The sequence below is a fragment of the Esox lucius genome, chromosome 1 (assembly GCF_011004845.1).
Source record: "Esox lucius isolate fEsoLuc1 chromosome 1, fEsoLuc1.pri, whole genome shotgun sequence".
In the NCBI taxonomy this organism is placed as follows: Eukaryota; Metazoa; Chordata; class Actinopteri; order Esociformes; family Esocidae; genus Esox; species Esox lucius.
In genome coordinates this window covers 35,158,636-35,446,993 of record NC_047569.1, presented here as the reverse complement: position 1 = coordinate 35,446,993, position 288,358 = coordinate 35,158,636, and the positions used below count along the sequence as shown (strand labels likewise).

The 288,358-nt window shown below is 43.8% G+C and overlaps 5 protein-coding genes and 2 long non-coding RNA genes across 15 annotated transcripts; 4 read left to right on the top strand and 3 right to left on the bottom strand.

Annotated features, from left to right (window-relative positions):
* Nucleotides 1–10,893: 10,893 nt before the first annotated feature.
* On the bottom strand, nucleotides 10,894–15,757 carry LOC105011440. The gene is made up of 3 exons (XR_828081.2): nucleotides 15,479–15,757; nucleotides 15,118–15,232; nucleotides 10,894–10,997 (listed from the first exon to the last, which is right to left on the bottom strand). It is a non-coding gene; the product is annotated as an uncharacterized LOC105011440 (long non-coding RNA).
* A 54,910-nt stretch (nucleotides 15,758–70,667) lies between these two features.
* On the bottom strand, nucleotides 70,668–77,663 carry shox2 (short stature homeobox 2). 3 transcript variants are annotated; one of them, XM_020045379.1, is made up of 6 exons: nucleotides 77,479–77,663; nucleotides 76,792–77,373; nucleotides 75,356–75,564; nucleotides 73,157–73,214; nucleotides 72,747–72,835; nucleotides 70,668–72,211 (listed from the first exon to the last, which is right to left on the bottom strand). In XM_020045379.1, exons 2-6 carry the CDS (start codon nucleotides 77,036–77,038, stop codon nucleotides 71,918–71,920), a joined length of 897 nt encoding a protein of 298 aa, XP_019900938.1. In that variant the 5' UTR covers nucleotides 77,039–77,373; nucleotides 77,479–77,663; the 3' UTR covers nucleotides 70,668–71,917. The 3 variants fall into 3 exon arrangements, with proteins under 3 accessions (XP_019900938.1, XP_010869765.1, XP_019900939.1); XM_010871463.2 differs by having other exon boundaries at nucleotides 76,792–77,663; XM_020045380.1 differs by having other exon boundaries at nucleotides 70,668–72,175; nucleotides 76,792–77,663.
* Nucleotides 77,664–80,595: 2,932 nt separating this feature from the next.
* On the top strand, nucleotides 80,596–230,637 carry rsrc1 (arginine/serine-rich coiled-coil 1). 4 transcript variants are annotated; one of them, XM_029122702.2, is made up of 10 exons: nucleotides 80,598–80,757; nucleotides 81,398–81,590; nucleotides 86,443–86,565; nucleotides 107,359–107,529; nucleotides 144,404–144,440; nucleotides 166,021–166,072; nucleotides 207,355–207,423; nucleotides 225,722–225,828; nucleotides 227,247–227,363; nucleotides 230,169–230,637. In XM_029122702.2, the coding sequence occupies exons 2-10, from the start codon at nucleotides 81,415–81,417 to the stop codon at nucleotides 230,259–230,261; spliced, it is 945 nt and encodes a 314-aa protein (XP_028978535.1). In that variant the 5' UTR covers nucleotides 80,598–80,757; nucleotides 81,398–81,414; the 3' UTR covers nucleotides 230,262–230,637. The 4 variants fall into 4 exon arrangements, with proteins under 4 accessions (XP_028978546.1, XP_028978535.1, XP_028978534.1 ...); XM_029122701.2 differs by having other exon boundaries at nucleotides 80,599–80,744; XM_029122707.2 differs by lacking the exon at nucleotides 80,598–80,757 and adding an exon at nucleotides 80,779–80,926.
* Nucleotides 230,638–235,008: 4,371 nt separating this feature from the next.
* On the top strand, nucleotides 235,009–247,708 carry mlf1 (myeloid leukemia factor 1). Of its 4 annotated transcripts, XM_010871488.4 has the most exons (9): nucleotides 235,011–235,221; nucleotides 238,135–238,143; nucleotides 238,510–238,672; nucleotides 244,190–244,234; nucleotides 245,207–245,293; nucleotides 245,464–245,592; nucleotides 245,805–245,964; nucleotides 246,830–246,971; nucleotides 247,094–247,708. In XM_010871488.4, the coding sequence occupies exons 1-9, from the start codon at nucleotides 235,175–235,177 to the stop codon at nucleotides 247,176–247,178; spliced, it is 867 nt and encodes a 288-aa protein (XP_010869790.2). In that variant the 5' UTR covers nucleotides 235,011–235,174; the 3' UTR covers nucleotides 247,179–247,708. The 4 variants fall into 4 exon arrangements, with proteins under 4 accessions (XP_010869800.2, XP_010869790.2, XP_010869817.2 ...); XM_010871498.4 differs by lacking the exon at nucleotides 238,135–238,143 and having other exon boundaries at nucleotides 235,009–235,221; XM_010871507.4 differs by lacking the exon at nucleotides 244,190–244,234 and having other exon boundaries at nucleotides 235,013–235,221; nucleotides 247,094–247,707.
* Nucleotides 247,709–249,567: 1,859 nt separating this feature from the next.
* Nucleotides 249,568–250,788, bottom strand: med29 (mediator complex subunit 29). Its single transcript, XM_010871528.4, has 4 exons — nucleotides 250,613–250,788; nucleotides 250,367–250,425; nucleotides 250,201–250,285; nucleotides 249,568–250,043 (listed from the first exon to the last, which is right to left on the bottom strand). Exons 1-4 carry the CDS (start codon nucleotides 250,760–250,762, stop codon nucleotides 249,816–249,818), a joined length of 522 nt encoding a protein of 173 aa, XP_010869830.1. The 5' UTR covers nucleotides 250,763–250,788; the 3' UTR covers nucleotides 249,568–249,815.
* Nucleotides 250,789–251,813: 1,025 nt separating this feature from the next.
* Nucleotides 251,814–271,235, top strand: ppp2r1bb (protein phosphatase 2, regulatory subunit A, beta b). The gene is made up of 15 exons (XM_010871541.5): nucleotides 251,814–251,956; nucleotides 252,825–252,915; nucleotides 253,110–253,210; nucleotides 253,588–253,820; nucleotides 254,050–254,197; nucleotides 254,766–254,921; nucleotides 257,835–257,949; nucleotides 258,073–258,143; nucleotides 260,450–260,584; nucleotides 264,182–264,355; nucleotides 264,594–264,654; nucleotides 268,988–269,142; nucleotides 269,269–269,411; nucleotides 269,667–269,758; nucleotides 270,013–271,235. The coding sequence occupies exons 1-15, from the start codon at nucleotides 251,879–251,881 to the stop codon at nucleotides 270,027–270,029; spliced, it is 1,770 nt and encodes a 589-aa protein (XP_010869843.1). The 5' UTR covers nucleotides 251,814–251,878; the 3' UTR covers nucleotides 270,030–271,235.
* A 4,758-nt stretch (nucleotides 271,236–275,993) lies between these two features.
* LOC117593506 lies at nucleotides 275,994–278,445 on the top strand. Its single transcript, XR_004574922.1, has 2 exons — nucleotides 275,994–277,575; nucleotides 277,609–278,445. It is a non-coding gene; the product is annotated as an uncharacterized LOC117593506 (long non-coding RNA).
* The last annotated feature ends 9,913 nt before the right edge of the window (nucleotides 278,446–288,358 follow it).

Genomic DNA, 288,358 nt, shown 5'->3' with positions numbered 1-288,358 from the left:
CTCTGTGGCGCATTACTCTGTGGCGCATTACTCTGTGGCACATTACTCTGTGGACAAGAACCCCATGTTGAAGATGTCTTTGGTAAGATTGACAGGCCTTTATGGATAAGTGAATGTTTTCACCATGCTATTATGTCTTCCTCTGGAAAATACCCTCTATCTCTTCTGCTACCTCCCTCGTCTTCCTCACACTCCTCATCCTTATCTCTCTCCTTCCACGTGAACCTTCCCAACCTCGCTCACTCCCTTCCGCCCCGTCTCCTCCTTCTCTACCTCTCTAACCTCCTATCCCCCTCCTTCTCTCCCCCTCTCCCTATCTCATTCTCTCAATCTCTCTCTCACTCTCTCTTCCCCCTCTCTGTATATTTATATTTATTTCCAGTGTTTGACATGAGACGGTTGTACAAAGGAGCGAGTCGGAGGGGAAACACAATCCACATATGAAGACATGCCAATCACTAGCCGCGGGATGTGAAGAGCAGAGCGCAGAGTGACTTGCGTGCTGCTGGATCCCCTCAAACGGCCATTTGAAAAGGGAATACATTTGTGTCACACTCACTTCCCATCTCGGAGTGCTCCGAAAGGAAGAGCTGAATACACACTGTGAAGGAACGCACAGAGTCACTGGAAACATACACAATTTTTCTAAGGACTGTGTGACAAGAAACAACAAGGCGCACCCCCAAAACCACACCGACATATAGAAGTAGATACACACACACACACACACATTACTTGCGGAATAGCGGCCAGATCATAATAACTGTGTTGACCCCTTTGGGTTTCTACAGTAAGGTGTGTCCATTTTGTCATGACTTTGGTTAAAGCCCACTCATATGAGTCGAACCGTATTGGATTCCATCAGGGCTGTAGTCTGCGTGGGGTTTGTGCTTTTGCGCACAGGACCCGGTCTGTTGAACTGGGTTCCAGGTTCACAGGTGACCGACCAGTGGAGTACGAGGAACCATGCCCCCGGATGACTCCCTGCCAACACTCCACGACCACGTACCAAATGAAGCCCCGTTCCCTAAAGAGAGCCCAGCTTCCCGCCAGTGACCGTTCGTGTACACTAGCAGCAGTGCACTTTGCAGGGCATAGGTTGGCATTTGGGAAGCAGTCCCGGCCCCTCCAGCAGACGCGGCATCCCGCGGTAATGGAGGAGGACATGCAGCAAGCTCTCCAATTAGACTCCCCCATGGTAAACATGCACAGTAGGCAGACAGCCTGTGTAACACTCTAACACTTAACCACACAGAGCCGGCATGCCTGGCCTCCCGTCCTCTCTCTGACCTCTCTCCTCAGTGGGTAGGAGAGAGGGCACAAGCACACATACAGACACACACACACACACACAAACACACACAAACACACACACGCACACAGTGATGTGCGCGTTGTGTAAATATAAAACCCTCACTTCCTGCTTCATCCTCTACAGCGTGTCCTAGTGTGGCAGAGAGGATTGGGAAACATAATAGGACAGAGCTCCCTCTAATGTGTGTGTGTGTGTGTGTGTTAGAGAGAGAGAGAGAGAGAGAGTGAAAGGATAAGAAAGGGCAAGAGAAAGAGAGAGAGAGAGAGAGAGAGAGACAGGGTCTGAGACGCGACTCAGTGGTGACGACAGTGGTCATATTTATTTTCACAAGTCTCTAAGTTCCTGTTTTCCCCTGCCTTGACCTTGCTGGGGGAGGGTTTTTTTTCCAGTCAGCAGAACGCTTTATCTCTGAGAGCAACAATCAATAAGGATAATTAATGATGCCTGCCGCAATGATAGCCTCAGCAGTCATTACCCAGCATTAATCCCAGCAGTCAGCAGTGGGTCAAGGCCAACCGAATCACTCACCTGAGGGCGGGGCCACAAATTAAAATAATCTACACACGGGCCGCGCTGACAGGCGTTCTCGGATGCATTTACACCAGTCACACCTTAATTACGGCTGGCCTATTACTCTGGCCTAGAGGGACGTCCCCGTGATGTACAGCGCTGAAAAACACACGCTTGTGTAGGCCCGCATGAACAAACGTCCTCACGCACGCACTCGGGCGGAGAGGGAGAAGGAGAGAGCATCTGACACGACGAGCAATCTGGAGGATTTCATCTTTACCTGACGCCGCTCGCCATCTTCCCCCCCACCCCTGGTTCAGCCATAAATCAAACGCAATACACACGTTTCTAATAATGCCACCCATCAAAAATGGGATTTTCGAAAATAAATATAATTTGGTTTCTTGCATTGCGAGGTGTATCTAGTTGAATATATTATCGTAATAGTCATGGTAAAATATGAAAACTCACAAATGATTAACTCAACAAGCAATGCATTGGTAAAACTGGATCAGATGACTGGTTAAGAATCTGATCACTCTATGCCAGTGCTTTATGTTAAAGAGTGGTTCATCTATGAGTGAAGTTAATCTCACCTTGAGTTGTTTTCATTGCCCTGTAGTGACAGCATCTGTAACAATCCATTGTTTTGGCTACAGGCCGTAGTTAACGTGATTTACCAAAGGCAATTCAAGGGGACATAAATTTCACCCAAACATGAACACACCGGGCTGTGAGTGCATTTTTAAGCGCAATTGGATGAGGATGATTTTGCCATCATTAAGTCACCCATGAATGCCACTTTGTAACAGAGAACACTCAAGAATGTGAGGCCATCTGACAAAAATTAAGCAATAAATAAACAAATAAATAAAACCTGCAACAAAATTATGACAACAAGAGGATGAAGGAATAGCAGTCAATGCCCTAATCTTAATTCCATAAAAATGCTGCGGGAGTCATGAAACTGTGCATGTTAGCAAAACCTAAAACATGTTGAAGCAGTACTTCGAGAGATAGAGTGAGCCAAAATGTTTTCCTTTCAGTGTAACAGTCACAAAATGTATTACATTAAGTTACATTTCATTAAATAAATCCTATATTAAGTTATTTCTACCACAGAGGGCAAACCTAGATATGAAAGATAGTGATGCATTCTTTCTTTCAAACAAGGTAATAGCATTTCTGTCTTTTTGTTATATTTGTTATATTTAAAATTTTCAATGTAATCTGTCAATGGAGTTGAAATGAAAATAAAATATCCATACATGCAGTCAAATGTTTAGACACACCTACTACTCATTCAAAGGTATTTCTTTATTTTTAATATTTTCCACATTATAGAATAGCAAAGACATTAAAACTAAGCAATAACACAAATGCAATCATGTAGTAACCAAAAAAGTGTTAAATCAAAATACATTTATATTTTAGATTCTTCAAAGTGGCCACCCTTTGACTTGATGACAGCTTTGCACACGCTTGGCATTCTCTCAACCAAATGCATGAGGTAGTCACCTGGAATGCTTTTCAATTGACAGGTGTGCCTTGTTGAAAGATAATTTAGGGAACTTAATTCCTTCTTAATGCAATAGGTGTTGCAAAAAAGCTAGAAGTGAATTTCAATATCTCTTCTCTCTCCTTTTTCTTTGAAAGCTGTCTTTGACATTAGTTGTTATCAGTGCGAATATGTTTCTTAATTTGTTAACACTGACCTATTTGAGATGAACTTTCAAAAAGAGGTTACGTTTAAAATGATCGTCACCAGGCAAGTGACACAGCCCTTTCGCAGCTCGCTTGTTGTTGTCTGTCAGTCAAAATGATATACGCATGTCAGTGATTCCTCTGATGTTGGCAATATCCTTACAGTTGAATGAGAGTGCCCACTTTGGAGAAGTGTGTGCCATGTTGGAGAATCCCGTTACTCCTTTCACTCAAACCGTTTGTAATCTGTCAGCTACTGTACATCACATTTTCCAGGGATCCCGCTTCTGAATGTATCCAGAGTATTTTTAGATTTAGACACAAATGCTGTAATGTTTGGACTGCATCTAATATCGTTCCCAAAGCAGTTACCTTTCAAATGCTTTCATTGTCATATATGTGCTTTTCATATTTCTATTTAAATACAGCCCATCCATACAGACCAACTTCCAAGTGTAAGGGGTAAATAAGCAACTAACAGTTAGTGCATCCATCTCAATATACCTGAGCTATAGGTAGGACAAACAAACCACCTATTAATACTAAATACACCTTACTCGTTGAACTAACTATCAGAAAAGTCAGTGTCAGAATGAAGAAGAAACGTAAATCACAAACTGTTTTAAGCAAGATGAAAACATCCTAAGTTGGTCCAACCATTCATTGGAGCCTATTGAAATGAAGTTTTTTTTTCCTTACGTATGAATGGGCTGAGTAATTTGTCTCTCTTCTTGCCAAAACTATTCTTTCAAGTGAGATTAAAAAATGTTGGAACAATAATCAAGTCATAAGCGCCCATTCACTGGGGCTATTTTATCTACAGTATATATTTACTTGTAACATGTGTTCTAAATGGACGTACAGTGTGAGTTGCCATGTCTTTAAATAGTCTGGAGTTAGGAGAGAAATCCAAGCACCTGCCTAGTCAAAACGGTTTATTTCCTTGGTTTAGAGTCTAGGATTGAATATGTTTGACTCTATCATTCATGGGACGACATTTTCATTGTACTAGAACTTTAGGGCAAAAATTAAATTGTGTGATCTAATTTCCTGTAATGTTCAAATGACATGCTTGCCTTGGCCAACGTCCAATACAGCGTAATAGCCAACGGCTTGATATGGGATGTTAAAACAGAGATTTCTTTCGCTCTCAAGGGAGAAGTGGAAAGAATCTATAATACTAAAAAATGCATTCATCCTGAACTGTTTCTTTAAGCTCTTTGTCTAACACATTTTTCTAAACTATTCAATCTGTTAGGGTGATCAAGGAATGAGTGACACTGAAAATACATTCCACCAACATTTCTCAAATGTGTATGTTTTATATTTAATTGATGGGAATGTCACACTAAGAATATACACATGGGTTGATGTTGATTGACATATATTGCTGATCCTCCCTCCCACACAAGATTATACCCTTCACAATCTGTTTTATATCTCCTTCAGCTCAATTTAGTTAAATAGTGGAGGCATACTAAGTATTCATTACCATTCAATAGTCTAGGAATTTCCCACAATGCCCACTGAGATTTTTGAACCTGCACATATTCTAAAGTATAATCAAGATATTATTTTATTCAGTTGATGATATGTAGATAAACCAGGAAACTCATATAGGCCTACAGGCTACTCTCCACGCTGTACATTGTGATGCGGTCTGTGTAGGCGAGTCAAACATAAAATACTCCTGTTAAAGAGAAATCTGTTCATAGCTTGTGTTTGAAATGAAGACCAAAACATAAGGTCGTTATGGGCTCTCTCAACGTATTCACTAGATTAATTCTAGTTAACTCAGCCGTACATTTAAATGTTTTATATGCTCATGTAAAATAAACACAAGCCAGAAGACCTGGAATATCGCAGCCCTGCCATCATTTCCCAGAATGCACTTACATCACCTCGGCAGCAATTTATTTTCAGATCACTTTCTTATAACATCTCTGGTTGATTTAGAACAGCAAATCAAACAGAGAACTATAAATCCTCTCTCCTCCTTTCATTCTACCTCCCATCAGAATACCTAGTCTTCTGCATGGCTCCAGACAGAAATGCCTCTAGCGTTTCGGGTCAACATTCAAGATTTTATTTAGTAGCCCCCGAAACTCATAGACCAACCTTTTACATGGTTTCTGTAGCAAGGGGAACGTTTCCAGATTTAAAGGTAATTTCCTGCATTTCTATGCATTTGACCCTGGGCTGTGTAGACAATAGAACACTGGTACACGGATGTCAGCCATGGCATTTAGCTGCCAGTTCACCTTCCCAAAAAGTCTAAAAAAGTTTTTAAAAAGTAATATCTATTTATCGTATTTCCATTTTTACCATTCAAGTTCCAACAGAATAAACCTCTAATTCTAATTGATCAACCTAGAGGGTAGTCACATTGGCAATGTGAGTACAGAATTTCTCCACCATAAAATATCACACATTGAGGTGACAACGTGCCCACTTCTGATTCATGGTGGCATCACTGCCCCAAAGTGAAAAAGCTGGCAGGTTTCAGAACATTCCGGAGTCAGTTGGCAGAGACATCCCTGCCCAGCCGCCTTCCATAAGGACCCTGTCAGGGCGGGTGTATAGAGGTTCCAGTAGAGCAGCTCAGAGCTGAGTAAGAAAAAGATGAAGAAACTACATGGGACACGTCTTTGACGTCTCTCCCAGACGCCCTTCACGCTCTGCCCTAGAGATGCTGGATACTATTGAGGACGATGACAGGGGAGGGGGCAGAGGCTGTCTGAGAATCGACCGCCCACAGTCAATCCTCAGAAAGCGCCACCATGTGGCAATCCAGGCGACGAAGCCGTCCCCAGATAGTGGACTGTCCCGTGGTTTTGATTTTCTCCTTTCCTCCTCTGCTCTCACCGCTAATAAAACTCCATACAGGGGCCTATACACTTGTGATGAATCCGTTCCCTGTGTCTTTCCCCGTTGCAGTGTTAGGTCCTGTGCAAAATCTGTATTTAGAGAAGAAAAACAATACAACTTGATGTACACCCAAAGAAACGTTAATAACATGAAAACAACTCTAAGATTTGTACTAATAGACTTTTAATTTAATTGTATTTATAGCGGGAAAACCAGCTGAGACCAAGGTCTCATTTACAGTGGTTCCCTGTACAACAACAAACAATAAAACGAATGAATAAATGCTCAGTCAGACACTTTTTTAAATGTGCACATTTTTGTGCTTTTATCTAAGTGTTGATAAATTCTTACAAGCTTCTTGCAGTATTTGCCATAACTCTTCTTCTTGCTGATTTTTGTTATTTTGCCTGTCTAAGTGACTCCATGAAACTGTTATACAGTGTATTTAATGTATGCTTTAGTCATGTGGAGGGAGGCAATGGTTCCTGATGATTATCTGTTCTTCTACACACGGATAAATAGTTGTATCTCCACATAAAACCGACCAGTAAAAAATATTTCTGAAGCCAGAGTTGAGTATTTTTATTCCACAATAATGAGGGACTCTTTTGCGGTTCAAGTTGCCTAAAACATTAAGTAATTTCCAATTGTCTTGTCTAACAGGCTCAAAGAGTTAAAGATCATAGCATTTATTAATTAGAAGACCTTGGCTGTCAAATAATCTGCTTTCTTCCAACAGCCACATGAAAAAAATCAAATATTTCTGTCAGCAAGGTCATCCACCATAACTACCAGGTTGTTGCCATGTATGAGAATGTATTTCCTAACAACTTAACTGATAAAATAAGGGTAATACGAATTTTATTATTATTTTTACCGGTTCGTGTTTTAATCAAATTCAATAAGTAAAAATACAGCTGGAGATACAACTCACCACTGTGACCAAAGATTGTTACAGCTAAATCAAGTGAGGCTGCGAGCCTTTGTTTCCAGCGGAAGGCTGTATATTCTACGTTTTGGAACAGAACACTGTTTAGAGATCAGATGTTTAATTGATAAGAAAATCACCGCATGTCGGCCCAGTTCCATCTCAATAGGCTTCCACCGGTCCTTGGGCTTCCTTTTCCCGTGGGATGTGGGAATGACGACATGATGCTTCAGATGTATACATCCAGTGGGGTATCTATCTCTGTGTCCATCTGTGCTTCGGATAGCCATTTTGTTTGCCTCCCTGCTTTGGTTTATGTCTCAGCATTAACTCTGCTGTGAGTGTTTCTTTTGTACTCTGCCTGTCTGCTTAAGCCTCAAATCCTAAAATCTAAGCTGTCAAATTAGGCTGTATTGCAAATGAGTGCCTGGTATACAGTGTGTTAAGCAAAACAACACGTACTCTGAGTGTGAAAAACGTTTACATGGCTCCAGACTCACATTTTCCCCTGGGGTCACTGGTGCCACTTTTCCAGTTGGTGGAACCAGCTCATAATTTGGTCTGGTGCAGAATATGAATAATCATGTTACAAAGTCCTAGTGTGATACATCAGCTGACTGTAGAAACAGAGAATGTAAGTTACTTTGTGGAGTTTAATTAATAGGCATGTTTTGTAGGGGTTGATACAGATAAAAGTATAATATTATAAAGCGGAAATTACAAACATAAGAAACCTTAAAATTTCACTCCACTAGAAGCTGGCTTTTCCTGTCATGCATAACGTTGTTGTATCAAATTAAGACACAGCATCTGTATCGGACTTAGGTGACATTCAACGTCTGACATAACGTGATGTCTAACATATGAGGAAAACTCACAAAGCACTACCACATTCGGAATATTACACATATTCTACAATTCATCATTCAAACCGAACAGTTAGTTGAGTCCCCTAACGAGGAGTTGTTGGTCGTGGGCCCCAATGTGCAGCACAGACAGGTACTTCATGGTAGAACAGGCACTTGCTCCAGTTCACTCCTCTCCTTTCACACACGAACACACTTACACTATGTTCTACCATTTAATGTTCCTTCTGTGTTCCACAATGTTGTTCCTTGTTTCAAGCATGTTAATGTTCCTCTAAGTTAAACAGTGTTGCTTTATGTTCAAGTATGTTAATCTTTACCTTCAATGTGTATCATAACGACTCTTTGAATTCCAGACGTTCTGTGTGTATCAATACAACGTTATCAATTAACGTTTATGCCCTTAATAACCCACCAAAAGTTAGCCTTTTTAAGTACGTTTTTACTTGAATGGGCAGTGTTGCTCTTTTTTTTATTTGCCCCCTAGGTAAAAAATAAAAATAAATGTTGTTATCAGCTTGGTCTTACACTGCAGAAATCGAATGAATCTAAACTTTTGAAAAATAAAGAATTGTTGAAATAAATAAATGGTCATCAAAAAACTATTTTATTAAAAACATGCTATTACAATCTAATACTTTGCAAATATAACAACTCTGAATCATGAAACCTTTCCTCCATACAGAAATGCCAGATCCTCCCAGACTGCTTGGTCCTCGCTTGTGGATTCTTCTCTTCAGCTCACCCTTCAGGTTTTCAATGGGACTTAGGGGATTGTGATAGCTATTGCAAAAGCATGATCCTAACGTCAGTGAACAATTTTTGTGTGCATTTAGAGTTATTCTTACGGTCTGTGTCCTGCTGGAAAATCCAACAACGACACAGTTTTCTCAATTTTCTTTATTTTCCGAGGCTGACATGTTTGCACCTAAAATCTCCTGGTACCTGATGGAGTATGTGTTGCCATGTGTTCTAACAAGGCTCCCTGGGTCGTTGGAAGTAAAACAGCCGTACAACATCATAGTCATACTCACTTTCTGTATGATAACTACTTTTGTTTTTACACCAAACCTTCCTCTGGTGTTTCTGGACAAAAAGCTCAATCTTTGTCTGATCAGACCATAGAACCCAGTTTCAATAAATCACAGTTCCAATGACATTTAACAAACTCCAGGCACTTACATTTGTGGTTTGGTGATGGCAGAGACTTTCTTCTGGCAACCCTTCCAAAAAACCTATCGGCATGAAGATGGTGACTTTCGTTGAAGTTGTGACCCCAGGATGTTACCAACTTCTGCAAATCTCAGCCGTCCTTTTTTTACACTTACGCATGCATCCTCTTCCAGCCACCTTCATCACAGTCCTGGTCATTTTATATAGTTTTATAGCCATTGCCTGATACATAAATGTCAACAACCTTATGTCTCATTTCATTCATGTGCTCTCTGTTTGCGTTTTCCATGTTGGTTGGGAGTTAAGCTTGTGTGGCACCTCATATTTATACCCCGGTGAAAAGGATGAAGATTCAGATTAACTTCAAAGAGCAAAATCAGATCTTATACATCAATAACATTTTGTTAATTAGACCTTTTAGGGGTGCCAATAATTGTGGCACACATGTTTTTTAATAAAATAATCATTTATTGCTATCAGTTTTTGGTACTTTGAACTATTCTTTCAATTGAAGGTAAGCTGAAGCTGATAAACAACAATAACTTTTTTGTTAATCCATACCTGTGGTGCAAATAATAATGAAGGGCGCTGCATGTTAATTAAATGCCCTGATTGTAAGATCTATTACAAATCAACTATTACTATTACAGGGACCAGAATATACATGTAAAATGTTATACATTCCCCGTGATGTCCAGACATGCACATAGCAGTATTTGGCACCTTTCTAGGTGGTCTCTCAAGCAGCTACGACCCTCTTTAGCCCTCCTCTATACTGTCCAACCAGCCCAAACAAGCGATACATCACTGAGGATACCAGGACACCATTAGGAGAACCCCATGTTCTATAATTGAGTAATCAGCACTGCCCCAAAACACACAGACACACCTCTGACAGAGATCAGCAGGGTGACAGCTGGGGGACTCTTTCGGTGATTGTCCTACCCCCTCTGCATCACTGTCCCATGGGTCACAACCTATCCCTCATTCAGCCAGACAACTCTCCACTCCGGGATGTCTCCTGGATGGAAGACTGCTAAATTGATGGAGGAGTGGAGAAAACGAGTGTCTGTCATTCTGGAGAACATTTTCAAGTTCAGTTATAAAGTCAAGCTAGCCTATAATATCAATACATTTCATATTTAAATGAGGGTTTATTGTCAGTCAGCAAGTCATTTGAACAGATTATATTAATTAATTAGACCCAGTGTTTTAGAGCAGGAAAGAAGTCCTGCTGCCACCGGAATTGTACATTTTTCTGTGGATTATAATGAATGGACATGTATGTAAGAGTTGATACATATTTAGTGCAAATCAAGTCAGAAAACTTAAATGGCAAATTACAAACATCATATCTTTAAATACACTACTACAAGTTTGCATTTTCATACACAATGTTTGTTTAAAATTATATCCATAGCTAAAACCAAAATGAGGCTAATTTAGCATACAATTTAGTGTAAATTAACAAATACCACTGAATTTATAAAAATATATCAGATTTAATACATGATCAACAGATACAGATACTAAAGGTATAATATTCTACTCTAGTGCCTTCCCTTTTCTTTTCAATGTTCTGTCCTTCCACTCTGCTTCAGCGTCTGGCATTCTATTCCTCATCCTCCATTTCCTCAAAAAAGGAAAATATAAAATTACAGAAGATTAGCGACATGCATATAAAAGACTGTCAATCATTTAAAATTAACTTCATAATGTGCCTGATGATCTGATTGAGAGATTGCCACGACATGTGCTGTCATTAGAGACAGCGAGGCATTTTGTAGGCCGAGGGAACGGCTGTCACAAAATAATAATAAATTAAGCAGTAAGCAACGACATGATTAAAAGCTCGGGTCTGACTTCGCCTATTTCTCATCTGCTAATTTCCTCTCTACTTTCTATTTCCCCTTTGGAAACTATATGCAATTAGCGGCAAAATTACTATTGTTCGTTTGTCTTGAAATAAAGACTAAACATTTCTATGTCCACTTTCCATGTTTGTTTTAGGTCCATATTAAGAGGAAACAGAGCAAGGCGTTGTTGTGTTATTCAGTGGCACAAGCTTGGGGTCAGAGGTCATAACAATGATTTAACCTTGGCACCGTGTTGGTTCTTATGTGCCAAAGGATTGCGTGTGTCTGGGTTTGTTGAAGGCTAAATATTTTAAGGCTGTAAATACATACATACTGTAGGACATTTGGTAATAAAGTGAGAACATGTTTTTATACACTCACAACTGTAAGTCATGTTGGATAGGAGCTTCTGCTAAATGAGTAAAAATGTAAATGGAATTGAAATGGTTTGCATGTGTGCGTATGACAGAAAGTGGGAGAGGAAAAGAGAACATAGAGTGTGTGTGTGTGTGTGTGTGCATGTTTGTGCGTGTGCATGTGTGTGTGTGTGTGTGTGCACTGAGGCCTCTGTCAGTGGGATAGCCAGTGAGATTCCTGATAGCGTGGCGCTGCAACCTGGCATTTAATTAGAGCAGCGATACAGTCCTCCCTTAATTTCACTATCACCCAGAAAGGCACTTACTCTGTAATTTCCTGTCTCGCTTGGAGGGCCTCGCTATCTCTCACCGAGAAATGATCGGAAGCTTCCCTTTATCTCAAACACAAAGAGAGGGAGCCGTGCCCAAATTAGGAAGGCCCGTAGCAGGAATATATATACATAATGATTACAAAAAGAGGGCCTGAACTTCAGCTGCGAGCTCACATCAAACCTGAAGCCGGCGCAGAACCGACTCCTATGGCTTCGTGGCTGACCTAATGTGTGCCAGAGACTGCCTATGGGTGTGTGCACGTTTAGGTGCATGTGCATGCGTCTGCGCCTGTGTGTGTGTGTGTGTGTGTGTGTGTGGGTGTATTCTTGTGCACTCGTGTGTGAACATGACTTTAACTTGTATTACACTTTCAGAGTGAAAACTCTACTGGTTAAAGCCTCTGTATTAGTGAGGGGATTTAAATCCTGACAGATGGATGTATACGACAAACTGACAAAAAGCCATCAGTCGTGTGCTCAACTCAACCGTTCAGTAAGTCAATACTCCGTTTTAATCGGCCTGATTCAGAGGTGAGATGAGATGACAAAACACTGGCTTTTTAAGTCAACATTTCAACACAAACTTAAGCTAGTGTTGAGTCTAGTTATATCTCAAGACTGACTTGGAAAATACTGTGTGTGTGTGTCAGTAATGATCACATTTATTTGGGTGCCGCAGAGCAGCAATAACCACCTGCTAAAATCAGCCATTCATTACTGTCAACCACACCTCACTCTGAGCTTATTAAAAACATTAATAATGGGGGGAAACTAATTAGTAAACAAATGTGATTAGTCAAGCCTTTCCCTGGGAGAAAAAACACACACTTTTTGACTTATCCTCTAATAATAACACTTATCCTCTAATGAAATCCAAAGCACAAAATAAAGAGTCTATACATGATGGATTTTTACCTCTGTGGATAGAAAAGCTACAACCGTCCCATCAACATCTCTCTTTATTTCCCTTAACAACATCCTGGTACTTTACCACAATAACAAGGATGAACAAATAGTAAATACAGGTGCTGGTTTACAGCAAACAAGCACATCAATTATGTGTGGGAGCCCATAAAGGGCAGTGCAAATTGGCCAACTGCTGTTCGAGTCAGAGAAGGGACGATTGGGTTGTGCTTCGGAGGACACGCGTCCTGATTTTCAACTCTCCTGAGCCCACTGGGAGTTGCTACAACAAGGCGAGGCCTTAAACATGAATTGAACACCACAACATTGAGGGTGCTGTTTTTTTTCCATAAAAACATAATGACTATGAATAAGTGAAGAGCACCACAGCAGACAGAGACCCACAGAGCCACGGGATTAATCCACACCGAGCACGGCAGAGCATCCAGGGTCACCAGAGCTTTGGGGGACGTAGTGTCGTGACCCTAGAGCTATTTTATAAATAGGGATTTACTATGCATAACGACACTCCAGGCCTTCCTGTCTTGAGGTTCGGCAGCTGGCGCAGGCCAGGATGGATGTGAGAATGGCAATCAATACGACAGGTAGGTGTCTGGGCCAGGCAGGTCTCAGCAGACCCAAGCCCTCACAACCTACACTCTCTCATACACACCCCAAGGCTTTGCTTCGATCAAACTGACTCCCGTCTTTCTTAACTGTGTGAACAATAGACCCTCGACAAGTATATCCACTGACTGTACAGGTACATTTGTTCATGTGTTACGGTGAGCCATGTTACTTGGGGAAGCCGCTAATGAATAATAGGACCATCTTTTAGACAGGAAATGGCTAAATTGTTCCAACTGGAGAAGGAGGGGGGGGGGGCAGGCACTTCCTGTTGTCGTAACCTCATTCAGTCACAGTGCCAGAGGACAGTGAGAGGAGGGAAACGTCGGTGGGTGTCTTCCTCGTGCCACCGGTGTATCATATTCCAAACACTTTCCAGAAGATTTATTACATCCAAGCAGAAATATTATCTTCTGAAGGTGCCATTCATCAAACTCACTTTGAAATGCACTGAATGATATGATGGAATTATGCAGATTAGGGATGTCTGAGGGAGGATTCAATTTGGTAACCTTGGCAACCTCAGGTGCTCTTATATCCCGGCGTTCAGGAATACATTTCGCTGTGCATCAATTAGCGGGTGCACTGCTTCACACGGAGAGACGGACATTAATTGGCATGTATGCACTAATGACAGGGCCTTCTCCGTTTTCTGGCAAAAAAAAAAATTCAGAATTCCAGATGGATGGGTGGCTTTTGCTCTCTTGGCTTGCTTGCACTACCGAGCGAGAGCGCAGAGAGACAGAGGGAGAGAGAGAGAGGTGGGAGACAGATGACAAAAGGGTGAGACAGAGGGAGTAAAAGAGAGGTACCTTGGTTAACAAAAAAGGGTCTGACTGAACTTCGTCAGCTGCCGTCTCCTGCCTGTGACAACCTTCACATAACAGTGTTTCGGAGGGGCCGCCCGTCATCGGCTCGAGTCCGAACGAGGATGGTGAGCATGACTTATTATCATAATCTATGTTTTGCTGATAATCTGTGGTCTTAGGGACAGAGATTTTCTTTCACAAAAAAGGTACAAATGAGGCCAAGTGCAGAAATGGACAAAATAATAAGGGTTACCTAGCTATTTAAACATCTGTGATGGGCTTATAGAGATTGAGTAACAATTACAAAACATCTCAGAACATATCGAAAAACAGGCATCTTTCCTCCACTCCTTTATTCAAGCAATCAGTGACTCAATTATGATGCAAGCCTGTGTTTTTGAAAAGCGTGGTTGGTTTTAATTACGACACACACGCATACCTATTTGTAGCTCATGTCCTGACATAATGCAAATGCTATGTAAATGAAGTCAACTGATCTTCTACTGGCTGCAGAATCACTGGTCTTCATAGAGTGGGTATGAGTCAGACTTTACATATGGGCGGCGGTGGCCTATCACTGGCAACAACAAAAAAACAGGAAAGTATATCTAGCCAGCATAGCTGATGGGCAGGTTACTCTGAGGTAATGCCTATAGATGACTCACATTATTGTGTTAACCCTCCCTCACCTCCAGTGATATGTGGGGGATGTTGACAAGACAGGTTGATTCATGATTGTCCACCTGAGTTTTCTACTGCAGACAGTGTCTACATCCCAAATTGCACCCCATTCAGTCAATAGCTCCCTTGTTTTGCCCGGAGCCTTATGCACTATATATACCACAGACATTTGGGACACTGCATGCTCACCAAGGGGTCTCTAGATGCCTTCACAGCTAGCCCATGGATGGGGATGACGAGTTTAGCACCCTCATCCTACTTCGCGTCATTCAGGCAGGCCATTTGACGACGCATCCTTCCCTCACTGAAATGACAAAAAAGGAACGTCTCGTTGAGCAGCCAACTGACCGCATCTGATTGACAACCCCGCTGCTTTGTGGATGAGGAGTGAATGTGCGTTGTCCCTGAAGCCATCCACCAACCAAACCACCGAGGTGCCTTTCCCTTTCTTTTTTTCTTTCTTTCTTTCTTCCATCCCTCTATCCATATCTGTGCGCCAAGCATTAATTGTGCTCGAACAGTGCCACATGCCTCAATGAAAATAAATTACTTTTAATTTGGGGCTTTCCTTTTTGCTACGGCCGGCGTCACTTAATTTCATTAGCCGCGAACCTGTTGAGCGCTTTTTCAAAAGCGTCGTCTCGCGGACGCACTCGAAAATGAAAAGAAGCCTTTTTTTCTCCCCCCCCCTCCGCTCCTCAATTAACAGAATCGTTCCCTTTCAACTAAAATGAATGTTATTGAAACCAATTAGCATAGACTGGAAAATCTCTCATTAATGAGGGGAGTGTGGGTGAGTAAACAGGAATGAAAAGATGAAATTAGAGGAGAGCCTCTTCTTGTTGGCCCGGAATAATGACACGCTTAGTCGCCTAATTGTCTGGTGAAAAGCACCGCCGCAATAGTAACAGATTGCCGTGTTCATTAGGCAGCAATGGCCCACCTGCTGCTGGGGCCGGCGCGCCCGCGGTCCCTGTACACGTGTTACTCCCAGGGGGTGGTTTTTTTGGACACAACGCTTGCTATGAAAAGCAAATGAGCCTGCCAATATGCTGCAATGTTGTGTCCTTATTGCCAAGGTACCCAGGCATATTATGTCAAATGGAATCACTGGAACCCAACAGTAGGACTCCTACTTTTGATAGGATGATATAATGTTAAAATGTGGAGGCTAGTTATGGATATTTAAGAATATGGCTTTTCATAAACATTGTGCATTCTACCCACCAGATCTGCGTCCCATCTCATATTTCCATTTATTGTACATTCTGAGGCTAAATTTGTTTTGAGTCTGGAGGTTGCTGGCGGTTAAAAGCCTCCTAATTGTTGCAAGGCCAGGACTGTGGGTCAAGTTCTTTCAGCATTTATCCCAGCTACATTAAATATTTATAGCACAGTATCACAGGTTTTTGTGAAATAGATACGATTTGCTTATTACAAATTTGTGACAATAATTTTTTTTTTCTTCCATGTACAGGACACAATTTTCATGAGGTGCTGGAAGAAAGTGATGTGATTGGTTGAGGCACCATGCTTTACAACCAGGAAGAGGGCGGAGCTTCCATTGCTGACCGGCTAGGAGAACGTGTTCTTACTTTAACTGCTAACAATAACTACATCTTACCTTAACCTTAATCTTTACCTAACCATAAACTTAACCCTTACCAAACATTTATTACATACATTTCTTCCATCAGGACATATCTGGAAAAAAACATGTCCTGTCCACAGATCTCTTTGAACAAATGAAAATGTGTGTCCTTGCACACAAAATTCTTAGTTTGATGCAAATCTGAAAATATTGTCCTGCACACAAAAAAGCCCTTTTTCGTGTGCATGTCACAAATTTCTAATAGGCAATCTGTGTCTATTTAATGAAAACCTGTGATACTGTGTTGAATATTTAATGGATTTTTCTAAGGAAAAACAAACTCTACACACATTTTCTAATTCATATCCTGAAGACAAGCAAAACCATGAACAGAAGAGCACACGACAAGAGCCCCCTTTCTCTCTTTCACTGCCTTTCCTCTCTCTCACACATACACACACAGACACCCACACACAGGGAAACAGATGTACTCTTAAGTCAAAACGATGCTTGATGTTAATTCATTCATGATTAATTATTGAATTATTACCAAAATGTGATGCAGATATTTTATGGCACAGCGGGGTCAGTGGTAGCTCTGAGGCAAAGGAATGGAAGGTCGTATAAAGGAGCTGTGACCCAGCTTTCTATGAGAAAAAACATGGTTGATACCATGTTCCTTTCACCATTCAAGGTATTCCAACATTTGTGTGTAGGTGTGTGTGTCTGAGCGCGCGTGTGTGCGCGTGCACTGAGTGAATGTGTGCATAAGTGTGTGTATGTGTGTTCATATTGTTTTTGTGTGGATTCCTGTTGGTTTTGCCCATGGCTTCTGCCCAGCATGAGCCGTCCTCCTGTAGTCTGCTAGCTATACTGTGGTCAGGCTCTCTTCGATGTTTACAGCTCATTGAGAATATTAATGGGAGCCATTGTTACAAGCTGTACCCTCTACAGCTGTTGGCCATAATTATCTTGCGGATTACTTAAAGGGTGTCGATTAAAACCAGAGTTTTCATGTTTCGCCTCATCCCTGAGACGTTACCCTCTTCACAGCCTTATATCCTCTCAGGGGGGCATGGGGGAAGGGGGAGTTCAGGTTGGGCGGCAGATGAGTAGTGTTGGGGTTTGGGGGGCTTTCATGGCATTTAGCGAGCTTAAGAGTGGTTGTGGGGGAGGCAGGGCTGTTGCCAGTAATCCAGGGCCCCCTGAAAAAACATATGCCTGGGCCCCCTCACTTATAGATGACATCGACATTATTACCATCAGTGGGCTCTGCCAAGCCATGGGCCCCATGAATCATACCCACCTTTCCCCACTTCTGCTACGGCCCTGGGGTGGGGGGGGGGGGGGGGGGGGGGCTCACAAGTGTTTCATTCTCTCCTCTTGGCAAAAAAGATTCAATCAAACCCTGAGTTATATCACCACAGAAGGAGAACAGTGGATGGATGAATTTGTTAAGAAAGAAATGGCTTGAAATTCTCCAGTCAGTCCATTTAATGTAAAGCCCCAAAATCCCATCTTAATGCTCCCTAGTCTTGCATAACGTTATACTGTCTAGCTTGTTAAAGTTCTATAATGACGATTCAATTAATATACACACAAATGCCAAAAACATAGTGGTCAGGTAATGAAGACCTTTAATTTTTCATGGTGATAAAAGGTTTTCCACTTTCCAGTTATCAACTGTGTTGGTATCAGGGGCAGGGGAAACAGTCAGAGCATATTCATATGGAGCTGAGTCAGTAAAGCATGACACTTACAAGGATTGTGGGTTCTGTCAAAGGTGAAACTACATTTTGTGTTTGAAATGTCTAATACTAGGAGTGCTGATTATGTTTATATATATATATATATACACCGATCACCCATAACATTATGACCACCTGCCTAATATTGTGTCGGTCCCCCTTTTACCGCCAAAGCAGCCCTGACACATCGAGGCATGGACTCCACTAGACCTCTGAAGGTGTGCTGTGGTATCTGGCACCAAGACGTTAGCAGCAGATCCTTTAAGTCCTGTAAGTTGCGAGGTGGGGCCTCAATGGATCGGACCTGTTTGTCCAGCACATCCCACAGATGCTTGATTGGATAGAAATTTGGGGAATTTGGAAGCCAGGTCAACACCTTGAACTCGTTGTTGTGTTCCTCAAACCATTCCTGAACCATTTTTACTTTGTGTCAGGGCGCATTATCCTGCTGAAAGAGGCCAATGCCATCAGGGAATACCGTTATCATGAAAGGGTGCACATGGTCTGCAACAATGCTTAGGTAGGTGGTACATGGCAAATTAACATCCACATGAATGGCAGAACCCAATGTTTCTCAGCAGAACATTGCCCAAAGCAACAAACTGCCTCTGCCGGCGTGCCTTCTTCCCATAGTGCATCCTGGTGCCATGTGTTCTTTAGGTAAACCATGCATACGCACCCGGCCATCCATGTGATGTAAAAGACAATGTGATTCTTCAGACCAGGCCACCTTCTTCCATTCTTCCATGGTCCAGTTCTGATGCTCACATGCCCATTGTAGGTGCTTTCGGCCGTGGACAGGTGTCAGCATGGGCACCCTGAATGGTCCGCGGCTATGGAGCCCCATACACAACAAACTGCAATGCACTGTGTGTTCTGACACCTTTCTATGAGTACCAACATTGACTTTTTCAGCAATTTAAGGTACAGTAGCTCGTCTGTTGGATCAGACCACACGGGCTCCCCACATGCATCAGTGAGCTTTGGCCGCCCATGACCCTGCCACTGCTTTTCCTTTCTTGGGCCACATTTGATAGGTACTGACCACAGCAGACTGGGAACACCCCACAAGGGCAGCATTTTTGGAGGTGCTCTGACCCAGCTGTCTAGCCATCACAATTTGGCCCTTGCCAAAGTCACTGAGGTTTTTCCTGCTTCTAACACATCAACTTTGAGGAAAGAATGTTCGCTTGCTGCCTAATATATCCCACCCCCTGACAGGTGCCATGATAAAGAGATTTACAGTGTTATTCACTTCACCTGTCAGTGGTCATATTGTGGTCTTATGTTTAGATCTATGTTTATATATGTATATATATATAGATATGTGTATGTTTATATATATATATATATATATATATATATATATATAAACAATCAAAATGGATGTAATCAAGAGTTCATGCCATCTTGCAATCACAATAAAGTAAAGAATGGAAAGAAATGATGTATTGCGTAAGTATTTCCGTTTACCAGATTGAGCTGCGATGCAAATCTCTTTAGAATTCACATCATTCATTAAATGGAGTCCACCTGTTTTCAGGTTAAATATAACTGTTTCTGGGACGTGCCACAGTTGGTTAGTACAATTCTTAAAAGACAAAGCAACATTCAAAGCACTAATCAGGGGCAGGATATATAACATTTCCAAAGTAGTGACTATCACCCAGAGCACAGTTAGGTCCATTATTAAGAAATGGACTAGAGCAGGCCATCCTGAACAACTGAGTATCTGGAGGGAAGTGCCCTGGTCAAGGAGGCCAAAAACAGAACTATGGTAACTCTAAAGGAGGTATAGCCTTCCACGACTGAGCTGAGAGACACTGTGCATACTACAACAGTTGCCCAGGTGCTTCACAAAAGTGGCTTCCTTGAGTAGAGTGGTAAAAAGATAGCTATCTTTGAGAAAACCGTGCATCAAATCTTGACGTTTGCCAGAGGACATGTGGGAGGCTTTGACACCAAATGGAAGACCATTCTATGGTCTTATGAGAACTTTTTGGCTTTACCGGTAAGTGCTATGATTGGCGCAAGGCTATCACCACACTGCCACGTCCTGCTGTGCCAGTGAGATTCAATGCCCTTTCTCCATCTGTCCTCGCCGTGTTTCTGATCACTGCCCTTATGTAAGTTCCTCCTTCTCTCATGTGTTTGCAAGGCATTGTTTGTATTCTGTTTAGATATGACATTGCATTCCTGAGTCTTGTTTCATTCTTTTAAGTTTCCTTGTTATAGTCCTCTGTTGTCCCCGTGCCTGCTTCCTGTCTCTCTCCTTCACTCCTGACACACACATTATCCAGAGAACACTAACCCTACCGTAAGGGATGGTGGTGGCAGCATCATGCTATGGGGATGCTTCTATGCATTACGGTATGTGATGCAAAATACAAACAAAATATCTACCAAATATTTACTAAAGGTTGTGAATATTATATTTAATTTAGAAATGTTTGTAGATAAACATTTTCACTTTGATATTATAATTTTTTATATTATAATACATTTGTAAAAATTTGGAAAGTATATATAATGTATACATATATAATGTATAAATATTTAACTTTGTGTTAAAGTAATATTTTGTAAATCTTTGGTATGTATATAAAATTATATTGTTCATTAATGACACATGGCACTATGCTATTGCATGCTACGTACAATTTGATTTCATGGTTGGCCTGTTGATACTGTTTACCGGTCAGATTTTTATTGGAGTTAAATCATATGATTCCCATAGAGATAAAAAAAAAATATTCATCACCTCATGTGTGGTTAAAGGATCACCCCATATGTGTGGTAGTACCATGTGTGTATGTGAATTATTTTATTAATGTTTTATGTACAATTGTACATTTATTTTTTGGAGGACAAACATTTTTTATTTAAAATAAAAAGGGCAGCCTTAGCTACATTTTACATTCAAATGACAAATCTAACCTTTGTTTTAAAGAATAATAAATGCTGTTTCTTAAATTTTTTCACCATAGTCTTTAGGAACTCTAAGAACTCATATTTCACTGTGTTGTCAATATGAGGTGAAGCATGGAATATCCTCTTAGTAATCTATCAACAAGAGAAGGTCAGAGAACACAGAAATGAAATGAGACAAAAGGTTATTAAACTTGATAAATCCTGCAATGTTTGTAAAAGAACTGCTACATACTTGAAAATACTTATCTATCTCCACTACTAGGGAAACTAAACTGGAGCTGTGATGAACCTGCATGGAACATGTAGTGGATTTGTCCTCCACGCACAGTGAGGAGGATGGTTCAAGAGGTTGAAAAGTTCTCCAAGTAGAATGGAGAATTTCAGAAGTTGGTTGAATCTTGGGGTCACCAAGTCTCCAAAACTGCAATTAGATGCCACAACCATGCCAACAAGCTATTTAAATGTCTTGCCAGATGAAAGCCTTTACTCTCATCAAGACAAAACATTGGCGCCTGGAGTTTGTTAAACATCATTGGAACTTTCATTTGAAGCGGGTTCTATGGTCAACTGAGACAACTGTAGAGTTTTTTTAAGCCACAGAAACCAGGGCTTGGTATAAGAGGGATGATCAACTGTAAGTATGAAAGTATCAGAATCAGAATCAGCCTTATTCGCCAGGTATGTGTACACATAAGAGGAATTTCACTCTGGATTATATAGGCTAGTGACTCTGGATTATGATGTTATCATAAAAAAACGTAAACAAAGGACACTCAACAAGAGTCACCGACTGCAATATACAGTACACATAAATACACATCATAAACCAAAACAACAACATAGTAATGATGAGACAATAGTGCAATGAGCAGGGTATAAAGGGTGCTGGAATTAAATATTTTTGTACAGGTATTATTATTTACATAATGATGGTGGATGTAATCTATATATATCTAGTGTAATGGAGCAGAGTGCAAACGATGCTGGAATGAATAAATAAGTAATATTTGTGCAGGTGTAATGTACATGAGGTAGGTGGATATGATATATACAGTATATATACAGAATGAACAGCACTGAATTACAGGATGACAAAAAAATAAGTAGTAGACAGGGGGATGTTAGTGTCAGAGTTACTGGGTTGTTATACTGGGATTGTGCCTGTGGTGGTGAATATGTGATGTTGTGTGACTGTTTTTCATCCAATGGTCCTGGGAACCTTCTCAGGATACATGGCTTCGTGGAGTCTTTCAGACTACCTTGAGATTTTAAAATCTTCAAGAAGGTAAATCTTTGAGCAGGACAATTATCCAAGGCATTCGTCCAGATCCACACAGAAATGTCTCTCTGATCATGGACTCCAGCTTTTGCCACTACTATCCCAGTCTCCTGACCTAAAACCCATTGAAGACGTATTGAGTATGCTGAAGAGGAGATTCAGCAAACTAGGATCAAGGACTCTGAAGGACCAGGAGAGATTCTGCATGGATGATTGGTCTCGGATCCCACTCCATGTGTTCTCAGTGCTGTTATCCAGACAAGAGGAGGGTGCAAAATGGGACTAAATGTAGGGCTGCCAATAATTTGAGAAAAAAAATCCTTACTAATTAATATATCATAAATTGAGTGAAATATTGAGTTGATTAACAGCTAGATTCTACAATTACATTCTAGCCAAGGGTTCCAATAACAGTGTTAGGTACTATACATGCATTTTCGTTTTCAACTGAGCCTGTCAATGAGATAGAAATTATTATATGTACAGCTTATTCAATTATTATATGTACAGCTTATTAAAGGGATGAATGTACTGAAAACTCTATTGAATTAAACAAGTAGGTGGGTTTTAAGTGGTTTAATTCCATAAATTTTAGAGCATGCAACTTCAGGGAATTATGCCTGGAACCTTGTTGTGCACCTGAACAAGGCAAGTCTGAATACCAAATACCAAGATGGTTTTATAGGATGGCGTGCATAGGAAAAGCTTACAGTTACCAAGTTGAAATGGTGCCCTTTACGAATACGGACCCAGGAGATTGGATTAGCTCAAATCTGCTCAGCCATGCGCTTTTAAACTAGCTAATCTGATAAAGGAAGGTAATATACTACTGCTGCTCATATTTAAGACAGACAGACAGAAATGTGGATGGTGTGGGGCGGGAAGAGGGAGGCTGGACAGTGGAGGGAGGAGGGTTAACGATGGAGGGTGTCTGCAAGGGAGTAAGGTGGGGCTGAAGTATAGGGGGTGGAAAAGAGGGTTGAGGGTGGTGGGTGGGGCTAGATGGTTGAGGTTGTAAGGTGGTGCTAGATGGTTGAGGTTACAGGGTGGATGGTAGGGCTAGATGGTTGAGGTGGTGGGGTGGTGGGTGGGGCTAGATGGTTGAGGTTATTGGGAGGTGGGTGGGGCTAGATGGTTGAGGTTGTAGGGTGGTGCTAGATGGTTGAGGTTATAGGGTGGATGGTGGGGCTAGATGGTTGAGGTTGTAGGGCGGTGGGTGGGGCTAGATGGTTGAGGTTGTAGGGTGGTGGGTGGGGCTAGATGGTTGAGGTTGTAGGGTGGAGGTTGGGGCTAGATGGTTGAGGTTGTAGGGTGGAGGTTGGGGCTAGATGGTTGAGGTTGTAGGGTGGAGGTTGGGACTAGATGGTTGAGACTGGAGGGTAAATGGGGGCAGACAGGGAGGTAGCTGAGCCCAGAACAGGACTGCACCCCCCTATCTTCCCCTTCTCTTTCTCCCTTCCCTCTGTCCCTATCCCTCCTCCCCTCTTCCCCCTCCCTGGCCCTCCCCTGCTCTCCTCAGACACACACTCCCTGGGGATCGTTGGCTGCTTAATTGATTTACTTTGTGGAGGATTACACGTCTATCACAGCAAAGCAGAGCTCACGGCGCCATCATGCCTCTGCGCACGCTTGCATATTTCCATGGGTTTGGGACAAGGCTTAGAGACACAGAACAACGGCCCGGGTGACTGGGATGGGTCTGCCAATGGATAGGTATTGAGGGTTGTTATGGATTGCGGGTTGGCCCGGCTGATTGGTCGATTGGTGGATGTCAATACATTGTTTTAGTCTTGTCGGTTGTTCTGGGGAGTGGCTTAGGGTCTTGCCTGCTCATGGACTGCAGGCTCACTGTCTCTGGGGATTTGTGAGATTGTGTATGCAGAGGTGGCTTTTAGTTTTTAGGCATTTCTTTCCCCCTTTGATTTTCCAATGATGTAGATTATCGCACACTTGTGTCCAGGACTCTGATCTCATGCGGTTGATAAATGTGTTGTCAAATGAAGGTCCTCTCCAGGGGGTTCAGGGTGGCCTAGCTGTCAAAACCGCTGCCAGTAGGTCACAAAGACCTCTACAAACCTGGCTTGAACCACCCTACAACTGTATCAGCTCCATTGCTATGTCCTGTCCTTGGTATTCTTTAAAGCAGTTTGCTGTATTTGGAATATGGTCCACTCCATCTTCCCATGGAATATTGTGAAGAAAGGTCAATGTAACAATAATGATTTAGAGTGATTTAGAATGGAGGATAAAGTGGGAGAACCACTGGTATGTAGGACCAGTCAGAAATAGGCCGTCCAACTCACATCTCAGGCATCCAGTTCTTCTAAATGTTGCCATGCGTCCATTGTGCGTGGAGCCCATTCTTTTTGTCTCCACTTTGTTGTTTTAAATCCCCCCAAATGAATCCTGTTTGTTTGTTCTTTCTATCTTGGTCTGTCTGAACAACCCTGGTGTTTTAATGAGAGACCCGTTAAATCGGGTGACTGAACGCTTGTTATTGTGGCCCCATCCTGCTTGTTACAGTAGAGCCACAGTCCTGCATCTGAGTTCTCTCCAAACAGCAGCCCTGCCAATTGGTTTGGAACAGGACAAGATTCACTGTCTGGAGAGATAGGGAAAGTGATAAACAGAGCTATCGACAGTGTGTGCATGTAGCATGGTATACAGGTCCATGTCAAGCCCAGGACTGGTGACATAGATGTAGTAGTAACACCATACAGATTTTGGTTCTGCCCAGCTCATGGGGCATTTGGACGTCGTTTTTGACAATCATTGAGATCTTGCCTTGGAGGGACGGTTTGGGAATGAGGCGACCTTGTGTTTTGCAGTCTGCCTTTCACTTCCTGGTGATTTGGCTCTCTTTGCGCCTTGGGAAGAAAAGGAAATTGGAGACAGCTTTGTTGTTTTTGTCACTGAATAAAAAGAGTTCCGTGTCTCTCGCTCTTTCTCTGATACGGGTCATAAGAGTCACCCTCTTAATGTTCACCCCACGACCCACTATTTTCCTTCCTTCATCCAGCCTGTCCCTCTCTTCATGTTCTCATCCCTCAATCCCCCCTTTCTCTCATTCCAGCCCCCCCCATCCTCTCTTACCCCCCCCCCAGTCTCTGTCTTTCTCTCTGCACGTGTGTCTGTCTCTCTTCCTATCTAGTGAGTGAAACAGGAAGTGGGCTTTCTCCATTGTTTGGATTGGGGAACTGAGAGCCTGTGTTAATTAGTCTAATTGGGATTAGAGACAGAAGCAGTAACAGAGAGTATGAAGTGCTGGCCTGGCACTGCTTAGGAAACACTAGGGAGCAACCCAAATGGCATTCTGTTCAGGGTAGTTCACCTCTTTTCACTGGAACCCTGTAGTCCCCCATCCAGCCTATTCCCTATATAGTGGACTACTTTTTCCAGAGGCATTTGGACCCTTGTCAATCTAAAGACATTAAAAGCCTGCCTTTCTCTTTGCAACACAAACTGGTCTCAGAACAGTGTCCCATTTCAAAAAAGTCTAATTTTTCTCTTCATTTTTAAAATTCATTGAGAAACATTTTCTTCCTCTTGGTGGTCAGCGATTTCTTTGGTTGCCCATAATGACCATTTATAACAATGTGAAATGACACAATCGTCATTAGTCTCCCTTTTCAGCCTGTCAGTATTTGCTGTTGGCAGTCAATATAACACATCCTGTTATTCTACCAGTCCGTTCTCTTAGAGAATTTCTCTTCATGTGGCATTTCTGGACCTGGTGTGTATGTTCTACTGGCCGCTGGGGGCAATGTCAGTGGCGGTTATCTTCTCTGCCGGGTTGCAGCCAGTCTACAAACACACAGACTCTGTTGTAATGGTACGCAGGCTTTAGAAAAATAACATTGTGATTAATTAATGAATCCTAACTACATAATAGCGCTTAGATAAATGTAATTAACAGTTGCTATCAGTGCATAATTGCTATAGTTATTCATTAGTTTCATCCGAGAGCAAAAATATTCAGTATATCCAAAGCATTACTTTTTGATGTTAAGCATATAGTGTGAGGAAGAGCATTTATTATTTAGCCTCTCTTTTGTGTTGGTAGTATTTTAGTGGCTGTATCCAGACAGAGTGCTAGTCAGGCTCGTCAGTCACCATAGCCAAGCTGACACAGTGTTGATACACCCAGGAGGACACACAGACACACACACACACACAGACAGGCGGACAAACATAAACACTCACGCGCACATGAAAACATACATTCATACCTTCATATATGCACTAGGGTGCAGAAAGTGCTGATATTAATGGCGGTAATGCTGTTCTTGCTAAATGGGTGAGGAGTGGTTTATTCAGCCAGTGATTCCAGATGCTGGGGTTGAAACAGGAAGCAGATGGTGAGATCAGGTCCACAGCACCAGTCTTCTAGATACAGTCTGGGCCCCAAACAGCACCCTACTCCCACCCTGCTGCACACGATGCCCCGAACACCCGGGTCAAAAGTAGTGCACAGACACAGATTTCACTTTTTCTCGTATCGTGTGTTTGATGTGTGTGTTTGAGTGTGTGTGTTTGTGTGTGTTTGAGTGTGTGTGTGTGTGTGTGTTTGAGTGTGTGTGTGTATGTTTGTGTGTGTTTGTGTGTGTGTGTGTGTTTGAGTGTGTGTGTGTATGTTTGTGTGTGTTTGTGTGTGTGTATGTTAGCTGGATGTAGAAGAGCAGTACGGCGGTACTTCAGTGGGAAGGGACTGAGCCAGGAAGGAGCAAGAGGTACAGTGCACATATGGAACACACGCACACACACACACACACACATGCACACACACACACACACCTCCCCCCATTCCCCCCTCTCCATCCCTGTCTGCTGGACAGCACCATCCAGGATGCATAGGTGGGCGGTTTGGTATGTGTGTGTGTGTGTGTGTGTGTCTGTGTGCGTGAGGTGGGGGTGGGTGTTCACCTGAGCACGTGCAGAAAGCCTTGCGGTAGGAGAAGGCGGCAGGAGGCGGAGCTACACCGAAGTCAGGCAGGGTTAACAAAGGTCACCCAGCCAGATTGGCCGTGCTGGGCGAGAGGAGAGGGAGAGGAGGGGGAGAGGAGGGGGAGAGAAGAGGGAGAGGAGCAGAGGCATAGGCAGCCACACAGGGACCCAGGTTCCAGGTCGCTAGGGTCACCTAGCAACACAACTCACCTGAAGCTTCCATTGTTTCCCTTCCCAGCAATGCAGACATCAGGGTCAACGAGGGAACTTGCCACCTGTTATATGGAATGTTCTGAAGTTCAGGAAGTGCTATGTGTCTAAGGATATACAGTTATTAGTGCCAGCATGTGTTTTACATACCCGTTATTGTTCGATGAACGATTAAATCTGAGTTGGAAAGATGCCATCCAAATGCATGTTTGCTCATTAAGTTAGACCGAGAACTTCAAGTGGTGATCCTTTAAGATGCACAAGACAAAATGAGGATTTGTCAGTGGGTCTTCAGAAGGTTGAGCGTTCTGTGTAGGAACATTTGAGCTCTTTACATTTTTATTTTTGGTTTACAAAAGTTGGTGGTTGGTTTGAGTGTTTTGCACCAATGGGATTGTAATTCCAGTAAATGTATTTACAGTGTGCAAGTTCTCAGACCCCTTCACATTTTCCACATTTTGCGGAATATTACTGCCTTATTCTAAAATTAATTACATATTTTTTTCCTTCATCATTTTTAGATATTAGATATAATTATTGAAAAAGAATTATCACATCAAAAAAATTAAGGGGTCCAAACTTTATTATTGTCATGCTCATATGTACAATTTTCCCTGTTTCAATACTTTACAAATAGTTATAAGTCAGAAAGTGTTGAAGATGAGGCATGCAGGAATGCAGGAAGAGGCTGAGGAGAGGAAAGACATTGTCTGTCATTAACTGGTACAGAATTTTCTAAACTAACATGTACCTAAAACTACAATGGGACTTAAATAATCAAAATCAGCATGAACACCCTATCGAATTAAAATGTCTAGATATTGACCTGAATTTTTCACAACTCCGCTCCTTAATAACTTCATAGGATACAATAAATCACTTATACAATTGGTATGAGGTTGGACCCATTATTCATGGTTGTTTCAGTTTAAATGGTTGAGGTAGTCTTATTAGTCTCAATTCCTCAGCACAGCAGTGAGCAGTGAGCCCTGCATGTGTCCCAGGAGACTTTAAGATGGCCAGAGTAACTCCCCCGTTAGAATACAGCAGCACTTTGGACCCTAATGGCAAAAAACTATAGACCAGTATCACTCCTGTTTTTCCCTTCCAAGACACTTGAGCAAAGTGTCTCAACCCAACTCAATTTTTACCTCTCTTGGAACAATCTCCATGACCCTAACCAGTCAGGTGTCAATACAGGCCACCCCACTGAGACTGCTCTCCTCTGTGTAACAGTAGCTCTTCACACTGCCCGAGCTAACTCTCCTCTGTTATCATCCTCCTTGATCTGTCCTCATTGTCTTCCATCCTGTTAACCATCACGTCCTACTTTCCACCCTCTCTGATTGATGTATCTCCGGCCCTGTAAACTCATGGATTTCTTCCTAACTGACAGGCCACTCCTACCAGATGACATGGTTTAGATGGGCGTTGGCCGCACAGCCTCTTTCTGCTGGTGTTCCCCAAGGCTCGGTTCTTGGCCCTCTCCTCTCGACACACCAAGTTTTTTGGCTCAGTCATATCTTCACCTGGTCTTTCCAATCATTCCAATGCAAATGACACTCAGCTTTCTTTCCCCTTCCCACTTCTGACACCAAGGCGACAACATGCATCTCATGAAAAGAACCCAATGTCATATTGAAATACACATATAAAGACATTCTCAGAGCAGCTAACTTTGTTGTTGTGCTTCTTTCTTTAATTCTGGAACAGATCACACTTTAAGGTAGACTCTAGAATAGAAATTACACAACCATCACCAGAGATATTTTAGAGGAGCTAGGTGCAAGACTTTGCTGTCATTTATTCATACGTACCAGTATCGTGTTATGTATTGCGTTCTAAGCTATTAGTTACTTCCTAGCATATTGTGAATTTCATGGTTGATTTTCAAACCAGTTTCAAAGTAGGTCATAACAGAAACCTTTTAAATATAGAATATCTAGTTAAACATTCATTTAGCTAGTCACTAGGTATGTTGGTGACTGCTGGAAAATAAGTTATTGAATATAACAACCTTTTCTCTGTCACTGACAGACATGGCTGGGTATCGCTCACATTTACTTGAAAGGCATGCCGCGGAAATATGCAAATGCAGCTTTACATCAACACTATTAAAACAACACCCCCAGCCAGTCAGTATTCAGCGTTTAGAAGTTAAACGCCCTGCGTTGAATAAAAGTGTTAATGTGTTTTTAAAAGTGTTACAGTAAATACACATGTTCTAGTGTTTCCCATTTAATGACTCGGGCACATTATCATTTACATTTTAAAGCCATTTACACATTTAAAAGGTGTGTCAGAATGTGCTGAGTTACGTCCGCTTTCTTATCCGTAACACTCGGTTTTACAGCGCACACGTACACACACGCCATTCACCCGCGTCCGCACCCCGCTGTCAGCTCAGTTCCTCCCACAGGCGATACGGGAGAACCCAGCAGGATGATGGGAAATGGGCTGTCATCACTCTAACAGGGCGCCGCAGTCTGCTAATCAGATCTGGATATGGTACGGGGGTGAGTGCACCCGTTACGCACCCAGAGGTTGCATAATGGTGCTGATGTTTTTTGGGAGGGTGTGGATATATTTGGGGCCTGTTTTTGGGTCTAGTGTGTTCCTCTCCGGGCCCCTGGTCCGGGAATTTGGGTCCTGTGGATGTGCATTAGTCAGCTGACCAATGAAGGGTAAATATTTACATCCAGGAAGGGACCCGTGTATTTCCCCTACCCCAACTCAGAACAATAATTCCCTCCTTCTCTCTGGTTGGGCTAAGGCTTCTCAGAATAGCAGTAATTATCACACTTCCCTGTATTCTTCAGAGGGCCTCATTGTCCCGGCTAGAGAGACTGACTGTTTAAACCTGAACCGGCCGGAAGCCCAGCTCTCCTCACTGGCCCTGCTCTCCAACTCGGCCCGAGGAGGGGAAGCGAAAAAGTCAGGAGAACAATTAGCCGGAGTTGTTTTATAAACTACTCTCTGCAGTTAGCGGCAACACAATAAAACATAATAAAACATAATCTCTCAGTTTCTTTGCCCCACTCTATTCCACACACATTCTTATTCCCTTTTGCTCTCTTTCATTCACTTGAATCCTGTCTTTCCCTTCCGTTCAACTGTGTTCCCTCCTTCTCTGCGCGCGGTGAACATCAGTCCAGCCATGCCAGGGCAGCACGTGCCTGACGACCTGCCGGTTTCGCACACGCTCTCTAACAGAAGCCCAGCGGCAGGTAGACTCAACGTCACCCTGGCCGCTCATTTATTAAGAGGGTCAGCTGTCGGGTAACAGGTTGGCCTACTGGTCAAGACAGGCTGCTGGGTGGCTGGGAGGATGTTGGGGTGGGGGTTTCTGGGCCAATCAGTGGAGCTGTTGAGTAATCCACTTCCTGATCCCCCAGGGCAAGGGTGGACAGCTGTCCGCAGTCCCCTAATCAGGCCCTGTGGCTGGGCTGCTGTCAGGCGACGCTTGCCTGGGCTGGTGTTGCTGGTGGCTGGGTCCTGCGTGGAGGGAAGCCTGGGGGTATCGATCCAGCCACTCAGCGGCTGACACACTCCTCTAAGTGGATGTGTCTGTAGCCAACGTCTTCTCCCATTCCCCGTACCTCCTCTCCGAACACTCCTCCTTCGGCCCTCCTTTCAACTCCCTTCAACCTGCCTCTCTTTTCTCCCTCCCCCCTCTATTCCTAAACACAGTCCTCTGAAACGCAGGGGGACCTCTCAGAGTCCCAGGAGTCCGTGAGACGCTTAGAGCCTTGTCATTCTCAGGAGGGACCCCATGCATAAACCAATGAAAGCGTTATGGGTCAATGGGATGTGTTCAGGTGATGTGCTTGCCTGTTATTTGTCCGTATTGTGGGGAAACTCTTTTCTACACCTGCCAGTGGAAACCTATTTGTGAGTGCAACCTGCCTCGCAGTTTTGTGACGGTGGACCTGTTCATCTGTACATAAGTCCACCTGTCAAATACAGTGTTCCTGTCTGTCTGTCTGTCTGTATGTCTGTATGTCTGTATGTCTGTATGTCTGTATGTCTGTGTGTGTGTCTGTCTGTATGTCTGTGTGTCTGTCTGTCTGTGTGTCTGTCTGTCTGTCCGTCTGTCTGTGCAAACTTTCTGCATGTTGGTCCCACAAAATTCTTCCTGTCTGTGTACTGTCAGTGTGTATACGTTTGTGTAGGGGGTGTAGATGTGAGTGTGCATAAGTCTGTCTGTCTGTCTGTGTGTGTGTGTGTGTGTGTGTGTGTGAGGGAGGTCTGTGGCTGGAGGGCTGATCTTGATGCCTGAGAGAGGCAGCTGTACCATCTGCTCAGTCGACCTGCAGCGCTACACACCTCCCTCCACACACCTCCCTCCACACCTCCCTACACACACCTCCCTCCACACACCTCCCTATACACACCTCCCACTACACACCTCCCTCCAAACAACTCCATTCACACACCTCCCTCCAAACACCTCCCTATACACACCTCCCTCCAACACCTCCCACCAAACACCTCCCTCCAAACACCTCCCTACACACACCTCCCTCCAAACACCTCCCTACACACACCTCACTCCAAACACCTCCCTCCAAATACCTCCCTCCAAACACCTCCCTCCAAATACCTCCTTCCAAACAGCGGCCCCAAACACCTCCCCCTCACAACTCCCACTGACACCTATATCCACACACCTCCATTCATAAATCTCCCTCCACACACTGCCAACCACACACCACCCTCCTAACACCTAATTCCACACACCTCCCCCCAAACAGTACCATCCACACACCTCCCACAACACACCTCCCACCACACACCTCCTACCATGCACCTCCATCCACACACCTCCCTCCAGATACCTCCTCCCACGCACCTCCATCCACACACCTCCCTCCAGACACCTCCCTCCAGACACCTCCCTCCAGACACCTCAGTCCAAACCTCCACCCACCTAGACTTCCTCCTCTATTTCTTACTTAAGTCACTTCCATGATATAAAACCCCATCATTCTGTTGATGGATTTTCAATCCATGTTCCTTTTATATATCCTAAGACACACACATGCACGCACGCACACACACACCCACGCACACACTTACATACACACATAGAAATGTTACATTTACACACAGAGCCACAAGGACAGGCAAGTGAATACCAGAGACCTCACTATTTGCTTTTGTCATCTTTATTTACACGGTTGATTGTTTGAGAATGAAGAGACTTAATAGCTATTTGTGAAGAATACAAAATCAATATTTTGCCCCATCAAAGGGAGGTTGTAAAGACAGCCAAAGCATTCCATTTTGAATAATAGCCCCTTCCATAAGAATCAGCGCATTGATTGGAAAGCCAATACCGTTCAGACAGGGGCTCCCATGAATGAATGCCTCTGTGATGTGGCCGGGCCATAAATGATAGGAATTAATGTTGTTTTGATGTGACTGAACCAATCGTGGCCGAGGTGAGGCAGCTAAAAGTGATTCTGACGCCATCAAATATACTGGAGGAGATATGAGGCAGACCATGCCCTGTTAATGGCTGGGAGAGCCCTACTCTGACACATTGATAGATAAGCATTATAAAAGCACATCTACTGACTGTCTACACCCACCCCCCCCCACACCCCACCCCCAGCCCCCCATCACGCCACTGCCATCACCCCACACTGAATATTCTATCTTATTTACAATAACTTGACACTTCACCCAAAAAAAATCGTATTAGATTCTTGATGACAAATAAAATAAAAAGATGGGAGAGTGGTGGAGTGGAGAAAGGGACAGGTCTGTGGGGTAGAGATGAGGATTTCGTAGGGAGCACTGGATTTTAGTATGCATGCTTATTCTGTTATGATGAAATGCAATAACAAATATGTTGGCCTGCTCCCTAGGAAAAAAAGGCCTTGGAAACGCTTTGAGACTGGCTTATATTTATCATCTGCTATAGACTGTCGCTGGAAAGAATATATTGCTTTAAAAAGTCGCGCCCGTAATAGCATTGATATAATTTCCATAAATTTTCATCTCAAATTTGATATTTTTCTCATCGATGAACAACATAAACTATTTAAAGAGGATTCTGGTGTGGCAAACTTTTTCAACCAACCTTAAATTAGCAAACCATATATGGTGTGATGGATAACAGCCCTAGTGTCTGTGGGGTAACGCCACGGGAGCTAGATTGGTCTTGAAATTGAACATCAGCCTCTCTAAGCTAGTACAATATTCTGACATTGTCATTACTTAATTCAGGCAATTTTATCTGTCAGAATTTTCCACAGAAAGCTTGCCTCTACGCATAGAACTCTTAAGTTTTTCTTACATTGTTGCATAGAAAAATTATTCAGTTTTATTACTATTTAACAGCAGAATGTCTGCTCGTTAATGTGTTAGTACAATTTCATTTACAGTCGCATTTCTCCTCATTGATGTGTTATTACAAATAAATGTTACAGTACAATGTTGGATCATTGAAGTATTATTACCATGTTTTTACAGTACAGTTACAACAGTCTGTTGGTGATGCATCAAGTCTCAAAATTGACCAAAACAGTGGTATAATTGTTCTATCAATATAAGGCAGCATGGTGGTAATTGTTCTAGCGTTAAGTGCTTAACCTTCCATTATCTACTCAGCAGAGTCTAGCCTACAGTCTGATTCACTGACTGCACCTACACTGCTACATCCCAAATGGCACTCTATTGACCCTATGTAGTCCTCTACGGGTTCTGGTCAAGGGCAATGCACTATGAGGGAATAGGGTGCCATTTTGGACAAAGAGAGGTTCAGTTTGAGACATGATGTAGTGTGTAGAGTGATGCTCCTCTATTGACCGACACACAAATTACAGCGAAGATAAAGTAAACATCCATTCCTTATCTGTTCTCCAATGGTCAGTTAACCTATCAGTAGGGATTTCATGTCAGAAGCAGATTCACCACATGGTTTTGTAGTATTTAGTGGATCTTTTATGGTCACTCTAACTTAGAAACTTTGTCTGGGATTGAATACATTATAATGCAGCACATTTGTATGTCTGGTGAAACACAGATAAGCAAAAAACTGAGTAACACTTTATTTTAAGTTTCTGTAATTACCTGCTAACTAACAAAGCAATAACTGGAAGGCTTGCCATGATCCTAAACTCTCCCAAATATGTTGGATTCTAGTCTATTGAAATCCATGGATCCAAATGGTTTCAACCCTGTAATTACCTGTGAAGATTATACTCATGTCACAAGGACATATTTTGGCTTAATTTTTATACATGGTAATCCTGGACGAAAATGTTTAATTAAATTGGTATTTGCACGTATGGAATAACATTCAGCAAATGAATGTGTAATTACACATACTTCTTCATAATTGTTTTGTCTCACTCAAAACAATTATTTTACCATGCAGTTACATAAAAATAGTTACTTATGTATCTACATTGTTGCTAAAGTAATTCATGTTACCTATATTGGTCACCTCTGCATGTGCCCATCTAAATCTAAAATACCCAATTTCCTCATGCATGCAATTTTATTGATGTAGTGTATTTATGTCTGCTCCAATTCCAGGAGACAAATAAATCATTAATTTCTTCCTGGGTCTGATTTACTTGCTGATTCTCCGACGACAAAAGCCCAGCAAACTGTTTCAGAACGATTTCTGCGAACACCTATGCATTGTTCATGTGAACACACGTACACATGTCTTCTGTGTATTTTCGACAGTACCACAGTCATGCTACGTCCATTAGTCGCATGTGACCGCAGGTTGTGTGTGTTCCCTCCATAGAGGACAGCGAAAGGTCAAGAGCAGCGCTGGATGCTCCTCGTGTTTCAGTCCATCTCCCTGCTCTGACATCTACTCTCACAGTGATGGAGGACCGGCCAACCCGGCCCGCCTTGGCATTGAATGTCGGCGGCACGAGGTGGACTCAACCAGATGGATGGATGTCTGAGCACCGTGCGCCTAAACGTCTGCGAACGCGTCTCTAAACACTGTACTTTTAATGTGACCTATAATGTGAACAATTCAATTGAAAAACAAACTGAAATCTTCAGGGGGGGAAATAAAAAATAAAAACCTTACAATAACCTGGTTGCATAAGTGTGCACACCCTTAAACTAATATTTTGTTGAAGCACCTTTTGATTTTATTACAGCACTCAGTCTTTTTGGGTAGGAGTCTGTTAGCATGGCACATCTTGACATGGCAATATTTGCCTACTCTTCTTTGCAAAAGCACTCCAAGTCTCCAAATCTCCTGTGCACTGCCCTTTAGATCACCCCACAGATGTTCAATTGGATTCAGGTCTTGGCTCTGGCTGGGCCATTCCAAAACGTTAATCATCTTCTGGTGAAGCCATGCTTTTGTGGATTTGGATGTGTGCCTTGGGTCGGTGTCACGCTGAAAGTGTGCACACCCTCTTATAACTGTTTTCAGAATTAACCAATCACATTCAAACTCATGTTAAATAGAAGTCATTACACACCTGCCATAATTTAAAGTGACTCTGATTAATCACAAATAATGTTCAGCGGTTCTAGTAAGATTTTCCTGACATTTTCTTAGTTGCATCTCATAGCAAAAGCCATGGTCCGCAGAGAGATTCCAAAGCATCAGAGGGATCTCATTGTTTAAAGATTTCAGTCATGAGAAAGGTACAAAATAATTTCCAAAGCATTAGATATACCATGGAACACAGTGAAAACAGTCATCATTAAGTGGAGAAAATATGGCACAACAGAGACATTACCAAGAACTGGACGTCCCTCCAAAATTTATGAAAAGACGAGAAGAAAACTGGTCAGGGAGGCTTCCAAGAGGCCTACAGCAACATTAAGGAACTGCAGGAATTTCTGGCAAGTACTAGCTGTGTCCTACATGTGACAACAGTCTCCCGTATTCTTCATATGAATGGGCTGTAGGGTAGGGTGGCAAGATGGAAGCCTTTTCTTACAAAGAAAAACATCCAAGCCCGGCTGAAGTTTGCAAAAACAAACTTCAAGTCCCCCAAAAGCACATGGGAAAATGTGTTATGGTCTGATGAAACCAAGGTTGAACTTTTTGGCCATAATTCCAAAAAGTATGTTTGCCGCAAAAACAACACTGCCTATCACCCAATGAACACTATACCCACAGTGAAGCATGGTGGTGGCACCATCATGCTTTGGGGCTGTTTTTCTTCAGCTGGAACTGGGGCCTTAGTCAGGGTGGAGGGAATTATGAACAGTTCCAAATACCAGGCAATTTTGGCACAAAACCTTCAGGCGTCCGTTAGAAAGCTGAAGATGTTCACCTTTCAGCACGACAACGACCCAAACCACACATTCAAACCCACAAAAGCATGGCTTCACCAGAAGAAGATTAACATTTTGGAATGGCACAGCCAGAGCCCAGACCTGAATCCAACTGAACATCTGTGGGGTGATCTGAGGAGGGCTGTGCACAGGAGATGTCCTCGCAATCTGACAGATTTGGAGAACTTCTGCAAAGAAGAGTGGGCAAATATTGCCACGTCAAGATATGCCATGCTAATAGAACTCCTACCCAATAAGACTGAATGCTGTAATAAAATCAAAAGGTGCTTCAACAAAATATTAGTTTAAGGGTGTGCACACTTATGCAACCAGGTTATTGTGAGTTATTTATTTTTAAAAAATCTCAAAGATTTCAGTTTGTTTTTCAATTGAACTGTTCACGTTATAGGTCACATTAAGGTCTCATTCTTTTACATCACAAGAACCTGGCATTTTTTTATATCCACTGTATGTGTGAATGTGATGTGGACGTTGTGGCGAGAGCCCCACTGACAGAGCGATCTACATGGGTCATGTGAGAAAGTGGAGTGGGGGGGTTTCTCCATGCTGCTAATTAGAGACACCAGTATGCAGCCTGAGAACAATACAGCCAGTTCTTCTGCCATCAAAGGCCACTGTCCTGTAGAATGTCATTTTCTATCTAAAAGCATCCAGTGGCCAGATGGCCCCCAACCTGTTTCCCATACACAGCCAGGCCTTAGCCCACACTTCATCTCTTTCTCTCTCTCTTTCTCTCTCTCTCTCTCTGTTTGTCTTCCCTTTTCTGTTTGTGCATGTCTCTCTCCATCTATGGTGTCTGTGGTTGCCTGTAAGCAGTATGAATTATGAAGTGGTGTGTGTGTATGTGTGTGTCGTGTGTGTGTGTGTGTGTGCGTGGGGGGGGGGTGGTACAGGAAAGAAAGAAACAGAGAGAAAAACAGAGAGACGACGAAATGACGGGAAGAGAGAGAGATCTGGCTGAATGGTGGTGATAATAATTGCAGTAGCTGTGTTGCCATTAACCTGGCACTCACTATAGTAGCAGGTATTTGGGTCACTCTGGATCAGAGAGAATTTCTGAGCCTTCAATATTGATTTTCACATGGCAATTTCTCATAACCACCCCTTTCCTATTCTCACTTCGTCTCCCATCCCCTCTCTTCGTCTCCCATCCCCTCTCTTCGTCTCCCATCCCCTCTCTCCCTCTCGCCCTCACCCCTCTCTCTCTCTCTCTCTCTCCCGCTACTTCTCTTTAATTCCCGTCTTCCTCTCACTCTTTTCCTTCCTCTCTTCATCCCCTCCCCTCTCCTCCCCTCTCCATCTCTCCTGTGATGGAGCAGAACGTGGGAGGGAGGGAGGGAGGGAGGGGAAATGCAGCAGGTGAGTGGGTGACACCTCAGGGATACGGACGGGCTGGGTTCAGACAGCGCCTCATTAGTGAGCACTGAATTACACTCCAGACACGTCTTTATGTAGACTAATCATATTACAGCAGACGAGGTGAGCCTTGCCGGGGAGGGGGGAGGTGTGGGGGGGGGGGGGGGTCCCGGGGAGTGGGGCGGGGGGGTGGGGGGAGTGGGGGCTGTGTGCTTTACAATCTGATTTGCCCAGGAGAACTCAATGTAATCTAGCACCGAGGACCGACTCCATTTTATCCATCTACCCATCTATCTCCTACACGTGCAGGGCATGTGTCGTACCCCCGCCCGCTCTCTCTCTCCCTCCCTCTCACAGCTTCTCTTTCTTTCTCTCTCATTCCCTCTGTCCCTTTCTCATCTCCTCCTATCTAACCAGGCAACCCCCCCCCCCCCCACACACCCACCCCACCCTCCCCCCAATACATTGTCAATTCTGACAAGCGGATTTAATCGGCCAGCGTGGCGTCCGCGGCGTGGGCCTCTGACCACTGTGCAGAGTCATTAACCTTGACTGGCATAATTGAATCCAAGGTTGATTGCTCGTGACCCCCCCCCCCCCAACACCCCCCCCCCCCCCCCCCAAGGTCCTTAAAATGTACATATTCATTACAGGGCCAGGCCACTAAATGGATTGCACAGCGAAAGCTGTAGCAATCATCCGGGCCTGATCTGGCGGGGGCACTCTGCTGTTCAGGGGCCCTCTGGCGAGGGGGGGGGGGGACAGGGTTGGCGGGCCACTAATTGCATGTTAGAGAGGAGGATTAGATTATGAAAATAGTGAGAGAATGAAGATGGATCCCCGTGACACTGTCAAATTAAGGGCAGCCTTGTAACGCGGCAAGACACCAAAATGTACAGCGACATTACCAGAGAAGAGAGGGAGAGATGGAGAGAGAGATGAATAAAGAGAAAGAGAAGGAGGGAGGGATGGAGAGAGGGAGGGGGAAAGCAAGGGGGATGTGGAGAATGAGACAGAGAGCGATAAAGAAGAAGAGACTCAAACGATTCCTCCCTCAGCTCTCCTCATCACATCCTCCCTTCTCCCCTCCCCATTCCTCATTGCCTCCTCCCCTTTCTCCTCAACCCCTCCTTCCCTCTCTCCAGAGCCCCTCCTCCCCTCTCTCCTCAACCCCTCCCTCCTCTCCTCACTCCTCCTGCCCTCTACTCACCCCCTCCTCCCCTTTTTCCTCATCTCTTCCTTCCCTCTCTCCTCAACCCCTCCTTCCCTCTCTCCAGAGCCCCTCCTCCCCTCTCTCCTCAACCCCTCCCTCCTCTCCTCACTCCTCCTGCCCTCTACTCACCCCCTCCTCCCCTTTTTCCTCATCTCTTCCTTCCCTGTCTCCTCAACCCCTCCTCTCCTTTCTCCTCACCCCCTCCTTTCTTCTCTCCTCAATTTTTCTCCACACCCCTCTACCCTCTCTCCTCCCCCCTCCTCCCCCCTCCTCTCCCGCCCTACTCACCCCCTCCTCTCTCCTCACCATATACACACACACACACACACCTTCACTCACACACACACACACACAGAGCCTATGACACTCTCTCTCTCGTTCTCTCCTCTCTAATGGTTGTCAGATAACAATCAGCCAAATCAGTTCATTCATTTCTCCCTAGCCCCTGACACGCAACTCTAAGTGGCCAACCACGAGTCAAAGTGCAACCATTAACTATTGTTTGTAGAGCCAAAGAAGACAGAAAGGGCAAACTGTGTGTGTATGTCAGTCAGTCATCTGTGTAGTTTTGTGTTGCTGTAGTGTAGTGTGTAATGCTCACAGTGAGCTGTCTGATTGGGTCTGGTCTGGACCTCCTAACGTCTCTGACTCGTAAAAAGGATTGTGTTAGCTATTAGCTAGCCATTAGCTTGCACTGTGAGAAACTGGAGAATGAGCCAACCAGGCTGTTTTCTGCCCTCCAGCTGCCCTCTGTGCCCCTGCCCTGTCTGGCCGGAATCGTTCCCAGCCACCCCTCGGTCCGTGGAGAGCCATCCGACTTTCACATTAGACATTTTCCACTCCCGGAATTGGAGTGGTTCGCTCTAATCCCTGCACATCATCAGCAAGTGTATTTCCCATGGTTGGAACTGAGTTTAGGTAGCAGTGTGGAAATCAAACAGTAGAACAATGGAGGGCTTCCTACGCTTAACCTCTTAATGGGCTCTCAATGGCTCCCCAGACTCCCAGAAAACTATCAGCAACTGGATTCACTTACCCCCTGGTTAGCTGGGGACATGTGAGGTCCGGACACTTAAAACTCCTCAAAGGCACATGTTTGTATTTGTGTGTCTGTGTGTGTGTGTGTGTATCTGTAGGTTTGTTTGCATGTGCCTGCATGTGCCTGCATGTGCATGCATGTACATGCGTGTGTGCATGAGCGCGTGTGAAGAAAGAGGAAACGTGTTGAGCTGTTTTTGGCGAGCAGGTGTTTTCCCAGGCAATGGATGAGAAAGGTGGAGACCAATATTACATTCCCACATCAGCCTGGTGATGCATTCATTTGGTGTCATAATATTTATAGTCAATGATGCACGTGTCATTAGGTGTCTGCATGTGTGTTTACATGAATGCATGTGTTTCTGCTTTGGTGCAGCCCTCTACGTGTAAGTACATGTCTGTATGTGTATATATGTGTGTGTGTGTGTGTACTTGTGTTTATGTGTGTTAGCCCTGCTCCTCTGGTTCGTCTTAAATAATGATTCTCAGCGAGTGCCGCACAGCTCCCAAAGCAAAGACAAGTGGCCTCATTTATATCCGTGGAGGAAAATAATTTACCAAGCGTCAGGCGCTAACGAGCGTGTGCGGCGGACACCATAATTAGATTTACTTTGTTTGTGTCGTTTTAATTACGTTACGCCATCCTCGACCAAGCGTAGTGCCTCAGTTTTGACCAGAGACAAAACAGCTCTTGCGGGCCCTGGTCAAATGTGGCGCCCTTACAAAGGAATGATGGGAGCGGGGTGTCATCTGGGCGAGTGATCCCCCAGCCTAGACAGCTATCGCCTCTGTCGGCTTTTGTCCCAGGAGAGCTTCAAAACCAACAGACTCGCACCAGAAAAACATAGAAAATGTCACTTTAATCTGGCTTCTGATATAAAAAAAAAAAAGAAATCTGACGTTCAAACTTTTTTGTTTGGGATGAATCGCAGTGTTTTTGAGCCTGTGTCAAATAAAAAGACTTGGGGGACAGATTTCAAAGGGCAGGGGAAGGTAAACGTTGTGTTTATGCTACGTTGTGTAAACCAAAGCACTTTGAGGGTCGTTTGAAGTATTCCCCCAAGACACGTTAGTTAATTATTTCCTTTTTAATAGTGAATTCTGCTCCCTTCATTAACGGCTTCTACTGATGTTGCTCTCTGTACATCAGAGCATTAAAGCGGTGGCGGTATTTCAAAAAAAGTTCATATTATTTAATTATTTTTGTTTCAATAATTGAGTGATTAATTGATACATAACGATTACCATCACAAAGCTTATGCTTCATTTTTATTTCAAAGCAAATCGTGCATTACTGCTGTATTACCTGAGTGTCACTGCTAGCATGTGCTCAGAGGAGAAATAATAGAATTACTCTCAATTGTCTACTCTGTTCAGTCTCGACGGTCCTTAATTGAAATATATTTATCTGTGTGTTATCATTATATTTATCTGTGTGTTGTCATTGTATTTATCTGTGTGTTATCATAACTGTTGCGTACCTGCTCCTCTGTTGGGGATCAGAATGGGTTTTATCCTGCATGACAAGGCACACCTTACAAATGGTTAACTGGCGTGTCAAATGGTGTGTGTGTGTGTGTGTGTCTGTGTGTGTGCCCTTGTATTCTGTCCTGTCTGGTAGTGATGCTGACCAGTCCTCTGGGAGCAGCTAGCTAGGTCTAGGATAAGGCCAGGGTGGCCTGTCAGTCCCTGTCTGACGTCCAACACTGTGCTGCCTAGTTCCACAGGCCTCTACAGTACCATTCAGCCAGCTCTCTGGACAGGAACCCTGAGGCCAAAGGACTCTGCTCAAAAGTTCTTCACTATCTATTTATATAGGGCACATTTTGGACAGGAAATTATTGAATGCATGCTATCCGTAAACACACTGGATATATGCTATCCATAAACACACTGGATATATGCTATCCATAAACACACTGGCTATATGCTATCCATTAACACACTGGATATATGCTATCCATAAACACACTGGATATATGCTATCCGTAAACACACTGGATATATGCTATCCATAAACACACTGGATATATGCTATCCATAAACACACTGGATATATGCTATCCATAAACACACTGGATATATGCTATCCATAAACACACTGGATATATGCTATCCATAAACACACTGGATATATGCTATCCATAAACACACTGGATATATGCTATCCATAAACACACTGGATATATGCTATCCATAAACACACTGGATATATGCTATCCATAAACACACTGGATTTATGCTATCTATAAACACACTGGATATATGCTATCCATAAACACTGGATATATGCTATCTATAAACACTGGATATATGCTATCTATAACCACACTGGATAGTTGCTATCCATAAACACACTGGCTATATGCTATCCATAAATACTGGATATATGCAATCCATAAACACACTGGATATATGCTATCCACAAACACACTGGATATATGCTATCTATAAGCACACTGGATAGTTGCTATTCATAAACACACTGGCTATATGCTATCCATAAACACTGGATATATGCAATCCATAAACACACTGGATATATGCTATCCATAAACAGACTGGATATATGCAATCCATAAACACACTGGATATATGCTATCCATAAACAGACTGGATATATGGTATCCATAAACAGACTGGATATATGGTATCCATAAACACACTGGATATATGCTATCCATAAACACACTGGATATATGCTATCCATAAACACACTGGATATATGCTATCCATAAACACACTGGATATATGCTATCCATAAACACACTGGATATATGCTATCCATAAACACACTGGATTTATGCTATCTATAAACACACTGGATATATGCTATCCATAAACACTGGATATATGCTATCTATAAACACTGGATATATGCTATCTATAACCACACTGGATAGTTGCTATCCATAAACACACTGGCTATATGCTATCCATAAATACTGGATATATGCAATCCATAAACACACTGGATATATGCTATCCACAAACACACTGGATATATGCTATCTATAAGCACACTGGATAGTTGCTATTCATAAACACACTGGCTATATGCTATCCATAAACACTGGATATATGCAATCCATAAACACACTGGATATATGCTATCCATAAACAGACTGGATATATGCAATCCATAAACACACTGGATATATGCTATCCATAAACAGACTGGATATATGGTATCCATAAACAGACTGGATATATGGTATCCATAAACACACTGGATATATGCTATCCATAAACACACTGGATATATGCTATCCATAAACACACTGGATATATGCTATCCATAAACACACTGGATATATGCTATCCATAAACACACTGGATATATGCTATCCATAAACACACTGGATTTATGCTATCTATAAACACACTGGATATATGCTATCCATAAACACACTGGCTATATGCTATCCATAAATACTGGATATATGCAATCCATAAACACACTGGATATATGCTATCCACAAACACACTGGATATATGCTATCTATAAGCACACTGGATAGTTGCTATTCATAAACACACTGGCTATATGCTATCCATAAACACTGGATATATGCAATCCATAAACACACTGGATATATGCTATCCATAAACAGACTGGATATATGCAATCCATAAACACACTGGATATATGCTATCCATAAACAGACTGGATATATGGTATCCATAAACAGACTGGATATATGGTATCCATAAACACACTGGATATATGGTATCCATAAACACACTGGATATATGGTATCGCTCCGAGTCACTGATTCTATAGTATACACCACATATATCTGTCATGCTTTACAAAACATGTATTTCATTTTATTTACAAAAGTAGAACATGCTTTACAAAGTGTACTTCTACGACTGCAACCACACAACCACAGCCAACAGAGATCATAGTGATCTACACCACTAGAAGTTCAGTCTCAGTAACAGTAGTTTCCGATAATGACTTTAAATGGCAGATCTCTCATCATCAGCGCTCCTGGTGCAGCTCTGCTTCACTAGCAACAAGATGTGTTTACAGAAGGGATTCTTTGTTATGACTGAGTCAAATCTCAACCAATGACCTCTTGGTCTGCCCAAGGAAGAGAGTGTATCCATCTGACACACCTGTGGCCAGTTTGTGTGTGTGTGTGTCTGTGTCGGTGTGTGTGTGTGTCGATGTGTGTGTGTGTCTGTACGTGTGTGTGTGGGTCTGTGTGTGTGTGTGTTTGTGTGTGTGTGTGTCATGGTGATAAGACATTAACCCCGGGACCGGCCTGACACTAACACCACTGACGAACTATAAAAACAGGCCTGATCCTGGATTCATATTGTTCAGGAACATCATCATAACATGGAAAACCAGACAAAGGAACACACAGCTGGTGTGTTCACACTGAACCCAGTTAATTCACATTATGGTTACCACACACACACGCTCTGGGTTTGCATCTTGGTCTGTTTTAGTCAGAACAGTAAATTAGTGTACTGTACTTGGAAAGTATTAGTAGATAAGGTCATTGTACAATTTCATCAAGTGGTACGAAAGATCATCTTGGTTATATACAGTGAATTACAAAACTGCATGGACAGTCAGACACACATATACAGTACACAGTTATCAGCCCAAACCATTTTCTCTGCATACATATTATATAACATTTTGTGCTGGTGGACAGGACTTTGGCCCAATGTTTGTGAGTTTGAATCAGTGGTGATGTCCAATATTTTTTATTTCTAACCTGTCCCCAGGTAGCACCTTAATCTTAACACCACTTGAGTATTACCTAACTTTAACAATTTTCTAACTTTAGCCCTAACCTTAACCACACTGAAGTTGTACCTAACCTTAATGCCTTAACCATTGTTTCGCAACCCCATAACACACTTCCCTATTATACACATCCCTATAACACACTTCCCTATAACTAATTTCCCTATAACACACTTCCCTATTATACACATCCCTATAACACACTTCCCTATAACTAATTTCCCTATAACACACTTCCCTATTATACACATCCCTATAACACACTTCCCTATAACTAATTTCCCTATAACACACTTCCCTATTATACACATCCCTATAACACACTTCCCTATAACACACCTCCCCATAACATAATTACTTAAAACACACTTACCCATAACACAATTCCAATACATTTCCCTATAACACACTTCCCAGTAACACACTTCCTACAACACACTTCTCTATTATACAGTACACATCCTTTTAAAACACATCCCTATAACACACTTTCCTATAACATACTTCCCTATAACACACTTCCCAGTAACACACTTCCCTATTATACACATATCTATATCACACTTTCCCATAACACACTTCCTTCTAATACTTTTCCCTATAACGCGCAGCCCCTTAAAAACTTCCTATAACACAATTCCTTATAACACACTTCCCTATTACAGACATCCCCATAACACACTTCCCTATTACAGACATCCCCATAACACACTTTCCTATAACATACTTCCTGATTACACAGGTTCTGCGCAAATGGGATGATGGTGCGTTGATAAATTAATAGGAAAACTATGAAGGCCAAAAGATTACATTTTTTAGAAAACTAATATGCTATGTATTTTACTGTGGACACCTCTAGCAAATATGGGCTATATTTCCCTTGGGGAATCCTCTTTCACCCTGTCTGCTGAACAGATCATTCTAACAGGTATATTCAAGATGGATGCTCCTGCAATGAATGAAGGGGGCAAAAAATATAAGATTCTGATTCAAAAGGGAAGGGAAAGGGGACATTTCAATCCCACCCAAATGTAAATGATATTGGAAGATGATTTAATTTTAACCATTTTAATATACAGGTACAGTATATGCACATAATGTACATTCTGCAAACACATTCAAAATTTGACGTACAAAAAAAAAGGTATATTGAAATTTTGCACTTCAAAGCAACAAAAAAAAAAATCCCTCAACTAAATTATTCAAAATTCTAATTCATTTGGTTAGAGGCCAGTGCTTCTCATTAACAAGTAATTTATTTCACCTTTGGTAAGTTGCAGGTGTCAGGTGATGTAAAATGCCATTCAATCCATGTTGCAAATTATTTTCCACTGACCTCTAATATTTGGCTTTCACTGTAGTGTATTGTCTCACACAAATTTGGACTGTGGAGGTTCGGAATGACACAGAACTTCTGTATATTCTATGTATTACTGGTTTTAAGGACTGGCTCAGGACTTAATAATCTGTTTATATAAATCTTCCTGCCAAAAGGCCAACTCTAAAAGACCTGTTAAAGGACTATTACTCTATCTCTGCATTGTAGGTCAGGTAAGGTAGGTCATTGTTGTTTATCCCCTTTCTGCTACAGCCACAATATGAGAGAAATCTAACATTTAATTCAAGCAAATCCAATTCTTAATCAAGAAATATATTTTATTTTCTCAAAAATTTATTTGTCACGATTATTGGCATTCCCCCATTTAGTACTTTGTGCACACTCTACCAAGATAAAAGCATTAAGTCTCCCATTACAAAGTTTGATGAAGAGAGAGAAACATTTTCATGGGATCTGACACTATCCACGTGGCATATCACCAGATCTTTCAGAGTCCTTGGTCATCATTTGTGAATTTAGATTTGTGAATCTTCACTCTCCTGTTCATCTCACCCCACATGTTTTTAATATATAAGTATAAGTAGGTCAGAGGACTGGAATGGCCATTGCAATAACTTGATTCTATGGTCAGTGAGAGAATTTTGAGTGAATCTATAGGAATGCTTTGGAACATATACTGAAAGAATTATAAACACAACACTTTTGTTTTTGCCCCAATTTATCATGAGCTTAACTCAAAGATCTAAGACTTTCTCTATGTACACAAAAGGCCTATTTCTCTCAAATATTGTTCACAAATCTGTCTAAATCTGTGTTAGTGAGCACTTCTCTTTTGCCGAGATAATCCATCCACCTCACAGGTGTGGCATATAAAGATGCTGATTAGACAGCATGATTACTGCACAGGTGTGCCTTAGGCTGGCCACAATAAAAGGCCACTCTAAAAGGTGAAGTTTCACCGTATTGGGGGAGTCCGGGGTGGTCCGGGGTGGTCCGGGGGGGTCCGAAAACCGGTCAGTATCTGGTGTGACCACTATTTGCCTCAAGCAGTGCAACACATCTCCTTCGCATAGAGTTGATCAGGTCTACCACTGTCTCTACCACTCACAAAATCCCCTCCTCATTGCACCATATGTCTGAAATAGTAAAACTTCAGTTTAAGGTAGATCATAGTTACCTTAACTGTATGTATGTGGAGAAAAGTTACTTTGAGGATATTACAATGATTGAGAATTACATTTTCAATAACGGATAGAAATTCTACATTTCAACGCATCATTGATTTTGTTAAAGTTTTGAACAATTACATAGGACAGATTTGAGAGGTACCTTCAGAACTGCGTTTTATGTGACGGCACCAATGAAATTATCTGCTGTGGAGTAAATTAATATGTTTATCAGCATGGGATGACAATTTAATAACTCACCTGTCAAACCTCACCTAGATACATTGGAGAATCTGCCATGATAATTACAGGCAATTTTTTTAGATTCACAAAAAAATAATAGGATGAAATACACATCTAAATTAGAGACGGGTAATCTATTCCACAGAATGATCGGAATACAACAGGGTGGATTCTTGGTAAGCGTTATTAAACTATAAGAGCTCTTACAAGCTCGGTTTTCGTCATTGAACGATACAATTTCATCAATCTAATGTTACGCTCATTCTTTTTCTTGTATTGCATTATGGTCTCTTTTTTTCCACCTTGTCATGTGACCTCACTTTCTCAAGACCAATGGGACTGTGTTTCAGTATTAAAAGCTGACCGTGCGTATAAGCCCCAGTGGCTGAATGGCTAACCAATGGGTCTCACCATCCCATATAATGCATCCTGTGGTCACTCTTGGGCCCAGTGGATAGAAATACACACACACAAACACACAATGACCCAGAAGGACCATTTGTTTTACTGTATTTAGGACCATTATAGAGGTGTGTGGTGACTCAGTGTAGGCTCAGTTTCCACATTACCTCAGACAGTTTCAGCCATTTGTCTGTCCAACCAGTATTGCGAGCTAGAGCCTGAGCCATTACCAGCCATTATAGCAAACGAGTCTGGGACAGAGAGCTAGCCAGTTTGATCGTTTGCTGTCTAGCTGGCTCTTTATCATGAGGTAGGGTCTGGGGCAGAGAGGCAGGCACTGGAATGTCTGTCTGTTTAGTTGGCTCAGTAGGAACCAGAAAAAGAATGGGAGGGGAAAAGGAAGAGTTTTCAATCTATCTGCGTCTTCTCTCTCTCATTAACCCCTGTGCCCTGACAGGTTGGTCCGCCTGCCACTGACCTGGTTCACCTAATGAGCTACCAATTAAAACAAATTAGGAGAGAGGCGACAGTGTCATCTTCGCTCCCTACTCCTCCTCGTTGGCACGGACAGAGGGCCGATGCGGGGTTAACGGTTGGCGGGTCTGGCCGATATCGGAGGTGTGGGTCTCCATGGTAACTTGAAGGATGTGTCCTCAATCATCACAGGACCTCGGAGTCACATGACTCAGTAGGGAAGAACAAAAACAGGGCTACAATCCAACAAAATAATGCCAGGGCATCTTTTGGTTCTGGATTTTCCAGGGAGATGTGTTTTTGATTGTGTGTATGGGTATTTGTGTGTGTGTGTGTGTGTGTGTGTGTGTGTACGTGTATGTGTGTGTGACTCATGTGTGCGTGTAACTCTTGGTTTTGCGTCCAGGCCAACAGGCCGAGTTATTTATTTGGTGTTACTTGCAGCACCACCTGCTCCCCAGGCCTGTATCTACCATTGAGGATGCCAAATTCATGTCCTCTGTATTCATTTTTTTACACACAGAATAGAAGTGGTGAACTGATATAAATATAATAACACGAAAGCAAACATATGCATGACTGTGTGTTGTGAAGCGAGGCCAGACAGACAGGCAGTGATCCTTTTGCAAAGACGTTCACTCACAGGTCATTCTTCACAGGTCGTTCTCGGGGTGATGGAAATGTGTATCTGTGGTTAGTCAAAGATGGCTGATGAAGAAGACAAGTGTGATATGAAGCTAGAGAATATTTGAATTTATCTGACAATTAACCAGCTCAATGTCATTCATCTCTAGATATCGTCTAAACTATTTTTTGTATAATCTAAACTAGCTGGCATTGCTGGCTCGTTTACTGCCTAGCTAACGCCAGCAAATGCTTTGAATCCAATTGGTCTTGATAGAAAAAATAGTTGTCTCTGTTTCATTTTCAAATATCAAAGTGATTAGGACCATGGTTAACATACAAGCTCAACAAACCAAGCAATAGGTGACAATGGGAATAATTACAGTTGTGTTCAAAAGTGTGCATACCCTTGGAGAATTGGTAATATACAGTACCATTTGTAAAGAAAACAAGTGAGCAGGCAAAACACACCTTTTATTCCTGTGTATTTGGTGTATTGCCACCTTTAGCATCAATGACAGCATGCAGTCTTTTGTAATAGTTGTCTATGAGGCCCAGAATTCATGCAGGTGGCATTGCTGCCCATTCATCTTGGCAAAATGCCTCCAGGACATGCAAAGTCTTTGGTCGTCTTGCATGAACCGCACGTTTGAGATCTCCCCAGAGTGGCTTGATGATATTAAGGTCAGGAGACTGTGACAACCACTCCAGAACCTTCCTCTTTTTCTGCTGGGTTAACTTGGCCTTGTGTTTAGGGTCATTGTCTTGCTGGAAAGTCCAAGAGCATCCCATGCGTAGCTTTCATTCAGAAGAATGCAAATTGTCTGCCAGTATTTTCTGATAACATGCTGCATTAATCTTGCCATAGATTCTCCGTGCCTTTAGAGCTCACACAACCCCAAAACATCAGTGAGCCACCACCATGCTTCACAGTGTGGATGGTATTCTGTTCATTATAGGCCTTGTTGACACCTCTACAAAAGTAGCACTTATGATTGTGACCATAAAGTAACATTTTCGTCTCGTCACTCCAAATTACAGTGTGCCAGAAGCTGTGAGGCGTGTCTAGATATTGTAAACAGAGTTTTCTGTACACTGGCACAGTAAAGGCTTCTTTCTGTAAACCTGACCACGCAGCTCATTTTTGTTCAAATATCATCGTATTGTGCTCCTTGAAACAACCACAACGTCTTTATCCAGAGCAGCCAGTATTTCTCCTGAGGTTACCTGTGGGTTTTTCTTTGTATCCCGAACAATTCCTCTTGGTCTACCTGACCTTGGCTTGATATCAAGAGATCCCCGAATTTTCCACTTATTAATAAATTATTGAACAGTACAGACTGGTATTTGCAAGGCTTTGGATATCTTTTATGTCCTTTTTCATCTTTATAAATTTCAATTACCTTGTTACGTAGGTCTTTTGCCTGTTCTTTTCTGCTCAGTATCTAGCCTGCTCAGTGCATCCACATGAGAGCTAACAAATTCATTGACTATTTATACACAGACACTAATTGCAATTAAAAAGCCACAGGTGTGAGAAATATAATTTTCACCTGTGTGTGTCTCCTTGTGTGTCTGTAACAAGGCCAAATATTCAATGGTAAGTAAAGTTTTGATCAGGGCCATTTGGGTGATATCTGTTATCATTAGGATTTAAAAAGGATCCAAACAACTGTGTGATAATAAATTGCTTCATATGATCACTATCCTTAAATAAAATACAGTTATTTTGCATGATCAGTCATATTTTCAAAATAATTGCCAGAATTTCACTGCTAGTGTATGCAAACTTATGAGCACAATTGTAACTAGCAACATTTACACTGATCCTCATTCCACAAAATCTTGACAGGTGACTGTATGCCTATAAATTACAAGGGTATAATAATATTTTGTGGAGACTTTCCTTATAAGTACAGGGACTGAGCCTGAGTTTCCTTCTTTGACTGACACAGAGGAAAATGTCAGCATACAGCCAAATAAAGCTAAACATTGGGATGGCAAGAAGAAGAGGCATACTTTAGAAGGAGAGACATACTGTAGAAGGAGAGACATTCTGTAGAAGGAGAGACATACTGTAGAAGGAGAGACATACTGTAGAAGGAGAGACATCCTGTAGAAGGAGAGGCATACTGTAGAAGGAGAGACATACTGTAGAAGGAGAGACATACTGTAGAAGGAGAGGCATACTGTAGAAGGAGAGACATACTGTAGAAGGAGAGGCAAACTGTAGGAGAGACATACTGTATAAGGAGAGGCAAACTGTAGAAGGAGAGACATACTGTAGAAGGAGAGACATACTGTAGAAGGCAAGACATACTGTAGAAGGAGAGACATACTGTAGAAGGAGAGACATACTGTAGAAGGTGAGACATACTGTAGAAGGAAAGACATAGTGAAGAAGCAGAGGCATACTGTAGAAGTAGAGACATACTGTAGAAGGAGAGGACTTCTGTAGAAGGAGAGGCATTGAAAAAGAAAAAAAGGAGGTTAGGTGATAGAGGAGAAAGACATATTTAAATATTGCAAAGGAAAATAAATGTAGACATTTAACCTAGACATTTCAATCACGCTAAAACATTCCTAGAAATGAAAGGTTCTGCTAGGTTTAACCAAAGCAGGTTTAGCCAGTGCAGGTTTAGCCAATGTAGGTTTAGTCAATACAGGTTTAGTCAATACAGATTTAGCCAATGCAGGTTTAGCCAATACAGGTTTAGCCAATGCAGGTTTAGTCAATACAGGTTTAGCCATTGCAGTGATCTTGTTCTATGGAAACTGTGTCCATGTTAATAAAAACGTTAGCGTGGGAATTTGTGAAAAATTGGTTTATAGACAAAAAGTACACTAAGTGTGAAATATGAGTATACTTGTGTGTTCACAGCATTTAGCATTTTGAGAATGTAATAATGTTGGTATTTAGAAAATATAGCTTAATCAAGTCATACAATCTTCATCTCACTTTCTATTTAATCATGTTTACAATTACAGAATACGTTCCAGCAGGGTGGAAAAAACTGACCGAAAATTTACAGACAGTTTGCACAGAGGGTATCTTTTTGACCTGCCCATAGATAAATCCCAAATTGACATAGTCCAGTAAAATATTTCTCCACTGTAATTAACATTTCAGTGTTTATCTTGGGAGTGTTTTGTACTGATTCAGGTAAGAAAAGAGTAGAAGTTGTCTGGGCTCATATTAAACATTAAAATCATAAAGGCTACAAAGCATTACCACTGATGTTTCGTCAAAAAGGTATCACGTAATCCATTTCTAAACTTTATCCTGAATATAATATTGTTGCTCTCTAAACTTTCCAAAAAACATGTGGATTTGAATTAAGGACCTAAACATTTTCTGCGGGGGGCATGGCTGCTATGACCTCAGCAGCATCTCCTGGCTACGAACTCTTGGATACGGCCTTGCTGTTCCCCTACAATGCGTACTTGTGTGTGTGTAAATGCACCCAGTGGTTGGTCTTTAACCCCCGCCCATGTCGCCAACCCCCTCCCCTCATCCTCTACCTCCACACCTGACTACTCCAACCAGCCCCTTGTCGTGCCGTTCTGCCCTGTCCCAATGTTCATTCATTTATTTATGTGAAGCCCGAAAATCATCGCCCTCGTCTTAGTCTCCGGAGGTGGGAAGAAAAAGCTCAAATGTATGCATGGCAGCAGAAATTAATTAGGCATCAATTAGCAAATGCTAATCTGTATTCATCAAAAAAAAAATACCGCCTGCCTGTTAAGTAATTTGTAAAACTGTTTCACGGCGAACGTCACCTGTGGGGGAGAGTGGAGAGTATCTTGTGTTTTTCTCAGAAGCGAAAGACACATGAAAACAGAAAAGAGAGGAAAAAATGAAGACATGGAAAGTAAATAAACAAATCTATTTAACTGGATAGAAACCGGTGTGATGAAGGTCGGTTTGTTGGAGTGCATCTGCTGTTCATCTACAGCGGACCAGTCAGAAAGGGCCTGCAAGCTTTCTAGAGACAGAGACCGACGGACAAACCAAAAGACAGACATGCAGACAAAAACAGAGACAGGGACAGACAGACAGAGAGAGACAGGGACAGAAAGACAGTCAGACAGAGGCAGGGAGAGAAAAAGACAGACAAAGACAGAGACAGATTTAAGATAAAGTTTCCAGCCCTGAAACAGGCAGAAGAGGATGGAGTATGGATGTGATGTTGTTAATTGGGTTGGGGGGCGTTTCCAGCCCGGACACAGGCAGAAGAGGATGGAGTATGGATGTGATGTTGTTAATTGGGGTGGGAGGCGTTTCCAGCCCGGACACAGGCAGAAGAGGATGGAGTATGGATGTGATGTTGTTAATTGGGGTGGGGGGCGTTTCCAGCCCAGACACAGGCAGAAGAGGATGGAGTATGGATGTGATGTTGTTAATTGGGGTGGGGGCGTTTCCAGCCCGGACACAGGCAGAAGAGGATGGAGTATGGATGTGATGTTGTTAATTGGGGTGGGGGCGTTTCCAGCCCGGACACAGGCAAAGAGGATGGAGTATGGATGTGATGTTGTTAATTGGGGTGGGGGGGCGTTTCCAGCCCAGACACAGGCAGAAGAGGATGGAGTATGGATGTGATGTTGTTAATTGGGGTGGGGGGCGTTTCCAGCCCAGACACAGGCAGAAGAGGATGGAGTATGGATGTGATGTTGCTGGTGGCGGGGGTGGGGAGGTTACATCCTAAATGACACCCTGATATCTATAAAACAACGGGGCTGTGGTCAAATGCAGTGTCCTAAATACATTTTAGGGTGCCATTTGGGCTGTGGCCAGAGTTCTGATGGTGTCCTGTAACCTGTACTCCTGAACACCAAGCAGCCCACACTGCTGACAGCTTGATGGACAGGTCAGTGTGCTTTACAGGCCTCAGGAACAGGTGATGGCCAGGGATCTGAACCAGCAGACAAGCAGCATCAAGAAGATTACCAACCAAAACATCCGCTGTAGTTAGAGGTTCAGCCATCTGGCCCCATTGCTGAATGTCTGTGATACTGAATGAACAACCTAATTCTTTTTTTAATTCTTTTTTTAGGCCGCATAATAATTATTTTTACTATTGTAGTTGTCACCACAGTCACAACCATGACTTTGTTGCGTGTCTTTATTCTTTGACAGCATGGTTGACGGTGTTTAGGCTACCTTCCTTCCTATAGGCCATATATTTGTTTACGCTTGGTAAACACGCGGTCATGCACATTTGCGGTCTCCCCCCACCTCACATGGTTTGCATTTAGCCCCCGTGATCCGGTGTAATTACTGTGCGCGGATGGGTAACCTGGATTTATTTCCTACACGTGTCTTATTACATGGCCTAGCCGGCAGTCGCGCCCGTGCCTGACACACAATAAAGTCCGTGTCAGGCGCATTGGAGATGCCGGGACAGATAACCCCGCATTTATATTCAAACAGGGCTTCTGACAAAGCCTTAGCAACAGGCTCCTTAATCAGCTACAGAGCCCTGGCCTGCCCTCTCTTTAAAGCGGTGATCTTGAAAAGGAGCTTTAAATTGGAAATTATTACACATTAAACCCTCAACGCCGGGCAGGATCGAACGGGATCGATATCTTGCCCAGCACAATAAATCAAACGTTCTCTCTTTCCCTCGCTCTTTGCTCCGCGGCTACTGTTTGCTGAACATATTTAAATTTTCTTGTAACAAATTAATTCCAACATTTTCTCTTGATTGAATTAGGACAAGTGCCGGTGCTGTCACAAGTGTTTGGCTGCTTCGGGGAGACAAATTGCTGGCCTGGACACGGGTAACAAGCGGCAGTGTTGAGTCCCTGATAATCTCCCCACTAATTCTCCATTACAGCAAAATGAAGCCATAAATCTTCCTGACAGCTGATCGATGTAAACATTGTTTCCCCCATGATTGCCAGCTCTCCCAGCGGAGCTACTGTCCGCTCGCAAGCCACTGAAATTACTCCCGCGCGAGCACTCCCTGCAAGCTAGCTCGCGCCACGGAACCCAAAGTCACTGCAGTAGAAAAAGTAACCCGTCTCATTTTCGCTCAAGGCCTCAATTACCAAAATAGAAATATTAATCAAATTGCCCAGGTTTACCTTTGAGGAAGGCAATTATTTACAGCTGAGAAGTATTATTTCTGTAATCACTCTTATAGTTCACAGCAAATTCTCCCTTGTTAAATTAGAAATGACAATGTTCAAATTAAACCTGTGAGAGTTTGCGGAATATGCTACATTTGTTTAATTAATGTATACACCCATTGATTCTTGAAGATCTTTAAGAATATCCTAAAAGTCATAAACGCCTCATGTTCAAAGTTTAACTTTCATCAGAACACCAAATAAAGGTTATTTTCCTTTGTCTGTAAAAATAAAGATACGATTTATAGCCTGAAAAATCTATGATGTTGATACCTTGGATGGTCTTTGTGAGTGAATTTGAGAGTATTTACATTTCTCCAGACCCACCTCTTAGCATTTTATCAAAACATGAGCCAACTTTGTTATTGTTAAAATGTAGGATTCCAGATTTAACACTCATATAGTGTACCCACACAGACATGGAACAGTCTTTAGTTATCACACTACTTAAGCAAAAAAAAAAAAACTTCTCAGAGTGCCTTGCCTTTCCGAGTGAATTGTAATATCCACCCATGACTGTGTGTTAGTAATTGGCTCAGTTTACAGGTCACATCCGACCTCCAATTCACATTATCATTGCCAAGTAATATGCATTTTCTATTGGAATCCAGACAGAGAGGGGCAGTACAACACTTAAAAAAAAATCAAAATCAGATAAAATGATCAATGACATAATGAACATTATCATAATGACTGCCAAGGTCGGGAAGGTAAGACACTACATACGCAATTTTAACTGGAAGAACCATTTCAAGAAGATGGGCACTAATAGCCTATTTTTATTACAACAATTGTTGTGACAACACTTTAATTCAAATACCAATAACAGAATTTGAAAATGCGATTTTTGATTCACACAAGCAATGAGAAACACATGCACTGCAGCACAATGGCCAGACTCCTGACCTGGGAGACGTTTAAACTCATTGACATTGATGTTTACCTTTTTTAAATTGCTTCCCAACTAGAATGTATTTTTTTTGTTATAGAGCTGGAAGGACCAACAGAACCAGATGTTCGTGGTCACCATTTATTGTGCTCCAATACTAATTGTGCTCCAATACTCACTGTACTCCAATACTCATTGTGTTCCAATACTCACTGTACTCCAATACTCATTGTGTTCCAATACGCAATGTACTCCAATATTCACTGTACTCCAATATTCACTGTGCTCCAATACTCATTGTGCTCCAATACTCACTGTACTCCAATACTCATTGTGTTCCAATACTCACTGTACTCCAATACTCATTGTGCTCCAATACACATTGAGTGAGAAATCATCTTTAGAGCATTAAGTAGCCTCAGGGAATATCTGTCGGAAAATTTTCCCACGTTTCCTTGGAAGGTGATGTGCAACAATTCTCACCCATCTACACAATGAAAAAATTTATCATATCAGGCAACAAGTGTCATTCTTCTAAATAACACTTTCACAGTGTACAAAACAGTGGTAATGAAAACAAGAGTTAATTTTTAAGCTCCATTAAAACTAATAACAATTGGTAAAACTAAACAGATTTTCAAGGTAAGTGCAATAAAAATAAATATACTGGGCTATAAACTAAAGATTAAATAAAAAGTACATTATGGAATCATGTACAACATAGATTAAGGGTCCAGGGACATGATGTTATTGTCCAGGTAGACAGACGAAATGTCATTGATAACTAGTGGCAAGTTCTATAAAATCACAAGGTCATTTATCAAGTTGCACTAATGTCCTGTTAAGGAGAAATAGGAGCGCCGTGTGGCTGGTTGGCCTGGTGTATAGCCATCATCCGTTTACACTTAACTCATGAGGAGATACTTTAAGTACTCCTCCATTGAGCCCAGCTACATTTCAATCCCCCCACAAGCACCATCCATCTCCTACTGCCACCAGTTTCACTCTGCAGCCCCACTGACCACATACAGTATATAGGCCTTGATGTGTAAATAGTTTTGTGTGTGTGTTTGTGTGTGTGTGTGTGTGTGTGTGTGTGAGAGAGAGACAGAGAGAGAGTGAGAGAGAGACAGAGAGAGAGAGAGAGTGAGAGAGAGTAAGAATGAGAGATATTTTGTGGTACAATACATTCTAAACACATTATACATTATAATCTTCTCTAATCACCTCGATCAAGAAGTACTGGTGTCGCCTCAAGCCATTCAGAATGTTCAGTCCAAGAATGCTCAAGTCATTCAGAAAGCTTGGTCCAAGAACGCTTAAGTCATTCAGAATGCCCGGTCCAAGAATGCTCAAGTCATTCAGAATGCTCGGTCCAAGAACGCTTAAGTCATTCAGAATGCCCGGTCCAAGAACGCTCAAGTCATTCAGAATGCTCGGTCCAAAAATTCTCAAGTCATTCAGAATGCTCGGTCCAAAAATTCTCAAGTCATTCAGAATGCTCGGTCCAAGAATGCTCAAGTCATTCAGAATGCTCGGTCCAAGAATGCTCAAGTCATTCAGAATGCTCGGTCCAAGAATGCTCAAATCATTCAGAATGCTCGGTCCAAGAATGCTCAAGTCATTCAGAATGCTGGGTCCAAAAATGCTCAAGTCATTCAGAATGCTGGATCCAAAAATGCTCGTCATTCAGAATGCTCGGTCCAAAAAAGTCATTCAGCCACTCTGGAACATCGTCAGACGATTATATATATATTTTAGATGCTCTTAAAGGGGATGGTCAGCAGCACCCAGACTGAGAAGGGGGCAAGAGAGAGGACCTCTTAAAGGGATGTGGGCTGCCTGGGAGCTTCGATGGCCAAATCCCAAATCGCGCCCTGAGCCCTAAAGATATGAGAGCATTTGACAGGTTGTAAGCAATCTGGTAAAAGCTCCACCTTGTCCAGTAAAAGGCAATTTGTTGAATTTACCATAATAGTCATACCATTCAGTTCCCCTCAGATCTCCATGGGATGAAGTTGATTTGGGATTGGGCCTATATATCCAGCGACAGATATTGTGTAGCTTTCAGTGGCAATGGTATCAGTGATGTTTGATTTCGCTTTCAATATTTTCATGTGGGGTATGACTTGTAGACTATGTACCTCACATCAGGGGTTACACTGGGACAGAAAACAATTCGATAAATGTACAGGAAGCGACAGCATGGAATAAATATGTAACTGTTTCACCATTGACTACATTGGCTTAACCTCCATCTGGGCTCCGTTCTCCTTGTAAAACCTTTGTTTTGTTTTCCATCATCTAGCAAGTATGTCATTCATCAGTAGGTCAAGGGTTTCTTCCCTACCAACAGGCCAGACCTGACTCTGGTCCCTTCACCAGGCCTGACTCTGGTCCCTTCACCAGGCCTGACTCTGGTCCCTTCACCAGGCCTGACTCTGGTCCCTTCACCAGGCCTGACTCTGGTCCATTCACCAGGCCTGACTCTGGTTTCTTCACCAGGCCTGACTCTCTTACACCTGTATCACAGCAACTGTTTGCTGCCGTAACTGTCGTCATGGTTTCCTGTTGTAACTAAGGGCATTCACGAGGCCGTCCACAGCACGCCCAGGGGCCATGTGGGACAGACACGGATGAGAACCTTCGTAGAGAAACAGACATCCTCCATTGGCTTTAAAGGTTACTGTGTTCCCAGTGGGTCGCAGTCTGGCAGTGTCACTTGCTTTATGACTTCATCACCCAGGAGAGGAGAACGAGAGGAAGGAAAAACTGCTGGCTGTGATCCGTCACTGTCCATCTCAAATTACCGCTCAACCAATCACAGGCCAGGATCAATAGGGACCAGCCAGCCCGGGAGGGGAATATAACTGGTGGTAGCGACTGAAAGATGGACCAGCTGGCCAGGAAGGGAGGATAGCTGGAGGTGGCTGCTGAAAGATGGACTGGGTGGCAAGGATGGGAGGAGGACTGAAATATGGACCGATTCCTGATCAATACATAAGGATGTTTTTTGTCATTTTGAAAACTGTTGTCAGCACCAGCCGGCTCCCAAAGGCTATATCCACACTCACTAAGACATAGCAGCCGATCAGAATCCTGACCTCAAGCCTTCTGTGCGTCTCCCTGTCGGCCCGCCTGTTCATCCGTTCTTCTGTCATTCACTCTGTCCATCTTCTCTACTCAGGACCACAGCTCAGATCATAAAGGAACCTTCCCTTCTGAGCCAAGCAGAGCCGAACTGAGTTGGCCAGGTAACACACGCTCCGAAGTGCTGAAACCTTAATGAGGACAAGTACTACATTCAGGTGAAAATTAATGTTTGGAGCAAGTGCAGTTAGTCAAGAGCACTTTCACAATACATTTTAAACAAGGTCTATATCATATTCCCTATCTGTCCTCCCTTCCCAGAGTTTGGACTGGCTCTTCCCAGTTCAATGCTTTTAGATTTGTGGGATGTAGTAGCAGAGGATACACGGCAGGAGTGAGGAGACGTTATTGGTAAGCACCCACGCAGTCTGGCCTGAACCAGTCCCTGACAGTACAGACCACAAGATAGAAAATCTGTCCTTCTACTCTAAAGTGAAGCTAAAAAGTGGAATGTTTTGGTGGATATATTTTCTGAAAAAAATTATGTTGATTGAAATGGGACAGGAAATACAGCGGGCAGCGCCCGCCGCATTCTGTGCACCTATGCATTCTTTATAGTCATCATATATTAACCCAAAGTTCACCACTCACTGGATAGCGCAGTTGGTAAATGCTGTGCTTTCACTGCCAGTTGTTGTCAATTTGAATCCCAGCTGGATCCAGTAATACACTACTTATTTTTATTTGAAAAATCACTTGTACATAGGAATCGTCCTGATTAACATAATAAGACACTAAGGCCTAGTTTATCCAGATTCTCTTGCTCTAATGGTGCTTTGATGGGAGCTAGTGGCTCTATTGACATGGGAAGTCAACTGATTAATGATTGCTTGATGACTTTGCTTTGAATGTAATTCCACTGTTCTATCGATTACGGCACACATTCAGTCTGACACCGTGAACCTAGCAGCCATTAAAATTATTTATTTTTTAAACAAGTGAATCAGAGATTGGATAGATTCTAACATATCTAACCAGTCAGAGTGTCTAAGTTGATAATGTCATGTTAAAGCCTGGCTCTGGCCCAATCCATCAGTCAATGGGACCAAGTAGAACTGTCAGAATGTGTTCGTTGGAGGGGGAGACAAATCTAGACTCCGTGTGGAGAAGAAACATCAGTCGGCCAGAGTCACGTCGGTGGGTTGCCATGGGAAGATATATGAGGCTTTAAGCCTGTGAAGATAATAGTATTTCACAACAGGTTTATTTAACATTCAAATAGTGACTGATGCTGGAAAGTAGACATTTATTTGAATTAAATCCCACTTTGCTACTTTCTAGGTGGCTGGGTGTCTATTGGTGTATTTTGGCTCGGGTGTAGCTCCAGGGCTTAGCCCCTGAACCAATGCTCCAATCAAATAACACCAAATAGGGGCGGGCAGTGCAGGTATAGGCCAACGGGGTGGAATATTTCAATATTGACTGTAAACATATTGTGTATATCGTTTCGCAAAGTTGTTTTAATTTTCAGCCAACTGTAATTTAATAATGACATCCTTGGGGATGTTTATTAAATGTGTAATGTTGAGAGAGGTTTCAGGTCAACACCTCGTGCGGTGTTTGATTCTGACCTGCTGATGCTCACGTAGACGAGACTTACCCGCTGGTATCAATAGTAAACACAAATATACTAACAAACAGATCATGATCACTTGCTGGTGGCAATTAAGAACTGTAATTATAATCCAAGGGTCAAGCATTGATTATTTTTGTAAATGTACTGCTACGACGATGCACCCATTAATTTAAACTTTCATACCTTATATGTGAATCACATGAAATGTGTGCATTCTGCCCTTTCAGACAATAACTTAGTATAGGTTTACATAGTTTTAAACTGACATGGAAATGTTTTGTTGATCTCAAATTTAATATCTCAAACCTGGTGATTATACAATTAGAAATGTTATATCACCAACATTTTCCAAAATGGAGAGGTACGGTTCTTCATGGGAAGCGTTTCGGAGCGGTAAGTGTAGCTACAATGACAAGCTGCGAAGCCGTTAGCCAACTGTCCATCATAGCCCCTGTAGTTATGATAATGACTGAAGAGGGAAGGTCTGGTTCAGAAGGGTGCAAGTAAGACCCGATGAGAAAGGCCTCATCATGATGGTTTTAGACAGAACAATGTCAGCATCAAAAAACAAACAGCATATAGTTCAGCTATGTATATGTCACTAGGGGTCGTTTTACTGTTAAAGGTGACTCGGCAAGGCCGTGGTTAAAGAGTTGGTTCAAATCACCGGGTCAAAATAGCTCAAATTGACAGCAAGACCCGTATGCCCACGGAATTAATCTCCATTTAGTTCCCATTTTCCAGTTGCTTCTTTATTAGCTTCCTACATTTATTTATTCATTCAGTTTGCTTTTAAAGGCAATGAGGTGATGTGTCCCGGGGCATATTGTTTTTTAAAAAAATCCAATGATTTAAAGAGTAACATTTTGACAGGTTAAGGGTCACTGCTGTGTTTTTTTCCCACGCTCCCCCCTGAAATCGATTGTTTGTGGGGAGCTCAAACGAAGACGGCGGACCCAAGGGGTGATCTGGCAGCACAGGCGGAACAGAAGCGCTGCTGGGGACGCAGACGGCGCCCGGCTAGAGATGAACTCCCCGCTCCTTTCCCCGTCCAACCATCGGCAGCGTGACCTCGCAGTTGGAAAGAGCGGGCGGAGCCGGCCCCGGTTACGGAGAATGCTCCGTTCAAACCACACACACAGGGGGAATTTTGTCGGCCGGAGCCAGACCTGGCCCAGGCTTAAATGACTGCAAATTGACTGAAATAAAACTTTCAAAGGTCGATCTAAATTGGATTGCGTTATTGCATACTAAGTCCAAATTAGTTGAGTTCCTCTGGCTTAAAAGGCCGGTTAAGTTGTATTAATGCGGTAGAATGTTAAGTGGACGTCCTACATCAGGCAAGAGCTTGAGTGGCCCGTGGCCAGTACAAAAGAACAACACAAACCACACAAACAACGCTGGACGTTGTGGCTATCAAACGAACAACATATTAAAGATGTCTGCTGATGAAAGTGCCTCCGGTGAGAAAACATGAGTGAAAAAAGGTGATGGATAGATAGATACAGAAGTGGACTCATGGGAGGCTAAGGGGCTTGTGTGTGTGCGTGTGAGTGTGTGTGAGTGTGTGTGAGTGTGTGTGTGAGTGTGTGTGAGTGTGTGTGTGTGTGTGTGTGAGTGTGTGTGTGTGTGTGTGTGAGTGTGTGTGTGAGTGTGTGAGGGTGTGTGTGTGTGTGTGTGAGTGTGTGTGTGTGAGTGTGTGTGTGTGTGTGTGTGTGTGTGTGTGTGTGTGTGTGTACTATTAGTGCCGTATTAGGACCAGAATTAATCAACGGTACGACTTTTTGTCTGGTCCTCACATAAACAAAGGGCTGTTTTTTGGCATAGAAGCTGGATTTAAAGTTCAGAGATAGGAGTCATCTTAGGCTTAGGGATTTTGGAGTTAGGTGTCAGGGTTAAGGGTGGAATGTTAAATAGAAATCAAGTGTTACTCCTCCAAAAAGCCCTCACAGGTAATGCAAGACAAGCATTGTGTGTGTGTGTGTTTGGTGTTAGTTACATGTGGGTGCATAGCTAACATATGTCTGTGTGTGTACATGTGCATGCTTTTGCCATGCGCGCTGTGTTTCCCCTCTGCTTCTTGTCGCCTGGTGTGGCGGTGGCGGTGACGGCAGCGGTGTCTGGCGACTGCCCATGTGCAGCAGCCCCACGGGGGTCAGCTGTGTAAGGAACATAAAAGGCCAATTTAATTTAGCGCGTCCACAGCTACAAAGTATTTTAATTCAGACAGCTGTGACTGAGGAGTTAATATTTTACTTGTCAGAAGTGGGGCCGAGACCAGTGAATCATTGTAATTCTCATTAAGAGGCTCTCCCCTAGCACCGGCCTAATACAGAATAATGAAAGTCAAGACTGAGTGAGATTCTAATGCCGGTTGAGGCCTATCTTTTAATATTCCCCCCTTGATGGATTAGGGGAGCAGGAAATTCATCTTGGATCATAGGGCCTAATTTAATAAAGGGATCATTCCAAGAGTATTGCATTTTATAATAATGTCATTTAAAGTGTCGTCTTCCATTTTTACCAACCCATATGTATGCTTATATAATGGCGCCGGAGGGATCAACTTTTACAGCGAGGGAATGCGGTTGTTGCTTCTGTCCGCCATTCCCTTTGCCCACACCACACATCTCGACTGGTCCACAGGCGATGCGACAGTTTTCATTTCACATTTCTGTGATAAAGTCAATTAAGTGGTTATATATAACAATAGATTCCTCTGGGGTTCTGCTAGCATGTTGATATTAAATATTTTCTCCAATTATGTTCTAATGAATAGCGTTTAGGAAAATCACTGTTTATCCTGAGTGTTAGCAGTATCACCCCAGGAAACCAGATATGACGATTACATTTGTGACATAGCATACTTGTTTAATAAATTACACTGCCACGTATACCAGTGGGATTTTTTTTGGGGATCTGGGTAATAGCAATGGTTCTTTTTCAAATGTATTAAGAACTGTCATTGTTTGTTGTACCACAGAGATGAGCACAAACTTAGAACTCCATTTTAACCTGCGTACAGAGGAATAGCATAGGAATGCTGTGGTCTGTGGCTCTCTGTTTATGTGGAACTCCAGGCATGTGTGCAGACTGGTGTAATGTATATAAATGAAATCCAATAAAGAGGTATGTACTTTACTGACACTTAAGAACCAGGAGTTATAATGGATATTATACAAAAAAATCATACTGCAATATTGTATACTCACTTAATGATGCTGAGTAAATATACAATATACTTTTACAAAAAATTTTTTTTTACATTGAGTTATAGTTCCTTCAGAAAGTCTTCAGGCCCCTTCACTTTCTCCACATTTTGTTGTGTTATAGACTTTATTGATGATTGATTAAATATTTTTTGCCATTAATGTACACCCAATACCTCATATGGACCAAGCTGAAACACGTTTTAAATGTTTTTGCAAATTTATAGGAAATTAAAAAATGAAAAATCTCAATCAGGCCTTCATGGTGTAGTTAGACGGAAGCCATTCTTGAATAAAAGGCATATGACAAGCAACCTGAAGGACTCTGAAATAGAACTATTTGGCCTTAATGCCAAGTGGTATCTCTAAAGAAAAGGTGAAGCGTGGTGTTGGAAGCATCATACTATGGGGATGCTTCTCAACGGCAGGGATCAGGAGACTGGTCAGGATTGAGAGAAAAATGAACAGAGCATAATACCGAGAGGTCCTAAAAGAAAACCTGATCGAAATCACACCGGAACTCAGACCAGGGCGAATTATCACCTTTCAGCAAAACAACAACCCAAAGCACACAGCCAAGACACCACCGGAGAAGCTTCAAAACTAGTCTGTGAGTTTCCTTGAATGGCTCAAACAAAGCCTGGACTTGAACCTCATTGAACATCTGTGGAGCGAAAAGAAGATTGCAGTTCACCAATACTCCCCATCCAATCTGACAGAGCTTGAATGGGAGAAATTGCCCAAATCCAGGGGTGCAAAACCGGTAGAGGTAACCCCAAGACTCAGGCTGCCACAGGCGTTTCCACAAATTTACTTTCGTTAAATTGGCACAAATTTCTAAACAGGCATTTGTTGAGGGGTTTTCTGTATGGATTTATGAAAACTAAATTAATGTTACAAATTAAGTCTATAACACAACAAAACGTGGACAAAGTAAAGGGGTCTGAATGCTTTCTGAAGGCACTGTAACATATTGTAAGCAAATACAATAAAATATCAAGGCTGAAGGGTTATACTTGAGTCCTACATATAGTCTCTCTAAGGTGGTCTGGCCAGCTCTGCACCAAGACATGTGTCCTCCTTTAAAGAGGTCATTGCACCCATTAAGATAAAACCGGCCGTCTCTAGAACTGTTCTCCTAATATGAAGGGGTTCCCTCCTCGCCCCTCTCATGTCGTTGACACCTATATCATCCACCCAATCTATTTCGCCCCGCCTCCACCGCCTTCTCACCTCTTATCACCCACGTCCTGCTCACACTTGTCTCCAGACTAACATTGTGATGGCTTTGGAACTCTATAAAACTCATGGTGCATTAAGTACATTTTATTAATTTAGCAGCCATTCTTATCCAGATCAAAATACAAGGCTAATTTTGATTGACTGTCTTGCTCAAGGACAGATTGGGATTGGATCAAGCAACCTTTCACTTACTTATTAGATATTCGAACTGCTAGGCTATCTGTTGGTTCACACTTGAGGGTTTCATGTTCCTCAGTTCAGTCGATTTTAAAAATAAAAATGTATTGATGTCCTCTTTCATTTGAGTTCTTTAACCGAGTATCTAATAGGAACAACGTTTAGTTAAGAAAAAGTATCTGTTCGTTTTTAAATATCTCAAATGTTTGTTCCCCATTTGTGGGTCAACTTTGAAACATTTACATTTAAAAGTTATGAAAAGTTTGTCCATTGCACACAGCGCCACCCAGTGTTCTGGTGGTGAACTTGAACCAGAGCTTTGGACTGACATTCCTTACTACCAGATTTAAGTTTTTGTTGAATGTTTTGTCAATTTCAAGGACAAATCGCAAATCCTAAGAGTAAACAATGGCTTTGTTCATGATGTTTCTGTTAACATCAGAGCAACATGGGCATAGTGGGGTTTGTAGTGTTCCCATAGACTTACCACAGTTTGTGCTTAGCTGTCTGTCTGAGAAAGTGTGTGTGTGTTTGTGTGTGTATATGTATGTGTGTGGTTTTGTGGTTGTGTGTGTGGGTGCGTGGGTGTGTGGGTGTGTATGTGTATCTGTGTGTGTGTGTGTGTGTGTGTGTGTGTGTATGCATGCGTGTATGTTCGGGTACAAGTTTGTATCTATGTATATGTGTCTTTGTGTGTGTGTGTGTGTGTGTGTGTCTCTAAGAGTGTGCGTGCATTCGATCCATGCAGCGGCGAGAGATAAAGAGATAAAGAGAGAGGGAGCATGGGTATGGGCTAACTGGCGAGGATCTATTTTTACATCCATCTCAGAATGAGATAGTGTCCCTCTCTCACACTCCCCACTGTGATGGAAGCTAATGCAGGGCTATTTAATTAGACGTTGCCAGATTGTTGAGCCAACATCGTAATCCAATAGAGCCACGGAGGCCCCTGTTAAGTCATGTCTCCTCGAAGAGCCGTTTGGCCCCTGTAATGCATTTCCAAGCAGTTCCTTCCTTTTTGTCTGGCCCTCCTAAACTCGGGACATCAATTTACATTACATTGCATAAAAACACGCGGCATTTCCATCCCTCTCTTCTCCAGTGACACCCCCTCAGCCCTCATTCAACCCGACACGCCCAGTTGAACTTGACACAGGCCCTCACCATTATACATTACTTAGCGACCTCATCATATTATCCCGTAACAAGTGCATGTGTCTGTCTGTCTTTTATGCATCATCCAGCCAGGCTGTGCCTTGGCGGCATGGTGAATTACCATAGCGACACACCTGTCAATACTAGTGGGACGATGAGGGGATGGAGGCGGGTGGATCAATAGATACATTGGAATAAAATTACCTGCATGACAAAGGCCCCTCGTGCGTTTAAATCCTATTTGTTAAAAAGTGTGACCTCACTACAGCCCCCCCCCCCCCCCCTTCAGTACAGGCAGAAGGAACTAGAAGAAAATAACTACAATGGAATGTTTTCAGAAGAAGAATTGGCAGCCATCTTTTTTCTATACAAACACCACATTGTTTCTTTGGCCACCCATATGGAGGAACCAATATAGAGGACGTTAGCGTGCACTGTAGCTTATTTAAATGGAGTTGATAGATGCAGTGAAACTAATTGTCACACTCAACTAACAGCTCCCCTGGACAGTATGTTCGTGTAGTCATGATATTTAACAACTCAGAATGAAGGATAGTCGCGGTGATTTCCCCTCATTAAAAGATAATTTAACATGTGGCTCCAAATACAGTCATTTACAGGTAATGTTATGTCATTTCAGACATTTAAAAATCGCGTTTTCCACAATTTCAAAAGACTTTTCCCGATTGTAGATTATCATGGTTTACATTCTGATGCATGGGCTACAATCAACTCATGATGTTCTGAAAATACTCGTTGTAATTGAAAACTCTGTGAACAAATATCAGATGATTGAAAAGCAGAATTGTAATAATATTCATACACAGTTAATTGCTTTGAACACTCAGCGTGGGTACTTGGCAGGATTAGTCGAGTACTTAAGAGAAGGGCATTATCCTAGGTTTTCGCCTCAGAACACTGAGTGAGTCGCACTTCATTCTCTACGCTGCCTCGCTAAATGGCTTCTTGCCGAGAGGCCGTAAAATTTCCCCACTTCTGTTTTTGTCTCTCTAAGAGGTCAAGCTCCATGTTATCTCCACCCATCGCACTCACCAGCAGCGCCTGGAAATGAATTAATAACAACTAAATGCAATGAGCACATAGAAAACTGCAGAGTGGCCGTGGGGTACGTAAACAGGACACAAAGTAACAATCAAATTTCTTGTTTTGTTATGCCCTGTTTTGTTTGGTGACCACTTAGTTACCCGAATGGGAATAGCAGGGACACTATTGTCTTCTACAAACACTTTGTTCACCTTTTTCATCCAGGCAAGGTTCAGATGTGTGTGAAACAACAGCCAGTCGTCATCGAAATGAAATTGTGTACTGGATATGGTCGGGAGTTTTCTTATGAGTGCAGCCTACCTGGGGCTCTGTGGTTCAGCCAGCCGGGCCTACGTAACGCTCCACATTTGTGAGAACAGAATGATATGAAGGCCTAATTGCTGGTCTGAGTGCCGCTGCTGTTGGAGGAGTTTTCGTCAGGTTTCTTTCTCACTTTCACTCCATTTGATGCCTTTGATGTCCTTCTTTCATCTCGCGGTGCTCCTGACGTCTGTTGTTTGTCCGGCCATGTGTGCACGCCGCTCTTTGAGTGCACTTAATATATAACAAAGGCAAACCTTAAGAGAGACCCATTTTATCTTCTTTTTTTTTATTATTTGGGTGTAAAGACCGACCTGTTTCACTCGACCGTCCTCAGCTCCGGCACGTGTACACACTCTTGCCCTTGGCGGGTATTTGAATCTCCGCTTGGCCAACTCCAACGCGCCAACTACCATTCCTCCCATTCCAATGTAAAGCAACCTGTGATTAAACACAGTGACGCCATGAAAGTCAAATGAAGACTCTTCCACATGGGCTATTTGATAACAGCCCCAAGTGCCGTCGTAGAGGAAAAGATACAGCCGTGTAATTGTCTGCAGTAGCATTGTGGAGAGGTAAATTTAGCAACAGGTCGTGAACGGTTGCCGAAAAGAAGACAGACAACAAGAAGTGTCTGGCTCCCGGGTGGCGGTGTGAGACGTGTCTCGAGAGTGTGGAAAGGAGAGCCAGAGTCGTTGTTCGCTCCATTGCTAATCTAGAAAAACACTTGTGTGTCCCCGTCTCGTTGTCTCCTCGGACCCTTTCAGACTCCCTACCTCTCCACTGATATGGATGCCTGGAGAAAGGGTGCAATACAGGGCCGTAGAGAAACAACACCAGGCTGCAAACTATGGTGACCATGACCACCAACACCGCTGCAGGGTTATTGAGCTGATATGGTGTATTGAAACAGTTAAGAAATATATATATATATTTAAAAAAAATCCACTATAAACAACTGTACTCTGAAAAACGCTGTTTCCCCCCCATGTCTTCAACTTCTGATGAGTTGAGTAAAAACATACTTCTGAAGTAGTAAGGACCCAGAATGGGAATGGCCCTACTTATTTACAGAACTTTGGGTGGGACAAGTGCAGTTGCCTCCATTAGCAGACCCAGTGTCGTTCCAGAAGCAGTGCGCGAGCATTCGCAGTTCCGTCTCTCTACTCCATTACTGGCAAGGACAGGAATCAATAATTCAATACTTTTGGCGTCTGAATCCAACCCAAATGCAAGCTACACACACACACACACAAGCACTCTACTATAGTGCATCTGTAAGCGGGGTATTAATTAATAGCAAAAGACATTGTGTTTTGTATGGAAATATCGTCTAGTAATGTGACCCGAATTGCTCTAAATTCGGCTCGGGTGTCAGGTGTTTATTAAATACTCAAAATAGGCAGGTTAAGGTGTCCGGGATGTAGGACTACAATTAAAAACTCACGAGATATCAAACAAGTTATTTTCTTGTGTCGTGACAGTGACCTAAAATACAATTTGGTAACCATAAATATTTTAGTGGTGGCCTAATTCAGAAAACAAGAAACCTACGCTTATGGAATAATTTGAAATAATTAGTGATTGAGCAATTATTTGAAACTCCTGCCAAAATGTGCCCACTGTTAAAAAAAAGACATGAATAGGTCCACACACCTGAATCATACATCATTCTATAGTCTCCATCATGTTTGTTTTTTGTAAGATATGTCCGATACAATATTAATTGTACATTCTATAAGCCTATACTCATCTTCAATTAGACATGCGTTATCGTCTCCACATTAACTATGAGGTTTTTAAATGTTGAACAATGCGATGGTTTAGTAAAGTTTGGGACGATGACTTGGATTTACATGGTTTTAAAAAGAAAAACACAACACATGGCTATATGAGCCTGACACAATTAGATCAACCATATATGAAAACATTAATAATTTATTAATAATTCATGAGTCCTCCGATAGGTCAGTTTAGGCCTATCTGCAATACAGTCGATTGTAGTGGTTGAAGCAGTAGGCCTATTCGTATTGAATATTAACCAGATCATAATAATCAGAATGATATAATATGAATACGAAGAATTGTAATGATATCCTTAGGGCTAAAGACAAAAAAAGACCTAGTGTCTCCCCCAAACAGGTTAACTTCGCAACTATACCCCACGCGATTGCCATGAAATTGAATGAGAAATATAACCATGACAAGTAGGCTATCGTAAAAAGAAACTTCAGTTGATTTATTGTATGAACCGAAAACATTTTGTTTAGGTGAGTTCACGTTTCACATAAGTGATGAAAAAAAGTAAAACAATTTCTATGATATTTTTAGAAACCTGTGTCAGGTACGTTCACGTTCACTGTTATAAAAACATCAACATTACATACAGAATGCACATGATTATTTTTTACACATGGATGGAAAGTAATATAGAAAACAAAATGCTCTCACAATGCATTTATAAGCCACAAAACAAAAAATTATAATAATGCATGTTTATTGTGTATTAACATATTTTACATGTGCCCGGTACCGTTTCACATAGCCTAACTACTTGTCCAACAAAAAGTGCCATTATATTGCGCTTTCCGTAGATCGAATCACTGGCAAATTGACACTCATTGCAGAGGATAGATGAAACTTCAAAGACTATCTGAAGTTGATCATACACAAAAGAGACCAAGTTATGTAACACATGTGGAACACTTCTGAATTCCACACATCGCTGGCTAGCAGCCACGAGGTCCTAACACTGTGACATTCAAGCGAGAGCTTCGTAATTCCTCGGAGTAGCCAGTCTATCAGTCTCACTGGTGTCCATGGCGAGAGAGCAAGAGAGTGAAATGGGACCGAAACAACGTACGTCATGTTGGGAAAGAAATTCATGCAACACTGCGGAGGAGATTTCATTTGGTCAAGAAGAACAAAAAAAAAAAACTCAAGTCTCATAGGGGACATTTTTGTCTTTCTATTTTTCAGCGCATTTGGACATACGCTGTTTCCTTAACAGAGAACATGGTTTGAAATAAAACGAGGCCAGCCTCTACGGTTTCAAAAAAGGAAATAATATAATAAAAGAAAAAACTGCGCAGAATAGTTCGCCTTGTTTCACAAAGAATCGAACATCCCAGCTGCGTCGTTTTTCCTGGCAATCTTGCTTGTCGACACCTCCACTCATGTTTCACGTTGGTGCAGTTGCATTGTGAAGATGTAGCCTATCAACTCCTGCCCATTGAGATTGATCCAAAATTATTATCGATTTCACAGTCTGTTATCTTTGTCTTATTTCATAAATAGGCAATTTTTTATAGTTATACATAATGTCCTTCATAAAAAAAACATAAATATTGTCTTTGCTTTCACTTTGTAAGCCTTTTTTTGTTTCTGACGCCATGCCTCGGCCATACCTCGTCGATGACTCTCAGTCAATAATGTAGGCCTTTTTTAGACGCCTTGTCGCACGCCTAGTCACAGTCCCAGAGCTGCCGCGTGTTTTTTGGCCTTGAGTCTCAGATCTGCAATACTTGAGTTTTTGTTGGTATTTTTGGCGGCTGCAGCCGCCGCGACTACCGAGGCTGCAGAGGCGGATTCAGCCGCGAGCGTAGCCAATGGCAAACCAAACGGCGGGCCAGGAAACATCATGTAAGGAGCGTGCGCCGCCAGGTGAGAGTGCAGGTGATGGTGCGCGTGGGCCACGGCGCTGTCCAATTGCAGTTGGGCCTGGACCTGAAAGGAGAAGGGTGGCACGTTGCAATGACTATCCTACGGACACACACGGATGGGGAAGAGAAGGGAGAAAGACATTAGCTAACTTGTGGAAGGCTGCCTTTTTTTCATTTCAGCTTAGGCCTATGAATTGGGCACTATTACATTAAAAAAAACATTAAATAATATGAATATGAAAAGGGCTTTTTTCGAATTCATATTTTAAGTTGTTTACACTGGAATTTAGATTGAATCGAATCCAAGAAACGTTTTCACAACTCGGCATTTGTGTATATTGTTAAATACAAGTCCCTATGAAACCGTTGATACACTACAGATTGAGAACTAAATTCCTATAAAAGAGAGGACATTTCTATTGGGTAAACAGCATTACGTTGAGTCTTACATAATCTGAATTCACTGGAGAGTCTCATAAGGTGTATGAGGTTTTACAAGACTATCGGAATAAAATGTTTGCATCCCTCTACCATTGGCACACCAGTGTCCTCTATACCACTTGGATAAGGCCTGTGCCAAGACAGCAATCCGGGGAATGGATTAGTCAAAGACTGCATGCTTCAAAGCAACTTGCCTGTTGGAATGGCATCCGTAAGGCCCCCACGTTGACATATGGCGCTACACGACAAGCTTCAAACTGACTCGCAGCTCCAATAAGAACGCCTGGAAAAAATATAGGACATTTGTAAGGGAAATAGTCACCAAGTCATAGCCTACACACAGTTTTGAGTTCAGGAAACAAAGACCAATTTTCCTGTCCATTTTTTTTTTTTTATATCAATAGGTTGAAAAACTATATAAAGCAACTGCATGAACTACTGCAATTCAAGATATATCATATTTCTGTGAATTGTATGCAGTCCAGCAGGTTATATTGACTAGCCCTTGATACTTGTGATTCTTGTACCCATCTCTAAATGTAAACCATTACAATTATAATGCATACAAGAGGAGAAAGCAGGTGGACAAAGAATAGAAACGCACCTTTGTGTAACTGATTCTCCTGCTTTCTGCATTTGGCCCTCCGGTTCTGAAACCAAACCTGCGGGGAGAGAAATTAATTAGTGACTGTGATTGGCAGCGGCTTGTGAGGGCATGTGTAATTCCGCTCAAAATGACAACAACCGCAGAAAAACAATATCCCAAAGGAGCACTGAAATATTAATGCGCAAGCTTAACCCCAGATTTTAATTATTACATCTACAACAAGGTCAGGCCAAAGACAACGTAAGAAAGCACCATAAAACCAGAGAATAAGAAAGGTTGTTATTATCATATTATAGCGGTGTAAACACGCTTGTTCGAAAATTGCAGGCTAAATTGGACCATAATAAGTCACCTTCTCAGCACTGGTTTCATCTTTCTATAGATTAGCGTCCCCGAAGAACCGAATTGCCTCTCTGATATCGGATAGCAGCATGTGATTACGGCTTTGGACATCTGAGCAAGGCGATCTGAGAGAAGCTCTCTCATTAATAGCCGGTGAAATTAATTACCTTAATCTGCAGGAAAATCTATGTCACTGAAGCATTTAAATGCCTCGTTTAATTACTGCCATAACACGTCCTACACAAAGAACTTTTTGAGGATACCTCTCTTCTTTTATTTCTGTTCATTAAAAACGTTATTTTCCTAGGAGTAGGCTATAGGCTATCTTGGAGCAGAGATAAGGCGTCTCATTACTATGATAATCTACTTGAATCCCCAACAAAGCTGTGGATGAATTAGCCCAAAACGCAGTTGATCAATTCCCCAACACAGAGCGCATTATGACGAGAATAGAAATTATAGCCGTATTGATAAGTCTTGTAATATACTTCAGCCACAACCTTTTCAGATATAATTTTTTGACTGTGCAAGCCTTAAGCGTCTTATTGGTTTTATGGTCATATTAAAACAGAGGAAAATACCCCACAATGAAGATGTTATTAATTAATTAATTTAAAACAAAACTAAATTGGCATTTGCGTTATTCATCCATCCAACTGTGGAATCGCATGGTCGTTTACATCATGTACTGGAAATAGAGAGAGCAGCAGATCTTGATTTGGGAGGAAAATAATACATAATTTATGTAAATCCCCTATGCTCCTTGCACTCGTCTTGCTTGTGACACAATACGACTTGGTAAAATTCCAACTCTCGGTGGGAGACATTGCAAAAAGCGCTTGCTTAAAGTTTTTTTTTTGGGGGGGGGGGTGTCTTTTGGGCTAGCTTTATCATATTTTAGAAAGGACCGATATATTCAGTGAATAAATAACCACGCCGTCGTCTCACTGGGCCGAGGCATAAGGGATGAAAGAGGCTGAAATAAGATATCATGGGGTTTGATAAATCAGATCAGAACCGATGTCTATGTTCATTGTCATTGCCCGGCTCAGTCGCTCTTCTCCCGTTACACAGAGATTGAAGCCCCCCCTCTCCAAAACGGCTTACTGGGTTTCAGTACAGATGGTCTTTCCCGGTGGAAAAAAATACAAGACAGATGTATGCTCGGAGCAACATAAAGGCTAATAATAAAGCGAGGACAAATATTTTAGTTCACTGCATGCTTTTGAATGATGGAAAAGAAAACGATACAGGCTGACATCTACATTTAATTCCATTAAATTAATCGTATCATAATGACTATAGCAAATTAGGTCATATCATTTTCTAAAACCTGAAACAGTACCATATAGATTGCATGATAGGCATTTTAAATTAGTAATTGAGAGACACTGTATTGTTTCAATATGCAGCATTGTCATTAATAATAATAGCATATTTCTTTATTCTATCCATCAGTCTCTCAAACATGCACACAGCGGCTTCAAAAATGAGATTTCAATTAATTTTTTTGTGGTTTTAGTTTTTTGCAAGCCTATAGACTACATCCATGAGAAAAAATATTTATACATTTCTTATAACGTCACATTTCAGAATGGCGCTAATGCCACCAACATTATCCAGAATAACTTCAAGCCAGACAAGCATGTCAATAAACCCCATTCTCTAGAGACCTAGATATAGGCCTACATGGGTTCCCTCAGTGTGTAAAGTGTTAGAGAACATGAGGATTGTTCCTTTAGACATAAGCCAGCAAACATAACATTATCGGGTCATCCGTCGTATCCTGACCAGCAACAAACGATATTTTTACACGAAGACCAAAATAACGAAAATAGAATGGAAGGCCCTTACTTGTACTCGAGCCTCGGAGAGTCCCAGCCGCTGGCTCAGCTCCTCGCGCATGAAGGCGTCCGGGTAATGGGTCTCGTCGAATAGCCGCTCGAGCTCATTCAATTGCTCAAGTGTAAAGTTAGTCCGACTTCTCCTCTGCTTTATTTTAGTCTGTGCCTCGTCCTCCATTGGCTTTGTGTCCTCTTTTCTTTCTTTCATGTCCGTGGTACCTACAGCGAGGAGTAGCAACAAATTAATGACAGGGGAGTTAAAAGGCCTCCGCTATACAAATGGACAGAGTAGGAGGCATCACACATCGACCTTGCTAAAGCGAACATGTTGGGATCCATCCTCCCAAGCATCACGCCAATATCGGCTTCGAATGTTTTGTCGTCCTACACAAGTCTTCAATTATTAACTCCTTATAAATATGCATAGAGGTGCTATTGGATGTACAATACATGCTCTGGGTTTAATAGGGCGTCCAGATCGGTTGATTTTTTTATGATGTACTACGTTTGTATTGTAATGGCAATATTATTTCTTCAAAAGGATAGTCATACGCTTTGTGCAAGAGTAGGGTATACGGCTCTTTTATCTGCAACTTAATTCCATAAAATGAAAACATTGATTCACAGTTAAAGTTCTAACACATTACCTTTCCAGCTAAGTTGTCTGTTAGGCTATTTATTTTATATAAGCCTATGCAATTAATATTCAATATTGTAGTCAATGTATCTAAAAAGGCCTGGATGTTTTAAAGCATTTTTGGGCAAAAGCGCTAATATGATCTCACAGATTATTATTATTATTATTATTACTATACTATTCATAATATGATAATATATGTTACTGAGGATATTGTCAAACGAGATGAGAACACGTATGGAAAAACATGAATGTCTGTAGGTGGTTACATTGTGATTACATTGTGAAAAGCCATAATAAGTATTCGCTTTTAAAATAAATTAGTTTATATTTTAACAGGTGCATGCTATAGGGCTATCATTATTTATATTAAAACAGAGTAGGTTACTTAAATCATAGGCCATATTTTACACGCAGCATTGCTTTACAGTCTGGACACCTTATAACAACAATAGGCAATAAACATAAGCTTACTTTTAGTGCCAGTCACGAAGCCACATTGTCTTTGGGAAAAATGCTATTGTACAAACGAGTGACAAATCTATACCAACTTCTAAAAGCAACACCTTAATTTCTATTATTTTTACAGTGATATAACGTTACCACAAAAGCAGGCATACATATCTGCTTAAGACTATAGGCCGTCGACATGTTTGTCAAAGTTATTTTTGCATTTGAACACGGAATTAACGTTAAGAAGTATTAACGTTAAGAAGCCAATTCAAGAACATTTTACCTAGTAATATCATAGCAGTTCAATTTCAGTATATCTCATAGGAAAACCGTATGAATGCATAGCAGTAGATTACCATCGATCAGTTTTGGGCTTCCCGCATCCCTGGTTCTTTCTGGCCCCAGCATGTCCGATTCCCTGCCTGGCGAACGCGCGCCTACGCGAGCGATATCGTTCCCTTCCTCGCGATTCGGTTCGGTGGCGAAACCCTCCCTGGCTCGCGCGGATCCGGTCTCCAGTACCTCCCTGTACGTGATCACCTCCTTCTTTTCCTTCACCTTCTGATCAAAAGACTTGGACACAAACGCGGTAAGTTCTTCCATCACTGCTCCAAAAAATCTGCCCGTCTTGTTCTCTCACTCTCTCTCCCGTACTCTCTCACTCACTCTCTCACTTCCACAACAGCTTAAGACATCAAGAGTGTTTCTTTTAGTCGACCTAAATGCAAGGTGATGTTGTTGCCAACTCTGGATCTCGTGCTCAACTAAATATATAAGATCTCGGCCAATTCTTCTTGCTGCGGAGTTCCAACCTGCTGGTGATCCGCTATTGAAGTCACAGTATTTATACTTTGCAACGCCTGCCCCTTGATCCGTGCAAATTACCTCCCCTCAGGATGCCGGGATGAGCCCCCTTTCCTTCGCCATATACTGGCAGTCTGGAAAAAAACATTAGCAGTCCTTTAGATTTCAGATCATTCTTTCGAGGTTGCTATTGGCCATTAATCCAAGATTGACAAGAAGGACTAATTAATTTAATTAACCGTGGATTCGTTGCTATTGTCCTGAGTTAGTTTTTTAAACACCAGGGAGATGGGCAGGATCTCTGCAGGGGTGTGGCTAAAACTGAAAATGACACGCTTGTGCGGAGGGTAGCACATGGATAAGGAGCTTCCTCCAAATCTCTGTGATCTGGGGAAAAAAAAGACAGCGACAGTGATACGAAGAGAGAAAGGTAAAGAGAGGACGTACTGAGATGCTGATGGTGGAGGCTCACCGCAGCCATGTAGTCACATACCGACACAATGATGTACAATCCGTTTGAACGATGTATTATTGTGCGTGCTTTAATAACAATCAATTAATGCCAAAATTAAAAGCAATCACCGATAAACTGCATGTTCTGCATGTTGACAGTTCGTTAAATCTACAACATATTTTGTGTGTATTTTTTATGATGAAAAAAACTGTTAGCCTACTCTAACTAACTATTAATTTATAGATAAAATACTGATATGCCGAAGTCTACTAACGATAATAACAACATTATTATAAGAACAACTACTATAATAATCATCATAACTATAGTCTAATTATCCCCTATTTTGAAAGATGTCACAATAAATTATTCCTTTCACAGTATATTTAATAATATTTTACATTTTGGCTAATAATGGCCAAATATAATACATAGTTTTTTTTTATCTTTAAATGTCTTAACCTGACATTATAATACAGATACCACACTTTTGTCTTTCAATTTCTAAAATAATGTAATAATGTATTTCATTTCCAAATCCGGTTTTATGTGTTGTAAAGTTAAGTAATTAAGGAAACTATAATGGTTAATATCAAATCTCGAAAGATCTTCTTACGCCATTGAATTGTTAAACAGCAACTAAACGTTTAATTAAATCTTTGTATGTGTGTGTTGCCATTGGGCGTGTTAATTACGTTTTTTTTTTTAAGTTGCCTGCCTATTGAAATTATTGCATATTTGCAAAATAAATAAACAATGGTTCGTATGCGGTGAAGGTAACTGGATGCCGTGGGGACAACGCAATTAAGGAAACGGAAAAGGGCAAATTATAACCCGGAATGGGATGTGTATGATAAGTAACACTTGCAAATTTTATGCAAAATTAAGCGCATTTATTGATAATCTATATAAAAACAACTATTTCCATACACAGGCTCGAACAATTACCCTTATTAAAAATGAATGATGTCCTCGGTCTTAAACCTTAGGCATTAATTATTTTTCTGTGTACGCTGAAAGCAGCAGAAATTAGCTACACGCTGCCGTTCGGCTACAGAATACAAGTCAATTTGTTATCTGTTATTCATAAGAAAATAAATAGCTTACTTACAGGCCAACACGTCTACAATGTTTTCAAATGCGAAGATCAACATGATAGATGAACATCAAGATGGGATCTTCAAGATAGGAAGGTTAGAATTCCGGATAGGTTAGCCACTACTGAAACCTCCTAAACTCAAAGTTAGTGGCAAACATGAAGAAAATACCAGAAGAAAAAGATACATGTTGTTGGACAATATTTTGAAATAAGCCTTCTGAAATTACTAGGCAATATAACCCACACAGAATACGGACATGTTTTCACTCTAACAGGCCTACATTTCTAATCAACCCCAAACGCTAATAAGCTGCTTTTGTGTGGGTTTGTGCGTGCTGTGTTTGTCTTTGCATTTAAGACAAAACCTGTGGACCAAAAGAGTTGCATTAATATTCATTTTAATACAGCTCCCACATATTAGGCCTAAATCGTCCTGAACTTTCCAAAAATAAGGATTTAGGTTTAATGTGAGCAAATGCATCAATTACTAACGAATGAGTTTGTTCAAGCAACCCTAAATGCTTTCAGTCGTTTATCTTAGTGGTTGTCAGTTTGAGAAAAATCCTTTATTAAAGTCTTATATTTAACTTGGAATAGTCTGACATCATTGACAAGGCTATATTGGCACATTATTTTCGGGTTGCATGACCATCATATATGTAGACGCTATAAAGTGAATTTTAAGTACTGATATATCAGGCCACATCTGAATAGGTAAAGATCTTTCAGTCTGGACCATAATTAATATGATATAACATAAGATTCGTATGTTTTTGCCCTAACAAAAGGGACCATTCCACGAAATCAGCTCCCGCCCATTCCTCTCTTTGGATTGGTGCAAATCCCGTTATTTTAATAATTCGTTTAATATCTGATGAGTAGTGTTGACGTCAAACCCCTATGTTCAATAGAGAGTGAGCTCCTATGCTAGCCTTATGAATATGAACCTCCTTTAAGTTATTGATATTTAATATCCCAAAGTTGCAGGAATTTCCCATTATATTACGAAACATCTATTTTTTTTTAATAATCATAAGGTATGAAAATAGCAATTATTTTGTATTCATTCCGCCAAACCAAATATCGAAGTTTCAAGAAGAGTTTCTATTGGACAACTACAGATAGTTCCCTCCCATTTATTTTCAACGGGGAGGAACCCGGAGGAACCTCCTTGAATTTTCTTATATTTTGATTTTACGTTTTGCAACTTTTATTTTCAGTAACTAATCCACCCTATACTCTGATGTTGAAACAGTCAGAGTGGTTGATAATTATTTTAAGTAATTGTAATTTATAATATTTTAAGTCATTATAATTCATATCATTATATCAAAATGTATTATTATTTGCAGCAATTCTAGGTCTAAAAGTAATAGCCTTGTTTTTTCTCAAATGACAGAAGTGGCAGGCCTAGAAATGGTAACCTATAATTAACAATACGAGATTATTTAACATTGAAAGTCAAATCAGGACAATTGCTAGTCACTCAAAAAAAATGAAATATGTTTTTATTAGGCCAGAAACGTTTATATGGTTACTTTCATAGCATATAAAATGTATAAGCCTACACATTAGCGGAATGGATGAAGTTGTTGTCGTTAAAAACTAATTGTTGTCATATTTTGTTGGAGAGGGTTAAAGAAAGTGGTGAGAATTCACAGATTAGCGACTTTGGAAACAGTTTAACCGATTATACGGTTTTTGTCATAATACCAATAGGAGTTTAAACGTCATTCAAGTGACCTTTACCACCGGGAACTAGCATCTTCCGACAACCCATGCAGAACGTGAACTTGATAATATTGTTTACGCGAACGATTGCTCTGTGGTACATTTTCTCGACTGAATGTACTCCGATCGATGTGTTCTGGATCTACTAGTGTAGCCTTTTGCACAGGCATTGAGCTTTAGTTCGAGTGGATTTCAAATAAAGAATTTAGATCTGAAGCAAGGTAGGCCTACTTGGTACGAATTAACTTACCCCTCATTTGCAGTCTATGTACAAGTAGCTGAATGATTATAAGACTTCAATGCTGCTAAGGGAGCAAAGTAGTCAACTGTATTCAGCCGCAACCTAAAGCTAGCGCTTTAACGCTGTAGTAGCTACTTAGCATGCCATACAGCAGCCAATAAGGTGAAAATCTGTCTGCATGCTATACCTAGAGATAATTAAAGACGTGTATATCACACATGCACAAGCGGTTACTACCTTACTAGTTGAAAAAATATTTAAGATTGGATATTTAAGTCGCCATAATGCTAGGTAGCTGTAGTTAGCTCTATGTTAATAACATTCATTGTTTACATTTCGTTCACGTGCTGTTGTAAGGCCGGTGTTACCGAGTTGCTGAAAGTACTGTAGCCCTGACAAGTTACCTGCTTGGTACAGTTATACTGCATATCCAAAATGGAAAAGCTGTTTTGCCAATTACGTGTCAGTTGTGGAGGAAGAGTGCGTTAAACAATGTAGCCTCAGTAGTTATATATTATAGGGTGTAAGTTAGGCCTACTGTATTGTCTGAGCAATTAATGAATGGCAATTTCATGGAATTTTGTTTGACTCGCTTCTTTTTCCTGCTCTCATGCTTTCTGTCTTCCCGTACAGACCCCTACAGAGGGATAATGGGACATCACTCATCCGACAGTGAGGAGGACACCCACAGCAGGAGAAAGAAGAAGGAAAAGTACAGGCGGCGCTCCTCTTCATCCAGCTCCTCTGGCAGTCGGGTGACCAGCCGCAGCAAGAGGTCTAGCAGACGAAGCCGCTCTCGTAGCCATTCCAGAGAGAGAGACAGGAGGTAGATCTTTAAAACCTCTACATTACACAGACATTGGCAGGTAAAAAAATACTCTGCACTGGCAGAGATGGGAGGCCTTCAAGCACAACTGGCAGACTGACCTTGTAGGCATATTATACAACACCAGATTAACTGCTAGAGGTATGTGAATAAAGGAGCAAGTGGATGTGGAAATGTCTGTCATGGGTGACAGGTGCCGATCTAGTGGTAGTGCTAATGAAGCAGCTGTCAACAGGGTTTTGCTAACAGCTTAGCATCTTCCACCTACACATCGCCAGGCCCCACACTGGTCTGTTCGTCTTTCACTCCCTCTCCTTTATTTTTATTGGTTTATTTTACAACCCTATTTCCAAAGTGGTTGGGTTGCTGCGTAAAATCCAAATGAAAACATAATGTAATGATGTGCAAATAATTTCCCCCTGTGTTTTATTGGAAATGGTACAAAGACAACATATAAAATGTGGAAACTGAGAAATGTTTGTTATTTTTGGAAGAATACAGGCCCATTTTGAATTTGAAGCCAGCAACACGTTTCAAAGTTGGGACAGGGGCATGTTTACCACTGTGTTGCATCACCTCTTCTTCAGCTGCTCAACAGTTTGGGGTCTCCTTTGTCATATTTTTCATTTCTTAATGCCCAAAATGTTTTTAATGGGTGATAGGTCTGGACTACAGGCAGGCCAGTTTAGCACCTAGACTCTTTTACTACGGAGCCATGCTGTTGTAATATGTGCAGAATGTGGTTTGGCATTGTCTTGCGGAAATAAGCAAGGCCTTCCCTGAAAATGACATTGTCTGTATGGCAGCATCTGTCGCTCCAAAACCTGTGTATATTGTTCAGCATGAATGGTGCCTTCACAGATGTGTTATGTAAATAATAATAATAGATTGTATTTTGGTGATGCCTTTCAAGACCCTCAAGGACATTGTACATGAGCAATGGCAAAAACACTTTAAACAGATAATAGAGAACCAAATTAAAAGGAGAGTTAATATGGGGAGGGAACGGAATATGAATCCCATGTCAAAAGGTTTAGAAGAGATGGATGGGAAGAGGATCAAATTATTGTTGTGTAGGGACTGAAGAAGAGTTAATAGCTAGCGGTTATACACAACCTGATAGGTGGGTTTTCAGAAGTTTTTTTGAATGTGTTGATTGTCTGTTGTGTATGTGTGGGGGTAGTAAGTTCCAGAGCCTGGGTCCCGAGGGGTGGAGGGAGCGTGTGGGGGCTTAGATCGGGAGAAGGTCCGAGGGGTATGAGGGAGCCAGGTCATGGAGGGCTTTGTATGTCACGAGGAGTTTTTTGAAGTTAAAACGGTGTTGGACAGGCAGCCAGTGTAGTTTGATGAGGATTGGTGTGATATGCTGTGTTGAGTTGGTGCCAGTGAGAATTCTGGCTGCAGAGTTCTGGACCAGTTCCAGTCGGTTTATGAGTTTGTCAGGGATACCGGAGAGGTGAGTGTTGCAGTAGTCTAGGCAGGAAGTGACGAAGGCATGGATGCGAGTTTGTGTCGGAGTGTGAAAGTGAGGATCGTAGTAGGTAGATGTTACAGAGGTGAAAATATATCGTCCAGGTGGTGGTTTGTATGTGGGATTTGAATGAGAGGGAATTGTCCAGGGTGACACCAAGGCTTTTGATTGTTGTTGAAAGGGGGACCGGTACACCACTTGTGGCAATGCTGGGGTTGTACGGTTTGATAAGGGTAGATTTGGAGCCGGTGAGCATGACCTCTGTCTTGTTGCTGTTAAGTTGGAAGAGGTTTGTGTCCATCCAGCTCTGGATGTCTTGAAGGCAGTTGATATGGGAAATGGGGGGGATGTGGGTTTGGTGGAGAGGTAGAGCTGGATGTCATCAGCATAGCAGTGAAAGGGAACATTGTGGTGTCTCATGGTCATAACCAGGGGGAAAAGGTTAATGGTGACGAGTAATGGACCTAGCACCGACCCCTGGGGTACGCCATGTGCACTAATGCACCCCCATACCATCCCGGATGCTGGCTTTTGAACTGTGCGTTGGTAACAAGCCGGATGGTCCATTCCTCTTTGGTCCGGAGGGTGTGAGGTCCATGATTCCCCAAAAGATTTTCAAACTTTGGTTCTTCAGTCCACAGGACAGTTTTCCACTTCGCCTCAGTCCATCTTAAATGAGCTCAGGCCCAGAGAAGGCAGCTGTGTTTCTGGGTCTTGTTTATATATGATTTCTTCTTAGCATTGTAGAGTTTTAACATTTGTAGATACAGTGACATACTGTGTTCACAGACAATGATTTTCGGAAGTGTTCCTGAGCCCATGGAGTGGGCAATTTACCTAATTATTTGTGAGATGTTCCACCAGTTTTTTTTTAGCATTACACATCTTTTAATAACATTTAATTACTTTTCTCAGTTTCAACATTTGATATATTGTCTTTGTACTATTTTCTATTGAATATAGGGTTGAAAGTATTTGCACATCATTGCATTCTGTTTTTCTTCACATTTCACTTAGCGTCCCAACCGATTACACATATTTTAGCAAGATCCTTGGTTCATTAGGCAATGCCACCGTGTCGAAGCTTCTTTGAATATCATGTCAGCTTGTTGAAACTATACTAATGCGCAAACATTTAGAAATGGCACGTTCCACTAGTCTAACTATCAATAGCCAGTTAATTAAATTAGTTAGGATTTTAACTGTCATGGTAACTGCTTCGTCATGCCCTGCCTGTCCTTATGCACCTTCCGCTGTTACTCATCAACTATTTAAACTGACACGTGACAGCTAATGACACTTGACAACTTAGGCCCCCCCCCACCCACCAACAGTTGCCACGCACGCGCGCACGCCTGAACACAAAGTCCCGTGCTTGACTTTCCCACCACTGCTGCCTGCAGTCGTTTAGACAAGGCCAGTTGATAGTCATTATTTATGAGCTTTGGTCAGGGTCCATTACCCTTGATGGGAAATCATTGGTGGTATTGAGAGAATGGCTCACTGGTCTGGGATTTGGTGGAGTGGGGTGGTGGGGCTTGTTGTAGCCGTTTAAAACATCGGCCTTCAATCTACCTACGGAATCAGTCATTCATTATCCGCCTTGGAAAGACCGGTGTCAAAATTGAGAGTTCGTCATTGGCAACATGGAAACAAGTTAAAATCCTCCAAATATAGTCGTTGCCAGAAATATTGGCGTCCGTGCGCTTTATTCAAATACCATTTCTTATAACATTTGAAGATCTTTCTGCATCCACTTATGTATTTCTTTGTTTTCCTGCCAAGTATTAAGTCTTGGGTGTGCATTGTTTTACTGATTTAAGCGGATATTTGAAGGTTCTATGATATTAACAGTGAAATAAAGAACAGTGGAGACACAAGTTCAAGTTCAGCTTACCTTTAAAAACAATTATCTTTTGAAGAGTAATTTTTGGCCACGACTGTATCTGGATTGCTATGGCTCTATGTTTACGTGTGCTTAATCTGCATCCCAAATGTCAACCTACGACATGAGTCGCGCGCACTACATCCAGTGTGCTGCACACATTCTAAAGGCACCGTGTATGGGAATTAGGGAGCCAAATGAGGGATTTGGGTGCCATTTAGGATGCGCAGATGATGGTTAATCATCTAAGAAAGCGCGCCCCTGCGTTTTCTGACAGCCTCCGTCTTATTTGCCATAGCGGTCGCTTCCACTTTGCCTAACCGGCCGTGTAATCTTACATTATCTCGGTGTGCGCGCGTGCGTGCGTGCGTGGCAAGTTTAACCAATGTGCCATCCCATGCTTTTCTTGAGCTAAACGGGTGTCTGAAATGCCCGGGCTATGACGAAATAAGTCTTTAACCAACGTGCTCTTGATCCAGCCAACCCAGCGAATACTAATGTCTCTCTCTCTCTTTCTCATTGTCTCACTAATAGTAAGTTGTAACAAATGTGTTTTGATAATTCAACATCTCTAATATTTGTTCAGTCCTCCCCCCCCCGTGTTGCTGGGCTCCCAGTGGAGACGGCTTGTGTTTTTAGTGCTAAGCAGATATAGTTGGTGAGGAGGAGGAGGAGGAGGAGTGAGAGGGAGATGGTGTTAAAGAAAATAGTTGTTTTAATAATGAATATTACCCAAACCGTGTCTGAGTCAAACAGGCCCCCCCCCGAAATGTAGCTTATCTCCCACAATGCTACATGCTATCAGTCCCAGCGCTGTCTAAACAGCATTTGAACAACATCAGTGTGTACGAGCAGAATAGTGTTTCTACAGCCTTGCTAAACTGCTGCAGAATGTCTTGTAGTCCGGTACCCTGAGATACGTGTGGTTAAAACAGATGAGGCTCTGTGATTTGGTGCACAGCCACCGGGAACATCAATGCGGCTAGCTACGGAAAGTAATGAGCAAATTATTTGATTATGAAGTTAACAACATGCCAAATTAGGATTGTGAGGGACATATCAGTTATGAGGTGTGACCAGGATACACCCATTGTTTCTCACCCAGTGTGACTTGTTGTGGAACGCTGATAAGCGCAGAGTTAGAGAGGATCTACTGCTTGTGACAGAAATGCTTGGAAGACGGGTGTGAGGGGGCAGCCGGGGGAGGTGTCGATATGAGCTTCAAAAGGGGGGAAAACAGGATTTTATCTGCTAATCTTAGACCAGCACAGTGAGTCATTAATGAATTAATCAAGCGTGAATTTTCTGTGTGTGTCAGACGCAGGCCGCGTGTTTTCTGTGTGTGTCAGACGCAGGCCGCGTGTTTTCTGTGTGTGTCAGACGCAGGCTGTGTTTTCTGTTTGGGTCGGACACAGGCTGTGTTTTCTGCGCGTGTCGGACACAGGCTGTGTTTTCTGCGCGTGTCGGACACAGGCTGTGTTTTCTGTGTGTGTCAGACACAGGCGGCGGTCCAGCAGCAGCTCGTCCCACGAATCGTCCCGCAGGAGGAGGAGTCGGAGTGGAGACAGAGACCGAGGCAGGACCAACCGCTCCCATAGGTCACACAGCCACACCCACAGGTAGGATGCATGGGGTCCGTGGTTGGAGGGATGGTGTCTGGAGGGAGGGGGATGGTGTCTGGAGGGAGGAGTCCGGGGGGGAAGGGATGGGGTCTGCAAGGGGGGTCTGGAAGGGGGGTCTGGGGGAGAAGGAATGGGTTCCAGGGGGTGGGAGAGATGGGGTCAGGGGTGGTAGGGATAGGCTACCGTACACACCCGTACACATCCATACACACCTGTACACATCAATACACACCCGTACACATCCATACACACCCGTACACATCAATACACACCCGTACACATCCATACACACCCGTACACATCCATACACACCTGTACACATCAATACACACCCGTACACAGCCATACACACCTGTACACAGCCATACACACCCGTACACATCCATACACACCTGTACACAGCCATACACACCCGTACACATCCATACACACCCGTACACATCCATACACACCCGTACACAGCCATACACACCCGTACACAGCCATACACACCCGTACACATCCATACACACCCATACACAGCCATACACAGCCATACACACCCGTACACAGCCATACACACCCGTACACAGCCATACACACCCGTACACATCCATACACATCCATACACTCCCTCATGCACCAGTGTGTGTGTGAGTTTGTGTAAGTGTTTGAGTGAGAGAGTGCGTGTGTGTGGCAGAGAGTGTGTGTCACTGTGTGTGTGTAAGAGTGACTGTGTGTGTATGTAAGAGTGACTATGTGTGTATATAAGTGAGACTGTTTGTAGGTGTTACTGTGTGTATATGTATGAAGGAGTTACTGTGTGTGTGTAGCACTGACTGTGTGTGTAGCACTGACTGTGTGTGTAGCACTGACTGTGTTTGTGTGTTTGTGTGTAGGACTGACTGTGTGTGTGTGGCATGTTCCAGTCATGTGTAGGAATGATTGTGTAGGAATGATTGTGTGTGTGTATGTGTGTGTGTGTGTGTGTCAAGGAGTGACTGTGTGTGTGTTAGACTGACTGTGTGTGTGACTTTGTGTGTGTGTGTGTGTGTGTGTGTAAAAGTGACTGTGTGTGTGTGTGTATATAAGTGTGACTGTGTGTAGGAGTTACTGTGTGTGTGTGTCTGTGTAGGAGTTACTGTGTGTGTGTGTGTGTAGCACTGACTGTGTGTGTGTGTAGCACTAACTTTGTGTGTGTGTGTGTAAGAGTGACTGTGTGTGTGTGTGTGTGTGTGTGTGTAGGAGTGATTGTGTGTGTTTGTGTAGCACTAACTTTGTGTGTGTGTGTAAGAGTGACTGTGTGTGTGTGTGTGTGTGTGTGTGTAGGAGTGATTGTGTGTGTTTGTGTAGCACTAACTTTGTGTGTGTGTAAGAGTGACTGCGTGCGTGCGCGCGTGTGTGTGTGAGAGTTAGTGGGTGCGCATGCTGCCACTAGAAGGTTGGGGCAGTATCTTAGTGTGGTTTGTTTGCTGTGGTGGTGAATGTCATTAACACGTGGCAGGCTGTCATTAAAGACACTTTGACTCCCTGAGCCTCTCTGTACATTACTGTGACAGCTGTTTGACACACATGCACACACACACACACACACACACACGCGCGCGCGCACGCGCGTGCACATGCACGCAGACATGCACAGAGGAATGCTTATTAGCAGCACCTTGTTCGTTACTTGGGATCCTGTTAATGAAGTACAGGCACACACATCAACCCAAGAGGTCAAATACACATTTGTGTCCCTATTCGCTGCTTCCCTCTTCAGGGAGCCCAGGAAAAAAGGACCCTGCTGAAATGAATTAATCACATCATTATCTAATCATGGTTTATTGAAATATTATTATTGTCTGAACCGCGAGGTTTAGCTCCCAGTGTGGTCGTCATAGAAATTGCAAATCTGCGAATGAACCACTAAACTAAGCTGTTCAAATCTGTTAGAACTATAAGAAAAGGCTTAACAAATGCATAATGTATGCAAACGAGGCCTCTGGTTTACCTGTTGTATGGCTGAAGGGAAGAATGGCGGCGCCGTCGTAACAGATGCCAGCGGATCACCCAGTGGTTAGATCTTCGGCCCGTCACTTAAAGGTCGCCGATTTGAATCGCAGAACTGACAGTGTGAGATATCTGTCGTGCCCTTGAGCAAGGCACTCGACCCTAACTGCTGCCGTGTAAGTCTCCCGGGATGAGAGCGTCTGGTGAAACACCGGCGTTGAAGTCCGTTGAAATGTCGACGGGGTGTTAACTGGTGGTAGAGGCTTTACTAGCAGGGCACCCCGATTAGGTGGAGGTGCCCCGTTTTAGGTGGAGGCTGACATTGTATGTGTGCGCACCCAGACTGGGTAACCTCACCTGTCCTCCTCCGGCGCCCTTCCCCCGACTACTGGGACAAAGACAGCACGCCCTGAACCGAACGGGGCGTTGACGCCAGTGTCACATGAAAGTAGCAGTGAGATTTGGAATTACAGTGGATGATATCTCCGTGTTTACAAATGAAGCAATGCGATTAAAGAGGGAAGCCTCCTGTAATCGGCTTAAGCAGAGCTCTGAGCGGTGGGGGGTGGGGGGGGGTGGGGGGGGGGTGCATCCTGCATTTAAAGTGGGGAATCGGTTTCATTACGACTGACTTGACAAACATCTGCAACAGGAAACGTACCAGTCCAATAGGCCGTCCACTGCATCCAGGCCAGGGTATTTGCTTGATGCTCTAGTTGCTATTAGTGCAAACGGCAACAGTTTGAACCTGTTGGTTCCTGGGAAGTAAGGGGATACCCATGAATGTCTGAGCACGCACCTGAGGATTGTGGGAAGCGTGTCACACTTTGCCCCACAATGTTCCTGATTAATGTCGCAAGTCCATGTCTTCTGTCTCTCGTGTCGGAGTATGTATGCATCTGGACCGTTTTGAAGCCAACCCCTAAACCCAGTCAACTGCTGCCAGGCTTTATGTGTACGTTCTGGGGCTGCTGCCAGCCTGCCCGCCCGGGTGGGGGTTGGTGATCCGGGTTGGACACCCCTAGCCCCCGGTTGGTGGTTTGGTGATGCGGGTGGGACACTCCTAGCCCCCGGGTGGGGTTTGGTGATGCGGGTGGGACACTCCTAGCCCCCGGGTGGTGGTTTGTGATGCGGGTGGGACACTCCTAGCCCCCGGGTGGTGGTTTGTGATGCGGGTGGGACACTCCTAGCCCCCGGGTGGTGGTTTGTGATGCGGGTGGGACACTCCTAGCGCCCGGGTGGTGGTTGGTGATGCGGGTGGGACACTCCTAGCCCCCGGGTGGTGGTTTGTGATGCGGGTGGGACACTCCTAGCCCCCGGGTGGGAGCTAAGTGGAACAGGTTGCCGTGGTCCAGGCTGCTATCTGTCACTGTCGTGTTAAAAGGGTTTGGGTCGAGGCTGCCTGATAAATCAAAGGTGGATTGAGTGGACAGGGCCCCGGTGATTGATACGCTGACAGGATATGAGGCGCTCACTCGGAGCAGCCCGGGACGCCGGCGCGGCACGAGATATAGAATATGGGAGTGGGGGGGGGGGGGGGGTGTGTATGTATGTGTGTGGGTGAGGGATATTATTCAGAGGAATGAGAATAATAGCAGCCGCGTGGAGATATTGTGGGGGAGAAGATTAGGACAGTCTGGTGGTGGGGTGAATATTACCTTCAGGTCCTTTATGTAGATATAAGAAAATCAATAAATGAAATCAGAATAATGCTCTATCAATGTGTTCACTGTTTCAAAGCAACTCCCTCTTTCCTTTTGCAATCAGAAACTGATTTGAAGACCGGAGATTCTCCTAACACTACACAGACAGCCAATCAAACCCCCCCCCCCCCCAAAAAAAAGTGTACAACAGACAAGAGTAGCAGATTAGCCATTAGTCATTAATGTTTATTCCCTTTGATCAGAGGAGTTAGATCCTCCAGTCTCGTTATGTGAGGTTGGGGAGAGGTGTCACGGCTCAGTTCACTGCTCCAGTTGACTGGGGACAGCTAAGCGCCGACAACAAAACTACCCTGTTCAAAATTATGGAGGGATCGTGAACAGATTTCATCAGAATTTGGTTACATTTGGAGGTGAATGATGGGGGCATGCATGACATAGTGTCTGTCTCCCGTCTGTCTGTCTCCCTGTCTCCCGTCCGTCTGTCTCCCTGTCTCCCGTCTGTCTCCCTGTCTCCCGTCTGTCTCCCTGTCTCCCGTCTGTCTCCCTGTCTCCCATCTGTCTGTCTCCCGTTTTTCCCCTGTCTGTCTCCTTTTCTCTGTCAGCTGTCCTGTCTGTCAGTGTCAGTGGTTCACTGGAGAAACATGGAGGCAGTCATAGTGTTACTAATCCAGCACTTGACCTCAAACATCCAACGTCTCTCTCACACACACACACACACACACACACACACGCACGCACGCACGCAGATGCTTACATTTCTCTCATTAATATTTCAGAGGCATGTTCCAGTCGTGGGGCATAGTGCTTGCGTAAGGGTTTAGCCCTGCTAACGGCCGAGCGGTTAGATCACTGTGATTGTCATGTGCATCAAGCCCAGGGCCTCCTAATTATCATGCCCTCCTCCCCTGAGGTCTGTCAACTCATCTAGGAAACACTATCGCTCCAGTGAGGAGTTCTGCTCAGCCGCCAACAAGTGAATGTCTACCACCAGACCAGGTTGGGCCGTGTGTGTGTGCGTGCGTGCGCGTGTGTGTGCGTGCGTGCGTGTGTGTGTTGCTCCGTAGCTCGGCGCTTCCAGAACGGAAAGCCTCCTCCGTGGTGCGCTGGAAGATCACACAAGGCGTGAGTGATGGCCTTGTATTTATTCTGCACAGCAATTTTCCAGTGCAATGAAATGAGGTGCTTGGTCACCGCTGTACATCTGCCTGATGGCTTTTCCTGCCTGTGTCTCGTTGTTGGGTGGGGGGGGGGGGGGGGGGCACATGCAAGGTCACCATGTGTTGAGAGGAGGAGGAGGAGGAGGAGGGGGAGGAGGAGGAGGAGGAGGAGGAGGGGCCGCCGTGTTGGGAATCAGGGTTATGGGAAAGATAAAAAAAAAAAAAAAGATCAACAAGAGTTTATTGACGGAGGCGGGTGGAGGTGGGGGGGGGGCGGGGCTTTGAAAAAGTGTAGCAGGAGTTTCGGGTCCTCTCTGTTTTCATGGTGTCTGGATTGGACATCAGGCCTCCGGCGGCTACGGCGGGCGGCGTTGGAGGGGTGTAGAAGGACGATGTGTCGGGTGTGTCCGGACGGGGCGCTGGGCGGGCAGGTGTGTGTAACGGAGAAGTGACAACCCCGACACCCCCGAGACCTCGAGACTGGTAGAAAAACAGCCGTGGGATTTTGGAATGTTGGTGGACAGTGTTAAGAGCGTTAGTTCACAAGGAAGAAAATAAATACTCTATTGAAATGTTTTTTTTTGTCTTCTTTTCTTCATAAAACAGGTCTTCCAATCTTAGTTTTTTCTACTGGGAGTGTTGGGTAGCGTAACCTGGTGACTGTGTGTTTGTGTGCTGGGAGACAACCTGCAGGTGTCTATATATATATATATACCTGTTATCTCGCTGCCCGTCTCCAGTGCCGGCCCACCTCCACATTGGTCCAGGGATGTGCATTCTCCTTCACGCCTCACATTTATACCCAACTTATACAAAGTGTTGATTTAAACTGAAAGATGACCCGGCTGTGTTGTGACGGGTGCTCTTTACTTCATAAAAATCAACATGCTTCCAGTTTGGAGGATCTGAGGTGCTTTTTCAGAGGTTTTTTCCCCCTTCCCTCTGCATCCAGTCTTTTTATTTATCCCCTTTAAAGGCCGTTCGAGCACTGCTCACTGCTTTGTTGTCAGAAACCTTTATTTACCAAAGAGAGAAGTAAGTGACTGACACGGACGGGCCCTTTCATCGCTGGCTCGCCGCGAGGCACTGTTCCCCGCTCCTGCCAAAAGCCCCCCCCCCGTCCACCCCCTCTCCTCCAGGCACATACTCCACACCAGCCCCCCAGCCCCACTCCCCTGGGTAGGAACCTAGCCGCTCGGCAGATATGCCAGAGTCTGTCCTGCCGTTAAACAAACTGGTACACACACAGACACACAGCTTTGTGATAGCCTCAGTGCACTGTGCTTCTTTGCCAACACTTTGCAATAGACAGAGTTAGCGGTTTGTTTGTTTGACTTTTTTTTATTTCCTAATCAAAAATAGATCTCTGTTTTTGGTTCTATTTCAATTCAGATAACAGAAAACATTTTGTGGGTTTTGATTGCACCAACCCTATTGTGTGTTGTTCAAGTGAAAACGACCTTGCCACGGGAATCTCAGTGTTTCAGCGTCTCACAGTACGGTTCAGGAACCACCTGAGACCCTAAGAGGTAGATGTTCTGAATTCGTCAAACAAAAGCGTCTCCGGAATGTGAATCGTAGAGTCGCAACGGTTATGTCGTTTAACCACATCGTTATTACCGTCGGTTCGGCTGTTTTCTGTAAATATTAGGGGCTGTTGCTGCTCTTTGACCTCGATCGCATCGTCGTTGTCTGATGTATTTATTAATATCCACAGGCTTTCACTCTGACTGGGCATCTCCGTTCCCTTTCCTTTTAGTTTTTCACGGCTGGCCTCTGGGCTTCAAAGGAAGGTTCTGCCTTTACTGGGTATGTAGCTACCTCTTTCAAGGATCCTTTAAAACAATGACATGTCGTTCACACACCGGCCCACATTTGATTGGCTTAGAGAAGGATTCAGCTGATAAAGAGCCGGACGGACGTTCTTTTCATCACATGGAGAAAAGCCTGTTTGGCCAGGAAGTGATGGAGAGAGAGGGAGATATGTAGAGAGACAGAGGGAGAGGGAGACAGCAAGAGACTGACTCTTTGCCCTGGTATCGGCAAACTGAATATGAAATGAATCTCTCCCTTCCCTACTTTTCTCCTCCATTTAAGCTTCTTGAAGTTCTTCCAAATTGGGTTTTAAATGCCAATTAGGAGGTTGAATGTAGTAAAATAAAAGCAAATGCAACCAGAATGGCCTCACCTTCTGGCTGGTTAGGCTTCTGAGAGAGGCGCTGAACCTTTGGCTCCACGCGCGGCTTTGAGAAAAATATCCTGCCTAATGAACACATTAATTAGAACCATAACTATTTATAAGATGATAATTAGAAACGAAGGGAGGTAAACTGGGCTTTTCCTGCAATTAATGAAGGATTAATTACTGGAGGTAATGAAGTGGAGTTTTTGAAACGCATTAAGGTGAAGTACAGAGATGTGCATACTCTTTGTGATCAGTGGCATAATTATTTCGGCGGCCGTTTGAGTCTCTGCTCAGCCGGGCCGGCTAATAAGCATCATTGCATCGTTATATATGCACTTAAAAAGACTTGCCAACGAAATGACTGCCTAATTATTTCTAATTGGCGGGCCGGTGTGTTGTCATTGGGCTGTTTGGAGCCCTGGGTCTAATGACGCGGTGGGGGAACGGGTGGTGGTGGTGGTGGTGGTGGTGGAGGAGGAGGAGGAGGAGGGGGGGGGCACTCCCTACACTGCCCCCCGTCTGACTTACGAGGTCGTCCCTGAAGTAGCTGACCGGTGAAGGAAAAAGAAACCCGTGTATTACCACTTTTAAGGTTTTTCCTTTTTCTCCGTAATGAGTGGCCGTGGCTTCCTCTCAATTAGGCGGAGATAAACGTACGCCATCTGTCCGCCGCGGTCTCCCCTCCTCTTCTTCCTAACACCTGAAGTGGTCGGCACGCCTCGCCCGCCAACCCCTGGGCCCTACGGAAACCTTAGCCTAAAGCCGGCCGCCTCGCTCCAATGTCGTGGCTTTGGTTGAGTACCAGTACCCGTAGGCAAGGCCTCCGCTAGACATCATTGATGCCAGTAGTTATAATTGAAACATTCACCTACTTACCTTTCCCAATTTGTCTCTTTTTGGGATCGCTGGGCGTGCGTGCGTGCGTGTGCGAGCATGTGTCTGTGTGCGCATGTACGCGCGCACGTGTTGGTGTGCTAAGCAGAGCCATGTGGACCGGCCTGTTGGATGAACCACTGTCAGCCCCTCTTCCACACTCCCAGAACCACAGAAAAGCCGGCGAGCAAACTGTGGACTAATGGAATCTTCCAGGCAGGCAACACTTGTCATCTACTTGTGCGCAGGCAAGAGGAAATGTGGTTTCACTTATCCATCTAATATTTTAATTTTAATTAAAAAAAAAAAGGAGAGGAAAAAAGTGGTGAGCGGCAAAATGAAAATCAGAATCATGTGCTTCTTGACTGAACTCTGGACACTCTTTGAAAACTAATGAAACACTTTCTCGATGTGAATGGCTTTTCTTTCTGTCTTTGTTCTGTCCTGCTGACTGGGGCTTCCCATGATGGAGCCCCTGGCCAAGTCGGCGACACGAAGATGTGGGGAAATAATGCTTCACCTGTCACATGGACACCCCACCTCTGTCCGATGGGTTGGATGAGTTGGAGTACCTCAGTGTTCTTCGTCAGGAGCAGTAGATTCCTCACTAGACTGGTCCCCCCCGGGGGAGGAGAAATGGTTCCCCTTGTTCAGACCTTGTTTTTCCCTCACCCTGTCTGTCTCTCTCTTGTCCACCCAGGGTAAGGGTGGAGTGTTCTCCTCATGTTTCTGAACCACACGGCACAATGACGTCAGGCTACGATGAGTGGGCACTGGCCACCCCTCAGAGCCTGGTTCCTCTCTAGGTTTCTTTCTACGTTTCAACCCTACTCTGTACTGAGTTTTTCGTAGCCACTGTGCATCAGCCTTCTTGTTTGCTTGCTCTTTGGGGTTTCCGGCGGGGTGTTTTGTAACAGTAACTGCTGTTGTTGAAATGGCTTCATAACATACATTTGATGGATTGATCAAAGCCCATAGTTCGCCATTTAACATGTACTTATTTTTTTGTTTTTGTTATGAAGATTTTCAAGATATCTGTTGGAATGTTTATTCTTTTTAAAATGGAGGCAGTGGAAATAGATAGGGGAAAGAGGGTTTGCTGACAGGCAGTCGGAAGCAACCCCATGCATCTGCCCTATGTGCTCCATTCGCGGTGTCCAGTATACCACGCTAGGTCAAATGCTATCATTTAACATGCTATCATAACTACTAGTAACACATCTCTTCTTCGTATATGCCTATAATTTAGTTTTTAATCCTGCTTGTACAAGCCCTTTTTAAAAAAAGCCCAATTTGGGGGAAAACCTACCCGTCTGGCAACGCTGCCGATATGAAAATCCATTCCTCCTACGGTCACGTTCGCTGCAGTATTTCGCTGGTAGGCTGTTTAGCATATGAGCGCAAATTCATTCATGTGTTACCATGCCGACAAACGGAGGCGGTGCAAGATTTTGGGAAGGTGGCCGCCCAGAAAATGACTAAAAAGTCATTGCCACCAATTTTCACCGAGAACATCTTTTAATTTATTTATTTTCCTTTTAAATCTTGAGTCCGATCGTAAAAGTTTTCTCTGGCATTTCGTCTACTTTCTTAATTCGTCCCGAACGGAGCCCATCCAGCCTGTCCACGCTCAGCCTGTCCTCTCTCAGGTCCACCCCAGTCCAACCTGCAGCTGACATGCAGGATATTGTCTGTTACTGCAGAGATAGTGGACTGTTACGGTGGTCAGGCCTGCTCCAAGGTTATCAACAGCAGAGCAGCGCAGCGTTTCAGCAACTAGATATCAGGGCGAACCCAATCGCACGTAGTTGTCCCCCACAAAGAAATCAGGCCGGGGATTAGGTCGCTCTGTGTGACGGTGCATGTCCGGTCACGTGACGTCTCCGACGCCACCGCTGTGATCGCGGTGTCTTTCTCTTGATGTTCGCTGGTAGGAACAGGGTGTGGGGGACCACATGGTTCACAGGTTTTATCTTTTCAGTGTCACTTTTCGAATGTTCACTTTTTTTGCATATACGTTAAAGCTGAAGACAAACAGAGAAGTGAAGATGGCAGTTGCTGTTTAGTCTGTGAATAAGGTGTGTGTGTCTGTGTGTGTGTGTTGAAAGCAAAGGGGCCCTGTTTGAAGTGGGGCCTGTAGTTATTAGGCTGTCAGCACTCCGCTGCAGTGTGTTGTATAGGGCCCGAAGAAAACCCAGCCGTTTGAGAGTTGTCTCGTAACCAGCCCGAGATTGATCCTTAATAAAATGTGATATCTGTGGCCATCACTTTTTTTATTTGTTACCAGACACTTAGTTGATGTGGATCGACAGATGTGAAAGAGAAGTATTATTCTCTGAACATAATTATTCATATTTTTTTGACTGTGTTTGAGAGACACCTTGTTCTCAAAATCAGCTCAGACTGTATTTATGAAAAATAAATTAAAAAGCTTATTTTTCTCTCTTTGTGTGTCTCTTTCTCTCTTCCTCTGCTTCTGAGTAGGCGCCAAATTTCATTTCAGCTCGTCCGGGGTAAAACTAATAATTTGGTGGTTTTACGAGGCGATGTTTCAGATGCACTTACATGTTTAATTAAGTGTAGTTTCCCCCACTAAGGTGGAATGCATGTCTGCTTTGTGTCGGCCTTTCCTTCCCCTCCCCTTTACCCCCTTTTACAGTGAGTCCACATGTTTGGTTTCAGCGTTTATGATATTTCTTATACCACCGTTGTGAGGTTCCCTAAATCACTTAAGCGTGAGCACCATAACCGTCCACATTTAAACAATAAAACACTGTTATGGTAAGGGCCTCAGATCTTATGCCACTTCATAAATACACATGCAGAAAATCGACGGAGGGTAAAAACTCCCCATCATCTTGCCCCTAAGAGCACACCTGCTAATTAAGAACACATTGTGTCTGAAGCGCGGCTGTCTTAGTAGTCCGCCCCCCCCCATTCTCTCTGCGTGCCGCAGATGGAGCCCCCACTCAGCTCTGTGCTGCGGTAAGACAACACAGTGACTCTGCAAACATAACCAAACTCACTGTGACACACTGTTAAACTCGCTCGCCTTAAGGCGCAGTTGCCGTTTAAAAACCTTTCACGCTTTTGGTTCGAGACGACCTTCTGAGCGCGTTTTAAATCTTTACCGTGCCAACAGCGAAGACGTACTCTGTAGGCTTCCGTAAGCAACCATCGGTTATACGTCAGTCAGTGACCAGAGCGCTGACCCGCACGAGCTGGGTCAAAGTTCATGTTAATAGGCTGACCGTCGCGGAAAAGGGCAATCAGTCCTGATTGTGCGTCTTGCCTGTACTTAGTAGGCTGAATGTCAGTCTGTCTGTTATCCTGTCCTTTTTGCGTAGGCCTGATTGAGTCTGTCATATGTTTTAGTGTGGCAGCCTGTCCAGGGTAAATCAGGAGAGTCTAGAGGGAGCTGTGCAGGTGGTGGGATTGTTGGTTGAAGGTCTCTGAGACATTTCCAAAGAGAACACGTGTACACATGTAACAGAGTTGGATAAATCACTCAATCTTCTACGCCTCCCTTAGGCAGCGATTACATTTAAGTGTATTGGTGTGACAATATGTGGATTTTGTCAAAAATAGAAACACAGTTTTGCATCTTGTATAAGCACGCAAAGGTCAATCTGAGCGTTTAAAATAAGTAATATTTTCAGAGTTTAACCGTGTTCGTTATTCTCAGTGAGGCCTACATTTTAAAGTGGAGTGTTTAAATGCTGCATGATTTTTTCCCCATTATAGAGTAGGCGTCCAAGTCGGGAATAAGGCATTTCAGTCAATAGTTTCACAGCTTTAAGAAGGCTCACAGTGCTTGTTTTTCCACTCCTGTTATATGTGAAGATGAGATTTAAGGAAGGAATACAGACCCAGCTGAAGTAGGAAGTAGTGTTTTTTTTTTATTATGTACCCAAATAATTCCTTTGAATTATGTTACATTTATTTTTTACAGCCATCTTCATGAGGTATTTATGATAGTTTGTTTTGTTACATAGTCAGCATCTATCTTTTTAGCTTTGGAATAACTATAAAATCTATAATATTTGAAAATGGTGTCCTTTTTAAAATTATATTTGAAAATAAATGTTGTTTTTTTATCCAAGCGAAACCCTTATGTAATACGCTGACTTTTCCCAGTGTCCAGAAAAGTGTTTTGGCAAATGTAGGTATATTGTCTAATTTGCATATTTTGGAGTCTTTAAAAAGGTAAGGTTTCAGGAGTTTTCTGAAAATGGGCAGGGACTCTGCTGTCCTAGCTTCAAGGGGAAGCTGGCTCCACCGTTTGGGTGCCAGGAGGACAGAGAAGAGCTTTGACTTGGTTGAGGGGGAGCTACCCTCCCGTTGGGCCAGGACGGCCAAGAGACCTGAGGTGGCAGAGCAAAGAGCTCTTTCAGACTCAGTAACATCCATGACGGCCAATTATCTCCTCCAAAGTAATACTGGCAAATTTATATTTCCCAAAATCATCATTCTTGTGTTCGGCCAAACCAAATAAGGAGAAAAATAAATCAAATGGACTTGCTGTTGTTTGTTAATATGTTTAGTCGCTCCAAAAGCGTGTCCATTTCATGTAACATTTATAGTGATAAAGATCTCTTTTTTGGCTATGCACTCCCCTTAAGAGATGCTATAAACACATTGAAAGTGTTATTTCCATTTTCTGTCAGTTCTGAGAGACTACATAGTTGTGATTATCATTTCCATAATTCTAGAACCATGCAAATATAGGCTGTGTTAACATTCCCATCATCTGTGTGCGTTGCTCTTTATAAGCTTGCTATGAACAGATCTTCACCCAATCCAACCTTGCCACAAGTTCATTCTGGAATATCGTGTCAGGCATTCCTCGTAGATAACCCCTTCACAAAGCCATTCTGCTTTTTTTCTCCAAACTGTTCTTCCATGAATACACGTGGAATGGTGCACATACTTACCTGATGACCTCTGCTTTGAAGTGCACAAGCTGCTTAATGGACTCTAGAATTTGAGGTGAGACCAGGAAATCTCTGCTGACAATGGTGGTCAGCTTGGTTCTGTGAAAGAGCACATTAGACCATTGTGCCACCTGGGAGAGAATATAAATTAAATCAATTGTGTGCTCTATTTGTAAAAGTGCAGCTTGAAAAAAAAAGTATAATATCAGTCTTGTCAGGCAATTTTTATGATGTCCCAAAAGTGAACATAATAGACCAATGACTATTCCTCTGGGGAAAGGTATGGGCTTCAGAAAGGGATTTAATAAACACAGTGATTATTTTAAAATAGTATTAGAAAAACTACATGTGGGCTTCAGGTGTCACTGAAATGTGTCTGTGTTCTACCAATTATCTGCCTGTTGCAAGAAAGATAAAAGAAAACAACGTAAACATTTGGGGATTCAGTTGGTTCGGCATGCTAAAAATGTTTTGTCTGAGGCACCCATTTTTTTCAGACTAAACGCTACTTTAATAATAATAATAAATATAATAAATAAGTTAGTAGCTGAATGAATAGCTCTGCGGAAATTAGTTGACATTGAGAGTTACCACTTGGTCTCATGGTCTGACCTCCACTTGACCCAGTGTTTGGGTTCGGTGTCTGAGCAGTTGCTCCATCCGCCGTTCACTACAGCTGCTGGCGGGCATCACGGCACGCCGCGTTGCCAGGGGTCAACAGACGGGCCAGTTTACGATTGCGGTGTTGTCGCCGAGTGACAGCGGGCTCATGGCAGCAGCAGGGCGAGCTCGGAGGTCAAGCGCACCGAAGACAGGCGAAGATTTTATTTCAGTATTTTCTTTCTCTACTCATAGAAAGTAACTTTTCTTCCTTTTTCTTTCTCTATTTTTTTGTGGCACTGGTTGGCCATGTGGGTTCATATAGATCTGAGCAGTCTTTGAAGGCCTTTGAACTTGGCTAAATGACTTGACCTATGGGCTGTGTGGGTGGGCATAAATGGGTGCCAATTTCTTTTCCTCAAGCTCAGCAGTCTGTTGGACAGTTGTCAGCCGCGAGCTAATTTAAAGTAAACTGGCGATTATGGCAGATATATATATTACTGTCCACTTTTAGTGGTTTTGAGGGGGAAGGAGAAAGATAAACTTTATGGGGAATCTTTCATGGTTGCGTTTTGCTGTGTTAATTGTGCTAGCAATCAGCAACTTTACATTGCCTGTAATTTGATGTCCTTTTCCTTTTCTAATTTTGTGTGTGTGTGTGTGTGTGTGTGTGTGTGTGTGTGAACTGAGAGTACAGATAATATGACTGTTTGGAAGAGGGAAACAGCTTGGGAAATGATTTCAACAGCTATCGTAATTAGGAGAATATCATAAATTAAACTTGTCTGGCTCAGCGTTTGAAGAGCACTCAGAAGTAATACATTCTGGATGGTTAACATATTTGCATTGCATTTGGCGGGCAGCGCTGGGAGGAACAGCTGTTTTGGATGTCTTTTGGCAGCAGGAAATGCAGCTATTGCTCATTCAAGGTGCTTTGCCTTCGAACACTATCATGAAAATCACTTTTAACTTGAATTTTAAATGGATGATGCATGTTCGTGTGTGTGTGTGTGTGTGTGTGTGTGTGTGTGTGTGTGTGTGTGTGTGAGTGTGTGTGTGTGTATGTATGTGTGTTTCTCTGGAGGAACTCTGCAGGGGTAGATACTTTAATGAAGTTACTGTATTTATATATATTATATATATATATTGTGTGTGCGTGTTTGCGTGTATACGCATGCAGTGGCTTCAGAAATTATTCAGACTGCTTCACTTCCTTAAGTTTTGTTGTTATTGACTTCATTTGTAACTGGTTAAAAAAAATTGCCATTAATCTAAACACAATATCTCAAATTACAAAGACAAAAAACATGATTTTAGTCATTTGTGCCAATTTATTTGACAAACTGACATTCCTGACATTTCTACATTTCAGATCTACAAAGCATTCAGTCCCTATTCCATGACACTCCCTTTGATCATACTTAAGATGTTTCTAGAACTTGATTGGAGTCCACAACTGGCGTATTCAGTTAATTGGACATGTTTTTGAAAGGAACAAACTTGCATGTTTCAAGTCTCACAAACCAAGCCATGGAACTTTGCATAAACCTCCAAGATTGAATTACGTTGAGGCATAGATCTAGGTTAGGTTATTTATAAATGACTTAATCATTGAAAATTCCCACGAGCACAGTGGGCTCCATCTTTGTAAAATGGAAGAACTTCGAAACCACCAAGACTCTTCCTAGAGCTGGCCGTCTGGCAAACTAAGTAACCAGGCAAGAAGGGCCTTGGACAGGCAGGTGACCAAGAACTCAGTGGCCCCTTCACGTGAGCTTCAGGATTTGTGGGATTGGAGAACCTGCCATAAGGAAAAGCACATGTGCAGCTTTCAAACTATCCAGACTTTTTAGTAGAGTGGATAAGTGGAACCCACTCCTGAGTAAAAATGATATGACATGCCACCTGAAGGACTCTGAGAGCAGAGGAAAAGTGGTCTGATGAGACATCAACATGAACTGTCTGGCAAAGGGTTATTCTGAGCACAGGTTTGGGGAAAGATGAACAGAGCAAAATTCAGAGAGGTCCTTGAAGTCAACACGATCTAAAGATTCACCTTTCAGCACAAAGTTCTCCATCCATTCTGACAGTGCTTGAAATCATCCACATTGGAAGAATGGGGGAAACTGCCCAAATCCGGGTGTGCAAAACGGGTATAGGCATACCCAACATGGCTCTTCTACAAAGTACTAAAGGGGTTTGAATAATGAAGCTTTTCATTTTCAATAAGTTGGCACAAATGTCTAGAAATGTGGTATGGTGTGATATCACAAAAAACCAGTTATACATTAATTATATAACCCAACAAAATGTGGAGAAAGTTAAGGAGGTTTAATACCTTCTGAAGGGTGTGTGTGTGTGTGTGTGTGTGTGTGTGTGTGTGCACATTTATTTTGCTGAAGTGCCAGTCCTTGTGTGTCGAAGACAACATGACATGAGTCCACTAACTTGCCTGTAACATTTTACTTCCATTTGCTTATTGTGACGTGGTACTAAAGGCCAATCATTTGCACAAGTATTTTAGTTGCGTCAGCTGACCCAAAGTTTTTGAAGTGGTGCTCACCCTGTTCTCTAGGGCCGTCTTAGTACCACAGCCCCCTCGCAATCCATCAGTCAGGTGCTTAAAAAGAGCCACTTATCGAAGCGGAGTGACGACACGAGAGTCACCAGTGAAATCTTAGACGTCTCGTTCTCACAGCCGATCAATCAGACCGGGACTAAACTGACAGGAGAAATAGAGTGGGTGTCCCGTAATGTCAAGTTAACTAAGCATCCTTTTAGTCCTGTGTGGCTGATGATAAGGAGCGAGGGGCTGGTAACGCCGGGGGGTCTTGGGTCTGCTATCCACCGAGATCACACGCAGTCCAAAAATGACGCTTTTGTAGAAAAACCCTTTGCTGAACAGGATTCTGTACACTAACACATACATACGCATGGCCTACTGTTGTCAACAGTGCATGGAGATAATGGATTGGTAGTTGTGGTAGTGCAGTGTTTCTCCTATATTAATTTAGCAGGGGGAGGCTGTTAATAGAACATGAGAAAATAACATTGATTAATGGCATATGAGGAAGTGTTTATAAAATAATTTACTAATCAATAAAAGAATTACCTTTTATATACACTACATACTGATTCACTAAATTGACTAGGCAATAGACATGTCTGAATTAGTTAAACTGTTTAGGTTTTAAACAATTAATTGTGAAATAACTTTACCTTGTTAACGGCCTTCGTGTGGATTTTGTGTGTTTAACTGGAACTGGCCTTTTTCTTAGAGTATTGAATCTGAATGAGCTGTTTGAGTATGTTGATGGCAACCAGCTGTACGTAATGTTTATTACATTATCTTTGTTAAACATGACTGCTTATTTTATTTAATATTATATGTTCGGGGGAGGCGGTGCTTGCTTTCTCTCTCTCAAGGGAGGGTTTCTGAAAATATAAGCCCCGAGGCTTTCAGTTAAGCTAATACACTGGAGTTCAAAGCACCCATTTAAAAGTTATATTTCTCTAATTAGCCTGACTAGTAAGGTAGCTATTGTCGTTCACCTCCTTTTTGGTTTGATGGATTCCGTACCGCTAATATTGTAGTCAGTATAGATGACAACAATAAAGAAGGTCAGTTTATCAGGTCAGTTTGAGTGGACTCGATCGCTGTCTCTTCTGTTCCCCGTCTTCACTCAACCGCTCTGCAGTCGTTTGCTTGGTATGAGCTGCTGCTGCTGTCTTGCATTTGTCTCAAACTAATTAAGTAGCTGATGAAACATTGTCCTACTAACGTTACAACGTTGCCTTTGGTATTTGTGTTTTTCTGATGATGTTTTAGCGGTAGTTTTGTGCTAACTCTAAGGGGTTTTTCTTTTTTTTTAAAGCGTTATGCATATATGTTCCGGGTTGTTTTTAGTGTTAGGAATCTCACTGTGATTTAAATGTTAAAACATTTTAAGTATTCTCACCTGTATCAAATAGAAAGTGTTGTGATATGGAATTTGCCAGACATTTGCCAGACATCTTCCATGGCAACATTTGTAACATTTCAATTTGACCCCAAATCAGTTGGTTTATTGTTTGGTTGATAGGTGGTCTGTAGGCCGCTTAATTTTTTCTCCAAGCATTATATTTTTCATGTTGCTTGAGACTTGTTTGATTGGTATCCGTGTAAGGAATAGGGCCTCATCTATTGCTAATGGATATTTAAGTAAGCTTGCTACAGTTTCCCAACATTTTCATCTGTTCTCTCTTGACAAAAATAACCACCATATTTCATCAAGACACATTTGTCTTTCAGCCTCATCACATTCAGTAGTACTGCAGGAAACCTCGTTTAATAGTGTAAACGTTCCCTCTCTTCCTTGCCAAAATCCTGCCGTGACGAAAAAGAGTGAGCGATAGAGTGGGATGACAGTGACAGAAAGAGAGAGAGAGAGAGAGTGTGCAGTCGTCACTGCTGTGATGGGACTGCAGGTTGGGGGGGGGGGTGAATAACGATTTGACCACGGTCAGATTCCGGTTGAGACTTCAGCCTGTTTTCCAGCACTAGTGGGATCATGTGGCCGCCATTAATGTCCAATTTTCAATGAAAAACATGTTTAGCCTCCAAAATATAATACGGGCAGATAACGGCGGGAGGACGATGCCACCATCCAGGCTTTCACACCCTGACGGTATAATTACCCAAATGGGCTGTGTGTAGGGACCGTGCCCAGGGTGGGCGCAGGGGGTCACCCAGCGATAAGCCCCCCCCCAACCCCCCTCCAACAGGCTGGTAATTACTCTATTGATAATTCGCAGAGAAAATTGCCCCGGCCAATGGCGGCGGTCCGATTTAATGGATTGGCTCGGCGAATAGGACCGGGGGTGGGAGGGAGACGGCGAGGCCCTTTTAATAGAAATGAGAATGCGTTCAGGCCATAGGGGAACCATTTTCACCCGAGATAATAACCCAAATAAAATGTAAAATAGGCCGGGCCTTGGCATGGGGTGCTGGTTGATGCTGTTTATCTGTATGTCTTGCATTAACACATTTACCCCTGGCCTTAAACGAGCTAATCATTCTCCAAGGGGAAGGGCCTGGTAATGAAAATGACATTTAACAGCATAGCCTCACTCTATTAACTACAGTGAATGTAATTTGGTACAGACCCCAGAAGTGTGTTTCTGCCCCCCCACCCTCTCCGGGTCCAGAATAGCATTCGCACGTTTTGTTTATTGCGTCTGCTTGCCACAAGTTGCCTAGCTGATAAAATAGGACTGCGCTTGTGTTTCTCCATGTGTAGCAATTGGACGGACACACACACACACACACACACAGACAGACGCGCACACACACACACACGAACAGAGAAAATGCCGTAACGCACATCGACTTTACAAACCAAAAACTGTGTGTTGCCCTGTGGATCCTTCAGACGGGATGCTGATTCCAGTAATAAACCTAGACATATTCCCCCAGGACGTTAAGGCTGGGTGGTTTGCCAGTTCCTGGTGAACCACCTCCACAGACATCCCTGATGTATTCTTGTAGCTCTAATTATGACAAGGCTTCGCAGCCCCCCACCCCCCCAACCACCGCCACCACAACTTGTACAGTATCGTTACATACCATATGGATATTCTAACCATTAGTAAAGATGACAGTGCTGCATATCCTGATATTTTAAATGTTATCCACCCTAGCTGATCTTTATTGAGAACGAGTGACAAGAATGTAATTTAAGGTGGAGTTGTGATGACCCTGATGACTCTGGATTATCTTGATATTTAGATTTTATTTAATATTGTAAATTAAAGATTTCTTTAATATTGTATCATGTGTGATATAATATGTTCACCACGTACATGTTATTTATTGTGATTTGATGCTGTGTCTCTGTATCAATTTCTTGGTGTCAAACATGTTGCTCCCTTTATTTCCAATGCAGAGGGAGACGAGGGCATGCGACAATATATTTTGGCCGGTAACGGAAAAAAAGTGCTTAATGTTTGCCAACTGCGTTAAATGAAGGTGGGGAACAAGCTATAGGATTAAAACATAGGTTCAGCGATGCGTTAATGATTCCCTTGAATTATTAATGAAGTGCAATGTTATCCACATGTTGGAAAATGACAATGTAGCTCATTACCTTGGTTTGCTTTTTTTAGTTCGTCTTCATTAAGGGTGTCAATCATTTTAGAAGGGACTATTTAAAAATAGAAATAGTTTCTGGAAATCAATATATTATTCCTAAATAAAATTGCGATATGTCTCTGTCAATTTCCTCCCAATGATGCCTTTATGCCAGTTATGCGTTGGTCTTACTCTTGACATGACTAGTCTGAGGAATACCAGCCCCATAGAGTGCTCCTAAGTGTTCAGGACAGCCAAGGCATAATTGGTTTCAGCAGACTTTTGTGACAACACTTGGAAAAATATTATTAGTTTCATGTCACAAGATATGGATATTTCAAATGGTAAACTAATAAAGAGGAAAGCAATAAAGATTCTTGGACACTAGGTTTAACTGTCTTTATAGACAAATCAATACAATGATAGATGATAGACTATAACAGCTTAGCTTCGGTTTCTTCTTTTTCCTTTTTTCCTTGGTTCTTTTCACAAAGTCACTTTCAGTCACCCATTCTCACACACATCATCCTTCAAGTGACAGTATTGAAAAGGACTAATACGACTCAACTGATGTGTAAATGCAGAAACGCAAATTGTAGATTTACTCCATGGAGCTTGTGTGTGTGTGTGTGTGTGTGTGTGTGTGTGTTGAGCGAGTATGAGTGTGTCTCAGTGTATCTGTGTGAGAGAGAGACTGATAGACAGAGAGACCACAAGAGAGAGCCAGACCGACAGAGAGTGGCAGAATGTGGAGGTATTAGCTCCAAATGACCAGCCCAGGAAGCCAGTCTCATAAATAGTCCACTAAATCTCTCCCTCCTGTTGGATTTGGGTGTGTGTGTATTCAGGGATCCATCCCACTGACTTTCAGGGTCTATAAGGCCGACACGGCCAACATCTGATGTCTTCCCTAATTGCCTCCATCTCTTGGCAGTTGCTCATCTTCATCCATCAGTTTCTGATCACCGCCAAAATTACGGCCATTCAGGAGACTTCGTTTAGCTATAGTTCCTCGTTCTCCCTCCGGTTCTCTGTTGTCCTTCTGGCATCTCTGTCTTTTTCTTTCTTTAGCTGTCTCTGCCTTTCTGGCGTCTTTCTCTGCCTCTTATAGTCTGACTCACTTTTAAGCTTTAGGCCCTCTTTTCCAAACTGGGCTGCCATTGTTAGCACTTCCTGCTACACTGCATGAAATGAAATTATGTTTGCTTCAAATTGCATTTGAAATTGCCCTGTACAGCTTAAGAAAGGTCTCTGTGACTCTGACCACTTGTTACATTGACCCCCCCCCCCCCAGGTCTCGTGAACATCGGCGGTCTCGCAGCAGGAGCAAGAAGAGCTGCAGTCCTAGCCGGGACCGCAGCCGACGGAAGGGGCGCGACAAGGACCGGGACCGCGAGAAGGACCGTGACCGCGACAAGGACCGGGACCGCGACAAGGCCAAAGACAAAGGCAAGGAGAAACAAGGGTAAGTGAATGCTCCTTTTTGAGAGTCTGTGGAATGCTCACTGGGATGCTGGCATATGCATGCGTATCCCCGGAGTGCACGCGAACTAGCGTGCGCATGCGGCCAAAGGGCATTCAAGTCGATATTGCGAGTGTAGTAAGGACGGACCTCATCCAATCACGTCCATCCATCACTTTGTCTCTCGTTCTCCGGGAAGACTTCTGTCCTCCCTCCTTGGATTTCCCCTCCTTGGTGATGTTGCAAGTTAAAAGTACCAGCGTCCTCTGAGATGAGCAGATGTATTTACCGCTGTCTTCTGTTGATCTTCTTTGGCCCAGGTGCAATATGTTCCAAAACTGCCACAGACCTAACTCATTCAGTGCGCTCCTCACTTCCTGCTTCCACCAGAATAGCACCTTAACTCACTGATATCCCGCCCCAAAGTGCCGTGTCCTAATGTGATTCGAGGGCAGGGTAATGCGATTGGTGGGGAGTTGTTGTCTGTCATATTGAGTGGCGCATGTCTCTGACTCGTCAGTTGGGCCCTGGAGCTCTGAGAGACACGCAGGCAGAGGATTGTTGAGGCTTCTGAATATAACAGAACCGCGCAACCCATTTTGGTCCAAATATAACAGAAACATAGATCCCTTTTCCATCCGAATATAACAGGACCATACACCCCATTTAGGTCCAAATATAACAGAACTATAGGCCTCATTTTGGTTCATATATAACTTTACACCCCATTTAGGCTGGAGGATCTAGATCAGGTGGGACTTCTTGATGTCTTTCAGTTAATAACCCCAAGACCCAATCATCTAAATGATGTACTGAAATATTATTTCTCTTACACTGATTTACAGGGTGCCTAGTTTTGTAAAACTCTGATTTGAACTTTGTAAATGGCGTCTAGTCTTTGGCTATATTATATGCTGTATTTTGCAAGAATCTGATTGAATATGTTTTAGAAAGTCACACTTCTATATAACGTTGCACACTTCACAGAGCATGTCAGAGCAATAACCAAACCAGGAAGTCCAAGAAACTCTGTATAACTCCTAGAGAATTGTGTCTAGGCATAGATTTGGGGAAGGTTACCAAGAAATTGCTAAAGCATGGAATGTTCCTTGGAACACTGAGCTCCATCATTGTAGAATGGAAGAACTTAGGAACCTTAAATTCTTCCTGAGCTTGCCACCGGCAAAACTGAGTAATTCGGCATGTAGGACCTGGGTCAGGGATTGACCAAGAACCCAATGCCCTCAGAGCTTCAGAGTTTGTATGTAGATATGAATGAACCTGCCAGAAAGACAACGATCTCTGCAGCCTTTAATCAGGCCTTGATGGTAGTGGCCAGACTGAAGCTACTTCTGCAAAAAAGGCATATGAGTGTAAGGAAAAATATTATATGGTATGTAATTATTAGGCGTGAAGGTCAAGTGCTACATCTGGCGAAAAAGAGGTACCACTGATCACTGATTCCTTTTTGGTGCGGGAGCTTTATGTTATGGGAATGCTTTTCCGGGGAAAGGATTGGGAGATTGGTCAGGATTATGTCAAGGATGGTACTAGCCAAAATTCACCTTTCAGCATGACAACGACCCAAAGCCCACAACCAGGACAACGTTGGCATGGCTGTGAGTGTCTTGTGTGGAGCGGTCAAAGCCCAGACTTGAACCCCATTCAGCAGTTGTAGGGAGACCTGAAGATCACAGTTCACTGTTGCTCCCCATTTGGCAGAGCTGGGGAGGATCTACAAAGGAGAATGGGAGAAACTTCGCAAATGTTGCTGAGCAATGCTGGTTGAGGCATACCCGAGAACGCGTGAAGTTGTGTAAGCTGCCATAGGCACTTCTAGATAGTACTGAAGAAAAGGGCCTGAATACTTACGTACATTCAATGTTTCCGTTTTTTTATTTTCACTTAATTTGTACTTATTTCTAACAATATTTTATTTTGTCATTCTCTGAAATGGAGAGATTAATGTATGTAATTAAAACCTTCATGATGATTAATGTACCTGACAGAAAGACAGTCAGTCTTTCTAAGATGCTCAGGAATCTTAAACCCTAGGATTTACTGGTTATGTACAATGGGTTTGACAAATGGAATGTTTTTTTTTGCAACACATTGATTGTTGCTATTTAAGGGGGCTATATATATGTATTTATGTGTTTCTTTATTTGCCCATATCACACATTACCCTTAGATCAATATCAGACAAACAAATATAGGAAAAACACTGAAATAAAAGGCCAGAGGAATTTATCTCTTATTACGCCTTCAATATCCTTCAAAAGCACTGATAAGGATCTCTGCTTGTCTCTGACCCCCGCTGAAAGCACGCGTGTTGCCTGTATGTTGGGTGTGTGTTGGGTGTGTGTTGGGTGTGTGTTGCGTGTGTGTTGACTCCGTGTGAGGGAGATTCTGCACGCACTGAAAATCAAATGCAATAATGTATACTGTAGGCTATTTAATGTTTATTTTAATTGAATCCATTTTTAAGAGATTCACAAATGCCATAGGCCTACTAAATCGTACACTACAATAATAACATTTAAAGATGCTTCCTGGTGTTCATGGCAACTGGTTGTGAAAGTGATACTTTTGAGCCAAAACGCGTCCCCGACAATTGAATGCTATGTCATTTATGTGCAGATATGTGCCACATCAGAATTAGCTTTTTATTTTGGGATTTCATGGCAGACTGAGGTATGGCCGTGATTCTACTAGGATTGTACACATTAACACATTCAGTCCCGAATAGGAGGTTTCAAATGTAATAGATTTTTTTGAACTGCATCTTATGTAACACACAATGTGCAAACGGTTTGAGTAAGAAATTACAAACAAGACGTGAACTAGGCCTAGCTGTGAGTGAGATAGTTTGGGCCTTTAAACCCATTAAGTAGACCCAGCTAGGAGTAGGAAAAATTGGACCCTTAAACCCATGAACTAGACCTAGTTTAGAGTAAGATAAGTTGGACCCTTAATCCCATGAACTAGACCTAGCTAGGAGAAAAAGAGATGGGGCCCTTAAACCCATGAACTAGACCCAGCTAGGAGAAAAGTGATGGGGCCCTTGAACATTTTTCATGTTTCATTCCCTGGTCAGAGTAAATCATTCGCTCTCCATTCATCAGTTCAACATCTATCAGCTCATTAGTGATCTTAATACTCATAGAGATGGTGCTGTCTGTGTGTGTGTGTTTGTGTGTGTGTGTGTGTGTGTGCGTGCTTGTGCGTTCGTGCGTGTGTGGCAATTGTTGCAGTATTGAGCCCTGCCCTGCAGCCATGGATGGTGGTGTTGTGATTGTGTCTGTGAGTGGATGGGTCTGGGGAACCTTTGGCGCTCTGTGTGTGTGTGTGTGTGCGTGCGTGTGTGTGTGTGTTGGGCTGTTTTGCAGGACTCTAGGCTGTGTCTGGGTAGGCCAGGGAGAGATGAAAACTTCAAAAGCACCATGGAAGGTTAGATTGCACATCGCGCAGAATGAAATCAATGAGTAACTGTAAGTGTCTGTGTGTGTCTTTTGCGAGTGTGTGTGTGTGTGTGTGTGTGTGTGCTGTCTCTCTCTGCTTGTGTGTGTGTGTTTGTGTGGGGGAGGCGAGGCTTGGCGCCTCACTAAAGCAGTGCGGCCGGGAGCACTGTGGACGCTCAGGAACAGGAGAGGAGGTGGAGGGGGGAGGGAGGTGGAGGAGGGAAGGGAGGGAGGGAGGTGCCTCCTGTTCCTCTAGGTGGGCGCGGTGGCGTTCAAATGAGGCTCCTGAACAGGAGGGGGACTGCAGGGAGGCGTAGACTGTTCTGGAACACACCTACCTGTCCGCGAGTGCGAGCCGACGAGCGCTGTTCCGTTGCCGATCTTGCCCTGTGGCGTCCCTGCCGCTGTAACTGTAATTCCCGCTGCTTTTCTTCCCATAAATAATGAGGAGAGACTCCTCAAAATAACAAGACCCTGAGCCCCTCATCCCAACGCCACACACATTAACTCTCAGACTGCTAAACTGGCGGACAGAGGGAAAGGAGCGGCTCTGTAGTCGCAACCACACCGCCCGTCTCAGTCTGCGTGGCGGGCCAGACCCCGGCCCGTGGCTGGACATGCTTGGCTTCTAATACGCGGCAAATAGCTAGCTAACTCGCTGGCAGGCTGACTGGTTTGCACATGGTAACCTATGTTAATTTGGCTGTCTATGTGTGAAGCCACAGGACAAAATGTTGGTCTTGCAGCACAGGCTTCTTGTGTTTACTTAATAATATTTCCATATTTTGTTTTCTACGCTGTTTAGTATAACTTGACCTGTTTTGGTATTCAATCATAATTCAGCTATATGAGCATGTATGTTTGATTGCCATCTCATGTAATTTACTATTTTTACTAGGAAGACGTTGACCTGTTGTTGATTATGCGGTAGTATTTGTTTGTTGCAGTTTTGATTCAGATTTGTGTTTACTATGATTTGGGCGTGTTGATTTTAAATCTTCCCTTGAGATGAGTACATCGTGGTTTGTTAATGTAGTGCTGTATGATGCAGTGTTCCAAATCACCGCCCTTTAGTACAGTTGCATCATTGCAGTCAGGAGTTCAAATCTTTAACGGGGCTTTCCAGAAAGGTCCGGGACCGTTACACAGGACGGTGCGACTTGGCTCATCGTTGTCTGAGGTGGGGGGGGTAGGGATGTCAAACAGGGTGGTCTTTAGGAGTCTTACTGTAGCGACTTCTTTTGGTGGGTCAGTGGCCTGCAAGCTCAGTATTGGTAATTTGCTGTATAGTGCGCTCTGCTCAAAGCATGTTGGTTTCATATTATTGTGCTTTTTTAGTGGTGCTGTTGAGCCAAAAATTGCTGGCCCCTGAAATTTCTTTTAATTTGAGTTTCATGGATATGATATAATAGTGATTTTACATATAGATTATGCCCAAAATGTTAAATTAAAAAAGAAAGTTTATTTGCAAAAGTTCTTGACTGCATCTTTAAATAGCTGTTGTCTAGAAGTGGGTCATATAGTCAGTGTGCATCTAACTGGCTCAGAGATGTAATAACTAATTGTTGATTGTTTCATTTTCTACCTGAAAAGAAGAGGGTAATGGAATCACTGATTAATTAGATTTTATTAACCCACATGAAGTACCTGGCCTATAAATTAATCTCAGGTTAATAATTGTCTGCAATCTATTTTGTGATTAATGATATCAACCGGACAGCCTAATCAGACTGTAGGCCTCCAAATTTTAACTTTGTACTGTAGTCAAACAATTCTTACAATAAAAAAAAATGAGCAAATAAAGCCTTACTTTTTAACCTATCCATATCATGAGTAAAATAAAAAGGACCTTAGACCTACATACGATTTAATTCTTTCAAGTGTGTTTATTAGATATTACACAGACTTTTGTACCTGTTGAACATTACGGGTAGGGGGAAAAATGTATATAAAGTATCACACATTTTTTCCCTACCACATGATACTGATATTCCGACACAGAATGGATTTTTTTTAAAGTTAATGTTTATTTTTACTGGCCTCAAATGAACACACAAATTAGTTCATACAAGTTGTTTTACATCAAAAAAAATATCAGCTATTGGTGTTTTAAAAGAATTTCTGGCATTTAGTTTAATATCTAGACTTTTTAATGCATATATTAATTTCTTATTTTCTACCATTTGTTTAATAACTGCATCGAAACTGCATCCAAGGTTTCTTAGCAGCCCCAGAGCTCCCCTCTGATGAATTCATTGAACACTCTTTATAGGTTTTATCCACACAAATACGTTTTAAATGAAAGCAGTTGATTAAACATTTTTAATTTGAGGTTTGTCCTTTTGTCTATGATGATCTATGAGAAAAATGAATTACAATGAAAATTGCAGTGTTATCATATCTTGACCCATGTATCGGTATAATGTCTTATCAGGTGGTCCCAGGCAATTCCTACCCCCTATTGAACAATCTGTGAGCATCTGCGATATATTGATTTATTTCACCTTTCTTTTAGCATGGGGTAAACTGAGACCTAAGTCTCTTTCACAAATGAGCACTGCATTTAGGAGGAAAACCAACACATGCTCAGTTCATTCGAAGACGTAATAATAAAGTTTACCATGCTGTTCCATAGCTAGTACCTTTAAGATGCACAAAAGACAGGCAAGATAGCATTCAAAAGCTGACTGTTCTCATAAGTTTATTGCAACAACAAAAAAGGATCAAGTCCTTTTTGGTTGGTAGTAATTTGTGTCATGTCTGGTAGTGATTTGTGTCACGTCTGGCTACTGCTGCAGACTAATGCTTGTACATGTTACACAGATGACAGGAAAAACAGCTAAACATGACAGCGTCCAGAAGCTGATGGTTGCTGGCAAACTGCATCATCAGCCTGAATTCTAATCGGGCTGACAGCAGTTGTGAAAGTGGGTTTCCCCCAATCCAGCTCAAAATCAGCCATGAACTTGAGCCAACATTAGTTTAGCCCTTTTCAAGTGTCGATTTGAAACCTGTCTGTTCCACGGATCCTGACTCATTGTAGGATCTATACGGTTAGTACAGTTAGCTGCTGCGGCCTGAAATAGGTCTGTCTGTGACAGACCTAACACAAGCTGTCTGTGGAAGACCTAACACAGGCTGTCTGTGGAAGACCTGACACAGGCTGTCTGTGGAAGACCTAACACAGGCTGTCTGTGGCAGACCTGACACAGGCTGTCTGTGGCAGACCTGACACAGGCTGTCTGTGGCAGACCTAAAACAGGCTGTCTGTGGCAGACCTAAAACAGGCTGTCTGTGGCAGACCTAAAACAGGCTGTCTGTGGCAGACCTAACACAGGCTGTCTGTGGCAGACCTGACACAGGCTGTCTGTGGCAGACCTGACACAGGCTGTCTGTGGCAGACCTGACACAGGCTGTCTGTGGCAGACCTGACACAGGCTGTCTGTGGCAGACCTGACACAGGCTGTCTGTGGCAGACCTGACACAGGCTGTCTGTGGCAGACCTAAAACAGGCTGTCTGTGGCAGACCTAAAACAGGCTGTCTGTGGCAGACCTAAAACAGGCTGTCTGTGGCAGACCTAAAACAGGCTGTCTTTGTGTGCTGGAGTGGCCTGGCGGCCACTAATCACAAGAGACACCCTGAGTGAGCGATAGAGAGCTGTGACAATCCACTTAGCACGCTCTGTAATCTCTTTAGCCATTAGGACTAGTTAAAGGAGGACACACAGACACACATGGTTAAAGCTTAAAGGGGACCAGGGGATGGGATACTGTGGACTGGGCAGCCCTTCACTGTAATAACATGTTTAGCATTGTGCTTTTGCTGTCGCGCGTGTGCGTGCGTGTGTGCGTGCGTGCGCGTGCGTGCGTGTGTGTGCGTGTGTGCGTGCGCGCGCTTGCGTGTGTGTGTGTGCGCGCGCTTGCGTCTGCTTGCTTGCGTGCGTGTGTGTGGCCTGCCATAGGCACCAAGTAGAGCCAGGCCTGGAGCATGATGACAGAGCCTAGACCCAGCCAAATAAAAATCTACCCACAATCCAATTAGGTTTGGGAGCTCCAGAAGCCCTTCTCTCTTCTCTCCTCCCCCTCTTCCCCTCTTTTCTCTCCCCCCTCTGTTCTCTCCTCCCCCTCCCCTTTCTCCCTCTCTTCTCTGCTCTCCTCTGATCCCATCTTTGCTCTCCTCTTCTTAACTCTCTTCTCCTTTTTCCCTTTTCTCCTCTCTGACCCACTCTTCCCTCGCTCCTCTACTCTCCCCTCTCTGTCTTTCCTTTCTTTTCTCTTGCCCTCTCCTCTCTTCACAAAATCAATATCCACCTCCTAGCACTCTACTTTATGGCTGTTTCATGAGGCTGGCTGAAGTGATGCATGGGAGAATTTGAGGATGTTAATTTGGCTGGCTGGGCCTGGTTGGTTTTATGGATCAGCGAGGGAGAATGAGGCCAGGATTATAAGCAGCAGGTTATGAGAAGCAAACATGACGGGGCAGCCCTATATTTACTAGGGTTATGTACAGCAAATATGCTTCCCAAAGAAATCCGCTTTTAACACACTGTGTATTATTTAATTGAGTAGGTAGATTTTGGAGTAAGACTTGTTTTTTAGTGGAAGGGGTCCAGTATATATATATATTAGGGCTGCACGATATATCGTTTCAGCAACAACATTGCGAGGTACGTTTCCGCAATAGTCACATCGCAGAACGTGCGATTTAGTAAGGTAAACATATACCAATCTACAATATATATATTTTTAAATGGAAAACCAGCATTATATCTGTCTGATATAAGGTCATTTACTAAGATGTATGGGTTATTGGATACACAGTTTATGATCATTATTTTGAACAGGGTTCGTTGGTGCACGTGGTTGACATGCAGGCTCTGCTTGCACGCAACGAAATGATGAGCGAGGAACAGGCAAAAAAGACCGAAATGGAGAATTTGGTTGCAAAAAGAAATGCATCGTGAATTACGTGGAAATATTTCAGCTACAGACAGGATGATGTTGACCAAAAACAGGTACTTTGTCGAGAGTGCATTGCAGTTGTTGCCACAACACGACCAATTTGTTCGATAATTTAAGGCGGCACCACAAATAGTATGACGATAGGCGAAGCATCTCAATGCCGTCCAAAGCAAAAATCTATTTCAGCTCCATTCGCCAGTATTACACCACACGATAAAGGTTCCAAACTGCAGAGAGAAATAACATTTCAAGTTGCCAAAGACATGGTACCAATTAACACGGTTACCAAAGAGGGTTTTAAAAACATGATCCTGTCGCTTGACAAGCGGTATTTAATGCCATCACGCAACTATTTTTCTCAAGTTGCCATCCCAGAGCTGTACGAGAAATGCAAGGCACAAGTTGAAAAAGAGCTGTCAGAAGTGGAATATTATACAGCTACAACAGACTTGTGGTCCGGCCGGACAACGGAGCCCTACACAAGTCTGACCGTAACTTTATGAATGAGGACTTCCACCTGAAAAGTCGCAGTTTGCAAACTGCATTTCAGAGGATCATGCAAGTGAGAACATCGCAATAGGGATGAGTGAAGCTTTAGCTTATTGGGGCCTAGATGAGAGTCATCTAGTCTGTATAACAACAGACAATTCCGCGAACATTGTGAAGGCTGCAGCCCTGAACAAGTGGACCAGAATGCAGTGCTTTGGCCACAGACTGCATCTTCCAGTAGGTAAGTTATGCCCAATTGCATATTTTGTTTTACTACTGTTGCTATTGCTATACTATTACTGTTACATATTATTGCAATATATATCGCAGAAAAACAAAATATCGCAATGTCAGTTATTTCCAATATCGTGTAACCCTAATATATATTACAGTTAAAAGGGAAGCAGGTACATATTTTGGAAATCTGACCGGGTGCCTTAGCATCCAACCTTGTGTTGAGAGGTTGGTCATTGGGCACCTCACTCACTCAGGGATCTTCAGGTGAAACTACATTGAGCACTACATGACCAGGTTATGGCAAGGGTTGAGCTTTGAGCTGATGTACTTTGTGATGGTTTGGACAGTGCAGCTAAACAATTCCCAGGTTGACTTTGCTTTCCAGAAGACGTTTTTTTCAACTGTGTGTTTTCAATCTTGGGAACTCCAGGTGGTGTATTTATATCATTTTTCTTTCCTTAACTCACATGTACAAGATGTTTGTGCCATCTCTTACACTTATTGTGAAAAAATATGTAACCACCTTGATGTTGCCATGGGCTTCTTGAATACTTCTTTAAGGATATTTTGCTCAGCTCCTGGCTGAATTTGGTGGGAGGTCAAGATAGATTCGAGTTTACCCTTCAGATAAGTGAATTGTCTTCACTCCATTTTGAGTATTAACAGATGTGCTCAGAGAGCAAATATCAAATAATTCTCAAGCCAGTGTGTTATTGTATAATACACACTTGCAAATATCTCACCATTGAGACGCTATGTTCTGGCCCCCCCCCCCCCCCAGTATTGCTGTCGAAACACAAATTTATTTTGTAGGCCCCGTATTAACAACTTGAAACATACGGTTACTTGCAGTACATTTTTTAAATGTATTTCTTTAGGTATTTTACATTAGGCTGCAGTCCTTATCAGTTAGTTTTGCTGTGGGAGGTCAGGTAACGTCATTTTTCTTTTTTTACTCCGAGGGAGGGAGAGTAGTAATACCAGCTGGGAGACATCTCCTGGATCTTCCGATTCAGTTAGTTCTGTTCAAATCAACATCCTGGTGTTTGGAGAGAAATGGAAATGGATACCTGGAAGAAACATTATCCACTGGAATAACTGATATTCTGGGGTAATAACTGCTTAAACAAAATCTTCTGTCATACATAAATCTCAACCAATTTGAAGGATCAGGCTGTTTTCCTGACCCATGGCAATAATGGCCTGGTATGGGAGATGATGGAGTGTTAGTGGGAAATAGGCTCCCAGAAGTCTCTTTCTTCAAAGTGTTTACAAATTGACCAGTAGTGTTGAAATGAGGATCAAATGTCTAGGTTGCCCACCAATACAGTATTTAACCTTCACGTCCCGGCTCTACCTTGCTCTCCTTGAGTAAGACGTGCCCACTTTGACAGACAGGCCAACAGGCTTGTTTACACTAGGAGACAGAGAGAATACAATGCTAGACTGTCTTATCTTAGTTTGCGTAATCATTTCCATAGCGTTGAAAAACCAGCGATATGCGTACTATACAGAAACACTATATAGTTCCAACACAATTGTCTTCACTCTTACAAACTTCCTGGGGGGCTTGATCGAGTGCTGCACACTACCTTACTAATTCCGGACATTTTGGGAATGTTACTGGATTTTTGTGACCCTGTGATTTTAGTAAAGATACCCAGCTTAAAACCCCAAATGGCCAACAGTGCCTTCGCAGAATATCACTGGCTAGGAAAAACCCACTTGACAGGTTTAATGTCTGTGTACACATGTGCGCGCGCGCGCGCGTGTGTGTGTGTGTGTGTGTGTGTGTGTGTGTGTGTGTGTGTGAGAGAGAGAGAGAGTGTGTGTGTGTTAGTGTGTTCAGTAAATATAAGGAAGAGATTACACGTTGACCTTCTGACCCCCAGTACTAAGCTGCAGGCGATTTTGGTCAAAGCATGTGGTGATGGGGGGGGGGGGGGGGGGGGGCATCATTTTAATCATTTGTACTCTTTATATTGACCACCGGTAAACCCAAACAGAGATTGTATTCGAAAATAACAATCATTTCATACCTTTATTATGTTAGGGCTGTAACGACACGGGCTATAATTTAACAAACCAATCGCAATGGGAAATCTAAGAGCTTGCGTCAGCTCTGGGTTCCAGGCTATACCCGTTCACAACCAGGAATGACACGCGCAGCGACTCGTCTTGGTGCCAACGGACTGGGTTTGCCAGTCAGCCTGCTCCTCGGTTGACAAACATGGCTGTGGGGTTGTAGTCAGTCTACATAGAATATCCCGTGACGACAAAAGGAAAACGCGGTTAGAAAAATGAGTCTCAATTTGTTTGAAATATTAAACTGAAATATCTCATGTACAACCCTGTTTCCAGAAAAAGCTTAGGATGCTGCGTAAAATGCAAATACAAATAGCGCAGTGATGTGCAAATCATTTATCCCTATGTTTAATTGAAAATAGTACAAAGACAACATATAAAATGACCATTTTGAATTTGATGCCAGCAACAAGTTTCAAAAGACACCTCTTTAACAACAAGTGTTTGGGAACTGAGGAAACCAATTGCTTTAGTTTTGAAAGTTATATGTATTCTTGCTGGATATAGGATTTTTACTGCTTAATTGTTTGGGGTCTCCTTTGTCATATTCTTAGTTTCGTAATGTACCCAATGTTTTCAATGGGTGACAGGTCTGGATTGCAGGCAGGCCAGTTTATCACCCAGATTATTTTACTATGGAGCCATGCTGTAGTAATCCGTGCAGAATGTGGTTTGACATTGTCCTGCTGAAATAAGCAAGGCCTTCCCTGAAAAAGAAGTTGTCTAGATGGCAGCATATGTTGCTTCAAAACCTGTATATATTGTTGAGCTTTTATGATGCCTTTACAGATGTGCAAGTCATCCATGCCATGTGCACTAATGCACCCCAATATCATCACGGATGCTGGCTTTTGAACTCTGCGCTGATAAGAAGCAGGATGGTCCCTCTCCTCTTTAGTCCGGAGGACATGGCATCCATGATTCACGAAAATAATTTTGATTGATCAGACCACAGGACAGTTTTCCACTTTGCCTCAGTCCATCTTAAATGAGCTTGGGCCAAGTGAAGGCGGCGGCGGCTTTGGATCTTGTGTATATATATATATATATATATATATATATATATATATGGTTACTTGTTTCGTGGTTTTAACTTGCATTTGTGGATGCAGCTATGTACTGTGTTCACAGACAATGGTTTTTGGAAGTGTTCCTGAGCCTATGCAGAAATGTCCACTATAGATTTGTGTCTATTTTTAATGCAGTGCCGCCTGAGAGCCCAAAGGTCAAGCCATCCAATATTGGTTTTCGGCCCTGTCCCCTGCATACAGAGATTTATCTGGATTCTCTGAATATTTTAATCATATTATGTACTGTAGATGATGAAATCCCCAAACTCTTTGCAATTTTATGTTGAGAAAGGTTATTCTTAAATTGTTGCACTTTTTGCCCATGTAGTCTTTCATAGAGTGGTAACCCCCACCCCATCCTCATTTCTGACAGACCCATTCTCTTTAGAATGGTCTTTTAATACCAAATCATGTTCCCGACCTGTTGCCAATTGAGCTAATAAGTTGTGTGAGATTCCACCAGGTATAGTTTTTTAGCATTACACAACTTTTCCTGTCGTTTGTTGCCTCTGTCCCAATATTTTTTAAACGTGTTGCTGGCATCACATTCAAAGTTGCCATATATTTTACAAAAAACAGTAACATGTCTCAGTTTCAACATATGATATGTTGTCTTTGTGCTATTTATCTATTGAATATAGGGTTTAAATTATTTGCACATCATTGCATTGTGTTTTTATTTACATTTCAAACCTTTTTGGTTGTACATAAGTAATCAGACACTTTATTCAGTATTTTGTGGAGGTGCTTTTGGCCTCTACCAGCTTTGCACAGCTGTTTTTTTGCTTTTGTTTCTCCCATTCTTCCTTGTAGATCCTCTCAAGCTCCTAGATCGGGAGGGGAGTGTCAGTCTTCAGGTCTCCCCACAGTTGTTCAAGTGAGTATGGGCTTTGGCTTGGCCGCCCAAGGACAACAGCACACTTGTCTGTTGTGCTGGAAGATGAATATTCTCCCCAGTCTGAGGTCCTGTGTGCCCTGGATCAGGTGTTGTTCAAGGACCTCTGTATTTTGCACTGTTCATTCTTTCCTAGATCCTAATAAATCTTGCGGTCCCTGCCACTGGTAAGCATCCCCATAGTATGATGTTCTCGCCACCGTGCTACACCAAAGGGATGATATTATCCGGATGATACCTCATATTCGCCAGATGTATCGCCTGGCACTTTGTTCTGATAGTTCAATTTTGGTCTCCTCAGAACAGATAATCCTATTCCTCATGTTTTAAGATTACTTTGGTGGCAATTTGTTTGACTCCACCATATAGGTGTGATTAATGTAGTGCTGCTGAAGTGGTTGTCCTACTGGAATGCAGAGAAACCGAGAAACTCTGTTAGGGTGGACTTTGGGTTCTTGGCCACCTCCCTGTTCAACGTCCTTGTTGCCTGGTTACTTATTCCGGCCGGACAGCCATCACCGAGAAGAGTCTTTGTGGTTCCAATGCTCTGCCATTTCACATTGATTCTGGAAGTTTTAGTGCTATTTATGCTGTTTTTCGGACTCTTGAAAAGTAGCCCAGGGTTTTATGCATGCCTAAAACGAGTCTCAGTGGCTTGTGTAATGTATGCCCGTAATATACTCTAGATAAAAACGTGATGTCTGTGCATTGTTGTTTGATCTTTTAATAAAACTGTTTTGATTCAGATTTCTTTCTGTGTACTTATGAGCCAGACCATTTCTCACCGGTCCTGACTAGGCCACCTGACAATGGCAGCGGTCTGCACAAAAAACGACTTTCTTTGAGGTTAGGTTTTTAATCAAAAAACAAGAAAAAAAACATTACATTTTACAGGAACTAAATGCACTTTACAAATGTTTTAATGTTCATGTGGGCAGTTTCACCATGGCTGGATATTGGCTGCATTGTCAAAATGAATATCATAACCAACATAACATCATCTAAATCCGGCTTTTGGTTGGTTGATTAAATATTTATTCAAGTGCTTCCTGGTATAAACTTTTAGCCGAACCCTCTGGTCAATTAGTTTTTGAGGACACACCTCATGTTTTCCCATTTTCCATCTGGGTGCATGGGAGCTGATGTAACACTTAAATTACCAATTCATATGTAATCGTTTTAGAATATAAGTTCTGGCTTCAACAGGTTGAAGTTTCCAACGAATGTGTGTTTGCCACGGGTACCTCCTTAGTTCCCGCCAAACACCAAGCCCACGATCAAATCTGTGTCTGTATGTAATTGGTCACGCTTCCAGAATGAGCTGAATCGTTGGGGATGTTAGTTGGCTTATTTTACTAAAACCTTCCATGTCAAAAAAAAAAAAAAAAAAAAAACGTCCTGTTGTTGACCTGGTCTTATAGAGAACTCTCCTCCTGGTTGCCAGGGTTCTTCCGTGTGAACACACCAGGCCCCCGTGTATCGCCCTCAGCTCCGCATTCAGAAGAGGGGATCCTGGAGCCACCCTCCCAACACACACACACACACACACACACTCACGCGCATACCTAACCTGACACACCCCGACAATCACCCGCTTACCTTGTGCCACCGGTGTGAAAGGCAACAAGATCTCTTTACGACGTCTCGTCTCTTTCAATGCATTTTGCATGAAAACATGTTGCCCGAGCACCAAAATGCCTGGTTGTCATACCAGGAGTGTGATAAATGTTTCATGGAAACAACACCCCACACAGCGCCGTGTCAGCCAGCAGCTCTGAGAGGCCCGCCTTTGATCCTGACAGACACTCTAAAGGGCTGCGCTGCCAGTCCCCCCCCCCTACCACGCACACACACACACACACACACACACACACACACACACTCGCTGCCTCACATCACACCGCTCTTCTCCCATCGTCCCCAACATAGCAACCTGGATGCAAATTAGGAGTGGAAGGGGCGCGTGCTGTCTTTTGCATTGGTGTCAAAATGATCATAACAAGTTCCTGCTCACCCGCTAATAATCGAGAGAAGAATGGGGAGGGGAGGGTGGGGGGGGGGGGTGATATCGCTGTCAAAAACAAGAAACAACCTAACCCTGAGTGAAAACATTGTTTTACATATGCCTTGAAACGCCTCATTGCTTGTTACTGTGCATCGCGTTTCTTTCACAAATGAGTGGGTTAAAGAGAGCCTTAACTAGAGACGGCGCGGTGCTCGACACCTCTAAACAGCCACCTGGAGCTGCTTAGTGGGGACTTTGATCCAGCTGTCAGCGCTGTCACCGCTCCGCTGCCGCTCCGCTGCTCACCGGAGGAGCCGAGACACCCGGTGTCACCGCGAGATGACAGCCAGTCCTCATCACCGCCACCGAATCACTCCGCCTATTAGCCCGCGTTACCACGTCGTCGGGGGGGGTGTGACGTTGTGTTCTAACCCGTCGCACTGTTACCGTCCGTCTCATCGTTACGGGGATTTGGTGTCATTTCACCGTTTAGCGCTGGATGTTGCTCTGTAAACGGATGATGCCGGGCTGTAAAAACGGCCAAATCAACCAAAATACGTCTTGTTGTGCTGAGTTTGTGGCACGACTCGGGGAATTGTCTGCTCTGCCTTCTGACTTGTCCTCATGCCTTGATCACAGCTTCAGCAACTTCTGTGTTTCTGTTTTACTTTTCGATTTTCCATGGAATCCTGCGAGTGACTGGCAGCGTCGTGTTCCATTATATGGAAAAGAGAGCGAACGGTGACTGTTGAACTTCACGGCCTGCTGCTGTAGGTCTTTCCCTCACGGAGGCGGTGTGCCTACTTTCTTAACCACAAGGCTGACTTATGATTTTCAAACTCTTCGGACCCCGGGCTTGTGGGGATGTGTAGCAGGGGGTGCATGACTGGGACATGAGCAGTGGAAGGGGTGAGTCAGTGTTGGGACAGAGCGAAGAGATGGGTGAGAGGGGGTAGGTAGATAAGTCTGAGCTTGTCCTCCTCTAATCATCTCCCAGCTGGCCACTCCGTTCGCTAGCCCTGTTCGACTAATCACACCTGTGAACTCCCCATAATGACAATGAAATGTCCCTCTGGATATAGGAAGAGAGAAACAAGGCACTGGGCATCTTCTGATGAACTGACAAACACACCCAAATGATGAGGCCAACTCCATCCTGTAGGTCTTGTTTAGGCCGTGGAGTGAAGTTTTATTATCTGTAACACAGTTTATGCGTGTGCCTGGTATGTTGCTAGTATGTTGCTGGTTAGTATGTGTGTGGTTTCTGCTTGTGGTGTCTGTGTGCGGGAGAGAGACACGTGTCCTGTGTCTCTGAGAGTCCTGTGTTTGAAATCTGTCAGATTTCATCAGTCCAGGTCCATGACAAGATATTGTTTCAAATATGTTTTATTGAAGACTAAAATGAGGCAAAGTTCTACGGATGTGGAAACCCCTACTAATCAGTAGTTGTAGCTGGTGGAAGAGGGCACAGTGGGTTTATCTCCATGCATTCATCCATGCGTCTGTATGTCCAGATCTGGCATTTACAAAATTACACTAATTGGCCAGATGTTTCCTCTAAAAGAAGTGAATGCAAATGCAAACTTTGCATGGTCATAACACAAGGTTAACCTAAAGTCACGGAATTCGGCTCGTGGGTCTTCTCACTGCGATTTGCCTGAGGGGCTTTCAAGGTCCACTCATGATGGAATATTTGCCATTTTGAATACTGATAATAAAATAGTCATATTGTAACTCAGAAGGACTGATATGCACAAAACTTGAAAAGCCGCATCTTTTCATTGATATTCAGTATTTATAAAATCTCATGGATTGGCAGGGGGTGCCCGGCATCATTTGTCGTTGACAACATGTTTGCTGTTTGAATAATTGGAATGAATCATTACTCATTTTTGAAAGGTAAGACTTTCGGAAACGTGTGTGTCTGCTGGTTTTCTTGCACCAGGCTGGATAGGACCAGGCAGTAAATCACACTGGGGGGGAAGAACATCTTCAAAGATAGTGTTATTTTCCACACAGATGATCATGCACGACTATTGCCTGATGCTATCCCTTGATGTTGACCTGAAGTTCCCAAACCTTCATAATGAATTATAAACCATACTTCCTTCACATTTCAAGGTTAGTAATATAACAATGTTTATATAGCTCCATTTAAAAAGGAAAAAAAAAGTTAACATTTTTGAAAATGTAATTATATATACAGACGGATGACAAATTAAAGGGGACAAAAGCAGGCATTGTCCTCCTCGAGGATACCACTCCCATCAGGATAGAAATGCTTAACCATTGGCTAGAAGTGATCGCACAGAATAATTGAGTAATGATTTGCGGTGACGCTTCCCTTTAAGGGGACACGTGACCCTAAACCATGCCCCCCCCCCCCCCACACACATTTGCACTCGCCCACTTGTCAGGAATATGGTGAAGGATGACTCATCCGTCCATCTCTTTTCTCCACGTCTCTGTAGACCAGTGCCTATGGTTTCTACGCCACTGAACTCTCAAATGTGCATTTGTCTTTGTATTGAGGGGTTTAGGCACTGCAATAAAACTTTTATATCCCTCTCTGTGTAGTTCTCAATGCACTGTTCTTGCTGACACAGCCGGATCTCCTGATAGACAGTTGCTTTTCAGCTTTTCCATTACATATTGCAGAAATGCACCAGCATCATGGTCATTGAATGTGCACTTTCGACTGCAATTTCCGACCCGATTTACCGATGTTTTTCCCGTAGATTTAAATGCAGATGTAACTTAAGTCACAGTTCCTATTGCAACACCAGCCAGTTTAGCAGTTTTTGTGCCTGAATTTCCTGCCATTGGTGCCCCAAAGTCATTTGGATCCTTTCCTCTTGCCAACTCCAAAATCTGGGCCTGCTCCGCATTTTTATACATGCCACAGTGCATGATGGGATGTTGGCTGCTTAATTCTATCGTGCACTTCACCTGCATGAAAAATAGCTACATTTATGTTCCCACACTCATTTATCCATATAAACTATAAGTTTATAAGTGCGTGCGTCATTGGACCTATATTTTGTAATGTCACAATGTTAGTGATTATGGCCTGGTCTCATTGAAACCCTTCCACATCAGGTGTGGAGAACATCTAGACGTCCTACAGTGCTGATCTCGGCAAGCCGTTGTGCTTCTTATCAAACTGCTCACTCAACCAGGAAATGTTCACTGGCACTCTAATCCGGGGGTACACCGACGCCGTGAACTCATTATCGAGAGGTCGGAAATACTTTATTTATTTACGGAAAGCAAAGAAAATGTGACTCTCCTCTCTGTAACTACCACAACAGTAGTTACTTTGAAATCTATATTTCCTGCTATTGCATTTAGAGTAATTGTGCTTATTAGAATGCATCTCTCTGTTCTCTCTATACACAGTAGGGAGTGAGTGTATGGCGTTTACAGAGCAACTGGCCGCCAAACAGGGAAAGGAACTTTCATGTCGTTTTTTCTTTTTCAAATCAAATGCACGTTAGCCCACTCTTCACAGAAATGAGGATAATTATACAGGCTAATTAAGAACCAACATGCAACGTGACCAAGCTGGATTATTCTCAGTGGCACGCTAGCGACCGACGGTTGCGGTCTGTAACTCTACGACGGCAGTGTCAGACTGAGGCGTGTAGCGCACGTTGGAGAAGCAGAGAATTGATGCGGAGTCGTCGGGGCCAAGAAGCACGTAATAATCGGAGAAATGTTACCGCGCACACCCGTTAACGCGCAGGCAACTTGGGAAGGCTGCTCCCGCTTCCCCTTTCTTTCTCAGATGGTCAGATTGAATTTTGGTTTGCTCGGGGTGTTCAGTGTGATTTTACTCTCTCTCTTTCTCGTCCTTGGTTTTTTTTCCTTGTCTACTTCTCCTCCACCACCCGTCCACAGCTTTGACTTCTGGAAGTAAACTATGCTGTTTCTAAATACTCTGCATGTGATTCAGTTCGTAATCAGCAGAGAGACATAATTCACCTACTTCGTATGTATACTTTCGCAAATGTATGCAGACTTCAGACATCGGTCTTTCAGAGACCTGTTCAGAAAACACCATTGTAACTCACGCATCCATGCACGGAGACACACGCACACACGTGCACGCAACCACACGCGCAGCGGTCTTATTTCACTAAGCAAAACACAGGGCTAGAAAATATGCCAAGTTACAATTTCCCACAGAAATGAATCAAATTGATAAATTAAGCAAAAGCTGTTGTTATGACACCTGACAAATGTAGTAAGTGAGGAACACACACAAACACACACACACACACCTATACACACAAACACACACCCACACAAACACTACAGCCACTACACGTGTATAAACACACACATGCAGTCTTGGAGGCTTGAGTCTTCTTAACCCCCGTTGTTCAACTAAAGTCATGGTGCAGACCTTCCCTACCATAACGTTGTTTTCATTGATTCAGCTTGGTTTGATTTACTTCTGCAATGTAAGGTTCTCTAGTAGTTGAATAACATATTATTAGTAGCCGTCTGTGGTTTGCGGTCGGTGGTTTGCGGTCGGTGGTTTGCGGTCGGAGGTTTGCAGTCGGAGGTAGCAGCCCGGTATATGAATGCAGTTAACGGTGAGGGACCAGGGCTTGTCAGACCAGGCAAAGCCTTTTCACTCATATTGTCCAATGTGGATGTTCGTCTTCCCACTACAGCCCACTGGAGTGTGTTTCTCCACCATATTGGCCTGTTTGTAGTTCGTATACATTAGCTGTTTGTGTGTTTACAGAAGATGCAAAGTGGAGTTTGTGTGTTTACAGTAGATGTTTGTGTCTGTTGTGATGGCAAAATCCAGAGGCTCTGGCAAAGACTCTCTTCTCTACACTTTTTTGTGTTGTGTGTGTGTGTGTGTGTGTGTGTGTATACACACACCTGACTTATCCCAGCAGGCCTGCCCGGCTAAGTCTGAGCCGTGCTCGGGGCCATATTGTTTTGTGTTTCTGACAGATGAACAGAACGAGAGAAAGGAGCAAAGCGTAGAGCTGCGGTCAGTGCTTCCTGCACGCCCAGCCGAGGCGGAGAGAGTCGTCGGCTGGGTCCAGATGAAATGAATAACAATTAGTCTGAGAGGCGATATGTGGCTCTTTCTCTTGATAAGGGGCCCTGATGACCTGCAAACTGCCAGCCCCCCCCCCTCCTCCAGGCCCTACTCCGAGTGACAGTCGGGCTTTGTGACCACTTATCCTGGCTGTACACTTGTAAGAGAGAGCCGGGATAATCGCGCTAATCTAGTTAAGGTTAAAGAGGTCCGTGACTGCCACGCCCACCGCCACGGCCCTGGCCCCACACCTCAACCGGCCCAAATCCTGTTTGCATCTGAAAAATAAGGTTGTCATATTGATTATGCAGATGAGGGGCTAACGGGCATAGGAGCTGTCGCTGCCGGGCTCCTGCCAGACTGCCGCGGCTGACAGCGGTCCAGGAGGCCGGCAGCACAGACCGGGGAGAGGGGAGGATTAGTTGGTTTGGTTCAGCAGTTTAGGCCAATTTGTGTCCTCCGTCTCTGATGCCCCTGCTTCTAAATTCTGTCAACTTTTCTTTCTTTCCCGACCGTTCACGTTATTGTTCTTTTAATCGATAGGGTCCTCCTTTTCTTTATTTCTTTTTTCTGCATACTTGTTTTTCTGCCTGTTCGTTTCCTTGTGGCCGTGCAGAGAGAGAGCTCACAGCAGATCGGGGCCGAGGGCGGTCGTCCAATCCTTTCCCCCTCCGTCCCAGAGATTAGTCGGACCCTCCCCCCTGACTGGCGGGATGGAGATAAACTCAACACTAAGCCCACGTGTCACCCTCTCTCTTATTACCCACACAAGTCTCGTTAACCTTCATTAACCGGAACGCTTTTTCCTGCTACGCACCCGATTCCTCCCTTTTCACCGGTGGAGGGATACATGCGTGTGATGAAAAGACGCCTCTACGACCAGGGCCCTGTCGCTCGCCTCCCATACAGTCACACAATTAGCAATTAGCCTTGCCGGCGATCAAACGCCACAGCTAATTGTCTCTGTTCATGTGACGGCGGCCCCCGTTTCTCTCCTCATTGGAATTGACACGTTTCAAGTAGACAGTCGAGAATGAGAGGATTTTACCAGAGGAATTTGTGAGCGTGTTATCGTCCTGACATTTGGCTATCTTCTGGTTAAACAACAACATTTCCCTTTGAAGCGTATTTGACGGTTTTCTCTTTAGCCAGAGATTGAAGTTAGACGTGTGTGTGTGTGTGATTGTGATGGAGAGATGACTAGAGGGGCTCTGAGGGAGTTTTTTTTTTACAGTACGCTACGTTACCCGAGGCATATCGATGAAGACTTCTTGAGACACTAGATCATTTTGTTGTGTGAACTTGCAGATATTGAGAGCTCACGACGGGATCTTCCGAGGTGACGTACCGCATTCTCAAATTATTTTGGCAAGTGCGAAGACAATTGTATCGTGATTCTATCAATTTTCTGTGCAGTGTGCACGCGTGTTGCTACATTTTCCCTCGATCGACACCCCTAAGTCCTGCTCAGTGTGTCTAGAATATGCCAGTGTAAATTCGAACGCTATGGAAATTATAATGCTAACTGACATAAGTCTATCTAGCGTCTCATTATCTCTCTTGTATATATAAACAAGCCATTAGTGCTGAGGTAACCGGGGAGCGAGGGAGTCTGAGCGAGGTTAGTGTAGTGTAGGGTTGACCAGGGAGCGAGGAGGGGGGTGGAGTACTGCCAGTGTTGTCATTGTTACTCAGTGGCAGGTTGTACCGCAGATTATTGCGGGGAGAAGGCAAACGAACGCTCCTCCGCCAGGAGCCTCAGAGGGCCTCGGGGGCTCCCACTAGTCAGGAGAGAGGGAGAAAGAATGGAAAAAGAGAGTGTGTCAAGGAGAAAGAAGGAAACAGAAAAGATGGAGTTAAGGGAGAAAGGGAAAAAAATCCAAAGGGTGAGAAGAATAGAGCCAGCTGTACAGTCAACAGGCTGAGAGGCCCTAAGCAGATGCCAGGTCGAGAACACCTCAGTTCAGGGACTTCCTTTATCACATTATAAAGCCCCGATTCCAGTTGGAAATATGCTGCAAAATTACTGAATACTTCATCACGTTTACCTCCCACGTCGGTAGTGGTGGCATTGTGTCGTCTACTAGGTATATTAAATGACTGAGTGCATTGTTAGTTGTTTTGGAGATCGTCTGGGAGCCTATATGATCTGGACGATCAGAGAATGTTCAAGGTTTTTTTAAAACTCAACTTTGTTTTCTCTTGAGATTCAAGGCAGATGTGCAGTTGTCTGAAAGATATGCGTCGCCACAGTGATGTGTGTTTTTCCAATAAGATGTTTTATTAAAAAATGTGTCGCCCTGATTTTCTCGAAAATAGAAGGATAAATGGAAAGTCTTAAGGATCTTGCAGTGAGGATTCAGTTGTTTGCTGTCTTCATAGAAGGTTTTCATAATTTATCTAAATAATCACCAGCATTGAAATGTCCATCTTTCTCATCTATCTACGTGAATTGGTAGGCTACCCAGTGTTCACTGATGAGTGACTTGCTCACGATTCCCTCCGGTCCCAACATGGGCAATTCATATCCCAGGAAAATGAAAGAAGGTGTAGTTGACAATCAACCCCGGGGAAACCACTGTCATTTGTAAACCATGTAGACAATACAGCCCTTTCATACAAATACCTCCCCCTCTCCAGTTTTAGGGCTCCACAAGTATTTTGAACAATTGGTTTCTCATCTAGTCTTTGTCCAGGTGTGAGTCATTGCATCGTTTTGGGGGGGGTGCACCGATATATCGTCCAACAATCGATATTGGCCAATTATAGGCAAAACGTTTAACCGTTGGTATTGGCTAATCGCTTTAAAATGGCTGATATTTCCGACCGATTGTACTTTAACCCTAACCCTTTAATTTTATTGTTAAATATTCTTTCTCTGTTGCACTTTTCTTTTTGAAGACTAACACTATTTTTTTTAAAAATGTATTTCCGGTCATTGTGTAATGTACAGAGAAGGGGTATTTATTTTTTTATATCATATCATTCATACATTTTCTATTTATTTTCCATTTTGTGATTCTTTATTTTTTTGAGTATATAGAAAGATAGCTTTTGTGTTATTGAATTCAACTGAAACTTTTGTATTTCTTTATGCCACGGCTCACAGTACAAAATTGACTTAACATCGGTATTGTTGTTTACCCGTTGTGTTCTAACGGTAATGGCTGTCGGTATCAGCTGAGAGTTTTGTTATTGGTGCATCCCTAATCTGCAGTTTAAGCACCGTAGTGCCAGCAAATTAATCCGAAAAAAAAAACATTCAACTGACAAGCAGATGAAAACCCTCTCCAGGATGTTTGCATAGATTAATCTGGAGGTCCACCCCAGCAAAAAATGCAAGACGCAAGATACTGTAAGCCTCAAGAACAGAAACGGCAGGTTACAGTTAGCTAAAAAAAAAGTACATCTAAAAAAAAATTACGGAATAATTATGGGACAAAGAGATTAACCTGTTCCCGAGGGAGGAAAGTGTGGAGAATGAAAGGATCAGTTCATTAAACCAAGTATACCACCTCATCTGTTGAACATGTTGGAGGTAGGTTCATGACTGGAGCATGTATGGCTCTCAGTCCAACTGTCTCCCATGTCTCCCATTGAACTGCATTTTATCTGCAGCTGGATAATGGCCCCAAACAAAGTGACGCCAACCAAGAGGTCTGTCAAGGTCAAAAAGTGGGATGTTCTTGCCTGGCTCAGACGGCCACTCGTCCTGAATCCGACTGAGCGTGTTTCCCTTGCTGGAGACGCCTGAAGAGGACCTGAAACATGACCTGAAACTTGCAGAAAGTGAAGGTGGGCCCAGTGCCCGGCCTGCCACGTGCATCACCAGGGAAGAATCCCACCATCTGGTGGTGTCAATGGGGCCCAGAAGTCAGGCATTAAATGCAGGGGATTTGAAACCAAATTTTAAATATGACAATATTTGAAGATTATTAAATTACTTTGTCCCCTAAAAAGGGGCATGGCAAACTACATTTTTGTAAAGGAACAAAACTTGTGTCCCAGTCCATATACTATTGGACTCAATTGTCTCTATTTAAGTGTTACATTTATTGTGTGGTTTGTTTGTGTGCATGCATGGGTATGTTTTGTTTTTTTGCATTGAAGTTTGTTTGTTTGTTTGTTTGCTTCTAAGGAATGTATGCGTGCGGGTGCCTTTTAAGGTGTTTGCTTTTGCTTATGTATACGTGTTTGTGTGTTTGCTCGTCAAGGTGTTTTAATTTGCCGTTTAAAGGTTGTTTGTATCTGGGCTTTGCGTTCTTAGTGTCTGTTTTTGTGCACTTATATTTAGGTGTTTGTCTGTGTGCATTAAGGTGCAATGTGGCCTCGGGAGCCAGATAGCTGATTACTCCTCTGCCCCTCCAGACAATCATGTATATTCACTGTATAAGGCTGTAGTGCTCAATTGAAGGCCAGCATTGAAACTGATTACCTAGTTAACTCCTGGCACTCACCGGCTGCTTGAAATAGAAGCTGAACGCTGGGGCTTGATTTACAAATGAATTAGAGCCCCTCCCTTCTCTTCTCTTCTCTTCTCCATCTCTTCTCTTTTTTTTTTCCCGTCTTCATTTTCTGCCAAGATCATCTTTTTATATTCTGCCATGACAGATGCTGTGTTTGGTGTACCATTGTTCCCCATCAGTTTCTGGGGGTCTGCGACGCTCGCCAGCCAAAAGACTTCCACATGTGATTTCAATGCGACGAGCCGTCCCCTCTGCTCCCATCTACTGCTTAGTCTTCTTTGTGCAGCAGAATCATTCTTTTCAATCCTTGCCGTCGTTTTTTTGGTGAGGAGGAAAACATTTTGGGCTGTAAGAAAGTGACATTGTTTCTCGTTCCATAATAGGGAGAGTTTTTTTTTGTTGTAGTGTTGATCATGCAAAGTTTCTAATTGGGTTGACATTAAAGGGGGGACATGGTCTCTCTCTCTCTCTCTCTCTCTCTCTCTCTCTCTCTTTCTTTCTTTCTCTCTCTCTCTCTGTCCCCCTCGTTCTTTCACGTCCTGTGTCTTTTATGCTCTTCATTCCTCCCTCCCCAGCATTTGCTTTGAAACCTTTCTAATGACCTGTGTGTCCACCACGGCCAGTGAGACCGCCTTCGGAGGCGGTGGGCGTCTGGGTCTTCTCTGTGGCTCCGGGCCGGGTGATGTGTCGTTGTGTTCCAGGGTGACGATGCGGTGAGGCTCTTTGATTGGCCGGTGTTTAATCAGTGGCCGCGTCTCTCCCAGGTGTGTGCATGTGATCTGAGTGACAGCGGCTCTTCAATAGGGCTCCACTGTGACTTGGACAATGTGACAGCCAGTCCCCTGCTCCCCGTCCGTCTGTGGGTTGGTCTGCTGGGGGTTGGAGCTCCCTGAAAACCTCCACTGTATGTCAGCACCTTTGTGCATCTAAGACCGCGGGAGTCCGATGGTTGAGTCCCTTAAAAACAAAGACGTTAGAAAGATGGCAGTGTCATTAGCTTGTTGAGGAGTTACATATTATATTGATGAAGGTCGTTATGATAAGGATGATGACGATGGTTAGGATGTTGATGAAGGTGATGATGACGGAGGTGAGCACTTTGACCCCGGAGCAGTGGTCTGTCTGTCACGAAGCAGGGCCGTGATCCTGTTTAATTATTAAGCCTTGTTCTCTTCTCCCTGAACTATTAATGTGCTGTGAACTTCCACATATTTCCTCAGTGGACTCTCAGGATTCCCTTGGTAACACTCTCTAACCCTGTCATTGACCTGCTTGCTCTGACACTCCCAAGTCTCTGCTGTTAACTCTTTACCCTGAGCTACTCCACTCAGTCACTCAGTTAGTTGGTCTCTAGGTCTGCCACTCAGTTAGTTGGTCTCTAGGTCTGCCACTCAGTTAGTTGGTCTCTAGGTCTGCCACTCAGTTAGTTGGTCTCTAGGTCTGCCACTCAGTTAGTTGGTCTCTAGGTCTGCCACTCAGTTAGTTGGTCTCTCGGTCTGCCACTCAGTTAGTTGGTCTCTAGGTCTGCCACTCAGTTAGTTGGTCTCTCGGTCTGCCACTCAATTAGTTGGTCTCTCGGTCTGCCACTCAGTTAGTTGGTCTCTCGGTCTGCCACTAAGTTAGTTGGTCTCTCGGTCTGCCACTAAGTTAGTTGGTCTCTCGGTCTGCCACTAAGTTAGTTGGTCTCTCGGTCTGCCACTAAGTTAGTTGGTCTCTCGGTCTGCCACTAAGTTAGTTGGTCTCTAGGTCTGCCACTCAGTTAGTTGGTCTCTAGGTCTGCCACTCAGTTAGTTGGTCTCTCGGTCTGCCACTCAGTTAGTTGGTCTCTAGGTCTGCCACTCAGTTAGTTGGTCTCTAGGTCTGCCACTCAGTTAGTTGGTCTCTCGGTCTGCCACTCAGTTAGTTGGTCTCTAGGTCTGCCACTCAGTTAGTTGGTCTCTCGGTCTGCCACTCAGTTAGTTGGTCTCTAGGTCTGCCACTCAGTTAGTTGGTCTCTCGGTCTGCCACTCAGTTAGTTGGTCTCTAGGTCTGCCACTCAGTTAGTTGGTCTCTCGGTCTGCCACTCAGTTAGTTGGTCTCTCGGTCTGCCACTCAGTTAGTTGGTCTCTAGGTCTGCCACTCAGTTAGTTGGTCTCTCGGTCTGCCACTCAGTTAGTTGGTCTCTCGGTCTGCCACTCAGTTAGTTGGTCTCTCGGTCTGCCACTCAGTTAGTTGGTCTCTCGGTCTGCCACTAAGTTAGTTGGTCTCTCGGTCTGCCACTAAGTTAGTTGGTCTCTCGGTCTGCCACTAAGTTAGTTGGTCTCTCGGTCTGCCACTAAGTTAGTTGGTCTCTCGGTCTGCCACTCAGTTAGTTGGTCTCTAGGTCTGCCACTCAGTTAGTTGGTCTCTCGGTCTGCCACTCAGTTAGTTGGTCTCTAGGTCTGCCACTCAGTTAGTTGGTCTCTAGGTCTGCCACTCAGTTAGTTGGTCTCTAGGTCTGCCACTCAGTTAGTTGGTCTCTAGGTCTGCCACTCAGTTAGTTGGTCTCTAGGTCTGCCACTCAGTTAGTTGGTCTCTAGGTCTGCCACTCAGTTAGTTGGTCTCTAGGTCTGCCACTCAGTTAGTTGGTCTCTAGGTCTGCCACTCAGTTAGTTGGTCTCTAGGTCTGCCACTCAGTTAGTTGGTCTCTCGGTCTGCCACTCAGTTAGTTGGTCTCTAGGTCTGCCACTCAGTTAGTTGGTCTCTCGGTCTGCCACTCAATTAGTTGGTCTCTCGGTCTGCCACTCAGTTAGTTGGTCTCTCGGTCTGCCACTAAGTTAGTTGGTCTCTCGGTCTGCCACTAAGTTAGTTGGTCTCTAGGTCTGCCACTCAGTTAGTTGGTCTCTAGGTCTGCCACTCAGTTAGTTGGTCTCTCGGTCTGCCACTCAGTTAGTTGGTCTCTAGGTCTGCCACTCAGTTAGTTGGTCTCTAGGTCTGCCACTCAGTTAGTTGGTCTCTCGGTCTGCCACTCAGTTAGTTGGTCTCTCGGTCTGCCACTCAGTTAGTTGGTCTCTCGGTCTGCCACTCAGTTAGTTGGTCTCTAGGTCTGCCACTCAGTTAGTTGGTCTCTAGGTCTGCCACTCAGTTAGTTGGTCTCTAGGTCTGCCACTCAGTTAGTTGGTCTCTAGGTCTGCCACTCAGTTAGTTGGTCTCTAGGTCTGCCACTCAGTTAGTTGGTCTCTAGGTCTGCCACTCAGTTAGTTGGTCTCTCGGTCTGCCACTCAGTTAGTTGGTCTCTCGGTCTGCCACTCAGTTAGTTGGTCTCTCGGTCTGCCACTCAGTTAGTTGGTCTCTAGGTCTGCCACTCAGTTAGTTGGTCTCTAGGTCTGCCACTCAGTTAGTTGGTCTCTAGGTCTGCCACTCAGTTAGTTGGTCTCTAGGTCTGCCACTCAGTTAGTTGGTCTCTAGGTCTGCCACTCAGTTAGTTGGTCTCTAGGTCTGCCACTCAGTTAGTTGGTCTCTCGGTCTGCCACTCAGTTAGTTGGTCTCTCGGTCTGCCACTCAGTTAGTTGGTCTCTCGGTCTGCCACTCAGTTAGTTGGTCTCTCGGTCTGCCACTCGGTCTGCCACTCTCATGGAGATGACAGACTTGGGCTGGAAGCCGAGTGGTTCATATTTTCTTCTGTGGCAGTCTAATACATCCTCTAGCCCTCTGTCAGTTGATTCCATTTTGTATGGCAGACGAGAACACAAATCCGATCCCTTCTGCTTCTCACTCTTATATACACACACATACGCACAAACACAGATAAGCGCACCTTTTATTGGCTAACTGGCAGCCTTTAGACCGTATGAATGCCGATACTTAGTGTGTTTGTAATGATCTATAGTCCCTGTTAGTGGATGCTAATGCAGCAGTTGGTCTTCATGGGGTCAACTAACAACATAAAACATTGTACAAAACATTGAGGATGTATACAAGAACAGCTCAAGGACAGAGCTGCATTCATCTCAATTCAGAGTCATGCAAAATGAAATGCATTGCCCAGGCAAAACACTGAGACCTGCCTATAGTGTTTTCTACAGTAATATCTACAATATTTACTACGGTAATATCTACAGTTTTTAGTACAGTAATATCTACAGTATTTAGTACAGTAATATTGACAGTATTTACTACAGAAATATCTACAGTATCGTCTACAATAATATCTACAGTATTTACTGCAGTAATATCTACACTGTTTACTACAGTAATGTCAACCATTTTTACTACAGTAATATCAACCCTTTTTACTACAGTAATCTCATCTCATGTTCATCCGATTACTACAGTACTATCAACAGTATTTAATGCATTGCATACATTTTTACATCAATGTAGGTGAGGTCAGATAGATGAGTGTGTAGTCCTATATGGTACTTAAAGTTATTGTTGTGGTTTTCTTGCGTAAATTGAGGCGGATGGGAATTTCATGTAACATGACGTATTGTATCAGTCCAATGTTTGGAATCATTCAAATCTACTCATTCAAAGGGTATTCCTTTATTTTTACTCATTTCCACATTGTAGAATAATAGTGAAGGTATCAAAACCAGGAAATAACTATTGGAATCATAAGAATCTTAATTGTAGTAAGTGTTAAACAGATCAAAATAAATTTTTATTTTAGATTCTTCAGAGTCGCCACCCTTTAATGAGGGCTTTGCACACTCCCAAAAACTCCTCAGTGCTCTTTGCGGTAACATCGTTGTGTTGTGAATAAATGAATAAAGACCGTAAAACTGCTTTAGTGAGGATCGTCCATATGAAGTTGCGTTATTATCGCAGGCAGCCTAGTGTCTAGAGCATCTGACCAGAAACCAAAAAATTTTAAGATCAAATTCCTGAGCTTGCAAAGATTTTTCTGTCCCTAAACCAGGAAGTTAAGACTAATTGCTTTCCAGGCTGTTGCTGTAAGTGAGAATGTGTTCAGTTTATAGATATTAACTTGTAAAGTGTAAAATACTTTTGGTATTGGAATAGATATTTGTATTCGGCCCTACAGAAAAGGTCCCAGGCGATTCCCAGGCTTATTAGAGAGAGATTTTCACTCATCTCACTCTCCCCCGTATTCTGTACACATTCCTGCTGTGTTTATCATGTGTCTAACAACGTGAATGTTGTTTATTGACATGATTGTTTAATGAGGCAGAAGGTCACCCCTTTCATACTGCTACCCTCAATCTCCTCGCCCTCCTTGATGCCCCTGTCGCCCTTTTTCTCTTTTCCTTCTTCTCTTCCGCCCGTTCGCTCTTCCTGTCTTTCTTCCCTCTCTTTCTCTGTCTCTCACATCGTATTTTCTAGGAGTCGTCGCTATGCTCCTGTCTTGGATGGTACTCCTACTCCCGGCAAGATGTTCATAGAAGCCAGGCGTTGTGTGTTGGTAGTCTGTGGTTACTTTGTGTGGTGACTTGTGCGGTGTTGTGGTGAGGGAAGTGTACACATGGTGGGCTGGATTTGGCCGTACAGATCCCCTAATGACGTTCTGAATGGCATCCTTGGGTGTTCCACTATTCAGTCACACTACTGGAGCAGGTGTTAAAGGGTTAAGTCCGCTGGTGGAGCGAGGTGGGGTGGCCCTGATCGGTTGGCTAATGCCTGTCTGATGAGGACCGGGCTAATGGGTCTCTCTTAGTCCTTTGCATCTCAAGTCTCTCTGTGGCCTCTTCACTCTGACTCATCTCTGCCCGTCAAGTAGAGGGAGAATTAGAAAAGAAACAGGCGGAGACAGACCCGCGGAGACAGACAGAGACCGTCAGATATTGAGCTACACTGACAGTGGGAGAGACAGACAGAGGGAGAAAGTCAGACAGACAGAGGGAGAAAGTCAGACAGACAGAGGGAGAAAGTCAGACAGACAGAGGGAGAAAGTCAGACAGACATAGGGAGAAAGTCAGACAGACATAGGGAGAAAGTCAGACAGACATAGGGAGAAAGTCAGACGGAGGGAGGGAGGGAGGGAGACAGACAGAGAGAGAGAGAGAGAGGGAGACAGACAGACGGAGGTAGACGGAAAGAGGGAGAAAGAAAGAGGGAGGGAGCAGGGAGAGACGCAACTTCTTGCCAAATGTAAGACCGACGGTTGACAAAGGTTCCCTTCAGATCATACCCACAAAGAATATTTAATCCAGTTAAACATTGATAAGCTCCTGTACATGTTAGGTGGAACACTACAATGTGCAATCACAGCTGCAATGTTACCAATACTAATCTCTTTATATTTCTTTTCCTTTTTCAGTCTTACTCCATTTGTACAACGCCGTGCCTAGCGTATAATATAACATTCAAAATGCCTGTATCCCCTCAAAACATTAGTGTAATTTCTCACATGGAATTGTAATTTTCTTTTCACTTTCCTATTGCCTACATGTGAAACCTTTTCCCATATCAATAAAGCCCTTTTAAATGTAATTGAATTTGGGGAGACTACAGAGATCCATACAGTGACACGCTGTTATCTAGTTCATTAGGGAAAACATGACGTAGCACATGCAGACGAGGGGGGGAGAGGGTCTGTGGGTGGGTGTGTTAAAGAGAGAGGGAACGAGAGAGGTAGAGGGTGACAGATGGAGAGAGGGGGGGAGCGAGTGAGAGCACAGTTGTATAGGGAGGGAGAGAGACAAGCAGACTGGGTGAGAGAGATGCAGTGGGAGAGAGGTGAAAGGATGGAGGGAGATGACAGAAGAGATGGGTGGAGGGATGGAGATGTAGTTGGAGATGGGTAAAAGGATGGTGTTGGGAGATGTAGTAAGAGATGGGTAAAAGGATGGTGTTGGGAGATGTAGTAAGAGATGGGTAAAAGGATGGTGTTGGGAGATGTAGTAAGAGATGGGTAAAAGGATGGTGTTGGGAGATGTAGTAAGAGAGTGGTAGAGGGATGGAGGGATGGAGATGTAGTAAGAGAGTGATGGAGGGATGGAGATGTGGGTTAATGATGCTGACAGGGCCCGACAGCCAACAGAGACCTACCCGGAGCTTCTCCTCCCCCTCCTGTTCCAGCTGATGGATACACCAGACATCTCCAATCTGCCTCTATTGACCTGCAGCTAAAGGGTCCCAGCATTAAATGGAGCTCATTCTAACACGTTGACTTGTTTGTCCTCTTTTACTTAATTAAGTAGGGATAAATAATGACCCTTTTACGGGAACCAACACGGAGCCGTTTCCCTCTTCCTCCGCTGGTTCTGCGTGTTGTGTGATTTCTCAGCGCTGAATTGCTGGGGTTCCACTGGGTTTGCTCTTGGCTCGACCCTCTTCTCATGTCTTTTTCTGTCATTACTCACTGGCCCCTTCTCTTCCTTCTCTTTCTATTTACTGGAATGGTGCTTCCATTCTGCTTTTACTCATCTGGGTCAGATTCTCAAGGGTAGAAGGACTTCTCTAATTTTTATTTAAAGTACGTGTGTGAAAAGGCTAGCTTACAACTAATGGGTACTGGCCCTCAGTACTTTGACATGGATATCCTCTGTTCCAAATACCCATATAAGAACTTGCTTCTGAGTATGGCAGTCTTCCAACAGAGATTTCTGGATGTTGAGAATTTGTAGAAGCTTATCTGATGTCACAAGGTGGTCATGGATGATCCCTACACAGTGGCTTCCATATTTCCATTAAAATTGCATGAATATCTGATCCCCCTGGATGTGATCTGTTCCCCCTGGATGTGATCTGTTCCCCCTGGATGTGATCTGTTCCCCCTGGATGTGATCTGTTCCCCCTGGATGTGATCTGCTCCCCGTGGATGTGATCTGCTCCCCGTGGATGTGATCCGCTCCCCGTGGATGTGATCCGCTCCCCGTGGATGTGATCCGCTTCCCGTGGGTGTGATCTGTTCCCCCTGGATGTGATCTGCTTCCCGTGGATGTGATCCGCTTCCCGTGGGTGTGATCCGCTCCCCGCGGTTGTGATCCGCCCCCCCCTGGTTGTGATCCGCTCCCCGCGGTTGTGATCCGCTCCCCGCGCTGGTGATCCACTCCCCGTGCTGGTGATCCGCTCCCCATAGATGTGGAAGCAGCCACTTCCATTCCTGCTGCCTTGTGTAACACTGACATTACTATCTGCCCTGCTTCAACTACAAATTGGATAAACTGCCCCTGACGCTTTTTCAATATTATTACATTAAACCAAGTGGATTTTGATTGATAACCTAATATTGGGCTAATGCAAAACATCAATCATGGCAAGTATATTAATTATTTAATATTGCAGGCCTAATTCAGAAATCGATGCGTCCGTGTTGAAGGCAGGGGGGGGTGGGGGGGGGGGGGTTGATGGGGGAAGAACGGAGGGAGATCTGAGGGAGGTGGGGTGGTGGTGATGGGAGAAGAACGCAGGGAGATCTGAGGGAGGGCATTGAAAGAGCCTGGGAGTCCCTACAGACCGGATGAGAGAACATGATGTTTAGAAAAGGAATGTGACTGCGTGAGTCGTCCTCGCGGTACGCCCCCTGTTCCGTATTCATTAATGTGATCCTCCTGTCTGGGATGTATTTCTGTGGCCTACAGCGTCTAATAGAATGTTTCTCCGGTCTGGGGGCTTTGCACCAGGATGGACAGGGAAGAAATCCTTTAAATAGGACCAGGGTGGTGCGGGGATGGAGGGACAGAGGAGGTGCAGAGATGGAGGTGCAAGAATGGGGTTAGAAAGGAGGTGGCGCAGGGATGGGGCGATCCGTGGAGGAACAGAACCAGTGTGTGTGTCCGTGGTCTGACTGCAGCCCTGCTGCCGCCGCCGCTCCATCTTTAATGGTTTCCTGCTAATTGTGCTTCATTAGAGGGATTACTGCAAACTGTCACCGTGGTGATGAATCTCTGCCTCTCCCATTCCTCTCTGGCAGCTCATGTATAATAAATGTGGCTACAGTGTGTTACGGTCAATGTAGTGTAATTAAAGCCAAATGTTTTTTGGGGACCGAAGTGGCCATATACAGGGTAACCCAGTGATTGATACGGGGATAAACAACTCCGCTCAGTTCCTCCCCATTTCTTTCTGCGTGGTGAACATAGGAATTTGCCAATTTGCCTCGTGTGCCTTGCAGGCTTGAGTCTTGCCGAAGAGGATAACCAACTTAAGATATCTCATTGTTGATTTCCAAAGGGAGCCAATAAAGCACAGAGTGGGCAGAACAAGCGAGGTGGTGGGCAAAGCCAACCACAAGCCAGCAAGATTCCATTGCCACTTTTAGCATATATTTGGCATTTCTGCTGGGCAACACTTACTCTGCAAAGTGCATGTGTACAATAAGTTTGTCCCTGCACTCCTAAACCTAACCCTAGAAGCATGTAGAAAAGTTCTACAAAACAGTGCACTCTGTTACTAACAGAATCTAGTTTGGGAATAAAAAATGAACCATTGATATGGGTTGAAGTTACATCTTTCCCCACTTCCCTCCACAGGGTTTCCCGTTACCACCATATTTGGTGATTAGAAGTTATAAAGAAAGATTTCAGATGTGTTCATCCTGAGACAGCCGTGTCAGGGGTCTTGACCTTTAGTAGTCAACACATGTCCCTCTGAAACCCACCTGGGTTGGGGCCAGAGAGATGGGTGAGGGGTGATACCATGGGGACACCCAGGGGAAGGGGATGAGGGCCAGAGAGATAGGGAAGGGGTGATACCGTAAGGACAGTCAGGAGAAGGGGATGAGGGCCAGAGAGATGGGGGAGGAACGATACCATGGGGACACCCAGGAGAAGGGGATGAGGGCCAGAGAGATGGGGGAGGGCCGATACCATGGGGACACCCAGGAGAAGGGGATGAGGGCCAGAGAGATGGGGGAGGGCCGATACCATGGGGACACCCAGGAGAAGGGGATGAGGGCCAGAGAGATGGGGGAGGGCCGATACCATGGGGACACCCAGGAGAAGGGGATGAGGGCCAGAGAGATGGGGGAGGGCCGATACCATGGGGACACCCAGGAGAAGGGGATGAGGGCCAGAGAGATGGGAGAGGGTTGATTCCATAGGGCCAGTCAGGAGAAGGGGATGAGGGCCAGAGAGATGGGGGAGGGCCGATACCATGGGGACACCCAGGAGAAGGGGATGAGGGCCAGAGAGATGGGAGAGGGTTGATTCCATAGGGCCAGTCAGGAGAAGGGGATGAGGGCCAGAGAGATGGGGTAGGGCCGATACCATGGGGACACCCAGGAGAAGGGGATGAGGGCCAGAGAGATGGGGGAGGGCCGATACCATGGGGACACCCAGGAGAAGGGGATGAGGGCCAGAGAGATGGGGGAGGGCCGATACCATGGGGACACCCAGGAGAAGGGGATGAGGGCCAGAGAGATGGGAGAGGGTTGATTCCATAGGGCCAGTCAGGAGAAGGGGATGAGGGCCAGAGAGATGGGGGAGGGCCGATACCATGGGGACACCCAGGAGAAGGGGATGAGGGCCAGAGAGATGGGAGAGGGTTGATTCCATAGGGCCAGTCAGGAGAAGGGGATGAGGGCCAGAGAGATGGGGTAGGGCCGATACCATGGGGACACCCAGGAGAAGGGGATGAGGGCCAGAGAGATGGGGGAGGGCCGATACCATGGGGACACCCAGGAGAAGGGGATGAGGGCCAGAGAGATGGGAGAGGGTTGATTCCATAGGGCCAGTCAGGAGAAGGGGATGAGGGCCAGAGCGTTGGGGGAGGGGACAACAACAGGGCGACAGAGCACAGATTTGATTGAGTTTCTCTGCCAAGACGGCTAATGGTAATTTTAGAGATGGTGTAGATTTGCACTGTGATGCTGCTGGCTACTTTAGGAGCGGATGTCTGTCAATTAGCACCCCCCCCCCCCACCTCATCTCTATCTCGCTGCCTCTCTCTGCGTCTCACTCACACACACACACTCACACACAGACAGGCCTACAATGGCCAGGGTCTGGGTTGTCAGGCCAGAGTGGACCAGTGTGAAGAGGTGGGAGGGGAGGGGCTGGTCTGTTTGCTTTCTCTTGATCTTTTGATTTCCTCTGCTATAATTTTTAAATGTGCCAAAAACGCATCTATTATTTACTGCCAATTTGCTCTTTTAAACAGATGTTTTTTCTTCTTTCTCCCTATTTTCTTTCCATTCTGTGAATGCTGCTCCTGTGCTTGTGATAGTACAGGCGTTTCATATGAGTCATTCCTGGGCAATAAGCATACCATTCTGCTCGCTCTAGTGATGGCAGTTATTAGCATTTCAACGCGCACACACACTTTAAATTGTCCCCAAAAAATCCACACCTCTCGATGAATGGCAATTCAGAACATTTGACTGGGTAGGAATGGATTGTGTGTATTTTTATTTCTGTCTGTTGCGCGTTTCATGCTGGCCCTTATTGAAGATGGCTGACTGAGTGGAAGGCTTTATTTCTGTCTGTTGCGCGTTTCATGCTGGCCCTTATTGAAGATGGCTGACTGAGTGGAAGGCTTTATTTCTGTCTGTTGCGTGTTTCATGCTGGCCCTTATTGAAGATGGCTGACTGAGTGGTAGGCTTTATTTCTGTCAGTTGCGCGTTTCATGCTGGCCCTTATTGAAGATGGCTGACTGAGTGGTAGGCTTTATTTCTGTCTGTTGTGCGTTTCATGCTGGCCCTTATTGAAGATGGCTGACTGAGTGGTAGGCTTTATTTCTGTCTGTTGCGCGTTTCATGCTGGCCCTTATTGAAGATGGCTGACTGAGTGGTAGGCTTTATTTCTGTCTGTTGCGCGTTTCATGCTGGCCCTTATTGAAGATGGCTGACTGAGTGGAAGGCTTTATTTCTGTCTGTTGCGCGTTTCATGCTGGCCCTTATTGAAGATGGCTGACTGAGTGGAAGGCTTTATTTCTGTCTGTTGCGTGTTTCATGCTGGCCCTTATTGAAGATGGCTGACTGAGTGGAAGGCTTTATTTCTGTCTGTTGCGTGTTTCATGCTGGCCCTTATTGAAGATGGCTGACTGAGTGGAAGGCTTTATTTCTGTCTGTTGCGTGTTTCATGCTGGCCCTTATTGAAGATGGCTGACTGAGTGGAAGGCTTTATTTCTGTCTGTTGCGTGTTTCATGCTGGCCCTTATTGAAGATGGCTGACTGAGTGGAAGGCTTTATTTCTGTCTGTTGCGTGTTTCATGCTGGCCCTTATTGAAGATGGCTGACTGAGTGGAAGGCTTTATTTGCATTGTGTTTTTGTGTTGCAGGGACAACAGCAGCCTCAAAGCGGCCCTACAACATCTGGTGAGTCGGCATTCCTGCTGCATCACTTCCTGCCGCCGCCATTCATATCTACTTCCCCAATGAACACGTGTCAGAACAGGCTTTTAATTCCTTTGACTTTCCCCATGAACCTCTGGTCGCACTTTCACATTAACCACCCCCACCCCCCCACCCCCTCTGGTTTCTCTGGCTCTGTAGCCCCAATCCTATTTTTCTCTGTCTTCCTCCTGGCCTGTCCCCTTCAGTATATCTGCGGCTGCATTGGCCTTGTTATGTTTTAAATGACTCTTTGATGTGTGGGTGAAGCTTGTGGTCAAAGAGGGAAAGGCTGCAGATTCTCTTGTCCTCCCAACATCGATGATGACTCGATGGGGCACATTCAGCTCTGACATCCACAAAACACACATCTTAATCTTCCCACCACTGTGTAAGTCTTTATACACACTTAATCATTCAGGTTGTTCAGTGTGTCGGCGTTTTATGAATATTGGCAGTTCTCCTTGGCACCTCTCTCTTCTCAGCCCTCATTCCTCTCTCACTCCCATTCCCATCATTCTAACTCTGTCATATTAAGTGTAATCTCTGGGCCACTCCAGGTCCAAATTGTCAGCCGGGCACCCAGAAAAGGGCCCCTGGGATGGTTTCTGGAAATGTTATGTCCAACATCTTCTGGATTTTTTTGCTCTGTCTCTAAAACGTGGGGTCAGAGTGCCATGCAACAAAGTAGAAAGGTTTTCCTCTCCTCTATTTTGGGAGCGGGAATGAACAGCAGATTCCAGTCGCTTTTTGTCTTTTACGGTGCCGGGATGAATAATGGAGTGAAGGTGGGATGGGGTGATGGCTCTCTGGATGTAGAGTCAGCTGGAGTCACCTCCCTTGTCCTAGCGCAGCCATGCTCCCTGCATACTGATCCACTGCATGCTCATTTAATGGAACCACCCTTCGCCGATGACCTGTAGCATGCAACGCACATGACCCCTCAGTCTCATGTTCCGTCTCCGTGACCCCAAAATTAGATTTGCAGATTATGATTTCCTGGTCGAGGAAAGCAAACGATGTTTAGCAGCTTAGCAATTAACCTGGAATTCAGATGACCCCAAACGTAGATGTGTATCTGCAAGTTTTATTTTTTTATTCGTTTTTTTTAAGTGTTTGATTAGTTCTTCAGATTGGGCAGTGAAGATGTGGTGGTGCTGGTGTTTATTCATGGGGCCTGTCTGGTCTGTAGACTGTACAAATAGTCTGGTGGTGTTGATTCATGGGGCCTGTCTGGTCTGTAGACTGTACAAATAGTCTGGTGGTGTTGATTCATGGGGCCTGTCTGGTCTGTAGACTGTACAAATAGTCTGGTGGGGTTGATTCATGGGACCTGTCTGGTCTGTAGACTGTACAAATAGTCTGGTGGTGTTGATTCATGGGGCCTGTCTGGTCTGTAGACTGTACAAATAGTCTGGTGGGGTTGATTCATGGGGCCTGTCTGGTCTGTAGACTGTACAAATAGTCTGGTGGTGTTGATTCATGGGGCCTGTCTGGTCTGTAGACTGTACATATAGTCTGGTGGTGTTGATTTATGGGGCCTGTCTGGTCTGTAGACTGTACATATAGTCTGGTGGTGTTGATTCATGGGGCCTGTCTTGTCTGGGGAAACTGAGACAAGTGATTGAGGAAGACGGGGAGACAGGTGATTGAGGAAGACGGGGAGACAGGTGATTGAGGAAGACGGGGAGACAGGTGATTGAGGAAGACGGGGAGACAGGTGATTGAGGAAGACGGGGAGACAGGTGATGGAGGAAGACGGGGAGACAGGTGATGGAGGAAGACGGGGAGACAGGTGATGGAGGATGATGGGGAAACAGGTGATGGAAGTAGATAGAGTGAGACAGGTGGTGTAGGTAGACCAATAAAGACGGGTGGTGGCGGCAGATGGAGAGAGACGGGTGGTGGAGGCAGATGGAGAGAGACGGGTGGTGGAGGCAGATGGAGAGAGACAGGTGGTGGAGGCACATAGAGAGAGACAGGTGGGGGAGGCAGAGAGAGACTGAAGACTAGGGACAGTGGAGGAGTGTTAACTCCTTTTCTGTAACATCCTCTGTCTCTTCAACATTCTCCCCAGCTCCCTACAGTCTGTTGGGAGGAGTTATGAGGCCCTCCTCTCTTGAATGGATGGAGCAGCAGGGAGGAGGTGCCGCAGGTGGGGGATCGGAAGCACAGGCAGGGAGGAGGTCATTGATTTACTACTCTATAAAAGGACTGTGTGAATTATTCAAAAGAAGATTACATGCATAAATAGCAGGAATCAATATCACCACATCTCAAATGGCACTCTCACCTACGATCCCTAGTCCAAAAAAGTTCAGTATAAAGGGGACAGGGTGCCATTAGGACCGCAGGCTTCCTCTAGATCAGGAATATGTGGGTGTTCTGCAGGAAGTTAATTATACTGATGGTCTGGTCTGTGGAGGTGTTCAGGAGGTAGCTGGTTGTACTTTTGGTCTGGTGTAAGGATATGTTCAGGGGGTAGCTGGTTTTACTTTTGGTCTGGTGTAAGGATATGTTCAGGGGGTAGCTGGTTATACTTTTGGTCTGGTGTAAGGATATGTTCAGGGGGTAGCTGGTTTTACTTTTGGTCTGGTGTAAGGATATGTTCAGGGGATAGCTGGTTATACTTTTGGTCTGGTGTAAGGATATGTTCAGGGGGTAGCTGGTTATACTTTTTTCTGGTTAAGAGGTGTTCAGGAGTTAGGTAGTTATACTTTTGTTCTTGTGCGAGGTGGTGTTCGGGAGGTAGCTGGTTATACTTGTCTGTGGAGGTGCTCAGCTGTTGCATCTGATCTGATATATGAGGCAGCATAAACTCCACTGGCGTCTCTGTTTTCAGAAGGCAATGCTATGACAGCACACGCGCTGTGTATTTTGTCTCAGGCTAGACCACCAGAGTGGAGGCCGATACGACGGTGTGACTTTGAAGGGCTCTAACGGCTTATTGACCACAATGGGGCCCACAATGGGCCCACAATGGGACCACAGGCCTATAGAGTCCATCCACAGATGCTGAAGGATAATCTGTCTTTGGTGTTGGGTGAATGGTATTGGGGGGTCACTTAGCGCCTGGTCAGTCAGACGGCCTCTTGACACTGACCGACAGATTAGAGGCCATGGTGCATTGGACCTCCAAGGGGACATTGGTGGAGACCGGGGGGGGGTTTGTGGGCGTGAGCCCTTTTCTCCATAGGCCATTGGTGAACACAGTTCTGACGTATCTTCAAGTTGACCTTTTACCTTTTAGAAGACTCCCCAATTTGGGTTAAGGGCATTGCTCAAGGGGCGTAGAGGATTTTTCACCTTGTCTGCTTGGGGATTTGGATCTCTGGTTCACTGGCCCCGCGCTCTAACCAGTAGGCTATCTACCCGAGACGTTTCGTGTGCTAAACGTCTCTCACACTCCGGTGTCCTGTTTGTACGTGGACAGATATATTCCTGTTTCTTGCTGGTTATTGGAATATGTGAATATTGAACGTGTGCGTGTGACGTTTTAGTGATTTGATTCATGGTGGGTGTTTATGCTTGTAGGGAGATTGCACTCTAGTTGTCAGGAGGTCCGGCGAATGTAGAAGTATCTGATTAGAGTTGGGGACAGAGGACAGTAAATAAAATCCCTTTCCCCTGGAGAGGGGGTAGGGATTTGGTATTGTCCCTTGCACCCCCCCCCCCCCCCCCCCCCACACACACACACACACACACACCTCCCCACGGGCACCCCCTTTTTAAATGTAGCCAGTAAACACAGATTTATCACCCCCTCAAAACATATCACTGTTAAGAGACACGCAGGGACTGATAAACTCATCATGGATGACATTTCTCACTCTCCGGTCGAGTAATGCTGCATCTATTTTAGATGTGTGAGATTAGATCAGATGTTTAAGATTAGGTTTTTAAGAAGTGTAGAATCAAGTTGTTTAATATTTCATTTTCAGATCGGATGTTTAATAAGATATGTTAGATGTGTAAGATCAGGTCAGATGTTTAAGATAAATATTTAAGATGTGTATGGCAGGATGTGTTTTAGATGTTCATGCGAAAGCCCCCATTGTGATGGTTTATCGATACACACCTCTCATCCTAAATCAGAATTAATTTCAAATATTACCGGGATAAATAATTTAAGACCACTTCTTTGTAATGCTTGGTTGTTTCACAGTGACGAGAGACTCTGGGCTTTCCACACCACCGTCTGAGCCACCACAATAATTAGGCTCCCAGTCGAACACTAATGTGATGTGGTTTAGTCATATTTGTTTGGATGAGTTGGTGTTGTTATTTTGTCTAAATGAATGTGATCAGTATGAATGAGCTGCGAAGGGTGCTGATGTTAATTGCTCCCAGGGCTCTGCCTTTGTTTCTGTCTTTACACACACGCATGTGAACATGCGCGCGTGCAGGCATACACACACACACACACACACACACACACACACTGATGTGGACACACTCGCATGTAAAAACTCACTAACTGACTGTGTGGACTCTGTCTCTCTCTCTCTCGTAACGACACAAACACACACTAAAAGAGACACGGATCTACACACAGAGGCTTTAGTCCCAGGCGACACAGTGTTGTTGTGTGTAGTTGTCCTGGGTTAGAGCTGACTGGTGCTAATCAGCCCAGATGCACAGCTGCTTAAAGAGGAGATGGGTATAAAAGAGGAAGATGAATCGATACATAAAACATCAGATTCATCAGGATTACAGCCTCAATCAGCACTTAGCTCAGTTTATTCACAGGCTGGAGTTGTGGATTTGGGCTGACGACGGGGAGTATGTGAGAGTGTGCATGTTGAGAAGGGGTGTAGGCTCCAATAGTTGCTGGTTTTTGGTGGGGACTACAACTGCGTTGGATGGTGTGTGGTTGTAGTCCAGGAGACAGTGGTTGGTTTATAGTATGACTGTGTTGGATGGTGTGTGGTTGTAGTCCAGGAGACAGTGGTTGGTTTGCAGCAGGACTGTGTTAGATTGTGTGTGGTCGTAGCCCAGGAGACAGTGGTTGGTTTACAGTAGGACTGTGTTCGATGGTGTGTGGTCGTAGCCCAAGAGACAGTGGTTGGTTTATAGTAGGACTGTGTTCGATGGTGTGTGGTCGTAGCCCAGGAGACAGTGGTTGGTTTACAGTACGACTATGTTGAATGGTGTGTGGTCGTAGCCCAGGAGACAGTGGTTGGTTTACAGCAGGACTGTGTTGAATGGTGTGTGGTCGTGGCCCAAGAGACAGTGGTTGATTTACAGCAGGACTGTGTTGAATGGTGTGTGGTCGTAGCCCAGGAGACAGTGGTTGTTTTACAGTAGGACTGTGTTGAATGGTGTGTGGTCGTAGCCCAAGAGACAGTGGTTGATTTACAGCAGGACTGTGTTGAATGGTGTGTGGTCGTAGCCCAGGAGACAGTGGTTGGTTTACAGCAGGACTGTGTTGAATGGTGTGTGGTCGTAGCCCAAGAGACAGTGGTTGATTTACAGCAGGACTGTGTTGAATGGTGTGTGGTCGTAGCCCAGGAGACAGAGGTTGATTTACATCAGGACTGTGTTGAATGGTGTGTGGTCGTAGCCCAGGAGACAGTGGTTGGTTTACAGTAGATCCAGACAGGTGGTGGGTGGAATGAACACAGACATGTTTAGTAAGAGCATGGATCTAGCTAGCTGCCCCCAAGCTCCTTTGCGATACTGACACGAGGCATGTATAACATCATTCTAATCAGACGTTGATCCATGTAGGCCTGAATGTGACAGCTCATGTTTGTTTATTTTTAATTCGGTGGAACACCATTTTGTTGTGAAATGTTGTGTCCCTCTGAACAGACCTGATAATGAGTTTTATGATTGGCTTTGAGATGGGTTTAAGACAAAGAAAGGATTATCATCAAGTGTCTCTGGTGCTTAGTGATAACCTGTTCTGGAATCGGACCATGTCTGTATTGTTCCCAGTTAACTCTAGTTAGGGTGCTGTGGGCTGGGTCTTTGCCCTTCGCACACATGTGCCGCTGTAGTATGGGTTCCATTCAGCCCACCGTTCTTTGCACAAATCTAACAGCGCCTGTTTGCCCCCTGACCCTCTCTGTCCCCATCCCTCTCTTTTGGCTCACTCCCTCTCTTTTCTGCGGGTTATTTGATTGTGGTGGATAAACGGGCTGGAGACAGACACCGACAGACAGAGAACCACTGGGCAGATGAAAGAGGGGAAGAGGAACAGCGAGGTAATCTGCAAACAGATTTCCATGCTTATTACACTAATGATTTCATCATATTTGATGTCACAGGGAGGCGGAGGGGAAAGTGGGGGGGGGGTCCTATCATCTCCATCACACTGCTAAATGATGGAGTAATTTGACTGACCCCTGACCGAGGCCCAGCCCACACATAATTGCATGTCGTTCTGACAGGGAAATGGCTGCTGTGAAACCAAAGCACCCCCTCCCCTTTTTCTATTTGTCCGTCATCCTCTCCGTCTCACTTGCTCTCCTCTCATTTGGAGCTTGCACGCTTGCAGGCTTGAGTGTATCGCCGTGGAGAGGAAAGAAGCTAACAAAAGAAATATTGCATTAATTTCCAAATGATGATATTACATTTAGCATGGAGACCTCATATATCAAAACGTGAGAACTACTCCCTTACTGTACGCGCTTCATCTTAATGGTATCGGTGGATGTCAAGGGCATGGAGGAAATTAAATCGGAAAGTGCAGATAGACCAAAGAAGATATTATCTCTTGATGATTGCAGTTTTGATAGGTATTCCAGTGAATTTCATTTTCTCCGGATGGGGAGAAGATGAGTTAGCCTGCACATTTGCTCATTTTTCTTCTACATGATTTATGTGAGTTGAGTATAAAACTTTCCACCCCACTTCTTTATCGTTGGGGATGCACGCACACACACCCAGACACGTACACACACACAGGCACGCGCACACACACCCACACACACAGGGTGGTAAATGAATGCTGTTGGGTTCCATCTTGGACTGGGCAGTGTGTTTGTGTGTGTGTGTGTGTGTGTGTGTGTGTGTGTGTGTGTGTGAACACAAGCCCCAACGTAAGCAAGATGAGGCCAGCGCGACGGGAGGTGGGTTGGGGGGGAGGGCGGGGGGGCGTCAGAGAGGATGATTCCAGGGAGACAGAGGGTGTCATTACTCAGGCTTGTTTACATTCTAAATACATAATGAAATCTTGTTCGTAATAATGAAGGGAATAAAAGTTTGGGAAATTGTAAAAGTAGTGAAGTTTGAGAAATGAGCCGGGGCCTGTGAAATAACATTTGGGGGCAGGAAACGACATTATTATGCAGCACTTCTGCCTGCTGGAGACATGAAGATGAACAGCTCCTGGCCCATAAAATGCTGTTAGCGCCCGTCTGAGGTATGGCACATTGTAAAAGAGACTCTGGTTCCATATTGCGATTATATATAAAAGTATATCCATACACAACATTATTTTTTATAGAGGAGAGACACGGCAAGGAATGGGGAGACTCGACCGCTGATAGGCAGAGATATTTTTATATATTTATAAAAAATATATAAATAAACATATTGCCATGGATCCCCGTCTCTGCCCTGATCTTATAGACCTGGATATTAAAAACAGGAATATTACATTTTCGAGGGGTGCTCTTTTAGTTTTTTTCCCACTTCTTTCGGGCACTCGGCAACAAATGGAAAAAATGGAAATAAATGACTACTTAAAAAAAAATCTAATGAGCTAAATAAATAAATAAGTACATGAAAACCATTTAAAGGGTTGTTGGGGTTTGGAATCGGTTCAGAAGTTCTTTATGAGAACTGGCCTTTACACTTATATTAGTACTTTCACACGGTCAGCCTTCTGCACAGATCCCGTTCAAGGTCAGCTGGACAACACATGGTTAAATTGCATTTTTAAACTCCATAAGTTAACACATTGAGGAAGAGATGCCATTGTTGTAAAAAAAAATCGTACTGTGTTTCGTTTATAAATTTATAACTAAAATGTACTACTGCCAAAATCCCGAAATCCTAAAGTTTCGCTTGAAAGGTCAATATTTAATATTTGCCACCTATGGTTTTTTGATAGGTCTGGGCCGAGACACAGAGTTGCATGGAGCTTGGGGCAGTGTTGCAGTTTAGTTTTACCTCCGGGTGAACAGGGCCGGCTCCTACAACGTTATCTTGACCACCTTTCTGTTGTGTAGCCTGGGAATGTAAATGTGCCATGTCATTCCTTCCCATGGGGCAGTGTTGTCCCTCCAACCTGACCTGCCAGTATGGGTCTGATCCCAAATGGACCTCTAAACCCGACACCACCTGCCCCCATCTGAGAGGTTTTGACCGGTGCCAGCAGTCTGGTAATATCTCCACCTTTCCCACGAACAGGCCAGTTAGGACATTCACCATGTGAGTTATTCCAGTAAAACCCTCTTAGATCTCTACAAGAAATAGGGTATAGGATTTAAGGGTCTATTTGTGATTGGATTAATGACAGTCTATTCATTAAAGTGGCTTATTTACATTGATACAATGTCTTGAGATAATATTCACCCCTAGACTTGTATTTGGTAATATTAAAACCTGAATTCAAAATGGATTACATAGACGTTTTATGTTATTTGCTTACACACAATATCCCAAAAACTGATCTATTTCCAGTCCTTTTGTATTCAACACCTTTGTCATGGCTTTAGCCTGAATATGTTCCTGAGTAAACATTTACATAGCAAATTACCTAAAACATTTCATGGAATCTAGGCAAAATAGTAGTGGTTAACATAATAACATGACTATGTCTTCTCTGTACCCCAAAAACATACAATTACCTGTGTGGTCCCTCAGTTGAATTTAAACAAAGTATTCAACCAGTAACACCAGGGAGGATTTCCAAAGCCACACAAAGAAGGGTATAGATTGGTGGAAGAAGAAAAAACCAGACTCTGAATATCCCTTTGAGTATGTTCAAGTTATTAATTAGGCATTGGATGGTGTATCAACACCACCAGCCACTACAAAGAGACAAGCGTCCTTCCTAACTCAGTTGCCAGAGAGGAGGGAAACCGCTCAGGGATTTCACCATGAGGCCATTAGTAATTTTAAATTAATTACACATTAATTCTTGTGATATTAGAAAACTGAGGATGGCGCCGCAACAATGTACTGACTCCGAAATGCTCAACTAACAGAATGAACCCTGTGCAGATTTAATTTATTCTATAACATGCGTCCTGGTTGCAGCGCGCTACTAAACTGTAGACCAAAGAATGTGGCATGTTTCTGATTACTAAATAAATCTTATTGCGGACATGATCTTACTGGAAAACCTAATACGTCGACTAACAGTGAACAGAGATCAACTTGACAGATCTTGAAAAAACTGTCTTGGAATATATGGGGCAAATATTGTACATTCTGGCTATGCAAAGCTTGTAGAGACTACCAAACAGACTCATAGCTGAAGTTGCTGCCCAAATTGTTTTGGACATACAAATGGTAGACACCTAGCTTGCCATGTACTGTTACATCTGTGACCAAAACATGACATTCTGTTTTTAGCTGATCCTGGAGTGATACTGATCCTGGAGTGATACTGATCCTGGAGTGATACTGATCCTGGAGTGATACTGATCCTGGAGTGATTCTGATCCTGGAGTGATTCTGATCCTGGAGTGATTCTGATCCTGGAGTGATTCTGATCCTGGAGTGATTCTGTTACTGATCCTGGAGTGATTCTGTTACTGATCCTGGAGTGATTCTGTTACTGATCCTGGAGTGATTCTGTTACTGATCCTGGAGTGATTCTGTTACTGATCCTGGAGTGATTCTGTTACTGATCCTGGAGTGATTCTGTTACTGATCCTGGAGTGATTCTGTTACTGATCCTGGAGTGATTCTGTTACTGATCCTGGAGTGATTCTGTTACTGATCCTGGAGTGATTCTGTTACTGATCCTGGAGTGATTCTGTTACTGATCCTGGAGTGATTCTGTTACTGATCCTGGAGTGATTCTGTTACTGATCCTGGAGTGATTCTGTTACTGATCCTGGAGTGATTCTGTTACTGATCCTGGAGTGATTCTGTTACTGATCCTGGAGTGATACTGTTACTGATCCTGCAGTGATGCTGATTCTGGAGTGATGCTGATCCTGGAGTGATCACCATGGAGGGCATCACCTTACCAAGAGGTGCCCACTGATCCAGAACTCCAACGCCCAGAGAAACTGCTTTCCAACTGCTGACTCCAGAACCCTACCCTCCACCTCCCTTTAGGTCTCCCTCTGCCTCATCCTCTCGCCCTCTGCCTCATCCTCTCGCCCTCTGCCTCTGCCTCATCCTCTCGCCCTCTGCCTCATCCTCTCGCCCTCTGCCTCATCCTCTCGCCCTCTGCCTCATCCTCTCGCCCTCTGCCTCATCCTCTCCCTATCTGCCTCATTCTCTCCCCCTCTGCCTCTGCCTCATTCTCTCCCCCTCTGCCTCATCCTCTGCCTCATTCTCTCTCCCCTCTTCCTCATTCTCTCTGCCTCATTCTCTCTCCCCTCTTCCTCATTCTCTCTGCCTCTCTCATTCTCCACCCCTCACGCTTCTCTGCTCTTTTCTCATCTCGCTCCTGCAGAGTGGAGAGGCTGGAAGTGAATATAGTCTAATAAAAATAAAAGGGATTGCAGAGGGAGACCGATGCGACGGTGCGGTGGACCTGCTCGGGTGTTGTCCATCCGTTAGAGAGCCAGGGAGGAGAGGCTGGAGCATGGAGTCTCACCTTAAAGTGTTAGAGCTTTTCACTGGTAACTGACCCACTTGTTTGTTTGCCTGACACGGTTAACCACGTGCAGTCACCAGGGAACAGGGTCTGCCGCCAGCGTCTGTGGCCGAACCCACACTCACCCCGCTCAAGCATTTAAAAGCTTATATTAACTTTCAATAGTTGTTTAAATTAAATAATACATTTTTAATGGGGAGAAAGTACTTCTGTTTTAAAAGCTTTTCAGTTGCTCTATTACATTAGGTCTATTGAGTTGTGTTTTGTTGTGGCTGTCTTGACTCAATTAAGCCCTGACGGCCTCGCGGAGACAGTGGACAGCTACTTTTCCCACATTTGGTTTGGCTCTGAATGCAGTCATCATTGATATGCAAAGTTGTCTCAGGCTGCTGACTGATATTTTTCCTACATACTGTATTTTTTTCTGTACAATGTTTTTGGGGAATGTCTTTCCCCAGAAGATGTATTTCCTATATTGGGTTTAGATTTTGAACAGAATCCTTCAATATTTTGGGACACACTGTAAACGAACGTCCTTTGGAGGGACACAGGGAGGTTGAGAGAAGGGATATAGAATTATGGGGATATAGAATGACAGAAGTGGAATCCAGGAACTGAGAGGGGGGACGGTAGAGAGGGCTGTGGGAGAGTGGACCTTGTGCTGTTTTTCCACCGGCTTGCAGAGGATCCTCTGAGACAAGACAGAGAAAGCCCTAACTCTGGGACCAACAGACACTGAGGGGAAAGTAGAGTCATAAAAAAGAAAGAGTGAGTTTGTCAACTCTGAGATGCAGCCGAATGGAGAGAAACAGAGAATGTGTGAAGAGGAGAGTGAAAGATGAAGAGGAGAAAGAGAGCGATGGAGGAAAAGGAGAGAGAAAGGAAACGTAAGGAGACACAACGAAAGACAGAGGCAATCCTGATGTCTGTGTGTGTGTGTGTGTGTGTGTGTGTGTGTAATTGGCTTAGCGTGCCGAGCGGATCAGTGTCCTCTGTGTGTGGAGATAATAGACTGGAGGGTTATGGTGTACCAGGCTTTCTTGGCCCAATCTCCAACCACCCTACTCAGTCAGACCCCCTCACCTGGTACCTACTGCACTGGATCCACCAACACGAATTGCTGACACATTTCACCAACAGGCACGTGCACATGCAGTCCACGAGTGTGCGCACGCACGTCATATCTGCCCGTCGACACGATGTCAATTTGGTTTGTTTGACCTTTGCGACAGAACTTCTTATTGCTGTGAAGTTCCAGCGCCTCCAGCCACTGTCTGTAGTGCTGCCGATGATATTCGTCCCCCGTGTGGAAAGTGGGTGAATTACAAGGACATGGTGCCTGATTCAGATGTGGTCTCCTCTTCCACAGAGACTCAGGCATGACCTAACTTCCAGGTTAATACACCAGTTCATATATGTGAACATTATATATTTTGTTTGTTAAAATTATTTTCACATCAGTTTTTAGGTGGTAAAATGATTCCCTGCTGTATCTAGTTGATGTTTTCTCACATTTTCTCACATGAACACCTCTTGAATTACCAATGTGACTTGACAATGTCTCAGTTGTCTGCCTTCCAGAAACCCTATCCAAATACTATACGTCACCTACAGTCGGCAACCTCTGCAATGACTGATTTCTAGAACGCAAAAATTTAACCACTCTGATTGGTCCCAGAAACCAATGAGTTGGATCTGGATATACCGGATTAAAGTTGCTTTTTAAAATTAAATACTTGGCTTTGATATTCTCATTGGTTGATGATGAGCCAATGGCAGATTACTTTGTTTTGCCCAACCTTTATTTAGAAATCACTGCAAATGAATGGCCTGAAACAATGGAGTATAAGAGGATTTCATATTTTTTTGTCATTAGGAGACAAATACGGTTGTGTTTAACCTCATTATTAATGGCACCCTCTTGTCCCAGATCTAAGTCCCTGATGAGAGGGTTGAATTGAAAAAATTGAACTGGCCTGGAACTGGCATCAGTTGCTATGATGAGCTTCATTCTACATGTAATTGTTACTGACTAGTTAAATATTGATTTACCACTGAGCCAAAACAAATTGTACTTAGTGCATTCTTACTCATTAATGAATCCTGTTTTTGCTTGGTACACGTTATTTATTCATGAAACTCGTGAAGGCAACTGTTTTGACTAATTGTTTTGTGTAGTATTTAAAGTCCTGGAAGTCCATGTCAAACATGTAACTGTTGGAAAAACCTGGTCCATACCACATTTATTTAGCTATGTTTTAAAGCAGCAATCAGCCAATCAAACAATAACAAATATTGCCGAACTGCAGATGGTCTTTCAAGATCCCGTAGTTAACTGAGACCTGTAACTCAACCCCCCCCCCCCCCCCCCCCCCAAAAAAAAAAAAAAAGAAAATGAGGGTGGGGTTGTATATTTTTCTCCCCTCCAGACATGACTTCCTGTTTGTCATTATGACCGAGTTGCATCAACTCCCCGGCAGGTTTGGGTTCCACCCGGCGGTTCTGATTCGTGTCACACTGCCTGCTCAGGCAGGAAGCATTCGCTAACACGCGCGCTTTGGGCGGAACATGCGTTTTTCCGAACTAGCACCGCGACCGGGAGGCAGTGGGAGGTCCCCGTGACTCCTGGAGGCCCGAACCAGAACTAAACAAGGCGTCAGTAAACCCATTGGACCCTTCTGCTGTTGCACACTGGTGATAGAGTTTAGCCGCCTTGGTGTTTATGTGCTGCGGTATGGAGTCACCCAGAGCGGTGACCACTGGGCTACGCTTCAGACTGGCACGGCAATTGAGTTTTCCATACGCAAATATACAAGTGCACGTTATTGGATTTATTATGTAAATGCTTGTGCCTGCCAACGTATTTTAGAAAAAATGAATGTTCTCAACTGCACGACACATCATTCGCCTAAGTCACACCGTGCTGTGCATAGAACCAAATTGAATAGCTTATTGGCATAGGATCACAAAAAAAACTCACAGCAATGACATAGTACAATTATAGGCATGACCGCGTTTGATCGCAAATGATAATTTTCCATAGTAGCCTTTTAACCATTCAATCGCCGTCAGATTAATGGGGGAATGCATTTACATCTTCTGGTGTTATATACAGCTCCGGGAAACATTAAGAGACCACTGCACCCTTTTCTTTCCTTTCCAAAATAGTTGATAAGGAATGTTTTGAGTGAGGAACAGAAGCATTCAATTTGCAGTGGTCTCTTAATTTTAAGAGTTCCTCACTCACAACCATCCTTTTCAACTTTTTTGGAAAGGAAAGAAAAGGGTGCAGTGGTCTCTTCATTTTTTCCAGAGCTGTATTGTTGTTTTGAATGAGTTGGCACTTTTTTATATATGCAGTAGGTATAGACTCAACTTGGGGGCAAACTCAGAAACAGCTGCACTCAGCAACACACCAGCTTGGTGTGGACAATGTTCTATATACAACTATGCACGCACACCCGTTAATGGAATTTTTAGGTCTCTCAATGTGCCAGGCAACATCGATTTGAAAATGCCGGTTCTCGACAGAAAGACGCATTCACCCAAGTTTTGTCTGAAAACGCAAAGTTGGGCCAGAGAGGCGTGCATGGACAGACCCAACCTGTTACACTGTCCCCCTTCCCGTCCTATGGATGAGGGCTATGTCTTATCCTGGTGTTTACCTGACGAAAGGTGTAATCTGTAGAACATATTTTTGTATGGGCATCTACTCGTGTTAAATATGCATCCTGTTCTGTGAGTGCGTGCGTGCATGCTCATAATAATGTGTGTGTTCCTACCTGTGTGTGTGTTTGAGGCTGGTTAGATGTGTGCTCTCCAGCAGGGGGACTGTGTGTACCTGTGAGAAACGAGTCACAGCAGGACTGTTCTCCCAGGGACCTGTCAATCAAACCCAGATCTGATCAGGCTGTCAGATGGCGTCGCCCCGTTTGAATTCACAAACAACAACAGTCAGACCACCATTAAACAACATGAAAGCCTCTTCCTCTCTCCTCTCAGTCTTCCTCTCTCACTCCTGTGGGGCGCTGTGTTGCGAAGCGCAACTTTTTCAATTGTTGGGTGGGCAACACACATGCACTCGCTCCTGTAGCTTTCATTGTGTGATTTTTCACGAAGCCCCTCTGAGAAGGAGGAAAAAAGAGAAACTACCCCCCCCACCCACCCACCCACTCCCAATCCCACTGTTTGTTTTATTGCTGTTTGATTGGCGAGAGTCTAATTGAAGGGCAAAGCCACTTCAGATGCATCGGGCCTTGCAGGGACCCAGCTAGAGGTTTGGAAGTTTGGGAGACAAGCACTGCCTCTGGGGAGGACAATTAAAGCATTTTTTTGTATTGTTTATTAATGAATTATGCTGAATGAATCACGCTACCAATTGTTCCAGCTTTTTCTATCTCTCTCTAGTTTGTTGGCTGTCTGTCTATACATGTGAATTATGGACACAGGAGAGCCTGTGGTCTGTGCTCTGTCTTAGCCAGAGAGCAGGGTGGGCACACACGCGCACACACACACACAGACGCACATCAAAAGGAAAATTGGATCAAGGACCAAATGTGAAGGCATTGTAGATTTGTTGAACGAGAGGGCAACTGAGCAGGTTGTGGAGCAAAAAAAAAAAAAAACACCAACTATTTTTTTTGTGCATGAGCTCATTGATGTCAGATAGGGATGATGGCAATCGCAAATACTGACGCAGCTTGAGAGCTCAGGTCTGGTACCTGAAGCCGAATATGCTGCGTCCCCTCAGTGGTTGATTTCTGACCGCCCTGCACATCAAACCAAGTCACTTGTTCTATTGTATTCAGGTAGTGTAATTCATTGGCTGCTTATTGGAATGTTGGCTTGACATGTTGTCTTGGTTTGTTTTGCTGTTAACCATGTCTGAGTGTTTCATTCAGGCCTACTTTGTGTCCTAGTGTTGCTGCCCCCCCCTCCACTCTTTCTCTGTCAGAATGTCTGTTCTCCTGGCCGTAAAGCTGCTCTGATTGGAACTGGAATAACTCTCAGGTTGTGCCAAGCATTTTCTTGGCACGGCCGCCAATTTTATCATTTGACATGTTTATTTAACCGTTATATTACACCATTTGTCACGTGACGCTGCAAACAAGGGCTGGCTTTTCATATTAATGCCTCATTTCTCACAATTTTTTGTTTCGTTTTTTTTTTTTTTGGTTCTGTGAGGGAGGGTGGACTGGGAGGCAGGCCGAGCCCACATGAGTACGTACACACAGTGCTATATGACCTGGCAGGCGCATGGGGGGCTCTGTAAACAAATGCAGATGTAATTACCAGGGAGATTTCATAATAAACTGTAACCAAGACGATTGCAGTTGGCCCGGTGTTCTGCCCTCTGTGATGTTATTTCTGGTTCTTACAAATCATGACAGGGTTATTGGGATCGCTGTGGTAATGAATGAAGACGGAGACAGAGAGACAGGAGTGGATCGCTGTGTGTGACTGCACCTGCATGAACCCCTTTGTTTGTGATTGTATGTGTTTGACAGTAGTCCATTGGTGTGTGAATCCCTCCATTCTGATAGACCCGCTGTCACCTCCACCTTAACCCCTGACCCCATCACTCTGATAGACCCGCTGTCACCTCCACCTAAACCCCTGACCCCACCACTCTGATAGACCCGCTGTCACCTCCACCTTAACCCCTGACCCCACCATTCTGATAGACCCGCTGTCACCTCCACCTTAACCCCTGACCCCATCACTCTGATAGACCCGCTGTCACCTCCACCTAAACCCCTGACCCCACCACTCTGATAGACCCGCTGTCACCTCCACCTAAACCCCTGACCCCACTACTCTGATAGACCCGCTGTCACCTCCACCTAAACCCCTGACCCCACCACTCTGATAGACCCGCTGTCACCTCCACCTAAACCCCTGACCCCACCACTCTGATAGACCCGCTGTCACCTCCACCTAAACCCCTGACCCCACCACTCTGATAGACCCGCTGTCAGCTCCACCTAAACCCCTGACCCCACCTCTCTGATAGACCCGCTGTCAGCTCCACCTAAACCCCTGACCCCACCACTCTGATAGACCCGCTGTCACCTCCACCTAAACCCCTGACCCCACCACTCTGATAGACCCGCTGTCAGCTCCACCTAAACCCCTGACCCCACCACTCTGATAGACCCGCTGTCAGCTCCACCTAAACCCCTGACCCCACCACTCTGATAGACCTGCTGTCACCTCCACCTAAACCCCTGACCCCACCACTCTGATAGACCCGCTGTCAGCTCCACCTAAACCCCTGACCCCACCTCTCTGATAGACCCGCTGTCACCTCCACCTAAACCCCTGACCCCACCACTCTGATAGACCCGCTGTCAGCTCCACCTAAACCCCTGACCCCACCACTCTGATAGACCCGCTGTCAGCTCCACCTAAACCCCTGACCCCACCACTCTGATAGACCTGCTGTCACCTCCACCTAAACCCCTGACCCCACCACTCTGATAGACCCGCTGTCAGCTCCACCTAAACCCCTGACCCCACCACTCTAAGACCCATTCTGAGACAAACCCATGTTTTGTAAAAGGTGGGAAATCTCAAGTGTCTTTGGAGACGTGGGTTTGGGTGGGGTGGGTGGGGTGGGGGCTGAGGGGGGTTGATGTGTTTGTCATCTAAGACACAGTCGACTGACACTTTTACATTAAAGGGGGTCATTATATTTTCCTGGCTGCCAGCGAAAAGTGACATTTTTACAAAGTGACAAGTTTACAGTTTGATAAATCAAATTTATGCGGGATAAGAATGCGCGCGGTGAGCTGTCAGTGACAGGCGCTGTGCCTCCCTCGCTGTCTAAATGATACTCCCAGGCAGCACATTCAAATTTCATCCCATTAGCATTTAATTTCTCCTCTAATCCTACACATCCAGCATGTCTCTGTGTGCGCCCTTGTGTGTGTGTGCGTGTGTGTGTGCGCGCCGGCATCATAACGAGGACGCTCCTTCCCTCCAAGAGCAATCTCAATCTGACGCGGCGGCCCAGGCTTTATAACGCTCTCACCCCCCGACAACTATCATTCTTCCTTGACAATTAAGACTCCTCAAATCTAATAGCAGAGATATTGGAATTACACCCGGGCCTTTTGAGGCCTGTCAGAACACTGCTCAGCTGCCTCCTGATACAGCTGTCAAAGAAAGCACTCATACAAACACACACACACACACACTTCAGTGTGCAAACACAAGCACATAAATAAATGTACACATACCCACGCACACTTACTCACACACACACACACACACACACACACACACGTTTGAACACACACACTACAGCACAGAACTATCATGACTCTTCATCTCTCATCCTACTTTAATGTGCTCTGTTTTTCCTTCTCTCAAAAGACTTGTTACTGGGGCTTTTGTTTCATCTGTTTTTCCGTACCCCTTGAGTCCCTCGCTTTTCGGAGAGAGAAAAGAGAGATAAAAGTGCTCTTTATTTGCTGGTGCCGCAGATGCTCTGCTCCCAGTGTGCTCTTCTGTTGACTCGTCTCAAACCCACAGTAAACGCTGTTGTTCAATCTCAAACCCACAGTAAACGCTGTTGTTCAGTGTCAAACCCACAGTAAACGCTGTTGTTCAATCTCAAACCCACAGTAAACGCTGTTGTTCAGTGTCAAACCCACATTAAACGCTGTTGTTCAATCTCAAACCCACAGAAAACACTGTTGTTCAGTGTCAAACCCACAGTAAACGCTGTTGTTCAATCTCAAACCTGCCGTAAACGCTGTTGTTCAGTGTCAAACCCACAGTAAACGCTGTTGTTCAGTGTCAAACCCACAGTAAACACTCTTGTTCAGTGTCAAACTACAGTAAACGTAGTTGTTCAATCTCAAACCCACAGTAAATGCTGTTGTTTAGCGTTAACCAAGAGTAAACACTGTTGTTCAGTGTCAAACCCACAGTAAACACTGTTGTTCAGTGTCAAACCCACAGTAAACGCTGTTGTTCAGTGTTAAACCCACAGTAAACGCTGTTGTTCAGTGTCAAACCCACAGTAAACGCTGTTGTTCAGTGTCAAACCCACAGTAAACGCTGTTGTTCAATCTCAAACCCACAGTAAACACTGTTGTTCAGTGTCAAACCCACAGTAAACGCAGTTGTTCACTGTCAAACCCACAGTAAACGCTGTTGTTCAATCTCAAACCCACAGTAAACGCTGTTGTTCAGTCTCAAACCCACAGTAAACGCTGTTGTTCGGTGTCAAACCCACAGTAAATGCTGTTGTTCGGTGTCAAACCTACAGTAAATGCTGTTGTTCTGTCTCAAACCCACAGTAAAGACTGTTGTTCAGTCTCAAACCCACAGTAAACGCTGTTGTTCGGTGTCAAACCCACAGTAAATGCTGTTGTTCGGTGTCAAACCTACAGTAAATGCTGTTGTTCTGTCTCAAACCCACAGTAAAGACTGTTGTTCAGTCTCAAATTCACAGTAAATGCTCCTGAGTATCAAAGCCACTGTAAACACTGATTTAGAATCTTAAACCCACTGTAAATGCTGTTGTTCAGTGTTGAAGTATAAATTGCCATGTTCAAAACGCATCTATAAGAGGAATAACAGAAACAATGCATTTTTGACTCTAGATGGCTTTAGCAGCTCGATAGCAACTAGCTTAACTTAACTTCAGCTAATGTAGTGTGGGTTTTTGAACTTTAATTTTTTTATAGCCGACCCAGCCCATGGTATAACGAGCAAACACTTTTAAAGTATCCTAGTTTAGTGGCACAGGACAGGGAACACTCTCTAGACGCTATCTACTGTAGATTGCAGCAAGCTAGCCTGGCATTCTACCTTACATTATACGATGTATGGTTCTGAATCTGGCGTTCTTCCTAACATTATACGATGTATGGTTCCCAATTCAATTTATAGCCTATGCTGCTTGTGGTGCATGTATATATACTCTACCGGTCAAACATTTTGGAACAACTCCATTTTTCCAGTTTTTATTGCAATGTATACAGTTCAATTCCAGTGAATAACCTGAAATGGTATGATGGAAAGTAGTATACTGACAGAAGTAAAAAATATATAATGTTTAGGTTACCTAAAACTGAAACATAATGAGTTACAAAAAAGGCCTTTTTCAAGTTTACAACTTAAAGCATTTGCAACAATGAAAATAAAATATGCGTTGAAAGTTGATGCTAACAACTCTTACAGAGACCCAACTTTTGATGATTACTTACTGTACAAACCCTATTTACAAACACTATGTAATGCTTATTAGCATTATTTGGACGGTATTGTACTTCTTGAAGTACTATATTGCTATCATAAGAAAAAGGCAATTAACAAAGGAAGACAGACAGACCAATATTACCCGTAAAAGTATTGGTTTTTCTTTTTGGAGAAAATGCGAAGATAGCCAAGTGTCAGTGAGTACAGTTTCCTACACCATCAAAAGGCACTTGGAAACTGACAAGAAGAGTCACAACAGAAGCAAACGTTTCTGAGAGTCAACAGCTTGCTTGATGGGCAGCTCACAAGGTAACAGCCTCAAGCACAGCTTAACACTGGTCAAAGTAATCAAGTCATTTCAACGGGGAAAAGAAGACTTCGAGCTGCAGGTTCGACAGGTTGATTGGCAGTAAAAATGACATTGCTAAGATGGATCTAATGTCAGTAACTTGCACAGAGTGGCACCCTGGACCAAAACAGCTACCACAGCATTTTGCAACGCATTTTACACGTTGTATATGTAAATAATACATGAATTATCACATGACTCTACCTCAGGTTTTTCAATTAAAATGGTTATGCAGAATTTTGGCAACCAACATAAACTAGGTATACAATAAGGGCTTAGTTATTTGAGTTTTTATTGCCTGTTGCTGTTAGCTGGCACGATTCTTCCCATTCTTCCTGTCATTAACAAGCTGTTTTTGCACATTGGTCTGCCACTAACAGGTTGTTTTTTATTACTCTTATAATTCTCTGTAAAGCCTAGAAATGGTTGTGAAAAGCCCAGAAGGGGGGCCTCATGTAGCCCATTCTAACATTCAATCAAACATAAGCTGAATGCCTAGATGCCGTTTCCCTGCCTTAAAATTTTAGGAGAGTTATTCAATAAAAATGTATTATCTGGAAGACTTGTGACCTAAAATGATGTGTACCTAACGCTTAATTGTTATTCTACTTAACTCTTATTTAACCAATAGAGTACCAATTCTCTGTCATATTTTTCAAATACAGCCTGGCCAAAGGTATTTGATTGTGGGATGACGAGAACACACTGAACTGCATAAATAATGCAAATAAACATACAAGGGAATAGACGTTGAACATCAGATGACACTAAACACAGAGAGATACATGTAGAGGTTGATTAGATCAGTTTTAGCAGGTTGATCAGAAACGTATTTACATTTTGAAGGTGTGAGGAAAGTCAAGCTTAAAGTAGCTATCGGGGGGCAGGGGGCGTGGCTACTCCAGGGCCCGCGGTGGGTGGGGACCGTGCTTGGCCTCTATAATACTTTTTTGGTATTTTAATGTTGTTTTGTTCTGCATTGGGGGAAAAAACAACTCTCCGTAAGTCAGTTTCATCCTTTACTCTGTCCGAGGAAAGTGCATTTGTATGTGCTGTTCTACACAAGACCACCACAGCATCAACAGATCTGAATTAATATTTAAATGGATCTGTTATCTTTGGTCCACTTGGCAAAACATTAAAGTTCTGTGTTTTTACAATTTATTTAGACAAACTTGCTGTAAAACATTTTGGTCTAATACAAATAAATCCATCCATAAAAGTGTGTTTATTATGTGTGATTACTAAATAACATTTTGGTTTTCTTGCAGACACCTGCAGAACAGGCCAAGGCTCGGCTCCAGCTGGTGCTCCAGGCAGCAGGTTAGTGGCTGATCCTTCTACAGTTTGTAGCTACCCTCTGACCCTGTCGTGTGTCGTGAAACACACTGCTAATAGCTGATCCGAGTACTGTTCACTAATTACCTCTGCACATTAATACTTTTCAATAATCCACGGCCCGCACGCACGCACACACCGCCAGCATGCACGCAAGCACAGCCAGTACTCACGCGCATACCGCCAACAGGCACAGCCAACACGCACGCACACACCGCCTGCGCACACGCAAGCACATACCGCCAGCACACACGCAAGCACATACCGCCAGCATGCACGCACCGCCAGCATGCACGCACACACACACCGCCAGCACGCACACACACACCGCCAGCACGCACACACACACCGCCAGCACGCACACACACACCGCCAACACGCACGCGCGCACAGCCAACACGCACGCGCGCACAGCCAACACGCACGCGCGCACAGCCAACACGCACGCGCGCACAGCCAACACGCACGCGCGCACAGCCAACACGCACGCGCGCACAGCCAACACGCACGCGCACACAGCCAACACGCACGCACACACAGCCAACACGCACGCACGCATAGCCCGCACACACACATAGCCAACATGTGTAGTCCTAGCCGGCCGGTCTCCGCTTATCCCACGTCTTCCGTCCTGTGTTCTTACTGTAGCAGACCTTTCAAACACGCCTAGGTCATGTTTCATCATTTGAGCCGTGTATATATTCCGCTCAGTGGTTTCAGCAGTTCTATTGCGAACCAGATGTGACGGGATGAAACTGCGGAGAGGAATCTCTGTGCCGTGTTTCCAGTCAGCCCTGGTGTTTTCTAATTTGAGAGAGCGAGGGAGACTGTGCGTGCGTGTGTCACAGGAAGCATATGAAAGGGCCCGACAGCCATGAATCATCTCAGATCCACCCACCCCACCGCTGCTAGGCCTGTGAAAGACATCCTGAACATCCAAGTCAAACACACACACACACTCTGAGGTAGCTGTATGCACCAAACCCACCTCTACTATTGTTTGGGTTGTTGTGGTGGTACTTGGGGGGGGTGGGGGTGGGGGGAGTGTGGAGGTGAGGAGTGAAAGATGGAGATACAGTCAAAGAACCAAAACATGAGAGTGAGGGAGGGAATATATCTGTGTGAAGGTAATGAATGAATGCGTGCAGGTCAGACACGCTAGTTTCGCCATGTTTTTCTAATTTCCGTTGGATGTGAGCGGGGCTTTTGTGTTTGTGTTGACTGTCTGGCCTGGTTGAGTGATTGTGTTTATACGTCTGTGGTCCGTGGAGCACTGGTCCTAGTGGCCTCTGCACAGTAAGGAACAAGGTGCCACGATGACACAGACCCTGACACAACCAGTCTACAACCAGAAACAATGGACACAGACCCTGACACAACCAGTCTACAACCAGAAACAATGGACAAAGACCCTGACACAACCAGTCTACAACCAGAAACAATGGACACAGACCCTCACACAACCAGTCTACAACCAGGAACAATGGACAAAGACCCTGACACAACCAGTCTACAACCAGGAACAATGGACACAGACCCTGACACAACCAGTCTACAACCAGAAACAATGGACAAAGACCCTGACACAACCAGTCTACAACCAGAAACAATGGACAAAGACCTTGACACAACCAGTCTACAACCAGAAACAATGAACACAGACCCGGACACAACCAGTATACAACCAGAAACAATGGGCACAGACCCGGACACAACCAGTCTACAACCAGAAACAATGGGCACAGACCTGGACACAACCAGTATACAACCAGAAACAATGGACACAGACCCGGACACAACCAGTCTACAACGAGAAACAATGGGCACAGACCCGGACACAACCAGTCTACAACCAGAAACAATGGGCACAGACCTGGACACAACCAGTATACAAGCAAGAAACAATGGGCACAGACCTGGACACAACCAGTATACAACCAGAAACAATGGACACAGACCCGGACACAACCAGTCTACAACCAGAAATGTTTGACACTGACCAGTTATTACAGACATGTTGTTATTGGTCATTGCAATGAATTGTCTAAACTGGAGGAATTTGATCCTTTGAAGTGATGTTAGTTGGCTCAGGCAGGTGATTGTTAATGGGACAATGTTTTGTTCTATTTATCATGATCTCATTAATCCAAATAGATTTTTGTTCATACTGCCCTGCTCTTTTCTACAATAACAGTAATACGTTACTTTGGACAAGGTATTTTGGAGCACAAAGGCAGGCTTGGACACATGTATATGAGTCAGGATCCTCGTTACCTGCTGCCAGTACCAGCAGATCCTCTTCCTGCGCTCCTCACAAGCCATTAGACACAATATAAAACCGAACGCAGACGTGACCAGGTCGTTGATTGTTGTCCAGGCTAACGTCGCTGGTTGCCATGCGTGTTGGCTATGTTCCTGTCACTTGCTAGTTTGCTGGCCGACTTCAGCTAACTCAGTTAAACAGAAAGAAGGCACTGTAATTACGGTGGCTAGCTGTATTAAATGTTTTCGTTGTAGCTTTGCTTCATTTGCTTACAGTTGCCTACAGCCAGAGGTGTTTGCACGTTGCAACTGTAACTATAGTCCAGATAAGACATACTCACAGCTGGGCTTAAAGTAACCCCTGCCCTTCCAAACTTAATGCATGGCTAGAAACAAATGGAAAATAATGTGCAAATGGATGAATACGGTAGATAATTATCAGAGCCAGACTGCATGGCAACCTAGCAACTATGCAAAAATAATTGTGTGGCAATCTGTGGCAATATGACTAAAAGAACTAAACAACCGGATTTGGTCCGAGCTGTATTTTCTGTTGGAATAATTAATTTGCAGGCGTTTACTTATTGCGAATTGTTTTTGAATTTAAATGTAGAATCGTTGTTATTTTTAAGTAAAGTTGGTAACAGTTTATAAAAGCAATAAAGCACATGAGGACTATATCTTCTAGGGGATGAAATTGTATGCATGTTTTACTTGCTGTAACGGTGTTGTGGCAGAGAAACATAATAATTTCATCCCCAGGTAGAGACGCTTTAGTGACTCAACGTTCCTATGAAAGTCAGTGCTGCCTCAGTGCAGTGGAGTCCATAGAGATTATACACATGCGTTTGTTGACAAGACCGAAGGCTTTTCATTAGGTTTACAATTTGTCTCAGCCTATGTAACAATGCACAACTACTAGACAATTAAATATATGATAACTTGTACGCAGACAACGCCGCGTTGGCGATGGAAGCTGGGTATGAATAAACGGTTGTCTGCTCCCAGGCTGCAGACAGGTAAGCTACGCTAATGCAGCTCCAGATTATTTGATTGACGGTTCTGGTTGCCTAGTGACGAACGTTAGTACCGCTACAGACGCGGTTTTCTTTGCCGACTATGGAAATGCCGGTACAGTGGAGGATCGAGACCGTCTCCCGGGAAGGTTTGTTGTCGGGCATTTGGGGGGGGGGAAACGTGTCTTACCGATATACAGCTGCGAGTAACCGAGGCGCCACGCTGCATTGGCCTGAATAGGGTGTGCGTTTAATCCTTGAGTCCTGTATTGTCTGAAGTTTCCTCCGGGTGAGGCTCTCGTCTCAGCGATCGTTGTAGCTCGTTCTTTGTCGAGCAACACAGCAACATGTGACAAAAGTCCTTGGGGGGTGAATACTTATGCCTTCCACGGTAACCTTCGCTGTAGCTTTACCTCGCTTGTCCCTCAGACGCACGTACCAAACAGTGGGTTCGAGAGATTTATGAACCTTACATATTTTCCTTTGTTCCCATTTAAATGCCTTAGGGAAATATTCCCAGGCCAGACTGAGACTAGTCCTCTAAAGCAAGCGCTCCATGAGTCTATTGGAACCGTCTGAGTCTTTGCCCGCAAAATTGTCCACAGGTGCCTGGAGTTTTTCCCTATTTCCTGGTTAGGACGTAAAAAAAAACTCTTGGCCATTCATCCCATTTTACTGTCAAATGTGCTTGCTCATTCTGTACAGTGTCCTCAACATCATCATTTTCAAAACAGCTCCATAATGTTGATGTGGGTGTGCGTGCGGGTGTGTGAATGTGTAGGCACGTGAGTGCGCATGTAAATATTCTTCTAGGCTCAGAACCCCTGATACTAATGTACTCTTAATGCCAGTGGCCCATCATAAAAGGACCCCGGGTTTAAGTGCAGTTCACCTCCATGCTGTATGGTGGCGAGCAGGCAGCCAGATGCATAACACACACACACACACACACCGTGTTTAATGCACTCACCGTGTCTCTGGCTTTCCTCTCCTCTCCCCAGAACCACATCCATAATACGTCTTTTATGAGCCAATAGAAAGGAACTGGGCTCTTTTAGTCTGTGTTTTTGAGTAGACGTCATCCTCCAACGCCTCAGCAGATTTGGGGAGGATGTTGGAACTCTTTCTTCTCTTTCATTTCCTTTCTCTCACTTTTTTTCCTCTTCTTTTTTCTCTCTCTGCTTTCCCTCTCTGCCTATCTCTCTCTCTCTCTCTCTCTCTCCCTCCCCACCTTTGCTCCTCTCGCTCCCTCTCTTCGTATCTGTCTCCATCTCTCCATCTGTCTGGTGTGGTCCGGTGAGCCGGGGCCCTGTTGGGTTTAGTCAGTAATTCCCTCCTTTCCTTCCCAGGCATCCTCACCCTGATGGAATCCCTCTCATTTCCCAGCTAGTGTCTGTGCGTGTCCTCAACTGCACCCTATTCCCCTGGCGAATGCCCCGCTTCCAGGCACGGCCCCGTGGGTCAGCCCGTAGGATGCAGTTTGGGATGTGGCCCGTGTCTCCTCGAGACGGGGCACAGGGCCAGTTGTGACACCAGCACTGCACTTAAGGTCAGACAGCGAGGACATAGCTGTGTGTGTGTGTGTGTGTGTTTGAGCATGTGAGCACATTTCGATGTGCATGTGAGTGAGCCATTCTGGCCCGATCCATTCTTCCTCTGTCTCCAGGACAATCCAAATTAGATCTACTGTGGCCAGCAGAGACGTGCTGGATGTCCAGGGGCCTTTCAACTGAAACATGCTGGATGTCCAGGGGCCTTTCAACTGAAACATGCTGGATGTCCAGGGGCCTTTCAACTGAAACATGCTGGATGTCCAGGGGCCTTTCAACTGAAACATGCTGGATGTCCAGGGGCCTTTCAAATGAGACGTGCTGGATGTCCAGGGGCCTTTCAACTGAAACATGCTGGATGTCCAGGGGCCTTTCAACTGAAACATGCTGGATGTCCAGGGGCCTTTCAACTGAGACTTGCTGGATGTCCAGGGGCCTTTCAACTGAAACATGCTGGATGTCCCAGGGTCCTTTCAACTGAGACTTGCTGGATGTCCAGGGGCCTTTCAACTGAAACATGCTGGATGTCCAGGGGCCTTTCAACTGAGACTTGCTGGATGTCCAGGGGCCTTTCAACTGAGACGTGCTGGATGTCCAGGGGCCTTTCAACTGAGACGTGCTGGATGTCCAGGGGCCTTTTAACTGAGACATGCTGGATGTCCAGGGGCCTTTCAAATGAGACGTGCTGGATGTCCAGTGACCTTTCAACTGAGACATGCTGGATGTCCAGTGACCTTTCAACTGAGACATGCTGGATGTCCAGGGGCCTTTCAACTGAAACATGCTGGATGTCCAGTGGCCTTTCAACTGAAACATGCTGGATGTCCAGGGGCCTTTTAACTGAGACATGCTGGATGTCCAGGGGCCTTTCAAATGAGACGTGCTGGATGTCCAGTGACCTTTCAACTGAGACATGCTGGATGTCCAGTGACCTTTCAACTGAGACATGCTGGATGTCCAGGGGCCTTTCAACTGAAACATGCTGGATGTCCAGGGGCCTTTCAACTGAGACGTGCTGGATGTCCAGTGACCTTTCAACTGAAACATGCTGGATGTCCAGGGGCCTTTCAACTGAGACTTGCTGGATGTCCAGGGGCCTTTCAACTGAAACATGCTGGATGTCCAGGGGCCTTTCAACTGAGACTTGCTGGATGTCCAGGGGCCTTTCAAATGAGACGTGCTGGATGTCCAGGGGCCTTTCAACTGAGACATGCTGGATGTCCAGGGGCCTTTCAACTGAAACATGCTGGATGTCCAGGGGCCTTTCAACTGAGACGTGCTGGATGTCCAGGGGCCTTTCAACTGAGACGTGCTGGATGTCCAGGGGCCTTTCAACTGAGACGTGCTGGATGTCCAGGGGCCTTTTAACTGAGACGTGCTGGATGTCCAGGGGCCTTTCAAATGAGACGTGCTGGATGTCCAGTGACCTTTCAACTGAGACATGCTGGATGTCCAGTGACCTTTCAACTGAGACATGCTGGATGTCCAGGGGCCTTTCAACTGAAACATGCTGGATGTCCAGGGGCCTTTCAACTGAGACGTGCTGGATGTCCAGTGACCTTTCAACTGAGACGTGCTGGATGTCCAGTGACCTTTCAACTGAGACGTGCTGGATGTCCAGTGACCTTTCAACTGAGACATGCTGGATGTCCAGGAGCCTTTTAACTGACAGTGTAGCTCAAAATCCTTCAAGCGCTGCTTTATGATGGGGCAAGAACTGAAATGTGTTAGAATCATGTTAACTGTGTTCCTAATGGCACCCTAGTCCGTACATAGTGAGCCCCCCCTTGTATATTGAACTGTAAAGGGAATGGGGTTGCACTGCCCACGTGTTTTATGTAATGCTGTTTAGGGGGCTGGTCATAAAGCAGGGTCGTCTGAGGTGTTTAGGTGTGGTCTGGTACATTTTAATAATGTGTACACCAGCATTTACACAAACACTTGAACACGTATAAATGCATGCACACAAACACACACGGTCTAATCCAGACTGCTACACCACATGCCTGCCATTTGTGTGTGTGTGGGTGGGTGTGTGTGTGGGTGTGTGTGTGTGTGTGTGTGGGTGTGTGTGTCGGTGTGGGTGTGTGTCTGTATCTATGAATGTGAGTCCAACATCACCCTCTCATTCTTCTGTCTCACCTCCCTTCTTTCCTTATCTCCGTTTCTGTCTTCCTCTGAACTTGTTTCTCTCCCTCTTTCTTGCCTCTGCCTCTTTCAACCCCTTTATATCCTCTCTTTTTCTCTCCCCCTTTCTCTCTCTGGTCTACTCTGTCTCCCCCCTTTCTCTCTCTGGTCTACTCTGTCTCCCCCCTCTCTCTCCATCTCCTTCCTTGGTCTCTCGCTCTACCCATCTATCTCGCTCTCATTGTCTATCTCTTAGTTTGTTTCTCTCTGTTTCTGCCCTTCTCTCCTTTTTCCTCCCCCCCTCCCTCCCTCCCCCTTTCTTTGTTCCAGTGTGTGTGGTAGAGCAGATGTTGGAGGTTTGCGAATGTTAATGTCCTGACGTCGCCCGCCGTAGCTTAAGCCCCTGGTCTCTCCTTGTCTTTTCCTTCTCTCCTCTGAGCGCCCGCCAGTCTTTCTCTCTGTCTCCCAACCGGCTCCCTAGAGATCCTTAAAGCCACCCGCTCGCCCTCCCTCCCCGTCCGCCTCCCCCCCCTCCCCTCTGTGCCTCTCTTTGTCACTGGATGGACTCATGGAGTCTCTCTAGTCAGTAGAAAGCAGATCATCCCCTGGCTAAAGCCTATCAGGCCTTTGTTGAGTGGAAGCTCTGTGGGCTCTGTGGGCCTGTAATGAGGGCTCTCGGCTGGGCCGCCGGCCTGCTTAATGCTCACTGGGGGCTGGGGGGTGGAGGTGGGGGGGCTGATAGGGGTGCGACGGGGGTAACACTGGCCCCTTATGAAAGAGCTGGAGAGATATGTTTATGGGTCACTTCCTGCCAGGCCTGGGGGGGGGCGGGGGGGGGGTACGGTATTGCAGGGCTTTATCCAACCCCCATGTTTTTTCCTGTTAATCACAGATACACACACACACACACACACACACACACACACACACACACACACACACACACACACACACGCTAATCAAATCAATTCTCAGACTCAAAGAGGATTTTTCCCCTTTACTCCAAACATTGCACATTTTCAATTTTGTTGTTAAGATTTGTACGGTTTTATTTGTTTGTCTTGAAGATGTGAGGAAATGGCTGTTGGCCGTGTAGTGTTTGCATGTGCTACTCATTAGGGATGTGCATTGGACATTTTTTTTTTTAATTATTCAAATAGTATCTTTTACTATTGGAATAGTATTCTGATATTCAAAACACGTTTTTAAATCCGTTACCAGTACGTTTTTATAGCGGCAGCTCAATGCCAGAATGTGAGAGGAAAGAGCAAGCACACAAATGGAGGAGAAAGAGAGAAGCTGTGATAGCCACGCCACAGAACCGGACACAATTATTTAATAAACTCATAACTGTGCCTCTCTTCAATTGAGACATCTAGATAAGCTAGTTCCCTAAGCTAGTCAGCTATGCTATTTGCTTAACTTACCGTGCTCTCCACTTCTAATATGCCTTCACATTCATAAGCCTAACTTCACATAGCGTTTTGGAGCCTGATCGTTTTGTCTGTAACTTTGGATACAGTGAATGGATTCCATGTTCTCTTGCCAACAGGGCATGTTGGGCCTTTCTGACTGACCCACCACACGGTTGGTGCTGCTTTGATCGACAAACGTACACAACAGACACACACGTAGGAGTGCGTGTCAGAAAGACAACCGTATGATGCTCGTCATGCCGTGTCCTCGTATGAAATGTGGTCGTTAGAAAAGCACGTTCGGGCCTGTTTATCTCAGTGTTCGATTTCTTTGCAAAAGTGACTCGAATACTGACATTTGGAATATTGGAATAACAGTGCGCACCCCAAATGAAAAGGTCTGGAACTCATACACGGTTCACATCGCATGAATGTAATCAAGCCCAGATTAAAGCTGACAGCCCTCGCTTTAACCCCTCAGTCACTTTAACGGAGCTAAAACAACAACACTTGTCCCACTGTCCGAATGCTTATGTTCTGCACTGTACACGTAAGCGCCACATGCCTGTGGATACACACGGGCATCCGTGCACACACACACACACCTCTCCGCTTGTCCTCTCTGATCCCTCAGCTCCCCTACTCCATTAAGGTCTGTGTCCCAAATCACATCTTTCTCCCTGCAGGGTCCACTGGATTCCCTCAGAGTCCATGTTGCGTGGTGCACTATGTAGGGAGAATGGTGTGCCATTTAGGAGGCAGCGGGGATATCAGCTTCCTCTAAAATAAACCTCTGCTTGCTAGTCCTTCCTTAGCCCCTCATCAATAGGACGTGTTTGCAGAACACCCGCTAAGGACCGAGCTGGGTCAGAGGTCATCAAAACCCCAGCTCCATTTCTCCGATGACAGAGAAAACAAGCAGGCCTCAGGATACCGTCACATGAACTTGGCTGTAGCCGCAGCCCCTCGCTGCTAATGGAATAGCTAGCTCTACGTACAGTAGTAGAATGCAAACGCTGTCTTTAATAGCCTGTCTCTCTGCCTGTCTGCTTGCCTGTCGGTCTGTTTCGGGGGGGGGAGGGAGGGGGGGGGGGGGTAGTCAGACAGGTCCTTAAATGGGCAAATGGCAGGCCCCTATTCCCCTTTGGTAATTTGTAATTGAAGCCTTTGAAACCAAAATAGGTGAGAGGTACAGTATCTGAACACACCCACGTTGCAACAGCAGGGCTATATAGGGGACTTAGAGGGAGGCTTAGGGGACCTGATTTGATTGATTCTTTCACAGTAAATAGAAGCATTAGGGGTCTGGGGCCCCCAGTGGGGTCCTCCGGGGGTCCTGTGGTCTATGGCCGGGGCCCCAACAGATGCGAGCTGAACAGACCACATACTTGGAAGGGTGTCACCTCGCCCCCGCTGGAACTAATGGGCTAATTCAGCATGTTTAGGGGGCTGCTGCCCTTTGTTGAGGAGCGAGGTGAGGGTGACAGGGCAGTAAGGGGGACTGAGGGGGGAGGGAACCAGGACGCTAAAACAGGACTTCTTCCAAGTTTATAGTCTCTCTATCATCTAGCGCTCTATCTCTATCTTATTCTCTGTTCCCTTTTTTCCAGTTTTCTTTATAATGTGTGTGTGTCTGTGTGTGTGTGATCTGCACTTAAACCCAGGCATGTACACTGTTTCTGATCCCTACCAAATATCCTGGCATTCCTGAAGCTGTCCAGATACATTTAAAGCCACACTAGTTTGTATTTGTGATATCAACAGGACCCACAATGAATGGGCCATGTCATAATGTTCTTACCAGCCGTTTGCTTTATGACAATGCGGCTCTAAAAATAATAGAGTGGAAAATTCAATAATGAGGAAAAAATGCTAATACACTTCGGAATCTGGATAGAAATGTTGCAAACAGAGTGAAGTGGCGGGGACAGTAATGGCGGTATACACATGTATCAGGAGGGGGAGGGGGGGTAATTAATTCCACAGGAGTATATAGTTACAGAATCTGCGCATTAATGAATAGCTAAAAAGTCTGGTTGCTGTGTCCGTGGGTCCAGAATGTACGTGTGGATGAGTGGTTGTGTGTGTTCAGCCAATCCAGTTTAAGTGTTATGCAGTCTAATGGCTTTTAAATGGAAGCAGTGTCTGAGACTGTTGATATGGGGTCTCGTACTCCCATAAAGACCCAGTCTGTCCAACAGTAAGCGCAGGAACTCAGCCCTCACTGAGGTGTGTGGGGTACTTGAGAAGGCTGCTGGCTCAAACCTGTGCCAGGATGTGACAGTTTTCAATATAGTTTCCTTTGATTTTACATATTGTCATTTATGGCAGTTTGAAAGCCATAAGGTTTTTTGCATTTTTCTATGGCAAACACAAGTGTTCTTTTGCTCAAGCATACGAACAAAATCAGTTCCGCTAAATCCTGCTGAAAATGTTTGGTTTGCGGTAAGAAAGTATCCATGGATCACAATTGTAGAAGTTGCTTGACTCTTGTGGTCTAAAACTAAAGTTTGATGCCTCCATTCCCATCTATTTGGAAATCTTGCCGGAAAAAAGCCCTCTACTCTCAAAAAGACAAACTTTAGTCTGGCGTTTGGTGGACGTTATTGGAACTTTGATTGGAACTGGGTTCTACAGTCAGGTGGGACAAAAATAGAGCTTTCTGGCCAAAAACACCAGAAGGGTGTTTGGTAAAAGAAACTAAAAAAGTTTTTTCAGAAAATGACCTAATCACCACTATGAAATATGGCGATGGATATGTGGTGGTCCACCTCGGAATTAATTAATATGGCAGAAATAAATGCTGGATGCACTGTGTTGACTACCTTCTGCAGGTCCTTTGCAATCTTGTGCACAGCTCTTCCCCTAACAGCTAGTATTTGGCAGGGGGGGGGGGGGGTACTTAAAACCACTGTTGTTTACAGTCCATTACAAGTACCCAGCTATGTGAACACAGTTGAACTGGTGCCTGTGCTGTAGCTGTGTTGATGTGGATTCCGGCATGTTCCGTCCTCTGTTTCCCTGACTCAACGGGCTTCTCGTTTGTTGTTGTCACATCAGTATACGAGTCTGCATACCTCTGTGCGAGCCGTTTTGGAAGGGTCTCTAATGGGTCTGATAGGGGATATCCCCGGGAAGGTACTGAATGTCCCTAACTTTCCTCCTACAATAAGTCCATCATAGCAACCATGATGATGTCATCGTGACAGGATGCACTTTTGACCGGCATTTTAGCTGGGATGAATGTCTGGATTTTGGACATGAGGGAGTTTCCCCTTGCTTCACCTAAATTGAACAAGGCTCTGTCAGACATGACCCAATATTCTGCTTTGCCTAATTGTCGTCTGGGGGAAAATGATATTGGATGAATATATATTGCCTCCCTTTTCCTTGTCGATTGTTACATATTGCTCATTCTTGTTGCCAAATGGATTTTAGCCCTGCTAATTCATGTGGAAGATACTGGGATTGAAGACAACTATTAAAATTGATGTAGAAGTGTTTGCTTACCATAATGGCTACATACGTTCTACCTGGTTTTATTGCAGTCCTGGTGTTTTGTTTTTGTTCCCATTATTATCAGGGATTATGATACAACCCACACTCGCTCACATCAGGATATATTTTTCATGTCACGTTGTTTTTCATTTATTTCCAAAACAACACTATCACGAAACATCCTGGAACTTCTCCTCTCCCATCAATTTAAGGCTCGTTCAGTCGTTATTTTAAAGGTTTGATAATAGACGAGTGACAGTCTGTAATTTGTAGCCTGTAACCATTGATCTGGCTATATTTATGTGCCATTACCTCACTGTTCTAGTCAACAGTCGTAATTATGCCCTTCAAAGACGTGCGCTTTGGCCAGCCACGCCATCGCCCCTCGCTCCCCCCCCCCCCCCCCCCCACAAATACCTGAATAGGCTTTTATCAAAGAAAGTGGGGGGAGGCAACCTTTTACCCAAGACTCACTTAAGCATATTAGATAGATAGGGATTGACAGAGTTGCACATTGATGTAAACCTGGATAGACTGATACATGGAGGGATGGAGGGAATAGGATATGGCCTGGTAATGGAGGGACTGGATGGTCTAGGACGGCCTGGTAATGGAGGGACTGGATGGTCTAGGACGGCCTGGTAATGGAGGGACTGGATGGTCTAGGACGGCCTGGTAATGGAGGGACTGGATGGTCTAGGATGGCCTGGTAATGGAGGGACTGGATGGTCTAGGATGGCCTGGTAATGGAGGGACTGGATGGTCTAGGACGGCCTGGTAATGGAGGGACTGGATGGTCTAGGACGGCCTGGTAATGGAGGGACTGGATGGTCTAGGACGGCCTGGTAATGGAGGGACTGGATGGTCTAGGACGGCCTGGTAATGGAGGGACTGGATGGTCTAGGACGGCCTGGTAATGGAGGGACTGGATGGTCTAGGACGGCCTGGTAATGGAGGGACTGGATGGTCTAGGACGGCCTTTTTGCCTGTTTTGGATTGACAGATCGTGTTCAAGAGACGTCACTGTGTGTCAAGTGGATTCCTCGGATTTCTGTGTGTAATATCCACAATCCATTGGACCCATGCCCTCTGCCGGTCCTACTGTGGTCATGCAGGTTTAGGTGACATGAGATATGAGCCCATCCAAAGCCCTACTGCCTTATGCTGCGGTCCCATGTGTCTCGGTTTATAGGGCCGGGGTTGTCTTTTTTTTTATTCACCGTAATTTTACCAGGTATGCTGAACATATTGCTATTTACAGCAACAGCCCGGCAGGAAGGAGGGGTTAACCGTCTTGCTCAGAGGCAGAAGAGGGTTTTTCAACCTGTCAGCTGGGGGGGGGGTTGAACCAGCCACCTGATCTCTTGACCTCTAGGCTGCCCTGCTGGCCAGTTCGCAGTGGGAGGAGGTAATTTAGGAAAATGAATATGTGCCCTCAGTACTGTTAGGCACTGGATGAATGTTAAATGTCTAAAATGTTATAATAATGTTGTTTGCTAATATTTCCCCGAATCTCAGATTTGGGTCTGTCTTGTGTTTCTGCCTTGTATTTCCGGTCATGGTTTAAGGTAAGTTGTGAGTGAGGATAAGCTGATTGTAGATGTGTACCTAGGGTCAGTTTTCTCCAGTCGTAAACCTGGTAACGGGGTAATGTGCGTAGACGCCCATGAGGATCTTGATCTTGTGTTTAGGTTTTCTTTGTGGCTGTAAGAGGTGCTGTGATGTCCCGTTTACCTACCGACGTTTTCTTTAGGTAAAACCCTGTCTTTGTGGTATCCAGTGGTGTGTTTTGGGTTGTCCTTGACAGTAGGCAGGGTGTTTCTGTGTGTTCCTGAGTCCTCGCCGCAGAACGCCGGCGTGTCGCGTGTACCCCTCATATTCATGTCATGTGTCACTCAAATCAACGTGCGTTTAGGCCCACGATGTGGGTTCTCCTGGAGTTTAAGGCGGTACGGTAGTTCCCCCGGAGTCCCTGGTGTGGAGCTGTAATGAAACTGGTTGTTCCTCCTTTTTTTTGGGAATGAGAGGAGGATGAGGAGGAGAGATAGTTGAACGGTGTGATAGAGAGGGGTTATTAGGCACTTTACAAGAGAGGGACTAGAGTACTGCAGGGGGGGGGGGCTTGGGGGGTGGAAGCCATCTCTTTCTTCTGTTGGCAGATTTCAAACAGCATCTGGTGAGCTCTTGAAACAGAACGTTATGAGTATGTTCAAATCCAAACAGAATAATTTCTCTCTGCCCCCCCCCCCGCCTTGTTGTCGGCATTTAAAGCCACATGGTGATAATGCACCGCTCCCCCCCCCCTCCCCGCCCTCGACATGTACACATTTCCATAACAGAACGAGAATATTTTTTAATTTGCTGCTTTCCATAATTTCTGCAACATATGGTCTAAACGATTCTGATGCAAATGTATGTGCTAATTATTTGCAGACAGAGCCTGAAACAGGGCCACCATTGAAGTGGAATGAAAGCAAATTTGCAATCACCTTAAATTTTGCTAACCATTTACTGTTAAGTAAACTTTGCTAAGTAATTTAATTACCTTGGACCGACGGCAGCTCGGAGGAGGCTCAGAGGCTTTATGGGGAGGGCTGGAGAGAGCGGCTGGGGGAGGGGGTATAAAGGGGGTGTAGAGAAGCGTGGTTTTCCAGAGCGGGCATGGGGGGGGCGGTTGGGTGTAGGACGGCACGTTTTTCAGGAGCACTTCCGTAATGGAGATCCCCACGTGGAGCCCACCTCAGGTTCGGGAGGGGTAGTCGTTGTAGAGAGGCAAGTTGGTCAGGATGTTTCTCCTCTTTGGCTTTGGAAGCGTGTTTTTTTTTTCACACCTAAAGAACAGAAACGCTACCCATTACCCTGGGTAAGGACCGGCCCGGGAGGGAGGTGCAGGGGCCGCCAGGAGACCCGTGAAGTTTCAATCAAACACCTCCCTCCTACTCCACTGGTGCTCCTTTTGTTGACCCGTTAGCCGGTCATGTGACTCCTCCACCCACTTTTTACGCCAGTGCGTAATTGATCTCGTTTTTCGTTTCGCACGTGCAGTCAATAGTGAAAGTCTACACGCGCTCCCCCCCGTGCACTTTTCTCACGTTTTGCGGAACTTGAGCTGAACCTAAACTGATTACGTTGAGTTTTTTTTCATCCAGATCAACAACTTATGTTTTTGGGGATTTATGAAATGTTTTAAAAACGTATGGGATATAAAAGGACTGACTATTTTAGCACCCGCAAGTTAAATGAACTGCGCTCTGAAAATCGTCTCATATTTTGTTAGTTCATGACCAGATAAAATTTCGGCAAATGGGTCAGAATGTTGTCCTTCACTTGGCTTGAGATAAGCTGCAACTTTCTCATGAAAGCCTTCACTGCACTGTACATCTCGTGCACAAAAAGGCCCTTGCACTGCAGTTTGACATTTAGTTAGTTCATTAGTCCAGTCACATCCACAGTGAATCCGAGGTCTGCCACTCAGTCTTTATCTGAAAGCTCTGGGATGTTATGTCCTTTCTTAACACAGAAATCCTGAATCTGGTCTCTCAGGTCACAGACACTTTTCAGTACTTTGCCAAGGCTGAGCCTCCTGACATTGCAGTGATAGCTTATGTCACCATGTTCAATCTCATTGTCCTCAAAAAATGCAAAAAATTGTCTGTGATTTAATGCTCTCGCTCGGATGAGGTTAACTGTTTTAGTTACAGCATCAACAACATGGTTCATTTTTAACACTGTCTTACATAACACTTCCTGATGTATAATACAATGCAAAAATGTCAATTTCTGCACAGGGTTCATTTCTGTCACTTTATCCTGCATTCTCTTTAAAAGTCCACAATTTTTTCCTGTCAGATTTGGTCAACCGTCTGTTGTCACACCTGCCAGCTTGTCCCATTTCAATCCTAACATGTCCGAACATGCATTTACCTCTGTGAACAAGTCATTACCAGTGGTTGTCCCTTTCATTGACTGCACTGCTGCCAACTTCTCCGTGATTTGAAAGACTGCAGTTATCCCACGTAAGAAGATGAGTAGCTGGACGGTGTCACGTACATCGCAGCTCTCATCCAAAGCCAGAGAAAAATAGTCGGCCGCTCTGTTCTACAGCTGAAGCTCCAAGTTTCCAGTGATGTCCTCAACTCACCTTGTTACAGTGCGTCGGGAGAGTGACACGTTCTCAAATGCGTACTTTTTCTCCGGGCACAACAACGCAACAATAAGCACTGCTTAATAAACTCTCCGTCAGAAAATGCCTTACTTTTGCTGGCGATTTTGTGAGAAATTACATAACTTGTCCCGACGGCTGCATCTCTGGGGGTGTAAAGTTTCGTAAAAAGTCCTTGTTGGGTTTGCAGTTTTGCTAGCAACGCATCAGACGCATGCTCTTCATCAGACAGATTTCTGTATTTATCTTCATGCTTGGTCGTGTAGTGGCGATTCAAATTATAATCCTTTAACACAGAGACCTGTGTACCACAGATTAAGCAAACAGCTTTACCTTTAATTTCTGTAAAGAAATACTTGGCAGTCCATGTCTTGTTGAAAACACAGCATTTGTTATCAACTTTTCTTTTCTTAGCGTGAGCCGACATCTTGAGGGTAACCTGGCTAGCGTCACTTGTCGCTGTTCACCTTCACTCTCAGCTCATGCACTCATATACGTCCGTACGTAAGTAATACAAACGTAACGCTTTTCAAAAGAACATTTCCAATGGCTGAAAACCAAAGACCGAAACACCGAAAGAAAAGATTGTGTCAATTATTCGGTGGCAGAATTTTCGGTGCATCCCAATAATTTATGATTGTCCTCACGCGGGCCGGACAGGGACGTACAAAGGGCCGGAAGTGGCCCGCGGGCCGTAGTTTGCCCAGGTCTGACCTATTCCAATACATACACACACACTATTCCAATACATACACACACACTATTCCAATACATACCCACACACTATTCCAATACATACACACACACTATTCCAATACATACACACACACTATTCCAATACACGCACACTCCATTCCAATACACACACACACTGTTCCATTACGCACACTCCATTCCAATACACACACACTGTTCCATTACGCACACTATATTCCAATATGCACAATCTATTCCAATACGCACACACTATTCCAATATGAACACTCCATTCCAATACACACACACTCCATTCCAATACACACACACACACATTATTCCAATACACACACATTATTCCAATACACACACACTATTCCAATATGCACACACTATTCCAACACAGAAAAGCTGCTTTGACAGTGTTTGGAAGGAAATCTATTTAATTAATATTTTAAGTAATCTCATTCACATTCACAAATACTAGTGGATAATTGGTGAAAGGCCCTTTAGTAGCTATTACAGCTGTTAATCATTTTGATTCAAATTCTTCTTGGGGAAGCAAAAGTGTATTTTTTTCTGTCAGAACTGCTCAATCCCTGTAAATGTAGTATCACTAAACTCCTATCAGAATTCCAGATGGATTCTTAACCAGATTCACTGAACTTGAAAAGGTTGATTTGGACCTGAAAATGTCCTTCCACCAAGTATTAACAGTAAGTAAAAACACATGTACCTGTAAAATCTCTTATTTGTTTTGTTTATTTTTATTTACAGGTTTCTTCAACTTAATGTATAATAGGTTATGTTGATCTAGTCTTTGTGTGGATTTTATTTAGTGAGACCAATATCGAATTTTGCTCAGACTATATCTAATATCTCATTTCGTGCATAGACTGGTAGCACCTCTGGTAGCCATTTCTCTGTGTTTTATAAGACAGAAAAGTGTGGAAAGGAGAGAGTTTTTTTTTTTTACCAGATTTTAACCCATGCTACAGCAGAACATGTGCACCAGAGCCATGCTAGGTCACCAGAACACTTTACTTTTGTTCAAACTGTGTTCTGATAAACTTTGAAAATTACCTTGTGCAAGCTAACTCAATTACATAAAGTGTGTCTATGGACACGCCTGAAATTGAAGTAATAAAACCCTCTTTGTTTTAGTTGGTGTCGGACCATTCGTCATCACTTTATTTAATATAGGGAAATAATTGTGCCATCCCCAAACCGTCGCTAATAGCCTAGTATTCCGCCCGTGTGTTTTCTTTGTTGATCGCAATGAGCGAAATTAGAATAAACAACCGCCACGATACCGGCGTAATCACAGCCTGATTAATGGAGCTCTGTTCTCAGCACCGTCCCTCATCGCCCAACACCTGATATCCATCCCATAAACAAATTGTGTTTGTCTAAATGGAGAAATTAAATGACGCATTTGATGAGTTTATGATTGACCCCGTCCGACTCGCGCCCCATTACTCTCTGTCTCTTAGGGCGCGCGAGCTGGGTAACTGATGCACTGTCAGAGGAGGCTGCTCTAGGTACCTCACAGCCGCCCTCTGATTAATGGCAGCCAAACAGCATTTTAATAATTTTATGATTGTGGTGTCCCTGGCACAGAGGGAGGTTAGGAAGGTAAGCGGGAAAGAGAGAGAGGAGAGGAGGGACAGATGGAGAGAAGGGTAGAGAGGAACGTGGATGGAGCTAAAGGAGAAGGGGAGGCGCAGAGAACTGGGAGATGGAGGGAGCTCTACTCCCAGATGAAATGTTTTATGCTCCGGCCGGCTGAGGGATGATTATGCACTGTTGAGCCGGATGAATCTCTATCTCACACTCCGAAGGGTTTCATGCAGGCCTTTAATGAATTCTTTGCCTCGTTATAGTATTTACATTTTTTTTTTGTTGTTATTCTCGCTGGTGACAACAAATTGCCGACAAATCTGTGGATTCAGCACCAGGGAAGCCAGGGAACTCACATTCGAACTCTGCTAATATCACTTGTGTTTGGAAAGTGATTGGTGAAACGTTATTAAAACTTCTGAATCTGTTCTGTATTCATATTAATGTAATTTCTAACATTGTTGTGATTATCTGCACCATGGGCTGTATTTGCATAGACCAAGGTGCTCTGTGTTTTTGTACTATAGTTTTTTGCCAAGAAGAGCGAATGTTTTTATAGTTAGTTATAGTAGGCCTGAAATAAAATTGTTTACAGTTCTATTCCCACTATTTCTGGTGGATTTTCGAAGTACGCATCCGTGCATGCTTTTTGGGGTAATATACAGTAGATCAAAACCCCTTGGGGTTTATTGTCGAGGCACTGTACCAACACTTGGCTTATGTCTAGCTTTGTGGCATAGTGGTTAAAGACACAGCCTCTCACTTGGGCGACCCAGGTTTGAATCCAGTGAGGGCAACAACATTCATCCATTTTAATCACGAGCTGGCCGAACTAGGCTTGCCTGGTTTCTTTTCTTGTTTTTTTAGAAGATATGATTTGTTAAAAGTTTGATCACTGAAGCTGGTCTTCCTCTGTCTCTCACTGAGACTCTTGTTAGTTCACCTGTCATGTTTAACCCATATATTGTGTGTGTGAACGAGAGGGTGGAGACCGCCAAAGGCACTACAAGGGACCTTCTGTAAGCATTGACTGAATGGTTCATAATGATTTATTTTCCCGTTCAAAGTGATTGTTGGTTTCAACCAGATTATCGTGCTGTTTTAAAAGGCACAGAACACATGAATAAACTTAGCAGGTCTGGTAAATATTCAGACACCCGTCCACTCTAATGTCTATGTCCGGACCTTAACAGCAAATGACATTGTTTTGTATATACATTTTATTCTAATATACACATTCAAAATACTTTCTGCCGCTCTCCTCCCGTCTCTCCTTTCGCTCTCCTCCTCTCTGTCCCTCCCTTTCTCCTTACATTCTGGCCTTATCGCTCCTCCTCTGACTTTTGCTGTCCAGAATTGACTTAGCAACCCTTTTACAGTATGTTCCTTTGGCTGCCAATGACAGAAACATCCACGTATGCAGAGTCCGATGGCACCACCAAAACATGCACCACTCACCCACGGAAACCCCAGACCCAACTCAGGGTAGGGTGAAGAGAAATAAACATCGAATTAATCCCTCCATTTTCTCTAAGTTGCATATTTCTGCCTAATTAGCTGTCATGGCAATCAAGGAGCCTTGAAGTCCCAGCAGCCCGCCCCCCCCACTGTTTAAGGATAAATAAATACCCGATATTACATGGTTGCTCTTTCATCTCTCGCGTTACAGAAAGAAGCGATCGAAGTGGAAGAATTAATGTTAGTTTAATATCCCTCTCTCCCTTTTCTCCACTCCTATATTTGCATTCTTCAGGTATTTCTTTACACGGAGCCTGTTTCTCTTTCCACACTACATCTGCAGGACATATGTTCCCGTGTGCTGTACATGCGTGTGTGTGCGTGTGCATGCCTCAGGGTATGCGAGTATGTCTAAGTAAAAGTGTGAGTTCCTAAATGTATTTTTGGGGTGTAAGACGTTTGGGGTGTATGTGTGATGATGAATCAGGGTCTCTGTACTCTGAGCATGAACCCACCTTCAGGCATGGAGTTGCCTCATATGTGAACACTGAACACAGTGTGTGGTAAGAGGTGTCCAAACAATGGTGGCACACCAAGCACTGACGTCAGACCTTTTGGAGCTGGGCATGGCCTGTGTTTGGTACAGTGTTTTTTTTTTTTTTTCCTATCCTTTGGATGTGAGTAGTCCTGGGTGAGGTTCTCCTGTCCCGTGACCTCACACAAGACCCATTAAGATGGCGTCTGCTGAAATGCATGGGGAATCTGTTAAATGACGGCAGACCTGGGACCTATTAAGACAACATCAATTGTAATGAAAAAATTTCCTTTAAATAACATGAACATGATATGTGTTGGCCAGACCCCTGACCTGGAAGGCATATCAACTCAGAAGTGTAGAAATTCTTCGGTGCCAGTGTGAGATAAAATGTAATTTCCTTATTCGATTCAGTACGAGTACGGTACAACGAAATGCATTTAGCAGCTAACCAGAAATACAAATAGAAGAGGGCAGGAAATGGAATGTATGGATGTGCAATAAAGGCAAATACACTGCAAAATGGCCATTCAAAATGAGCAATGAAGGCATATAAGGGAGGGTAGAAAATACTATTGTATTGTTAAAATGCTCCTATTGTTATCTATGTAGATTTAAACTTCCACCTACTTTCTTGAGAGTTACCGTCCTGTAGGTTTTAACTCTGGAAACTAGAAACGGGAAGGCCTAGATTCGGAAGGCCTAGAACAGGAAGGCCTAGAACAGGAAAACCAGCCACAGGAGGCTCACAGGGGGAGTGTGACTGCGATCACCACCATCCAGCCGCTAATAGAGAAATGCAGAGGACTACATGGACTTTGACAGGGCGTTAGAGAGAAAGACAAATGAAGAGATAGAGAACAGAGAGAGGAGGGGCTCAGTTTAATGGGGGGTTGTAGAGGGGCAGGGGCTCCTGTTCAGGAATAATCAAATAAAGCTGGCGAATCCCAGTGCGACTTGAATTGTTGTGGGGAATTGGCCAAGACATGTGGTTATAACAGACAGAGAGGAAAGGAGACAGTAGGGGTTTAAATCCCCAGCCCGTGGAGTAATACTGCCTGGCTTTACTCCTCCTGAGTCACTCACACACACACACTCTCACACACACGTTGTGATGGGGATGAGCATCTATGATAAATATATAATCTCCACACATTAAATCCTAGTGGATTACAGCCGGGGGAATTACGGCAGGATTTCGGGCTCCCTCTTTTCTCTTCCTCCTCCTCCTCTTCTTCTCTGCCCTCGTCTTGTAAACATCTCCACTTGGCCCTGATGCCTGCTACTGTACCAGTCCCTTTGATAAGTCGCTTTGAGTTTGGCCGAGTACAAATGGGATGGCTAGAGAGAGGGAGAGAGAGAGGAGAGAGAGCGGGAGCGCGAGTGAGACATTTTGGAATCCGAGGGAAGATAGATATATATTATTGTGGAGTAATCTCCCCTCTCCACCGCCTCCCATTCTCTCTTTCATAGAAGGCTTCCATCGTTCAGACATCGGTTTCAGACCTTTTCTTTATCTCTCGCACACAGACGTGTTCAATGTAGGCTTGCCTCCTTATTATTGGTTATAATCGCTCAACATTTTAGATTATCTGATAGCAAAAAGGCCTCCAAATCATCTCACCCCTCTCCACGCCCCTCTCCTCGCCCCTCTCTCCAACAAAACTACTTTATTTTTTTTGTCCTCAATTTCTTCCCCTGATGACAAAACAGTAGGCCAACAAATTCCTGTAAATTCCCCCAGAAAACCGATGTTAGAACAATGCCAGTGTAAACCCATTCACTCAATATCCAACGCTTATGTCACTTTAATGTAAGCCAGGGATTTGCTGGTAAGTAGATTTGGGTGTACAATGTAAGTACATGTGTAGTTCCTGTAACTTTGTTGATACAAGAGGCGGCTACACAGAACGCCGGCAAACAGGAACGCCAGCTAACGGAATGGGGGCCTGCTTTGCCAGGCCAAATACATTACACATTTATGAAGTCTTCTTCCTGCTTTACCCGTAACATTATTGACCTTTACTTCTGTTGAAAAATATCCTCAAATGGAAAATATCCTTGAACCTTTTTGCAAATGTCACTCCACTAGTAGGGGGACATTGAGAGTGGACAAGGGGAGATCAGGGGAGCTGCTAGACATCTTTTGGCTTTTAATCTATTATTTACAGGCCAGTTTGTGATCATTTGTAGAGTGACTTTTTCCCCAGCAGGCTTTTTTCGTCTGTATAACTAAAGAATCCATGTGGTCCCTGTAGGTTTTGAGCAGCTATTTATGGGGGGATATCTGACGCAACAGACATCGCCATGTTGTATTTGATTGGCATATTTCTGATCTCTGTCTTGACTTGAGTTTCTGTCAGCAAAATAGTCTTGTCCGCGGTCAGTCTGAGCCTGATCTCAGTGCTTCCAGCCCAAACGTGTGCTAGCTGTAACATTCTACATCCCCCAGTCTCTTGATTGTGAGTCAAATTGCTCTGCTGTCGTTCTGGACACGGGTCTCAGCTCTCATATTCACCCTTTGTTTGACCGCTTTAACTGCTCACTTTTGGTTATTTTAAGGAGTGCTCTTTAGACCTTAACAACTGCTAATGTCCTTCTGTCTTTTGGCTACAATCACCCACACACACACACACACCTGTCTGGTGCGGATCTCAGGTGGTTGTGTGTGTGTTGCAGGCAGCCTGGGGACCGTTAATTAGGCATGAAGCAGTCCCCAGCTAACAGGGGAGAGGCTCCTGGGGGACTGGAGAGACAGATTTAGGGGGGTCTCGGCACCAATCTGGGGTCAAATCAGCCAGCAGGGGCCCCTGCTCCTTTATTCATGCCCACAACAGGCCTCTGGACAACAGGTCTGTGGCAAGCAGAAGGGCCCTGGGCGTCGCAGGCATTGGGGGGGGTGAAGCATGTGAGAGACGATCCAGGACCTAACCCTAACCCCCCCCCCCCCCCGTGAATGCAGGCCCAGGGGTGGGGACAAGGTGGCTTTGGTAACGGCAGGGACATTACAGGTTTATTCATGGAGGTTTCCAGGCCCTCTGCACAGTCAGGGTAATGACGAGCGGGTCTGGTCAGTGGGGCCATTTAAAGCCGCTTTGTCTAAACCAGCTCCTGGCCCGTATCCACAAAGCATCTCAGAGGATAGGACTGCTGACCTAGGATCTGGCCATATAATCGTATTCATTGTGCTCTAAAAGGCTGAACTGATCCTAGATCAGCAATCTTAGTCTGATGTGCTTTGTTGATGCTGTCTCCCGTCTGTAATGGGGGGGGGGGCAGGAAAACTCTAACCCTCCTGCATTGGTCTGTCACTCAGCCAGAGGTTTAAGACACCTATCAGAGAGGCTTAACTTAGTCTGTGATTATCCTAATAAATAACAACCTGGGACACACACCTGCTACCACCCGGCCCCTGGTGTGTGTGTGTGTGTGTGTGTGTGTGTGTGTCAACTGTATATTCATACACGTCTGTGTGTGCGTTAGCGTCTGTCCAGGGGTGATAATCCCACCCCCTCACGGCAGAGCCCCCGTTAAGCCACTTCATTCACTTTGATCCTTTTTTTTGGGTTGGGGGGGTGGCAGGGGTTCAGTGTTATTTCCCATAATGCCATTGATCAATGATTTCCTTTCAGTACCGATGTAATTAGTAGGGTTTAGGCCAGTTTTGTGCCTCTGTTGGGCTTTCTTTTTCGGAGCGGAGATTATTATTCAGGAGCTTAAAAGGGCGATCGATACGGGCTAGCCATTCTTCAGAGGGCGTTGAGGACGGGGGTGTCGGCGTGCGCGTCTGCGTCTGTATTTTTGGAGGCGCAGGTGGTGGTGGTCCGGGAACCTCTGGTCCTGACAAACGCCACTGTTGCACTCCGACACCCCGAGACTGAACACTGCACGTCTAACATCTGTGTGGCTTCACGGTGATCATTAACAAAAGCAACTATCATCGTTTTAGCATAAACAATTATGTCCATAATGCATTATTCATTAAAATAATATATAGACCTGGAATTGCCTTAGGAGTTGGTTGTTTTATAAATTAAGTTGATTAAACTGGAGCCCTTTAGCATGTGGGCCAGATTGAAATTTGCTGAATGATTAATTTGCACAGCCGGTCATATCTAACACTCTCATTATCACTGGAGTGCTGTTACCTCACCGTTACTGGGAGTCAGGACTCCATTCCATAATGCAATTACAGACAATTCAACAAGTCAGCAGAAAATTAAACCCAGGGTTCCTGGGTAATTGTGGCTATTAAACACACTGTGTAGTAATTAGTGCCCGCGTTGAGGGTTGCACGTGACTGCTCTGCTACAGCACGGCAGCCGTCAGGACATTGAGGGAACCCGGTCCTGTTGAAAATCACCAGGGCTTTGCTTACCGTGTCCGCATGCAGGTTCCGGAATGGCTGGGGCTGATCTCCTGATTGGTTGGTTTCGTGCAGCTGTTGGAAGGTCACGTTCGCTCAATGCTCGTGGCGACGCAGGACAGCGTGTGTAGCTGTAGCGTCTGTGTGGACGTGTGCTGGGGTAACATGTGTGGATGGGCCAGGTGTTGGCTCGGTGCAATTTCCCATAAGATTCCAGCTCAGTTATAAAATGTATTATTACTCCGAGTAGGATGTGCTTTTTGCTGAGGTAAAAAATGAAGTATATATTCTTTAATACAGAGTGAACAAATCTAGTACTCATGGCCCGTGTGAAAATCAGGTGTGGCAAAACTCAACAAACTGGGCCCTCAAGATCACAATGTTGAAGCACTTTGCTGTGTTATGTTTGTTTGTTTCCTTGACCATTATAAACAAGATTGACCATTATCAACAAGAATGGTCCCTTATTAAGCATAAAACATCTAGGATTCTGCATGCTGAAGGCAGGCTCAGCAGTAGGAAGCAGAATCGGGAAGTTAACTGCATAGTTTTTAGTGCTAATCAGCAATGAGCCCTACGGAAATTGGTTTCCATATGGAACTATGATGACTCACTCATTCTAGAATCCAACTGGAACATTCTGTCCCTGTAAGTTTCATGGCACAACAGTATGTGCGCATATTATCACAACAGTATGTGCGCGTATTATCACAACAGTGTGTGCGCGTATTATCACAACAGTGTGTGCGCGTATTATCACAACAGTGTGTGCGCGTATTATCACAACAGTGTGTGCGGGTATTATCACAACAGTGTGTGCGCGTATTATCACAACAGTGTGTGCGCGTATTATCACAACAGTGTGTGCGCGTATTATCACAACAGTGTGTGCGCGTATTATCACAACAGTGTGTGCGCGTATTATCACAACAGTGTGTGCGCGTATTATCACAACAGTGTGCGCTGTATTGGTTTGTTTTGGATTGTGTTTGAGTGCTCAACCTTTCTCCTTGTGGCGACTCAAAGCCCAGTAATCGAGTGAATGACGTTTGAGGGAATATGAGAGCAAACCCGTTTTCACGCATTCTAAATGGCATTAGCAACCAAAACCGCTGCAGCTCGCTTAAGAACGTGCCCTCTCGCTTTCACACCCTCCTCACACACGGCTAAAATTTTTCCATAGCGCTCTAGAGCTAATGTCCATAGGGAGACAACCTCCAAGCTTCTCCATTTGAAGCAGACATTTTACAATAGAGGCTGGGTGTGTCTAAGTGTGTCTGTGGTTTACAGAGTCTTTAGGTGAATTATAGGCCCGACTTCCATTCTTTCTTGTCCTACTCACCTCTAGGCATGTCATTAACATTACCTGAGCTAGGCCAAACAACTCTGTCATATGCCTAGGGATGGAGGTCAGGGACTAAATGCTAGAGCTTACCCGCCCACTTCCCTACACGCTGTGAGTCTTTGAAATGGCCACACCTTACATCAGCCGCACATGTGCAAGGGGGTGGTTCCATTTCGGTGGTTGAAACGTTGTGGATTCAAGGTGGTTGAAACGTTGTGGATTCACGGTGGTTGAAACGTTGTGGATTCACGTTGGTTGAAACGTTGTGGATTCACGGTGGTTGAATCGTTGTGGATTCACGGTGGTTGAATCGTTGTGGATTCACGGTGGTTGAATCGTTGTGGATTCACGGTGGTTGAATCGTTGTGGATTCGCGGTGGTTGAATCGTTGTGGATTCACGGTGGTTGAATCGTTGTGGATTCACGGTGGTTGAATCGTTGTGGATTCACGGTGGTATTCTTCATGACAGCTACCAAGCGGGGGCCAGCTTGTGTTTATCATCTTCTCTAACCTACTGTCCTGTCTCAGTGAAAACATTTCCACTGTTCACACTGTAATTTGTTAGGATAAATCTGACAGTGAATAACACATTTTATTCTGTGTGTGAGTTGGACCTTTTTCCCCTCTGAAAGTTATGAAATCTTGGGTGGTTATATTCCAAATAATAATCTGAGATTTTTGTTATTGGCCCTTTGACCTTGTTAGGATGATGTTCTGGTTCGTCATGAGAGTTGTTCCCTGTTGGAATCTGCCTTGATAGATCTTTATTTAAAGTTAGTAGCTGATCTGGATCAAGCTCGGGCAATGAGACGAGGCAGAGTGTTGAATGGTTTCAAATGGAAACCCAAACTAAGCCTATATACAAACAAATCTCAGCGAATTTGATGGGCTGAGCCGGCTCTGCCAACACTGGCCAAGGCTAAGGAACGTGGAGTTGCTCCACCAAATAAAATGAAGGGGTGTTCTTTTAATTGTGTCGAACAAAACAGGGTCTAAGTAATGGGTTTTTAAAGCGAAGCACATTTGGAGGGAATTGTGTAACGTCCTGTGTGGGTGTGGAGCGGGAAGGCATTGAGACGGCAGGGCCGGAGTGGGCGGCATTGTGCGGCAAGAACAAAAGGCGAAAAGTTGGCACGTGGAGGCGCCCGTTGGAGCTCTGGAACGAAGCATCGTGGCTAATTACCGACAGACATTGTGCATTCGGAGGTAACGCCACAAAAAGTGGATAAAGATTAATTTCATACCTCATCCGCCTCGCTCGGGAGACAGAGGAACAAATCTGCTAAATTGAAAAAGCGACTGAGCGGGTTGTGGTGGATATGGCAGATCAGAAGGATTCAAGGCTCTGAGTGTAAACTACAATACCTCTGTGGCCTCCTCCTCCCCATCCTCCTTCCCTCCCTCCTTCCCTCCTTTTCTATCAATCACGTTGACTTCTTCCTCCCTTCGTCTTGGCGTTGCTCACGCTCCCTCTCCACCAGCCTTTCCTAGAGGCGGGCGGGGGGGGGGGGGGGGGTGAAGATGGAGGCTCCCGGCGCTGGATGGTGTGAGCCGTGTTAGCGGAGTGACTCCTGTGGGCTGGCCCTCAGCCCGGGGTGGGCAGCTGCCTGTAGGGAGGGACAGTGTTCAGAGGTTGCATCAGAGGGTCACGCTAATAAAGCTGCCGACATGGTCTTTATATGAACCTACCAGGGACGGCGAAAACGGTGATGGCATCATCTCCCATCCAGTATCCACCAATGGGAGTGAGAGATATGGGGTGAGAGCAGGGTTGGAGAGCAAGTTATTATCCTTCTGCTTTTCCTTTCTGCTTCTCAGAAATGAGCACTAAGGTATCTTGACACGATTTGCTCTGGGTTTGTCCAGAACAACCATACCTGTGATTGGCTGATGACCCCCCCCCCCCCCCCCCCCCCCCCCTGTTTGTATTGCTTTTTTTTCCTACTTTGACGAGGGTTCGAGAAATGTCTGTCATCCACGGAAAGCGTGGCAGGCAGGGCTGTGTGTGGTTGTCTTTTCCCATGGAGGATGCCTGGTGAGTGTACGCCCGCCATTTGGAGATGAAAGGCTTGGAATCATCCTGATTCCAGCCCTGCCATTGAACCACTCAAATTCCCTGACAAAGCTGTCAAGCCTCATTTTGCCTCGAACTGCCAGAGTAAACTTGGTCTGCCATTTGCAATAAACAAGAGCTGTGGCAAAAAGCACCCGTTTCAGTCCGTGTCAAAACCTTACTGACTTTCCCTTTCAGTTGGCAAAAAAAGAAAAATAAGAAAACACTTTCCCCCAGTTTTTTTCGAAGCACTGCATTTATTGTTTATTTACTACCAGCCATTTGTTGCTCTGAAGAAGAGAGATAGAAGTCAACCCAGATGGAGCCGTTTTAAGGCCCATCCGCGCTTTTGCAGCAGACGCCCCCAAATTAGATCAGGGTGATAGTTGTGTACATTTGATCAGATCATCCTCATGTTTGTCAAAACGTGTGGAAAATCAGCGGGTGCTTTTTAACGAGCTGCAAAGCCGGGGCCTGTTGTTGCTGTAATGATGCTGAAGACTCAGAGCAGTTTTCCCACATTGTGCCCACAAACAGTCCAGCATCTATTTCCACATTATACACTTGGTGGTTCCAGCCCTGAATTTTGATTGGTGGAAGCCTGTTGTATATAAGATACCAACGTAATTAGAACATAAAAACGTAACCAATTTGTAATGGCTACTGGGATCCTTGGAGGTTTGTCGTTTATGGCCAATATACCAAAGCTAAGAGCTGTATCCAGTCTAATAACAGCCTTTAGCTGTGATGTATTTTCCATTCATCCACACCTTGTGCCTTATTGCTTAATTCCATTACACTCTGAGATTGTCAAGGAGCAGAAGGAGCACCCAGGTTCATGCCGAAATGCGGACAAGCGAAATTGCAAGGGGCCGCTTGTGAAGATGAATATGTTGTGAAATGAAATGGCTGTTACATGTTGAAAATCTGACTGATTGCCTCATCATAGTTGGCCAGCTATGAGTGTCATTGTCTCCCATTTCCGCTTTCCCTTGAAGGTGTTGTGAAATCAAAGTGCACTCTCCAAGGATTTGACTGCAGAGTCTCTGACAGGGTTATACTGAGCATAAACAACAGTGTGTTGGGAAGCTTGGTTTCCCGCCAGTAGTCCCCCCCCCCCCCCGGAGTGGCAGGAGGAAGAAGGCTGTCCTCCCTGTCCGGCCGTGCATTTGTCTGTCTGTATGTCTGACTGCTCTTTCATCTGTGGAGGGCCCCAAGGGAGCAGAACACAGTCTGGCTTCTGTATGGACCGGCCTTAGATCAGCTCGGGTCCTGTTTATTAAAGGCACCCAAGTGAACGCGTTTCACAATGGAAAATGAATAGCAGCGCTTCCTACTGCAAGTTGCCTCTCCCTTTTTTCGGGCCGCTTTCTTCCGTTTGTTGCCTAATTAACAGCACCCTTGTCTGGGCCGGGCGAGTTAAGAAGTACAGAACATGTTTACTGCCCTAATTGGGTCCTGTCTGGGGAGGTTCCACGCAGTACAATGCATCGCAGACAACCACCAATGTTACATGTGTTCTTTTTTTTGCCCCACCGTTTCTTGAGTTACCTCAGTTCTGCCGTCCCTTTTCTGTGCGCATTGAACGGTGCGGGGGGGACAATGAAAACGCTTGGCCGTAATGTCTTCGCCGGCATGTTAATTTTAAAGTCAAAGGGGCAGCTCCCTTTTCATCACGTCGGAGGGAACGGGAATATTCAGCGCGCTGCAGATGTTCATGAATAATGTCTATGTCCAAACCCCTGGCGCAGGGGGGAGGGAGGGAGGGAGAGAGAGAAGAGGGTGGGGGATAGGGGAGTCAGGCGGGGGGGGATGGGTGGGGAGCAGGGCCAGATGAATTACACGTAGGGGGGATCTGACAGGTGGCGCTGAAGCTTTGTGATCATTCCAAAGTTCTAATAATCTCTCTCACCTTCTCCATCTCTCCTGTAATGAAAGAGAATAGGTGATTGCACCTCAGGCTATGTTCTCCGGTTAATGACTCCAACCACAGGCAGACAGCGGCCAAGGAAGAAATGAACTTTGAATGAGCGTTGAATTGGCTCTGACAGTGTGATAGACCGTGACACAGATTCTGTAGCAAAACAGACGTAGGCATAATTGATTATCAATATTTTAAGCAAAGTGATGAAAATAGCCATTAAGAGTTGAGAACAGGGGGAGAGAGAAGGGCGTCTGCTTGGGTGCCTTAAAGTGGCACTTGTTTTGTACATTTGGACGCGTCTTTGTCATTCCTCTTCTCTCACTTATTGGCTCTTACTCTTTCCTTAGTTTCTCATTGTTCAACTCTTCTCAGAAATGTTTTTCCCTCATACCTGATATCTGTGCTATATTTCCTCCTATTTTCTATCAGTGCTATATTTCCTTATATTTGTTAGCCGTACTATATTTCATCATTCCTGATTTGCTGTACTATATTTCATAATCTCTGATACCGTTACTACATTCATCATCCCTGTTAGCGGTACTATATTCCATCATCCCTGATAGCGGTATTATGTTCAATCATCCCTGTTAGCGGTATTATGTTCAATCATCCCTGTTAGCGGTATTATGTTCAATCATCCCTGTTAGCGGTACTATGGTCAATCATCCCTGATAGCGGTACTATAATTCATCATCCCTGCTTGCGGTACTATATTCCATCATCCCAGATAGCGGTACTATATTCCATCATCCCTGATAGCGGTATTATGTTCAATCATCCCTGATAGCGGTATTATGTTCAATCATCCCTGTTAGCAGTACTATATTCCATCATCCCTGATAGCGGTACTATATTCCATCATCCCTGATAGTGTTACTATATTCCCTCAGACCTGATAGCTGTACTTTATTTAATCATTCCTGATATCAGTACTATATTCCATCAGACCTGATAGCTGTACTTTTTCATCATTCCTGATATCCGTACTATATTCCATCATCCCTGATAGCGGTACTATATTCCATCATCCCTGATAGCGGTACTATATTCCATCATCCCTGATAATAGTACTTTGTTTCATCATCCCTTATAGCGGTTCTATATTTCATCATCCCTGATAGTGGTACTATATTCCCTCAGACCTGATAGCTGTACTTTATTTAATCATTCCTGATATCAGTACTATATTCCATCAGACCTGATAGCTGTACTTTATTTCATCATTCCTGATATCTGTACTATATTCCCTCAGACCTGATAGCTGTACTTTATTTCATCATTCCTGATATCTGTACTATATTCCCTCAGACCTGATAGCTGTACTTTATTTCATCATTCCTGATATCCGTACTATATTCCATCAGACCTTAACCTTATTTCACCAGGTAAATTGCCTGCAAACTTTTTTTACATCAAGGACCTGAAGATAATTACAGAAGAAGGATGGGGGATGAATGAACCATTTAGAAGCTGGGGAGGTTTAAGCAGTCGTGTTGGTATTAGGGCCAGGTTGGACATCTAGCCAAGACACCAGGGTGAACACCTAACTCCAAGACCAGGGGATCTTCTGTGACAACAGAGTCACTATATTTCCTCATACTTGATATGCACTATTTTTCTGATAGTTTTTGGAAAAACACATGTTCTAACTAAACATTAAGTCTTGGGATGCAGTGTATGGACAATTTATCACGACTAAATGACCTCATTCTGACACAATCAGAAGTGGAGTGCCTGGATGCAGACTTTACCTATGGTAACCAATTTCCTTTTGCAATTATGAACTGTTTTCTAAGGCAGTTATGACGTTAAAACATCTGACATTTGTTTGGTCTGATATAAAGTACAAAAGCTTTCAGACAATCATCTTTAAGGACTTACTGAACCACCTGGATTATAATATGCTAATTAAGATTCCAGTCAAAATGTTTGGACACCTACTGATTCAAGGGTATTTCTTAAATTTTAGTGTTTTCCACATAGTAAAATGATAGTGATGAAATCAAAACTATGAAATCACACATATTTAATCATTTATTAACCAGCAAAGTGTTAAACAGATCAAAATATAGATTCTTCAAAAAAGCCACCCTTTGCCATGATGACAGCTTTATACACACTTGGCATTCTCTCAACCATGTTCATGAGGCAGTCACCTGGAATAGGTTTCAATTAACAGGTGTGCATTGTCAAAAGTTAATTTGTGGGATTTCTTTCATTCTTAATGTGTTAGTTTGGGTATACAGAAGGGACAAAGTGTAGGGTTGGTATACAGAAGACCCATAATTAAGTCTGTACTTTTGTAGTCCATATTATGGCACGAAGGGCTCAAATAAGCAAAGAGAAATGACACTCCATCATTACTTTAATACATGAAGGACAGTCAATCTGGAACATTTCAATAACTTCGAAAGTTTCTCCAAGTGCATTCGCTAAAAGCATCAAGCGGTGTGATGAAACTGGCTCTCAGGAGGACTGCCTCAGGAAAGGAAGACCCAGAGTTCACTCTGCTGCTGAGGATATGTTCATTAGAATGACCAGACTCAGAAATCACCAATTAACTGCACCTCAGATTGCAGCCCAAATAAATGCTTCACAGAGTTCAAATAAAAGAGGTCAAAACTTGCTGTTCAGAGGAGACGGTGTGAGTCACGCCTGTGTGGTTGAATAGCTGCAAATTTGTCTGCCTTTATGGTCGAATAGCTGGGTGGCTACTGGGAAGAACCTAAAATGTTAATCTCTTTCGATTTGTTTAAAACTTTCATGGTTACTACATTATTCCATCTGTTATTTCATAGTTGTTATGTCTTCTCTGTTATTCTACAACAGAAAATAGATTGAGTTAGGTGTGTCCAAACTTTTGACTCGTACTTTAGAAATTATGAATTATATTTTACATCGCTTGTGTTTTTTCAGTCTTCATCAACAGACAAGCGTACACAGTGGTGGGGTAAGGGGAGATGAAGTTGGATGGGGGCACTCCATTGACCCTGGGGGGGGGCTTCATATGTGCATGGAATCGTGGCGTGTCGGACCACAACTTCGCCCCCGTTCTACGATCTGCTCTCTTCAATGTTAGCATGTAGTGTCCAGGGTCAGTGTCCATCCGTGTGTCCGTCCCTTACCAGAGGGCTTCAGCGAAGGAGGCCCTTCAAACACAACACACACACAGGCTCAGAGGACCACCGAGTCTGTACGGCTTTTGTTCCCCTTGTTTGTTATGTGATATCCTCAGTCTTGCTGAGCCCTATTGAGACTGCACAGGCCCTGGGTCTCCGTCTTTTCTCTTTCTAAGTGGCCGCCCTGCTGAATCACCTTGTGTCGGCGGGCCCATTAACAACCCAGAGCCGGCGTTTCATGTGCGGCGTTCCCGCTCCGGCCTCCGGCCTCCCTCCTGTCGCCCAATCAGTCACAATAGGATCTGGCACTTTCTTTCAGTGCAGAAACCAAACCTATTCTTCCCCATTCATCACGCCAGCGCCCTCGGCACACAACACCTCAGGAACACTCACCAGTCCACACACTCCTATACCCGCCACACACACGCAGACCAACGACCACAGACACACACACACACGGACCAACGACCACAGACAACCACACGCGGACCAACGACCACAGACAACCACACACACAGACCGACAACCACAGACACACACAGACCGACAACCACAGACACACACGGACCGACAACCACAGACACACACAGACCGACAACCACAGACACACACACACGCGGAACAAACGACCACAGACATACACACGCAGACCAACGACCACAGACACACACAGACCAACGACCACAGACACACACACACGGACCAACGACTACCTCCAAGTCCTTACCATACGTACTATGAAAATAAATCCCTACGCGTAGCTTTTACTTCGTAACAACCACAGACAGACCGGTACAACCACAGACAGACCGGTACAACCACAGACACACCGGTACAACCACAGACAGACCGGTACAACCACAGACAGACCGGTACAACCACAGACACACCGGTACAACCACAGACAAACCGGTACAACCACAGACACACCGGTACAAACACATACATATTCTAAGCAGGAATACACCAACTTAAATATAGATCCAGCGTGTTCTCCCCACCTCAGTCCTGTCCCAAATCCCAGCAGTGGACCAGTTCAAAGAGGCAGACTCCAGCCACAGCGGGAAAAGGAGGAGGAGGAGGAGGAGGAGGAGGAGGGTGGGGCGGAATGGGGTGAAATGGAAGGGGGCGGAGAGGGGTGGAGGGAGAGAAACACCCGGGCTAAAGGAGGACGTGGATGAGTAGGAGGGTGTCAGAGAGGCCTGGTCAGACTGAGGTGGAGAGGTGTCATCCAATGCCCCAGACCTCGTGAATATTTCACTTTCTTGATATCTGCATTATGGATTTTCTCTTCTGTACCATAGCTATCTACTTAGCCTATGAAAGAGACGACACACACACATGGGACGACACACACACACACACACACACACATCATCATCAAAAAAGGAACACATCTGTATAGAGTGCTCCGAGTTAAATAGGTATTTTTTTCAGAGCCGTGCTGTGACCTCTAGTTGGTTTTTCAGGACTGAGAGTGTGTTCTTTCTTGGAGCTGTGTATGGCCTACAAGGTCGTCTCACCAGGACCCCAACCTGACCCTTTGAGGCCTGTGGTCCTCCACGCCTATCCCAGAAGCCCTTTTTCTGACAGAAGGTTTCTGCCCCTAGAAACTGGAATTATGGGAAAGCCTCGGGTTGATTGACTTGCTGTGCTCGTCTGACCTGAGCCACCCACACAGACACACGCAAACAGACACACACACACACACACACACTTTATTTGAACACTCCTGTGCCCGTCTTTCAGTGAAGCCCTAACCCTGCTGTGCTAGGTTCTGGCCCCAGGATTGGATATTCGAACCCCTGCCTCTGTAACCCCTGCCTGGGAAGCCTCGTGAGCTCGGACGCTGGGTGCTCCGGGGGCCAGCGGAGGTCCGTGGTGGAGCAGAGTCTGTGAAGGCCTGCTGTGGCCCGGGGAAGAGGCCCCCAACCCCAGGACCCTCACCTCCCTGGGCAGACTCAGGCTGAAACATAACCCTTCAACCCAGACTCACCAACGCTTTACCGGTTATTCTGATTAGACTCTCGACCGTCATGTCTTCCATTCACTGTTGGGATCCAAGCCCCCCCCCCTCCCTCTCTCGCAGAAATGCATTAAAAGCACCTGTGAAAGAGTTTTAATTCGTTGTTTTTGTGTGAAGTGTGTCTCATCGTGATGAGAGGAGGGAGATCACTTTTCTGAACTCTTCACATCACCAAACCAAAGGATCAACCCCCGTCTCCCTGAACGGTTGGCGTCTGTTGAAGATCGAGTGAAAGAAAGACAATACCAAGGGCTCCTCATCATCATCTCAAATAGTTTTTAATTAATTGGATTTTTCCTCCGCCTTGAAAATCCTTTCATCACGAGCCCCCGGTTTGAGACGAGAGCCTCTCCTGCTCCCGTACTCGACAGGATACGTCCAAAATGGGTCGCTGTTCTCGAATATAGGGCACTTTATTTATATACTGTGAGGCACTGCGTTTGCACACACAGTGCCCTAATGCCATGGTGAAAGGCCAGTGCGCTATGCGTCTAGGGTGCAGCGTTTGATTTGGGACTGGTCCGGTTTCAGACAGCCAGTCAGGCTGCAGCCTTATGGACAGATATTGCCCTGTTCCTCACTCGGGTGATCCATCATGAGAATGGCACTGAACCGCTGTGTAGCCTGGTAATTGATGCTCTTTGCTAAGAACATAGCAGGAAACACTGGGAATGAAGCTGCCTCTGAGACTATTGTCGATGAATAATTGATTGAATTGGTAAGATCTTGTTCTAATTGTTTTGTTTGTTAATATTTCATGGGCTGTCATTAAATTCTCTTGATAGTAGATCAGAGGCCACGGACGCCAGCCCGTGTAGTTGGGCCTGCCCTTTGAGTTGGGCCACCGCCCTCCCCAGACTCCACCCCCACACTCCACCCACGCCAAACCCACATCCGTTTCCGGGGTGTTTTCGCTCCCATTCCAAAACAGTGAGCGACGGTGCAAAGAAACGCACTCCCCTTTTTTGGCCTGATATTCTTATTTACTCAAGATGTGGCGTTAAGGTCCAATTCAGCCGGCGTCTCTGTGCATTCCCGTTCCCCACCGTAAAACCACACGCCTTTTTTTACACGGTGTCTGTTCACTCGAATCGATGCAGCGGCCCCATTCCATTTTCAGAGTGATGCCTTTCAAAGTGTACATGGACTGGTTTATGGAGTGCATACACCTTGGCCACACACGGCCCTCTGGTATCTCCTGTGTTATTGTTATCTGCTAATATGGCATACAGTGTCCTGTGCCACCTAGTGGCGGAGAGTGGCAGTGCCCTGGTGAGAAACGGTTCACCTCCTGACCTCATTATTCCTAACCGTGATGCCATCTGCATTCTAGTGCTACAGGAAGCCCAGGGAGGCTAACAGATCCGTTAACTGCTGATCATTTCAGCCCCTCATTCTCTTCTCTTCCCTATTGAATCCATCTTGTCTGGTGTGTGTGTGTGTGTGTGTGTGTGTGTGTGTGTGTGTGTGTGTGTGTGTGTGTGTGTGTGTGTGTGTGTGTGTGTGTGTGTGTGTGTGTGTGTGTGTGTGTGTGTGTGTGTGTGTGTGTGTGTGTGTGTGTGTGTGTGTGTGTGTGTGTGTGTGTGTGTGTGTGTGTGTGTGTGTGTGTGTGTGCGCGTGCAGGTTGCCTAGTGGTGGCTCACTGTAAAGTACATTCTTGATTCAAAGGGACATTTTTCCAATCGTGCGGCGCTGCTGCTAATATTATGTTTGTCGTTGGGCGTGAAGCTGATTTATCATGCTTCCTCTCTCCCTGACATTCAGATTCACTTTGATTGGCGGGTTGACGGGAAGAACTCTCCATCCAAACACACAACCCCACGTACTGTAAATACACACACACTCACACACTAAACCCATTTCTGTAGCTCCATTTCACAGAGAGTGCTTCGCTATGCTTTTCTTACATTTTATGTCCCACTGTTTTCCATTTTCCATTGACTTTCTGCTATAGTGTTTTCAGCCTCACTGACTGAACCCCACTTCTGGACTTTTAGGGATGTTAGTGGAAACCAAACAGAGTTCTAAATGAGAGACAGGGACGTCTTTTGGTTCTCTCTCTTTCAACCTCAATCCCTCCATCATCACCACCCCAACTACCTGGAATAGAATAGAATCATGTTGTCTATTTAGTGTACTTCTACTGACTAGAATAATATTGTCTATTTAGTGTACTTCTACTGAATAGAATAGAATCATATTGTCTATTTATAGGGCCCATAGGTTCTAAATAACCAAAATGGAAAATGCCAGGGTACCACCAACCAGGATGAAGAAGAACGGAGACCAAGGTTCTGACTAGGGGCCTAACTAGGTGTTTGACCAGGGGCCTAACTAGGTGTTTGACCAGGGGCCTAACAAGGTGTTTGACTAGAGGCCTAACTAGGTGTTTGACCAGGGGCCTAACTAGGTGTTTGACTAGAGGCCTAACTAGGTGTTTGACCAGGGGCCTAACTAGGTGTTTGACTAGGGATATTCTGGCCTGGGTAATTAATCGTAGAGGAGTTTGATATTGTGACCAGGGTAATTAATCGTAGAGGGGTTTGATATTGTGACCAGGGTAATTAATCGTAGAGGGGTTTGATATTGTGACCAGGGTAATTAATCGTAGAGGGGTTTGATATTGTGGCCTGGGTAATTAATCATAGAGGGGTTTGATAATCTGGCCTGGGTAATTAATCACAGATGTGTTTGAAAGTGTTGGCTGGGTAATTAATCACAGATGTGTGATACTCTGGCCTGGGTAATTATTCACAGATGTGTTTGATACTCTGGCCTGGGTAATTATTCACAGATGTGTTTGATACTCTGGCCTGGGTAATTATTCACAGATGTGTTTGATACTCTGACCTGGGTAATTATTCACATATGTGTTTGATACTCTGGCGTGGGTAATTGTTCACATATGTGTTTGATACTCTGGCGTGGGTAATTCATCACAGAGGTGTTTGATAGTGTTGGCTGGGTAATTAATCACAGAGGTGTTTGATAGTGTTGGCTGGGTAATTAATTACAGATGTGTTTGATACTCTGGCCTGGGTAATTAATCTCAGAGGTGTTTGATAGTGTTGGTTGGGTAATTAATCTCAGAGGTGTTTGAAACTCTGGCCTGGGCAATTTTTCACAGAGGAGCAGCTGGAGTGTTGTTTGTTTGGATGGAGAGGTCTGGGGCTGAAAGAGTATGAATGAAATAGAGTTTCGGAGGGATGGAGGGATGGGTTGGTGGAGATGGAGGATGGGTAGACTGCGGATGGGGAGATAAGAGGGCCAGATTTGGTGTTGTTGTTACAAACTGGGTTAAGTGTGTGTCTGTGTGTTGACAGTAACCTTAAATCACACAGGTATGTCTCCCTCAAACACAAATCTGTCTTCCTTTTACCTTGCGTCTAATCACTCAGGTGTTTGGAAGTGTTAAGCTGAGTTTATTCCTGGCAGGTACACCAGAACAAGAGGGAACCAATCAGAGTTCCCCTCTCCTGCACCCCCTCTCCGGTGCTTCACAGTCGGAAATGTGTCACATCCAAAGGTCTTTATTGTTCTCCGTAATTAAATGCTTAAGAGAAATTGGTACACCGAGGCGCAAACATTTGGGCGCGCCGCCCCATCTTTCTCGGGCAATTCATCGGCGATGTTGAGTCGGTTCTCTCCTCACTCAGCCCATTTCCCCCAATAATGAAGATGTTAGCGGAGATTAAAAAAGATAGTGCCAAGTATGGCAGGGCTATCAATACGGCCTGTAAATTAATTAAGTTTCCATTGCGGTGCATCATTTATTTCAAAGCATTAGCGCCTCCAAGGAGCTGCTGGGCTATATTGCTATCTTACTAGTTGATGAGTGAGCGGTGTAAAATTGAGTCTCCAATAACATTACACTAAATGAGTTTAAACTTTTCCAAAACAGAGGAGAGCACTAGACTGGAGAACTAATATGAAATGAGTGTCTTTCCACCCTGTGGTTTGTGACTGCTGACTGTATTTATCTATATGTGGAAGTGTACTGCTGCGTGTGTGTGTTACCTTTTGTTTGTGCGCTGCTTTTGTGGGGGTGTGTGAGTGAATACTTGGCATAGTGCGTGCGTGTGTGTGTGTCTGCCTCTTTGAATGTGGGTGGATGTGTACGTATGTACTTTTGATTGTGTGTGTGTATACACACACACAGGCTCCAGGTTCTGCCCTCTCCCCGTGATTCCTCAGCTGTCTGCTCTTTTTACTGATTGGTGTGGACAAAGCTGCTGTCACGCTCCTTCCGCGGCTGGTCAACTCAGCCGGCTGACCTTCCTCGTCTTGCATGTTTCCCCAAAAGGTCGTGGTTGCGCCGATATGTGCCCCATTTCGTCGCCGTGGCTTGTTTTCCTACGTGGAATGTTGAGGCTAACTGAGGTCTGGTAGTGATTCTACTCACAGATTATGGATATTACCAAAGTAATTTACATCCAGACAAATATGGGATGTTTCAAAAATAGTTTGATGTTAGCCAAAGCCCCAGACTTTTTTAAGTAGAATGACCTCCCGAACCCCCAGAACAATCTCCAGTTGGCTAATAACTTTCCTAATCCCTGCAACCACGTCCCTCTGAACCCCTGAATGACTGAGACTGACAGGGGGGACCGTAAGCGAGACAGACAGGGGGAGTGAGAAAGTAAAAAGAGACTGATAGAAGAGAGACAGTGAAAAGTGATTTGTGATATGGCTTCATTTTTTTGTTGTTGCTTGTTTGTCTGTCTCCCCCTCAAGCAGTGTGCTGGGTTCTCTTATCCTTCTCCTTTACACACCCTCTGCCTGTTTCTCCTCGCTCTCTTCCTCCGTCTCTCCAGTATATAGTGCTCGGGGCGATAGCACAAAATCAAACTGTTTATCCATCTCTCATCTCCGCGGTGCCTCCAGGGGATCCTGCCCCCACAAACAATGAAAGTCGGGCCTCACAACGGAGCCAGATCCTATTTAATTACGTCAATAAGGAGTGCTACTGGAAAGAAAGAAGAAAAAAAAACATTAACGGAACCTTAGTGCAACCTTACCTCGCCACTATTATATACCTAACAAACTTGCCGTGTACAGTCATAAACAACAGCTCACACACGTCTAGATATTAATTTACATTTGAGTCATATAGCAGTGGAATGACTCACTCCGTGTACTATGATGCCATGAGGTGGATTTGTGTCTGGTTTGGACTCCGGTTCATCATTGCCTTTCTGAATATTCAGGGACGGGGCTTTGATAAAAAGAGGTCATAATATGACAAAGTGTTAAGGACAGCCGAAGTCTTCGACTTCATTTCCACTTAATTCCGTCTCAGCTGGAAGGGACGGAGGAGAGGGGAGGAGGTGACGGGGAGGAGGTGACGGGGAGGAGGTGACGGGAATGGCGGGCTCTGTTGAAATCCAATTGTAATTATTTGTGAAATGGCAGCTCGGGGCCAACAGAGATGTAGCCACGCTGGGTCTATGTTTCATTCAAATCATCAGTGAGGAACAGGGAGAGAGAAACTTCAGGCCCCGTCTGCTGCATCCAATCCCCTCCTCCTCCTCCTTCTCCTCCTTTGGCTGGATTAGCCCTGACTCGTTAGCGAGCTAAAATGTAATAATGCAAACATCAGGTGGAATTGGGCCGTCTCCATTATCAGCCTACAAGATGGATTGGGTGCAGGGAGCGCTGCGAGAGGATGTGAGGGGGCCGCGATTTAGATTCAATAAACTAGCAAAGCAAGAGCCCCCCCAGATCTGATTTATTTCCTACACTACGGCCAGTCACTGTTTCTGCACTGATTTCCTATTATTGCTCCCAGGGAACAATTCATTGGGATAATGTGCAGGGCAAAGGCAGGGTCTGTGTTGTCCCTGACACAGTAGAGAACCAGATTGTAAAGATAGTTTAATATGTTTAACAGGGAATGATAAGCAATTGAATCTAAACCCTGAGTTCGGTTATTACATTCAAAATGGACATATTCCACTTAAAGAGTGGTTATTCCACAATGGAGTTTGTTGGTTTAATTGATATAAAAAATGACAGTGCTTGTTATAACTTGATTACGGACCATAAATACATTTGCTACTTGCTCCACTTATTAAAGTTTTTCTCTTTCTAGCCAAAACAGATGAGGTGCTGAAGGCCAAGGAGAGGAAGGACGAAGAAACTAAGAAGATGAAGTTGGAAGGTGAGCCTAATCCATATCAATTTACATGTTGTAGTGAAGGTAGCGCTATAGTTGGGCTGTATAGCATGCATAACTACTGTACCCATAATGCTCTGTGTAACAACAAGACACGCTTATGGTGTGTAACTTAGTATTGGTGATAGAAACATTGACAGACGAACAGACAGACAATACAGATCGACATGTAGAACAAGCTAGTTTAATCCTGATTTACAACATGGACATGTGTACTGAATCTAGTTTAATCCTGATTTACAACATGGACATGGGTACTGTATCTAGTTTAATCCTGATTTACAACATGGACATGTGTACCGTATCTAGTTTAGTCCTGACAAACAACATGGATACGTGTACTGTATCTAGTTTAATCCTGATTTACAACATGGACATGTGTACTGTATCTAGTTTAATCCTGATTTACAACATGGACATGTGTACTGTATCTAGTTTAATCCTGATTTACAACATGGACATGTGTACCGTATCTAGTTTAGTCCTGACAAACAACATGGATACGTGTACTGTATCTAGTTTAGTCCTGACAAACAACATGGACATGTGTACTGTATCTAGTTTAGTTCTGACTTACAACATGGAAACATATAATGGATTTTGCACCCACACACAGTGAGAAAGACGGTTCTTGAGGGAAAGAAGCATCCAAGAGCCACAGTTGGAGAGTTACAGAACTTGGTTGCATGTTGGGGTCACCAAGTCTTCAAATCTACAATTAGACGCCACCTCCATGCCAATAGCCTATTTGAAGGGTTGCCAGAAAAAAAAACCTTCATTGAGGCCAACCAATGTATGTAAGCGCCTGAAGTTTGCTAAACGGCATTGGCACTTCTATTGAAACCGAGTGCTTTGGTCAGATGAAACAAAAATAGAACTCTTTGACCACTCGCACCCAGAGGGGCTTTGGCATTGAAAGGAGGATGCATATGCATAAAATAACCTTGTATGTACTGTTAAACATGGTAGTGGATCTTGGATGTTATGGGGCTGTTTTGCTTCTACTAGTCTGGCGGCCCTTGTTAGGGTCAATGGTATCATGAACTCTACCGAGTAGCAAGACTTTTTAGCCAAAAACCTGGTTTCCTCTGCCAGGAGGATGAAACCTGGATGGAAGTGGATCTTCCATCAAGACAATAGCAAGACAGTGACCGTATGCTTTGAACATTGTTAATTGACCCCAAAATCAACATTTTGCAGGTGCCAGATGAGTTTGCAGACTTCAGTCCCATTGAAAACGTGTGGTTTGAATTTAAGAGGGCACAAACCACACGTTTTCAATGGGACTGAAGTCAATGTTCAAAGCATACGGTCACTGTCTTGCTATTGTCTTGATGGAAGATCCACTTCCATCTCCATATGCATAGACTATAAATGAAGGGATGGTTTGGGATCACTTCCTTCAAATGCTCTCCAATCTCATAAAACAGGCAGGAAGTCTGTGTCTTTAACCATGCAAAGGGAGGGTGCACAAACTACTGAAAACAACGGTGCCAATACATTTTGCATTTAAATTTGAGAAATATTGGATTTTGGTTGATGAGATTTGCTTGAATCTTTAATGTCGTTCTATGTATTCCACGTGTTAGAACGTCAATGTACCTCATTATCTTTATTTCATACAGCCTTTTTTGATAATCTTTGTCAAGGATGCTAATTTGTTTACAGTCTGATAGGTATCGGCTTCATAAAACAAAAACGTCTAACATGTCTTTCAAAAACCTGCCATTTCAGGGCGTTATACCATACACATACACACACAACACACGCATACACTGGAAACTTCTAGATTGCTATGATGATGTGTTTTTACTGTCCTGTCGTGATACAAGACATGTTAAGTGTCTTTACGTGGCAGTGTGTACCACATCCCTTCTGGTGAGTAATGGTTTGGTTCCAACAGTAACACACACACACACACACAGAATGGAAAACTGTGCATGACCTTTAAAGTTTGGTGACCTTTTAGCCAAATGAAAGCCCAGCAATCAGAAATTAATTAGCCCTGCAAACCTACTCTGGTCTTTTCTCCGCTGGCAGTGAGGGCTTCGACTCCATCCCTCTCCTCCTCCTCCTCTGTTTCGCCCTTATTGTTTGGTGTGTCATTCTCATTCTATTTTTCACCCCCCCCCCTCCAGTGTAGATGGTGCCAAAGTGTTGAGTAAGTGTGTGGCTCCGGGCTACATCGCTGAGCTCCCAGTCAAGTGGGTTTCTTAAGCAGCGTTCACACTGTAATCTTGCCTTTTTTGGAATCAATTGACTCCTTTCCCCCCCCCAAGCTCAAAGCCACTTCATTCCTCTCTCAAACTGTTCCTGTTTTATTAAGTAACGCGTTATGCCCGCGTAGCGCTGCAAGGCTTCCTTTTATATTCCTGGTCCTCTTTCGGAGAGCGGACCAAAATACTCAGCCGCAAAATAGCTCATCAAAGCGCCACAGAGCTTTGGCTCTGACCCCTAAGACAGAGAGCCGCCGTCACACCGTTGGCTCCGCCCACTGGCGCCCGGCCCCGCTCACCAACGGGTCACTAGACGGAGGAGGTGTGCCCGGTGCTCATTAAACACTGGGTCGACGGGGCTGCCTATCCCCTCCCGAAGGGGCTTCCACAGTTCAGCCCTGACAAGAAAGTTGCCACTTGAACCGCTAAGAAGAACACAGTGAAACCAAACATGTGAGGGAGGAAGAAGACAAGAACAACCACCTACACTTCTTGTTACATGCAGAGTTACCAGTCTGACGGCGCTGGTAGAAACGGAGGCCGTTCTAGACTCATGTGGAGGTACTGTTATTGCACCCTGGTACATATTGGCTGCCCCTCAGCAAAGTGGGTTTTATCATAAGTGCATCCGGAGATGTGATCGATACTTGGCCCCGTGGTCATCGTTTAACAAAGTATTTTCAACTTGAAAGGGCTCTTGTCTCTCAAGCCTGTTTGAGGGCAAATGTTAGCGTTCAAGAATGAAACTTGGAATGAGAGAACCGCTAGCTATGTACAGTCAAATTATTGGCTTTCTTGGTGCGAATGTGCGGAAAGACTATGAAATAAACAATTCAAATAGTAAACTACAGTATTTATAGATTAGTAGATTATTCATATCCTGTGTCTGCTCTCACGGGTTGCCCTGTTCAATTCAAACCACAGGTTTTAAATCGGGGTTCAAGTCTGGAGATTGAGTTGGCCATTGCAACATCTTTTGTGGCTGGTCGATATCACTGGCTTCTGACCCAATAGCGTAAGGTTTCTCTATGGTCTGTGCTCAGATGTGTTGGCAGTGTGCTCACACACTTTACAAGTTACAGAGAGAGAGGGAGGGAGAGAGCGATCAGATCTTTCCATGGTTCCCCACCGGTAGCCTTCCTGGGTGATTTGAATCAGTGTAAATGAATCAGGTGTGCGCATGCGTGTGCATGCATGCCGTTTGAGTGTGGCAGAGATCAAACCCCGGCCTCATTAGGACTGTTAATGCCTACTCTTCTCACATCGGCGAGTTGTTCAGAAGAGCTTGTGACAGAGGCTATAACGTCATGCAGTCAATATGGAAATGTGTGTCCAATGCTTAATAATCTCAGCCATGCCCCCGTTCCCATGCGCAGCCATGCCACTTCAAAAAAACAACGCACTCAAAAGGCTGTCATTATCATCGTTGGGGCATCTGGATCGTATGCGCGAGTCTAAAGCTACAGTGTTTTATATTCCTCGGGTTTATATAGTTTTTTGCTGATGGTATGGCAATGTACGATATTTAAGCATTATGCACCTTTCTCTGTCCCCATCACCCCAAACCGCGGGCAGATTGCAAGATCATATATTTTAATGAGACGTTTAATAGCTTTTTAACCCATATCATTAGGGGAATATATACTACGGGCTTGCTCTTTTGGCATTAAACCGAAAGAACTGTTTCTTAATTACGCGGTGTGTAGGACGGGTCACGGGTTGGGGTGTGTATCTGTCTGTGTGTGTCTGTGTTCTGTAATTAGATGGCGATTAAATATTCAGACAGGTTGCTCCCCCTCTCCCCGACCCGGCGGCCATTAACACCACATCACTGTTTAACTAGCTCTGTTGTCAATCACCAGACCCATCCTAAAGAGGCAAATGCCTGGACTGTGGCCTCGGAGTGTAGAGCGGGGGGGGAGTGGCTCTGGATGGGAGTGGTAGAGAAAATGCCCTGGCCAACAGAGATGTTTTTTCTTTCACTCTTGTCCTGGCAAGAGGAACATAGTGCACGAGGAGAAACTGCAACATTTTGTGTTCTACACAGATCGTTTTAATTAGTGCAGGTCTTGCCTGTGTCCCTGCTAGTTTTTATTTGCATTCATTTGCAATGGTTGAATTAATATTTAGTTGGAGAACTCATCCGGTGTGATTACATGTCCCGTTTAATAAAGTGTAGCCTAATATCGTGATTTTTTTTTTTTTCCTCCCCGCACCCCTTTCTTTAGGTCAACGTTTACATGCGGAGTGCGGTAGGCTATAGAGCGCTTATAATAAATGACGAGCTCCGTATTCTAATTGAAAATAATAAGTAGGCTGCAGATAACAGGCTCTCCTAATCTGTGTGTGCCTCAATTTGTATCTTTGGCGGTAATAAAAAAAACAGGAAATTAAGAAAAGCAAGGGGGGAATGGACATCAGGAGCTTTAATGTAATCTGCCTGCAAATCAAATTATTTGACCTCGAAAGCCTAACAATACAAACTCCTACCGGACCGCTGTTAAATATTTAGCACGCGCCCTGTCATGAATACAAATGGCGCGCAAATTAGAATCTACAGGCGTCTGACCCCGGTATCACAACCGGGGAGCGCCCGGTCTCATGCTGCTTTAAATGTTTTAATTACCGGGCGGGCAGGATCCTGCCGCTGCACTTGAAGGACAAGCGAAGATATTCAGTACCTGGTAAACAGCGGTGCTCCCGTGTCGATTATCTCCCTGAATTAAGTCTAAAGTGGGAGATGCGCTGATGATGAGCGCAGTGAATAATGTCAACGAATTGCGGTGCACTTGTCGTTAGGCATATGCCACTTCACTGTACTGTACATTGTGGCTTTATTTTTCAACAAAGCACTTCTTCCCATCATATTAAGTGTATCGCCTAGTTTCTCTGAGAAAGCCTCATATGTTTCTATTGTGCACTGACAGAAGATCATTCACCGTGATTTTGATCTGGTTTGTATTGACCTGTTATCGATCCTGGGGTGGACTCATCACTTGTCGTTTAGTAGCAGTGCTTTACGATGGATCACCTTATTTGTTGTGTTATTATGTTCAATACAATAATGTCCCAAACATGTTGAGGAACATTGCGCTGACAGTTCACCCGGTTTTATGGCGTTTTTGTTTTGTTTCCTGGATTAAAAATGAGCTGTTTCTGCGCTGCTTTTATAGGAAGGAATTCTGGAGATAGAAGACAATGAATTACACATTTATAGGCTACAGAATGTTCCAGTAAACGTTGTCTTTACAGAAACAAAGGGCTTTACTATATCATAGTATATTTATAACTTTTTCCTCTCCTAAATTATGTTTCCTTTGGAGTAAAATTGGTGTCCCCAAGTCGATTCAACTCTGTTCTTCCTTGTGTCCCCATTCAGGTTTGCAGTTATCCCGCATTTAAATGATTAGTTATGCCTGGCTTGTAAGCAGTGAATCAGAGTTATGGACCCAGGGGAAATAAATTTGGCAGAAAATCAGTGTGAGAAGATTTAATTATCACGCTGAGACCTTTTCCCTTGGCTGGGCCAGTGAACCCCAAAACTCTTGCGCTGCTGCTGCAGCCAAATGTTCGCGGACGCCAGCCTTCTCCTCCCAATTTGTTCCCGCGCGCAATGATAAGCCAAGCAATTACTGCTTTATTGATTTTTCATCACCAGAAATTTAAAGTTGATTTTTTTTCCCCCTCTTTGAAAAGGCATGGTGGGTGATTAAGTGACCACCCCCGCCCCCCCCCTCCCACGCCCAACCCCCCAGCCCCGTCCCTCCCTCTGCGATTCAAGGGAAGAAGTAAAGCCGTGTGGTAAATTCTAATAACCCCGGGTCAATCCCTGTTGTTGTTGGATAATGTGATGCCACTGCCTTGCTCTCCGTGTGGGACAGCCGGGGAAGCGACCAAACACAATGTCGTATCTATCGAAATGTTGTTATAAGGATGCATCCCACCGAAACCTGCTCGTAGCCCGATAGCCCACATTTAGACACGAGCTGCCCTCGTGCCTCGGCTATGAGCGTGACACAGGTCAAGCGGGCGGATGATTGACAGCACCCACTCACCCATGCTGCACACAGTCAGTCCGCCCTTCTGCATTAATTAGGTTTCTTTTGGGTCACTGATACCAAAGGAGAGAGCACTGGTGTTGATACTACTGGTTCTCACCTGTGTTATAAATGTGTTTCCTGTTGTTGTGATTCAGGCATTAAAAATGAAATAAATCCAGTGAAATAGTTATTTATATAATATTAAAGCATATAAAATCTATAATCACATTGTAGATGGGATTTAAGGGATTTAAACCTTGACTGTGATCAGACCCGGTATATGATTATTTTGGACTGTGCTGTGTGACAATGTGGGCTGAGGCCCGATGAGGATGTGGTTCTGGGACCTGACTGTGTCTGGACAGGGTCGAAGTCGTGTGGTGCGGTGTGCAAGGAAGAGTGCTCCGGCCCAGCACGGACACAGCTCTGCTGGGGGAGAATTCTCCATGGGTGGCAGCTAGCCATGTGGCCCTGTTAAACCGTTTTTTTATTGTTAGACAGAGTTCATAAATGGTCCTGGAGGCGTGTTTCGCTGTGTACAGCATGTGTGTCTGTGAATGTGTGTTTGTTTGTTAATGTGCGTGCGTGTGTGTGTGTATAGGCCTGTCCTCTGGTCAGGTTTCACTGTGGGAAAGGGGTTTCCTGGGGACCAGGCTGTATGTTTGCGTACAGGCGTGTGCTTCTGTGCATGTGTGTGTGACGCCCTTCTGCGTGCAGGCTGGGGGGGCGGGGGGCTCATTCACACCTCATCAAGTCATAACTGGTGGTCCCTGGCCAGACTGAAGGGGCTGTGGGGGGACATGGGCTGGCAGAGCCGACCGCTGCAGCCGGGTTTGGGTGGCGCTGGGGGACAGAGGGGAAGGGTCAAAGCCAGGGCCTTCCCAACAGGAGGGGGAGGGGCTCCTTGGCTGATGGGAGTTTTCTCCTCAGATTTAAAACAAGTAGTGAGACAGGAATCATGTAAAAAAAAAAAAACTTTCAAATGCGCTTCGAGTGTTTTTATTGAATGCACATTTTAAAACATTGTAGAGAAATTAGGCACGTGCTTATCATTTTTTTTGCAAATGAATACAAACAAGAAGACAGATGTCAACAACACCACGAAAGAAAAAGTTTGAATGTAAAATATAATCTTCCCCCAAAGTCCCATTAAGCCCTTGCTTCCTTCCCACAATATGAAAATGCTGTAATGAAGAATCCAGGAAATCCAAGAAAACGGGAGATTTATAAAAGGTGCATGTGAACAAGCAAATACGCACAACACACACACACGCACGTTAGTTTAAAGTCTTCAGTATGTTGGCAGTATGCTTAGGTTCACAGTAAACTTCTGTTGTTTGGAGACATGGAGATGATTAAATGACAATTGTCTCATTTGAAATAGCTTCTTTCCTTTTTTTTCACCGAAAAAGCCACTCATCATTCCTATTGACCAGTTTCTTGAATGCGTTTTTAGGTCACAGTTTTTTTCCCTGTGTTTCTGTCGTAAGTCCTTCTCTTTCAATAAGGTAAAGTGCAATTGGATGCCAGTAATGTATTAAACGTCTTTAAGTTTATTAGGCCTAGGACAGGGGTCAGTGTAGGGCTGGGTCCTTAATGATTAAACCCCCATCCAGCCCTCCCTAACGCTCACCATGCCAGTGACCTTTTTCTAGTTGACACACTCCAAAGGACCTCCTGATTCTGGCTGGGTAGAACTAGACCGGGCCCCAGCAGGGTGGAGAAAGGAGGGAAACGAGGAATACAAATTGAGAAAGGCAAAAGGAGAAATCAATTATGGAGGGTGGGGGTTGTTGCCATTAACCACAGTGTGTGTGTGTGTGTGTGTGTGTTTCTTGGGTGTGTGTTCGCGTGCGTGCACGCTTGTGATGTTTGTAAATCTTTTTTTCCCGTTTTCCTGGATACTTGATGACGTCATTTTCATTTTAAAGACTGCGCTCCAATTAAGTAATTAGTTGCCCGGGTGTTTCTTTAATTACTGACCTGTTCATAAAAGACATGCTGACCAGACCATGACTGGAAATTGGAAAGCACTGCACCCCAGCTCCCCCCCCCCCCCCGCACACTGTCTCTCTCATATGCACACTTTCACAGAAGCACACATATGCACACTTTCACAGAAGCACACGTATGCACACTTTCACAGAAGCACACGTATGCACACTTTCACAGAAGCACACATATGCACACGTTCAAGTCAATTGATCAGCTTGACTGTAACATTCTACAGTTCAAACAGACCTTTGAATCACCCACACGGTCAGTGAATGGTATTGTAAGGTTACGCTCAGAATGGTTATTCAGTAATGCATGCAGCTACATCCAGGAAGAGGTCTGTTCCTGAAGCCATCATGGTTCAGGCTGTGAAAGCTTCACATTTTAGTGGCATACCGTGACACTGCACAGACACAGGTTGTCTTCTGGCACCCACTCTCTTCCACATGGACAGACACACACACACACACACATCTGGTATGGGTTAAGCCCCAATGCTGTGCGCTCTGAACGTCTCACCATCCTCACCTCTCTGACAGCCACCCAGCTTGACAGGGCCCCGGGTGGACTGATCCATGGCCCCCAGGACCCCTCTCCCATTCACGATGAACAGAAGGACCGTTCTCTGGGTGTCCACATGGATGTGATATTCCTGTGAAGTGCGCTACCCATAGGGGTGTAGTCAGAAGTAGTGCGCAGCATAGGGCATGTGGTGTCATTTGGGACGTCCTGTAATGTGGTCTCTTGTGACACCTTGTTGTATTAGCCCTTTCGATTCCTATTTCACCAGTTAAATATCCAGATGATTTCAGCCGGTTCTGTTTCTCTATGTGTAGTTTTGATTGTCCCGTTTGCTCTGGATCGCTGGAATCCTTTGCTGTTTTGACCTAAGGTTGTGGGCAAATAACTTGACAACTTTGCATTTTTCCTGAATAATTGTATTTCTCATAAATGTGCATGTAATGTATTTTGCTCATGTCATCTTATTGTAGGATTTTCAACATTGCAGAATAAATTATATTAAAAATAAATAAAATGTGACGTGCACAATTATAGATACTTCTGAGCCAGTACATGTTTCCAAAGGCTTTGACTTTTGAAGCCTATTAAGGTAACTGCAGACGAACACCTATTGTAGCCATCATTAAGCTTTCTATACCTTTCTACTGGCAATTTGGCCCACGTTTTTGCAGCAACCTGCTCTAATTCTTTTATGTTCAAGGAGTGCCCTCCTCTGACCTGCTGTTAGGTTTTCTGTATTGCCATGCAGCTTTTATTTTTGTTTTGTCGGTCCAAAGAACAATTCCCCCAGGATTTCGTCTTGTTTAGGATTCTTTTTAAGAAGTGAAATCAGATTTTCTTGTGTCTCCTTTGGGACTGGGGTCTTCCCGTGTTTACCAACGGACCAAATTAGGTGTTCAGAGAAAAGAGCACCATGCCTACAATACATGATGGAGAAGGTTGAATTGTGCTGTGGGCCTTCTGTGTTTCCTCTGATTCTGAGGGTCTTTAATGTGTACACAACATCATTAAATCAGCGTATTATGGAGGTGTTTCGGAGTGGAACGGGAAACGTTGTGTCCAAACACTGTGCGTCTGTGCAAGGTTTCGGGTCTTCCAGCAGGACAACAACCCCAAGCACACATTAAAAGCACCCTGGAAAGGTTCAGCAGTAAACGCTGGACTGTTGTGGAGTGGCCAGTGGAAGTCCTGTTTAACGTCACCTACAAAACGTGTGATAAAAGCTGGGAACAGCAGTTGGTCGAGAGCACTCTTCAAATATGCCTGACGTAGATCAGGTTATCGCTGAGGAATTGGCTTAATCTCCAGTATAAAGGTGTACCAAGCTCGTTAAAGGCTACAAGAATCGTATGTTGGTAGTTATCTTGGCCAGAAGCTGTGAAGACAAGGACTACCTCTGGGGTATCTACTATTATGTCCATGCCATTTTTCTTTATTTTCTGAATTGAAATGGTTGACTCATTTTCTGGAATGTTGAAAGGGTTGGGGGCACCATGTTGTCATGTTGGCTGTATCTATATACTGGGGAATTATGAGAAGCGTGTTTCTGTGTGAGGTCCAGAGGTCTCCACAAGCACAGTAAAACCTGAACTATTAATTCCCGTAAGGTTTTTTGGCTGGTCCCCACTAGGAAAAACTATTTCTGGCTTTGGGGTTAGGTTTACAGTAAAACCTTTATTGTACTTTAAACTTTTTTGGCATAGTGTTCAAATTGGGATTACTTTCAGGTTTACACATTAGTGGTTAGGCGTTTGTGGTTAGGTTATGTATAGGCATAAAGGCTTTTGAGGTTAGGTTTAGGGCAAGGGGATGTGGGACATCGATTTCTGCGTAGGGTTTCAGGTCCTCACCAGGATAGTAAAATAAATGTGGGTGTATAACATGGCTTCATTCCTATCTGATCTCAGGGTACCAGACGGCAGACAGGTGTGGAGTGTCACCTCACTGATTACAGGACTGGGGTTGATGTGGGAGGGGGGGTCGGGCTGGGGGGGGGGGGGTAGTAGATAGGAGGACTGGGCACGTGGCAGCAGTGTCCGACTCTCATTAGGCTCCGTGGTGTTGAGAAAATTCATTAATTACTGGGCCATTTATTGAGTGAAGTGTGAAGATGCTTATCTGGAGACATCCGCCAACCCGCTAAGGGGGGCCCGGGAAGAGGCCGGCCGTCTGTCCTCGGCTATTCTGTCTGGGACGCCGGGTGTCACTTTGGTCGCGGCCCCAAAATTTCTCCGTGTCGGATTACATGGTCCACCTATCCAGCCGTCCGTACGGCCGTCCTGAAATGTTGACGGTTACTGAACACCTTGGTGACAGTCTTGGGCCTAATGTGGGGGACTGGGGAGATGCCCGGAAAGTGATCCTTGGGGTTTACTATGAAGGGGATTCCCTGGGCTGATCAAGACATGACATGATGGGGTACAGGGAAACGTCAGTGTTGTGACTTCTGGGGTCACATTGAAAATGACAGTGATCGGGGGGGGGTGCAGCCAGGGCGGTTGCCGCGGTGATAAGAGGTCACAACGACGGGGCGTTGACACGCGTTGCTTCCCTATTTATGGGCCTGTGTGGTTTGGGGCCGAGGGGATACTGGGTTGATAGGGATCTGCCTCTGTGTGTTGGTGTGCGTGCGTGCATGTGTGTGTGTGTGTGTGTGTGTGTGTGTGTGTGTGCGTGGTCCCGTGGGGACTTCACGGCTGTGGCAGCATCATTAGAGCAGGTCGGCCACCTGCTGTGGTCCTGGGCGGTCCTGCCTCCCTCAGGGACATGCTGGGGACATCTGGCCCAGGCTGCCCCGGGTACAAGTAGTGTGAACCTCCAGCGACATGGGCCAGCCTGAACAAAATAGCACAACACTGCACAGCCGCAGAACCCAGTCTGTCACCAATATTGTACATCACAGCAGAACACAACAATACAGTGTTACACAATATCACTCAACAACGTGATGTAACACTACAGCACAACAGGGATGTCTTCTTAGTGCTCTTTGTGTTGGTCCTCCAGTGCGTCTGTGTTCCTCTTCGGAGTGTTAAATGCTATGTATCCCTCTATTGTGTTGGGGTTGCTGGTTGGATGGCGTGGTTGGTCAATTAATCTAGAGTGTTGGATCAAGTCATCTGGAGTGTTGGATCAAGTCATCTGGAGTGTTGGATCAAGTCATCTGGAGTGTTGGATCAAGTCATCTGGAGTGTTGGATCAAGTCATCTGGAGTGTTTGGTCAAGTCATCTGGAGTGTTTGGTCAAGTCATCTGGAGTGTTTGGTCAAGTCATCTGGAGTGTTTGGTCAAGTCATCTGGAGTGTTTGGTCAAGTCATCTGGAGTGTTTGGTCAAGTCATATAGAGTTGTTGGTCAAGTCATATAGAGTGGTTGGTCAAGTCATATAGAGTGGTTGGTCAAGTCTTATAGAGTGGTTGGTCAAGTCATCTATGGTGGTAGTTCCAGTCATCTATAGGGGTGTATTAAGTAATCGATGGTTGTTGGTAAATTCATCTAGAGTAGTCGGTCAACTCAACCATGGTGATTGGTCAAGTCATCTTTGGTGTTTGGTTAAGTCATCCATGGCGTTCGGTCAAGTTAACCGTGGTGTTCGTTCAAGTCATCCATGGTGCCTGGTAAATTAATCTTTGTGCTTTTTATTGATTGATTTAAGGACAGTGATTTCTTTTATTTTATCTATTTATCTTCAGCGTCTTTTTCTTCCATTTCAATGAACACTATTATTTTTTCCTTCCTCCCTCTTAATCTCTCTGTGTTTTGTTCTCTCTCCATCACGATATCTCCCTCTCTCTCTCGCTCCTTCACCTCCCCTCATTGAGATGTCATTTGTCAAGGCTGAACCGGCCGGCAGGCAGCAGGGTATTAGTTATGCAAATATTGACGTGGCGCTTTGGCCTGGTAGCTATCAATTGAAATCAGCAAATCGATGGGCCTAATAGCTCCTCATTACGCACTTGATGCATTTTCAGGGCTAGCATCGGAAGCTGTCAGCGCTCCCTAATCAATGCAGTCCAAAACCATTATCTGACCATGGGCCCATACACCTTTGGAATATTGGCCTTTTTCTGTTCTCACTTTTTTCTGGGATCGGCTGTGTATTTTAATGGATCTGTGCCTTGAAGACAGAAACACATGAGGATGTGTAGGCTCAAATACAAATGTGTACACCCGCGCAAACGCACCAGCGCAGGTTTGGTTTGTACTGATAGCTAGGTTAAATCACTGGGAATCATTTGGGAATCATAGATAGGCCATAGATTTGTCTTTTTGCTTAAATGCAGGTAAATTAACTTGAATGTTCTTACGATTATCCGTAACTCCAGCATGTGTATATGGATTGCTACTGTATGTATAGCTTTTTTTAGAATTTAATTCACCAACCACTCAATTTAGGTCTGTTTCTCTCAGTATGAAAGGAGCTGGCAAATGTAGCAGCAGAGCTAACAATATGCTAAAAATAATCTCCAAAATGTATGCAGAGATAATATAGTATCCTACAGTTCTATTGGTCCTGGCTAAATATGAAAATGTCCTTATTTCCAAATCTTATAGTATCACTTTAAAACGTGTTTATGTGAGCACTGTTTTAACAGTCAGCCTGTTGGTTGGAATATAGATTGTTGGGTTCCCGATCACCTGAACATTATCTAGGTATGAATGTTTTAGGACTAAAACGATCAATGTTCTTCCAGTGTGATTTAAACTTACACCCAGACCCAGTGATGTAACATCATGTTCAGGCCTCCAGAAGAAGCACTTTGAAGCGGGAGGAAGTGCTACAGTTTTTCCGTGCAGAGCTATCTCTATGCCCCTCAGCTGTGAGGGAAACAGAGTGTTTGATGCCTGGCGAGCAGTGCGTTCTGGGTATTTAACTTAGCGCAGGGTTACATAAACAACAATAGCAACCCACAGGTAGGCCGAGACGCAAGGAATCCACCAGAAGGAAGAACGTTCCTGGGTTCCTTGGCATGCCAGCGGTGGGCAGAGATGCCACTCAGCCCTGGAACCAGGTACCGTCTCCATGCACTAATGAAGTGGGAAGGAAAAGAGACGAAAGATGGAAAGACTAGATGGTGCGTGTGTGTGTGTGAGTATGAGTGTGAAAACGTCCATCATTGTGTGTGTGTGTGTGTGTGTGTGTGTGTGTTGGATGGTGGGACTGGTGCTGTGGGGCCAGGCGTGGATATATCATTGGAGGCGAGGGTTATTGGAAATGCGGGGAGATGAAAGACAGAAGAAGCCAGTAATTGCCTTAAAGATCAGACTACAAAGCATTACTTTGGAATTTACAAGGCCAGCCGGCTACAAAAGAGCGGGTAATTTATGAGCTCAGCGTAAAAGAATAGCATAATTGCATTAAAAATGTATGCTAATGAGCCCTAAAATGAGGAAGGTGGTTATTATAAAGGTTTGTATTCATCTTCCCTGGCTCGAATGATGGCTAGTGGCTTGATTAATGGCTTAATTTCTATCAATTAGCGGGCAAAAAAAAAAAAAAAACTCCTGCGAGACGAGCCCCTAAAATGAGCCTTGAATTACGTATCTCCTCTGCAGTGCTTAGAGGAAGTGGGAGGGCAGGGGGGGTGAAGGGTGAGGGAGACGGGTGAGGGAGACGGGGGGGGGGGGGCTATGGCAGTGAGTCCGGACGCTGATAAGGGACTGTGTGTCTGTCCCACTGAGCGAAAACATTTGAAAGATGTATTTTGAACTGTTCTACGTCCTCTTCAGCGTCCTTTACTCAGCGGTGCCTGTCTCTGCCAGTGTGTGACAGTTTCAGTTGTTGTTGTGCGGGAATATGTGTTTTTAATGATATGGGTTGCGGTGTGGACCACCAGGATCATGGAGGAGCCCAGCTGTAGTGGCCGCCAATCCGACCGGAGCCGGCTCGGGCCAGCCTACTGGATTAAATTACTGCCATCATGTCAACAGGCATGTCTTCTGCCCTTTCCCCTCACTCACATTTTAAATCTCTCATTTTAATGTCGCCTTTAGGGTGCTTTCTCCCTTTGTCTTTCTGCAAATAGAATTCCAAGGCACCTCTAAACCTTTAATTTGTGAGCGACCCCAACGTAACACAGTTATTTTCCTTTATTTGCTCGGCACAACAAGCGCCATCGTAATTTAGCTCTCGCGGTAGTGCACTCAATTACTGGAATTAATCAGTAGCAGCAATATATTCAGCTCTGGCTGCTACTGATTGACAAACTGTGGAGCAAAGTCACATTTACAAGAGACCGCCTACCCTGGCACTGTGGAAATGAGTTGTCAAACAGCGCCCTCCTCTGTTCGGTTTCTGCAACTGCAGTATAATTGACACTTTCTCCATCGCTCTCTCACTCTCTGACACACACACAGACACACACAAACTTTCTGTCCCGGATGGCTCTGGAAATCTGCTTTATTTCATTGGTTTCTTTGATTTTCTTTCCTTTCTCCACCCTCTTAATCAATGAAGTAGACAAACAGCTATTTAGAGAGAACAATACGCTATTGATTCCCGGTTGCTCTTCAGGACGCCTTTGGACTAATTTTGGTAATGAGTTTGCAAGTGAGTTTTCGGCTCAATACACACATTTAACACACACACACTAGTACTCACATACAAGCGTGCACCGCCTTGCAGGCAGATCAATCTCTAGACATTGTTCGGCTCATTATAACAAGTGAATACAAGGATGAAGAATGAAAGGTCTCTCGATATGGTCCAGTTTATTGATCGTTCTGTTTAGACGCCCCACCACTTCACTCAGAATGCTAGTATGACCATTTAAAAGACCACTCCACTATTTTGACTTATTTTGTGTTTATTATAATTGAATACTGTCTACAGAATCATACTGTCGTACATTTGGTGTGCATTTAGTTGGCCTTGTTTTCTAGTCTTTTTTTTTTTATCTCTCTCCATCTCGCTTTCTTTCTTTCTGTCTCTCTATTTCTGTTTATCTCTCTCCCCCTTTCATCTCCGCCAGACAAACAGCCAGTGATGTGGTGACAATCTAGTCAACCCGCTGAATTAATTTGCCGGATAATGTGTCAATATTAAATATCAACTTTGACCTGCCGGGCTCTTCCCTCTCAGCTTTTCGGCCGGGCGGCGTATTGATTTTTGTCCTGTCTGTAGCTCGGCCGGCCCTCTCTCTCCAAGTCCATTATTTTAGATTTTCCTATGAAATACATATCTTTTCCACTGACATCTGACAAACAGCATATGGAAGTCATTTTATCTACCAATAATGTGTTTGTCAAAAAGTATGAGTCTTTAATGGGTTCTCTGGGCCTCCTCCATCCCCTCTCCTGCCCGCCTGCCCGACGGGCTGTCATTGATATATCTGGGCTGATAGGGTGTGGTATGGTGCGGTGTCCTTTATTAAGACTCTTACTTCAGAGGACAGAGAGGTGGTGTAGGTGGGGTGTGCTATGAGAGGCCTAAGACGTGTGTGCGCGTGTGTCCTTTATTAAGAATTTTACCTCCGAGGGCAGGAAGGTGGATTCATCGATCACTGATTGAAAAGTATGATTCACTGCACACACACACACACACACACACAGTGCTCCGTGCAGATCCCGTGGCTGTCATGTGAAGGACAGGCCAGTGTCTCCAGGAGGATATTGGGCCGGCACTCACATTGTACATCTAGCCACGAATTCAAGGTAATAAGTATTTTTGGAAAGGCTGTTCTCGGTTCTGTCTTCCTCGTGCTACAAGAGAGACTGTCAGAAATGGACAGCTTAATTCCAGTTGTCAGTCACTTTTCCTGTTCTCAAAGTAAATATAAATGAATGCTAAGTTTTCTTAACAACATTGTCCCCCTACTTTGTTTTCCCTCACTGTGTGTGTGTGTGTGTGTTTTTGTGTGTGTGTCTGTGTGTTTGTGTGTGTGTGTGTCTGTGTGTCAGTTTGTCTGGAACAATACTTGGTTGACAAGCATTAAAAAGTAGATTTCCTATTTTTCAACTAATAAATATAAAACAAAGTAGTATGATAAAAAGTGTAAACATTTTGAAAATTGTTTTACCATTTCTACATCTCCTTTGTTGTGCTTTTATACAGCCCTTGAATTTGGCCTCAGTTAAAGTACAGCTTAATTTTAAATGTTTTTAATTCATTTTGACAAAGAATTAGTTTTTCCACAAGGCAATTTGTTGGGCATGCTGACATTTTCCACGGAGAAGCATTTTCATGTAAAATGAATCACACCAAAATAAAATTAAATGGATGCTAATATGGGAGGGTTAAAAACGTCCAATATTTTGATGAATTCATAATCAGAAAATGTCTCCTCTGGTGATGTCTCCTATACTTCCTGGTGAACAAGAACCCTCCAACCACAACACATAATAACTTGTTTTAACTTTTACAATATTGAGTCACACTGTTGGACATCATTTTGTCTCCATGAATACATTTAATTATAACTTTTAAAAATCCTTCTCACAGCATGATGTGGATTGCCGAGAGGATTCCCAATTATTCTTTTTTTCATTCAATTCTTCTGAAGTTTGGGAGCAGTAACATCATAGGAAACTTTAGCTGAAATGTTTGATATTAAATGTTTATTCATTGTATGAGGCTTTAGATTATTCTAACTAAGTTTCTTCTAAACCATTTAATAAAGACTTTTCACAATTTAAAATAATGTATGCATGTTTTTGACACACTGGAGCGTCAAATATGTTTGTGTTTGTTCGTGATCGTGCATGGAACGTAACTGCATATGTGCATGTATGTTTAACTTTTTTTTTTTTTAAAATGAAAGTGTGTGTGCTCTCATTTGTTTGCGCTTGTGTGTGAAGCTTGTTTTGCTGTGCCTCTCAGCCGTACCAAATAAAAGCGGTGGCAAATATTCATTTATTCATTAAAAGAGGCCCAGGAATATCTGTTGTGACAGTTTCTCTGCTAGTTAATGGATGAATTGAATTCCTGTTGCTGGCTCACTGAGTCTTAGGTGTGTGTCTGTGTGTTTCTCTGTATTTTGACATTAGATTTTGCTTATCTCTGTCTTTGATGAAAATCCAAAATATTCTGTAATAATAGTTCAGTAATAATAGTTCACTATTTTTAAATGTGTTCTCCTTCTAGGCTGACGTTTTCCTAAATATACTCTAATTCTCCGGTGCATCCCAAATGCACACCTCTTTTAGCCTGAAGGAATCCAAAGTAGTGCATTATGTAGACAATAGGGTGCCGTTTGGGACTTCTCCCTCATATGATCTTCTCTGTTGTTGTTGTTTGTCCTCAGTGTCCTGCCCCCCACCCTGACCCCTGTCAGAACCCCCTAGCTCTCCCCCCAGAAATATCTAACATATGATCACATTAGAGATTTCTGAGCAGGTGCCAACCAGCATTACTACCAGAGAAGCTGGACAGAGTCAAGCATCCTAAATGTAATAAGTTCACTTCTCCTGATGTTCCTGCTGTGTCTTACTTGAAGATGGCTACCAGATCCCAGGGAGGGACCACTCCCCCCATAAGGCCGCTAACCTCTCTGTCTTTGTGTGTCTGTTTCTAGAGGGGACCTCGCTGGCCGAGCAAGTGCGAAGGATAAAGGACATTGAGGCCATCGAGAACGAATCCTTTGTTCCCCAGGCTTTCAAATCAACCCGAGACAGTGTCAAGGTGCGTTTTCTCTCTCTGTCCTCCGTGCGCTTCTTTCTTCCCCTTATTTGATTTCCCTCCCCCTCCAGTTTTATTCCATTTGTCCGAGGGCAGCTTCCGGACCCAAATGAAACCATTCCAATTCAATGTCGTTTGCTCCGTGCGTTTGTTGGGGCAGGGGAGAGGGTCCTGGCCGGGGCTGTTTTTGATCTGCTCCCACCACAAAAGCCGCCGCGGCACTGGGCCTCTCCCTGTGTCTCGGCCCAGGCAGCAGCCAGCCACAGAAGCACCGAGGTCATTATTGAAATGCTCCTGTCTGGGAAAACGTGTAGGATATTAGATTTGTTGGCAATCATTGGCGATCCTGGGAGGGTTAGGACAAAAGGTGACAGTACAAGTGGAGCAGCTTGATAGATGGCATCAGGCACTGGGACTTGGGCCCGTCTCCGTGTCACTGTGTCTGTTTCCCTCTTTAATTCTCTTTCCGTCTCTCGCTTTCTATCTTTCCATCTCTGTCTCGCTAATTCTCTCTCTTTCTCTCTCTTGCTCATTTTCTCTCGTTTTTGTACACTTATCTCCTCTCACGCTCTCTCTCTCCCTCGTTCTCTCTTCTGCCATTCTGCTCTGTCACTCCCTCGCTCTCTGTACCTTTTCCTCTCCTCTCGTCCTCCTTCGTCAGGACTCCGGCTTGCCTGTGAGGTCATTCAGTGAGCCGGATCCACGGAAGAATGTGACGGTTTCTGGTTGTCCCACCTACCTCGGGTTTAAAGCGCGGATCTTAGTTGGGTCTGTCTGGATGGGAGCATGTGCTAAATGACCAAAGTGGAAACGTAATAGAGGCACTCCTGTGTCTCTAACCTTGTTCACCAGAGGCCCCCGGGGGGGCCAAACACCTACAGCCCTCTCCACTTAGCACTCAATTAGCCCGTGATTTACACCCAGCCAGTTAAAATAGAGGCTGTAATGAAATAATGTGGATACAAGGTGTGGGGAGGGGGTGACCCCACTCTCCTGGTTCCTAACCCCCTTCCATTCCACCTGGAGTCTCCACACACGTGCACACACGTGCACGCACTTACACTAACAACCTCATCAGCTATAAGAAGTGTTAAACAAAGGCGTAGACACACACACACACAGACAGACAGCTCAGAGAAATCCAGGCAGTACTGGCAAAGTGAGACCAACACCAACACTGCCATCTCCTGGACATCCATGAAACAGTTTTGCCTTGCATTCCTCTGCACGTGTTAATGAAAGCAGCATGTTTTGTGCTTTTTGCCAGACAGTGTGATGTCAGAAATGAGAAGAGATGGCCAGGTAGTCCACTAGTCTAACCAGGAAATCGGGAAAACCGGGGAATTTGGGGGAGGAATGTCAGAATGAGTTTTGCAGCTCCAGTGTGATATTACATGAGATGACATTCTGTGTGTCTTCAGACAGAACCAGTGGATGTGAAGCCGGAACCAGACGACACACCTCTGCTCCTTCCAGACATCAGCTCCCTGCCCACCGCAATACGCTACAACGACAGTGATTCTCTAGCTCACCCCAGTGTAAGTCGTCTCACACCCGCGCACGGGCATCAGTGGCTGGGCAGGGAGAACTCCGGGTCCTTTACTTTCTTACCCTCCAACTTTCTCAGACACACACACCCAGCCACCCACCCCCCCTCGCCCTCCCCACTACAACACTGAATATCCATTCACACAGAGTCAGGCCTTAGGATAGGAAATGAAGCCTAGCTGTAATCTCTGTCTGCTCTGTGACCCCCCCCCCCACCCCCCTCCTTGGCAGAGCTGTGCGGAGTCATTTATCTCCCGGCGGGGGGAAAGTGAGTTAGCCCTGACGCATGCAGATCAACCCACGACAGCCTGATCTATGGCAGCAATATGCCCTAGGCGGGGAAGAGCCAATCAGGAATAATGATTCCCCATTACCCCTTCTGTAGATAGTGTCATCTCAAACTGGTTAGCGCTGTGCCACCACAGGGCCTGGGCCGGTGGGGGTGGGGGGGGGTGGGGGGGTGCTGATCTAGTCATTGTGTCGAAGCGAAGATAACACACAGTGAACGCGGCGCACCCCACATGGTGTGTCAGGCCTTACATGAGTGAGTGAGTGAGTGAGTGTGTGTGTGTATGTGTGTGTGTGTGTGTCGTCGTGTTTAAGGCGAGAGTTAAGTGATTCACAAGCCCGTTACACAACAGACAGGGCATATTTAGCTCTCCTGGGCCGTCACACGCGTCCTGGATAAATGGAGCGTCATTATATGAACACAGGGACGCTGCATATGAGGAGATGGAAATGGTGGTTCTCTCAAATGGTTTGTTTCTGTCACACGAGCCTTGCTTGTCAGTGGAAGACATCCGTGGATGTTGGGGGGGGGTTATACTGTGTTACTGGGTTGAGTCCCTGCCTGTATAAAGTTACGATAACGTTCATTGGCTTGGCTAATTATCTTATCGAGACAGAGATAATAGGCCTCTTACTACAGCTCTACTGGAACCCAGATTGGGTAGGGAACCCTCGGTTCCTTGCAGGTGGAGCGCCGATAGGTCTCTCAGCAGGTGGAATAAAAGCCTGCGAGTCGGGGTCGGGGGTCACATTTCGTATTTTGCGGTTCTGGGACGCTTTATATAAAGACAAAACAGATGTCAGATGTGGGATCGATAATCAGCTACGAAGCAGTGAGGAGATGGAGCACAACTGTCCCTTCCCCCTGTGGTAATATAATCTGCCGCTAGGTGGTAGCCTGACTAACTTCTATAGGAAACTTAGAAATGTCTAGTTAACGTTAACAAAAACAGCGTTAATGAAAGATTATCGTGAGTGAAAAAACTAACCGCCGCGTACACAGGCTCCACGAAACGTACCCCTTCAAGAATATTAACCGTTAAACTTCTGATTATTAACTCGGATTTCTGGAACGTTGCATTACTGACGTTTAGCGCGCTGCACATAAAAGAAATACTTGACTCTAGTCACTTCATATGCTGGACATTCTCCCATGTGGTCCACCACAGCTAATCATTCCTAGTAGGACCCAGTTATGGCAAACCGGGTTCAAATAGTGATGTGATTTCTTCTAGCTTTCACGTGAGCCTGTCCGAAGTGCCCAGAATGCATGATTTGCCCTTTTGGAACGTATCCATTGGATTCGCTGTGGCAGCCGCGTGGCACCCGTCTGAAGCCGGACCGGCCATCCTGGTGTTCCTGGCACTATGCCCCGTGAGGCACCCCCTCAGTCAACCCAGGTCTGTGGCTGGCTCATGGTTCTGGCCGTGTGCCGAGTTGGGGTCAGAGGTGGTTCAGAGGGTGGTGCTCACACCTGTGTGTGTGTGTGTGGTGTTTCATGACCATTGTGGCAGGTATTTGTGCCGCCGGCCCAGAGGGGTGCTATAGGTTTGACGTATCCTGCGAAACGGCACGCTGGGTGCTAGGAGAGGTGTCACCGCACAACGCTGTCACAGAGCGCTCAGCTATTACTTCCACATCCCACGGCCCTAAAAACAGACACACACACACGTTGCTTTTTTCTATCCTCGTGGGGACTAGAAATCCATGTTCCTCATCTCCTAATCTCAGTAACTAAACATTGATGCCTAAACAGAATCTAATCATAATGTCTTACTAAACCTAAAAGTAACCCCGATGCTGACACTCAGTTGTAGGTTTTACCCTACACCTAACCCGTAAGACGGAAATAGCCTTTTTTGTAGCAGGGACCTGGCTTCTGAGGACCAATTTGTCCGGTTTTACTATCTTTGTACTCACACACATTAAATACATCTAGACTGCATACATCTAGACTGCATACATCTAGACTGCATACATCTAGACTGCATACATCTAGACTGCATACATCTAGACTGCATACATCTAGACTGCATACATCTAGACTGCATACATCTAGACTGCATACATCTAGACTGCATACATCTAGACTGCATACATCTACACGGCATACATCTACACTGCATACATCTACACTGTATATATCTAGACTAAATACTCTCCTGACAGTAGTAATGTTCCACTAATGTAGGAATATACATGGATTGAAGTTTAGCATAGATTGTTTCAGGCTCTTAGCCATTTCCCTCACTCTGTGCTTCAAATGTTTTTATTATTGATCTCACATTAAACAAAGAGAGTTATACAGAAATCAGGTGCATTCTTGTTTTGTTAAAAACAAAAATGTATCCCTCCCTTACCCAACCACACATTTGCCCCCTTTGAATTACAGACAGACATTCGTGTAATATCACTCATCACCCTATCATGTTCAAGTTTTTGGTGGGATCTGTTATTTGGTCCTAATGTGTCTATCAATTTTCTATCCTTCTGTGTCCATCCTCCAGTTGTTCCTGGACAAGGAGAAGGCTGAGGAGATGTGGCTTAACAGACTGGTGTCCCTCCGCCAGGAGAGGCTCATGGGAAGTCCTGTGCCCTGATTGAACGTGTGGCTCCATGTCCCTAAACGTTTTAATGTGCCTCCCCCTGCACTGAGGGGTCACTGCTTTTTGTTGGAAAACTACAAAGGGTCTGTCTTTTGTTTTGTAGTCCAAATGTGTAATTAAAATATACAAGAAGGTACACAGAAAAGTGTACTGTCTGTTGGATGTAACATTGGTTAATTGTGTTTAAGCTCATTTAAAACTCTTGTGTGCTTTAGTGAAGGGTCATTATGAATACGCTGACTGGTGTTTTGTAGAATATTTCAGCTTGATATTTGTCAGTCAGTCTTGTGCTAGAAGGATCAAATATTGTTGTGGTCTTGAGGAAACTTATTTTTTAAAATGTTTGTAATAAACTTGAGGGTGAAAAAAATCTGTGTGTCTTTCTTCCAAGTTTCAGAAGGAAAGGATATTCCATAACTAAGTCACTTAGTTATGATGCTGACATATCTCCCTTCACATGACACAGAGTTTAGCGGTCTGTGTTCCTGGCTGGTCATTGGGGTGGATGGTGGCTTGGTACAACCTAGTCTCATGTCAGCTTGGTTTATTGGTTACAAACACATGGGTGAAATAGCAAGTGTAGTAAAATGATTTATTTCCAAATTCAGCTACTGTACTGAAAAAAAAAGTCTTATGAAGAGGTATGTACGCCTGCTGGATTTTTAGCTCTTTCATATTTGGACACATGGATAAGAAATGCCCACCACATACAGTGATGAAGGTAACCCAAATAAACAAATCACACAAATTTTACTTTTAAAATATATAATCACCAAAAAATACCTGATTAGAAAATATTTTCCCTCAAGAAAGATTATTAATGCCCCTGACTTTGGGAAGGCTCACAAAGCCATTTGATTCAAAGTACCTCATTCCATGACGGATCAAATAAAAATGAGATAATTACGTCCATACATAGGACAGGTCTTCCCACCAAATTCAGCCCAGTTGCTCACCGAACGATGCTCATAGAAGTCTTTAAGACCCCCAGGGTAACATGACATCCAGGGATCTACAGGAAGTCTTTAATAACCCCAGGGTAACATGACATCCATGGATCTACAGGAAGTCTCTAAGAACCCCAGGGTAACATGACATCCAGTGATCTACAGGATGTCTCTAAGAACCCCAGGGTAACATGACATCCAGTGATCTACAGGATGTCTCTAAGAACCCCAGGGTAACATGACATCCAGTGATCTACAGGATGTCTCTAAGAACCCCAGGGTAAAATGACATCCAGGGATCTACAGGAAGTCTTTAATAACCCCAGGGTAAAATGACATCCAGGGATCTACAGGAAGTCTTTAATAACCCCAGGGTAACATGACATCCAAGGATCTACAGGAAGTCTTTAATAACCCCAGGGTAACATGACATCCAGGGATCTACAGGAAGTCTCTAAGAACCCCAGGGTAACATGACATCCATGGATCTATAGGAAGTATTTAAGAACCCCAGGGTAACATGACATCCAGGGATCTAAAGGAAGTCTCTAAGAACCCCAGGGTAACATGACATCCAGGGATCTAAAGGAAGTATTTAAGACCCCCAGGGTAACATGACATCCAGGGATCTACAGGAAGTATTTAAGAACCCCAGGGTAACATGACATCCAGGGATCTATAGGAAGTATTTAAGAACCCCAGGGTAAAATGACATCCAGGGATCTACAGGAAGTCTTTAATAACCCCAGGGTAACATGACATCCAGGGATCTACAGGAAGTATTTAAGAACCCCAGGGTAAAATGACATCCAGGGATCTACAGGAAGTCTCTAAGAACCCCAGGGTAACATGACATCCAGTGATCTACAGGATGTCTCTAAGAACCCCAGGGTAAAATGACATCCAGGGATCTACAGGAAGTCTTTAATAACCCCAGGGTAACATGACATCCAGGGATCTACAGGAAGTCTTTAATAACCCCAGGGTAACATGACATCCAGGGATCTACAGGATGTCTCTAATAACCCCAGGGTAACATGACATCCAGTGATCTATAGGAAGTATTTAAGAACCCCAGGGTAACATGACATCCAGTGATCTATAGGAAGTATTTAAGAACCCCAGGGTAACATGACATCCAGCGAAGGTGCTTACGAGCAAGAAGTCGAACGCCACGTGCTGGGACGTGGAGTGGGTTAGGTGCCGAGCTGCCACAATAAGTCACCAGAGCATGACGAGACAGCCTTGGGTGAAGCTGAACCAAATGTATGCCTCCTAATGGAGTTGTGCATTCATGTGTGGACATGTAGCCCTTGGGGGGGGGGTGGGTCAGATGGGACTTTTCCCAACTTCACCACTTGGTGGAGGCCAGTCAGTAAGTCAAGGGGGGGCACAGTGTAGTTTCAGGGCCCAGAGGTTAGTACTAAGCTTAGTGCGCCCTAGAGTGTTGAAGGCTGAGCTTACGTCAATGAGGAGCATTCTTTAATAGGTTTTCTCTTGTCTAAGTAAGGTCTGGTGCAGATGTTTGAACAGTGAGAGGGCTGTGGTTAACTCAGGATTGGAACACTTCAACTTTCATTGTGCTACAAAATGGGATTGTTGTCAAACAACCAAGTCACATGTTGGTATACATATGGCTGACATATGTATACCAACAAGAACTACATTAGTGCAATATGTATGCTAAGATCACGTTCTACGTGTTATGTATACCTAAAGTCATGCAGTGGATTGTCAGATTTATGTTGGTGATGTTGACTACAAAATGCTCCCTGGTCTTTGTCGTTTAATCTGTGCTTGAAATTCAGTAACGGACAAACCCTATAGATGTTGTATACATTAAATTAATGTAAATCAAGTCTATGCAATTTATTAGGTGATTTGTTAAGCCACATTTTACTCTATTATACTAAAAATATTTTAGTCTGACCTAATTTACTTGACTAAATGAATGTGTCTTTATGTGTATTTGTGTGTTGTAGTGTGTGTTATCCTCTGTTATGCATTACATGTGTGTGTGTGTGTGTGTGTGTGTGTGTTGTGCCCCTGGTGCGTGTGTATGTGCGTGTGTGTGTGTGTGTGTGTGTGTGTGTGTGTGTGTTGTGCCCCTGGTGCGTATGTTTGTGTATGTGCATGTGTGTGTGTGTGTGTTGTGCCCCTGGTGTGTATGTTTGTGTATGTGCATGTGTGTGTGTGTGTGTGTTTTGCCCCTGGTGTGTATGTTTGTGTATGTGCATGTGTGTGTGTGTGTGTGTGTGTGTTGTGCCCCTGGTGTGTATGTTTGTGTATGTGCATGTGTGTTGTGATGATGGTGGGCATAAAGGGTCTGTTTGTAACTCTCTCAGCAGATGGTCCTACTTACACCAGTCAACCACATGCCAGAGTGTCGGGTAGCGGAGGACTCACTCCCAGACAGCCGGGTGTCCTTACAGTCAGCTGCTACTAAACATTGAGACAAAGGGCCACTTTTGTCAACATCAAGCAACAACAAACCGCTGAGGTGCCTTATTACTATTATAAACTGGTTACCAGTGTAATTAGAAAAGCAAACAAGCAATTTTGCATGATATGATTATAAACTGGGTAATTTGTTTCTTGGATGCTGATTGGCTGAAATTGGTGGTATGAGCACATTTTAATTCTTACTGTTTTAATTGTTTGTCGACAGTTTATTATAGCAATAACACATTTTGTGTAGCTGTATCCGAGAAACATTGGTGGTATTATAAACTGGACGGTTCGATCCTGAACGCTCCTTTGCTGAAAGCTGTGGTATATGTAAGCAATAAGGCGCAAAGGTATGGCCAATATACCATGGCTAAGAGCTGTTCTTAGGCACAACGCAGCGTGGAGTACCTGGACACAGTGCTTAGTCGTGACATATTGTCAATATACCCACAATGCGTTGTGTCTAAGGACAGCTCTCTGCCTTAGTATATTGGCCTTATACCACACAACCTCATGGCTAATTGCTTAACTATAAATAGAGGGGTTCAAATCCTCAATGCTGACTGGCTGATAGGTATGCCACATGTCACCATATACCACAGGTATTTATTTATAAATTATGCTTGAAAAAAACTCTTGAGATGTGCAATCTTGTTTTCAAGTGACCAAATAAAAACATTTAAAAAACAAATAAAAACAAACAGGGAATACACCATAATTCACAGGGATTGTAGGGATTACAACTGTCATTCCTAATGCATGTCTGACAGTGATTCATTGTAACGTATATAATAATAACAGCACGGTTGTGTTGAACATGTTCAAAACGAACTGTTTAATGCGGGTATTTTTACTTCTACGTATGATTCAGTGATTCAGTGCTGCTGTTGCTTTGGTCTGAAACTGTGAGATAACCACGCCCCATTCATTTGAATATATACCAAATGGAAATGTGTAATTATTAAATAAATGTGTCATCATGAAATACAAGTCCTTTGAAATAAATTAATGTGGCATTATGAAATCAAAGTTCCCTGAAATAAATAAAAGTAGGCCTTTGAAAAACAACATTTTGAAATATGTTCATATTTATATATTTATTGCCTTATATCTTTATTTCAGGATTCATTTCATAGCCATATTTATTCATTTAATACGGACTTAAATGGCATTCGATATTTACGTTCGTTGGGTTATTGTCCCTAGTAGAGGCGGGTATCGATTTACTAGATAGCGGCGTTGTCATGACAGCTACTAACAACATACTGTTCTTACAGAGAGTTCTCGAACTGTGAATAGCCTGCCAATCGGAGGGCTTGTCGGAGGTCATGTGTCTATTCGTTTATCCGCTGGACGTTCTAAAGTAACACGTTTCGATAGTAACTTCTTGTTACTGCGCGCAGAGGGGCTGTCACACGGGGACCTCTGATCGTAGGAGCTGCTGATCTAGCTCATAACAGATTGTAGCTACATATTTCATTTTTCATTAACCCCCCTCCAACACCCGTGGAAATGTTTAACAGTCTTCTCAGGGAATTTGACGAGGACCCTTTCTTCTCGTAAGTAAACCTATGGTTGGAATTTTGTATTCTGCAACACTGCCTCGAGATTTCTCCAAAAAAAATAATTAAGAGACAAGTCAAAACACAACAACTTGTTTGCTTGTCAGTTGGCAAAACCTAACAGTGTTACAGGGACTGTTAACATCTGTATAGGCTACTCAGAATCTCACACCTCGTCTATAAAAAAGACAGTCCGTAGGCTTATCACCGTAGGCTATTTTAGGAGCCGTTTTTAAAATCACTAAGGTCGCAGAAATTTGCCTATGGGTAGCTGTGCACTGATAGTCGATTTGTCATTTAAGCATGGTTATTGTGTGCCCAACGACATGAAAGCACAACGACATCCAGATTTGATGTATGATAATATGTAATAGAACTACTGAAGCATAGTGTTTTTACAGGTGTCAGCAAAATATTGTTTAATGTATTATTTGGTTTTTGATTGATGTTGTAATCAATTAATAATTTCTGATACTATTCATTTTTTTAGAATTTCAGATAATCCTGAATTAAACCTGAATGTTGATGGTTGGGAACGTTACAGAAGCATAACGTTCATTAAGTGCCTTGATAAAGTATTCAGACCCCAGACAATTTCTGAATTCATGGTAGATTAACGTTTCGTTCAGTTATTTATTTTTTTTAAACACCAAAACTCAAAATGAATTACTGTAAGATGACATTGGTTTTATGTTTGTAAATATCTGTGAGAAAAATAAAAAAACTGAAATATATTGCTTGCATATGTATTGAGCTCATGTGCTGTGGAAGCTCCCAGTTTACACTGATGAAAGCAATTGCCCCAACTAGGACATAATTACCTTCTCACTGACCTGCATCTCTGAACCCTAAAAGTTGCTGTCACATTTTCTGGATGACACGGTCTCTCCCTAAAAGTCAACTTCGAATGACAGGTGTTCCAGCCTCATGTGTGCAATGACCTCGGGACAAGGCTACAAAGACGCCAACAATCTCTTTAAAGGAGCCACAGAGTTTAATGGCTGGGAGTGAAGTGATGGGGCACTAGTCAACCATATGAAGAGCTCAGTGCTATGTATGTAAACCTAACACTGCCCATGCCTCAAGACACACCCTCCCTACAGTAAAGTATGCTGGTGGCAAGCATAGAGGGACTGTCATCAAGAGGGACTGGGCATTGTGTTAAAATTGAAGAATGAATGGATGGTGCAAAATGCATAGGAATACCGAAACAGAACATGCTTTAGTCCACAGCTTGGGAAAGGAAAGCAAGAACAAAATGGTGAGTGTCCTACAAAAGCCCAGTCGAAAGCCTGATATCAATACATTTTACAATGTGGCACTATTGGAAAATTGCAGCTCAAATTCGGAACCCAACAAACACCATGGAGCAATGAAGAATGGACAATATGACTCCAACACTGTGCAAAGCTGGTATATACCTACCCCCAAAACACTTTAAGCTGTTACTGGAAAAGATGTCTCTAACAGTTATTAGTGTGGGGATTGAATATTTATGCAAGCAACATTATTGCATTTTTTACATTTTTCGTAAAGTAATTCCCCCAAATTAAATCAATATCACTTAATCAATAATATATTTTCTATAATTTTCTCAGTGTTATATACATACACATTAATATATATATATATATATATATATATATATATGTGTGTGTTAGTGCTGTAAAACTATTTAAGTAATAAATTGTGATTAATTGCATCATCATCATCGTTTTAAAAGCACTGCGGTTGTTTATTGTATGGACAGTGCTTGGAAGTGCAGGAGCTGTTTTTTCTAAGTTAGCCCATAAGACCAGAGTGTTACAGCCCTTTAATGAAGTCCTCAACTTACCACAATAAATGGCAGTGTCAGTTTGTAGCCCATGTAAATCTAAATAGAAGGATGCTGGTCTCTGATGCCATAGTACCATCTCCTATCATTGTGCTTGCTTCACTGAAACTCTGCTCACTGAAAGTGCTGGAGTAGCCTACAGTTAAAACAACAGTAAATGTGTCACTGACCTTATACCTCTGGACCTCACATTAAATAAGTATTTTTTTCTTTATACATTTCAGGCTTTTCTGGCGAGGCAAAGTTATATCAAAGTTGAACCAATATCAGCAATATCACATAATCAACTTGTATTCTACATATCTCTAACAGAACCAGATATTATAAAATAGTAGTATAATTATTCTTTATGACAAAACGTCACTGCATTAATAATTCCTTTTAACTAGTTCCCGTTTTATATAATTCCCATTTTACTAGGTAAAAATAAATGCAGTATCATTCTGCATTCTAATCATGGAATTTCAAATGGTTTCACTTAATGTCGATGTTTGTTTCAATCTTCTTGGGAAGTGTGGTTTCAAAGTAGCCTACAGTGTTGTTTTCAATAATGTACTGAGAACACATTTTACAGCAGATGGTGCTAACGAAAGGTAACATAGCAAATCCGTATCTTGCCTAGTGGTACGTACTGCTTAATGTGACCCAACACATGCACAGAGGCTTCGGGAAATCTGCAGTCATTCTGTAAAAATGCTTATTATTTATTCTACCATAATTTGAGGAAGTGCTACGCTACCTTCTATATGGGAGTGTTTGAGGACTCAGGAGCTGTTTCACTAACCCAATAAGGAATGAGGGGGTGTGGTATATGGCCAGTATACCACGGCTATGGAGTATGACCCTTAGCCAATTAGAACAAGATAAATGTCACACAAAGTCCCATATACGTCAGCTTTTGGCCAATAGGATATTCAGGGTTAAAACTAACTTACTAACTAATGACTTTCTAATTGAATTGTATGACAGATGATACGTAATGAAACGGTTAATGGCTCCCCTCCTTAAGACTTCTTCTGTCTTTTCATTTCCTTCCTTTCCCTCCCTCCACTTCCCCACTTTCCTTTATTCTGCAGCTCGTCAAGGTAAGACTATTGGTTTTTGTACTCAAGTTCAGGTTTGGTTTATTAGTTATGTGCACAGGATTGTTGCATGTACATTAAGAGTCTTATGCCACGGTTCAGACACAGTTATTCATTTGCAGAGAATTCCATAAGCAGTGTTGAGGTATATCCTCATTTTCTTCATCTCCGTCCGCCTCTGCTTCTTCTGCCTCTGCTTCTTCTGTTGCTTCATTTTGGTTTCTGTTGCATCTGCAACTGATTCTTCATCTTCTGTTGTTTCTTCTTCTACCGGTCTTCGGTCTTCCGCTTTGGCCTTTTGCTTCTTTTTTTGTGTCTTTCTTCATCTTGTTTCTCTTCGTTTCCTCTTCCTCCTCTTCCTTCCCACAGGGATCCATTCCAGGCACACAATGAGCGAGTACGACAGATGATGCGGAGTTTCTCCGAGCCCTTTGGTCGGGAATTTGTGCCTAGTCTGACTGACGGCTTGGACAGGCCCCGTGTCGTTGCGCGCCAACCCAACCCTAGCCTGGCTTTGCGGGCGGACCACCGGGTGAGCACTTATATTTGATGCCGTGACGGGGTAGAGCAACCAGGGCCAATGTCTTGTTATTTTCACCTGTGTTAGATCCCACACATGAGTGTACTGAGTATTTGATGTAGGCTCAAACACAAACAAATCCCTGACCACAATTCATTGTGTCAGGTAAGGAAAGTGTTGTTGGTATGAATCGCCAACAGGTTGCCTCAGTGCTTTGTGGTTCATTGCAGCGGTTCCTGGCACTTTCAGCTCCAGGGACCACCAAATCACCATTAAGGACCACTGTTGGGAGTTTAGTTATTATGAATGTTATCAGTGAATCAAAGATTGAAAGTACATGTTTGTCAATATTATTATGATTGTTATAAACAAAATTGGGATGTAAAAGTAAGGTAATGTAAAATTGGTTGTTGTACTATTAATGTTACCAACTGCCATTGGCATGTTATCATAAAATCTAAATCTACAATAAAACTCTGCAATTCTTATTAATATTACTATTATTTTACATAGATTACACTAAAAGAAATAACATTGGCACATTAACAACACAACTGTATATAGTCTGTTGGAATATGTTCAACCTTTGTATATCATTTAGCAGATACAAGTTGTTGTGAGCAAGTTGCTTTTGAGCAGGCTGACAATTGTCTACATGTGTATTTTTCAGGCTACATTAGCTAACACAATATTCTGCTTGGTTTCTAGGGATATGTAGCATATGAAATGAGCACTCTCTCTGTAGTTGACATAAAGAAGTTTGCATGTTGCACACTAAATAACGGAAACCAAAGAAATATTATTTGCCTTCTCTGCTTGAAGAATACTTAATAGACTGAACCCAAAACAGAGGTTTTAAGAAATAACAAATCTGTTTTCGTTGGTCAAACACAACTCTAGCTTTTTTTGAGAAATACTAAAAATAAACAATTGTTTCGCATACTAATCTGAGACTGCCTGCAATATTGTAGACCAATGTCCATGATGTGGAACTATCTTACAAATGATGGAATTATCTTACAAATGATGGAATTATCTTACAAAAATCTTTGGTTTGACAATGATAACGTAGAGTAGTTAAAGACAGGCATGGGGTCAGTCTTGTGCCTTCTTGGTGATGGTGGAATCACATCCACCCTGACCCAGGGGTCAGTCAGTTCTTTGGCATTGACTTACAAATTGTCCTTTTCATTTGGGTCAGTGAGTGAAGGAACCTAAATACCAGCACCCCTCCCTACCCCCTTGTTTTACTGTACAGCATTCAAACAAACAGCCACGCTGACCATCCCGGGGGGGGCTTAGGTTCACTGGGGTCATTATGGAAAATGAACATGTAACTGGATCCCACCCCCCTGGTCTGGCCAGCAATGCTGGCTGAACCCCTGCTTCTCTGCTGAGGGACTAGAACGAGTGGTGAGTCGTAGGACAACCCCCTTGCCTCCCGGACCAGCTATCTTTGCCCTCAGGAGGGTATATTTAGAGCATTGTTCCACTGACACACTGCTTTCTCACTCAGACACACCAGTGGAGGACCCCACTGACCCGAGCTGCTGAAAAGCCTAGTCAAAACTGACATGCAGGTTTTCATAGCTGCGTGGCTTTGGTTAAATGCTTGAAATCCGAACGGACTCACTGGACACTGCTCATGACAGAGTTCATTTTATTTTAATACTCTGAAATTATTCCTTGTCAATAATGTGTGTATGATTGCCAAGTTAAGAGTGAGAGGGATAGTATCTTGTGGTGTGCGTGGAACTGTCACTGTTAGTATATGGTAACAGTTCTGCACATGAAAAGTACACTGCACAAAAACCTACAAAGTGGTACTTGAAGAAAGCCACAGCAAACCAAAACCGTTGAACTGCATTTCAGGACAGCACAACCGTTTTATGATAGCTTCGTGATAGTCAAACACCAACTCATTAGCTGGGCTTGGCAGTACAGTTGCATTATCAGCAGTTAAACAGAGCAGTCTTATAAAAGGTTTATTTTTTCAATGTTAGTCACAAAGGCCCTAACTCATCAAAGCAGCTCCCAGAGGACTCAGGACAGTTGATGTAGAGACGCGTCCTCTAAATCGCATCCATTGGCGTTCTGGTTTTTGTATTACAATGTTTGGTCTATCAGGCAGTCTATATACTGAGTCCACACTGGGAGGACAGCATTATTTCTTCAGTTTGTGTTACCTCGACTGGGCTCACAGGCACCCGAGCCAGCCACAAGAAGTCGCCATAGTCGTGACGAGGAAAGGCAACCATATTGTAATACTAAGGACTAGTCCAAAAGATGGATTCCTACCCTGGTCTTGCAGTGATAGAGCTAACGGTTAGGTTATGACCTTCAGCGCTGCATCATTCAGGGGCACAACACTTTTTTTTATACACATGGAAAGAGACATTATCCTTCATCTTATTTCCGGAGTGAGCCTAACGGTCTTTTGAATGGGATTGACAATAATATCTTACAATTTGTAAACACAGTTACATAATTACATTCATGTTTGCAGATTAACTTTATTTTGCTCTGAAGACCTCTCTACGCTACTTTGTGGAAGACTGTGGATGACTTTCATAGCTAAATGGTCAAGTCCAAGTAGTCCTTTCCGGCTTCAGACCGTTTTCTTCCATTTAGAGCTCTGAACATGACCTGGATAACAGGCCTTCACTCCCATCCCTCCTGGAAGACACCTTCTCTCGCTCTTTCCCAGTGAACAGGTCTCATGACGACCAAGCAGCTGCCCTGCTCTGGAAGCCTTGAGGTGCTAAACTTAGTCCCCCTGTCCCTCGCTAATCCTGCGCCCCTCCCATGAACCAAGTATATTTATCCCTGGTAATTGCTTTAATCAGATGGCAGCCTCAGCTCTCAGTCTCTGCTGGGGACCATGTTTCTCCCTCCACTTACAGGCCAACAAGGAGAGTGAGTCATGTAGAGGAGGGATGCTAACATCAAGTGCATTTTAGCAAACATCAGCCCTTTTCCTTTCCTTATTTTTTCCTTATTCTATTTTTATTCTTTCAAGCATTTTCTGCCATATTGAAGAAGAGCCGGATAGAGGAGAGAGGTTTTGTTGAAGGAGCAGTGGGCCGGATTTGAACCCACGACGCAGCAGCCTGTTTGCATTGGACGCAGAGGCTAAGACCACTGGGCCTCCCTGGGCCACGCCCCTCTCCTGAGCTTAATCTGGTTCTTCTTACTTGTGACAGCGGCGGCATGGGTTCTCTCAACCTGCTATAAAGGGTGTTCTGTTTTAAATCGTTTCTCATTGAGCACATTCATTTGAACAGCCTGGAGTAATACATAAGGAGGTATGTGGCCCCACCCACGGCGGTTGCCTCCTCGCGACGCGCTGACTCCTTGTGACAGGCGGGTCACCTGTGAGCTCACTGTAACGGTGTCTCCCTCTGTGTTCGTGAGTCTTGGCGGCCTTGCTGTCCGTGGGACCTCCAAACCGCCGAGTCAAAGCTTAGACCTAGAATGTGGTCTTCAGCTTTGTGGTATGAAAGACTTCACACACTCGGATGGACGATGCCAACATCAAGACAAACCCTACAACTTGGATATTTGCAGTCCAGTAGTAGAATATATGGTTTGGGAGAGGCAATTTGGACTTTTGAAGATGCTTTTCACCTTTCAGTTTCATTGTTCCAATACTTGAATTTGAATTTGAATTTGGACATATTCCGGATCAGGTAATAGGTAACAAAAAGTCCCTTCTGATATTGATAGCATCCCATCTGGGAGAGACCCTGGTGGTCCTCTGAGTTCACCACAGAGAGACTGTGTTTGTGTTTCAAATGGCAGCCTTTTCCATAGGTAGTGCATCACAGGTGCTAGTGCACTACACAACAAATAGGGTGCCATTTGGGACAAGGACATTGCTTTAAAGAGTGCTACTGTGGCTGTGTATCTGCCCTTTGGCCCACAGTCAGATCTGTAGTGAGTGGGTGGGGCACAGCGCCTGGATTTTGTATTAGGGTGGCATCTGTAGCCTCCCCAGTGGTGTCTATCTGTTCCTAGAACCCATGCCTTCACAGATCGCCCATTCCCCCATCGCTGCCAGCTGAAACAAAAGCCCTGTGCCCTGGCCTCAGTGTGACTCATTGCTCCCCTTTGAAAAGTGAGAGGGGGCCTATCGTGTGAGACGTGGTGCCACAACAGGCAGGGAGCTGGTCAGATAGACCAAGCAGTAGCACAGCCACCACCAAAATAATGTGTTAAAGACCCCCCTAGTCCATGCTTTACATTTTGTACTTTCGAACGTCTGTGGCCTTCTGAAGCTGGGTAATGAGAATTTATTAGTTCATAGATTCCATTCAGAGATATAATTGCCCCGTTGTGATTCGTACATGTCGGGAGCTGCAAGGAGCATTGGTGTTTTACATGACCTTTGAAAAAGAGCTGACGGAGCCACGAGACAGACTCAGACTAGCCCCCCATCCCACCACGCTCGTCTGTTTCTTAGAGCAAGGATCTGTTTTCAGTGTTAAACTGTCTGTAATCCGTGGCAACGGGTCCCAATTACACCGAGAGCAGGGCTCTCTCATCACCCTCCAGGCTGAGCTCCAGCCTCCAGCCTGCCCAACCCCCTCCTGTCTGGGGTCTGTGTCCACATACGGTGCCCGTGGCATGGTCTGGGCAGTTTGGGATGCCTGCCCGGGCCACCAGGGGTTAGAAACACCCAGAGGAATAGTCAGCGGGTTGGACTCAAGGAGAATCCTTCTCCCAGTTTGCGCATTCAGCAGGTTCAGGGCCCATGGGAGTGTGGAAACTATGTACTGAGGAGGCTTTGTACTGAGTAGGCTGTGTACTGAGGAGGCTGTGTACTGAGGAGGCTGTGTACTGAGTAGGCTGTGTACTGAGTAGGCTGTGTACTGAGGAGGCTGTGTACTGAGGAGGCTGTGTACTGAGTAGGCTGTGTACTGAGGAGGCTGTGTACTGAGGAGGCTGTGTACTGAGGAGGCTGTCTGCTGAGGAGGCTGTGTACTGAGGAGGCTGTGTACTGAGGAGGCTGTGTACTGAGGAGGCTGTGTACTGGGGAGGCTGTGTACTGAGGAGGATGTGTACTGAGGAGGCTGTGTACTGAGGAGGCTGTGTACTGAGGAGGCTGTGTACTGAGGAGGCTGTGTACTGAGGAGGCTGTGTACTGAGGAGGCTGTGTACTGGGGAGGCTGTCTGCTAAGGAGGCTGTCTGCTGAGGAGGCTGTATGCTGAGGAGGATGTGTACTGAGGAGGCTGTGTACTGAGGAGGCTGTCTGCTGAGGAGGCTGTCTGCTGAGGAGGCTGTCTGCTGAGGAGGCTGTCTGCTGAGGAGGCTGTATGCTGAGGAGGATGTGTACTGAGGAGGCTGTGTACTGAGGAGGCTGTGTACTGAAAACATACGGCAAACACAGACGCTATTTTGTGTTCATAAGTGTGCATGGTTCAGTAGTGCTTTGTGCTCACTCAGTAGTGCTTTGTGTGTGTGTGTGTGTGTGTGTGTGTGATGCTGTTCTACATGCTATGTAAATTGTGTATTGTATTGCTTCTCAGGGGATGAGCCTGTCACTTTCACCTTTCAGCAGTGTTGATAGCACGGTTAGTACACTGGACTGCTTTGATGCAGCGACAATCCTCTCTATCTCCCCAACTGACCATTGGCATGTGCTAACCCGATATCTCTTACAAAACAGGCCTTTGCCTTTATGATACACATGGCCAATTTGAAACAAGCCGAATGTTCAATTTGAGCAAAGGCCACCTGAATGGTGAACACTACCGTGTCAGAATGATAAGACGCTGACCGCGTGCTCGTATGCATGTGGTTATGCACACACAGCCTGGTTATTTTACCGGCTGGTTACATGCCAACTCCCTCAGGGGGGTGTTGGGCTGATTATTACCCCAGACAGCTGGCACCCACATCGGACCACATCAGATCCACTGGCTGGTATCCACGCTGGCTCAGCCTGGCTCTTTTGCTCTCCGAGAAAACCCTGTGGTTAGTCAGTGTATCTACAGTCCATCGTGTGATTGGGTGGGGTCAGGTAGAACCGAGATGTTTAAGCCTCTGACATGCACAGAATTTATCATTTAAGGACCGGCCTGTCTGAAGAAGGTGAGAATAACATAACCACAAATATCCTAGCTAACCTAGCTTTAGGAGTCCCAGAGGACAGCCAACCTCCTTCAATAGTTCACTACTTGAACTGGAGTCCTATGGGCCCTGGAGAGAGACCCTATGTAGGGACCCTCTGTAGGGAACAGGATGCACTCTGGGACAAACCCTAATAAAACCCAGAAGGTTAAATTATCTGTGTGATATTTGTGGTTGTAATGTTGTTTTTGCCCACAAAGCTTTATCACAAAGTTCGTATGCCCCACTAATGCATGTTGCTAAAACAAATATTGCTCTGGCTATGTAGAAAATGGCTTGATTGCCAAGATCTTCTGTTAAATGGATGTTTTTCCTTATGATGGTACAGTGTGGATGAAGGTTTTACATGGGTGGTATATGAATGTCTGTTGTAATAGTTTTATAATGGCCCATTCCTCTTGTTCTCTTTCCAGGACATGGAGTCCAGGAACCCATTCAGCATGTTAGACAGCATGATGTTTGGTGTACGGAACAGAATGGAGGACATGCACAGAAACTTTGTGAGTACTCTAGGAATGATTTGATTTGGAATTGTCGTTATTTATTCAGGTTAAATGCGCTGACCAGACTGAACAGCTCAATGCAAATAATTAAAATGAACAGTAAATCCAGCGAATCACCCAGTTTATGAAAGCTTTATAGTCACGTGAGTGTGTGTGCGTGCTTCCAGGAGAACCTGTCAACAGACTCCAACACCCACTCTTTCAGCTCCTCTTCAGTGATGACCTACTCCAAGGTTGGAGACGAACCCCCCAAGGTGTTCCAGGCCTCTTCCCAGACACGCCGTGCCCCCGGTGGGGTACGTACTCTCAAGTATGGCCAGGGACTCAGCTGGGGGGGGGCTCTCTAGGCTAATACTACACCGAACACTGAGAAACAGGACCATTTGCTAGAACAGTAAGGACTAAAATGTGTTGACACAGGAAGAGTTACTAATGCTGACTTTATTGACGTTATTTTTGTCTGTCCACCATTTGGGAAGTCGTTCTGATTGGCTGTCCCTGTGTATAGATTAAGGAGACTCGGCGGGCCTTGAAGGACTCTGAGAGTGGCCTGGAGAAGATGTCCATTGGACACCACATCCAGGACCGAGGACACGTAGTGGAGAAAAAACACAACAAGAAGACAGGAGAACGGGAGCTCAACCAGGACTTCCAGAATCTGGATGAATGTAAGTCAGCTGGAGTTTTAATATATTTGTCCTCTTGCTCAGTTGTGCACCGGGGCCTCCCACTCCTCTTCCTATTGAAGGAACTGGATTTTGACCTGTTTAATTAGTTCCTGTATGTTAGAGCCAGTTGTTTTTCTGTGAAAGGAGTACTACACATTGTTGTACGTGATCTTGAGGTTCTTGGCAATTTCTCGCATGGAATAGCCTTCATTTGTCAGAACAAGAATATAGACGAGTCAGAACAAGAATAGACTAAAGTTCTTTGTTTCTGGCCATTTCGAACCCACAAACACGGATGCTTCAGATACTGAACTAGTCTAAGGAAGGTCACCTTTTTTGCTTCTGTAATCAGCACAACAGTTTTCAGCTGTGCTAACATAATCACAAAAGGGTTTCCTAATGATCAATTAGCCTTTTAAAATGATTAACTTGCCATTGGAACAGAGGATTGATGGTTGCTGATAATGGGCCTGTGTACGCCTATGTAGAAATTCCATTGAATATCAGCCATTTCCAGCTACAATAGTCATTTACAACATTAACAATGTCTACACTGTATTTCTGATCAATTTTGTGTTATTTTAATGGACAACCACACTTCTGAGTGACCCCAAACTTTGGATTGGTAGTGTAAATATTCATATGACCTTTGTTTTTTCTGGTGGAAACATTTTAACAGAACATCACATTTTTGATGCAGCTTATAGAATATTTGCATGAAAATATGTTGCTAACTGGATGAAAGTATAGATAAAACAACCAAACAACAAACAAAATGAGCTTCCCATTGTCCTCACAACAACCCACCAAGTGATACCTGAAGTACTCTACACTAACACCTGATTTCTGCTATTTACCTTCGTAGCCGAGGCGCAGTCCTTTGACGAAGAGTGGCAGGAAGAGGTGTCTAAATTCCGACCATTCGCCCCTGCATCCCGTCTGGAAGCCCCCAAGCCCAGGGCAGGCAAACAGGCAGCTCTCACCGCCGGCCCCAGCCAAGGACGGAGGTCAGTCATCAGAAGTCAAAAGATTACATACAGGACACTAAACAAGGAGTGGCCGTAAATGAAAAACGATAGGTTTGTACTATAGGTAAATGCCTCACGTCTGCTTTGTTTTTCCCTGTTAGGGAGAAAACAACCCCAAAACCGGAAGGACGGAAAACACACATTGACACTGTCAACATCAAGGCCTCAAGCAAGACAAAGCAGTAGGAATGTCTGGTATATAAAGCTATGTCGGGCAACAACTCTTTGGGCCTTTACCAAGATCAGCTTGGGTTACGAGTCTTTTTCTCTCACTGCGCATCAGAAAATGCCCCAGTTGTTGATATGCATTTTAGCTTTTCATTTACCAATTCATTTTGACACAACCAAGTACAGAACACTTGTTAATGAAGGAACAATTAAGATTCACAGTTTCCAGAAAGCTCAGGAATGCCTGTAGAAGATTAAAACAGTGACACATAAGCTACCAGCAAGTGATAAATTATATGATTTAAGTATCATACCGTGAGAGAAGACATCTTTTATCGCAATATAGCAATGACATAGTGTCAAAGTATTTTCTCAAAAATACTATTCATGCTTTTGGAATCATGTTCACATTGTATAGTTTGTATTAAAAAGAAACAAACATGTATTTATGCATTTAGTCCATAAGTGCACTTAGAATCACAATCGTTATGTATCTTTTCTGTGTAGTGGCTATTGTTTTAAAAAATGTATTTTACTTACTGTAATCTTTGTAAAAAATAAATGAAAGAAAATAACCTTTTTATATTGTTATTTGACATGGGATTATCTTGTTTTTCACCAAATAAACTCAATTATATTAATATCCCATAAAACACTGAATTTATGGTTGGAATGAATGTGACCGATTAAGTTGCTATATAATGGGATTCCTTTATTTTGATCTTATAAGATCCTCAATTTCTTCTCAAAATATTGATTGAAAATAAATTGAATCCAAAAGCCAAATTGACTAGTTTATTCTTAACTGTATATTTGTCATCTCAAATGCAAATAATTTAGGAGCATACTCAATAAAAATCAGCAAAAGTAAATTTAGTAAAACTAAATAATGAGAACTGAGCTATATTGGAAATGTCCAGTGTGGAATATGGTGTACTTTATACATTTCTTAATGCTGTATTAAGCTGTAGGCATCTTATTTTCAGTATTTTGTGTATCCTTCACATGCAAAGATAATGGCACTGAGCCTTTTCCAAAACACCAGAAAACATTGGAAGGGATATCAAGACTATTCCAGATCCTTAATATTCTTTGGTCTGCTCTCATGTGCTGCACTCACCACCAAGCTGAAGGATCAAGATGCTTGGCTAAAATGTCCTGGTACTTGAGTTAATGATGCCATTGACCTTAACAAGGGCCCTAGGAACAGTGAATGCAAAGCAGCCACATGACATCAAACAGGCAGGTCTGACACAGGGTTTATAACTTCTTAATGATTACCTTTCTTAGTGGTAAGTTATGTCCACCTCCTGATTTCATGAAGGTCAGCAAACGTGTGTCACCTAATTTATTTAGTTCTTTGCCTTTCCCAGAGTTGACAAATGGAATTTACATGCACATTACCTAATTTTTATAATCCAGTGTGAAACAGGAAGCTATTGAAGGCCACAATACTGTTCCGTATAGTTTAAGCATAATTTTAATGCAGATTTCATTATGTTTATTATATAACAATCCTCAAGGAAGCAAGTAATACTGACACCTGTGTTTTTCCCATATTATTTTGCCTATTATATAACTAGCTCAATACTTTTTAATACAGCTGTTTTTGCTCTTCGCCAGTAGTTTGATGTGACTAAAGTGTCTTTGCCAGTGTTGTGTGATACTGTATGTACTGTTTAGCAAGATGGGCTGCTGCTGGCTCAATGTCTGTTGGACAGATGCATACGGCAGGGTATTTTTGGAACAAACCTGTCAGTGACTCAGAAACGTCTATGAACTCGTAGACAGCTGTTATGAAACTAGGGCTCTCTCAGGTCACATGCCAGATCATATGCTCCTGATCTAGATCAGCCTTGTATTCATGTGTCTCACATTTATATCAAGCGGGGAATATAGTATACGTTTACTGACGGCTGCTATGTGTCGCTGACTCACCCCCTTTCTATTTATGCAGTTTTCTTAATTAGAAGTTAAGAGAGCCGGGAGCAGTGGGGTCCCTGGGATGCCCACCAGGCTCAGGCAGACCTCTTCAGTGTGCTTACGTAACTAAGATACATTGTTTATGTAGCCTAACAGGGATGAACTATTTAGCCATGACAGTAAAACATCAGAAGTGGCAGGGCCCAGAGATAGTGTGAGGTCTCTTTCTTGACTAAATGAGCACTGAGCTGACATAAACAAGAGGAGTGTGATGTATGTGAATCCTTCCGGGGACATCACCACGGGATAGATAAAGGAAAGGATACAACAGGATGTTCTTCCTGACTATTTGACCTTACGGGCCATCCAACCAAACGTCCTCTCATAAACATCTTGGTTACCTTACACTAGACATCTACATTTGTTATTCTTTGGCATGGACATTTTAATGACAAGGAACAGAAAATGTAATAGGGACAATTCATGTATTTAAAAAAAAACAACATTTATTATAAACACATGACAAATTGCCACACAGATTTTGCTGTTTGCTTTAAAAGTCACCAAGGTTAAACAGCATTTGTACTTCATTGACTCTGTCAACCTCTGGTGGACATATTAGGTCATGTCCTCTACTAACAAAACAATTGAATAATATTTACAGTTCAACAGTCCTTAAAAAAAACACAGAAAAACTAAAGTTCAGAAAAAAGTACAAAAATAAGTGTATTTCTACAATATTCCTTGTGGCTGGCCCTTTCCTGCGATTTTCTTGGAGCACTCCAATAGGGCATTGTGAATATCTTTGGCGCAGGAGATCTGTGACTTGATCATACTAAGATACTGGGAGTAGGACAGAGACTCTGTCTGTACAGTGTCTGGCTTGGTGGCTGTGGGAACCAGGTTGGGAGAGTGCTTGGCACTGTCAATGCTCTGAGACAGGCACTCATAGGCAAGCCGCTATGGGGTTAGAAGAAAAGCTACTCGTGAGCAGATGGCTACATTTGTGTAGTAATAAAAAGTGCTGAATGATTGTATTTTAGGAAACAATTCCCATGGAAACAGATGCAGGTGGTTTATTTGTGTGTGTGTGTGTGTGTGTGTGTGTGTGTCTCACCAAGCAGAGCTCCAGTTGATCACATAGGGCATAAAACTCTTCCAGGCTCTTGTCAAACCGCTGTACACTAGCATCGCTGCTCTTTCTGAAACACGAAGGCATTAGGAAAGTTTGCATATCCAGTTCCAGAAACTACCAGTCCGTGCATAAAAAGAAACATACTTACATGCCATTGTCAATTGATGTATTATGTCCCAAATTTAAAGAGGCAATCTTCATGACATTCTAGACAAAGATAATCTGTTTTAGTTATTATAGATTTGAAAAATACAATATTATATTGCATTAGAAAGCATTTCCACCAATTCCCTGTCCGTTACAATTATTGCTGTTTAATAAACCACTTTGTATTGCAGTCAAACCACTGACTAGACTGCTAATGTACAGCTCACGTAAACAAAACGTGATATACCTGGAGACTCTCTTTTAATTGTGGAATAAGCATTTTGAATCGATGAACAGGGTCAAAATCTTGCTGTTGACTCAATTGTTGTTGAAGTGTAGCAGCTTGCTGCATTCCACTTTGAGGAATCGGGCCACCAGGTTGTTGTTGCGCTGCCATTTTGGTGAACTCGCAAATCCAGCGAGAACTCTTACTAGATCATAAAGTGGTATAGAGGCCTCTAGTGGCCAAAAGGCCGTTTTAGCTTGGAATTTGCCTTTATCGTTGTTCCTTACCACAAACTGATAGAACCCACATATTTCTACAATTCATCTTAAATGTTGATTTTAAGCAATAATGTAACCCAACAATACTGTTAAACTAATGTCTAATCCCAAATTTAAATATGCACCTATTAGCGTTTTCTTGTTCCCATTTTATAATTTGGCCTGTGGAATTTTACTTTGCAGCAACACAATATAAGTTTGATGTATAGGTGCAGTAAAGGGGAATGGAAACAATTGTTGGAGTCGGAGATACCATTAACACCCACAAACTCTCAAAAAGTGGGTATATTTATATACTGTTACATTACATTAGTTATTGTTATATGACCACAGTGTGGTAGTCCAAAAGCAGTTTCTGCTGTGTAACATTTAGAAATTATATGTATCCAGTTTAGAAGAAGAGAAAAACTGACATGCCTTTTTCACAAGTCTGTGTGGTCCATGTTTATTTCTTAGCAATGAATACACTGTAGGCTTAAATAAATCTCATTGGTAATCCATTAATTCAGCATTAAAGTACTATATATAAACCAATCTTTAAGAGGTTGCAACTCTTTATAATTATTGATTCATAAATGAGATTTTGTATCAATTGAATATTTGGTAAGAACTTTTAACAGCAAAGCTGTCAAATTTTCTATGGCATAAATTAATGATAATTTTACTTACAAAGCGACATTTCTCAGAAAGGGGGGACAGAGCATGCAAACACCATTTCAGAGTTAGAGGTATGTCATATAAGTAAAAATTTCACATTGTTGCTATGTTTTAAATCAAAATTGGAAGTCTCAGAACCCAGATAAATACTTTAAAATGGTGGAATCCCTCAAAGGCGATGCCAAACAAAAGTCTACTCATAAAGGAAGCGTCCTCTGTTCAACTCTATGTGCCAGACCAAATCTCGCGCATTCCAAAATAAAAATCCGTAGAGAAGGAGGCCCCTGGTGGTGGTTTTTAGTAAGAAACCCCGTAGTGAATCGCCATTCGGTTACTGCAACACAAATCCAAAATGGCAGGAGCTGATGGAGACGATTCTCTCTACCCTATCGCCGTGCTCATTGATGAGCTTCGCAATGAAGATGTCCAGGTAATCACTCATTATTCGTTTAAAACATACGCATATATGATATATTGTATTTGTTGTTCTTTTTACTTGAACAGGCCTGTTTACAGTACGTATAGTTGCTGAACGTTAGCTTCCTAGCGTACCAACACATACCGAGGCCCTTTAGATTGTCGTACTGTTCGTCAAATCTCAGCCTGGCGCACCCATCCTCGCGTGTACAGTCAATGTTAACTATTAAGTAAATAACTTGCGTGGTCTACAGTAGCTTGTTTCTAGATTGCTTGCCTCAAATGGTAAATGTAACTTGTAGTTGGCAAGACTATAATTGCGCGCTATTAATAATCGTTATAAGGTAGTTAGCTATCGACGTTAGCCAACTACTACTAGCTCCAATTAGCCTATTTGGCTAGTCAACTTGCAGATACAGTAAGCCTCCAGGTTTGCTATTAACTGAAATGTGTCAGATAATTTACAACATATAGACGATTTGTGGTAAGAGATGCCGTCGATTGACATTATTATACATTTTCTAGGTGGCTAGTCATAACCATAAAGTTACTGTATGTTACGATCACGTTAACTAACTAGCTACGTGGTTTTGGCTAAAGCTAACGGCATTACTTCAGTTGGTTCTGTCAGTGTAGTCAACCTAATGCTGCACCTAGTAGTGAGATTATACATTTTTGTTCTAGTTAGTAGTTACTGACATGGTTAGTTATGTACTCGATCTTCAACTTGTTTTGCTGTCTCTGGAAAAAAAATTACAACAATACAATGAATGTGTTCTGTTGAAATGCAAGTCTTTCGGGTTGACCAAGCTAAACTGCTCAGATTGGTTGTATGGCTGATGGGTGTTTGTTATAATATTTACTGGTATTTGCTTTCTAAGCTGCGATTGAACAGCATCAAGAAACTGTCAACCATTGCATTGGCACTGGGAGTGGAGAGGACCCGCACTGAACTCCTCCCCTTCCTCACGGGTATGACCTCACTTTGAAAACTCAAGTTACAGACATGATTAGCCAAGACGACTTGTAACATGTAATCACATGTAATTCACAGGAGATTGCACAATTCAACATCCATTCTAGTACTTAGCAAGAAATGGTTCTGTGAATTGGTCTGTGAATAGTTTCTTCCCATGTTATTGATGTGTCAACCTGACCTTTTGTAGACACCATTTATGATGAGGATGAGGTGCTTCTTGCCTTGGCTGAGCAGCTGGGCAACTTCACCATGCTTGTTGGAGGCCCTGAATATGTTCACTGTCTTCTGGTATGTATTGGATTTAAAAGGAACTGTATCACTTAACATGTAGACTGTACAACACATTGTTTTAGGCATCATTTTGGCAACATCTATGGGGTAACTCAATATGAGTCCCCTATGCTACACCCTAAACCCAGGATGGTAAACTTTATATTATTGATAATACCGACCAACTGTTTTAGTAGTTTGGCTTATTGTGCATTGCGATACGTTGTCTACATCAATGATATGCATTTTAAATGAAACCCGTTTGCTAATGAACTTTTCAAATTTGAATCGGACAACTGACGAATAAAACATTGCAGTATGAATTTTAATCCACATCGCCCCCATCTCTGCTACACACCAACATGCCCGTTTATCTGACATCTCTTCGCCCACAGCCACCCCTGGAGAGCCTGGCTACCGTGGAGGAGACGGTAGTGCGGGACAAGGCGGTGGAGTCTCTACGTAAGATCTCCCAGGAGCACTCCCCCGTGGACCTGGAGGTGCACTTTGAGCCCTTGGTGAAGAGGCTGGCAAGTGGTGACTGGTTCACCTCCCGCACCTCCGCCTGTGGCCTGTTCAGCGTCTGCTATCCACGCGTGTCCAGCACTGTCAAGGCCGAAATTCGCCAGTGAGTAACTGCCCGGGTGGATGTAGCTTAAACGTATTAGCTACGGTCCCGGTGTGATTGAAACGCAGTCTGCTGTTATGCAAGGGCCCGCGTAAAATTGGCATACAAGGAGATGTTAGTTGAATACATTGTTTGTCCTCTGTCAGGGCTTCTGTGCCGCCACCTTCCAGTCTTGTGATGCCATGTGATTGCTACACTAGTTTTTTTCATTTTGGTGTGTTCTCTCCAGGCATTTCCGCACTCTGTGTTCCGATGACACTCCCATGGTCCGCCGGGCCGCTGCCTCCAAGCTGGGGGAGTTTGCCAAGGTCCTAGAGTTGGACTATGTCAAGAGTGACATCATTTCCCTCTTCACGGCACTGGCCTCTGACGAGCAGGTATATGCATGGACACTTAGATACGATTACACTGACCACTCTTTGTGACCTTGTGACACGGGCTGCCTAGAATTCTACCCTCCGATTTCTGAATCATCTAGCTGGTTCGCAGGGGGAATTATATGGCCATGGACAGTGTTGTTTAATAGGGCCATATGCATTTTAAAAGGTCATAGAACAAGCTTAATACCTTTAGTTGGTAGCCCAAACCGGGCCTGAACCTGGCCCGGCGACCGTCAATCCAGTGCCTCATCATTACACTGGTGTTTCCCAATGCTAGTTGTTGGGACCCAAGTGGGTGTGTGTTTTTTGCCCTTGCGCTCATACACCTGATTCAAACGCTGCCCTTACCTCTTGGTTGTGTCAGGCAAGTCTTTAACTTGAATTCGGTGTGTGTTCTGGGGCAGAAACGATAACGTGCACCCCTTTGGGTCATGAGGACCAGGATTTGGAGTTACACCAAGATATTTGGGCCGAAATGCAGTGTTCAGTTTTGTGCAGCTCTATTTTGTGTGAGAATGTAAATGAACTGGACCAGAATAATCAACAGGCATGTGTTCCCATGTAGGATTCAGTGCGCCTGCTGGCGGTTGAGGCGTGTGTGAGCATCGCTACGCTGCTGCCCCAGGAGGACCTGGAGACCCTGGTGATGCCCACCCTGCGCCAGGCTGCCGAGGACAAGTCTTGGAGGGTCCGCTACATGGTCGCCGACAAGTTTTCTGAGGTATGCCGTTTGGGAACAGCGATTTACTGCATGTAGCTATTCCCTATGGAATGGAAGCCCAATTGATGTTAGTGGACCTGTTTAGATGGTTGACGTCTTTCAGATCCAGCAGTTGTTAGTCAGAACCCCTGGTATTGGACCCTGGTCTCCGGTGGGCCCTGGTATTGGACCCTGGTCTCCGGTGGGCCCTGGTATTGGACCCTGGTATTATTCAAAGCAGATAATATTCCCACAGTTTTATATCAAAATATAATAGAATTTATAATGTGGATTTGAATAGGAGTTTTTACAATTATAGGCTAAATGAATGCCTTGTGTTGCGGTCGACTCTGATGTTTAAACACATCACTATGCACAAAGTGCTTGCTTGCAGATATAAAATTAATAACATATTGGGGTAAAAACTTTTTTTTCCACATTGAGTTTCCTTTTAACACACAACAGCTATTCATAAATATGTTCAAAATATTGCTACTGTAACAGACTCATTTTTACTATGACGTTTTTACTGGGCCTGGACATCATTATTTCAAATGAAAACATTAAGCTTAGTAGACTTCACTTACCAGCCCTAATTAAATGTGAGCAGTGATGCTGTGGCTTGGGTCAAAGTATTTGGTCGAACTCTGGTGAAAGGTTGACGTTCTCAGAATGTCACAGATGGGAGTCAGTGAAACTGTTTCTTAGGCGATATTTTGTTCAATGTGAAGAGGGAAAAGGTCTGCTCACAGATGAATGTTGACCCAAATAAACTGAGAGGGAGCTGCCGATGACGAACGCGCAGCGTGTCATCACACTGCATTTCTATCCGCTTGTTGGTCGGCGGGTGCTTTATTCACATCAACTGTGATATCATTTCCATGTCGTTCTCCGTATGTTTGAAATGGTGGCAGTCAGTCTGCTTTTAGTTTTGCAATTACATCCATTTATTTACACATTGTCAGAAACTTTTGCATTGGTGTAAGTGTCCATTACCCTGCACAGGGACAAAGTGTGTAGCATGTTTTCCAGTTGAATCTTGCGCAAACGAAGCTTCGTCAAACGGAAGCTTTAATGCTTGCATGCGTTTGTGACACACTAGCATTTGTCTCTTGTGAGCTGGCATTGAGTGCATTTAGATGCCTGTTACGTCAGCCATTAATCCATGGTCTGCTACCCATTCTGGGTCTGAGGGCTCATCTGGTGGTTGTTGCCGTACCACGACTGAGCCAACGAACGCAGAGGTAGGCCATTGTCGGCCTCAATTTGAACAAATACAGTTCAGTTTTTGCAACTGTGCCTGTGGCATTCTCCCTTTTAATGACTTTTGAGCACAGGGCCTCCTGGTGTACTATGCAGTGAAGTCTGACTGCATGACCCCGCCCCACCTCGCTCACATCGAGATTGCTCGTCTTTTCTGTGCACCGGTCATAGCTGGAGCCCCATCTGTAGTCGCGCCACAACTTTTGTCATGGTAGTTCAACTTGTTTAATGGCCTGGGATACCGGCAAAAATATCCACCCCTCTTATAGTTCCTGTCATGCTTTGAAGCCCCTCTGTTACCCAAAAAATCACATACCCCCCCGCCGTGTCATATCCATGGTCTCATCGCACGCAGTTGAATAGAAGTCACATTTCTTTGTGTTTTCTAAGACTCTTGATGTTTGCCAACAAGTCCTCAATCCTCCGTGCAACAGTGTTTCTAGCAACACTCTATCTCCTGTTTTTTCTCCGGGAGTATAATATCTGCCACTGTAGGGAGGCGTTGCTCGATTAACTCCCCCCTCCATCAATGGTTTTCAGTCTGCTGCATCATAGCTTGCGCTTGTGGCTCTCTCCTGGGCATTGTTCGCACATTACCTTGTTGAATGGATAGGGTAGTTTCAGACTGCTTCATGTCTTCCAGTCTCTGTCCCCGTATATGAGATACTTGTTTATGCTTTGTGTCATAGTCTTCATGTTGTAGATCTTAATTACATGTGCTGTTTCATGGCAAATAAGACCTTTTCCTAGGGATTTGATGAAAAAGTTGTCACACTACCACCTGTTGAAATTGCTGGCCCTTACTGTCAACCTTTTTTTTTTTTTTTTTTTTTTTCTGACGTGGCAATGATTAAAATGAGTTGCTAGTCTAGCTACAACACATGCACTATCTACTTTCTACAACAAAGTTAATTAGCTAGCTAAATTCGTGACTGTGACAGCTAGCTACAGCTCGACCGAATAAATGACTTGTCAAAATGACGAGTGGTCAATGTTAGCACACAGATTCTCTAGAACCGACAGAATGGGCCACATTCAACAACTTTTCTAACCGTGTCTCCGGCCTTGCAATTGGACCAGACCTGATTTCTCCCACTATTATGGACAATGGGTAGCAGGATTGAATAGCTGGGCAGTTATGTGATAATTACATTGTCTGAATTCTTACAATGCGCATATCTTCATTGCCTCCTTCAGTACACGAACCCACTGATTGATTGGTTTGCCATGTACCTTAAGAGATCTTTGGTGGGAGTTAAACATTTTAACAGCTGCCAGACAACCGCAGTTGTCACCTAAAAGGTGTTTTGTTGCTTTCCCCTTCACTGTTATAGCTTTTGGTAGCCTCTGTTCCCAACCTGGAATCCCATTAGTTAAGTGTTTCGGTCAGCAAATCGTGGTGCCAGGTTGGGCGGGATAATGTCTGAGCCGTAGATGGCTGTACCTAGCGCTCTGCTGGATGTTTATCACTGCGTCCCTAGTCTGTGGTAGAAGTCCACTCGGCCTGTATAACGGCTGAATTGCAACCTCCACTCCAATTAAAAACCTGGCATATTCCATTTGTGCCCCGCCCCTTTCTGCCGTGGACTTAGTCCATTAGTTTGGTATTGGTTGGAGTCTCACAAAGGTGTTGCCTTGGATGCTAATTGTCATGTCGCCGTGAATCCACAGCTCCAGAAGGCAGTGGGACCGGAGATCACCAAGAATGACCTAGTTCCAGCTTTCCAGAACCTGCTGAAGGACTGTGAGGCAGAGGTCCGTGCTGCCGCAGCCAACAAGGTCAAAGGTGAGTGTGTGTCTGCCAGGGATTGTATGTCTCTGTAGATCGTAGATGAACCGAGAGAATGAGAAGCTTTTACAAGTCAGATCCAAGTTGGTTTGTTTATTTACACTAAGTTTCTGTTCTTAGAGTTTTGTGAAAACCTCCCAGAAGACAGCCGAGAAACCATCATCATGACTCACATCCTGCCCTGTGTCAAGGTATTGGACTGGTGGCTGTTCATTTTCATCCCTTTTTCTGCTCACTTTCTGTGTTTATTTCTTCGACCTGTACATTCTTTACTTGATTGAAGTTACTCTGAATGCCAGTGACTCATGAAGGTTCTTTTTCTAGCTTTTGTGCTTCAGGCAAATAGGCATTTGTTTTTGTCAAGAGATGAACCCAAGTTAAAGGAACAGTTTGGGATTTTGGCAGTAAGGCCTGTTATCTACTTCCACAGCCTCAGTGTAACTTGTTGTATACCAATTTTATCTTTGTGCGATTGTAATGTTTGTACAATTGTTAACTAGAATTCACTGCAGGTGAACTACTAGCAAAACAAGCTTCAGTAGCAACGTTATAGTAAGCCGAATATAAAACTGTTTACATTTATGTTGCAATGGCTGAACGGCACCGGCAAGGAACAGTTTGATTGGAGTCATTGTTTTCATTATGTGTACTGTATAGCTGTTTGCTAGCCATCTACAGTAATCTTTCTAATTTAACGCGTTGAATGTAGTGTAGTGACCCGGTTATCTGTTGTTGGTTTGAATGTCAGCTTGTGTAGAGAATTCGTTTCAAGATCCACGGAGTTTCGATTGGTTTAACAATGCAGAAGTAAACAGACTCACATGATAGGTGTGTGAAAATGTGGTAAAATAGGGTAGTGATTAAAAACACTCTGTCACATAGGAAACCGCAGATCGAATCCAACCAGGAACAACATTCATCCCTTCTAATCGTGGGCCGGCAGAACTAGGCTTGCCTGGTTCTCTTTGTTGTCATATCCAAAATACAAAATATGTTCAGAAGTGCAAATACTTGCCATCACTGTATATTTTCGGACTATTACAAATCCGTGCCTAATATATAGTGTGTCAACTGAGCTCTTCAACTGATTAAACTGTTCTGAAAACCTGCTTTATGTAAGACATGATGCTGTGCTTTGTAGGTTGAGATGTCCTTTGGACAGCAGGTGGCACTGTTGTGTTTTCCGGTTTCCCTCCAAACAAGTCATACTTGCTGCTTATGTTAGAACTCACTAAGCAGGTTTCCATTGACTCAGGTTTGTTCGGCATAAACTATGTCGACAACACTGGGATGTGTAATGGAAGCAGGAACTATCAGAGAAATGTTCTTAAGATGGAAAACATCTGTTTCGCTGGATTTGACTGGATTCTGTTTGACATTCATTTTTGTGTAATTTTATTGTGAGAAATTTTGGAAAGTGTTTAGAAAAAAATGAGAGAATGTTGGCCACGTGAAATTGAAATACTTAGAAATAATGCTGACTATGATTTAAATCACCGCATATTTTCAAATAGAATTAAATTTTGTTTGCTGGACAAGGATTGTCCCGACATTCAAGAATGTCTGAATTGCTTCTCCTGTCTTTTCTGGTTTGCTTGACACAGGTTCTATGATTCAATTATCTCAAATATCCAGACATGCATTTACCGCGGTGCTGTGTTGGCACGTGGGATTATTAGAAGGGTCCAAATGCATTGTGAATTCTGGCATTCTATCCATACTGGCTTTTGCAGGCTGACAAAGGAAAAAAAAGTCAACAGGCCATGTAATGTAGACAAATTGTGAATGACTACATTTTACATTTGCTTTTAGGTGAGGTGTTAATAGCTCTTACGGGAATGCATCATAGCAGGCACTTGTCTATTTTCTTTGCACACTTTCTGAACATGAACAGAGAATCTGTTTGAGGGAATGGCAAACTGGGTAGTGGATCCTGGGTTGAATTGATGTTCCATTTTGTTTGAAGAGGATCTTGTTTGAATAATATATGTATCCCTATTTGTATGCGCCTGCTTTCTGAGATACAAGTACAGTTGTAGCATATGCACTCTTTAGTTTAATCCCAAGGCCTGCGTTGTTAAATGCAAATGTAACAGAAATGCATTGTTTGCTAGTTGCTTCGATTTAAAAACCTTCCCCAAGAAATGGCAAACTATTTTAGAAAAGCATTCAAGGGACAGTATTCTAAATATTGCTACCCAGTGGAACTGTTCAGTGAAGCCGAGTGGGCAGCTTACTGACATGTGGACTTGCCTGGTTACGTAAAGCTAAAGTAAAAAGGCATACCGATGGAGGGAGAGCAGTAGTGCTTCTGTGACTTGTTTACAAGGCCACTTTTCTACTAAGGCAAATGTCAACTTAGAAATAATATTGCTTCACAGGACACAAAATCACAAAAACTCCCCCCTATTTGAGAAGCTCCGATTTGCTGTCAATTTCCACTGCACTGTTTATATCTGTGTTTTACAAAGCTCCCTCTTTGTCCCTCCTTTAACAGGAACTGGTGTCTGACACCAACCAGCATGTTAAGTCTGCCCTGGCCTCTGTCATCATGGGCCTCTCCACCATCCTGGGAAAAGACAACACGGTCGAGCATCTGCTGCCTCTGTTCCTGGCCCAGCTCAAGGACGAGGTAAGCATTTAGTTACTGCCAGTGATATCGAACATGCGAAGTGGCTCTACTGTTTATCTATGACTGAGGTTTATCTATCTCCCACAGTGCTATTGGTGCTATTAACACCCTTCTGTGAGAATTTCTATTTTTTCTTGTCAGCTACTAGACCTCTTGATGTCTGTGTGTTTTATGGTTTAATTCTAAAATCATCCCCATGGTTCTCTTTAAAGAATGTAAGTAGTTCTGTGCCATCAGGTAAAACTGCTGTTCTCAACTGGATTTCCTTTGGCGCCCAAATTTGAAATGCTTAATTGAACCGTCTTGCTCCTAGCAAGCTTTTCATGCAACTTAAATCCGTGAACAACTTTTCCGCGTAAGCCTTCTCAGATGTTGTTTTAGAACCTTAGCCATCATGTCCAACTGGCCTCGCCACCGCTTTAGCTATATTCACACTAGCCGTGGGCTTCTACATCTGCCTTCATCTGCTGGACTGTGGGACCAGCCACCCAAATATGACTGAAACCATCCAAGTGCTCGTCGTCACCAGGGTCTTGACATGACTGCAGTTTCAGGTCATAAGAGAGTGTGACACGCTTAGAAGTCCAGTCATTACGCAAGTGGGCAAATACTCACCTTGGAAGGCCGGGGGTGTTCTGGGGAAGTGTTCTCTTCAGCTGAACCGGGCAGATCTGGTGTGGGTGAGCAGTTTGCTGACGTCAACGCGGGGAACCGCGCGGCGTGTTGGGTTATGGCCTGGCATATATGGATAATGAACACAATTGCCTTTTGTCCGTGGTGATTTCGTTGTACAAAGATACCGCGCTGAGCCATTCATCCTCCATGGGAGTCACCCCAACACGTTAAGACGTTAAGTGTTCTGGATGACGTTCCCGGGTTGGTGCGTATGTGCACCTTTTTCCCGTTGCCTCTGATCTCTAGCAGCTTTGAACAGCCATTGAAGAGACGTGTGGCAGCGTCACACAGGCCACAACCAACAGCCCGATCGACTTTATGCCAAGGAGGTCACACCAGCTACCCACGTTGTCCCTGAGGAGGACTGGTATCCCCAATATCTCCGTTACGTTGCCCTGGATAACTTGAAGACTCATCCGTGTTGAGTCCAACTGTACGTCATCCTGCCTTTCCCTCTGCAATGTCCAATGACTTTGGTTCAAGCCCTTCCTCCACACAGCTACGTGTGCACCCCAGCTCCTATTAACGGCCCTGCCTGGGAAAAGCTGGCCAGGATGGGAGACAAACCAAACTGTAGGAAAGCAGCCGTTCTTGCCAAATCCTGACCGCTTGATCGCATTTAAAATGGACAGGATATACAGTGATACTGATGAGACACGCCGGGTTTTGAGGGCAAGGGTTGCGGCATGAAGGGTGTTTTATTTATTTAGGAATTTATTGTGGATTCTTAAACAATTTGGAAGTGGGGAAGGGTGATAATTCACTTCAAATGCCCTCTGATGGGATCTGTGCCACTCCGTCTGTCCAGTTCTGAATTGTATTTCACTAATTGCTCTTTTGAGCGATCAGCTTGAATATGTGATTTGTCAGAAAACCATCTTTCTAATGTTTTTCCTGCTAATAGGTTATGTTGACCATTGGAAAAACAAAATTACAATGATGAGTGGGTTAGTTGCTGTTTGTTCCTTTTTTATGTATATTGATCTTATAATGCATTAGATTATAAAAAATAGCGGCTATCGGCCTAGACGTTAGTTTCAAACCTCTGTTTCTAATTACCACCACTGTTACAAAATCCTGGTAGACCGCTTCTACCTTAAATGCGCGTGTGTGTGTGTGTAAATTTACTGTATTACTGCAGTGAAACTGAGTAGATGATTCACTGACGATTTAGATGCTCTTTATTTGACAGCCTTCTCATTAAGATGTTCTATTTCGCCTTGCAACCAAAGCTGATTTGACAGAACTTGTCTTGAAAGCTTGCTGTCAGAATGAACCACCTTGAAGTGGTAAAAATAAACTAGAATGACTCCGATATTGAAACTGTGTATTGATGTTAATGATTAATCGAAGGGCTTTTAATTGTTGATAACAATTTTGTCGACGTCCATTTATTTGATCGACACCGACAGTTTAGTATTAATTGAGAACGCGATGTCACTAGTTGGGCGGGGAACCCTCTGAATGATCTACAGCGGTATAATCCAATGAAAGATTAAGCAAGCAAATATAAGCGTGGCTTGTGATCATTTTGATGAGAAATTATTGTTCCCTGCAAATAACGACTACCCCAAGTATTACTTCACAGACAAACCTCGTCCTCTCAAACGACCATTACGTCGATGTTCACTAGAAATAACCGTAATCAACGGGCAGAGGATAGCATGAGATTTGCCAGGTAAAGATTAAAGGTGTGATGCCAATAAATATTATTGACGAAGGGTTTTTGCACTTAATGAATTGGGTTGAACCCGGGATGTACCGGTCCATTGCGAGGCACAGTCACCCGGAGTCTGGAAAGGCGCTACTGAGACAGTAACTTTCTGCGGGATATTCTACCCCCACTGGATGGAAATCCAACGGACTGGTGGAAGGTCGGATAAATGAAGATTCCCTCGGCAATACACGCGCATCCCAGCGACCTTCGTGCTGTCCAAGCGGGTGTTTTTCACCTGCTGGACTAACCCTACACAACATGAGCTTTCTACTCGCCCCTGAGCATTTTTGAAAAGAATACTCTTGCTTGGAAACCAGATCGGCTTGCTGTAGTTTAGTAATCGAAGTCCCAAGTTTCTTGTTTTTGCAGATCGTTTATTTTTTTATGTTGTACAAACTAGTCATGGTATATACACAGACCTCATTTAAATGTAGTAGGCAAACTCATCCAAAAAATGGTGAGTCTGATTGTCGATAATGGAAAAGCCTTAATTTGCAGCACTACTGTGTATTCTGATCAGAATTGGATTGTTGTCCTGGACACAATTTGCAGTTTAGCCTGTTTCTGGTGTGTGTTCACAAGGGTTCTATTGCATTTTCAGCCAGCAGCTGACTTTGATACCACAAGATCACAACTGTGGATGACAAAGTGCAAATTAGTAGCTTGTACAAATGTTTGAGATTCCTTGCTTAAAAAAAATCAGCTATAACAAGATTTTATCTAAAGAAAATCATAAAGTCATTGTGTATCACCTGAATATGTGCCACTGTGTGTGCAAGGAAAAATCTGACAAAGTAGATATTGTCTAGCCTGGCTAGTTATCTTTGTCGCAAAACAATGGCCTAACTTCCTACTGGCACTTGACTATGTGGCAGTGTTTTCTAGGGAGTGAAGGCTGGCTAACTGTTCCCCAGGAGAGTTAAATGTTCAGGGGAGACTCATGTACTCCAGATCACTGTTGGCTAAGTGACTTTTCAGTTTTGTATTTCAAGAGGCTTGAATTGTATTTTTTTTCAATATTTCATTCATGGGTACATTTTGCAGATTCCCGTTGTGCAAAGGCTTTGACTCTTACTCCAGAAGATCCCTAACACGAGGAGTCCAAATGGCGATAAATACTTGATTTGTATTTTCCCCCCGGACTCTTCCTGGGGATCCCTCCTGGTCTCAACTTGTTGTTCTTGCTCCTCTCCCGCCTCCTTCAGTGCCCTGAGGTTCGTCTGAACATCATCTCCAACCTGGACTGTGTCAACGAGGTGATCGGCATCCGTCAGCTCTCCCAGTCCCTGCTGCCCGCCATCGTGGAGCTGGCTGAGGATGCCAAGTGGCGGGTGCGCCTGGCCATCATCGAGTACATGCCCCTGTTGGCCGGGCAGCTGGTTAGTACCCAGAGGCCTGCTCGTCGGCGCCCTTTTGCGACCCTGAGTCGCTGTGACGTGTGCGAATAACTGATGCAGATTTTTTTGCCTATTTTTTATTTATTTTTGCGAGCTTTACTGTTTGTTTGAATCGATTTGGAATGCTTTTCTCTTATACCGTTGCCTGTACTGTAATGTTTGTTTGGATTGGACGGGGGCGATGGTCTAAAAGCTTCTTGTCCTCATCTGCCGTCTCTAGGGAGTGGAGTTCTTTGATGAGAAGCTGAACACTCTCTGCATGGCGTGGCTCATTGACCACGGTAAGACAAACGCAACTATCCCTCTCTTTTCTCCAATGCTTTTGTCCTCCTCGCATGGTAAGCCGGGATGTGACCTTGGTCTGTTCAGAGCGGTCGGCTGCCGTGTTCCGCACATTGACCAGTCTGCAGGACTGGGGTGGATCACTTCCCAGACTGACCACATCCCATGCTGCTCTAAGCCAACTGTGCTGCTTCTGTAACCCCTGGGATGTATTCATTGCGCCAAATTTTTTTCTTTTCTTTTTTTTTTTTTGCAAAATGTTTCTACCACAGAAGCAAACAAAAACTGGGAGGGATAATTTGTCAAATGATTTTCTTTTTGGACAAATTTGATTTATTCTGTTTACTTCTGTCTTGTTTGGTGAAGTTGAACCATTTTTTCCCTAACCACTGTGGTTTCTATGATCGTCGTGGAACTGTGGCACCACCAGGGCATCCACATTTTTTCATTTCTTCTGTGTGTTTCTTAACCATTTATTAACTGGTTACGAAATGTTAGATTTTCTTGGAGTAAAATCACTTGACTGATCAAATGTCAGCATTTTTCATAAACCTCTTAATGAAATGTAGGCTAATAGCAAGCCTGTCATCTCATGGCCAAAATTATCTTATTTTGATCAGTAACTTCTGTAATGGAGCAGTAATCCTGATAGGCAGCATTCTGTTGTTAAACATTAATCAGAAAGCCGGTTCCTACAACACACCTGATGTGAGCGGGTGCGGAGGTGTCAGAGGTGAAAGTCCTCATTACACATGTGATGAAAGGGAATCTAATGACGTAAATCACCGAAATATTTTACAAGTTCAACTGACTGCATGTAATGTGTGGGCTTTTGTATTTGAACTATTACAACACAATTTCCTCATCTATCACCTTAAAGTGTGAGGGCTCACATTTTAACTAAACACATTTAATGCATACTTGATGCTTATTTGGTAGCCAACTTTTTTTGTTTTTAAACAATTTATTTTTTTGAAAACCAATAAAACAGGTTAGAAATTGCTGGCTTCAATGGTCCAAGGAAGTCTTAAATAGTTCCCCACATTTCGAGGTTGGATTTTGACTGGGATACTTGTTAATTAAAACGCTTCATAATATTAAGTATAACATTCAGCTTATATGGTCACTTGCTGCCTACAACTCATTGCATATAGTGGTGGGTGAGTTGTTGTTTGCCTACCGTTGAATGGTTTGTGCTTCAACTACGCACGTTAGAATATTTTTTTGTAAATATGTTTTTGATGCATAATTGTATATAAGATGGTTGCGCAATCACTGGACTTCAAAGCATTACTACAGCTGCAACTAAACATTTGAAGAGCTGAGTTCTCAGGCTGTCCATGAAACAGTTATTTTTCTTCTCGCTGTCATCAGGCTTTGTATGGTGTGGAATTATAAACATGACGATCAATGAAAATACATGCTCAACAATTTCGTCCACTAGCTGTCCATGTTAACCTGTAAGCTGGCAGCTAACTGACAAATGGTTATCTGGTCAAATCTTTAGTCCCCACCTACGTCTCTTGAATAAAATACAAACTAGTTGCTGTCAGGTTAATTCCAACTACATGTGAAGTTGCTGGGGCAAAGATGGCGTAGCCTAGCATTGCAAAACCATGTTGGTTTGGTGCGTCTCTTGCTTGATCAGTTTGAGGTACTGTTTGGAATCCTTAACATGTACTGACTATGACAAAATATATCAGCAAATTCATATTAAAGCATTTTAGGTTGGGATAGCCTAAATGTGAAACAATATAAAGAAAATTACATGAATGTGGTATTGTTAGTATTCCTTTGAAGAAATCTCATAGCAAAAATCAAATTTAAGTCCATGGGAGTTTGAAATGTCAAGTTCAATATAAAACAAATAGGAGATTAAAATTGGATGCAAGTAACTTGGTCCTGAATGCACTGAACATTTTAATGTTTGAACAGTATCTCTGGCCTAAACGCTATGGGAGGTGTTGCATGCTAAATAAAAGGAGCAATAGTTTGAAGATTAAAACTGCACCCTGTTTTGCAAGCCTCGGTAATTGGTGCATTTCACAAGTGGCTAATTTGCAACTGCCTTCAACCACTGTCACGTGTTTCCCTACCAACTGCTGATTGGCCAAATCCTGGGTTGATTTCACGAGAGTTCTCCATCCTGTTTTTATTTATTTCGAGCAATAAATGAAACCGGCCCTAGAGACTTGGTCGTGTTTTGAGTACAGCTTGTTTGAGAAAGAGGGAGACGTGTCAAACTGCAGCTCTCCCCCCCCCCCCCCCTTCCCCTCCCCCCCAGCCTCAAGGCAGTGCCAGTGACTACGGTCTGATAAGAACCCAGTGACTGGGACTGGGAGAGGCAAAGGGAAATTCTCTCCTCCTAATTGCTCCTCTCAGTCTGGATAGAATGGAGAATGGGTTCCACTGCATCGGTTCTGTCCTGTACGTGTTACTGTTTTACTAATCGCCACAGGGCTCTAGTCAGCACTTAAATATAGTTAGCAGGGTGCGTTTGGTACCCAAGCTACGCTGTAGCACAGCCCGGTGGCCGGGTCTGTCTTTTCATTGCTGTTATGTTAGTTTAATGTCAGCGTTTAAGAATCCCTAAAATACCTGTGCAGCGATTGTGTACTGTGCCAGGTGACGTGCACGCTTACTGCTGAACGGTTTTAACTGGGTTTGCATTTTAAAGGCCTGCAGCTTCCAGTTAGGGTTAAGCCACACTACACTGTGGTGGGGAAGGACGTCCGCAACCTCTTCAGCCTCAGGCGGTTGATTTACGTTTGTCCCCTAGCATGCTGAGACATTCTGCTGCCTCACAACCGGGGAGGGGATGAGAGAAGAGAATCCTTCTAACCCTCTTGAAGGTTTTTTGGGGCGGGGGGGATCCTGTAGGGGTTATTCATGTCAAGTCTGGGCAAATCCCCTGTGAGTTTCCCTCAGTCTAGAAAGTAAATCTAATGTTCTGTGACAAATGTCTGGAGGCTCCCCCACAGTTTCAATTTAAATAACCTAATAAGATCTTAGCATCATTTTCGGTTTGGTCTAGTTCAATTGATTGTAAAAGTGTGCGCGCACAGACGGACACATACGGTCACAGACAGGTTTTAATGTGTCGTTGTGGCTCCTCCGGTTAATGGGGTTAATTTCCAACGGTCTCATTATGGATGTATGAGGAGACAAAGGGTCATGTAGAGGTTGAGATGCTGGCTCCACGGTCCTGTGACTGGTGTTCTGCCGCTGCTTTGCCGGGTTGGAAGTCGCCACTGACAAGGTGAACTCACGGTGACCGAGGCTATTTCTTTGGAAGACAGTGTCTTTTTCTTGTTTGGTTCTGTCATGGAATTGTAGATGATGAATATTATAAGTGATGACAGTTACTGTATAAATGTTTCGATTAGTTTTTTGCTATGATTTAATAAAAGTGTCTTGGACACGGTGGACGTTGTCATACTCTTGAGCATTAGTTACAGTTGTCATACAGATCTACTGTCCACATGTCCCTATGAACGAGCGCACACTGTTTTGGACAAAGGGCCAGAAGTGTTACATCACAGAATATGCCCTCGTCCCACATCTTACATAAGCACAGCTGAGATGGAGGACGTGACTACAGAGGTTGACCCAGGGAAAGGGACACCACACTCACATAGTCATCGTATCACATTCACATCACTCCTATTAATTCACATTAGCAATGGAGCTGTATCAGGCTGTAATACGTCCACATGCCTAGACTGGAGTGGGATCTCAGATCAGTTAGTAACTACCTAGGCTAGCCGACATGTGTTCTCGCAAAATGTGCATTCTGGCTGTGGCTCAGCATAGAATGAGCTGTTGCTGAGAATGAATTTACTCTGGGACTGAGAACTAATGGAAGTTTGTGGGTTTTGTGGGCTTACTGGCTGCTGTTTACATGCCTTGGAATTGATTTCAGATGAAGTATGATTGTAAATTCAAGTTTTTCTGTGAAGGGGAGGGAGAAATGTTATCTTGTGACATAGCTCTCACGCTAGCTAGACCCATCTCTCCCTGTGTGAGAGAGCTGCTAGCTTAGACTGTGACTCAGGGATTTATTAACCCTTATTTTTTTATATTTTCTGTTTTTGTCTTGATATATAGATATAGATATATAGATATATAGATATAGATATAAAAAAAAAAATCTGGTTGAGGTTTAGTTAAGTGTTTGTAATTTAAGTGGGGTTTTTCAAATTCCCTAATTTCTCAAAGAAAGATTTATTGCTTTCCTTTGCCAACTTTATGGTGGTTTAGTCCTAGAAGTTAGAATTATGCTTAGCATTTATCTAGTTTTACAACCCAAGCGCGTGCGTTTGTTATCCCCAGTTTACGCTATCCGTGAAGCGGCCACCTGTAACCTAATGAAGCTAGTGGAGAAGTTTGGAGCGGAGTGGGCCCAGAACACCATCGTGCCCAAGGTGCTCGGCATGGCCAACGACCCCAACTATCTACACAGGATGACCACGCTCTTCTGCATTAATGTGAGTCTGTTCTCCTGACCGCGCCTGCACCCTCCGTGTCTGCAGAGTAAGTCAACCACGCGTCCATGTCATTTATGGCTGATGCATATTTGTCAATGCACCCCCCCCCCTTGTCACCCACTCCAGTCTCTGTCTGAGGCCTGTGGTCAGGAGATTACAACTAAACAGATGCTCCCCGTTGTCCTGAAGATGTCTAACGACCAGGTTGCCAATGTGCGTTTCAACGTGGCCAAGTCCCTCCAGAAAATTGGCCCAGTCCTTGACAGCAGGTATGTCCCTTTTCTCCCAACCCCAAAGCCCTGGTTCCCATTCAGGCCTCCCTTTCTAGATTATAGTCTGCATCACAGCCTTTTCACAATGCAAAGAAAACCCATATTTTAGAAGCGCAGGACCAGTGAGGATGCTTTGTTTTAGTTGTACCATTGCAATGTTTGTTCTTTGCTCACTGAACCGGATGTTTGTCTCCTGGCTCCACTAATCCAATGTGATTGTGTCCTGTATGAACATGTCTTGCTGTTCCTTAGTGCCCTTCAGACAGAGGTGAAACCAGTCCTGGAGAAACTAGCCACAGACACCGATATGGATGTTAAGTACTTTGCTCAGGAAGCTATAAGTGGTGAGTTTAGTTCCATTAATGTCCTTACTGAATGAAGTTGCCTTACCAGGACATCAGTCCATTAAGCGCATGTTGTGGAAGATGGAAGTATCCTGCGTAGAGCTGCTGAGGCCTTGTTCTATATTTCAGATTGAAGTGTACATTTTGTAAAACAAATATATCAGTGGTATTGGCTCCTCTTCAATATATTTGTATGAGAATTCATGCCTGCTGGATGTTTCTCTAATGTGATTGTCTTCTGACTCTCCATCTAGTTCTGGCCCTGGCATAAACCGGCCCCAGCTTGGCTATCCAGAGGAAACAACCCAAGATCACATTGCAAACTCTTTTCACAATATATTTATTGATGTTCAAGAACAACTGGTGATGTATAGAGAATTAACCGAGCCTGTTTGCATCTAGTTTCCTTTTTCTTTTCTATTTTTCTTTTTTTTTTACCGTCAGTGATAGTGTCCAAGAAAAGCGCAGGCTTCTGATTTCCCTTTGCTGTAAATCTTTTGCTTCTCCAAACGTAATGAAACGTATGTTATGCAGCGCATGGCGACCAGTGTGGCTAGGATAGCATTGCTGATCTGACCCGCACATTCCTCCCCCACACACCTAGTCACTGACTGTAACATTAGCCATTAGCACGGCCCCTTCTCGCTGCTACATTTCTCTGTACACAGCACCCGGGACACGCTGGTCAGCTCTTGGTGGCCTGTTCAAGTGCTACGCAAGCTACTGCTACAACAGATGGTCTTGGAAGGCTGTTTTGTATGCTTACATGTGCTTGGTCCTGTCCAGGGATGTTTCTCACGTAATCATACAAGTGGTCGTAGAGCACCTCGTGTTCTTGGTCCTGTGCAGGTGTTGTTCTGTAGTCAATAAGATTCGGTTTAATTTGTCTGAGAAATGAGAAGCCCGCACCCAATGTTTTGTCTAGACTTGATTGGGGACCACCATGAGAGTGTTGTGCGTATTTGCATTTGTCAGTGTAGTAGATGCGTTTGTGTTCAGTATATCACTGGCTTTTGATTTTCTCGTTCATTTGACACGTTGGGGGGGGGGGGTGGGTGCGGGTTTAGTCCGCCATCTTTCTCGCTATATTGCTCTTACTCTTCGTGCCAATGATTTTGATGAGCAATGTTTGTTTTTTATGAACTCGTAAGTTTAACCCTTCATTAGCCTCTTTTTATTTCAAGATACGGCATCACTCACACATTGTCGATTCGACTAGACTGACCACTGTAGCTATGGATGGGGCACAGAGGATTCCGCTACATGTTTTACGGGATGAGAATAGAAAGAGTGAATGTGAATGAGAATTTAGTCTCTTACAGTGTAGTCAAAAGAAGCCTTTCATTCCCTCAGCTGTTTCCCTACCAGTTTTTCATCAGTCTCTGCGAGGAATAAACCTTGATTGTTATTGAATTCTCCTCACAGTTGGAATGCTGTATTGTATCTTGAACTGAATAAAGTAATTCAAAGGTTTCAAGTTGGTTTACCTACAAATGTTTTACTCTAGGAAGAAAATGAAGATGTCTTTATTGCATTCCCCAGAGTTGGTTGAAGAATATTGTTGGTTAACCCTGAATTCAAGTGTAGTGTAATTGGTCAGATTTACAGCCTCTCCATGTCATATTTGGCAACCAAATTACACCAGAACACTCAAATTAGTGTCCACCTGTGCACAATTATTGCACAGGATAGTCCCAGCTTGCAAACTAATCATTAAATTAGGTGAGTGACAACCGATTCGATCCAATAAAAATGGGGCTGTGCATCTTCCTGAAGTAGGCTGCTGTGCACCTGAACCTTGTTAAACCTGAGGTGTTAATTCCCAGGTCGGCCTTTGTTGTTTGGGAACGATAGGCTGACTTATGTTCTTAAAATAACATAATGATACAATGCAGAATTACTATGATTGAGTTGGGTTAATATCTAAGGGTGATTTTGCAGAAACTAAACTGATTCTCAAGCAACTATGGCAACATATCATCGCTTGTTCTCAGGTAGTGTTTTTTTTTTGTTGGTGATATTGTGTGTAATGTTGCTAAAACACTTAAATTAACGGTTCTGACAACAGATGTACACTAAGGACAACAAAACGAAGGTTAAAATACTACTACATTATTCATAATTAAATACCAGGCTCTTTCCAAAACAAAGAGTAGCCAGACTTTTTCCAATAACCGCTACTTCTCAGATCAGCCTGACAGCCCCAATAACATTAATGCTTAAATTTCTCTGGCAAATTGAGCAGCTTGAAAGGTGTGCCAAGCTGGAGGGAAAAACAACCAGAGGCTATCCACTGAAACTCAGGACTTGAAGGCTGGAGCAGACACAAAAATGACATGACCCTTTGGGAATGATGTCCTCACATTTAGAGTGCACACAGGCTGCCAGACCACTCCTGGACCTGTTTCAGCACACACACCTGTTCATTCAACACACGATAACTAAAAAATATATCAGAAAAGGTGGGGTCCTCTTCCAGGATCACCAAGGCGCCCATTTATTATAAAATCATTGTCATTCATTCCTCATTCATTCACCATTGATCTCCATTCCCCACTGATGTCCATGCATTCACCCTAGACCAAAATTAATTCCCCACTGCCCCCATTCATTCCCCATTGATTTACATGTGTTCCCCATAGACTCACATTCATTTTCCTCATGCGTTCCTCGTTGACTTCTGTGTTCCCCATAGACTCCCATTCATTCCTCATTGTCCTCCATTCATTTCCTATGGAGCCCAATGCATTTGTTGATTATTGCACCACCATCAGGCTGATCACCTTGAAACTTTATGGAGGTCTTCCTGCTATGGGCCCATATACCAAGGTGGGTTGCAGTAGGCCTCACCATCTTGCATTAATGAGCATTTGAATTGAGACCACACCCAAAGGAATTATCATTGGCTCATACTAGCCCTTCTGTTAAAGATATCAACAGTCCTTATTTCGAATCTTTAGATACTTGTCCCAAGATGATATATACCGAGCGGCATGCAGATTGGTGCAGAGCTCTAGTAGAATGGCGGAAAATCCAAGATGGCAGACTTTATAGGTTCTTGAGGTAAATTTGTTCTTTGGCTGAAGAGGGATCTGTGGACCGCATTTCAGACCTCTAGGTCATATTAGGTGGAAATGCCAGTGGAGTTTTGGAGCGATTTCGATTGCTTATTATTGTGCCACCTCTGGTTCAATTGGACCTATAGTCTAATAGATGAATTCAGCAGACTGTATACACATATGGGTAAAGTGGCGTGTGTGTGTAGCGCATGCCATCTCATGGGAACGTGCGTCCAAAAAAAGGAATAATAATGATAATAATCCTAACAAAAATAATAGGATTCCTGAGACCCTTCAGGGCAAGAACCCTTAATTACTGCTTTTGAAAATTTACTAATATCAACTATTTTCTCCTACGTTCAGAGGTACATGTGACAAGAGTGCTACAGCAGTCTAGGCTGCTGCATCCTGTGCAAAAACTCCACCTTTCCCACGATCTCTGTCAATAAAGCAAAATATTGTACTGGTTTAGCTGATGCCATACCAGCTTAACAGACTTTAATATACTAAATGCAAAACCTTTTTTCCCTTACAGACATCACAATTTCTCATTGTTTACCCTGGAGTTTATATGCATCTTATTTTTCTTATTGGTCCGCAAACAAAAAAAGGGCGTGGCTTGCTTACTTAACTTCTTGGAAGGGGTCTCAACCACTTATGTGGCAAGGACCACAGAATTCTTTTTGAAAAAGTTCCATCCCTTAATTAATTTAGAGGCAGGTTTGCCACACAACTCTGTATTTGCATCATGGCTTATGTATTATTGAATCATTGTGACATATGCATTACAAGGGATAGTGTAACCACTGTATTACAAAGAATGGAGAGTGATGTGAAGTCATATTCAAATGCAGATTGGTCAACAGCCAGAATAATACCTCTGTGCAAACAAAGAGGTACATAGAAGATGTAGAATACCTCTTTATTTCTATGCACAGGAATCTACAACATAGTGGATCCATACAGAAGGATCTTTCCTTGCTGAAGGAAACCTATAACCTAATAACTTAGAAATTAGAGACTGTTAGAAAATGTATTCCCGCATTTGAAAGTGCTTGACGTCTGCTTTATGGGTGCCTCAAAATATATACTACAAAAAAGGCAACCTGAGAAAATTGTAAAAGACATTTTCACTTATCACTTTTTTTTCTTGCTCACACCATATGAGTGTTTTATTCATTTAAGCAAATTGCACTTTTTTGCAAAAAAGGGTAAGTACAAATCTCTACAATTTGCACAATACCTACATGCACATGGCTTTCTGATAAAAATTGATGAGTTGATTCTCAGTGAAATTGTCATACTCTAAGCATTCTTTCATCGTGTGAGCCATCACATCCAAAATGATCCATTCAGTTATCAAAATCTGTCAGACACATATATTCCATAAATATGTCATGGAATGTTTGTGATGTCTGCTAAATTGGCAAATTACCTGCCAAGTGACATAATAATGAAATATGAATAATGAGGAGATTTTTCCCCTGGTGCATTGCAAGGGAAAACATCAGATGTGATGTTAATGAAAATCTCTTGCCTGACCAACAACAGCATAATGATGTCCACCAAGAAAATTGGTACTTGCAGTGTTACGTAATGTGAGGAGGTACAATTAATTGTTTTATACAGAACTACTGCAGGTTTTTTCATTTTTTTCATTGATGTCATTTTGTGGTGAATTTTCAACTCACTATTTATTACTTTATATGTAAGAAATATGTAATATTTGTCTTGCAAATGTGTATTTTCCGTTTGCATGTAACACATTGCTACATTTATAGTATACATGAAAATGTGCATATCCTTTTTCTGTGTACTACAGTATTGTAGAGTATTGCGTTTTCCCAGTAAACATTTACATACTGTTAAAACTGGTATCTAAAAAGCTCACAATAGCATTCAGCTAGATAAAATTGACATTCTTGTGTAGTACAGAAAGCAGCCTGTGGCAACAAAAAAGTAGAACAAAACTGAAATGTATGTGTGTGTATATATATATATATATATATATATACACACTCACCTAATGGATTATTAGGAACACCATACTAATACTGTGTTTGACCCCCTTTCGCCTTCAGAACTGCCTTAATTCTACGTGGCATTGATTCAACAAGGTGCTGAAAGCATTCTTTAGAAATGTTGGCCCATATTGATAGGATAGCATCTTGCAGTTGATGGAGATTTGTGGGATGCACATCCAGGGCACATCCGTTCCACCACATCCCAAAGATGCTCGATTGGGTTGAGATCTGGTGACTGTGGGGGCCATTTCAGTACAGTGAACTCATTGTCATGTTCAAGAAACCAATTTGAAATAATTCAAGCTTTGTGACATGGTGCATTATCCTGCTGGAAGTAGCCATCAGAGGATGGTACATGGTGGTCATAAAGGGATGGACATGGTCAGAAACAATGCTCAGGTAGGCCGTGGCATTTAAACGATGCCCAATTGGCCTAAGGGGCCTAAAGTGTGCCAAGAAAACATCCCCCACACCATTACACCACCACCACCAGCCTGCACAGTGGTAACAAGGCATGATGGATCCATGTTCTCATTCTGTTTACGCCAAATTCTGACTCTACCATCTGAATGTCTCAACAGAAATCGAGACTCATCAGACCAGGCAACATTCTTCCAGTCTTCAACTGTCCAATTTTGGTGAGCTTGTGCAAATTGTAGCCTCTTTTTCCTATTTGTAGTGGAGATTATTGGTACCCGGTGGGGTCTTCTGCTGTTGTAGCCCATCCGCCTCAAGGTTGTGCGTGTTGTGGCTTCACAAATGCTTTTTGCTGCATACCTCGGTTCTAACGAGTGGCTATTTCAGTCAAAGTTGCTCTTATATCAGCTTGAATCAGTCGGCCCATTCTCCTCTGACCTCTAGCATCAACAAGGCATTTTCGCCCACAGGACTGCCGCATACTGGATATTTTTCCCTTTTCACACCATTCTTTGTAAACCCTAGAAATGGTTGTGTGTGAAAATCCCAGTAACTGAACAGTTTGTGAAATACTCAGACTGGCCCGTCTGGCACCAACAACCATGCCACACTCAAAATTGCTTAAATCACCTTTCTTTCCCATTCTGACATTCAGTTTGGAGTTCAGGAGATTGTCTTGACCAGGACCACACACCTAAATGCATTGAAGCAACTGTCATGTGATTGGTTGATTAGATAATTGCATTAATGAGAAATTTAACAGGTGTTCCTAATAATCCTTTAGATGAGTGTATATATATAACAACTTTTCCCGGGCTGACTGCCATGGTAAAAAAGCATCTAAACATTTTGACCAGTATGGCACACACAATGACAAAAAAAATATAATTTTGGTGGCACTGGCCAATTTACAATAACTAGGTTTTGAAATATGAATGGAATGTTTTGGTCGAGTAACTACATTTTACAGACATGCCAGAGTTTTGATGTCCCATGAAAAGGTGATGATTGCACTTACAGTTTAGAGAATGTTGAGCCAAAGCGATTGAGAAAAATTGGAAGCCAGTATTTTGTGTGGCTAAAATTTAAGTTATTTGCATCGTGGTTAATTCTTCCATGATTTGCCATATATTTTATTTTGACTTGGGCTGCTTCAAGTTATTTTCCTGTTAAAGTGGTCCCACAGAATTTTGATTATTTTGAGGTAAGGGATTTGAGGTGGGCAACCGTGTATTCCATCTGCATATTATAAGTATCCGAGTTGTAGTACTTGAGACCACATAACTCGAATGCATTTTTACTTGATCTCGTTCATTGAGGTCTCGTAATTTTTCACAAGTCTAGTCATGAAAAGTAAGAAGTATTTTAGTTCCACAATGAAGCCCACTTCATTTTTGTTTCTAGCGAGGCTTGCAATAGTTTTTTTCTGTTCCGCTTTAGCTGTGAGATGATTTGGGGGAAAGGCGCAACTGTTCCCTCCTATGTAACTGTCAAGGGAGACCAGTACTGTAGATTAAAATGAGAGCGAAGTGGCGTGAGAAATCCAGTCATATCAGCGAAGTCTGCAATTGTCCGGTTCACCTTCCAACAACACACTGAATTTCTGTGTAAAAATAAATTAGTGGCATTTGCAAGTTCTGCAAAATTAAAATAACTGAGATAGTAGGGACAACATCCAATTTTTATTGTCACTTGGAGAAAACACAAGGAAAGGTAAGTTGACATAAACTAGCTAGTTAAAAGTTAGCTTGCCAAATTTCGTACGCTTGCTAACATTAAGTAATTCCCCAGCCTTTGAATGCTGGCCACTTACTTTAACTGTAGTTGAGCTAGATATTGCTCCATAGTGTGAACAGGTGCCCACACCTGCTAATTAGCTAACTGAAGCACGGTAGATGGTTTGTGATTCATCTAACCTTTTGGATAGTACTACCAAAGACTCATGCTTTTGCCACACCACACTTGAATGTGTTGAGTTTGCACTGTGTCTGTAACTAAAACTTCCTTGTTTTACGTCATATATACAGAACCTATGTAATTATTATGAATGTGCAGCCAAACGTTTTTTTTTGGTTTAGTTTTATCTAACAGTACAAAATGTCACCATTTAGTTTTAGGGTATTTTCAGAGGTACTATTTTGTATTAAAAACAAATAGTGAAGTGTAAATTTTTTTGGCGTCAACCTCCTCTCTTTATTAAGAAACATTTATATGTAATTCTCTGTATGCCTATCAATAATTAGTCAAGACGGTCTTGGTCTTGACTCGGTCCCTACCCCCCAAGGTCTTGGTTTTGACTTGGTCCCTACCCCCCAAGGTCTTGGTTTTGACTTGGTCCCTACCCCCCAAGGTCTTGGTCTTGACTCAAACTCGAGTTGCTATAGTCTTGGTCTTGACTCTGTCTCAACCACCAACAGTCTTGGTCTTGGCTCAGTCTCGCTTCACATGGTCTTGACTACAAAAATGCTAAGGATGTCTTACTCACCTTTGCAGAGTGTTTGGGGTCATTATCGTGTTGGTAAATAATGTTTTTGATGAGATGGCATTTCTTTTAAGACTTCTCAAAGTGGTGCCAGATCACTTTGCAAGATGTTGAACAAGCATTTAATTGGATTTCCTTCTGTTTCTCTGGGAAGTGACATCTGTTCATCAGATGCAGACAGACTTTTGGGTCTTCCGTTGCATTTTCCGTCTTCAACTGTTTTCATGAAGTAATTACAATAAACAATTACTTCATGAAGTAATTGTTTATTGTATATACATATAAATACAGTAAATTAATTTTTACTTGTATTCATTGTCATGTTATATTGTGTTTTAATGAGCAAAGAAAAACCTACTGCCCAGATAAATAGCGTTAAACATAATTTTTAGGTGGCTTAAGATTTTGCACAGTACTGTGTATCTTCTAATTAATCAAACTCCCTTCAATAGATATAATGAAGGCAAGATGAGAGGTGTAGCGAAGCACTGTGTGAGGGAGGATTGTTTTGGAGTTGAGGGAGAGGGTACTGTCTTTGCTTTGTTTTTTTGGTTCACATTTTGTTTCTTTCACTTTTGTTTTTCTTTCACTTGTTTGAACAGAAGACAAATACACTCCCAGTATGTTTTTGTTGGAATTCCTGTGCTGTTCAACTGTGTTAGATAAAACATATTTCAAACAAAATAAATGACCCTTTGCAAAGAAGTTATGTTTATTTATTTTTGCCATTTTAATTTAAAACATTAACACTAAGGTACTTAATTATCCAGTTATCCAGATATGTATTGATATTTAATTAAAATGCCTTCATTGTACATCTATTAATTAATTTTTTACAATTTGGCATGTCCAAATTCTAGGATAAGGGCCATACAGTTTCCCAAATAAACTGGCACCTTAGGTATCCAACCCCTTTTTAAGAACATTATTGTATTTCACCATTTGCCTTATCTTAGTCACTTAGGAAAAGATTGCTGCTAAATAACTGCCCAGTTCTATGCCACAACACAATTCTTTCTCAGAAGTCTACAGAAATGTCCTTGGACTGAATGGCTTTGTTTGCTCTGACAGGCGCTGTGTAGTGTGGAACCTTGTAAAGAAATGTGTGCATTTCTAAATCATGGCAAATTCACAAGTGGACTCACTTCTAGAGATGTTTATGAAAGGACACAGGACGCATCTTCAGGACATATTTCCGTTTTTTATTTTTAATAAACTATAATTGAATATGACCTGAAGTTACATAACATTTTAGTAATATTGTTTTTAGAATGATTTAACAAAGCAGGCTACCTGTATATAAACGGCATGGGCATACCCCAACAGACAGGATGGTGACAGTGTATATGATCATTGTACCTATTTAGTTGAGTAGATTGCTGATTGGACAGCTCAGACTTCCCTAGATTGCCTAGTGGCAGTTCAAAAAGACATGTGGTTAAATTCCGATTGTCTTAGTGAGTGTGAGAAGTCAACTTCTTTCAAGAAATGTACTTAAGGGAATCCCCAAAAATTAAGCATTTTCCTGTGAAAATGGTGAGGTGAGGGAATTATTGCAAGTCGTTAAGTAGTAAAGTCGTTAAGTAGTGAACTTGACTTCGATCAGGTGTTCACTTGAATGACAGACAACATCTGTGACATCCATTAAGGACAAACATGATTAATAAACAAAATTTTGGACACCCAACCAGCCTGAGGGGGTCAACAAGTGTGTGATCCGTTCTTGCCCAGAATGCCTCCCTTCACCCAGAGTGATACTGTAAAATATCCACTAATCCAATTAATCTACTCCAGGCAACACATCTGTGACGAAGTTAAGGCTCAAACCTAGACTGGTGAACGACTCAACACTGCAAGCTAGTACATGAGGGCGACAAGTTCTAGTCCAACATCCAGTAGTTGCCAAATTCAATGATGGGCCCCACGGGCTTCTGGTTAATAAATTGATCAATTAATTAGAGCATGTAATTGATTGGCCAAGCAGTTTACCCACCACCAGTTCATAATCATCCCTGATGACAAACAATAACCCAAACAACCAGCCCAGGGAAAAAAATCTCTGATCTAATGAATGACCAGATGGGACGCTGGCCCTCTAAACAGCACTAGAATCAAGCCAGGTACTTCCCTTCTCTCTCCAAAGAGGTTCATCAAAATCTGGGCCATGTGCAGACCTGGTGGCCTGTCTATCCACATGGAGTCAGTGCTTCAAAGTGTGTTTGCACAGCTCAGTCAGTGATCAACCCAGCTACCTCCAGCCCAACCATGGAGACCCATTGTGGTCAATTGTTTTCAGATGTTCCTGCTCATGTTTACGCATTATGGAATGGCAGCTGCTCTGGAGATGAAATATAAATAACCACCGGGTTGTTTTGGCAACAGGGAATCATCCAGAGACAGGGGACTGGAGCCAAACATTACTTATACCTCAGGTCAACTCTGTTTCTACTGCTGTTCAGAGTTAAAGTGGGAAAAACCTTTGATCTACTATGATCACTGAGGTGAATCTTTCAGGCTCAATAACTACATTAAATTGGCAGATCCCTTCAACGCTGATGTGAATACTCAATCAGCCTTTCAGCATTTTAGGCCAATAACTGACTCCATGATTTAATAGATGGATGTCTTGCAAAAAAAGGAAACCAATACGTCATTTTGAAATTTGGGTGAACTATCCCTTTAAGCCTAAAGCCCTAAAAGTATTCTCAGTTATGGCTCTTGTAAAATACTTCAAGCCTAAGTCTATACTGTGTCTGGGAAACTTGCCCCAGAATGTTCTTGATAGAAATGCAATGAATAGACCTGTTGTTTACTATCCTACATGACTGAAAATATATACAGTATATGTAAAGCATTACTTCTCTCTCTGAATGTTCTGTGACATTTCTGATCTTCAACTGCCCCCAGGTGACCTCAGTATGGATTTAGTGGGGTTAAAGGGGTTTATTTTAACTTACTGGAAACAAGAAATGATAAATTACATTATACTGTGATATAATACATTAAGCTGGGATTCAGTCTCACGCATAGAGATATTCCTGCGTGTCTTGGATGATAGGGTTTGACATAGCTAATAGGTGCTGTTTGATTGCTATTTTCGTGTGACAAATAAAATTGTCCTTCATATTTACAACTCTGTTCCCTAAAAAAGTTGGGACGCTGTGTAAAATGGAAATAAAACAGAATGCAAAGAAGTACAAATCATTTCAACCCTATATTCAATAGCAAAGAGTACAAAGAGAACATATCAAATGTTTAAACTGAAAAATGTAATTGTTCCTTGAAATATATATGCCCATTTTGAATTTGATGCAAGCAACACAAAATGCTGGGACAGGGGCAGCTGGAAGTTGTGTAATACAAAAAATAACCTGGTGGAACATCACAACTAATTAGGTTATTTGGCAACAGGTCAGTAACATGAATGGGTATAAAAAGAGCATCCCAGAGAGGATGAGTCTTTCAGAAGAAGGGGAGGGGTTCACCACTCTGTGAAAGACTGTGCAGGTAAATAGTGCAACAAAAATAAAATGTATTGGGGATCTCTTAATATACGGTACATAATATAATTAAAAGATTCAGAGAATCAGGAGAAATCTCTGTACACAAGGGACAATGCCGAAAACCAATATTGGAGATGGCACTGTATTAAAAACAAACGATTCTGTAGTGGACATCACTGCATGGGCTCAGGAACACTTCCGAAAACCATTGTCTGTGAACACAGTACGTCGTTGCAAGTTAAAACTCTACCATGCAAAGGGGTAATCAGATATAAACAAGATCCAGAGACACTGCTGCCTTCTCTGGCCCCAAGCTCATTTAAGATTCACTGAGGTGAAGTGGAAGAGCAACATATGCTGCCACCCAGAACGTTCTGGAACGTTCTTGTTCAGGGAAGGCCTTATTTATTTCAGCAAGATAATGCCAAACCACATTCTGCACGTATTACAACAGCATGGCTCTGTAGTAATTCGAAACCTTCGAGTTTTAGTCAAAATAATTTAAATAATATTCTGGGTTATAATGAGAGAAGGGTTCCTTGCCATCAGGAGCAGGAATGACTAAGGGCATCTTGATTTGGTATACGTGTACCTGCATTTGGTATTAGGGCACCTTCATTTGTTCTAAGACCATTTCATTTTGTGTAAGGGCATCTTCGTTTGGTATAAGGGCATCTTCGTTTGGTATAAGGGCTTCCTCGTTTGGTATAAGTGTACCTTAATTTGGTATAAGTGTACCTTAATTTGGTATAAAGGCACCTTCATTTGGTATTAAGGCACCTTCATTTGCTGTTAAATACTGCTTGTGCCTACCAGTACTAAAATATAAAGTTTGGGACAGCCAATTCTCAGTCCAACTGGAAATGTGCTGTTTATTTTATCTCATGTTTTATAGTTATTAAACCTTTCTTTCAACAAGGAACACAGACTGTGACCAAGGTCTCTTATACAGCTTGGCCCTGTGTATACAAGTTTACACATACAGTTTAGGTTCAGTGATTAAAAACAAACAGAAAAAACAACAGAGAACAGACAAAACAAGACGATAGTTCAAGACAAAGTAAAGTGCTTTAAACATCAGTTTTATTCTCTCACTGGCCTCCAGTTTTATTGGGCCTGGCGAGATTTGTGAAGTTAACTAAAATGCAGCGCACTTCACACTAGAAACAGTAAATAAAGTGTACATACATACATACATACACACACATCTCATAAACACATGTAACACCTCTGAAACTAAATCATGTTATACTAGTTATAGGTAAATTAAAAATAGAGTCCAGATGCTAATTAAAGGAACACTGGAACATTGCTACAATTTCACAGACCTCTGGTCTCCATCACACCTGTTGTGATTTATTTTATATATGGCATGTGTGGATCTGCATGAACACCTGGTGGAAACCTGGTAAGTGGCACAATGTGGTTCCAATAAGGAGAAAAATTTTGGGTCCATAAGCTGTTCACATGGGGCATATGTACATTTGTTATTTAAAGATGCATTCCAGAATTCTAAGCGTACAAATTGGGTAACATTCAGTCGTAGAATGATTTGGTTCTGTGGTTCTCACACCACCACCTGAGAACATTTATTAGACCGAACAATGAAAGTTACAGTGAACTTCGCAGGGTGGTAAAAGTTTTGCAGTACAATTCAAGGAACTTGTTCTGGTGACATTATAATTTCGAGGAAAGTTTCCTTTTCCATTTACTAAATATGGACTGAGATGCCTAAACTGGGACACAGTGGACACATATCTTGATGGATAATCTGGAGATGAAATGGAGCCCAATGTGCAACCAACATGGGCTCAGTATGTTCACAGGGTAGCCAACTCAAAACAGTGTGTAGATTTTAAAAAAATAAAAGAGTTTTGAGGGCAGAATGGCTTTGGGAAAGGGAAAGAAAAAGCTTGTTTCTCTGTCATTCATTTTTCAAAAGGAGAGCAAGCGACTAGAGGGCATCTCTTCCCTAGTGAGCTGAAGTACATTTTCTGATGCTGTCATCATCAGTTGCTGAATCTAGTTTCAGAGGAACCAGCTGCATTGTTTTCATGTTCCCAAAGTTTTCAGCAGTACTGACTGCTTGATGGCTTCAAATCCAAGAATACAATAAATGGTACATATATAAATACACAATTCGGTAGTGCCATGCTTTCTAAGAACTGATAACATTACATTAAAACAGACTTCTTTTTTTAAATGTCCTGTTTAATTGTAACTCACAAGCCCTGTAGCTCTCAACATAAATCTGCCAGGCAGTCCAATGCTGAGAATTATTGCATCAACCTCTAAATTGTACAACAACCAGCCGTGACCTCTTTGGTCCAGGCTTCCTATAATGCCATTAAATCCCACACACTTCCCGTGTTCTGTGTGCGCTGGTACAGCACTGTTATGCTAGCGTGTGACGTAAAGACTGTAACCTTTGCATAATGCGTATTACAGTGATGAACTATAATCCTAGGGGGGGGGGGGGGGGGGGGGGGGGCAGTGGAGTCTCGAGAGATTCAAAAGCATTGTCATTCTTATGATCTTTTATCAGACAGCTCTGTTTGTTGCTGATTTGCAAGGATACTCTTTTTACTGAAAGGTCCATTCGAGGTATTCTGAATCTAACCCCTCATCGTGACACAACCGAGTGCAAGCGGTGAATACGTGGAAAAGGCTTCGAAAACAAAAAACGCCACTGGTGCCACCCCGTTTGTAAAAGACTTGGGACTCTGCATAAAATTGCAACAACAAAAAAATAAGAACGCAATGATGTGAAAATGATTACTGTGTAGCGTCTCCTTTTCTTTTATCAACACAGTACCCCGTAAGCGTAACCTCCATAACATTCGAAACCTTTTGCTTTACTCCCTGTTCACAAACAACTGCTTGGCTCTGCACAACATCAACTGCATCATTGAGTTTGCCAACAACACAGCGGATGTGAAAGCCTACGGGAAGAAAACTGGCCTTGTGGTGCCAGGAGAACAACCTCTCCCTGAACATCAGCAAAGCAAAATCGATTATCGTTGACTATGACAAGCAGGGCTGGAAACACGCCCCAATCCACATCAACAGAGCTGCAGTGGAAAGAGTCCTTAAGTTCCTCTGCGCTAACGTGGCTCGTTCTCACACGGCCGTGGACCACCAATTCCACCGCTGTGGACCAGTCAGAAGGAGCCTTAAGAAATCTGACTCGGATGCCTCACAGTGCATCCAGACCAGCGGCATCATGACCTGGTATGAGAAGCACTCCAAACATGACCTCAGGGCCCTCCAGTGAGCCGTGGCCACGCTTCCACAAGTCCACGACCGCTATCCAGAATGATGTCCGAAGAGTGCCTTCAGCATTATCAAGGAGCCTTCGGTGTAGACGAAAGCACTGTGTTGTGAGATTGCAAGGATTGGGCCTTCCTGACACCTCTCTCACAAGTAATGTCACATTGAAGAGGTCACATTTAGAACAGCGATACAGCTCCGGAAAAAAATGAAGAGACCACTGTACCTTTTTCTTTCATTTCCAAAAAAGTTGAAAAGGAAGGTTTTGAGTGAGGAACATAAGGGTTAAAATTAAGAGACCACTGCAAATTGAGCGCTTCTGTTACTCACTCAAAACGTTCCTTTTCAACTTTTTTTGAAAGGAAAGAAAAAGGTGCAGTGGTCTCTTAATGTTTTCCGTAGCTGAGTATGTAGGCTAATTACCTTCACATACTCATAATAGGCCACAATATATAATCTTTAAGCAACATAAAGGACCTAGGCTAACAAACTTTGAGGCAATGAAAATGGACACTTTTTATTAATGCCAACCAGCTGTCCATATAGCAAAGATAATTAAACTGGAAAAGTGTTTTGTTGAGAATATCCCACTTTGTTAAAATGCTGATAATACTGGACTCAACTGTTGCCATGACAACAGTCAGAGAACAACTCCAGTCAAGTACTCATCAGTTTAACCTAGATGGATCTGGTTTAATCTTTTAATCATTTTTTCATCTTCGACAAGAAGAAGAAAATACATTTACATTTTCACTTATAGCAAGCCCACAGTAAAACCCCTACTTTGAATATCTCTGTGCCTAGGTACTTATCTTCTTGAGAAAATAAACTGTCCATTTGTGCTAAAGACAGGAACACTCACTTCTTGGGGACCCTGTTCTTAATGTGTTCCGATCCTGACCAAATCTTAAGACACATGTACTTCCCTGTTTCCAAAAAAGTCTCTGTAAGCAAGGGACAAGGCAGAAAACCAATATTGGATGGCCATGATCTTCGGGCCCTCCCTGCATTAAAAACAGACATGATTCTGTAGTGGAAATAATTGCATGGGCTCAGAAAACCATTGTCTGTGAACACAGTATGTCGCTGCAACCACAAATGCAAGTTAAAACTCTACCATGCAAAGAAACCAGATATAAACAAGCTCCAGAAATGCACCACCATCTCTGGGCCTGAGCTCATTTAAGATGGATTGAGGTGAAGTGGAAAACTGTCTTGTGGTCTGACAAATTCAATTTTTTTATAATTTTTGGGAATCATGGACGCCGCTTCCTCCAAACTGAAGAGGAGAGCAACCACCTGGCTTCTTATCAGCGCACAGTTCAAAAGCCAGCATCCGTTATGCTGCCATCCAGACAACGTCTTTTTCAGGGAAGGCCTTGCTTATTTCAGCAAGACAATGCCAAACCACATTCTGCACGGATTACTACAGCATGGCTCTCAAGTAAAAGAGTCAGAGTGCCTAAACTGGCCTGCCTGCAGTCAAGACCGGTCACCCATTGAAAACATTTAGCACATTATGAACGAAAAATATGACAAAGGAGACCCCGAACCTTTGAGCAGCTGAAATCCTATATCAAGCAAGAATGGGAGAACTTCACGTTCAAAACTACAGCAATTTGTTTCCTCAGTTCCCAAACGCTTACGGAGTGCTGTGTTGTAAAAAGAGAAGGTGATGCAAAACTAAACATGGCCCTGTCCCAAATTTTTTTGAAACGTGTTACTGGCATGAAGTTCAAAACGGGCATACATTTTCCCAAAAACCATAACATTTCTCAGTTTCAATATTCTATGTGGTCTTAGTACTATTTCCAATTAAATATATGGATAAATGATTTGCACATCATTGCATTCTGTTTTTATTCGCATTTTACACAAGGTCACGACCTTTTTGGAAACAGGGTTGTAGACAATTCTGATAAGAGATAGTCACTGTCCTTGGATCAGGGACAAATATATTGGTTGGATGTAGTGATTATGTGCAATGTCATTGACTGTCCTGTCAAGAAAATAGGACGTGGTCAGCTGATCATTAAAATACCAATGTAGAAGTTGGTATTTTGCACGTTCTTGAACAGACTTTGTGGTAGGATTTCACACATTTGGTGGGTGTAGGGAGGTGAGGCGTGGGGCAATTACTGGCATTTTTTAAGGCGATCCACAGCCCTCAACCCGCTTAATGTCATAATTTCCACTTAAAGTAATGTTTTAATACATGTAAAAGTACTGGACGTAGCCCTGGCAGAAAAATTTGCAGAATGAGTTCTAGCCAACTGTTGGAGGTGTATGGATGGTGTTGCAACTGGTTCCAACAGGCTTTGATCATAATATGGATTTTTACCCCCAACATCAGCCATCATAAGGTTTCTAATATACTGACAGTAAAATTTAAGAGGTGACTGAAAAAAAGGGGTTTCAACAGACAAGGCACTGAGATAGGGACCTGAAGATCCAACCTGCCAGTCCTATTATTGCTTTTGCCCTTTACCAAAACAAATTATAAAGTATGAACATTACAACGTGACAAAGTACCTTTTAACGGGATCCACTTCTAGTTGTTGAGTGTTTATGAGTGCTTCAAGAGCCTTCCATGGGTGAATAAGGTGGTCTGTTCCCAATGGGATACATTTGCAGTAGGTTAAACAGATATTCATCGAGTGCTCTACTTTCAGATAATGGTATTGGCATTGGGCCAAACATTGCTTTCTGCATGCATATTTGTCCAGGAATATGTAACGGATGTGTGAACATAGGTTATTCATCATTGCATGTAGTCATACGTGAGCATCAGAGTAGGAATTTCACGATGACCATGGCCGTCGTAGCCCTTCGCTCTGGCAGTGTACGCCCTACGGCCACCATGGCCTTTGTGCCCCTGCAACTGTCAAAATCTCACGGTCAGCAGTTTGTTGATAAGTTTGTTTGTAGTCCGCAACTGACAACCACAAGAACGGACAACATGCAGGTACGCAAGCTAGCTAGTTAGTTATCAATAGATAGCTTACGTATTTAGTGTTTACGTGAATCAAACCTCTGTTTTGGAAGGTGCGTTCATGAGCAACTGAGAGTTGGGAAAGTTCCGACCTCGGAGTGAGAGAATACCGGAGAATATACCTTACGTTAGGTTTGACATCACTCGACATGGCAGCGTTTGTGGTGAAAGATTAAAAAACAAAAAAGACTTGCTTCGCGTACAAATAAGTCACTATATGTGTTTGTTCATGTCGTACTCATTAGCTCAGGTGATTGTGATGTTAAAGGATGCGTAGCGGTTTACGTTTGTGTAACTGAGGTAATGTTATCCTTCAGGCTAGCTAGTCTTAACCGTCAATACCGTAGACTGGTGTCGTCGTGTGAACGCTCCAAACTAAACGGAAATCATAAAATGATTGCGGGAGATGTAATTTCAAGGATTAAAACATGATAAACTTTTTATGTGGAAGAAAGTTATAATAAGTTATTATTCAAAATATGACATTAAAAAGTGAATAACGTACACGTTATGTCATGCATGTTTTTTTTCTTAACAACTCAAGTTGATTATTTGTAAGCTCCAATCATTACACTCAATGTCCTTTGTACCCTAAACATTTTTGTGATACCAAAGGCCAAATGACCTTGCCCCTAAAATTACGAAATTCCAAGCCTGGTGAGCATAATGTTCAGGTACCTAGCTGTAACTAGTCGGAATTAGATAAAAGGCCAAATAGGATAAACTATTCTTTCCTAAATGTTTTGAACATGACCTGGATATGTCGAGGGCTGGAGGTTATTGGAGTTTTTGTCACTAATTATTACTCAAAAAACATAAATTCCCCTAAATGATAATTACTCCATGTGGTCAA

Coding starts and splice junctions, on each gene's coding strand:
- shox2 (XM_010871463.2), bottom strand. CDS start 77,038: ATGGAAGAACTTACCGCGTTTGTGTCCAAGTCTTTTGATCAGAAGGTG. Junction 75,565..76,791: donor AAGCCCAAAACTGATCGATG/GTAATCTACTGC, acceptor TCCTCGCTGTAG/GTACCACGGACATGAAAGAA. Junction 72,836..73,156: donor GGAGAATCAGTTACACAAAG/GTGCGTTTCTAT, acceptor TATTTTTTCCAG/GCGTTCTTATTGGAGCTGCG.
- mlf1 (XM_010871488.4), top strand. CDS start 235,175: ATGTTTAACAGTCTTCTCAGGGAATTTGACGAGGACCCTTTCTTCTC. Junction 244,235..245,206: donor TCAGCAGTGTTGATAGCACG/GTTAGTACACTG, acceptor TTCTCTTTCCAG/GACATGGAGTCCAGGAACCC. Junction 245,294..245,463: donor AGGACATGCACAGAAACTTT/GTGAGTACTCTA, acceptor GCGTGCTTCCAG/GAGAACCTGTCAACAGACTC.
- ppp2r1bb (XM_010871541.5), top strand. CDS start 251,879: ATGGCAGGAGCTGATGGAGACGATTCTCTCTACCCTATCGCCGTGCTC. Junction 257,950..258,072: donor CGCAGCCAACAAGGTCAAAG/GTGAGTGTGTGT, acceptor TTCTGTTCTTAG/AGTTTTGTGAAAACCTCCCA. Junction 264,655..268,987: donor GGCGTGGCTCATTGACCACG/GTAAGACAAACG, acceptor TGTTATCCCCAG/TTTACGCTATCCGTGAAGCG.
- med29 (XM_010871528.4), bottom strand. CDS start 250,762: ATGGCAGCGCAACAACAACCTGGTGGCCCGATTCCTCAAAGTGGAATG. Junction 250,286..250,366: donor ACATCAATTGACAATGGCAT/GTAAGTATGTTT, acceptor TTCGTGTTTCAG/AAAGAGCAGCGATGCTAGTG. Junction 250,044..250,200: donor ATCAACTGGAGCTCTGCTTG/GTGAGACACACA, acceptor CTAACCCCATAG/CGGCTTGCCTATGAGTGCCT.
- rsrc1 (XM_029122702.2), top strand. CDS start 81,415: ATGGGACATCACTCATCCGACAGTGAGGAGGACACCCACAGCAGGAGA. Junction 86,566..107,358: donor TCACACAGCCACACCCACAG/GTAGGATGCATG, acceptor CCCCCCCCCCAG/GTCTCGTGAACATCGGCGGT. Junction 144,441..166,020: donor AAGCGGCCCTACAACATCTG/GTGAGTCGGCAT, acceptor GTTTTCTTGCAG/ACACCTGCAGAACAGGCCAA.